Genomic DNA, 288,358 nt, shown 5'->3' on the forward strand with positions numbered 1-288,358 from the left:
GAAGATTCCCCTGGAGAAGGGTATGGCAACTCACTCCAGTGTTCTCGCCTGGGAAATCCCATGGACAGAGGAGCCTGGCCCGCTACAGTCCAATGGGTCGCAAAAGAGTCAGACACGACTTAGCAACTAAACAATAACAGCAACAAATGAAGGAACAGCCTGAGACAGCTGCTCAGGGTCACTTTTCCAGTCACTGACAAAAGACAACGTGTCTCCACAGACTCTGTAGGTCACGGGAAGAGAAATTCAAAGGTGAGAGAGCAAATAAAGAATTTTACACTTGGACGTCACATTCATTGAGTCACATATTCTCATTCTTCCAATATCCAGCACACCAGTTCTTCCTTATCAGAACCTCTAGTCCTCCGACTTCTCATACTTTCTTTCGTCACTTGCCCCATCATCAGGTAACTAAGCGCCCGCCGCCCCGCCCAGCTGGGCCCCGCCCCCGCCGCTTCTGGTAATTTGGACCAGTAAAGCCGGCGAGGTGTGCAGGGCTTTGCGCATGCCCAGCCACTACGCACAGGTTGGAGTCGCTCGGAGGCAGGAACAGCGTGACGTTATAACGGCGCGCCGCTCCCAGGCGTCCTCGCAAGGTCGCTTTGCAGAGCGGGAGCGCGCGTAAGTGACAAGACCCTGGTTCGGGTGCGCGCAGTCTCCTGCTGCCTTGGTACCAGCAGCGACATGTCAGGGTATACGCCCGACGAGAAACTGCGGCTGCAGCAGCTGCGAGAGCTGAGAAGGCGATGGCTGAAAGATCAGGAGCTGAGCCCCAGGGAACCAGTGCTGCCTCCGCGGAGGGTGTCGCCTGTGGAGCAATTCTGGAATAAATTTTTGCAAGACGGAGCTCTCTGGAAGAACGTGGTGAGTGACCGCCCTCCCCAATCCCCAACCCCACTCTAGTCCCATCGCAGTCCACGGCCTGGCTGCTGAGAACCTGCTCGCTATAGCCGCATTAAGGACTGACTCGCTCTGTCCCCGGAAGTTCCCCAAGGGAGAGTCAGGTTCAGTTGAGACTTGCGCTTATCTGGGATTTCGTCTGGTCCCAAGAGTCATGGGCTGGAAGTCAGGAGTTCTGAGCTTGTATGGCTTTGGGATTGTCTTGCCCTTTGGCTCTCAAGTGTGATGAGAAGGAGGCGAATCTTTGCCTAGATTATACAGGACTCTACAGGTTTGGCTTTCTTTTAACTGCAGAAACCTTTCCTCAGAAGGATGGCCAAGGATTCACTGGAGTTAAAATTCAATGATTTTAGTATCCAAGGACACTTGTGTGATTTTTGAGGTTGAGATTACACAGACCAACTAACACTACACTCGACTACCCGAAAGCAGAATAAGCCTCTAGCTGGTAATGCAGCTCCATGTTAATTACTGTAAAAGAAGAGGTCCTGTTGATAGCTGTGAAAAGAGGAGAAGCGAAAAGCAAAGGAGAAAAGGAAGGATATACCCATTGGAATGCAGAGTTCCAAAGAATAGCAAGGAGAGATAAGAAAGCCTTCCTCAGAGGTCTGTGCAAATAAATAGAGGAAAACAATAGAATGGGAAAGACTAGAGATCTCTTCAAAATTAGAGATACCAAGGGAACATTTCATGCAAAGGTGGGCTCAATAAAAGATGGAAATAGTATGGACCTAACAAAAGCAGAAGATATTAAGAAGAGGTGCCAAGAATACACAGAGGAACTGTACAAAAGGGATCTTCCTGACCCAGATGATCACGATGGTGTGATCACTCACCTAGAGCCAGACATCCTGGAATGGGAAGTCAAGTGGGCCTTAGGAAGCATCACTACGAACAAAGCTTGTGGAGGTGATGGAATTCCTGTTGAGCTATTTCAAATCCTAAAAGATGATGCTGTGCCAGCAAATTTGGAAAACTCAGCAGTGGCCACAGGACTGGAAAAGGTCAGTTTTCATTCCAATCTCTAAGAAAGGCAATGCCAAAGAATGCTCAAACTACCGCACAGTTGCACTCATCTCACATGCTAGTCAAGTAATGCTCAAAATTCTCCAAGCCAGGCTTCAATAATACGTGAACCATGAACTTCCAGATGTTCAACTGGTTTCAGAAAAGGCAGAGGAACCAGAGATCAAATTGCCAACATCCGATGGATTATCAAAAAAGCAAGAGAGTTCCAGAAAAACATCTATTTCTGCTTCATTGACTATGCCAAAGCCTTTGACTGTGTGGGTCACAATAAACTGTGGAAAATTCTGAAAGAGATGGGAATCCCAGACCACCTGACCTGCCTCTTGAGAAATCTGTATGCAGGTCAGGAAGCAACAGTTAGAACTGGACATGGAACAACAGACTGATTCCAAATAGGAAGAGGAGTACATGAAAGCTGTATTGTCACTCTGCTTATTTAATTTAAATGCAGAGTACATCATGAGAAACGCTGGGCTGGATGAAGCACAAGCTGGAATCAAGACTGCTGGGAGAAATATTAATAACCTCAGATATGCAGATGACACCACCCTTATGGCAGAAAGTGAAGAAGAACTAAAGAGCCTTTTGATGAAAGTGAAAGAGGAAAGTGAAAAAGTTGGCTTAAAGCTCAACATTCAGAATACTATGATCATGGCATCTGGTCCCATCACTTCATGGCAAATAGATGGGGAAACAGTGGAAACAGTGGCAGACTTTAATTTTTTGGGCTCCAAAATCACTGGAAATGGTGACTGCAGCCATGAAATTAAAAGACGCTTACTCCTTGGAAGGAAAGTTATGACCAACCTAGATGGCATATTAAAAAGCAGAGAGATTACTTTGCCAACAAAGGTCCATCTAGTCAAGGCTTTGGTTTTTCCAGTAGTCATGTATGGATGTGAGAGTTGGACTATAAAGAAAGCTGAGTGCTGAAGAATTGATGCTTTTGAAGTGTGGTGTTGGAGAAGACTCTTGAGAGTCCCTTGGATTGCAAGGAGATCCAACCAGTCTATCCTAAAAGAGATCAGTCCTGAGTGTTCGTTGGAAGGACTGATGTTGAAGCTGAAACTCCAATACTTCAGCCACCTGATGCGAAGAGCTGACTCATTTGAAAAGACCCTGATGCTGGGAAAGATTGAAGCAGGAAGAAGAAGAGGACAACAGAGGATGAGGTGGTTGGATGGCATCACCGACTCGATGGAGATGAGTTTGGGTAAACTCCGGGAGTTGGTGATGGACAGGGAAGCCTGGCGTGCTGCAGTCCATGGAGTTGCAAAGAGTTGGACACGACTGAGCGACTGAACTGAACTGAACTTCCTTAACCACCACCATGTACATTTAACACATTCTTTTGTTTAAGAGCGTCATTCCTGGACTTTACTCTGCAGAAGATCATTGAAGTGCTGTCTTTATTTTCAGGGGCTCTTCGCATTTTCTTGAAGCCATTGTTAAATCACGTCAATTATGGGTGATGAATACTGTATCTCAGAATTCCTTAGGACTTTGGCTAATAATAGTGGTAATAAGGAACACTTGGGTGCTTACTTTGTGCCTGGCACTTTTACGTGTGTTAAAACTTAATTTTTTATTGCTGTAATGTAGCAAGTGTTCCTCATCCTCATTGTAAATGTGTGGAAATGGAGACCTACAAAAATTCAGTGATTTATCCATGGTCACAGGGCTAGTAATTGAAGGAGTTCACCTTGAAATCCATGTGTACCTACTCTCTTACTGTGCTACAAAGTCTGGTGCAAATTTTTCAAAGAATGTATTCAACACTAATTTATGGTGGTAAAATTCAACTCTCCTCCCCTCTCCCACTTTGTATCTCTGATACTACTCACTGGCAGCCACTGATTGAAAGTTGACAGCTAGTGATTTAAGGAAACAATCGTTTGTTGAAATCTGTCTTACCTTCCTTAGAGTTAATGTTCTCTTCCATAATCATATCTCTTATAGCACTTATAATCTAGATTATCCATTCCCTGAAAGGATGGGTCTCTTTCATTGAAATTGACTGCCATGGAAAAACTCCATTTTTAGCTGTCTTTTGCCTTTCTTTTTAAAAACAACGTGTGTAAAGGCACCTCAAAGTGAGCTTGGGACACCTTTATCCCAGTAGGTAAAATATTCTTTTTCCAGCATTAGTGTACTCAAGGTTGTCCACCCTACACCTGGAATGATACAAATGGTGTTGATTGTGCATATCTGAAGGTGATAAATCAGGGAAATGACTTTACCTGAAAATTCTGTAGTTATGATTACTCTGGTTAAATCAATTAAACTTACTCTTTCATTTTTTAATGCCATATTTTGTCATGAACTTACATTAAGGATATTTTAAAAGTCTTTTTAAAGGCATATATCTATGCATATATTACTGTAGTTTGGCCAAAAAAAAAGTGAGAAGTCTATTTATTTCATGTATTTTTTTTTTCTCCCCCAGATCTATAAAACATACCGACACAGTATCTTTGCTTTTACTCATGTGCTTATTCCTGTCTGGATTATTCATTATTATCTCAAGTATCATGTAACTGTAAGTATGCTTTAAGTATGTGTTTTTCAGAGTTTATTTATTTTTTAAAATATTTATTTATTTATGTATATTTGGCTGCGTTGGGTCTTTGTTGCTGTGGGCAGGCTTCCTCTAGTTGCAGCGAGTGGGGGCTGCTCTACATTGCAGTGCACTGGCTTCTTATTGTGGTGGCTTCTCTTGTTGCGAAGCACAGGCTCTAGGGCAGTGGGCTCAGTAGTTGTGGCCCATAGGCTAAGTTGCCCCATGGCATGTGGGGTCTTCCCGGACCATGAGTGGAACTTGTGTCCCTGGCATTGACAGGCGAATTCCTAACTACTGGACCACCAGGGAAATCCCAAAATATATTGTTAATATTGCATAAAATTATTTCCTTTATGGGTTTGCCTTACTCTCCTCTACTTAGTCAAAATAATCTGCCACTTATGACTGATCTTGAGTTACTTTGAATCCTTTTTAGTAGAAGGTTTAATGAAACTTAACTAATGCATGGTTTTTCAGAAAGTTAATTTTTTAAAATAATTTTATTATTATTTTTGACTGTGTTGGGTCTTCATTGCTACTCTGGCTTTTCTCTAGTTGTGGCGAGCGGGGGCTTTTTATAGTTGCAGCGTTCAGGCTTCTCATTGCAGTAGCTTCTCTCATTGCAGAGCACAGCCTCGAGGGCGCGCATGCTTCAGTATTTGTGATGCACGGGCATCCCCAAAGCATGTAGGACCTTCCTGGATCAGGGATCGAATCCATGTCTCTTGCACTGGCAGGCTGATGAATTTAACACTGAGCCACCAGGAATGTCCCAGAAAATTTAAGCTTTATATCAGTTGGTTACAACTTGAATTGTATTTCCTGGTGGAAATGATGTTTAAATGATCAAGGATGTAGTTGATCTAATAATACTGGTATAAACTCGGGGTCCTGAGTCTGGAAAGAACAGAATTTCTGCTCCTTTTTTATTGAGCACAGATCTGATATAAGATAGAATTCAAACTGGATAAAGGTTGTCTTTGTCATCATTTCCTTTTCCTTTGTTCTATCTGGTTTTTCACAACTTACTTTGTTTAGAATTCAGTGTGTCCAGAAGATCTGCATGCGATGATTGAACTGAGCCTGTTGCCTTATTTTAAAGGCTCAGGATACCTTGGTAGGGGCTCTCCAGGTGGCACTAGTGGTAAAGAACCTGCCTGCCAATGCTGGAGACATGAGACATGGGTTTGATCCATGGGTCAGGAGGATCCTCTGGAGGAGGGCATGGCAGCCCACTCCAGTATTCTTGCCTGGAGAATCTCATGGACAGAGGAGCCTGGTGTGGGCTACAGTCCATAGGGTCGCAAAGAGTCGGACACGACTGAAGCGACTTACACAACATACCTTGATGTAGGGTGTTAGATCCCAGGCATGGTGAGGAAGGAGTACATTTCAGGGAGTGGAATGGAAGGAGAGTGGTGATAGTTGCCTGCCCAGCATGGAGTTTTATAACCCAAAGAGTGAGGAGGATATTCTTGTACCCAGTGATGAGTGTTAGGTCCTGAATGAATGGGGGTGGGGGGTTGATGAGTATACCTGTTTGGAGAGCTGCAGCGGCAGCAACCTGGGGTAGGAGATTGGAACCTAAGCATGGGGAGGAGGACATCAGGGAGAAGTGTGGTTTGGGGCAGTGATGGAGTTGGAAAGCCAGAGTAAGGTGTCAGAACCTGAATGAGGTGAGGAGGTTATTTATACTGGAGTGTGGTGGTGGTGATGACAGGAGGTTGGTTATATGCATGTTGAACTCTCTGTGGCAGGCAGCGAGAAGCTTTCCATTTTTAAGTGGGAGAGTGAGTTGATAAAGTGATATACAGTAAGTCTCCTACATATGAATGAATTCCATTCTGAGAGCACGTTCATTAAATCCAGTTGTTTTTTTCTTTAAGTCCAACCAAGTTAGCCTAGGTACCCAGCTAACACAATAGTCTATGAAGTACTGTACTGTAATAGGTTTATAGTATTTTTCACACAAATAATACATAAAAGTGACAGTGAACAACAACAGTACCTTGAAAAGTACAGGAGTACAGTACAACAGCTGACATACAGGGCTGGCGTCAGGTGAATGAGTAAGAAGAGTCATTAACTGGAGGAGGGAGAGGGGGTGGAAGATGATGGAGCTGAAGGATTGTCAGCAATAGGGGATGGAGAGCAAGCTGCAGTTTCACTCAGGCACTCAGGCATGCGGACACATTTGCATCTTTGAAAGTTTGTAACTTGAAGGTTTGTATGTAGGGGGCTTGATCTATTTTGGAAACAGTGACAGACTTGATTTTCTTGGGCTCAAAAATTACTGCAGATTTTGACTGCAGCCATGCTGCAGTCAAAGACACTCCTTGGAAGAAAAGCTGTGACCAACCTAGACAGCATATTAAAAAGCAGAGACATTACTTTGCCAACAAAGGTTCGTGGAGTCAAAGCTATGGGTTTTCCAGTAGTCGTGTATAGGTGTGAGAGTTGGACCATAAAGAAAGCTGAGCACTGAAGAATTGATGCTTCTGAACTGTGGTGTTGGGAGAAGACTCTTGAGAGTCCCTTGGACTGCAAGGAGATCCAACCAATCAATTCTAAAGGAAATAAGTCCTGAATATTCATTGGAAGGACTGATGCTGAAGCTCTAATACTTTGGCCACCTGATGCAAAGAATTGACTCATTGGAAAAGACCCTGATGCTGGGAAAGATTGAAGACAGGAGGAGAAGGGGATAACAGAGGATGAGATGGTTGGATGGCATCACCAACTCAATGGGCAAGAGTTTGAGCAACCTCTGGGAGTTGGTGATGGACAGGGAAGCCTGGCATGCTGCAGTCCATGGGGTCGCAAAGAGTCGGACATGACTGACTGACTGAACTGAACTGATCTATTTAGGAAAACATAAAAAACATAGAACTGTAGGGTGAGTTGGAGGGAGGAAAGTACTGATGTTAGGCAAATCAGCAGAGGCTGTTGCAGTTTACTAGATGTTAGTTGATGAGAATATGATTAGGGCAGAGATAATAGGAATGAAAAAGTAGTGAGCCAGAAGATACTTTTTAAAGAAATAACTCAAGGTGGGGATGAAATCAAATTTCACAGTCATTTGACTCTTAAAATTTTTAGCCTTGAAAGTTCAGGGAAGCAAAATTTGCCACTCCACAATGTCTCTTAGGCATGCAGATTACAATGATGTAAGCCACTCCCATTATGTTTCTGTTGGACAGTGTTAGACGAGAGAGAGCTTCCCTGGTGGCTCAGATGGTGAAGAATCTGCCTGCAATGCAGGAGACCCGGGTTCAGTCCCTGGGTCAGGAAGATGCCCTGGAGAATCCCCTGGAGAAGGGAATGACTACCCACTCCAGTATTCTTGTCTGGAGAAATTCCATGGACAGAGGAGTCTGGTGGGCTACAGTCTATCTGGGTGCAAGAATTGGTCAAGATTGAGCAACTAACACTTTACTAACTTCTTAAAATAATGTAGATTAGAAGACCTGTTCCAGGAAGGGAACCATCACCATAGATAACTATAATATAAACTCAACATGTGGTAAACAGGAAGGAGCCTAGCAAAGGCTATTGAAATTCCCTGCTGTGTCCCATCATCTCTCATGGTCCAGGAGACATTTGTTTTCCAAACTTTTCCTCTTCCATCTCCATGTGAACTGCCTTCCTTTCCAATGAAGTCCCAAACACTTATTCCCAGCATCTTCTTTTGTCTTTAGCCTAAGATTGTATTTAACTCTTTTTGGGAGTTACTTGGTTCTCCTGGGTCTCTCCCATGTATAGATGTTACTAAATTTTGTTTGCTTTTCTCCTATTAATGTCTCATGTCAACTTAATTCTTAGACCGACCAGAAGAGCCTAGAAAGGTAGAGGAAAATTTCTTCCTGCACAACTAAAGTTATAAGTAGGACTTTGTAAAGGAAGGCTTTCTGGTGATGGGAAGGAAGTAAATTTGCTTAGGAGCATGTGCTGCCTTGTCAGTTTCTGTGGAAGCTTGAGTAGACATGGCCTGTCTTACATGGTAGAAACATGAGATAGTGGAGGCCAGTGGGAATGAAGAATTGGGGGTTAGTGTTTCATTTTATAAACCAACAGAAAATCTTTCTTCAGCCATTAAAAGGGGGCTAACAACGTATGGCTAAGGGTCAGAGTGTAGTTTACATTTTTGTCATTGAAGAGCTTAAAGTTTTATATTCATGTTCACCACAGGCCGCTTTATATCATGATGGTGGTGGTTTAGTCGCTAAGTTGTGTCCGACTCTTGTGACACTATGGACTGTAGCCCACCAGGCTCCTTTGTCCATAGGAATCTCCAGGCAAGAATACTGGAGTGGGTTGCCATTTCCTTCTCCAGGGGATCTTCCCAACCTAGGAATCAAACCTGGGTCTTCTGCACTGCAGGCAGATTCTTAACTGACTGAGCTATGAGGGAAGCCTTGTATCTTATACCTGTTATTTTTTTCAGTATCCTAACATACAGGACCCTAGAGAATAAAAAATGTTACTGTCTGTGAAATTTTTTTTAAACATCTAAGAGTGGTTTTTATGTGCAGAAATAACTGTTCCAGTTACCTGAAATATAAATTAATCTTCAATTTCTTAGTTTCAAATTTAAAAACTTTTCTTGATTTTTTTAAATTCAATTTTAAAATTCTGTTAACTAGATATACATCTAGTAAAATATGAATAGTCTCTCTTCTTTGTTCTTATTATCTTTGGATAATTCAAATTGAATTTCCATAAAACAATTCCACTTAAAACATCATCAAATTCTCTTAAATGTTTTAAACTGCATTTATATATTTTATATATTCAGTTTTATTCTTAAGTATTTATGGCAGGGGTCCCAACCTCCAGGTTCTAATGCCTAAAGATCTGAGATGGAGCTGATGTAATAATGATGAAAATAAAGTGACAGTAAATGTAATGTGCTTGAATCATCTTGAAACTACTCCTCCGCTCACCCCCATGGAAAAAATATCTTGCAGGAAACTGGTCCCTGGTGCCAAAAATGTTGGGGACTGCTGAATTTTATAGGACACATTAATGACCCTGAAAAGGAAAATCTTTTTAAATTTAAAATTCGCACATCTAAATGCATTTTAACTAGAATCCTTATTAAATTTGACATTCACCTGTTTATACCCTGGGTTAATTTACCTTGTCATAGCTGTATTTAACTGAATATTTCTAGGATTGAAAAAACACTTATCTCCTCACAGAAGAAGATTTAACCACCTGCAGTTGCTGAGTTGACAATTTGAGCCATCAATATGGCGGCTTATCTGAGAAATTCATACTTCTAGATGATTTTTCATGGACAGATGGACATAATTAAAGGTTTTATGTCAGTAGATGACCGCAGGCCTCTCCTTTACCTTATTCTTTCTCTTGGTTTGGGTAGGCCTGCATCCTCAGTACTGTTACAGCCAGTTCACTTCAGCTAATACTTTTATGCTACATTAAATTGAACATTCTCTGTGAAGATATTTCAGTATCTTCTTGCCTCTGGCTGCAGTTTTTAGAGACATTTGAATGTCCTCACATTGTATTCTGAGTTTCTCTCCTGCTTTTGGTTCCAATTTGCCTGAGTCTTACATCATGCCAATAATCTTTTAAATTTTTTGGTGTGGTATCTTGTGCAGATGTGTGTGCTTAATAAGTACATTTATGTAGCACCTTCTGTGTACAAGGCACTGTTCTAAACACTGTAGGGATACAGCACTGAACAAGGCAGATTGAGTCCCTGTCTTCATGAAATGTTTGTTCTAGTCTTGGAGACTGGCAGTAAATAGATAAGCAAGTGTTGTAAGATAATGTTACAGGAGGTGGTTAAGTCTATAGAAGAAAAACTTAAGGGTAAAAGACTAGAGAATGACAGAGACTGCTATTCTAATTAAGCTTCTTTGAGGAAATGCTCTTTGAAAAACGTCAATGAACTGAGGGTATGGAGAAAAGCATTTCAGGCAGAGGAATCATGAAGTGGAAGGGCTCTGAGGCACAAGCAGGCCTTACAGATTGTGCTAACGCAGAGGAGCCACTGCGACTACAGTGCAGGTGGTGGGATGCGGGGAGCTAGCATGAGATCAGAGAGTTGGCCAAGGACGTTGGCTTTTTTATTTTTTCTTAAGAATTATGAAATTTGAGCAGAGGAGTAATGCATCTTAATCACTGTAGGAACTTCCGTGGTGGTCCAGTGGTTAGGACTCTGAGCTCCCAATGCAGAGGGCCTAAGTTCGATCCTTGGTCAGGGAGCTAGATCCCATATGCTGCAGCTAAGAGCCCGCATGCCACAACTAAAGATCCTGCATGCTGCAACTAAGACCCAGTGCAGCCAAATAAATAAATATTAAAAAAAAAAAAAAGAATCATTCTACTCTTTCTGCAGCATGGAGAATAGACTGTAGGAGGGCACACGCAGAAGCCAAGAGACTAGTAGGTGAAAAAATGTTAGCAGCTTGGACAAGGGTAGTAGTATATTAGAAGTGGTGAGAAGCACTTAGATTCAGGATAAATCCTCAAGGTGGAGTCAACAGGATCTGCCAAGAAGTCAGGGGTTTTGGCCTTTGTAACTAGGAGAATGAAAGTGCCGTCCCAGAGATAGGGAATAGTTTGGGCTGAAGGACGTTAAGTGTTGGGTCTGGTTAAGTTTGCAATGCCTGCTTGATCAAGTAGATCTTGAGTAAATAATTGAAATGTATGAGCCTGGAGCTTAGTAAAAATTTGGGATATGATCAATTTATTTTAGAAAAAACTCTAAAACCATAATTAACAGAGAATTACTTTTATTGCAGACAAAACCATATACCATCGTTGAAAAGAAGCCCAGAATATTCCCAGTAAGTCTTAAAACATCTATTTTTTCTTTTGCTTATATTTCTCTCTCCCTTCCCAAATGTTCATTAGACTAAAATTCTTCTTGCTCAAAGTTTTAAGTACCTATTGCATATTCTTTAAAAAAAAAAAAAGAGGAAATAGTGTGATGTAGCAGTTGGAGTTGAACCTGGGACCTGGGCACATTCTTTTCACCCTGGCTATAAAACTTGTGTGACCTTTGTAGTCCTAACGTGACTTGAAGGTCCCAATAGTTTTTCACTGGTGCCCTGTTTCATGTGGGTTAAGACTTAGGGCATTGGCCTGAGCAGACACCTGGGCATTGTAAGAGCAACTGAATTCTTCTTTTATTATTTTCAAACTTACTATCATTTCCTGTGACAGTTTGACCATAACCTCTCCATATGTGAATTTAAAATGTTATTGTGTGCTTTAAACTGTATACTATGGATATATAGGCTATTAACCTAATTTATGATGCTTACTCCTTGGAAGGAAGGTTATGACCAACCTAGATAGCATATTTAAAAGCAGAGACATTACTTTGCCAACAAAGGTCCGTCTAGTCAGGGCTATGGTTTTTCCAGTGGTCATGTATGGATGTGAGAGTTGGACGGTGAAGAAAGCTGAGCGCTGAAGAACTGATGCTTTTGAACTGTGGTGTTGGAGAAGACTCTTGAGAGTCCCTTGGACTGCAAGAAGATCCAACCAGTCCATCCTAAAGGAGATCAGTCCTGGTTGTTCATTGGAAGGACTGATGTTGAAGCTGAAACTCCAATACTATGGCCACCTCATGTGAAGAGTTGACTTATTGGAAAAGACCCTAGTGCTGGGAAGGATTGGGGGCAGGAGGAGAAGGGGACGACAGAGGATGAGATGGTTGGATGGCATCACCAACTTGATGGACGTGGGTTTGGGTAAACTCTGGGAGTTGGTGATGGACAGGGAGGCCTGGTGTGCTGCGATTCATGGGGTCGCAAAGAGTCGGACACGACTGAGCGACTGAACTGAACTGACTGAACCTAATTTAAAATGACTCTTTTTACCATTAAAAGGTTACTTATTAGTCATTTGGTATTTTGCTGGCTGTTCATGAGGTTATTGTTTAGCAGAGTCAAATACGTGTTATGTTCTTTTCCCATTTCTAGTCACAGATAATGAACTACCATCAATCTCTAAGTTATGTTCTTCTAGAAAACAAAACTCCATGTAGATTCTGCTTCCATCAAATGACATAGTCATAATAGTCCATTGACAACTGCAGTGGAAGGGAATTTTAGGGAGAACCACCAAAATTGGCTAACTCTTCCAGTTGGAATTCTGCTTTAGGAAATAGTAGGAGATTTCTTCTGTATTTGTGTATAATTGGTGTTTGTCAGGGCCCAGGTAGCCTCATTTATCTTGCTGGTTTCAACCAGTTAGGTAATTTATTCTTCCATTTATATGTTTGTTATTTATTTTGCCATTACTGTTCAAAGGAAAAGGAGGAGGATCTCTTTCGAAGACCACATAGTGATCCCATAGCATCTCTCCTACTTCTGTATTTTTTGCTACTGTGGTTCTTTCCTGTTTCTGTACCATTGACTCATTTGAGAAGTTTCCCCTTTGAGGACCTGAAGAGTGCTCGTCTGTACATACCTTAGAATAGGATAGACATTAAGAAATAAAACCCCAAATCTCAGTGACTTACCAAAAGTTTATTTCCTGTTGATATCACAGCCTAGTGTAGATCAGACAATTATAGTTAGGCTATTGCGAATATGCAGCTCCAAGATCACAGGGTTGGATGTCTCAGAGGATGATTTTTAAGGTCTAAGCTTGGATGTAGCTAACATCACTTCTATTCAAGTCCTGTTGGCGATGACTTATTCTCATGGCCCCAGATATCTTTGTGCTTTTTTATATTTCCCAGCCTCCCATACCTGGAGTCTCTGCCACAGTCTATCCTTCTAGTCAACAAATGGCTCTCTGCTTTCTTCTTCCCACACATAACACAAGACCTTTTCCTTGGGAGAAACCCCAAGGTCCCATTCCATCAATGCAACCTGAGACTGCCAGATGATGCACAGTAATATCTTGTCACGGTTAATCCTGGAGATTCTTCTCTTAGAGATTTGAGGATCAATGACAAGTGAACTGTATCCCTTGTCCCCCAACCACACCCATTATTCAACAGTGGAATGTGGACAGCGTAGCAGTCACTTGGTTCTGAAACCCCGCTGGTCAAACACTGTGAAGACTCCTAACCCGTGTGTGGGAAGTTACTTGAATGGGACTGATTTTGCTTCTGGAGGGAACACCTTTGTTCATTGTTCTTCCTGAGTCAAGGGGGTGGGGGGGGTTCGTCCTTTCTTTTCCTTTATCAATCTAGACCATATCTAAAATGAGGACTGGGAAATATGCCGTTCTTAGGGTTGTACAGCCTTTAAAGTCTACCTCCTGTTCACAGACGGTTGAGGGCCAGAGATAACCATCACAGGCTTTTGTTTCTGTATGTTTGGTTTCTTGGACCATCTAGTTCTCACAACATCTGGCAGGCATGGAAAGATAAACTTGGTAGGAGTCTAATCTCTGTGCTTCTAGTCAGTCCCACCTGCCAACATCTGTGGTTTGCACACATAGTTACCAAGTTCTTTCATTTCATTGTCCTCACCCTGCTGTCTCTATTCAGTGGCAGCTATGGGGAGGCGACTGAGACATACTCTGACTCAAGGGCTACCTTGGTTTCAGTCTGATCTTTGCTGTGGTGCTGGGTCCCTGTGTTTACTGAGCTTTATGGGCTTCTCAGAATCTTCTCAGTGTTAGCTCTTACTCTTTACAGATTCAGAAACAATGCATCTGATTTTTATAATATTGCATGGTCCTGAATTTTTAGATTCTTATTTTTCCTCTCAAAGCAGCCACTTCTTACCTAGCCTTATGTTTCTTAAAGTACATTCCTAAGGCAGCCATTAGTCTAGTAGTTAAACCCATACTATAACTTTTTTCCAGGTACTTCTCCTAGAACCTTTAAGTTATTGGTGCTTCTAAGTGATTAGTGCCTTTTGTTTCCATCTCTTAGCCTCCAATGCCAGTGTCCTGAAGTCAGACTGCTAAGCCAGTGCCATGTAGCTCAATGTTTATTACAGCAGCATTCATACCAGTTCAGGTTATTAATTTCTGTGTTAGGGTAAAGCTAGTTGTGGTAACAGGTTTTCCCAAAAATGTATACTGGCTAACACTAATACAAGTTTATAGTCCTGAGCAACCAGGACAGGGAATGGCACGTGGTGATGGGGTAATTCTGCCCTACTCAGTCAATTCATGGACTGTCAGGTTTATGGAATCTGCTATCTTAGAGCTGAAATGAAAGCTAAGTACTTTGCCTAAAATTATACAGCTTGTCAGTGGAGGGTTCTAGGATTCACACTACTTGGTTCTAGCTTTAAAGTCCCTTCCTGTTCTGCCACACATACTGTATCTAGGTTTGGAAAGTTGGGAAGACAGCTGGACCATCTGCCTAGGCAAAGTTTGCAGGTCTGTCTCTAATATCTGTTCTGAGCCAAACAGTAAACTGGTGGCTGCCTACCGTATTTAGTTGCTAGGAATACATACCGCCTTGTATAGAAGTGAAGCTGTTTCCCTACAAATTCTTTCTAGGGCTTCTCCTGTTTCTTGGGGCCAAGCAAATAAAGATCATCCTTCTGTCACTTTGTAAAGACAACTTTCATGTCCTTTGTGGTCGTTTGGTTCGAGTAAAACTTCCCCTATTTGTTCCTTATTCCTTAAGATTTTGGATACTGGTTTCCAAAATCTTATCTCTAGACAGCTTCTATTTTACTTATGTCACTTTTAAAGTGTGAATCCCAGAACTGAGCTAGGTTTTCCAGATGAGCTCAAAGGGGAACTGTCACCTCTGCTGACAAGATTTTTCACTAATGCATCTTTGTTTTTCTAGGGTGATACAATTCTGGAGACTGGAGAAGTAATCCCACCCATGAAAGAATTTCCTGATCAACATCATTGAAGATTACTTTAAAATTTCAAAGGTGTATGAGCCTAAGTTTGTTGCTACATTACCAACTTATTGAAAGTATTTTCTGGAAAAGTAATAAAGTTTACTCACATATGTGTTGTCTGTTTCTTCCCAACCTGTGCCATTCTCTCTGTACAATTTGAGACTGAATTATCTTACAATAAGTAAAAACTGGACAGGCTAAATAAAAATAATATGGTCAGTCACCTACTTTTTTCTGGCCATTTTTAATCTGGAAAACAGAATGTAGAAAATTGTTTAGTCACATGATAGTTTTTTCTTACACTGTACTTAATCTAGTTGATGTGAAAGTATACAACGGAATGAAATGCTGCAATAAAAATAACAAATTACAGCACACTTTGTTTTAAATGCTTTCTGGAGACATTTCATAAGTATTTTAGAAACTCTAGATCAAAAGACTGTCAGATGTACTTTGCTTTGTTATCCTTCCTCGTGTTCTTTTCCTTCAACTCTTTTTGAACTGTAGCTCGCCAGGCTCCTCTGTCCATGGAATTCTCCAAGCAAGTATACTGGAACGAGTTGCCATTTCCTGCTCCAGGGGATCTTCCCCACCTAAGGATGGTTGAACTGGTGTCTCCTTCATTAGCAGACAGATTCTTTACAACAGCATCACCTAAGATCCTTGTGCTTTATTATATGAGAACCTAAAAGACAAACCTCTTGGTATATGAAAAATCGAGAATTAGTGGTTACTATAACGGACGGTATACAAAAGTGAATTTGGAATCATTGTATTAAAGATTTTACTTTAAATCGAGACATGTATCAGACAGAGGTAAAGAACTGTATATGCATGAAATCAAATCCAGAGGAATTACAAATTTTCGTTCATTTCGAAGATTTTGTCTGGGTATTCCTTGCTTAGTTGTCGTCGTGCAGCTACAGTTGATGCATAGATGACGTATCCCCAAGAGAGCAATACGACCGCGAGGAGCAACTAGGAAATGCAAGAGTAGGAGTAAAAACAACCAGTGAGTGGCACGTCCTCCCGGCGCCCATCAGGTTGCCGCGCACGTTGCTAAGGTGGGGATTTTAGTGACAAACTAGAATAAAACGCGGTTCCGGAAGCGAGTTCACCCGTAGCCCTTACGTAACAAGCGGAAGACCGTGTCCTCCCGGAAGAGGCGGAGTCGAGGTGGGAGTGAAAGGCTTAATTCAAGAATGGATTTTAGAGTTTCTGGGCGCTGAAGATATAAGGGACCTTCCACCCGCGGGCCTCGAGCGGAGACTCCGTGGAGGCCCGCCGAGCCCGGGACCTACCGCGGAATAAATCCGGTCTAGGGTGCGCCGACTCACTGGCTTCATGGTAAGGAGGTGGCGGTGGTCCGCGGGCACGGGCGGAAGCCGCAGGCCCTACAGTAACCTCCGGGGCGGTGGCTGCCGGGCGGCAGCAGCCATCTTTCAGCCGGGCGCAAGCGCCCGCCCACTCGCCTCCCCGAGCGTTTCCCATCAGCCCGGCCGGCCTCTTCCGCCCGGAGCTGGGGGGCGGTGTCACGTTTTCGGGGGCCTAGCCCGCCTTTAGGGGAGGAAGTGAGAGAAAGAGGAAAATAACGTTGGAAATGGGTTTATTTTGCCGCTGTGAGGGATAGGCTTGACTCGTCAACCGGTCTCCTTTCAGTTGTAGAGCAGTATTAATGCGAGATAAGGTACCGTCATGTGCCTTTAAAAGTTTATTTGGAAAAATAATCCACGGTTTAAGTGTTACGCCGATGTCTAGCACTGAAAGAACTAATGTTTCTAACCGAATCTGTTCCCACGGTATAGGTAGTTCGTGTATTCACCTTTGATTTAGAGTACAGCCTGCTTTTATATAACTGACGAGTCGTTGTGGGACTCCCTGTCACTGGAGCTTTTAAGTTTTTGAGAACGTAATGGCTTGTTGACATCAGATACTTTTTTAAGAAGAAATAACGTGACACGAATTACCCGGCATAATGTAGCTGCTAATTAGCAAATGCTCATCGAGCATTGTATGCTTAGAACTGTAGCAGGATCAAATATGAAGCCAAAGGATGGGGTTTGGCGCGCGGGCCGTTGTACCAAGTTCAGCTCCAGAATATTCGGGACGCTTACATTCGAAGCGAAGAACGGGACAACGGGGCCGCGTTAGGCTCCAGACGTTTTGTTTCTGTTATCTCAGGTATCACCTAAACAGAGTTTTAATACATATTTCGGAGAGCGGGTGAGGAAAAGACGTTATCTGTTTTGGGAAGATTTCAGTTCCCAGTGCTTTTAGGTCAGATCCCTGTTCATCCTGACTGGAGTTGATCTCTCAAGATTGATTTGGGATTCCATTCGAATCCTGGTGGTGGTTCTTAACTTTTCAGCCCAAGTCCCTTCCCTTCTGGATAATTCGGTTCCTTTATCGAACACCAGAGATAGTCTCAGTAACTTCTCGCAGAATTTGGCGAGGTTTAAATGAGACCACAGCCCTTGTGGCTCAGCTGGTAAAGAATCCCCCTGCAATCTGGGAGAGCTGCGTTCGATCCTTGGGTTGGGAAGATCCTCTGGAGAAGGGAAAGGCTGCCCACTCCAGTATTCTGGCCGGGAGAATTCCCTGGACTGTATAGTCCATGGGGTCTCGCAAAGAGTCAGACACGACTGAGGGACTTTAACTTGCAAATGAGACCAAGCTAGTTATCGTATCTTCCGGGTAAGTTAGAAGAGAACTTGAAGATGGTGAGCTTGTAATTCCCAGGTGTTACTCGAGTTGACGGTACGTTAGCAATTTCGTTCTCAGGGGGTCTCGTCGCTCTCCTTCCGGGAGCGGAGGAAAGTGGGGGAAGGGCCGGGCTCAGGCCGAGCGCGCTAAGCCCTGCCCTCAGAGCGGCGTCCTCTACCGCGCATGCGCCACGCGGGCGGGTGCTGTGTTTTGACGCGTTGGGGGCCGGGAAGTGGGTTTTGGTTTCTGCCGCCGCCCCCTGTCTGCCATTGGTGATGAGCGCTTTACGTCACAGGGGTCGCAGCAGCCGCCGGGGTCTCCGCTGTCTCGCGAGGAGGGTGAAGCGCCCCCGCCTACTCCCGCTCCGGAGGGCCGGCGGAGAAGTCGCCGAGTTCGCCTTCGTGGATCCTGCCGTCACCGACCCAGCCTTCTGGGCCGCCGGGAACTGGCCACGAGCGCCCCAGCCCGGCCTGCGCCGGCGTCCTCTGAGGTGAGTGAGGTCGGGAACAATGGGGCTCGGGGGTCGGAAGGGGGCCGGGAGAGCAGGAGCTCCATCCTGCAGCGAGGCCCAGGGGCGAGGGAGCTGCGGTCCGGGCCTGAGGCGCCGCGGTGAGCCGGTGGGCCAGGCTCCGGGCGAGCGGCTTCTGCGGCGCACCTGTGGATCCGTGCCGGTGGGCGGGGGAGGGCTGCTTTCCGAGAAGCGCTCCCGAAAGCGCGAGCCCAGTCGCGTACTGGAAGGAGGTTGTTCTCTGGGGCGGGGGGTGGGGGGAACCCGACACAAAGCACGAAACGTTCGAGTCTTGAGTCGTGGCATCGCTGCTGCCAGAGGTGTGACCTTGGATGGCCCCCTAATGTCTCTGAGCATGTCTGTAAAATGGGAGTAACAGTATTGGAGTCCGTTGTGATTATGTAATGCACGGGGTGCCTACCTTAGATCCTGGCAGGTGGCAGTTCTCAACCGAAGGAAGCGACTGTCTCTGTAACTCTTGTAGTTGTCTGTTACACCCCGTGAGCCTGTGACTTCATCCGTTGACTCAGTGCATCTCACTTCACGGGCTACTTTGGTGGACTGGAAGGGGGCAGTACTGAGAGGAGGCAAATAGTGCTTTGGCAGGAAAAGTGAATAGAATTTTTGGTAGGTAATTTTCAAGTTAATTGAAGATAAATTCAGAAAGAGTTAACCGAAGATTTACGTTAATAACGGTGAGAGCTGGGGGTTTTGTTTGCTTTTAGTCTCTGGCTTTGAAAGCTATACAGTCAGCCAAAGCAGTCATGCTTAGCTGGAATGAGCGGCTTTAGAGGGTAATGGTTTCCAAGCAGTTCCTTTTATTGCTGGAACTGGAATTAAATTTCGCTGGGTCTGGTCAGTGTTTAAATTTTTCAGGGTCTGGTTGGTTGATCGTTTAAATTCTGTTTGATTCCTTCGTATTGATGATTAGATTGCAGTACAGAGAGGTACACGGTTTCTTGAGGGTCACAAGAGATAGGGCCCAGATTGTTTATAATAGTTGGGGCTGTATTTTTAGTTGATCCACCTGTGAACCCTTTTTAGCCATTTTGCTTAGATATATTAAATACGATAATGATACTAATATGAGGATCATTTGCTTGTCATCCTTCTGGGCATTTATAATCAGTTATGGGTGATGGAAATTACAGAGATTAGTTTTATATTCACATAACATGGGCTAACAGTATTACATTCTTACTCTCCACCAAGCACTATGCCAAGGGTTTATGTGGAATATATCTCTTCACACAACCACCTTTTCAGGTGGATACTGACTTAACATATTTTAGAATTGAGAAAAATGTAAGGTTTTGAGAAATTATGCAGATCACACCACTAATAAGTTTTGATTCTCAGCCCTAACTCTGCATTAGAATTAACATCACTCCATGAAAACATTCCTCTGTCAAATTTTTTAAATGTGAGGTTTTTTTAAATGTCCAGTCTATGGTCTAATTTAGATTTCCAGCCTCCCGACTCTTTTTATCAGCCTCCACCTGCCACCCCTCCCCCCAATTCTGAAAATGATAAATTTTATTTAGAATTTGGGAGGCAGTTAAGGGGAAGGGTTCAGAAGAACTGATTAATCTTCTCTTCATGTGGAAATTAATTTGAAGTCCTAATTCCTAGAGTTCTAGGGTAGAGAAACTTTTATCATAGGGTGCTTCTAGAATCTGAAGCACTAAATCTGTCATCAGGTCTGCCTTTGCTGCCTAACCCAGAATTCTTCCAGCAAAACTACAAATCTTTTTTTTTTTTTTTTTAATATATATTTGTTTGGCTGTGCTGGGCCTTAGTTGCATGTGGGATATAGTTGGCTGGTTTGGTGCTGAACCCAGGTCCCTTACTCATTGGGAGCGCAGAGTCTTAGCCCCTGGACCACCAGAGAAGTCCCCCAAACCTTCAAATCTGTCCCCTTGCTATCTCTGTTTTATGCCTTAATTTAGATTTTTGTAATAGCTTTGTTGAGATATAATTTATATTTCATCTATAAAGCTCACTTCTTTAACATTTATAATACAGTGGTTTTTAGTGTGTTTATGGAGTATATTGGAGAAGGCAATGGCAACCCACTCCAGTACTCTTGCTTGGTGGGCTGCAGTCCATGGGGTTGCTAAGAGTCCGACACGACTGAGCGACTTCACTTTCACTTTTCACTTTCATGCCCTGGAGAAGGCAACGGCAACCCACTCCAGTATTCTTGCCTGGAGAATCCCATCTATGGGGTTGCACAGCGTCGGACACGACTGAAGTGACTTAGCAGCAGCAGCAGCAGCATGGAGTATATTTCTGCAATTATAATTGAACATTTTTATCATCCTAGAAAGAAACCTTGATAATCCCTACCCAAGCTTCCCCTACACACACCCAGCAATCACTAGTCTACTATTCTATCAATTCTCTTCTGTACGTTTCATATAAAATAGCATATAATGTGATATTTTGTGATTGGTAATGAAAAGATTCATCCATGTTGTAGCATATATAAGTACTTTATTCCTTTTTATTGTCAAATATTCCATTGTATGAGTATACCACAGGTAGAGGCAGCCTCCACCTGCCGCCATGATCACCCTCCCTTCCACCCCCAATTCTAAAGATGGTAAATTTTAGAATTCACCAGTTGATGAACATATGACACTTTTTAGCTATTAAAACACTTTTTAGCTTCCCAAGTGGCACTAGTGGTAAAGAACCCACCTGCCAATGTTGGAGACTTAAGGGACACAGGTTCTTTCCCTGGGTCAGGAAGATCCCCTGGAGGAGGGCACGGCAATCCACTCCAGTATTCTTGCTTGGAGAATCCCATGGATAGAGGAGCCTGGCAGGCTACAGTCCCTTGGTTTCAGAGAGTCAGACAGAATTTAAGCAACTTAACAACAACGACTGTTCATTTAAAAGTTTTTATGTGGGCATATGGTTTTGTTTCTTTTGGATAAATAGGTGTGGAATTGCTGGGTCATGTAATAATTCTACTTTATTTGAATTAGCACATATATTTAGTATTTACTGGTGATTTCAAAAGAGTAAATCCCTTATTGGTGATTTATGTTCATTGCCATTGTATGATGTTTCTCATGAATACCATTCTTTATAGCTAAAGAAACTCCTGTGTAGAAATATGAAACAGAACTAAGAATTTTTTCTTTTTACCTACTATGCATAATGTTACTCATCATTCTTTATACACTTGTGCTGTCAAATTAGTTAACAGGCTTCTAAAACTAGGGAAAGGAGGACTAAAATTCCATCTTAAAAAATTTATAATTAGTGAAATTTTGTTTTATTTGAACTTGAAATTATTATCAAATAATTCTCTTTAATAAATTCATTCTTGATTGTAAATCTTTGTGTGACCTGGAAATGTTTAGTAAACACCAAAATTCTGTATTCCAGAAAAACAAATTAAGGAAACAGTATTAACTAGAAATTCACCAGTCCAAATCTGATGCCCTCTCCACTCTTTTCCCTAATGCCCACAGTCTCTTAACAGTTTTTATTTTTAAAAGATTTTCCCCCGAGTCAGAGAATTTAAAAATATTAGAAGTAGGGGGAAATACTGAGAAATTTATGTCATATTAAGTTTTCAGAGTTTAAATACGTTTGCGAAAATGCAACTAGTATTAATATATTTATAATTCTCTTCTATTTAAGAACAGTGGTAATTTTTGCATTCCCACTGTAGAAGACGGAGGACTGGAGGTATTTGGACCCCCTTGAAGAAACTAGTTTAGCATTAATTGATTTCCTATTAAGATACAGCTTTGAGAAAGCTAAGATGCACTAGATGAACAAATTAATTTGAAGTCTGTGGTGAAATACTTATATTCTGCAATCACAGATTTTTGTTGTGGGTTTTATTTGTTTTTTTGTTAGAGCTAGATATGGCCAGTGAGTCTTTTGTTTAGAAAATTACAGTTTTATTATTTGACTAGATAGCAGTTGACTGGTCATGAGACTTCCTATGATAGAGGAGGTGGAGAAAGATGGATAATAGGCCCAGGAAAACATAGAAGAAGAAACTAATATTTAATATTTATAAAATGATTAGTATAGAAAGCAACTAAACAGGGAACAAGGCCCAGATGTAATGCAACTAGATTTCAGCTCTTGAAAATTCATTTAGTAAGTTATGGACCAATGTAAACTGATAAATTTCAAGAAAACAGAATGAATCTTTAAGATTCTAGTGATCTTTGTGAGAATAGATAAGGGAAGGAGGCTGAAAGCATGATTTCAAGATACTTTGTGAGTGACTAGATTAAATAAAAAGGCGAAGAAAAGCTTCTTAGGGATACTGAAAGGAGTCAGTGATGAACTGAATATAGTAACAATAGTAAGAGTAGCAGTAGTTAACATTTACTTAGCAGTTCTGTAAGCCAGGGACTGGCCTTGAATGCTTTTGCAGTTATTTCATTTAATAATACTCTTCACTAACAGATCCTTTTTTGTGTTTGAAAGAATCATCCACAGAACTGTTTCAAATAGGGGAACTTTATGATATGCAAATTTTCTCACTAAAGCTGTTTTTAAAGGTATATATATAATACTACAAACAAAACAAGTAGTCCATATTTGGGGTGTGTGTGTATGAAAGATATAAAACCATACATAGAAATAACTCTTGAGAATTGTGATATTTTTGGTTTTTGTTTTCTGGAGAAGGATGGGCTTGGGGGAGGGGCACATAAAGGGACGGTTTAAAAAGTCTGGAATAACCATGAAGAAATGTTAGTTGCTAAATCTGAGTGGTGGATATTTGGCTACTTGGTATATTTTCTTTTGTGCTTTTTTGTATATATCAAATTTTCCTCAAATTATCTTTTTAAAAGGAATAATAGCATAGTGTAGAATATTTAAGAGCTTACTATGTACCAGGTACTTTTTCTAGGACCTTTTACTTTTTTTAAACATCTTCACAAATCCTGTGAGGCGGGTTCTAGTATTAGTGCTCATCAGATGAAATTGAAGCATAAGGATAGTAACTAGTCTGTAATCACATTAGTAGTGTGGAACCAGGATATGAACCAGGAAATCTGACTTTAGAGCTTGTGCTTTAAGTACTGTTATTAGTATGCCACGCTGTCCCTTTATGTTACAGACATGTACTACTTTTCACTGAAGTATGTTTCAGTCATTTGCATTTTTTCAGATTTAGTCATTTCACTTTTATCAGGTTACTGATGTATTTTTTTCCCTTTTACAGATAATGGCATCAGCCGCTAAGGAATTTAAAATGGACAACTTTTCACCTAAAGCTGGCACTAGCAAATTGCAACAGACAGTACCAGCTGATGCATCTCCCGATTCTAAGTGTCCTATATGCTTGGATAGATTTGATAATGTGTCTTATTTAGATCGCTGTTTACATAAGTTCTGTTTTCGCTGTGTACAGGAGTGGTCAAAAAACAAAGCTGAATGCCCACTATGTAAGCAGCCCTTTGATTCTATTTTTCATTCTGTGAGGGCAGAAGATGACTTCAAGGAATATGTCCTAAGACCTTCGTACAATGGCTCTTTTGCTACTCCTGATGTCCGACGATTCCGCTATCGCACAACTATGACAAGGGAACGAAGTGCTTCTGTTTATTCACCTAGTAGTACTGTGAACAGAAGAACAACAACTCCACCAGACAGTGGAGTACTGTTTGAAGGGTTAAGCATTTCAGCAAGACCTAGAGATGGTGAAATTCCTCCATTTATGAGACAGATTTCAATAAGAAGGCCAGCTACTACCGATGAGAGATCTTTGCGGAAAATTCAAGAACAGGATATCATTAATTTTAGGCGAACTCTCTATCGTGCTGGTGCTCGAGTTAGAAATATTGAAGATGGTGGTCGCTACAGGGACATTTCAGCTGAATTTTTCCGTAGAAATCCAGCTTGCCTTCACAGATTAGTCCCCTGGTTAAAACGTGAACTCACAGTTCTCTTTGGAGCTCATGGATCTTTAGTGAATATCGTCCAGCACATCATTATGAGTAATGTTACTCGCTATGACTTGGAGAGTCAGGCATTTGTGTCTGATTTGAGGCCGTTTTTGCTTAATCGGACTGAGCATTTTATACATGAATTTATCAGTTTTGCTCGCTCTCCATTTAACATGGCAGCCTTTGATCAGCATGCTAATTATGATTGCCCTGCTCCTTCATATGAAGAAGGTAGCCATTCTGATTCTTCAGTCATAACAATATCTCCAGATGAAGCTGAGACCCAAGAGCTGGATGTTAATGTAGCCACTGTTAGTCAAGCACCATGGGATGATGAAACTCCAGGACCTTCTTACTCAAGCTCAGAGCAGGTGCATGCTGCCATGTCTTCCCTTTTAAATACTTCCGACAGTTCAGATGAAGAACTTGCAACAGGAAGAGCTACATCTCAGATACAAGGAGTACAGACCAATGAGGACCTAAATAATGACAGCGATTCTTCTTCAGATAACTGTGTCATTGTTGGATTTGTTAAACCACTAGCTGAAAGGACCCCAGAACTTGTTGAACTGTCCTCTGATTCTGAGGTGGAGTTAGGTTCTTATGAGAAAATGGAGACCATGAAGGCACAAGAACAAGAGCAGTCTTCTAGTTCTGGTGATAGTGATGTCAGTAGATGTTCGTCTCCACGCTCTGTCGTTGGAAAGGATGAACAGATAAATAAAGGTCACTGTGATTCTGGTACAAAAATCAACTCAAAGAAAGAAGAGAAACGATCTATATCATTGTCTTCTCTCAGAGACCTGAGTTCATCCATCAGAGGAGACAGAGTATATTCCCCATATACCCGCAGACACAGAAAGAGGGGAAGATCGAGAAGTTCAGATTCACATTCCCAGAGTAGGAGTGGGCATGATCAGAAGAATCGTAGAAAGCATCATGGGAAGAAGAGAATGAAAGGCAAGAGATCCAGAAGCAGGGAGAGTAGTAGACCTAGAGGTAGAAGAGACAAAAAGAGATCAACCAGAGACAGCAGTTGGTCAAGAAGAAGCCAAACTCTGTCTCTAAGTAGTGAAAGCTCGAGCAGATCAAGATCTCGTAGCAGTGATCGTGGTAAAAGAAGATCACGGAGCAGAAATCGAGATCGTTACTATTTGAGAAATAATTATGGAAGCAGATATAAGTGGGAGTATACTTACTATAGTAGAAACAAAGACAGGGATGGCTACGAATCATCTTACAGGAGGAGGACTCTGTCCAGAGCTCACTATTCCAGACAATCGTCAAGTCCAGAACTTAGAATTCAGTCCTTTTCCGAAAGAACAAATGCTCGGAAGAAAAATAATCACAGTGAAAGGAAATACTACTACTATGAAAGGCATAGATCCAGGAGCCTATCTAGTAGTAGATCAAAGACTGCATCTACAGGGCCTGACCGGGTGAGAAATGAAAAGCCTGGTGGGAAGCGAAAATACAAAACACGGCATTTGGAGGGTACTAATGATGTTGCTCAACCATCTCATGAATTTGCTTCTAAAGTAAAGGAAGGTCATTATTCAAAATCTTCATCAAAATTGGATGGAAGCTATAAAAATGAGAGTGACAGCTTTTCAGATAGCCGATCATCAGACAGAGAGACAAAGCACAAGAGGAGAAAAAGGAGGACCCGCAGCCTGAGTGTAGAGATAGTTTATGAAGGGAAGGCTACCGATACAACGAGACACCATAAAAAGAAAAAGAAGAAACATAAGAGGAAGCATAAGAAACACCATGGTGATAATGCTTCACGTTCCCCAGTTGTGATTACCATTGACAGTGACAGTGATAAAGACTCTGAAGTAAAGGAGGATATAGAATGTGACCCTAGTCGTCCTCAAGACCCTCTCCAAAGTGAATTTTTGGCTCCGTTTGAATCTAAAGATGTAGTTACAATAGAAGATGAATATGGTGTCCTGAGCAAGGAGTGTGATATTACCATACTTAATAACAACTTGAATAATGCCAATAAAACTGTGGATAACATATTGCCCCAGGCAGCCTCAATTGAACAAACTCTTGATGTAAGAGAAGAGAGCACCTTTGCCTCTGATTTGGAGAACCAGCCCAGTAATGTGTCTTTTCAGACTGAGCCATCAAGGACATCATCGTTAATGTCAGTGTCTCTTGGTAGAGACCATGATGTGTCTTAAAACTGCCAAAGCATCTCTCTAAGAATTCTGGTGGTATAAAAAGAGAAGAAAAAAGAACAGTGTCATCTACTGCAGTCTGTTTAGAGATGACACTTGGTGAAAACTCTTTTCCCCCTTAAAAATATTTTGTGATTTTTTTTTTTTTGGTGTTAAAAAATTTGTAAAAATCATTATTTGTTCAAAAAGTATGTATGTTCCACTCTCAGAGATATGCACTTTTAAGTGAAGAAATGATATTGCTAGCAGTTTATTTAAAACTTGGGATCCTTTTTAAATAAAAAATAAAAATTTTAGAAGTTATTTCGTAAAGCCATATGGTATTGACATATTTTTAAAGTAGCCAATGAGTATTTTTGAATTTCTTTTTTGAGAGTTATTCTGGAAATGTGTTATAAGCTAGAAGAATCCCTTTGGACAGTCTTTATTTTTCTTCTTAAAAATTTGTATGATTCAAAACCGTTTCTTCAGGTTAAATTGAGGCATTTTAATCTGCACAGCTTATCTTGACATCTGCCAAAAGAAAAATTTAAATATTTCCTTTATATACTTGTTTATCTGGACTGCCAGTAAAGCAAATGTGTATTCAACAAAAGAAAAAAATAAAACAGTAACACTTTAAAACAATCCATAAATTTTTTTTATGCAATACTTTTTAAAATCTATTTTAGTGGAGCTTAAATCTTGTAAATAGTTAAGGCTATCCTTGTGTTATATAAATACTGAATTTCACAGTTTTAATGTGAACTGCATTTAACCTCAAACAGTTTTAATGATTATTTTAGTTCTTTAATCTTATTATGAAGAGTATCTTTCTTGTTTTCTGTCTTCAGCAAAATGCAGTTACAGCTTACTAAAAACAAAACCCTTGCCTGACTTCTTTTACTTAAATAGTACTTTTGACACAAAAGGGCTGTGTTTGTTTTTTTCTGTTTCAGAGGTGATAAAAACTGCTCGATATTGGTAGCCTGATGTAGGATTGATTGCCAGTGAACAGTGGAACTTGGATTGGGTCTAAATTTAGGTGTCCCTTTGCCTGGCTGTGATATTCCTTCGTTGTTCAACAGAAATTAGAATGCCTGCTGTGTGGCAGGTTCTGTTTTAATTTTTTAGAGATTCAGTGACAGAACAAAGCAGGTATGTTCCCTGTCCTCATGGGACATGTATGTATATATATTTATAAACATTACAGACTATAAGTTCTCGCTCGAGAAAGTGTAATTTCCTATAAGAACATACAGTGGGGGCCTCATCTTAGGTGGAATGATGGTTGAGACAAGTAGCTATTAAGCAGGAGTAGAGTTGTTAGTAAAAGATGTACAGAAATCCAAGGGTGGAAAAGGAGTCTGGTATATTCCGGAAACTAAAGGCAGGTTTCGTTAAGGGACAAGAGTGTGGGACCAAGCTTTGTAGGCTGTGCTTAGAGTTTGTGTTTATCCTACAGGCAGTAGGAAACTGGTTTAAAGTGACAAAAATCTAAAGTTGATATTGACAATTTTGGTAAGCTCAGACATTGAGAAGTTGTGGGATGATTATAGTTAATCAAGAAATACACTTTGAAATTATGAAATGACTAGTTTTTCTTAAGTATGGAAGAGTGCTTAAAAATGTAAGAGTGCTGTTTTATTGCACATTCTGCTTTTGCATGGTATTTTGATGAAAAAGCTCAAAACACTAGTGAGAAGCCATCTCCATACATGGCACCATTACATCATCCTCTGAGGTGTTAGGGCCCTAAATTTCCAAGTCTTTGATTCTTTTTTCTCCTTCAGCCTTCTCATCCAATCAGTAAGTCCTGGTTACTAGATATTTTTCTAATATTTCTAATGTGTCTGTACCATCATCCAGTCTAGACAGCCACGATCTCTTCACTTGTGCTACCATAATGGGTCTGCCTGCATCCACTATTTGCCTCCATCCATTCTTGATGTAGCTTTCAAAAGACCTTTACAGACATTTTTTATCCGTTCATTCTACTTAAAGTCCTTCAGTAGCTTCCTGTTATTCTTAGAATATTTATTAAAAGAAAACGAAAGGCCAAAATAATATGAACTACAAACATCTGCTTAATTAGATACTCTAGTCCCTCTTCAGCTTTTCTCTTACTTCATTTGTGCCTTGGCCTCATTGACATGCTTTGGGTCTGTGTGCGTGCTGCTCCCCACTAATTCACAGCCTTCATGCATAGCATTTTTCTATTGGAAACTAAACTCTGTAGCTAAACTAGGTTAGTGTTAAGTGTGCCCTTCCACTCCTTTCCTGTCAATCATTTGCTCTTTAACAACCCTGGATTCCTTTAGAGCATGCATCGCTGGTTGCAGTTGATTACTAATGTCCTCTTTCTGCCTTGTGGCTCAGCTCATAAGGAATCCGCCTGCAGTGCAGGAGACCTGGGTTTGATCCCTGAGTTGGGAAAATCCCTGGAGAAGGGAAAGGCTACCCATTCCAGTATTCTGGCCTGGAGAATTCCATGGACTGTATAGTCCATGGGATTGCCAAGAGTCAGACACGACTGAGTGACTTTGACTTTCACTTTCTTTTCTCTCTCACCAGTCTGAAAGTTCTTTGGCAACTGTGTGTGTTCTGCTGTATCCCTTCTCTTTCACATAGGATATGCTTAAAACCCTTGCTGGGTGGAGGTATAGGTGCTAGAGATTTTAAAAATTGCCTGAGACCTGCTTTCATGAAGCTACATAATAAACTTTCAACCAAACAGTAGATTCACTTAGCTTATTCATCCAAATCTGTTGTCAGCGAGTCATTTTCTTTTACCTCAGGATTTTAGTTTTTGTGACTTATTTGTGTAAAGGAAATACAAGCAAGTATTTGTGCTTGTACTGATCCTCTGATAAACAGGAAAACTTACTGCTTCTTAGTCCAAATAGTTAAATTCAGCCTTAGCTCTTGGGAAAGGTAATCCAAGGGCTTTCCTAACCCATCTAGTCTTTAGATGTGTGGTGTGTACAAAGGGGCAAGGGTTTATGCTAGGCCAGTTGATGGCCTCTGCTTAATTGGGAATTATTCTTCCATCGTGGAGAATAATTTCAGTCCCCTCTAGCATAGGCTGTGGACGCTTGAGCTAGCGGATAATGTGTCTCTGGACTTGGAAAGTTTTTTCAGAAGGTGCTTTCAGGTGCTGAAAACCACCACCACCCATTGTCCCTACCAGTGGGGTCAGGGGATGAGAAATGGGAAGGGGTTCTTCATAGAAATTCGATTTCATCAGTATTCACAGTGTGGATCCATTTCTAACATTAAGCTCAACAGACCTTTGTACTACTGAAATGGCGACTGATTAATTACTATGATAATGTAGAGACCAGAATTTGTATAGGTCTGTCTGGTGATTGGTGCCTTTAGGAAAACCCACTTGGGCATCTGAATCATGATCATTATGTAACCTACCCTCAAATGGTTCAGAAAAAATACATAGTTGGAGAGGAATAATGATAAATTGTGGCAAAATTAAAAAATTGGTGAATGAGGGTAAAATACAGGAATTCTCTGTACTTTTTTTGTAATTTTTATGTAAGGATGAAATTTCAAAACAAAAGTGCCTCCAGGCCTTCAGGGTTGCCTGCATTTGAGAATATATTAGTTACTAGCTTGAATATTTTCCAAAAGGGGGCAAAAATGACAAAGGAAAGGTGATTCTTAAAGTCACTTTCTCTTCAGGAAGATAGAAGTCACTAGACAGTTTATAAGGCTAGACCTGTTGAAGATGAGGGTCTTGTCAGATACACAGTTAACTACTCTTGGTTCCATGCTCAGAAGCAAGCTTGTGAGGGTATAAAACCAAACGAGAGCTTGCTTAATTTTTAAAAGTTTGAATGGGAGGGAGACAAGATTTTGGGGAAGGAGCTCCTAGAAGGAAATGGCAACCCACTCCAGTATTCTTGCCTGGAAAATTACATGGACAGAGGAGCCTGGCAGGTTACAGTCCATGGGGTCTCAAAGAGTCAAGACACAACTGGGCATGTGCGCACATAACTCCTAGAATAGGAAAAGTTGAAAATAAAGGAGAGGGATAACTGGTGAAGCAAAATGGAGAGAGGGGTGGTTGCAGAGCACAGGTACATGAACTAGTAACAGCAGCAGAGGCGAATCTTACTCCACAGTGGCAGAAGGAAGTAAAAATGCACAAAAGACATTGGTGGATAGATGGTTATGATGAAGTGGTTCATTATCTAAAGCCTCTCTTCTCCATGAAGCAGGAAGCAGTGCCATCCTCTAAGAAAGGTAGATGGTCAATAAATAAGATTGGGCTTGAGGAGAGGAGTGGGAAAATGCTCCTTAAGGGGTGTGAAGGGGTTAGCCACAAATTGCTATCAGATGTTGAGGCCTCATGGTGATAATGGAATATTTATGGGGTCCTGAAACTTGTGATTTTGCTCTGGTAGCATTCAACAGTATAGAAATAGAAGCAGAAGCTAAAGTTGGACATGGGGTATGCATTCAGTATTTATACAGCAAATGAAGATTTATCTATGATTAAAGTATGGCTGAATGTAAGTAGCAAAAGGGTGGGCTAGGGAGCTGAGGGAGATAAGTGTAGTTAAATTGGTGTATTCTGGTATCTGGGCTGGGTAGGGAAGGAAGTGAAGCTATGAGGTGACCGTTAGAGAACAGTGATTGTCAAGGGATTCGTTTTCCAGTGAGGTTCAAGTATGTATATGTGGGGGTATGCCTTTTTCAGAAGGTTGAAAAATGTTTTAGAGAATGCTAATTCTAGCCATGATTGAAAGTAACCAATGTGACTGGAGGTGATGGTGGTTGGATTTGAGGACAATGGTCTGTGAGGCTAAGTATTGTCTACATGGAAGAACACTCTGGGTGATGCTGGGACATAACAGGATGGAGAAGAAAACGATAGTTGTGTCATGGGTATTACATCTTGTTCTTTAAACTACATTCATTGCTGCAGCAGCTGACTCATGCATCGAAGATAACCAAAGCTTGGGAGATGATTAATTTCCTCATTTTGAGTTTTCAGTCAATAACTGAATCTCTTAGGTGTTGGGAAACAGTAAGTAGTATATGGCTGTTTTTAAAAGTACAGTAATGTTCAGTGTTACAACATCACAGAAATTAGTAAAATTTTTCCTACTTTACTTGGGGGATAAGAAGTACCATTGGATCTATACCTGAGAAAAGCAGGAGGTAAGGGAGATAGAATTCAACTTAGACCAAGGTCTGAGTCCAAACTCACCCCAGTAGAACCTGTGACTGTGATGTTTGCTAGAACGCTAGGTGGTATGCTTTCATATCGACATGGGACAAAATTAAAGCCTCCTGTGTTTGCCTGGAGTAGGCTGGCTTCTGTTTCCCTGCAAGGTTGTCTGTACTTCAAATAGGTAACAGTTCTCTCCTAGGCAGGAGGCTATGTCTTCGCTTTCCTATCTGCAAAATTTGTTTCTTCATCAGATGCTGTGTACCTGTCATCCAAGATGATGCTAAATGCTAGGGTAATAAGGATGAATAAGATGGTACTGACAAGAATTCCGGGCTTCCCTGGTGGCTCAGACAGTAAAGAATCTGCCTGCAATGCGGGAGACCTGGGTTCGATCTCTGGGTTGGGAAGACAAGAATTTTAAAGGAGGTGGGAATGGAACAATCAGGTTGTTAAAAAAACAACTAGAAATGATGAAGGTTTAGAGTAGGGAGTCACAGTAAAAAACCATTTGGTGTTCCAGTGGTTGGAACTCCGTGCTTCCAATGCAAGGAGTGTGGTTCGATCTTTGGTCAGGGAACTAAGGTCCCTCATGCCTCTGATTTGGAGAACCAGTCCAGTAATGTCTTCCTTTCAAACTGAGCCATCAAGGCTATTGCCATCTCCATGGACATCACTAATGTCAGTGCCTCTTGGTGCAGCCAAAAAAATGTTTGAGAAGCACTTTGCAGCAGTTCAATCAAAAGGACCTGTGGGACAGTAGTGATCCAGAGGAGAGGCTGGAGTCAATAGATGTCTGAGGTAGACCAGACAAGATTTGGGCAGCATTTCAATGAGGCTGGGCTGTGAGGGATACGGAATAGCCTGGTAGGACCAGACCTTTTTTTTTTTTTTTTCGTGTGAGAGATAATGCTGACAATATTCAAGGTAAGAAATAAAGGAATTAGCGATGGTTGGGGGGAAAAACAAGTTCGGTTTGAGATGTTTCAGTTGCCTAGAGCTATGCTATCCAATAAAGTCAACACTGGCTACATGTGGGTGTTGACCACTTGAAATGTGGCTAGTAAAACTGAAGGACTTTGGATTTCCCCAGTGATCGTCCAGTGCAGGGAGGGGACATAGGTTCGATCCCTGGTCCAGAAAGATTTCACATTTCACGGAGCAACTAAACCTGTGTGCCACAACTACTGAGCATGCATGCTGCAGCTGTTGAAACCCATGCGCCTAAAACCCATGCTTGGCACTCTGCAACAAGAGAAGCCACTGCAGTGAGAAGCCTGGGCACCACAACTAGAGAGTAGCCCGTGCTCTCTGCAGCTAGAGAAGGCCCGCTTGAAGACCCTGGGGCAGCAATGAAGACCCAGAGCAGCCAAAAATAAATAAGTAAAAAAACTGGAGGACTTTAGAATTTTACTTACATTTAATAGCCACACAAGGCTTGTGGCTATCATATTGGCCAGTACAAGTAGAAAGCATTTCCACAAAAATTCTTTGTACAACATAGAATAGAGGCTTACCTATGCAGATGAAGATTTCCAGTGGGTAGCTGGACGTAGGAATGTGCATCTTGGAAGAACAATTGGGGCTAGAGACAAGATTGAAGAGTCATTGGTAATGGAGTAGTAATGAGGCTGTGGGGATGGATGAGACCTCCCAAAGAGGGGAGGCAGGGCAAGAGGAGAAGAAGGCAAGTGAGAAATCTAGAGAATACAACCTAAAGTTCAGTCACTCAGTTGTGTCCGACTCTTGGCGACCCCATGGACTGCAGCATGCCAGGCCTCCCTGTCTGAGTTTACTCAAACATGTCCATTGAGTCAGTGATGCCATCCAACCATCTCATCCTCTGTTGTCCCCTTCTCCCGCCTTCAATCTTTCCCAGCATCAGGGTCTTTTCAAATGAGTCAGTTCTTTGCATCAGGTGGCCAAAGTATTGGAGAATACAACCTAAAGGAGGCTGATAAAAGAAGAGATGCTTTCCAAAGAGACTAAGAAGTGTTTCCTCTAGTTTCATATACTTTGTTTCCAATTTTATCTCGTATCTCCTGTGCCAAATACATACAGTGTCCTACACAAGGTACAACACAAGAAGTGTCTTTTCCAGTTCTTGAGAGTACTTCACTGTACCTTCATGTGATCATTACATCAGGAACTACTGCTCTGGGTAGATCAGGTTAGACTGCCTCTGAGGCTATCCAATATGACTTAGAATTCAGGACTAGGAGTGACCATCTTTTGACCTTACTAAGTCACCCTTCTTTGCTACACTTTCCTTCATACCCAGCTATGATTTTCTGGATTATACTTAAATCAGTTCGTTGCAATACCCCCCAACTTTCTGTCCTCATTCACATCATTTAGGGGTCGCCAGTCGTTTCCTGTAAAGGGTCAAATAGTAAATATTTTCAGCTTTAGGGGCCATATGTAGTCTCTGTTGTATAGTCTTTAACAGTATGGTCTATAGTTTTTTCCTATAGCACTTTGAAAATGTTACAGCATTTTTTAGCTTGCAGCCTGTAAAAACCAAGCCACATGCTAGATTTGTCCTGCAAGTAATAGTTTGTTAACCTGTTATCTAGCAAGACCTCAATCTGGGTGAACCCATCTCTAAACTTGTCCCTATATACATCCTGCTAAGTGTTCCTGAAGGAAATCAATAACTTTATAGATTGTTATTATAAAAACAGTCACCAGCCCAAACTTCGTATGATAACACATTCAGTTCAGTTCAGTCGCTCAGTCGTGTCCAACTCTTTGCGACTCCATGGACTGCAGCACACCAGGCTTCCCTGTCCATCACCAACTCCTGGAGCTTGCTGAAACTCATTTCCATCGAGTCAGTGATGCCATCCAACCATCTCACCCTCTGTCGTCCCCTTTTCCTCCTGTCTTCAATCTTTCCCAGCATCGGGGTCTTTTCCAGTGAGTCAGTTCTTTGCATCAGGTGGCCAAAGTATTGGAGCTTCAGCTTCAGCGTCAGTCCTTAAAATGAATATTCAGGACTGATTTCCTTTAGGATTGACTGGTTTGATCTTGCAGTCCAGGGGACTCTCAAGAGCCTTCTCCAACACCATAGTTTGAAAGCATCAATTCTTTGGTGCTCAGCTTTCTTTATAGCGCAACTCTCACATCCATACATGACTACTGGAAAAACCATAGCCTTGACTCGACGGACCTTTGTTGGCAAAGTAATGTCTCTGATTTTTAATATGCTGTCTAGGTTGGCCATAACTTTTCTTCCAAGGAGCAAGCATCTTTTAATTTCATGGCTGCAGTCACCATCTGCAGTGATTTTGGAACCCAAGAAAAGAAAATCTGTCACTGTTTCCATTGTGTCCCCATCTATTTGTCATGAAGTGATGGGACCGGATGACATGATCTTCAGTTTTCTGGATGTTGAGTTTTAAACCAGCGTTTTCACTCTCCTCTTTCGCTTTCATCAAGAGGCTCTTTAGTTCCTCTTTGTTTTCTACCATAAGGGTGGTGTCATCTGCATATCTGAGCTCATTGACACTTTTCCCGGCAATCTTGATTTAAGCAGGGTGACAATATACAGCCTTGACTTAACTCCTTTCCCAATTTGGAACCAGTCCATTCCTTGTCTGGTTCTAACTGTTGCTTCTTGACCTGCATACAGATTTCTCAGGAAGCAGGTAAGGTGGTCTGGTATTCCCATCTCTTGAAGAATTTTCCACAGTTTGTTGTTATCCACACAGTCAAAGGCTTTAGTGTAGTCAATGAAGCAGAAGTAGATGTTTTTCTGGAACTGTCTTGCTTTTTCGATGATCCAGCAGATGGCAGTTTGATCTCGGTTCCTCTGCCTTTTCTAAATCCAGCTTGAACATCTGAAAGTTCTCAGTTCACATACTGTTGAAGCCTATCTTGGAGAATTTGAAAGCCTAGCTTGCCTCCCAAAGAAAGGCAATGCCAAAGAGTGTTCAAACTATCGCACAGTAGCACTCATGTCACACACTAGCAAAGTAATGTTCAAAATTCTTCAAGCCAGGCTTCAACAGTACATGAACCAAGAACTTCCAAATGATACACATTAGTGGACAAGTTTATTATTCTTCATTGATACAATGGATATTTCCCATCTTTTCCTCCTCAAACCTTCCATTTCTCTCCCACACACTCCATATTGACTGGGCAGTTCTGGTCAGTGCTAAGCTCAGGCAAAAAAAAAAAAAAAACAAACCTCCTAGCACATTATTATCAAAATGTATCAAAAATGATAACCTCTACCGCATTATTAGAGACACTGCCTGCCTACTTGGTCTTGACTGGCTTTCTCATGTGTCCAGCTAACTGGTGGGTCTGCTGACCTAGGTTGGCCTCAGCTAGGATTACAGGGTACTTTCCATGTGGTCATTTATCTTGTAGCACATTAGCTTGAGCTTGTTCATATCATGGTCACAGGGCTCCAAGAGAGCAGAAGCTTGAAACCTGACTCAGTATCGACACACTGTCATTTCCTCATTCAAAGTTGTAATTCTAAGCAGACTCAAGGGGAGGGAAAAGAGACTCTACTGTTGATGAGGGGAACTGCAGTTACCTGATAACAGGTATAAATTCTGAGAAAAGTGACTTGTAATCTTTGCTATCAACCTGTGATAGCACTCATCTTTCCACTCGATGAAGTCCTCTTTCTCTCAGCCTCTGTTCTCAAACTTTCACATGCATCAGAATCATTGGGAGAGTTTGTTAAAACATAGATTGCTGGGCTGCACCCACACAGTTTCTGATTCAGAAGGTCTGGGATGCCAAGAATGTGTTTTTCTAACGAGTCTCCAGGTGGTTCCGATGCTACTGGCCTGCACACCAGTTTGAGAACCACTAGTTGAGGCTCATTGGAGAAGGCAATGGCACCCCACTCCAGTACTCTTGCCTGGGAAATCCCATGGACAGAGGAGCCTGGTAGGCTACAGTCCATGGGGTCGCGAAGAGTCGGACACGACTGAGTGACTTCACTTTCACTTTTCACTTTCATGCACTGGAGAAGGAAGGCAACCCACTCCAGTGTTCTTGCCTGGAGAATCCCAGGGACGGTGGAGCCTGGTGGGCTTCCATCTATGGGGTCGCACAGAGTTGGACACGACTGATGTGACTTAGCAGCAGCAGCAGTTGAGGCTCATCCCTCCCTGTGTTCTCTGGGTTGCACTTCCGTTCACTTTAATAACAACTTTGATTTTTCATTTCTCTTCCTTTTTCCTTATCTCTTGTTTTTTTTAATGACTTTGCTATCCAGACTGAGGTCTGTGGACCACAAACGTCAGCATCACCTGGGAGCTTGTTAGGCATGCAGGGTCTCAAGTACACTGGATTAGAATCTGTACTTTATCAGGATGATTTGTGCACACATTGATGTTTAAGAGGCACCACCTGTGGACTGTCCTTGTCAGCAAGCGACTGAGCATGTTCTTGATTTCCTCCTCCAAGACTGCCTCTCTTCCAATGTCCATGTTAACAGATGGCACCACAGATGCAGCTGCTCAGGGGAAACAAATGGGCTTTCTCCTTGACTCCTGTCTCACGTATCCTTCATCCAGTCCATCAGCAAATTGTTGTGGGGGTTTTAAGGTTACATATCCAGCAACTTCACCACTTCCACTGCTTTGATCCTGGTTCAAGATTCCATTATCTCTCACTGGGACTAGTGCTGTAGCTTCTTACCAGGTCACTGCTTCCATCTCCCCCCTTGCAGTTTGTTTTCTGTTCTCCCTCTCAAAATCCTGCAATAGTTACCTAGAGTACTTAGGATCAGGGCTTCCCTGGTGGCTCAGACGGTAAAGCGTCTGTCTGCAATGCTGGAGACCCGGGTTCAATCCTTGTCTTCTGTCAGGCCTTACATGAACTGCCTTGGCCACCTCTCTCTCCCCTCTCTTTCCCCAATCCATCCCACTCCTACAGCCCTGCTTACCTTTTTTTTTTTTCTGCAGACTCAGTTTAATACTGCCTTCCAGACTTTGTACTTTCTCTTCCTTTTGAGTAGAATGCTCTTCACCCAGTTGGCATGTTCTCACTTGATATGAATCTTCCCTGATAAATTCATATAACATAAGCAGCCCCCATTTACTCTTTATTCCCTTATCCTGCTTTATTCTCCTCACTGCTCTTGCCTGACATCTAGTTTCTTGTCTGTCTCCCACACTAGAATGTCATAAAGTCTAAACGTTATCTTTTCCATTTTAGTCACAGTGCAACCAATTTCAGTCATTCAGACCAGATACCTGAACTGTAGCCTCGATTCTTTTCCCTCTTCTTTCTGCTATTGACTCAATCCTGTCTCTAAAATATATCTCTTCTTCTACTCTCCACTGCCACTGTCCTTATCTAAGCCTTCATATATCTTACTTGAGTCACCTCCCAACTGAACTACTAGTTCTGCATAGAAAGTTCTTTTAAAAATGTTATCAGATTATGTTGTTTTGCTTAAAACCTTGCAGTGTGTTACCACTGCCCTTCATTCCTTGCATTACAAGGCCCTGCTTGCCTCTTTAGCAGCACTGCCTACTATTTACCCCTTGCTCTTGAAGTTCCAGCTACCAGTGTTTTTCACTTTTTCTTGTTGTTTCTGTTTTCTGTCCCCCTGCATGAAATCCACTGTCCCAGCTTTTGTTAATAGTTGATTCCTTCTCATTCTTAAAGATCCAGCTGAATGAAATGTGCCCTATTCAGAGAAATATACCCTTACCATTGTATTAAAAGTTTTTTCCCAATGTCCATTATTTTCTGACTCATGGCTTTATTTGCTTTCTTTGCATTACTTCACATTTGTCAATTTCTTATTTATGCTTTTCCACCTGAGGGAAACTTTTTCACTTATCTCCGCATTCCCAGTTCTTTTCACAATACCCCTGATATAATAAATACTCCGCAAATGTGCTGGTTAAGATTAATGCCCAGGTGAGCTAGCAGTTCTGACGAATCCTTTCTTCTCATCATTCTGTGATGCTGTCCTTCTTCCGCTTCTTCTCTGACCTCTCAAATGACTCTGTCTATGGAACTTCAGTTCTTTCAGATTCTACACAGTAATTGTTGATGTTTAATTAATTCATTGATATTCAAAGCTCTGTAGCATAAAAGGAAGCATGTCTTTCTTTTTTTAAGGAATTTTAGATCTGATTTTTCTTCCTCAGTTAAAAATTTAAACCCACTTAGTGGCAAAATAGCTTGTATGAGAAAACAGTGATAAAAATGGACAAAATATAAAGAACAAGTACTTGAAGGCATTGGAAAAAAAAGCAGAAACTAGAGGGAAGTAGAATACTGAAAGACAGGAACTGTACTGCATGAGAACTGCATTTATTTGACTTTTCTTCTGAGGGTTCCCACTAGTTCATCTGTCAGTTTGAACACAAGCAGGGAGTCACAGTCATTGAATTAGAAGCTGAACCCTGGGGCTGCCACAGTGATGATACTGAGGGGGAAATTTCTGAAGGGAAACGCATAGAGGGACCCCTAGATTTCATATATAACGTCCACTCAAATCCTTCCATAGAGGGGAGAATCCAAGAGCCCAGGTAAGCAATGGCTGGAAGGCTGGAAAAGCTGAAGAAGATAGCTGGAAGGGGAAGGCAGAATTTGGAGTCTGAGTTTCACCAACTTGGAAAGGCAGTGGAAACATGTAGGGCTTTTCACTGAAACCCCTCAGGGCCACACCTTAACAGAAAAGACTATATCCCCAAATAAGGGAATCACCTTGCATAAAGGCAAACCTTTAACAGGTGTGTGAAACCCACCAGAATTGTGAAACAAGGCCTCTATAATTTCAAACTTAATAGCTGGTAAGTTTTGTGTGGATCACAATAAACTGTGGAAAATTCTGAAAGAGATGGGCATACCAGACCACCTGACCTGCCTCTTGAGAAACCTGTATGCAGGTCAGGAAGCAACAGTTAGAACTGGACATGGAACAACAGACTGGTTCCAAATAGGAAAAGGAGTACGTCAAGGCTGTATATTGTCACCCTACTTATTTAACTTATATGCAGAGTACATCATGAGAAATGCTGGGCTGGAGGAACCACAAGCTGGAATCAAGATTGCCAGGAGAAACATCAATAACCTCAGATATGCAGATGACACCACCCTTGTGGCAGAAAGTGAAGAAGAACTAAAGAGGCTCTTGATGAAAGTGAAAGAGGAGAGAGAAAAGTTTGGGTTAAAGCTCAACATTCAGAAAACTAAGGTCATGGCATCAGATCCTATCACTTCATGGCAGATAAATGGGCAAACAGTGGAAACTGTGGCTGACTTTATTTTTCTGGGCTCCAAAATCACTGCAGATGGTGATTGCAGCAATGAAATTAAAAGACGCTTATCCTTGGAAGGAAAGTTATGACCAACCTAGACAGCATATTAAAAAGCAGAGACATTACTTTGTCAACAAAGGTCCGTCTAGTCAAGGCTATGGTTTTGCCAGTGGTCATGTATGGATGTGAGAGTTGCGCTATAAAGAAAGCTGAGCGGTGAAGAATTGATACTTTTGAACTGTGGTGTTGGAGAAGACTCTTGAGAGTCCATCGGACTGCAAGGAGATCCAACCAGTCCATCCTAAAGGAGATCAGTCCTGGGTGTTCATTGGAAGGACTGATGTTGAAGCTGAAACTCCAATACTTTGGCCACCTGATGCAAAGAGCTGACTCATTGGAAAAGACCCTGATGCTGGGAAAGATTGAGGGCAGGAGGAGAAGGGGATGACAGAGGATGAGATGGTTGGATGGCATCATCGATTCAATGGACATGGATTTGCCTGGCATGCAGCGATTCATGGGGTCGCAAAGAGTCAGACACGACTGAGTGACTGAACTGAACTGAACTGAAGTTAGTATACTAGACAAAAAGCAACACTCCTCAAAGTAAAATAATAGAATCCAAAGATTCTACAGCATATCTGTGATATCCAGTGTAAAATAAAAGATTATTAAATGTGTGAAGGAATCCATAGTCAAGAGAAAAAAGTTACGAAGCCATAGTGTGGCACCTCCCTACGGTCCAGTTGTTAAGACTCAGTGCCTCCAATGCAGGTGTGCAGGTTTGATCCCTGGCCAAGCAACTAAGATCCCGTATGCTGTGTAGCATAGCCAAAAAAGTAAAAAGAAAGAAAAAACCCAACCACATACTGTGGGATAATCCACATGGTGGAATTAGCAAAGCCTCTAAAGATATAATTAGAAATACATACATGAACTTAAAAGACAGCTATAAAGATAAACATAGAGTTTCTCAGCTGAGAAAATGAAAGAAGGAAAAAGCAGTGGAAATCTTAGAATTCTTCAAAACAATATTTAAAATGATAAATTCACTGGAAGCCTAAACAACATATTGGAGGAACCAGAAGAAATGACATCAGATGGAAAGAAACCATTATCTACAAATGGGAAAGAATAACACCAGAAATGGTAAATGGGAAAATAGAAAAGAAAATAATTTATTTTATTTAAAAGACAACTGACTTTTTATAATAAAGCTTATAGCATTGTATTATGTGGTTTATAATGCATAAAAAAGTAAAAATTAGGACAATAGCAAAATGATGGGCTGGGATGGATGGAATTACATGGTTGCAAGGATCTTACATTTTTACTTGATGTGGTATAATATTATAAGTAGACTGATATAAGTTAAAGATGCACATTGTAATCAATAGAGCAACCACTATATATGGTTGCTCATACATATATATATATGTATGTATATGTGTATATATATATATATACACATACATACATATATATATATGTATATATATATATATATAGTACACATACATACACACACAGAGACAAAACTAAAAAGAGAACAATTTATAGCTAACAAAATCAGGTGCAACAAACAGCAAAACTGCAGTTTTAAACTCATAAAATGACTAAATATAAATAGATTTAATGTTCCAATTAAAAGGCAGAGATTGTCAGACTGGATAAAAAAGGAAAACCTAACTATAAACTGTATACTAAAGGTACACTCTACATATTAACAGAGAAGTTGAAAATAATAGGATGGAAAATGATATACCATGCAAACAGTATGCATAAGAAAGCTGTTATAGATTCTGTAATACCACATGAAGTAGACTTTGATATAACAAGTATCAACACAGACAAAAAGACATTTCATAAAGACATAATTTATCAGGAAAACAGCAATCCTAAATGTGTACACATCTAATAACAGAGCTACAAGATTTATGAAGGAAAAATTGATAGAACAAAAGGGACACATGGGCAAACCAGTAATCATAACTGGAGATTTTAACACCCGCTCTCAGTACTTAATACAACAAATAAACAAAACTATGAATAGTAAGGATATAGGAGACTAGAACCACACTCATAAACCAACCTGACATAATTGAAATTTATTAAATATTATACTCAAGAACTATAGAATACACATTCTTCTTAAATATATCTGAAAGGTATATCAAAATAGTCCATATGCTAGGTCATAAAGCAAATTCCAATAAATTCCAAAAGATTGAAATCCTACAACATATGCTTTTGGATCACAACAGTTTAAAATCAGAAGTCAATAACATCAAGCTATTTAGGAAATTCCCAAAATTTGAAAAATAAACAGCATACTTCTAATTTATTCATAGGTTAAAGAAGAAATCACAGGGATATTAGAAACTACTTCAAATGGAATGACGTTGAAAACACAAGGTATCAAACTGATGGGATGTTAGAACTTCTCAGCTGAGGAAAGGAAAATTTATAGCCTTAAATGGCTTCTATTAGGAAAGAAAAATGTATAAAATTGTGATTTAAACTTCTAACTTACCAAACTAGTAAAAGAAGAGCAAATTAAACCCAGTGGATGTAGGAGAAAATAATGATTAGAGCAGAAATCAATGAAACAGAAAATAGAATAACAATGAAGCTATCAAAGCCAAAGTTGGTTTTTGAAAAAAACAAGAGTTGGTAAATTCCTGGCAAGACTGACTTTTTTTTAACTGATGTATATTTGACTTGCAATGTGTTAATTTCTGCTATACAGCAAAGTGATTCAGTTATACATATATATATTCTTTTTTACATTTCTTTCCATTATGGTTTATTACAGGATATTGAATATAGTTCCCGGTGCTATACAGTAGGACCTTGTTGTTTATCCATCATATATATAACAGTCTGCATCTGCTATCCCCAAACTCTCGGCTCATTTCTCCCCCACCCCACTCCTTCTTGGCAACCACTAGTCTTTGTTCTCTATGTCTGTGAATCTGTTTCTGTTTCGTAGACAAATTCATTTGTGTCATATTTTAGATTATACACGACTGATTTTTTTTTAAGGTAAAAAGATAATAAAGAATATCACGAATAGCTTTATACCAATAAATTTAATGATTTAGAGGAAATGGCCAAATTCCTTAATAAGCACAACTTAACCAAAACTGATTTGACGTCAGGTAAAAATTAGGGCTTCCCAGGTGGCTCAGTGGTAAAGAATCTGCCTGCCAATGCAGTAGATGAGTGTTCAATCCCTGGGTCTGGAAGATCCCTTGGAGAAGAAAATGGCAACCACTATAGTATTCTTGCCTGGAAAATCCCATAGAAGAGCCTGGTGGACTTCAGTCCATGGGGTCGCAAAAGAGTCAGACACAACTTAACAACTAAACAAAAACAGTGAAAAATTAGAATAGCCTTATATCTAGAAAAGAAACTGAACTGTTATGAAGAATCTTCATGTATCAATCTAGAGGGGTGGGATGGGGTGGGAGATGGGAGGGAGGTTCAAAAGGGAGGGAATATATGTGTACCTATGGCTGATTCATGTTGAGGTTTGACAGAAAACAACAAAATTCTGTAAAGCAATTATCCTTCAATAAAAAAAATTATAATAAAAGAATCTTCAAACAAAACACCAATCCCAAGTGGCTTCACTGGTGTATTCTGTTAAATATTTAAGGAAGGAACAATACCTGTCTTACACAAACTTTTGTTTTATAAGGTCAGCATAACCCCAACATTACAAGAAAATGTATGACCGTAGATACAAATGTATGACCATAGATACAAAATATTAGCAAACTGAATCCAGAAATATATTTTTAAAAGGGTGCTACTTCATGATCAAATGTGATTTATTCCGAGAGTTCTAGGTTGATTTAATATTAAAAAATCAATAAATGAAATTCAGTATATATCAAGATTGCCGGGAGAAATATCGATAACCTCAGATATGCAGATGACACCACCCTTATGGCAGAAAGTGAAGAACTAAAGAGCCTCTTGATGAAAGTGAAAGAGGAGAGTGAAAAAGTTGGCTTAAAGCTCAACGTTCAGAAAATTAAGATCATGGCATCTGGTCCCATCACTTCATGGGAAGTAGATGGAGAAACAGTGGAAACAGTGTCAGACTTTATTTTTTTGGGCTCCAAAATCACTGCTGATGGTGATTGCAGCCATGAAATTAAAAGATGCTTACTCCTTGGAAGGAAGGTTATGACCAACCTAGATAGCATATTTAAAAGCAGAGACATTACTCTGCCAACAAAGGTCCCATTGCCAACAAAGGACTCATTGGAAAAGACCCTGGGAAAGATTGAGGGCAGGAGGAGAAGGGGACGACAGAGGATGAGATGGTTGGATGGCATCATCGACTGATGGGTTTGGATGGAATCCGGGAGTTGGTGATGGACAGGGAGGCCTGGTGTGCTGCGGTTCATTGGGGTTGCAACGAGTCGGACACGACTGAGCGCCTGAACTGAACTGAAGAATTGGAGAAGAAGAAATAAAACCCATGTATTCCCGAATGGCATGACTGTTTACATAGAAATTTTTAAGAACTCTACAGAACAGTAACTCTCTAGAGCTAATAAGTGAATTAGTGAATTGCATAATAAAAGTGAATTAGTAAATTCTATATACCAGCAACAAAAAATTTGAAAATGACACTTTAAAAACAATTCAATTTACAGAAGCATCAAAGAGTGTAAAATAGTTAAGAATAAATTTAATAGATATGTAGAAGATCTGCACTTGTAAAACTATAAAATAATGCTGAGGGAAATTAAAGACCCAGATAAATGAAGACTTACATTCATGGATTTGAAGGCTTAATACTGTTAAAAATGTCATTTCTCCTCAAGTTCATCTGTAGGTTTGATGTAGTTCTGATCAAAATCCCAATATGCTTTTTTAAAAATAGGAATTGGCAAACAGTATTTCATGAAAGTGAAAGTCAGAGGTGTCTGACTCTTTGCGACCCTATGGACTGTAGCCCACGAGGCTCCTCTGTCCATGAGATTCTCCAGGCAAGAAAATTTCATAGCAAAATCCAAAGATCCCAGAACAGTCAATGTACTTTTTTTTCTTTAGTATTTTTTAATTTATTTGGCTTTATCAGGCCTCAGTTGCGGCACACAGGATCTTTAGTTGCAGCATGTGGGATCTAGTTCCCTACAAGGGATCACACCAAGGCCCTCTGCACTGGGAGCAAGAATTTTAGCCACTGGACCACCAGGTAAGTCCCAATATAGTCTTTACAGAGAGAAAAAAAGCACTATCAACAAATAGATAACTAGAACAGAATAAAGTTAGAAATAGTGCATAGTCCATTGATTTTTTTAGAAAGGTGCTAAGCCTATTCAAAGGGAAAAGTTTTCCAGGAAATAGTTTGTGTGAAACAAGTACAAGTATGGAAAAAGTGAAAGCTTGACCCCTACCTCCTACCACAACAAAATTAGAGATACCCATAACCTGAAGGTAAAAGCTGAAAACACAAAGACCCTAAAAGAAAACACAGACTATCTTTATGACCTTGGAGTAGGCAAAGATTCACCAAAGAGGACACAAAAGGCAGTAAACAACGAAAAAACTGGTAAATTAATTTATTTATTTAAATTTATTTAGGTTTCACCAAAATAAATTTATGCTTAAAAGACACCTTAAAGAGAATGATGTAAGTCAGACTGGGAGAGGATATTTGGACTACATATATTTGACAATAATGCACTATTTCATACCAGGCAAAAGCCCAAACCAAACAAGCGAACAACAAACTGACCAACGTGTGTATTTCCTGGACTTGTATCACCTGAAGCTCTCTCACATCCAGGTGGGAAGGCACCAAGGGATGGCCACTTTGGAAAACAGGTGACAGTTTCCTGTAAAGTTAAGACACTAGACCACAGGAGCCAGACAACCTGGGCAAAGTGGTTACACCCGCATACATTTCCCCAAACTCATAGAGTTATAAATTAATATCTATGCATTTTTATCGTATCTAAACTTTACGGCTCTAAAAGCAAACCAGAAAGTAAGATGAAGTGAACACCAGAGAGCAACTCGCAGGGCTCCCCGTGGGTCCCTCGGGATCCGCGAGCTGGTGAGGAAACGAAACCGCGCAGGGCCCGGGGGCCGATCCCGGAACCTGGCGCCCCCGCCCCCACCGCTAGTTGCAGTTTCGATTTTTCCTCCGCTGCCGGGGTTCTCCTGAAGCTCCGCCTCCGCGCTGGGCGCTCACTTAGGAAAATTTCTCGCGGCTCACAGCTGTGTTTTCGCCGCGGAGCGGAGCGGAGCGGAGCGCAGGCAAGGCAGGGGATCGCCGGGAGCGGAGCGGCCGGCATGACGGCGGAGCAGCGGCGGAATTTGCACGCCTTCCGCGGCTATGTCACGAAGATCCTGGACCCTACCTACATACTGAGCTACATGACCCCCTGGTTTAGGGACGGTGAGTGGTTGCCGCCTGCCGCTTGGGGCAAGAAAACAGTTCGGGACTTCTTTCTTATTTCCCCATCCACCCCCCATCCCGGTCTTTCAATCAATACAGTTAACGCCGGGTTTGTGGCAAAATCTTCGCAATATTTTAAACTGAGGATTGTCAAGAGTTTGAGAAGCCCTTGGAGGCCCACATGGGGAAACTGAGTCCCAGGGAAGTGAAATGACTTGCTTAGAGCTGCGCATTTGTTTAGACTTAAAGCTGGGGAAACATGTCACTGTCCGTTTTATTTATTTCTACTAATAGTTGTGTCTGTCTACTGTGTTGGTCTTTGCGCTGACATCAGAGATTCAGAATAAGATATAAGCCCTTCCTTAAAATACTTGAAAGGCCAAGGGGTTGGTGGAGACAGGTGAGAACCGAAGTACACAAATGATAAGAAAGTGCTATACTCGGGAAGCAGTTGAGACTCACTTTGCCAGATCTGGATCTTATCAGCAAATAACTGGAAACTTTTATAAATTTTATTTTTATTTTATATTGGGTATAGTTGACTTACAATGTTGCATTAGCTTCATGTACAGCAAAGTGATTCAGTTATACCTATATATACTACCTACACCATTCTTTTTCAGATTCTTTTCTCATATAGGTTATCACAGAATATTGAGCAGAGTTCTCGGTGCTATACAGTAGGTGCTCCATAGATTACCTGTTTTGTATATAGTAGTGTGTATATGTTAATCCAAGACTCTTAATTTATCTCTCTCCCCCACCTTTCCCCTTTGATCACCATAAGTTTGTTTTCAAAGTCTGTGAGTCTGTTTCTGTTTTGTAAATAAGTTCATTTGTATCATTTTTAAGATTCCACATATAAGTGATATGATATGATATTTGTCTTTCTCTGTCTGACTTCACTTAGTATGATAATCTCTAGGTTCATCCATTGTTGCAGCAAATGGCATTATGTCTTTCTTTTTTATGGCTGAGTAATATTCCATTGTATATGTGTACCATATCTTTTTTATCCATTCCTCTGTCATTGGACATCAAGGTTGCTTCCATGTCTTGGCTACTGTAAATAGTACTGCAATAAATACTGGGGTGCCTGTATCTTTTCAAATTATGAGAGGAGCAAGACTCACTGGAGTGAACGGCTTTAGACTTCAATTCAGGTGTTTCTGCACAGCATATGAGTCCCATGATGATGGATAATGGCCATTTTACAGATTTGTATTGAGGTACTTTGTGCCAGAGGTGAGCAGAGGCTTGGAGAGAAGAGAAGGGAGGGGGTGCCTGGAAAGAGTTGAGGTGAAAGAGAGTCTGCTCCAAACGCCTACATAACTTTCCTGATGTGATGCAGTTTTTGGAAACTGTATGAAAGCAGACAGGTAACTTGAGTGCTAATTGCTATGTAAAACCAAAGCACAGGTTGTGGAGTGAGGAGTGAAAGAATGCCACCAACACAAAGGACTCCCACTTTGTAGCTATGCTCAGAGAGAAATAACAAAATAACATCCTAATGACCGCAGAGTAGTTGGGGCCCTTGAAGAATGTAAGCCATACAAGACATCTGTCTCTTCAAGGAATCCTCCAAAGTGTGAAACACTAACAATGATATGAATCCCATTCTTTCATGTACTCGTGTATTGATTTAATAACCAGCAACTTAGCGCCAGTTAAGGTGTGTGTCAGGCATTAGGCTAGCACTGGCTAGCATTAACACATATTACTACACATATTAGTTAATAGGAAGCATCTTTTTAGGAAATGAAGGATCGATAGGAATGGTTCTGCTCTGAGATTAGAGTGCATATGTGAAGTCAGGTAACTGCTGCTGCTGCTGCTAAGTCGCTTCAGTCGTGTCCGACTCTGTGTGACCCCATAGACGGCAGCCCACCAGGCTCCGCCGTCCCTGGGATTCTCCAGGCAAGAATACTGGAGTGGGTTGCCATTTCCTTCTCCAGTGCATGAAAGGGAAAAGTGAAAGTGAAGTCGCTCAGTCGTGTCCGACTCTTAGTGACCCCGTGGACTGTAGCCTAGCGACCCCATGGACTGTAGCCTACCAGGCTCCTCCGTCCATGGGATTTTCCAGGCAAGAGTACTGGAGTGGGGTGCCATTGCCTTCTCCGTCAGGTAACTGAACAATAGATAATAAAGTGTGATGAGTGCGGTGATGGAAAACCATAGTGTGCTTATGGGAGTGCATAGGTGGGATGGTTTTTTAATATATATTTAAATTATAGTTATAATACATCACAATAAAAATATCAAACGTTTCTGTGGAGTATTATGTATCTCCCTGAATAAACCTTAAAAAAAAAAAAAAGACAGTAAACCCCTCATAAAACAAAACAAAAAAACCCCAAAAGGTAAGTTTAAAAAGTGAGCTTGAGGGCTTCTCTGGTAGCTCAGTGGTAAAGAATTGCCTGCCAGTGCAGGAGACATGAATTCAATCCCTGATCCGGGAAGATCCCGCTCGCCAGGGAGCAACTAAACCCAGGCGCCACAACTATTGAGCCTGTGCTCTAGAGCCCGGGAGCCACAACCACTGAGCCACCTGCCACAGCTGCTGAAGCCTGCATGCCTGGAGAGTGCTCCACAACAAAAGAAGCCACAGCAGTGAGAAGCCTCCACACAGCGAGCGGGTAGCCCCTACTCTCTGCAACTGGAGAGCTGCCCACGCAGCAATGAGGACCCAGTGCAGCCAGAAATAAATAAATTTTTAAAAGCAAGCTGAAAAATACTGTGTATAATATTATCTTATTTTTGAATGTTAACAATACCATAGAGTTTTTATTTCAAGTCCTGCCCCATAGGCAGCTGTTTTTATATGATTGGTTTACATCTTTCCTGTGCATTTCTTTGTATTTTATCACATAAACTCTTTGCTTTTCCACCTCACTTTTTCTGTTTTCTGTTATACTGATTAAATTCTCTCTCCTTCCTCACCCCTTGTTTGTCAGCTCTTTTGGTTAAATACTAACCCCAGGCCCCAGAATGTGACCTTAAGACCCAGCAATCTTGTGCCTAGCTGTATATGTACTTAAGATAAATGAATGTATATGTCCACACAAAAACTTGTACATGAACACCTATAGCATTACTGTTGATAAAAGACAAAATGTAGAAACCTAAATACCCATTAACTGATGAATAGATAGACAAAACTGGTGTATCCATAAATGGAATATTATTCAGCAAGGAAAAGGATTAAATATGATACATGATTACAACATGGATGAATGTGGAAAACATTATGCTAAGTGAAAGAACCCAGCCATGAGGACCATATACTCTATGATCCCATTCATATGAAGTGTCCAAAATAGGCAAATCCATAGTTACCATAGGGGAAATGGGGAATGACTGCTAATGGGTATAAGATTTCTTTCTACAGTAATAAAAAGACAGTAAAATTATATAGTGGTGATGGATTTACAGCTCTAAAAGCCATTGAATTTTATACTTTAAAAGCGTTTGTTTCATTGTTGCTGAGACCTAGGCAGAAAAGAGAGGCGTTCCTTCCTGTCTTCTTACATTCATTCAGCATACCTTTGTTAAGTGTACATTGAGTACTAGGTCTTCTAAACTCTGAGAATACAGAGGTTAACCTGCCAGACAATTGGAATTACTCCCTTGGAATTTACATCCCACTGACAATAGGACTTCCCTGGTGGCTCAGACTGTAAAGTGTCTGCTTACAATGCAGGAGACCTGGCTTCGATCCCTAGGTCGGGAAGATCCTCTGGAGAAGGAAATGGCAACCACTCCAGTACTCTTGCCTGGAAAATCTTGTGAATGGAGGGGCGTGGTAGGCTACAGTCCATGGGGTCGTAAAGAGTCGGACACGACTGAGCGACTGACTTCGCTTCAGTTCGACAATGGGGAAAATTATCAAATGTCAGGTCATACGAAGGTAACGGTTTGGTTATCAGCCCAGACATGGAGTTACTGTGAAAAATAAGTAAGACCACCAGTTGGTTGGTGGATAGTTGTCTGTTACCTGGACTCACTGTGTTTTTCTTTAGCTCCTTCTGCTTTTTCTTTACTACCTTATTTCCTACCATCTGTGGACCTGAAATAAATAGACTGCCAGATATTTCTCCAGCAAAGACAGATTTTTTCAGGATCAGCATAGAACTGCAATCTGGGTTCTGCAATCATGGCAGCCACATGCAGGTCCCTGTAGGGCAAAGGAAGAACACTTTTATAGAGGAGAAAAGGAGCCTGGGAGGGGCTGTGGTGGCTTTTCATTGGCTCAGTCCTTGCCAGGAAAGAAGAGAAGTCTGACTTCTTCCTGTTGGGCTCTGCTATGGTCACAGGGCATGAGAGCGCCCCCTTCTGGTCTCCTGACTATTTAATTGTGATTTCTGTTTACTAATTTTTTTACATGTCTTAGCAAAAGCCTGGAAAAAGGACCATGAAAGGACCTCTGTTTATTCTAACTCTGGTTGCTGTTCAGTTCAGTTCAGTCATTCAGTCGTGTCTGACTCCTTGCGACCCCATGGACTGCAGCATGCCAGGCCTCCCTGTCCATCACCAACTCCCGGAGCTTGCTCAAACTCATATCCATTGAGTTGATGATGCCATTCCACCATCTCATCCTCTGTCATCCCCTTCTCCTCCTGCTTTCAATCTTTCCCAGCATCAGGGTCTTTTCCAATGAGTCAGCTCTTTGCATCAGGTGGCCAAAGTATTGGAGTTTCAGCTTCAACATCAGTCCTTCCAATGAACACTCAGGACTGATCTCCTTTAGGATGGACTGGTTGGATCTCCTTGCAGTATGAGGGACTCTCAAGAGTCTTCTCCAACACCACAGTTCAAAAGCATCAGTTCTTCGGCACTCAGCTTTCTTTATAGTCCAACTCTCACATCCATACATGACTACTGGAAAAACCATAGCCTTGACGAGATGGACCTTTGTTGACAAAGTAATGTCTCTGCTTTTTAATATGCTGTCTAGGTTGGTCTTAACTTTTCTTCCAAGGAGCAAGTGTCTTTTAATTTCACGGCTGCAGTCACCATCTGCAGTGATTTTGGAGCCCCCCAAAAATAAAGTCTGTCACTGTTTCCCCATCTGTTTGCCATGATCATAGTTTTATGAATGTTGAGCTTTAAGCCAACTTTTTCACTTTCCTCTTTCACTTTCATCAAGAGGCTCTTTAGTTCTTCTTCACTTTCTGCCATAAGGGTGGTGTCATCTGCATATCTGAGGTTATTGATATTTCTCCCAGCAATCTTGATTCCAGCTTGTGCTTCGTCTAGCCCAGAGTTTCTCATGATGTACTCTGCATATAAGTTAAATAAGTAGGGTGACAATATACAGCCTTGACATACTCCTTTCCCGATTTGGAACCAGTTTGTTGTTCCATGTCCAGTTCTAACTGTTGCTTCCTGACCTGCATACAGATTTCTCAAGAGACAGGTCAGGTGATCTGGTATTCCCATCTCTTGAATTTTCCACGGTTTGTTGTGATCTACACAGTCAAAGGCTTTGGCATAGTCAATAAAGCAGAAGTAGATGTTTTTCTGGAACTCTCTTGCTTTTTTCATGATCCAGCGAATGTTGACAATTTGATCTCTGGTTCCTCTGCCTTTTCTAAATGCAGCTTGAACAACTGGAAGTTCATGGTTCATGTACTGTTGAAGTCTGGCTTGGAGAATTTTGAGCATTACTAGCATGTGATATGAGTGCAGTTTTGTGGTAGTTTGAGCATTGTTTGGCATTGCCTTTCTTTGGGATTGGAATGAAAACTGACCTTTTCCAGTCCTGTGGCCACTGCTGAGTTTTCCAAATTTGCTGGTTGCTGTGTCCACTGTAATTGTCACTGATGACAAGAGTGATCCTGTCATCCCTCACGCCTTTTTAACTGCGATTAATTCAGACTTTTGAACAAGAAACTTTCAAATGTTAGAAGAAGCCATGGTTTTCCTACCTAACCTGGTGCTACCATGACTTCTCACTTGTTAAAGGGAAACTCTTGCAGATATCTTTAAGAAACTCCTTTTCTTAAGGACTGCCCTCCAGCGTGTGTCCAGACTTCCACAACAGACTAGGAGAAGTTTCCAGAGAGGCTGGGGGTAGTGGTCGGGGGTAGTGAAGAATGGGTATGATTGATCAAGACAGAGAACTTGCTGCTTTCCTGCAGTTCCTTCCATTGCTGTAAATCCCCAGACCCGTTTGAGAAGATCCGACAACCCTTCCAATGATTAGTGGTTTTACCTCTAATGATTAGCAGTTCTGCAGTATGATGAGTCCCTCTTGCCTCTGTTTGTAGATATGGTGCAGCATATTCAGGCCGAGAAAAACAACAAGGGGCCCATGGAGGCTGCCTCACTTTTCCTCCAGGTCCTATTGGAGCTCCAGGAGGAAGGCTGGTTCCGTGGCTTTTTGGATGCCCTTCACCAAGCAGGTTAGTTCATTCTTTTTACTCACAAATCAGAGTATATTACTTGACTGTTTAAAGATTCTGTAAAGGTGAAATTCTATTAGTTTATAAGTATCCACATTTAGTTTATGTCTCTTAATCTGAGGCAATGTAAAGACTATTTTCAGGCAGATGCTATAACTGCATACTTGAAATTTCCAAAGGAATCTACAGAGAGGTTATTACAACTAATGGGACAGTTTAGCAAGTTTATTGGATATAAGATCAGTATACACAAATTAGTTGTATTTCCACCCACTGGGAAAGATGGCAAATGTAATCCAAAATGAAATACCATTTCTGATAGTAACAAAAGTTATAATACATTTAGCAATAAATCTAGCCAAAGATGTGTGGAGTCTGAATAGAGAAAATGATAAAAGGTGTTTGTAAAAATATAAAGAAATTCTGGGGAATTCCTTGGTGTCAAATGGTTAGAACTTTGTTCTTTCACTGCCATGGCCTGGGTTCAATCCCTGGTTGGGGAACTGAGACCCTGCAAGCTGTGCGGCAAAGCCAAAAAAAACCAAAGTCCTAGCTAAGTGGACATATATACCTATGCACGTGGAGAGGAAGACCATGAAAGTGTCAATTATCCCTACATTGATCTATACATTCAATACAATTCTAAATAAAAATCCTGCATTCTTCTTTATGAGCTTGACAAGCAGATTCTAAACTGTATGTGGAAGAATTATGACCCAAGAATAGTCAGTACACTTCTAAAGGAGAATTCAGTAGGTTGGGGGTTCCTTTTTTAGATATCAAGATCTATTAAAAGTCAGGCATTGATACAGTGTGGTGCTGGTCCTGGTATTGAACAACTGACCATTGAGATAGAATGGAGAGCCTTCAATCAGATTCATATATTTATGGAACTCTGATGTACTGGAGATCACTGGGAAAAGAGAATTATTCAGAAAGGAGGGGCTTTTTGATACATTGCATTGGGCCATTTTAAATGGGATAATGTTAAAAACCAGGCAAACCCTAACTTTCATATCCATGTGGATACAAATAAACTTGTCTTCCTTACCTCATTCCATGTACACACATACACTTGCACACACAGAATAAGTCAAAAGAATTCAAGACTTAATTCATAATAGCAAAAGTTTAACAATTTTAGACCAGTATATAGAAGAACATTTTTCTGACCTTAGGGTATGACAGAATTTATGAGATAAGACATTAAACATTAACTGTAAAAGACTGATAAATTTGAGGACATTAAAATTAAGAGTATCTGTTTATCAAAAAACACTATTCAGAAAGTGAAAAAAAAAAGTGGCAAACTGGGGGAGGATATTTTCAAACTACATTATCACCAAAGAATTAGTATCCATGATATATTTAAAAGGCTTAAAATCAATTAGAAAAAAAAATATTTACAGAGCAAAGATGACTCTTCAAAGAATAGGAAGCATGAAAAGTTAATAAACATGAGAAAAGATTCTCAGCCCAATTAGCAATTAGGAAGTTGTAAATTAGGGACATAATAGCAAAATCTAGGAAGTCCAACAGTGGAAAGGCTCGAAGAGGATTTTTAATAATGGGAAATCTTAAGGATGACAATAGGGAGTGTAAATGCTACAACTGTTTTGAAAAACAATCGGCATCAGCTTGTATAGTTACAATTCTCCTTCTCTCCAGCAGTTTCACTATTAAGTATATGCCCAGAAAAATTCTTAACACCTATATTCCAGAATACACATACAAAGAATGTTCATACTATAATCAGTTAGTAATGCCAAAAACAAGCAAGCAAAGAAACAAAAATAGAACAAAACTAGCAAAGAAACAAAACAAAGCAAGCAAAGAAACAGAACTAATAATGCCAAAAACAAGCAAGCAAAGACACAAAACTAGAAACAACCCCAGTGTCCTTCAGGAAGAAAATGGATAAATATGTTTTGTGATATTCAAACGAGTTGATTATCCTGCAATGGAGATGTATGAACATAGCTACAGATGACAACACAGGTGAAACTTAGAAATGTAATAGTAAACTTTTGAAAAAGTCAGAGAAAATTGCACTTGGTGAAGAATATAATTAAAACATTTCAAACAAGCTTAAACTAAACATATATTCTTTAGAGAATTGAGCATATGCCACACAACTATTCAAAGAAATCAAGAGTGATAAGTCAAATACCGGATAGTGATATCTTTGCAGGAAGATAGAAGAGTGTGAGAGAGCAGACACACACCCACAAAGGTACTGGAATAGTCCAGATATTAAGCTGGGTGATAGCTTCGTATGTGCTGATTATGTGGGTATGGTCTTTATAGCCCACAACACTGGTGGTTCTCTGAAGAGAAACTTAGAGCCAAGCATTTCTAGATAATTCTAGTTGGAAATAATTTTTTCACTCAAATTTCTCATTGTACTTACTATTCTTTCCTTGGAATAATGTAGGTGGTAAGGCCCTGAGGGGCAGGAATTGACATTTATATTTCTTTTTGCCCTTTTTACTACTTTGCACTGAGAAGATACTTAGCATGATGGTTTGACTCAGTTCAGTTCAGTTCAGTTACTCAGTCGTGTCCGACTCTTTGCGACCCCATGAATTGCAGCACACCAGGCCTCTCTGTCCATCACCAACTCCCGGAGTCCACCCAAACCCATGTCCATCGAGTCAGTGATGCCATCCAACCATCTCATCCTCTGTCGTCCCCTTCTCCTCCCGCCCCTAATCCTACCCAGCATTAGGGTCTTCTCCAATGAGTCAACTCTTCGCATGAGGTGGCCAAAGTATTGGAGTTTCAGCTTCAACATCAGTCCTTCCAATGAACACCCAGGATTGATCTCCTTTAGGATGGAGTGATTGGATCTCCTTGCAGTCCAAGGGACTCTCAAGAGTCTTCTCCAACACCACAGTTCAAAAGCATCAATTCTGCAGCGCTCAGCTTTCTTCACCGTCCAACTTTCACATCCATACATGACCACTGGAAAAACCATAGCCTTGACTAGACGTACTTTTGTTGGCAAAGTAATGTCTCTGCTTTTAAATATGCTATCTAGGTTGGCCATAACCTTCCTTCCAAGGAGTAAGCCTCTTTTAATTTCATGGCTGCAGTCACCATCAGCAGTGATTTTGGAGCCCAAAAAAATAAAGTCTGACACTGTTTCCACTGTTTCCCCATCTATTTGCCATGAAGTGATGGGACCAGATGCCATGATCTTAGTTTTCTGAACGTTGAGCTTTAAGCCAACTTTTTCGCTCTCCTCTTTCACCTTCATCAAGAGGCTCTTTAGTTCTTATTCACTTTCTGCCATAAGGGTGGTGTCATCTGCATATCTGAGGTTATTGATGTTGTTCCCGGGAATCTTGATTCCAGCTTCTGTTTCTTCCAGCCCAGCGTTTCTCATGATGTACTCTGCATAGAAGTTAAATAAGCAGGGTGACAATATACAGCCTTGACGTACTCCTTTTCCTATTTGGAACCAGTCTGTTGTCCCATGTCCAGTTCTAACTGTTGCTTCCTGACCTGCATACAGATTTCTCAAGAGACAGGTCAGATGGTCTGGTATGCCCATCTCTTGAAGAATTTTCCACAGTTTATTGTGATCCACACAGTCAAAGGCTTTGGCATAGTTAATAAAGCAGAAATAGATGTTTTTCTAGTACTCTCTTGCTTTTTCGATGATCCAGCGGATGTTGGCAATTTAATCTTTGGTTCCGCTGCCTTTTCTAAAACCAGCTTGAACATCTGGAAGTTGACGGTTCACGTATTGCTGAAGCCTGGCTTGGAGAATTTTAAGCATTACTTTACTAGCATGTGAGATGAGTGCAATTGTGCGGTAGTTTGAGCATTCTTTGGCATTGCCTTTCTTTGGGATTGGAACAAAAACTGACCTTTTCCAGTCCTATGGCCACTGCTGAGTTTTCCAAATTTGCTGGCATATCGAGTGCAGCACTTTCACAGCATCATCTTTCAGGATTTGAAATAGCTCAACTGGAATTCCATCACCTCCACTAGCTTTTTCGTAGTGATGCTTTCTAAGGCTCACTTGACTTCACATTCCAGGATGTCTGGCTCTAGGTGAGTGATCACACCATCGTGATCATCTGGGTCGTGAAGATCTTTTTTGTACAGTTCTTCTGTGTATCCTTGCCATCTCTTCTTAATATCTTCTGCTTCTGTTAGGTCCATACCATTTCTGTCCTTTATCGAGCCTATCTTTGCATGAAATGTTCCCTTGGTTGGTATCTCTAATTTTCTTGAGGAGATCTCTAGTCTTTCCCAATCTGTTGTTTTCCTCTATTTCTTTGCACTGATCACTGAGGAAGGCTTTCTTGTCTCTCCTTGCTCTTCTTTGGAACTCTGCATTCAGACTCAATTGAAAGGCAAATCAGAGATTGTAGGTGAAGTCCATGGGGTACCTTGGAAGGAAGACGTCTTACTAAGACCAAATATAAGACTTCAAATTTATTCCCAATGAAAGTATTAGTCACTCAGTCGTGTCCAACTCTTTGCGACCCGTGGACTGTGTAGTCCTCTGTCCGTGGGATTGTCCAGGCAGAAATACTGGAGTGGGTAGCCATTCCCTTCTCCAGGGGATCTTTCTGACCCAGGGATCAAACCCAAGTCTCTTACATCTCCTTCATTGGCAGGCAGGTTCTTACCACTAGCTCCACCTGAAATGTGGGGTGCCTAAAATGAATATTGAATTTTCTTTTTGAAAGATCATAAATAATGGAAGTGATTTACAGTTGTTTTCAGTTCTCATGATACATTCAAACATGATTTCTATGATCTTAATCTCAACATATTTTTTCAGTTGGTGTCCTAAAAGCCCCATTTTTTTCTTACTTTTCAGGTTATTCTGGACTTTATGAAGCCATTGAAAATTGGGATTTCCAAAAAATTGAAAAATTGGAGGAGTATAGATTACTTTTAAAGCGTTTACAGCCAGAATTTAAAACCACAATCAATCCAGAAGATATCATTCCTGAAATATCTGAATGTTTAATTAATCAGGAATGTGAAGAAATTATTCAGGTATTTTAATTAATATTAAGAATTGAATTTGAGTGAAAAATTTGACTATGAGGAATGTCTTCTGTTTTCTATGTTATTTTAGAACTGAGCAAGATCATTAAAATCTGCTAAAGTCCTCAAATCTAAGGCATAATTACGTAGAAGGATACTTTTATTTGTGATCTGAGTAATCAATTTGTGTCACAGATTTATTTTCATGTTTGTGCTATTTTCAGTTAAAATTACTTTATTACTTTTGTGAATAATTTTTTATACAAATTTAAACAAAATCCAACAGTTTAGCAAATAAAAAGAAAAAAGGCTATCGACTTCAGTCTCTGGACACAAATCTCTGGACACAAATATATTTTGTTAATTCAAGCTCAGCCACTTGCTAGTGGTGTGATCTTGGGCACATTTAGTTTCTCTAAGTCTCTGTTTCCTGCATAAAATGGCAATAATAATGGTACCTTATCAGTAAGGTATTTTTATAGGCTTTGAATGAGATAATATATGTAAAGTGCTTACACATTTCTGGCACATAATAGTAATTGCTCAATGAATTTTAATTATCATGATTAATAATAAGAACCATGTAAGTCTCACTATCCAGAAAAAACTATTTGTTAATATTTTGTTATATCCTTCCAAATATGCCTATGCCAGCATAGCCATATTTTGAATAGGTGTGAAATAGTTTGTTTTCCTGATATAGCTGATGTTAATACAGTAACATCTCGGAGGAGGTAAGAACACATGGCTTGACATGGTGATATCATGTGTAAGAGGACAAGGATAAAGGGAAGTGTATCTTAAAAGATCAAGTCGCATAGGGGCAAGAACAGTCATGAAAGAGACCTAGTGAACCAGAGTATACAATGATTTTAAATTTGATAGTATTTGAATTGACGTTTCTTCAGTAAAAACTCATAAAATGAAAACTTTTGAAACACTTGGTCAGTCCACTGCAATTGTCTTCCTTAGATAAGTTCCAACAAGGGGCTGATGGCAGGTGCAGAGAAAATGGTTGAATGCCTTCTCAGATCAGACAAGGAGAACTGGCCCAAAACCTTGAAGCTTGCACTGGAGAAAGAAGAGAGCAAGTTCAGTGAACTGTGGATGGTAGAGAAAGGTAGGATGTTCAGGGTGAGAGGGCCTGAAAATAGGCCCTTCTTCATAGTTCTGCTTAGTGCTTCTTGCATTCCTACCTGCTTTTCACTCACTGTCAGAAGCATTTTTCCCTTCAAACACTCTTGGCTATATCTCTGGGAGAGGCCAGCGTGAAATTGAGTTCTGGGAGGTAGGTGGTTGTTTTGTCTACAGAAGTAGTTGGATTGTATATATCCCCTGAAAATGGATCAGGGCAAAAAACCCTTTCATCCAGAATTAGCCTATTTGCCCAGAGTATCTGGGGGAAAGGCAGAGTCTGAGCTCCCTTTCGGGGTTTAGATGATTAGCAAAATAGCTTAAAAATTCTAGAGTTAAAGGTTCAAACTCCACAACTCACTACCTTTTCAGAATAGAATCATCTCGGACACTATCTGGTGGTTCTCTTGCCTACAATCCATCTGGAACCGAACTAGAACAAGATTGAAAGGAAGAATCTGTTTTGATTAAGTGGCTGAGCTATCACTTGGCTTCCTAAAGCTAATAACATCTTCTCAGAGCATTATTTTAAGGGCTGAGTTTGGTAAACCATATGAGTGTCTGGTGTTAGCCTTTCAGAGTCTTCTTTAAGATCATAAATTGTTTCAGAATTTATCTGTCTAAATACACATCTGGTGTCTTGGGTCGGGTCAGGAATGGAAGACAAGAGTGTTTCTGCTAATAGGGCTTGTCTTTGATGTGGTTGTGAATCACCTAGGGATCTTTTAAAATGAAGCTTCTGATTCAGTTAGGGCTCAAGAGTTTACATTTGCAACAAGCTCCTAAAGAAGTTGCTGGTCCGTGTTCCACACTTTGAATAATAAAGTCCTAAATAACACTGGAGTTCAAACTTCAAATCAAGATTTCAAATTCAAAAAGATTCGTTCAGTTGTTTTAAAAGGTAGAGGGAATGGTTATGAGAAATTGTAATGGAAGTTTAAAATTTTATGACCTCTTTGTAGGGCTTTCACCATCAAGATCATAATCAGATAAAGATTATAAGATGTGTTTTGGTTTCATAAAGGTGCAGAAAATGTTCAAATGAAAGATCTTGAGGATGATGAAATGAAAACTTTGGACGTACAGATTGTCTACAAAGAAGAACCAGAAAACCAGAATCTTAGCCAGAATTCCTGTCCTTCTTCAGGTACTCAGCATTGTTCGTTCTTCTCTGTAATGATGCTCTTGAGTTATTTTGTGTGGGGTCATGTCTTGCAGTGCCAAAAGTCACAGCCTAATGAAAAGGTTTTTAAGGAAAAATCAGAAGGAAACGAGAATTTATGTTAAAACAGATATTTTCCCTACAACTAGAAATACCATTCTCTTCCTTCCATAGCTCTTGCCAGCTTCTTCCTTTCTTCTTCTTTTTTTTTTTTGTTTTCTTTTATCACTAAGGATGTGCATGTCTACATTGAAAATGCAAATAGAGTCCTCCCAGAAGCTCAATGCCTGTGACATCTGAAATCAGCCCTGCTTTCTAAAGAAATATTTCTGCTCTTTGTGAGTCACTTGTTCAGTTTCCTCTCAAGATCCCAGGGCTGCAATGTATGTTGATAAGTGTATGCACTGTACAAATGCATGGGCCCTACCTGTTGAGCTGGGCTGAGATCCAGCCTGGGTTGTTTGCCATCACCGTGCGGTGAGGTGCTATATCCTCCAAAAGGGAGTCCTTTCTCTAATTCACACAAAGGCACTGTGAGTTAACTGTGTCCCTATAAGGCCCACTTTATGTTTCTAGAAGCATATTTTCACGAGGAGACCAGAAAGCAGCATCATAAATTAAGTCGAGTTATTTATAAAAGGGCATCAGAGAAAAAAATAGGATCGATAAAGAAGTGTTAGAAGAAGGATGTGATATGGGGATAAGAACATAAGATGAGAATTGATGGACTGTTTCTGCAACAAAATGATACACATTTTTGACACTCCAGAATAAAATCAGTGAATGTCAATTGCTTTAAGTTTTCTGACAGGTAAAGGTCCTTAGCGAACTCACTTAACCATTTAGAAATTTCCATTTACTTTAAAATAGGTAGGTTAGACTCAATAGGTGATTTCCAAGGTCTTTCTAGCTCTTAACATTCTGTACACTTATCTGTTAGTGAGATACCTCTGATTTTTTTTTTTAAAACTTCTGATTCTATTAAGAGAGAATACCATGTGAGAGCCTGCAGAATTATAAAGCACGGTTTGCTTGTCAGTAATAGAATACTTTGGAGTTTGGTATTCAGTTTGGTGTTTTTCAAAGATCTTAGAGGGATTTATTGTTGTTTTGTCTCATGCAGCATTTCCTTTAACTGGTGGTGATCTGTTTTGCCCTGAATTAGGCCATTCTTGCTTTAGTTTCTCCTGATCAGGCTTCCATGATTGTTTCAGAGAGAAATCTTTGTGTTTTTTTTTTTTTTTCCTTCCTGCCATTGGTAATTTGTTATTGAGGGAGAATTCTGTATTTCAAATCAGTGCAGAAGCTGGAATGGTTAATTAGAGACAAGAATTCTTAACTTTCTTAAATGAGGTCTTTCTTGCTATAGTCAGATTTCTTATCCTTTGGAAGACAGTGTTGACTTAATTCCTCAGAGTGGTCACTGTTTGCTAACTTAGTTTCTGTTGTATTACAGAAGTGCCTCCTACTTATAGCCCATTGAAACCAAGAAATTACCAACTAGAGCTCGCTTTACCTGCTCAGAAGGGAAAGAACACAATAATATGTGCTCCTACTGGTAAGCGGATGCAATTACTGAAATAGTTTATTTCTCTGCTTCCTTTTTTCCACTTTATTGAACACTGGGGCCAAGCAGGCAAGTTTCAGTTGTTTCATTGTTCCATTTATCTTTTGAAAAAAACATTCTATTCATATAGTCTCATAGTGTTTTCAGGGACATGAGGAAGGAAAGAAAAATGCCCTCTTTTAGCTTCCTGCAGTCCCTGGCTGTGTGCGAGTACATGTTACCTAGGAAATAGCTTGGTTTTTGAGTCAGAGTATAAGTTCTACAGTTGTTAACCCACCCCCATCATCTGTTTACTTGTCAGCTCTGTGGTTTTAGAGGAGCCCAAAATAATGACCTTTCTACAGAAGTATTTTAGTATACTATTAGTTACATGTTGTCTTTCTCTTTATATGTTAAAAGGTTGTGGAAAAACTTTTGTTTCACTTCTTATATGTGAACATCATCTTAAGAAATTTCCTCAAGGACAAAAGGGGAAAGTTGTCTTTTTTGCTATTCAACTCCCAGTGTATGAGCAGCAGAAATCTGTGTTCTCAAAACATTTTGAAAGATGTGGGTAGGTATAAGTTGGTCCAGCTTCTTTTTCTCTAAGTCATGTAACCAATGTGTTTTGTGCTTTGTTTTGCTTTTGGAAAACCATGATTCAGAAAACATATAGTAGATTAACCTTTTTTGTAAGTTAGATATAACTCCTTCATGGATACACCTGAAATCCTAAACTCCTTTGATTAGCTCTTGTAGAGTGAGTAAATGACTTAAGGTAAATTTTATATTTAAATGGCACATTTAACTTTTTTAATGATTTTATAATTTCTTTAATATTACTCTTTTCTATTTTCTTTCATGGTGGCTTGAAAGAATTATGGTTGGCCCTCTGTATCTTCAGGTGCCACATGGAATATATTCTATTAATACTAGCAGTTCTTTCTAGATTACGTTTATTGATCACTTACTATATGTCAGAGACAGTAAAGAATCTACTGACAATGCAGGAGATCCCAGTTCGATCCCTGGGTCGAGAAGATCCCTTGGGGAAGGGAATGGCTACCCACTCCAGTATTCTTGCCTGGAGAATCCCATGGACAGAGGAGCCTGGCAGACTACAGTCCATGGATAGCAGAGTCTGACACGACTAACACTTTCACTTTTTTCACTTTACTATGTGTCAGGCTTTGCTCCAAGCATTTACCTTTTCTCCAAATCCATTCCTTTTGGACTTAAGGAGAATTTAATTGATGTTCTGATCTTTGTGGTTCCTTATTCATGTCATGGTTGCTAATGGGAAATTTCTGTCATCTTCCAGGTACAAAGTTGCAGGCATTTCTGGAGAGACAGCTGACAATGTCTCTGTGGAACAGATTGTTGAGAACAATGACATCATCATTTTAACACCACAGATTCTTGTCAACAGCCTTAAAAATGGGACTGTTCCATCACTTTCCATCTTTACTTTGATGATATTTGATGAATGCCACAACACCAATAAAAACCATCCATATAATGTGATCATGTTTAATTATCTAGATCAGAAACTGGGAGGATCTTCAGACTCACTGCCCCAGGTATGTCCAAAGTCAGATGGATTTCTTCCTAAATCCTATTTACTTACTCTTGTGGCCATATTGAGGATGTCCTTCTTAGATCCTTGCATACTATACAACTCATTAGGTTAATTTTGATTGATTCATTCACTTATTCAGTTAACAAATATGTATTAGGTACCTCCATGTGTCATGCCCTGTGCTAGGGACCGGGCCACAAATATAAAAAGATAGTCCTTGCCTTCAAGCAGCTTAAGTTTTGTGGGGAGCCAAACATGTGAGAATTATGTCATAATTTATGGTAATAACACATGATGGAGTTGTACAGAAAAGAAAGCGATCTTAAATGTGCTATGAAAGTAAAGCGAGACCTAACAGAAGTTAGGATAGGTAAAAACTAACAATAGCTTACAAGGAAAATAGCTAGATGGTTTTCAGTAAAGGCTACTGTGTGTCTAGAGGCACAGGGGTATGAAAGTGCACAGGGGCTCGAGACGCTTAAAGTCTTTTTTTTTTTTTGGCTGTGCTGTATGGCTTACGGGGACCTTAGTTCCCCAACCAGGGATTGAACCTGGGCCACAGCAGTGGATGTGCTGGGCCCTAACCACTGAACTGCCAGGGAATCCCCAAGAATCATGAAGTTCTTAATATTGCCTGAGTGCAGAGTATGAAGTTGTGGATAGCCACCAGTGGGGCAGGATGGGAGAGAGGGAATGATTAACAGAACAAGATGCCAGGAGAGACCAGAGGGTATGGGATGAGTAGATGGATTAGTATAGGAGAGCAGGCGAGACACTATTTTTGGTGTCATCAGAGAGGAGGGGCTGAGAGGAGTCAAGACAGAGAATAGTTTATAGGTGGGGGCAGGAAGGGTATGGAATCCCTGGCGTTTTCTCTTGAATGAAGGAGAGAGAGATGGTTCACTGAGAATAATCAGGATGAGAATGGAGGTGGGAGCTCAGGGTGCATGGAGAAAATTTGAAATGGGAGACACAACTGAGAGGCGCACAGACGAATGGCCTGGTATTATTGAGGCCAAATGAGGTTGGAAACCATGCCTCTGGTTTACCAGTTGCACATTTGCATTGCATTCTCTAGGCTTAACAATTAACCATTAGGAAGCAGAGGTTAGAAGAAATCCAGTATTTCTTCTGAGTGCAGAGTATGAAGCCTGAGTGCACTCAGTGCCCAAAATTCAGACAGAATTTAGTAGAAATCACATTTCTTACAGTTTTTTCTTCTAGAATAAAATTGATAGTTAACTAGATTCCTTGTTTATTTGAATGATTCAGTCATTCATTCAATATTTGAGTGACTATTAGAGGAAGAAATAAATATTTATTAGAAGACCATTAAACTGAATTCTTTACAAATGTCATCTTATTGAATTCACCCGGCTACCATTTTTCTTAAAATTGAAGTTATCACTTTTTTAAAATTGAGGCTAACATTTTTTAAAAATTGAAGCATATTTGATTTACAATATTAATTTATGTTTATTAATTTCTGCTGTACAGCAAAGCAATTCAATTATATATATATATATAAGAATATGAAAAGAATGTGTATATATATATATGTGTATAATGTATGTATATATATATACACATTCTTTTCATATTCTTTTCCATTATGGTTTATCCCAGGATATTGAATATAGTTCCCTGTGTATACAGTAGGACATTGCTGTTTATCCATCCTATATATAATAGTTTGTATCTGCTAATCCCAAACTCCTAGTCCAGCCCTCCCCCACCACTCTCTCCCTCGGCAGCCACAAGTCTGTTCTCTGTGTCACACAACTTCCAGTTGAAATGGCTAAAGTTTTCCAGCTTTACAGACAGATGAAGATTTTTGTCCAAGACACCCAGCCAGTGTGACAGGGCTGAGATTGAAATGGAAGCAGGTCTGATTTTAGTCCTTGCCCTTTTCAGTATATTGTTCTATGTGTCACGGGGGAAACAAGGGTAAAGACTAGAGAAGTCCTGCCTGGAAAGGGTTTCTTCTCTGGGCTTCTGTGCTGATTTGCGTTCAGCTGCTGAGCAGCGACTCCTGCATTTACTCAGTGCTTCACCTAATGGGGACCTTTCCATTTTTGATATCGTAGAAAATGTCAGGAAAAAAAAAAGTTCTTGTTCTGTATCTGAAGTTAGTTTTAAAAATAAAAACCCTACTTTAGCAGGAAAGAGTTACATGAGGGATTGTGGAGACAACTTGCTATTTCCCAGACATCTAACGATTTGGAATGCTCCTCACAGGTCATTGGGCTGACTGCCTCAGTTGGCGTTGGCGATGCCAAAAATACAGCCGAAGCCACAGAATATATCTGCAAACTTTGTGCTTCTCTCGACACATCAGTGGTAACAACAGTCAGAGACAACTTGGAGGAACTGGAGAAGGTTGTTTATAAGCCCCAGAAGTGTAAGTGGGATCCAGTCACAAGCCCTTTGGGACTTTGTCACCCTCTGCTATTCTTAGTTCAGGGTCATGTAGATGAACACTGAATTTTTACCCTTTCTCTGTTTAGAGGAAAATATTTATCTGCAAACTTGGGAAATAATCATATTTCCAGCTTCTCTCCCCAGTGAAGCTCAGGAGTGGCCTGTAGAAAGCAATCATTCTTACTCTTCATTTCCATAAAACTTAGCAAAGATACTGGCTGTGAGAGAGGTGCTGAGAAAACCTTAGCATGTACGTGTCTCGGTTCTTCCTGCTTTCTGTGTCTGAGGACGACACTGAGTTCCTATCCATTATTTGAATATGTATCTGGAATTTTGGTTGAAGTGAAAGTATCTGAACTCATCCTGTCTTTCCTCAAAAGATCAGAATATGATTTGATTACTAAGACTGACTATCAAAGATAGGTATTTCTTGAATATCAATGTATAGTAACCCAGCGAGGGAGAGAGGGTATGGAAGACATGTATGACTTCACCCCTTTCTCTCTAAATAGCACACGACCAAATGAGTACAGGGAAGAACAAACACACCTAGGACAGTCAGGGCGCTGGCTATAAGGAATTTAGACAAGGTACTCAACCTACAACGTTTGATGTCATATACAAATTTCTTTGGGCTTCCTCGATGGCTCAGCAGTAAAAAAAAAAAAAAATCTGCCTGCCAATGCAGGAGACACAGAAGATGCAGGTTCAATCCCCGGGTCAGAAAGATCCCCTGGAGAAGGAAATGGCAACCCACTCCAGTATTCTTGCCTGAAAAATCCCATGGGCAGAGGAGCCTGGTGGGCTACAGTCCAAAAGAGTTGCAAAGAGTTGGACAGGCACACATTTCTTTATCATCTGGTCTCTCCCATGCTCTGAGCTTCATCTCCTTTTACCTCCCACAAACCCAACCAAGTTGCATTTCTCTGGGCTCCTCGGATGGAGGAGTCATATGTGTTCTCTCTCTAAGCTTTGTCCGTCCCAGCCTTTGCACATGACTGTGCTCACTCCTCCTTGCCTCTTCCCCTGTTTATCCCATGACATTGCCACCCCAGGAAGAATGTGAGAAGCGTCCCCGTGCTCCATGGCATTTTGCACATCCTGTGTCACAGCTCTCTGCCTGGTCATCTGGCTTGTGTATCTTTCTCTCCTAAGAAGACAGCCTTCTCTGGAGCACAGAGCATGTTCTTTTCAGCTATCCCCAGAACACAGCATGTTCTGTGGATACTGCAAAAATGAATATTTGGAACATTGTGAACATTCCTGGGGGTTAGGTGGGAAGGGAGATGATCAAAGAATGGAGACAGGGCTTAAAATACGGTATTTGCGGAAACAGGATGGATATCAGCCTAGTCAGAGCAGGAGCCCTGTGTTGAGATAACAGGAAAGCCTGAGTAAGAAGTTGAAACAGGGAAAGGAAATGGCAACCTGCTCCAGGATCCTTGCCTGGGATATCTCATGAACAGAGGAGTCTGGAGGGCTGCAGTCCCTGGGGTCATGAATGAGTTGGACATGACTTAGTGACGAAAAAGCAGCAGCAGGGCATTTTTGAGGGGAGAAAACAGCCCCAGGAAAGTTGAGGCATTCGCCAGAGGCCCCAGAGCTTTTGATGGCAGAGTCTGAAGTGTGGCTGAGGACTCCCAGCTCTCAGGCCTCTTGATTCTGACCTCTTTCACCAGATACGCATGTGGAAAACTAGAATCTAAAATATGCCTGAGGGCTTCCCTGGTGGCTCAGTGGTGAAGAATCCACCTACCAATGCAGGAGACACGGGTTCAATCCCTGGTCTGAGAAGATCCCACATGCCATGGAGCAGCTAAGCCCTTGCACCACAACTACTAAGCCTGAGCTCTAGAGCCTGGGAGCTGCAACTACTGAGCCAGCTGCTGAAGTCTGCATGCTCTACAGCCTGTGCTCCTCAACAAAAGAAGTCACCACAATCAGAAGTCCATGAACCCCAACTAGAGAGTAACCCCTGCTCACTGCAACTAGAGAGAAGCCCATGCAGCAATGAAAACCCAGCACAGCCAAAAATAAATAAATAAAATTATTTAAAAAAAAAACGCTGAATTAGACCCAGATCATAAGAAATGTTAGAATGAGTGCATTAAACACTAAGGAGTGGCTGCAAGGTGTCTTGAGTATTTGTTTCATCATTCAGATGCCTGTGAGCTTGGGGCCTCGGGTTTTACAGAGGAAGTGACAAATGCAGAGAAAGGTTTGGAGATACCTGCTTTCAACTATGATGTGTTCTTCCTGAGAAATACTAACTTTCCTTTGATGGCTCTAGTTTTCAGGAAAGTGGAATCACGGACTACAGACAAATTTAAATGCATCATATCTCAGCTGATGGCAGAGACAGAGGCTCTGGCAAAGAGTATCTTTGAAGAAGTTGGGACCGTAACTCTTGGTGAGAATAACCTCATTTTGTCTTCTCTCCATCTGGGAATGGCCATCTGTGATTCACTGGTGTCTTTTTGCACTTTTCTTAGACCAAACAATGTCAAGACCATACCCAGAGTTTGACTTTCTTGTTTATGTTATTCAAGAGGCTTATAAGTCCTCCTTTATTTTCTCTTGCTTTTTTTTTTTTCTTTTTAAATCCAAAGTAAATCCATCTAGACACACACACCTGAAAAATGCCATATTTAAATCAATTCATTGCTTTCTTGACCTTCCAAATATAGCTTTTCATTATATGAATGAAACCACCATTGCCCTGAAGTCTTGGATTCAAACCTAGGGGTGACCTTTGATTCTTTATGCTTTTGAGACTTTCATGAAGTTGCCAAGTTCTATTCTCCTTTTTTAAATCAAGTAGTTAATTGATTACAATACACACCGGATATTGTGCCAAGTACTATGCTAGGTAAAAGAAGCATCAAGATTAAAGACAGTCTTGCCTTCAAGGAACTCACCATCAAACAATGAGCATCAGATGCGAATAGTCGCCCTGTGGCCAGGCAGGGTTAGACACTGCTATTATGGGCGCACAGGGGAACTTAGGCCAGGACTGGGCTGTAGGGAGGACTGCTGGGGGAGGTAATGCGTGAGACAGATCTTGAAGTCAGCCAGGTTAAGAAGGAGAGGTGATCAAGTGAGGTCAAAAAGACAGCAGTTGCAGAAAGAAGAGAGAGCGCAGTGAACTTTGAAATCTGCAGGAGTTCCTGCTAATTGTAACCTGTGACTAGTAGAAAGGAGAATGGGGCTGGGGGAGAGGCGGGGGGCAGACAGTGAAGGTGTGCTATATAGGCCATGCTGAGTTTGAATTTTATCCTAGAAGTGGGACTTCCCGGGTGGTCCAGTGGCTAAGACTCCACATTCAAAATGCTGGGGGCCTGGCTTCCATCTGCAGCCAGGTAACTAGGTCCCACATGCCACAACTCAGAGCCAATGCTGCCAAATAAATAAATAAATATCCTAAAAGCAAATGAGAAGCAATGCACGATTTTGAACTGATACGTTCTGTGATGAGAAATGAAGAGAGCCAAACTGAGGCAGTGGAGATGGGATAGTGAAGGGAGCAGGCTGGTGCAAACAGAAGTGTTCAGATTTAAGAGCCACTGGGTTTGAGTGGGAGTGAGCAAGTAGCGAGTGCGGGGCTTCTCCCTTGGCTCCTGTGTGTGCATCGGCAGGTGTTACTGGTTCGAGAGCGAGGAGCAACTTTGGCAGGCACAAGTGAGTTCAGAGTTTTGGAGATGTTGAATTCTTGTCTCCAAGGTAACTTCTGTGTCTCACCTTCTCTCACGCTTAATTTCTCTTTTCTTTCACAGCTTGATTTCTGACAACTTATTCTAACAGCTGCTTTGCCTACCTCTACCCTCTTTCCCGTCGAACCCCCATTACCTACCTCATCTTCCTGAAATTACACATTTTATCTCGTCAGTGTCCTGCTGGCATCCTTGTTCTTCAGGGCAGAGCTCTCACGGCCGGCCGCTCACCTGGCTGTGTGCGCCCTGCTCGCACAATCCGGTTCTGCTTCTCTTGCCAACTTTCTGCTCCTTGCCTATTAGCAGTTCCCTCGAACAAACTCATTCTCTTGTTTGTTCAGTCAGTGCTGGGCTAAGTGCTCGGTGGTGGGAACACAGCGTGGACCCTCAGACACAACCCCTGCCCTCACAGCATTTTCGGTTTGGCTAATGAAAGGCGGGTGACAGCAGTGAGGCAACACGGGGTTGGGGAGTAGGGGGAGTGGTGGGAGGAAGGGGTATTTCAGGCAGAGGAGAAAGGAGCGTGGAGAGAGTCTGGGTGCTTTCACTAATCCTGAGAACTGTAGGAAGGAAAGTTGCTAGAGAAGAGAGTCGGAAGCAGGGAAAGGCCAGACTACAGAGCCCCCTGTGGGCCAGACTAGGAGTTTGGCTGGAGAAACCCACTAAACACTTGTATTTTAGTTTTTAAAGCGTTTGTTATTGTTATTTTTAACATGTATTTATTTGGCTGCGCTGGGTCTTAGTTGCAGCATGTAGGATCTAGTTCCCTGATCAAGGATCAAACCCAGGCCCTCTTCATTGGGAGTGCAGAGCCTTAGCTACTGGACCACCAAGGGAGTCCCTCAAGACTTTAAAAGATACATGTATTTATTTATTTGGCTGTACTGAGTCTTAGTTATAACACTCAGGACCTTTGTTACATCATTTGGGACCCTGGTTCTCTGACCAGGGGTCAAACCTGCACCCTCTGCTTTGAAAGGTGAACTCTTAACCCCAGGACTGCCAGGGAAGTCCCTCCTTAAAGGCTCTTAATTAGTGGATGAGCATTGTCTCTCATCTGCAATTTTGGAAATTCCCTCCGGTTGTTGAATGGAGACTGGTCTGGAGGGAATGAGGAAGGAGGTAAGGAGACCAGGTAGGAGGAGATCATGGTATTATCCAGAAGCGTTGGGATGTGGTCAGGGTTGTGGAGGTGGAGAAGGGTGGGGAGACATGGCTTTCTGCCTTCTCCTCCCGCCATCTCTTCACCTGTTCAGATGCTGTCAGCTGCTCATTGCCAGATGGCTTAGCTCATTTTTGCACCTACTTAAGTTCAGTAAATACCTGTTGATTGCTCTAGTTTATTGATAGCCCCCTTGTTTGTAGATGGGGCTACTGCTACTTGTCTGGGTAACCACCTTTTTTCCTCTGATTAAAGATGACTGGGTGAGGGGACTTCCCTGGTGGTCCAGTGGTTAAGAATCTCCCTTCCAATGCAGGGGACAAAGATTCAATCCCTGGTCAGGGAGCTAAAATCCCATATGCCGTGGGAAAACTAACCCCGTGCACACCAGCTAGAAAAGCCCACATGCAACCGGTAGAAAAGCCCTTGTGTGCTGCAGCAGAGACCCAGCACAGCCAGAAAAAGGGGGGGAGGGGGCTGTGTGCTGCAGCAGACCCAGCGCAGCCAAAAAAAAGGGGGAGGCTGTGTGCTACAGCAAAGACCCAGCACAGCCAAAAAAAAAGGGGGGGCTGTGTGCTGCAGCAAAGACTCAGCGCAGCCAAAAAAAAGGGGTCTGTGCTGAAGCAGAGACCCAGCACAGCCAAGAAAAAGGGGGAGGGCTGTGTGCTCCAGCAGAGACCCAGCGTAGCCAAAAAAAAGGGGAGGCTGTGTGCTGCAGCAGAGACCCAGCGCAGCCAAGACAAAGAGTGGGGGCTGTGTGCTGCAGCAAAGACCCAGCTCAGCCAAAAAAGGGGGGCTGTGTGCTGCCTCAAACCCAGCACAGCCAAAAAAAGGGGGGTGCTGTGTGCTGCTTCAGACCCAGCTCAGCCAAAACAAAAGGGGGGAGGCTGTGTGCTGCAGCAAAGGCCCAGTGCAGCCAAAAAAAGGAGGGGACTGTGTGCTGCAGCAAAGACCTAGTGCAGCCAAAACAAAGGGGGGCGCTGTGTGCTGCAGCACAGGCCCAGCGCAGCCAGAAAAAGGGGGTGGGGGGCTGTGTGCTGCAGCACAGGCCCAGCGCAGCCAAAAAAAGGGGGGGGGGGCAGTTAGGTTTTATTCCATGGCTGTTGTTTGGCCTCTGGGCTGTTTGGTTGTCAGCTCAGAGAACTGGTAGAGCTTGGGTATGGGACACATATGGGCTTGAATTCCTGTGCTCCCTCTATATACTAGCTGTGTGACTTGGCGTAATTATTTCACTTCTCCGAGCTTCCATTTCCTCATCTATAAAGTGTGTCTGAGTCATGGGGTTGTGAAATGAAATTATAAATATAAGACATGTTGATTCTTGGTACGTAGTCGGTATCCAGTAAGCAATTGTGTTTGTACATAGACACACTGCTGAAAACTGTCTCAAGAGAAATGCTCTGTGTACAAAGAGTAAGGAATCAAAATTAGAAGGTGAGACATGCTAGAGCCTTAAATGACTAGCCAGATGACACAAAACTTTTTTTTTTTCCAGAAAACTTATCTCAAATTCAAAATAGAAATTATGGGACACAGAAATATGAACAGTGGATTATTGCAGTTCAGAAAGCGTGCATGGTGTTTCAGATGCCAGACAAAGATGAAGAAAGCAGGATTTGTAAAGCCCTGTTTTTGTACACGTCACATTTGCGGGTATGTGGCTTCTTTGGAAAAGGATGTCTCCATTGTAATACCTACTGGGAGCTGTGCTGTGGCAGCTGAGAGAACATCATTTAGGAACTTTCCCGGTGGTCCTTACGAAGCAAATGCCAAAAGCTATCCCATTCAACATCTATCTTTGCTCTCTGAAACCTAGCCCTAGAGGCCGAGGGACAGAAACAAAGGCCGTGGGTCTGTGCTGTACCTCAGTATCCCCATATTTGACCTTGAGGGTGATGAATATTACTGTAGATACATGACCAGGGACAGCCATCTTTAAAGTTCAGTAGGTGGGTCGTGTTGCCATAGCCTGAAGCACGTTTTCCTACCTTTGGTCAAACCACATGCTAAGAAATCCAGAGTCTGTAGTTGTTTGCTGGTTAACCAAGAACTTAACTATCACCTCTGCTTATCATGCCATTGAAAATATTTTAAAATACATTCAATCCATATGAATTTGTAGAATTTTAATGAACTTAACTGAATATCTGGTGTAAAGGGTCAGCATCATCATTCTGAACAGGTGCAATTCAGTGATGGCTTTGGATGTACAAAAGGTTAAGTTGAATGTCTGAATTATGAAGCAGGTTGATGTGGAAGTTGCTTTGCTTTCATTTTTGTGATTTAATCTTTGACATGCATTTTTCATGTAATTTTCTTTCCCTTCCATGGATTCTAGGATCCAAAGTGATCCGAATTAATGACTAATTCTAGCTAATTGAGGTGTGTGTGTTTTGTTTTTTTACAGTATGGTTCTAAGGTTTTATTGCAGTACTGTTAGAGACAATTCATCTTTAAAAACTAAGTTGGAATAGACTTGAGACAAGTTTATTATTAAAATTAATTCTGTGTTAAGTACAGTGAAATGAACTTAAGTACAGCAGTTGTATTAGACATTAGAAACATACTGAAACTTTCCATTTTCAACAGAAATACAATGATGCCCTCATTATCAATGAGGATGCGCGGATGGAAGATGCTCTGAATTACTTGAAAAACTTCTTCAGAAATGTCCGGGCAGCAGGATTTGATGCAATTGAGCAAGATCTCACTCAGAGATTTGAAGGTGGGTGGTGTTTCCAGGGGGAGGAAGCCAGTGGAGCCTGGAGACTCCAGGGGCAGCATACACATATAGTGTCACACTTAGCCACACCTGGTGATGCTCAGGGACTTGTCCTGGGCTCAAGAAGATAGGATACGTGGCAGGACTATGAAACTTCAGGGAAATCTGCACTTAGGAAAAGAATCTGCTGCTTACACTATTTCCTGTTTTGAAGCAGGAAAAAATAGTAGGATTTGCAAAAGCTATATCCCATAGAAATAGTCAATTGATAGGAACATTTTTTGGGTTAACTTTTAGTAATTTTATAAAGATTTAAAAATATAAAAAAGTTTTAATGATATTAAGACTGTAATTTGAGCTAACTCTGTGAGATAGTAAAGGACAGGGAAGCCTGGCATGCTGCAGTTCATGGGGAACAAAGAGTCGGACACGACTTGGCGACCAAACAAGATTGTAATTATGTACTTCTATATAAAGGAGAAAACTGATATGGCTCATGATGATGCCACTGTGTTCATATTGAGAAAAATATAGGAAAATATTAAGTGAAAAGTGAGCCTTTCTTCTTCTTCTTTCAAATGCCTTTTCCCAAATAATAAATTTTTTGGTCTATACCAAAGTATTAACTATACATATGCTAAACACTGAACAACTAGCTCTTTGGGGGGAGGGGAAATTTATGCATTTATTAGTATATTCAGTGTATGCATTGCATTGGTGGTTATTTATCATAAAATTCTGGTCAGAGATTGAGAGATGAAATGTTTGAACTATAGCTAAAGGTTGCAATGTGTTCTAAATTGCTAGAATTTATAAACCTTTTGTGGGCTCCCGGGTGGCACTAGTGGTAAAGAACCTGCCTGCCAATGCAGGAGATGCAAGAGATGCAGGTTTGACCTCTGGGTCAGGTAGATCCTCTGGAGGAGGGCATGGCAAACCACTCCAGTTTTTCTGCCTGGAGAATACCATGGACAGAGGAGCCTGGCAGGCTGTAGTCCATAGCATAGCAAAGAGTTGGATATGACTGAAGCAATTTAGCACACGCACGTAAACCTTTTGTAAAATATTCCCCTTTTTCCAGAAAAGCTGTTGGAACTAGAAAATATTTCCATGGATCCCAGCAATGAGAACCCTAAACTCAAAGATCTCTGCTTCGTCTTGCAAGAGGAATACCACTTAAACCCAGAGACCAGAACCATCCTCTTTGCGAAAACCCGAGCACTAGTAGATGTAAGCTTCTTCTCCTCGTGGATAACAAGTTGGCCCAGTACCATTTTATTTAAAAGATAGTCCATTCTTGACTTCTTTGCAATTAAGCATCCCTATATAGGGTCTGTGTGGGTCTGTTTCTGGGCTTTTTATTCTATTCTGATTTTTCTGTTTGTTTATCCTTACACTAATACCTCACAGTCTCAATCACTCTGGTTTATAATGCCTTGATACCCTCACAGCAAGCACTTCACAAATTTTTATTCTTTCCATCAATTAAAAAATTTTTAGCTGTGTCTGTGGGCACCTAGTGGTACATCACTAAGGTTTTAATTTGTATTTCACTATGGGGTCGCACAGAGTTGGACACGACTGAAGCGACTTAGCAGCAGCAGTGACTAATATGATTTAGCATTTTTTTCATATGCTCATTAGCCATTCATGTATCTCCTTTGATGAAGTATCTGTTTACATCTCTTGCCCATTATAAAATGGGGTTTAACTGGGTTATTTATTATTGTTGAGTTTTTAAATTACTGTTGTTGGTTTTTTGAGAGTTCTTTTTTCTGACAAAAATGTCCTCTATCAGAAATGTGGTTTGCAAACATTTTCTTCAAGATCTTTTCATTCTCTTAACCGTATCTCTTACTGAAAGTTTTAACCTTTGACAGGTCCATTTTATCTTTTCTTTTTTTCCTTTTTGTGGATTGTGGTTTTGATTTTGTGTTTAAGAAACCCTTGCCTACCCAAGAGCACAAAGATTTTTTCCCGTTATCTTCTAGAAGTTTTATAGATTTAGATTTTATATTTAAGTCTACAATTCATTTTGAAGTATGAATTGAGATTTTTTTTTTCTCTTAGCATGTGGGCATCCAGTTGTTTCAGCATATATGATGAAAAGACTATCCTTTCTCCACTGAATTGCATGTTTAACTTAAAAAGATTAGTTGACTCTGTTCATGTTGGTCTATTTCTGGATTCTGGATTCTGTTTTATTCATCTGTATGTCTGTCCTTTCACCCATCCTACGTGGTCTTGATTACTGTGCCTTATAGTAATTAAGTTTTGAAATCAGGTATTGTGAGTCTTCCCACTTTTTAATTTTTTTCAACATTGTCTTAGCTATCTTTCTTTACCTTTCCATTTTTATTTTAGAATAAGCTCATCCACATCTATGAGAAAATCTATTGAAATTTCATTTGGGATTGCACTGAACCTATAGATAAAATTGGGGAGAAATGATATCATAACAATGTATCTTTTTTATTTATATAGGGCTTCTGTATTAGTTATCTACTGCTGATAACAGTTTATCCCAAAACTAAGTATCTGGAAACAACAGACATCTATCATCTTATAATGTGTTTGGGTTAGTAGTCTGGAAACAACTAACTGGGTGTTTCCATCTCGGGATGTCTTATGAGGCTTCAGTCAAGTTGTTGGCCATGGCTACAGCTATCTCAAGGCTGGGAGGATCAATGTCCAGCCCCCCTTGTGTGGTTTTTGGCAGAAGATGTGCTTAGCTCATTCAGGGGGGCTTCCCCGATAGTTCAGTGGGTAAAGAATCTGCCTGCAATGCAGAAGACACAGAAGACACGGATTTGATCCCTGGGCCAGGAAGATCCCTTGGAGAAGGAAATGGCAACCCACTTTAGTATTCTTGCCTGGGAAATCCCATTGACAGAGGAGCCTGGAGGCCTACAGTCCATAGGGGTCGCAAAGAAAGTTGGACATGACTTAGTGACTAAGTATGCGCACACATGCTTAGCTCATTCATGGGGGCCTCTCCACAGGCTGGCCTCACGAAGTGGTGCTGGCCTCCCCTAGAGTAAGTGGTCCAAGAGAGGTTGCTGCTGCTGCTGCGTCGCTTCAGTCGTGTCCGACTCTGTGCGATCCCATAGATGGCAGCCCACCAGGCTCCCCCGTCCCTGGGATTCTCCAGGCAAGAACACTGGAGTGGGTTGCCATTTCCTTCTCCAATGCATGGAAGTGAAAAGTGAAAGTGAAGTCGCTCAGTCATGTCCGACTCTTCGCGACCCCATGGACTGCAGCCTACCAGGCTCCTCCGTCCATTGGATTTTCCAGGCAAGAGTACTGGAGTGGGGTGCCGTTGCCTTCTCCAAAGAGAGGTTGAGAGGGCACCTAATATCAAGGTCACAGTCATGTTATAGTTTCAACTTGGAAGTGATTCCCCTCAGGTCTGCCTTATTTTATTCATTAGAATCAAATCAGTAAGTTCAGTTCACACTTGAGGGGAAGGGATTAAACAGGATCTGAATTCCAGGGGGTGGAGATCACTCACAGCTACCTTAGAGGCCACCTGCCACATCTTCTTTGGTTTCTTTTATCAGTGTTTTGTCATTTTCAGCATACAGATTCTGCACATATTTTGTTAAACTTATACCTAAGTATTAATGCTATTATAAATGGTACTTTTGTTTGTTGCTAGTATTTAGAAATACAACTAATGTCTGTATATTGATCTTGTGTCCTGAGATCTTTCTAAATTCACTTATTTTCTACCTACCCACTGTTCTGAACCTTGCCTTTTTCACTGAAAAAATGTCTTAGAAATTGAATCATATCAGATTACAAAGATAGACACCATTATAGTTATTTATTGCATAGAATTCAATCACAAGAAGCTTTTGATTCCTCAGGTCTATTAGTCTGAAAACTACTTCAGCATACTTGTCTGTATACTTTTTAAAAATTGAGGTAGAGTTGATTTATGATGTTGTATTTATTTCTGCTGTACAGCAAAGTGATTCAGTTATACATATACATACATTCTTTTTTAATTCTTTTCCATTGTGGTTTACTTTAAGCTTTTTTTCTACTTGCATTGTTGCTTAGTCACTAAGTCATGTCCAACTTTGTGTGACCCCATGGACTGCCGCATGCCAGGCTCCCCTGTCCTCCACTGTCTCCCGGAGTTTGCTCAAATCCATGTCCATTGAGTCAGTGGTGCTATCTAACCATCCCATCCTCTGCCATTCCCTCTTTTTGCCTTCATTCTTTCCCAGCATCAAGATCTTTTCCAGTGAATCAGCTCTTCAAATCAGGCGGCATATATTCAATATTGAATTAATACAGATAGTATACAAATAGTATCCAACTGACAATTGCTTTGTATTTTCAGGCCTTAAAGAAATGGATTGAAGAAAATCCTAAGCTCAGCTTTCTAAAACCTGGCATATTGACTGGACGTGGCAGAACAAATCAGACAATGGGTATTTATATATAGTGCATTAGATCTAATATACTATATACATAAGAACATATATGATATATTTTAATTCTTTCTTAGTGCTTGTATCAGTCAGGGTTCAACCAGAGAAGCAAAACCAGTAGGAGATTATAAATACATACATATATACATTCATATATATATAGCAACACATGTATATTGTACACAGACAGGCGCACAGGGATTTAGTACCAGGAATTGACACACACACTTAGACTGGCAAAGCCAGTCTGAGTCCACAGGGCAGGTCAGGACCAGGTGGAACCCCTTAGGCGTGAGCTGTCCAGAGTCTCTGAGGTCAGGGATCACCTCAGTCCTCTTTTCAAGGGCTGCCTTGTTTAGGTCAGGCTTGCCTAAAATGAAGTCCCTATTGAGTAACCATATCAACTGATTTGAGAAGTTTAATTATATCTGAAAATTCCCTTCACAGAAACACTTAGGTGAATATCTGGGGACTGCAGTTCAGCCTAGCTTAGTGGACACATTGAAAAGCCATCACCATGCTCAAATGTCAGAAACTTGTAGATTTTCCTCCTCCCATATGTCCTGCAGACAAAACCAAAGTTTTGTTTTGTTTTGTTTTTAATATTGTTTGAGTATGTTACTCTCTTGCTCAAATTTTCAACCAGTAGATTAACTGGAAATAGAAATGTTCTCTTTCTATTTTATTGTTATTCTTTAAAATATAAAAAATACTTATATGCATTATATATTTTATAATTCAAAAAAGTCCTAGAGATAATCCTAAAATCTAGGTAGGGGGGGTTAAAGGATGAAAGGCCACCTTTGATCGTAGGTGGCCAGTCCTCATGCTGACATTCTCACAGCCATGCTCCCCACACCTCAGTGACAAGCAATGACAGGTCCTCACTCTACCTCTTATTTAGTGCTGTTTATAATAAACAGTCTTCCTCTCAGTCCTTGGTCATCACCCTTGAAGTTTCCCTTTATGCAAAATTTAAGCTTCATTAATTTAAAAAGCAAAGTCAGATTTTGAATAATTGGCTTACCAAATGAGGTCCAGTACTACCTTGTGGTTGGAATTCAGAGTCTTCTGCTGTATGACTCCAGCATGAGTCCAACTTGATTTTCAAACTTTGTTATTTATCCATACATAAGCACCCAGAACATATTTGTTTGTCCACCCCTCCATTCATCCATCTGTTCATATTCATGTATCCATCCACCATCCACTCATATTCATTGAGAACTCACTCTGTGCCAGTAACTGTGCTTCTGCCGGGTAGCCTCCCCCTCCTCCTAAGTCTAGACCACTAGGGCGGAGTCTCCCTCACCTACATCCCACAGCACACAGTTCTGGCTGCATTCACTGTCATCACATTGAATTATAGTTTCCCACGTATAGCCTTCTTCCACAAACTAGGAGCTCCCTTTAGATAAAAATGAACCTTTTAATCATTCTATCCTTATGTGACAAACCATAATTGCAGAATAAATGTTTGATGAACAAATAGTTAAATTCAGAAATTAGTGAAGTGTGGTGTCTGTCTTGGGCATGTTCATTGTTCAGTAGATTATGGTGAAAAGAAATTGTTTTGGCCTCAGCAAAATATATCTTAAGATTTTGCTGCCAATATACTAGGACAGAGTTGGAACTTTTATAAGTTCTGTTAACTTTGAGGTGGAGACCACTTAAGTTCCTGCTCTTCTCAGTGTATCAGTAGCTGGAAACTGCACAGTGGTAGGGTCCTCAACCTAAATTCCAAGCCTGGTTTTGCTAGTTTACCATACCTCCAAAACCTCCAGGTCTTCACCTGTAATAAAGGGGAATCATAACATTTGCCATATCAACCTAAAAAGGGCCTTGTGAAGTTCCAGTGAGTAAGTAGATGTGAAAAGGTCTTGTTAGCTGAGAACTCCTATATATGCACAAAGGTGTTACAATTAGCTATTGATATATTTTTTTAATTTTTATTGGAAATAGTTGATTTACAATGTTGCGTTAGTTTCAGGTATACAGCTAAGTGAATCAGTTACACGTATACAGATAGCCACTCTTTTTTTTTAGATTCTTTTCCTATATAGGCCATTACAGAGTATTGAGCAGGTTCTTATTAGTTATCTATTTTATATATAGTAGTGTGTATATGTCAGTCCCAATCTCTGTGTATCCCTTTCCCCCTTATCCTCTGGCAACCGTGTTTGTTTTCTACATCCATGACTCTACTTCTGTTTTGTAAATACATTCATTTGTACCCTTTTCTTTAGATTCTACACATAAGTGGTATCGTATGATATTTGTCCAGCTATTGGTATTTTTTCAAAAAGTTTAATATTTGTTTTGAGATATCGTGACCAAAACCACATAGCTAGTAGGTGCTGCAGCTGGAATTTGAGGTCAGGCAGACTTGTGATCGAGTCCAAGATGTTAGACCTCCACCTTATCTTCTCTAAAGCAAGGACAGGGATAGGTCCTACCCCAAGGGTTGTTGTGAAATCATGAAGGTAAAGCACTTATCACAGTACCTGGCATGTCGTAAGCTTTCCATAATAGCTATTTTTTTCAAGAGTAAAGTTCCCTCTTGGTGAGTTATGTAATGCCCTCTGACACAGGAATGACCCTCCCAGCACAGAAGTGTGCATTGGATGCATTCAGAACCAACAGAGACAGCAAGATTCTAATTGCTACCTCGGTTGCTGATGAAGGCATTGACATTGCTCAGTGCAATCTGGTCATCCTCTACGAGTATGTGGGCAATGTCATCAAAATGATCCAAACCAGAGGTAAGAAGAGCTTTGATGCCAGGACTTAAAGACTACCATTTTATCTGACTTGTGAATGTGTCTGTCATTCCAGCGCTTCTCTTTTACTGTGACTGGCGGCACAGTGGACGCTTCTATCATTGGCCCTTATGGTGACCTACTTGGTCAGGATGGGGTGGCTACAGTTTTGTCCACAATTTTGTCCATTTTTGTTCTTGTTCACAATGAATACTGCTTACTTGGTTAATATTGGCTGACATGTTGATGGAGGGAAAATTCCAGCTTTGAGGCTTCGGCAGTTACACGTGAACCGTTCATGGTTGCGCTTAGGTGCTGGTGGGTCCCCTGTGTGCCAGAAAGGACACTGCAAGGAGTTCTGTCCCAGTGGAACTAGGCAGCCTCCTAGTCTTTCTTATTTTTTCTTAATTTCCATAACTACAGCTGCCACAGTATTTTTCTTGAAAACCAGCTCTGAGCATGTCACCTCCCTGTATAGAAACTCCCATGGTTCCCAAATGTTCTTGATGTAAAAGGATTTTCAAAATCCAGCACCCTCTTATCTTTCCAACCTTATTTCCCATTCTTCCACTTTGTGCATTACCCACTTCAGCTTACCTGGCTTCATCTTTTTTCCTTTTTGAAGGACTTGCTCATGTGTTGCTACTGCTGATCTTTGTTTCTCTCCGCCTGCTTCCACATCACCGGTTCCTCATTCTCCCAGCTGGCAATCATCTCTAATTTGAATGCCCGTGGCCCTTTTATCCATCTTTTTTATACCACTTCTCATTTTCCACCTATATTCTGGTGGTTGTGAACATGCCTCTTTTTAAAAAGTTTTATTTATTTATTTTTGGCTGTGCTGGGTTTTCCTTGCTTTTTGCTCAGGTTTTTCTCCAGTTGCGGTACACGGGTTTCTCATTACAGTGGCTTGTCTTATTGCAGAGCACAGGCTCTAGGGTGTGCAGACTTCAGAGCGCGTGGGCTCATAGTTGTGGTGCACAAGCTTAGTTTCCCCGTGGCATGTGGTCTCTTCCTGGACCAGGAATTTAACCTGTTTCCCCTGCATTGGCAGGTAGATTCCCACCCACTAGACCACCAGTGAAGTCCTGTGACCATATCTTATTTCCCCATTTCCCCATCTGCTTATCATTCATCTTTGGGGCCCTCACAGCATCATCCTGGAGGTTAAGCAGTGTCTCTCATAATGTGTCTGCCCCATCACACTGCACCAGGGAGACCCTGAGGAACCAGCCTAAAGTGGGCTCCTTGTTTATCTGAATGTTTAATGTGCAGCTGCACACCTGCATTTGACTCCATACCCTACCAGCTCAGCTTTTCCAGAAAGTGGGATTCAGTGAACCAAAGTTGAATTTTAGGAATAGCCCTGTTTCTTTCACATTCTCAGATTTATCAGAGTTTTAAGTCCAAGACACCAAATAAAATGTTTATTTTCTAACAGGCAGAGGAAGAGCAAGAGGGAGCAAGTGCTTCCTTCTGACTAGTAATCCTGATGTAATCGAAAAAGAAAAAATAAACATCTACAAAGAAAAAATGATGAATGACTCCATTTCAAGCCTGCAGAGATGGAATGAAGCAGTATTTAAGGAAAAGGTAAGTCTTTGCATCCATGTTACTCCTTCAGAATCTAACTGTAAGCCATGAACAGGGACCGTGAGCATGGTTGGTACCTGTTATCATTTTGCTCTGAGTGTTTCTTAGGTTATATTTTTATTTTTTTTAAGTATTTGTTTATTTGTCTGCATTGGGTTTAGTCGCAACACGTAGGATCTTCGTAGTGCAGGCTTCTCTAGTGGTGGCTCAAGGGCTTCTCTCTAGCTGTGGAGCACAGGCTTAGAAGTTGTGGCAGACTTAGTTGCCCCACAGTATGTGGGATCTTCATTTCCCAACCAGGGGTCAAACTCTCATCCCCTGCATTGGAAGGTGGGTTCTTATGGACCGCCAGGAATTCACCCCACAGTGAATATCAGGTTCATTCTGCCTCAATTCTCAATGAGCTAAAATACATTTTATTAGTGCTAATACTTGAAGCTGTGGTTTTAGACCTAAAAGGGAAACTGAGCTAGAATAGCTCCTACACGGGCAGTTCATTTTGAGGACAACACCCTAACACTGCAAGACACAGCTCTTCTTAGTCTTTTCTTCACATCTCTCTCTAACATCTGGGGTCCTCAGGGAGAGGGTGCTGGCACACTGCCTGGAGCTGTGCCCAGTATTGGAAGGCCTGTTTACACATATGGATGATAGTGTGGACCTTGGAGTAGCATGCTGGTTCAGTCCAGCCTCTCAGTAGTGACCTTAGTTTGACTTTAATTTCCTTTATGACACAGCATGGAAGCAGATTAGGGAAAGAGACACACACACAGATACCCCCCCCCAACAGACACCCATACTTTCTCCAGACCGTTTGCAGAGACTTCATCTCAGACTCTTTGGAAACACTGGACTCTGCAGGCCTGGGGAAGAGCTTAAACGTTAGAATCAGTGGTTCTAGTCTCAATTCTGCCACTTACAAAACGTGTGACTTCAGGTAGTTCCTGTTTAAAATCATCATTCTTATTTGTAGAACTCACAGGGTGGTTTTGGAGATAAAGTGAGATTTGTGCATTGCTTCCTACAGTGCCTGGTATAAAGTAAGTGCTTAAAATGGGAGTTGTTACAGGACAAGGGTGAGAGGCCTACTTTAACTTCATGAAGATGAGTCTTACAATTCAGTAGACTAATTCCAAAGGGTTCATAATTTTGAAAAGTCATAATCTGTATGTTCAAAAAAGTATTGAGAAGGAATGAACTATTGAAAGCAAACTAATGCTTACTTTAGGAAAAAATTACGATGTTATGTCAGTGTTGACTCATTTTAAAAAACATTTCTTCCTAAAGTTAGGAGAACAAGCTATATGAAAGTACCTCTTCTACATTTTCACTGAGAAGAATTGCAGGGAAATTCTTTAGTTCCTCTTAATTTCCCCCCTTAATTTTACTTAGGATAGGGTTTTTTCACTGAGCCACTTCTCCATTTTGTAGAATATAGGGATGATGCTGATTAAAGGCTTCAAAACCTTTTTAGCTTTGGCATAATCTTTATATCTCCTCCACTAGGTAATGGTGTGCTTACCCTCACATGTGGCAAAAGCAATAGAGTAAAAGCCTGTTGAGGAAGACAGAGGCTGGAACAAACATATAGACGTTCTTTTTTTTTTTTTTTTTAATAATGTTATTTATTTATTTATATTATTTTTGGCTGTGCTGAGTCTTTGTTGCTGCTGGGACTTTTCTCTAGCTGCAGTGAGTGGGGCTACTCTCTAGTTGAGGCAAGTGGGCTTCTCATTGCTGTGGCTGCTCTTATTGCGGAGCATGGGCTTAGGAAGTGAAGGCTTCAGTAGTTGTGGTTCTCAAGCTCTGGAGCACAGGCTCAATAGTTGTGGCACATGGGCTCAGTTGCTCCACAGCATGTGGGATCTTCCTGGACCAGGGATTGAACCCATATCTTCTGTATTAGCAGACAGATTGTTTATCACTGAGCCACCAGAGAAGCCCTAGAGTTCAATTTTTTTTTAACTTTTTCAAATTATATTTTAAATTAAAATTTTATTTTTCTGTTTTTTGACTTTTTTTTTTTTTCAAACTTTCTATTTTGTATTGTGGTATAGCCGATTAATAATACTGTGGTAGTTTTAGGTGAACAGCGAAGGTCCTCAGCCATACGTTCTTTTGTAGCCAATTCATCAGGTCGTAGAGTGGGATGAGGAGAAAATGGACTGTTGTTAAATATCTGTTGAATTAGGCTATTTAATAGCACTGGGGAATTCCCCTAACATGCATTGATTGAAAATGGGCAGAGATGGTAAAGAGTGAGCAAGGACCCAGCTCAAGGGTGGCCAGGAGTCACTGTTAGTTGGTAATTCCACGGCGGCTGGGAGCTCAGAGTCTTGGTCTTAGCCCTGTCCTGTTGTGACCAGCCCACGCTGCCATGTTGAAAGAGGCAGGCTTTGCTGTCAAGGGCAAAGGCTTAGGAGAAGTATACCAAGGTAGGGGAAACCTTATTCTCTGAAAAGTCAAAGGATTTATGGTTCTCGGGGTGAACCCCCTGTCTGTGGTGTTTTGAAAAGGGTTGGGCATTGAATCTGAGCACCCAGACCCTTTATATCCAAGAACTTTGCACAAGTGAGGGAAGAAGTTCAGAGCGCCTTAGGGCAGTCCCTGAGTAGGGGGAGAGGGAGCCTGTGCACTGTCTTCTCCACACCCACAGCTGCCTTGTCCATTACCTGTGTGTGGCTGACTTCCCCAGAGCACTATGGCCCTCGAGGGACCGCTGGTTATTCTGTAGCCATCTAGCTGAACCCATAGACAGACCAGAACCCTCCAGAAACTTATTTCCGTGATGGAAACCTCAGGATCTGATTTCTTCATTCTAGAGCAATAAAGCTCAACATTCAGAAAACTAAGCCCGTGGCATTCAGTCCCATCATTTCATGGCAGATAGATGGGGATACAGTGGAAACAGTGTCTAACTTTATTTTTCTGGGCTCCAAAATCACTGCAGATGGTGACTACAGCCATGAAATTAAAAGACGCTTACTCCTTGGAAAGAAAGTTATGACCAACCTAGATAGCATATTAAAAAGCAGAGACATTACTTTGCCAACAAAGGTCCATCTAGTCAAGGCTATGGTTTTTCCAGTGGTCATGTATGGATGTGAGAGTTGGACTATAAAGAAAGCTGAGCGCCGAAGAATTGATGCTTTTGAACTGTGGTAGTGGAGAAGACTCTGGAGAGTCCCTTGGACTGCAAGGAGATCCAACCAGTCCATCCTAAAGGAGATCAGTCCTGGGTGTTCATTGGAAGGACTGATGTTGAAGCTGAAACTCCAATACCTTGGCCACCTGATGCAAAGAGCTGACTCATTGGAAAAGACCCTGATGCTGGGAAAGATTGAGGGCAGGAGGAGAAGGGGTCGACAGAGGATGAGATGGTTGGATGGCATCATCGACTCGATGGACACGAGTTCGGATGGAATCCGGGAGTTGGTAATGGACAGAGAGGCCTGGTGTGCTGCGGTTCATGAGGTCGCAGAGAGTCGGACATGACTGAGCGACTGAACTGAACTGAACTGAACTGAGAGCAATGAAGTATAAAGGAGATTTTTCATAGTTCTAGTTGTAGAGGATCATTTGAAATCAAAATGAAGAAGCCTACTTTCTTTTCTTATGAGTAGAGAATAAGATACAGGGTAAAAGAAAGTTCATTTTGACTGCAGAATTTCCAACCTGATCTCTGCCCATGAATGCATACAATCAGGTATTCAGAGTTTTGCTTTTCTCACCTCAGTGTAGGGAGTTAGGCTGCTTCCCAACCACAGGTGGGCGAAGGGGAGACCATGTGCTTTAGACTTAACTTGTGACTTTGGTTAAACCTCTTTATCCAGTTACTCAGTTTTACTTAGTTTTCAGTATAGAAGTAAGAGTTTTAATTTTTAGGGTTTATATTTATTGCCTTTAGTGACATTTAAAATATTTGAGGTTATTACAATGGAAACAGTGAGAGACTTTATTTTTGGGGGCTCCAAAATCACTGCAGATGGTGACTGCAGCCATGAAATTAAAAGATGCTTGCTCCTTGGAAGAAAAGCTATGACCAACCTAGACAGCATATAAAAAGCAGAGACATTACTTTGTCAACAAAGGTCCGTCTAGTCAAGGCTATTGTTTTTCCAGTCGTCATGTATGGATGTGAGAGTTGGACTATAAAGAAAGCTGAACGCCAAAGAATTGATGCTTTTTAAACAGTGGTATTGGAGAAGACTCTTGAGAGTCCCTTGGACTGCAAGGAGATCCAGCCAGTCCATCCTAAAGGAAATCAGTCCTGAATATTCATTGGAAGGACTGATGCTGAAGCTGAAACGCCAGTACTTTGGCCACCTGATGTGTAGAACCGACTCATTGGAAAAGACCCAGATGTTGGGAAAGATTGAAGGCAGGAGGAAAAGGGGACAACAGAGGATGAGATGGTTGGATGGCATCACCAATGCAATGGACATGAGTTTGAGCAAGCTGCAGGAGTTGGTGATGGACAGAGAAGCCTGGCATGCTGCAGTCCATGGGGTTGCAAAGAGTCGGACACTACTGAGCGACTGAACTGAACTGAACTGAACTATTTAATTGCATTTCAGTATATGATTGAACATCATTAGATTCGGTGATTTATTTTAATTGGATGCCCAAAGGGCAAGTTTATATTTTTACCGTTTTTTCCATCACATTCCCCCTACCCTGAGCCTGCCTTAAGTAATGATCAGAACCATGTCTGAGAAATTAAAATTCCTCATAGGGACATGTATATCATGTAACCCAGGAATTTCATTTCTAGAAACTTACCCAGAGGGAATAATGAGGTAAATGCACACATCATGCAGCAGTTTTACAGCAGTGAAAATGTGAATTGGAAATAGGTCGCATTAAGCATCCTTTATTCTTACAAAAACAATGGAGATAATTACAGGTGGGACGGAATAGAGTAGGGAATCGGGGAGAGAAAATCACATTTTGATTGTTTTCCTGACCTATATTCCAGGCCTAAATTTTTTAATATAAATCAAGTTTTATTTGAATTTGAAGTGCTTTAGAGATCAGTGGCTTCTCAATGAGTGATCAGTAACCAGTACAAGGTAGACGGGGCTGGGACATTTCCTCTCACAGTGACAACAATAACTGACTCATCCATGCAGAACATGGGCTCTCCACCAAGCCCTACAAATGCTTATTTATATCAACGGGTCTTGCAGTGATCCATATGGTCGAGCCTCTCATGAAGTCATGCTCTGGGAGGGAAACTGAGGCATGAAAATTTTCAGTGTCAGTAGATCACACAGCTAGGTCGGGTTGGAGATAGCAGAATCCATCTGTCTAAACTCTACATCTGTTGGCCTAACCAGAAATGTTTGAAGCATAAAGGACAACTAAAACACTTTTACTGAGTAACTGAAGGTAAATTAAGACAAAAGAAACCCTGGGACTACCCTGGTGGTCCAGTGGCTAAGACTCTGAGCTCCCAGGGCAGGGAGCCCACGTTCAATCCTTGGTCAGGGAACTAGATCCCACATGCTGCAACTAAGACCCGGCACAGCCAAGTAAAAAACTTTAGAAAAAGAAAGATAGAAAAGAAACACCATTTTCTTGAATGGAATGACTGAATATTTTAAAGATGTGCATTCACTGCAAATTCAGTTGTACATTTATCATAGCCCATAATCAAAATATAAATTTTAGCTTTGTAAAATGGCTCCAGAGTTTATATAGACACATACATAGATGAAAATAGTGATGGCATTTCTGAAAAAATAACTCAAGAATAGGTATTGCCCTACCCAATATTGAAGTACAGATCACCATCATTAACATTTTCATGGTTCTTGGCAAAAGACTAGCTTAACAGACCAAGACGAATACCAAGGAGCATCAAAGCTATGCCAGGCAGTCCTGATCAATTATTAACTCATGTTACCTCCCAACAACCTATGAAGTAAATGCTATGACTGTTCCCATTTTATATTTGAGGCACTTGCCCAGAATGACACAGCTGCTAAGTGGTGGGAACAGGGCTTACACCTAAGCTGTCTGGTTCCACCTGGAACACTGGATTAAAAAGAGACAGCCCCACAGACCAGTGGGACAGAGCAGATCCTTCTACATACAGCTCTACTCTGTAATTACCGTGCTCTTTCTTCCTTTATGTTTGATGTTTCAGGTTTTCTTCTTCTGGCATTTCCTTCTCTTTAGAGAACTTCTTTTTGCTCTTCTTTTAGGGAAGGGAACGTCTGCTGGTGAACAAATTCTTAAAATAATTTGTTTTGCTTTATCTGAGAATGTCTTGATTTCCTCTTTATTTCTGAAGTATATATTGCTGAGTATATAGGCATTTGGGTTGACAGGGTTTTCTTTTAGCATTTGAAAAATATTGTGCCACTTTTGTCTGCTGTCCACATTTTCTGATGAGAAATCTGGTATCATTCAGATTGTTTTTCCCTTGTAGATAAGGTGTCATTTTTTTTTTTTTTTTCTGGTTACTTTCAAGATTTTTTTCCTATGTGTTTAGATAACAGACTTGTGGTTGCCAAGGAGGAGTGGATTAGGGAGGGAAGTTTGGGATTAGCAAATTAAATGTAAACTATTATATAGTTTAAACAACAAGGTCCTACTGTATAGCACAGGGAACGTGTTCAATATCCTGTGATAAACCATACTAGAAAAAAATATGTCTATATGTGTGTAACTGAGTCACTTTGCTGTACAGCAGAGATTGGCACAACATTGTAAATCAACTACACGTCAATTGAAAAAATTTTTAAAAAGACAATATAAATCAGATGATCTGGACTTCCCATAGGATAAATCTCTTAAAGGTGAAATTACTACATAAAAAACAATGTAAATCCAGAAACAGATAAATAAATGAAGCTAAAGGGCAAACCATACATATACACCAAAATTATTTTTCCTGTGTCTTTAGTTTTCAGAAGTTTAATTATAATGTGTCTTGGTGTGGTTTCTTTGCATTTATCCTGTTTGGATTTGTCCAGCATCTTATATCTGTAGGGTTCTGTTATGTAAAATTTGGGAAATGTTTAGTCATTGTGTCTTTCAGTACTTTTTAAGCTCTGCACTTGCCCGTCTCCTGTCATAACTGTTAGATCTTTTTAAGATAGTCCTAAAGTTACCTGAGGCTCTGTTCATTTATTAATTTTTTTCTATTTACTTTCTGTTGTTTAGATTGGGTCATTTCTATTGTTCTGTCTTCCAGTTCACAGATTCTTTCCTTTGTCCTCTCCATTCTGCTATTGAGTCCATCCACTAAACTTTTTGTTTTGGTTATTGTATCTTTTAGTTCTAAAATTTCCATTCTGTTCTTCTTTATATCTTCCATTTCTTTGTTGAGCCTCTAAATTTTTTTGTGTTTCAGGAGTGTTTATGATGACCCATTGAAGCATTTTTATTATAGCTAGTTTAAAGTTTTTGTCAGATGATTCTCAAATCTCTGTCATCTCAGTGTTAGCATCAACTGGTTGTCTTTTCTTTCCATTCAGTTTGAGATCTTTCTGGTTTTTGGTATCAAGAGTGATTTTTAAATAAAAACCCAGAGGTTTTCATACCTTATGATGAAATTTGGGATCTTAACCTTCTGTGTTACCTGGCTTCTTCTGATGTTGTTCTGGCACGGGAGGTAGGTGACCCTGTTTCATAACTGCCAGGTGAAGGTAGAAGTCTAGTTTTCCTACTCAGCTTCTGTTGATGTCAGCAAGGGGAGGCTCCTTGTTACTTCCGCTTGGGGATGGAAGTTCTGGCCCCCAACGTGATCTCTATGGATACTACAGGCAAGGGGTCTACCATGTGGCAGGACTCAAGATCCTGGCTCCCTGTGTGGCCTTCTCTGACGCCACCAGGGGGAAGTGTTGAGATGCTTTGTATCAGCCCTGCAAAGTGGAATTCTAGGTTCCTCCCCACTAGATTCAGGGTTTCTTGGTTCTTGTTTTTTTTTTTTTTTTTTTGTCATTGTTGATTTCTCCCTGTGGGACAGCTATTGTCTAAAAGTTTTCTGTCTTGCTAGTTGCCCCTGTCTTCATCCTTTGGCTAGAGCGGCAGGCTTTTGTTGAGACTTTTTGTCTGTGCTGAGAGGCATTTCTGGCTGCCAGCTTCTTGAGCTCCATGTCTGGGATATATACACAAGGCAAAAAGAGAAAAGCCCCAGGGATCTCACTAACCATGTTGTTTCTAGGGTCCCATGGTTCCTAGCTGGTCTGCCTTCTTCTCTTCATCCTTCAGAATCTTATGTTTATTTTATATATAATGTTTCAGGTTCTTAGTTGTACTTAGCCAAGGCCTAAATTTTGAGGTAGAATGTAGTCATCCTATTTAGACATTTAACTTTAATGTAATTCAACCATATTCTTTGTGGTTTGGAAGGGAAGAGAGAAAAAAGATTTTAGGTGGTGGGGGATTCTTCTGCCTGCTGTTCTATTCAATGGGTTTATACCTTGGGAGTGGGTATTTTATTCCTAAAACAGTCAGTGCATATCATATGTCTATTTGTGAAGGATTTTAAAAGTTTTACCAACTACTAATGTAGAAAGCATGGTTCACATGACTATTTTATGGACATCTTTCATGCTTTTATGGATCTTTGATGAAGATATGGAAAGACTAATTGGAGAGGCCACAGTTAAACACTGACTAACAAAGAATTAGGAGAATCAAAATTATCTGTGGGATTTTTATAAACAAAACCAGGTAATGTATGTTCATAGAAGTTGTATAGGAATAAATTATTATGTACATATATGTGTGTGTGTGTGTATCTTAGTTATACCCAGAGTACATATTTGAAGGGTTTTTTGTCTGTTTTTTTGCACTTAGATTCGCCAGATACAGATTCATGAAAAATTAATCAGGGATAATCAAGAAAAAGTAAAACCTGTGCTTGATAAGAAAAATAAAAAACTGCTCTGCAGAAAGTGCAAAACCTTTGCATGTTACACAGCTGATATAAGAGTGGTGGAGGTAAGCAACCTTTTTCACAAATAGCACTGGGTCATTTTTCAGCACTCATTTAAGCTTATCTATCGGTGAGAGAATTATAGTAAGAATACTCTTATTTCTTTTGTTATCCTGGTCAAGGTCCACGTATTTTTTAAAGGCTAAAACATGTAAAAGAAACCCTGAATATTCAACAATAAAGGAATACCTTAAAAGTAAAATTTATAGTTTAGTAAATAGTAATGTGCCGATATTAATTTCTTAGTTCTGACAAATGTGCTATGATATGTAAGCTGGAAGTGCTTAGGGAAGCTAGGTGAAGGGTACACAGGACAATCTTTCCAACTTTTCTGTAAATCTGCAGTTACTCCAAAATAAAATTTGTTAAACAAAATGATCAGGAAGCTTATGTAGTATAAGGAAAAACTTTTTACAAATTAATGGCAAAGTGGAAAAAAACCAGGATACAAAGTAGTAAATATGCTATGATCAGAGCAATGTGAAATAATAGCAACAATACCACTATCACCACCACCACCAAAAACACTTACGTTTGTACCAAAAAAGGCTAGCAGAAGTATACTAAAACATACTAACATTTTGCGGTGAGACACCATGATTCTTTTCTCTTTCTACTATTTTATGTTTTCTTTAAAAATCTTTTTTTAATTGGAGTACAGTTGTTATACAGTGTTGTGTGAGTTTCTGCTGTACAACCACGTGAATCAGCCATAAGTGTACATGTGTCCCCTCCCTCTTGAGCCTTCCTCCCACATCTATTTAATGTTTTCTAAACTTTCTTTTGGGGATATGGATCACTTTTACAATGGAAGCAAAATCTCCTTATTTTAAACACATCTGCAGCTTAGCTTTCTATTTTTTTTTTTTCTTAAAACTTTTAGATAAAGGATTAGAAAAATCTCCAAAGGCAAAAACTGGATGTAACTCTATTGCTGCTGACTGGGGACAGTGGAGGGCCTGGGCTGGTTCATATGATGAGTTATTACATTAGGGTTGTTTAGTCCTCAGAAAGCTGCAGTCTCTAGTCAGTCCAACACTGGAGCAAGAAACACATTTAGGGCTAATGCTAGCAAGTTCCCATACCTTTCTGAGTCTTTTTCTTTAGCTGTAAAAGGTCCTTTCAGCTCCAACTTGGGTGATTTTCTGTTGAAATAGCCCTTTCAGACTCTGTTTTCCTGAGGGCCTGGTTTGTAGGATCTGTATTTGTTCAGTGCACTGTGAAGTCTGTTTGGGTTTCTTCTAACGTAGTGGGTGGGGCCAGTGGACACCGTAGTCCCTGAGCCTCTTCAGATACACATTGACCCTTTGTTGTTCTCTGTATCCTTGGGATTCTTCCTGTCAGGGCCACTGGTGAACTCGGGCTTCCCAGATCTTCAGCAAATACGCCTTTGTCTCTGAATTAATAAGGAGTATCTATTAATATTTTCAGGGGTTTCCCTGATGACTCAGTGGTAAAGAATCCACCTGCCGATGCAGGAGACTCAGGTTCAATCCCTGGGTTGGGAAGATACCCTGGAGAAGGGAATGGCAACCCACTCCAGTATGCTTGCGTGGAGAATCCCATGGACAGAGGAGCCTGGAAGGCTACAGTCCATGGGGTTGCAAAGAGTCAGATGTGACTTAGTGACTACAACAGTTGACAGTCTATTTTCAGGAGCCAGGTTGTCTGGAAAATTCTTAGTCCTCCTCTGCATGAGGTGTCCCCCATTAACTCACTGGTACCTCCACGCCCACCCTCACCTTCACTCGTGTGGTTGGGACTCAGACTGCATGGATTCTACTCTGGTCCTGAGGCGAATTCACATTTCCTCCCTACTCCATCTGTAAAAGAAGTGGGATCCTACCTCCTTGTCATCTCAGATTATTGTGGAATTTTCTTTTTTAAATCACGTTCTGGTTCTAACATTCTATTTTGGGTGCTATTCGATCCCTTTATCTGTAGGAATGCCATTTCACTGTGGTTAGAGATGCTTTCAGGGAGCGCTTCGTGACTAAGTTACACCCCAGACCGAAGAACTTTGGGAGTTTTGAGAAGAGAGCTAAGATCTTCTGTGCCAGAAAGGACTGCCTCCATGACTGGGGAATTCACGTGAAGTACAAGGCATTCGAGATACCAGTTATAAAGATCGAAAGTTTTGTGGTGGAAGATGTTGAGACTGGAGCTCAGACACTGTATGCAAAGTGGAAGGACTTCAATTTTGAGAAGATCCCATTTGATGCTTCAGAAATGTCCACTTGCCCTCAGGATCTCAGTCTGCAGGGAATGGATGGCCTTGAGTGAAGAAGAAATTAGACCTGTGGGTAAATCATGGGTCTCTTTGTACTACAGTCAAGTTATTTTTCCTATCACTTGTACCATACTGAGTATTTATCACTCAACTTCTATTAGTTTTCAGCAGTTTGTACTGATATTGTATCATGTCTGTCAAGCACAAGTGAGTGGATTACAGCACTCGATTCTTTGTTGGCTGGGAGAGCTTGGGAAAAATGAATAAGCCTTAACTTGTTGCCATCCTTCCTTTCAGAACCCACTGCACCTGTAGCCACTCAGTACACACTGGGATCAGTGAATGAGTGGATGGAATGTTGAAAGGTTTTCCATACTTCCCTTTACTTAACCCACTATACTGAAGCTGAAACTCCAATACTTTGGCCACCTAATGCAAAGAACTGACTCATTGGAAAAGACCCTGATGCTGAGAAAGATTGAAGGCAAGAGGAGAAGGGGACGACAGAGGATGAGATGGTTGGATGGCATCACCAACTCAATAGACATGAGTTTGGGTAAACTCCTGGAGTTGGTGACGGACAGAGAGGCCTGGCTTGTTGCAGTCCATGAGGTCGCAATGACTCAGACACAACTGAGCAACTGAACTGAACTAACCTACTGTAAACTGACTTTTGCCCTTAATGATCTACTGAAATTATTTTTGTCAAGGTCATCAGTGACTCTGGTTGTCAGATCCATTGGGCACTTCTTAGTCCTTCTGTTTGATCTTTTTGCTGTTTTTGCCTGTTAAATACTTCTTTCTTGGAACTCTGTCTTGGCCACTAGGTCTTCTAACTCTTCCCCAGTCTTTTCTATTGGCTTCTTATTCTGATCCCTCACATGTTGGTAATTCCAAAGGTTCAATGTATATACATATCCATAGGCATAAGAGTTACATATACTTGTATTCTCTGTGTAGCAACGAGTGGCATCTATTATTAAAATTCAGCAGTGGACTTTTTTTTTTTCTTTTTTGGCTCTTTGACCATTCTCCTTTAAAGTTTAGTTCTTTTTCTTCTTTTTGTAATTTTTAAATTAATATTTATTGGAACATAGTTAGTTGCTCTAACGTGTTAGTTTCTGCTGTAAAGCAAAGTGAATCAGTTTTACATATACACATAGCCCCTTTTAGATTTCCTTCCCATTTAGGTCACCACAGATTACTGAGTAGAGTTCCCTATGCTAAACAGTATGTTCTCAGTAGTGGACAACTATTAGTAATGGGGGCATGTAAATGATACAGTAATCCTTGCAAAGTTGATTTCTGTTGTTTTAGTTTATTGTACATCTTGCCCAATTAATTTTTTTCTTAGTCTGTGCCATTGTTCCCTTCGATTGGTCATCTCAAGCCATTTTCCAGTAATAGTTGATGGTCAGCATTTGGACTGTGTTCTCAGGTAGGTCCCTTGGATGTTACTGAAGGGGCAGTTTAATTTGGTTGTCCATTCTGTTTAAATAATTAGAATGCATGCAAAGGTATCCTGTGCTGTTTAACAGGGTTTGCTGATGCTCCAGAGTTTAGTTTGGTGTGTTCCAGACACAGAGACACCTGAGTTTTGCTGTCTCCACCCAGGCCAAGGTATTGTATGTTCAGCTCAGGGTAGGTTCTGTAGTAATTTAAGCAAATTCCTAAAACATATGAGTTGTTTGTTATTCACTAGGATCATCAACGGCTTAAACAAACTTGCAAACATCATAAAATGTTAATATGCTCAATGTAAGGGATCACATAACTTTTCAAATAGCACCTATTTATATCTGAAGGCTGTTTGGTGTCCAAGAGACCACCCAGACTACCCAGATCAATCCTGGAGATCAGTAGGGTGACACACTCCAACCACCTCATCCTGGTTTTGATCTGATGATTGGTTTTGCAGGCTGAGTCAGAGAACTTGCCATTTACGTAACTACTCCTTGGCTTAATTTTCTTCACCTGCAAAACAAGGATAATGCATACCTGTAAGGATTAGTGGAGAGTTTTTAACTGAAATAACATATGAGAAGTCCTTGATTATACATAGTAATTGCTTGATCATGGTTACTTAGTATTCTTAGTAAGGCATAATAAAAATGAGTTATTTAAGCTGACTTACTTGCTGATTTTTATTCATTTTCCATTGTATTTTATAAGAGTATTAAGGTTCTGATCACTGGCTTAATGTGGGCTTTCTTCCCACGCCACCAAGCAATTTATCAACTGGGTGTCTTACCATTCAACTCAGTTCTGACGTTCTCTGCCTGGAGATGGCGTCAGAGCCCTACAAGTTAAGGACTCAGTCCTATAAGACTGCCCACCTCCTCCCTACAAATTGTTATTACCCGTGCTTCTGACCAGTTGTCAACAAAGGTCCGTCTAGACAAAGCTATGGTTTTTCCAGTAGTCATGTATGGATGTGAGAGTTGGACTATAAAGAAAGCTTAACATCAAAGAATTGATGCTTTTGAACTGTGGTGTTGAAGACTCTTGAGAGTCCCTTGGACTGAAAGGAAATCCAACCAGTCCATCCTAAAGGAAATCAGTCCTGAATAATCATTGGAAGGACTGATGCTAAAGCTGAAACTCCAATACTTTGGCCACTTAATGTGAAGAACTGACTCACTGGAAAAGACCCTGATGCTGGGAAAGATTGAAGGTGGGAGGAGAAGGGGATGACAGAGGATGAGACGGTTGGATGGCATCACCAACTTGATGGACATCAGTTTGAGCAACCTCTGGTTGTTGGTGATGGACACGGAGCCTTTGCGTGCTGTAGTCCATGGGGTCACAAAGAATTAGACACGACTGAGTGAACTGAACTGACAAATTGAATACGGATGAAAGTTACAGCAACCTCCTCTGTGGGCTTAATTAATTTGCTAGAGACTCATAGGACTCAGAGATTATTGGTTTATTGTAAAAGGAAATAACTCAGTGTAGGGATTGTTCCTACAAATTAGCCAAGATGGCAGTGGTCAGGCTCTCTTGCCCCACGACTTTTTGCTGTCACTCCATGTTTTGTAAATAATGACTTTGCATGGTTAGGTAACAGCTGAGATCACTGTAGAACTGTGCATGCATGTCATGATGTACTTGCGTGGCCATGGGCCACTTTTTGTTCTGTAAAGCTACATAAGCCCCACCTGAAAAGCTCTTCTAGGGGAGTAAGAGTTGTACTGAATTGGGTTGCGTAGTTGCTGCTGCTGTGCCAGCCATTAGAGAGTAAAGCATGTCTGCCTTCACACAGTGAGTCAAGAGTATCTGCAGTTCCTTCCCAGGTGGCTCAGTGGTAAAGAATCCACCCGCAATGCAGGAGACGTGGGGTTTGATCCCTGTATCGGGAAGATCCCTTGGAGGAGGAAATGGCAACCCACTCCAGTATTCTTGCTGGAAAACCCCATGGACAGAGGAGCCTGGCGGGCTATAGTCCATAGGGTCTCAAAGAGTCAGACACGATTGAAACAACTTAGCATGCATGTTCACAGTTCCTATGGCTCCTCGCACCTTCTTCTAGCTTCCTTTCTCATGCCTTGTCTTCCCTGGGTTCAGTGAGCAGTGAGTTACAGTGAGACAGTTGGTGTAGTCAGCAGGATACAGCGAGACATTTAGGAACAGCCCGATGAAAGAGATGCATAGGGTAAGATATGCAGAAAGGGCTCAGAATTTCCATGTCTTCTCTGAATCTCTACGTGTTCATACACCTGGAAGTTCTTTGAACCCTGTTCTTTGGGTTTTATGAAGGCTTCATTATCATGATTGATTAAGTCATTGGCCATTGGTTACTTGTTTAACTTCCATACCCTCTCACCTCCCCTGAGGGCAAGGGATGAGACTGAAAGTTCTAACCCTCTGATCATGTGATTGTTTTCCTGGTAACCAGCCCCCATCCTTAAGTGGTAGTTGCTCAGTCGTGTCTGACTCTTTGCGACCCCATGAACTGTAGCCTACCAGGTCCCTCCATCCATGGGATTCTCTAGGCAAGAATACTGGAGTGGGATGCCATTCCGTTCTCCAGGGCATCTTCCCAAACTAGGTCTCCTGCACTTCTCAGGTCTCCTGCACTGCAGGCAGATTCTGAGCCACCAGGGATGCCCACCTTTCCTTAGGTGTGGTCCAAAGATCAGTCATTAACATAACCAAGACACCTTTGTTGCTCTTATCACTTATGAAATTCCAAGGGTTTAAGGAAGAGCCTGGGGCTACAGTCCATGGGGTCACAATGGACATGATTGAGCGAGACACACACACACACACACACACACACACACACAGCAGATTTTACACACACACACACACACACACACACACACAGCAGATTTTCAGTGCTGGAAAATCTGCTGGAAATCTTTAATTCAGTTTGGATGAAGGTGAGTAGCCCTTCCTTCTCAACAGCCAACCGAAGAATGCAGATGAAAGCTCAAACAAGAAAAACTTAGAATTTCCTTGTTTCACTTTAGCCTGAAGTCAAGCCCTTGCAGGTACAGAGCATGGAACAGAGTAGGCATTTGGTTGATACTTGTTGAAGGAAAGAAAACAGTAGTAAGGATTTAAGAACTGTATACTCTTGACTGATGCCAAATTGTCACTGGATTTCTAGATCAAAGGCTGCGTTTCAGAACCAACTGGGAGTCTTTTTCTTGGGCGCATGCCTAACCCCCTTAGAACATCCTGGCAGGGTGTGTCTAGCCACATGTAGCTTTTGAAGTCCCTCAGGTGGTTCTGATATAATCTGATACAACCACTTTTGTTAACTGTGGTCCCCACCAGTGCTGACCTTGTGATATTTCCCCATGCAATGAAGTCACTTTCAGTCTAATGCCTGATTGTGTCACAAGGCCGGTAAACTGACTCCCACCCTTAAAACTGATATTATTATTTGAATTTAAAAACAAACAAGCCAGCAGGTCAGTGTTTGCTCAAGTGTGACCCGTGGAACGTGGTGCTGTGCGATGCTCTAAAGAAGCAGTTCTGCGGGCATATAGGCTTCTATGTTGTCTGTTACCCCCTCTCCCCTCAAATGAACAATTTGCAGCACACACTGCCATTGTGTGTCCTTGTGTCAGTTCTGCAGTAATAAGGCCCATGTAACCCAGTGGTTCCCAAATACACTGACCCAGACCCCCTGTATTCATGGGATGTTATCAACATCCTGTAGAACCACCACAGTAGCAGATACTCATAAGCCCTGATTCTGACCAGGTGACTGGAACCAAATTAAAGTATTAATTTCAGGATCATACCAGTAACTGTTTTATTCTATCATGTAATAAAACTATAAATTCCACTCAGCAAATCTGTATTTAATATGAAATTCCACTCAACAAATCCACATTTAAAATGTAGACCTCAGTTTTGAGGATGCAAATTATTAAAACTTAAATATTGACTATAATTATATAGTCTTTGTATAGGTGAACAAAAACTACTTGGATGTTAAATTCTGTTTGTGGTCAGGACATATAACAGCTTCCAAAGAAGGCAGCCTGTGGAGCTTGGGTTCCTGTTTTTCAGAAGCAGCTCTCATGGCTCTGCCACACTGTCCTAACTCAACCCTGCAAGGCCAGCTGTGCCCAAAATAAGGTTCTTCATTTAGGTGACTAGGAAACTCCCAATATTTTTAGCCTAGGGGACACTGGGATCTAAGATCACAAATTACTGTTATCCCAGAGCTGTCAGTGGCCATACCCCCCAGCACATGGACTGGCCCCGAGTGAGGCCATCACAAATGGAAATGAATTGGAAGGACCTGAGTCTGAGTCGATAGATCCAATCACGCCTGTGGCAATGGCCACCTCGGTTCTTGAGCCAATGTTTTTGTTTGTTTGTTTAGGCAGTTTGAATTGTGCTTCTAACACTGTAGCTAAGAGTCCTGTCTAATATATCCTTCTCCTAGATCACTTTCCACCTACATGAGCTGTTCCATAGCCAAAGACACACGTGCTTATTCGCTGCAAGAAAAATGTTCGTCAGTGAACTCACTGTGCACCAGAAGCACTTGTTTTCTAGGAGGGATCAGGCAGATATGAATTTAGAAAACAGTAGGAACAAAGGAGGTGGGAACCCCATAGATAGGAAGGAGGGGCTGGGCCCAGCAAGAACAGCAAGCTTCTCACCTGGAGAGTAAGCACCCAGTGCCTTCTTGAGAAATCAGGTGAAGGGTTTATTTGTTCAGCTTGGTTGAGAGCAAGGATGGGACACTGGCCCAAGACACTTTATTAATGAACACGATAGAGGGTGTTTGGAAGGGAGAGAAGGGAAATTCAGAGGTGAAGGGACCCCATTCCAGAAGTTATAGCCCCAAGAATGTCTCCCCATAAGCACTGAGGGTGGGGCGCCAGGCTGCTCCCAGGCTCGGCAATGGAGGCCTGAGGGGTGGATGTGTTTTTTCAGCCCTTAGTGTTTTTATGCTAAGACTGATTTTAATATGTGGGTCACAGGGTTTTATTGTACAACAGGGTTCTGTTTGTGATTTTTATTCATGAACAGAAGCTAGATCCCAGGATCTCAGAGGCAAGGATGCTCAGGAACCTGCCTTGTCCATTATTTGGGGGAGAGCTGGGGGCAGGATTTGATCCTGGGTGTTCTGGCGCTAGTGGTAAAGATTCTGCCTGCCAATGCAGGAGAAACAAGAGACGTGAGTTTGATCCCTGGGTCGGGAAGATCCCCTGGAGGAGGAAATGGCAACCCACTCTGGTATTCTTGCCTGGAGAATTCCATGGACAGAGGACCCTGGTGGGCTACAGTCCACGGAGTTGCAGAGTCAGACATGACTGAGTGAGCACACAAGCCCAAGTTCTGTTGACCAGCCCACAAACCCTGAGTGCTGAAAGTTGAGACTTAAAATTCATAAGAAGGAGATTAATTTGTCAGGTATAAGGTGCCCTGTTATTGGCTGAATGTGTCCCCCCTCCACCCCAAATTCATATATTGAAGTCCAACCCCCCACTGTGATTCTGTGGAGATGGGACCTCTAAGGTAAGTTTAAATAAAGGTCATGAGAGCTGGACCCTTGTAAGAAGAGACACCAGAGAGCTTGTCCTTTCATCCTTTATCTGTGAACACGCACTGCGGGAAGGCCACTCGAGGACCCAGGGAGAGGTGGCTGGCTGCAAGCCAGGATGAGAGTTCCCACCAGAAAATGAATTTGCTGGAACCTCAATCTTGGACATCTATCCTCCAGAACTGTGAGAAAATAAACTTCTGATGTTTGAGCCACTCAGTCTATGACATTTCATTAGGGCAGCTGGAGTAGACTATGACATGTGCCCTGAAATGACTTTAGTGATGAAATTGAGCAGATAACCCAGCTGAAGATGAAAAAAAAAATTATGATCCGTTCACCAAGCTACGTTCACTGCTCCCAGGCTACTGCTACCATCTTGTGTGCTCCTAAATGAGGTTCAACACAGCCATTTAACCTGTATATTACTGATGTGGTTACAAAAAAGAACTTGAGGGACTTACCTGGGGGTCCAGTGGCTAAAGACTCTGTGCTCCCAGTGCAGAGTGCCTGGGTTCAATGCCCGGTCAGGGAACTAGATCCCACATGCCACAACTAAGAGTTCTCATGTTAAAACTAACCTGGCATCGCCAAATAAATAATTTTTGGAAAACAAACAAAACTCGAAGATCATTCAGACTTCAGGAACCTGCAGTCTGAAATCTGCTCTGCTCTAAATATCACAAAATGAGGGCCACGCATGCAGCAGAATTCAATACCAAAGTCACAAAGTTTTCCTTAAAAATAGATTTAATCTTACTCAAATTAAAAATGTTCTGCATCTCTCTCCGAAACCACCTCTAAAGTTCTCCTCTTGATACATGAAAAGTTTTCTAGGGAAACTTTATGCAGCTACTGAAAGAAATCTCCATATTTCTTCAATGTGGATCTGTCAAAAGGTACACAAGCAAAAACTTTCAATGTCTGAGCCGTTCACGAGGTGCCTGGGTCATTCACTCTGGAGGAAACGGCGAGGGACTACAGTCTGCACGTGCGAACACGTCCCCCTCTGCCTTGTCTGTTAACACTGGTAGAGCCCACAGAGGCAAAGGACTCTCAAGGGGAAGGTTTCATTGAGCAGAGGGTAACAGAGAGGAGCCAGAAACTGGGCAGGAGACGGACGTGTGTTCAGCTCAACATTAGAGGCTAAGAGTGAAAAATCAACATTCAGTGATCAGTGACCTTAAAGGGCTCAACTCTCCCTTCTTGGCACAAGTGACAGTCCCACCATTCTAAGCTCCCAAATTCTAAAACAAGATAAAAAGATTAACAAAAATAGAGCATGTAGAAATTGCTGAGTCTGTGTGCAGCGGATCCACACTGGAACCTCAGGGCACCCTGGGCAGGCAGCACCCCTGCGTGGAGGGGAGGGTCGGGCGGGGGAGGAGGGCAGGGCCGGAGAGGCTGCCATCCCAGGGCCTGCGGGCTGCAGACGCTGTGCTTCCTCCTGCCGCCGGGCAGCTGGGACACCCGTCTCCAAGGAGACCAGGGCCTACTTGGTCATCTTGCGGATCATGTAGTTGAGGATGCCCCCGTTACGGAAATAAGTGAGCTCCACGTCGGTGTCAAACCTCATGACAGCCTGGAAGGTCTTGCCGGTATCCAGCTGGGAGGACGGAGAAGCAGAGAAGAGTCGCTGAGGGAGGAGACGAGCCAGCCCTCAGACCGCCCCTCCCAGTGCAGTCTGTGCCCTGGCAGCAGCCAGCACCCGGAGCAGGTGCCGGCTGGCCCCAGCCCAGACCCGCCGAGCTGTAAGCTGTGTTTTACTTAACGAGATGCCCCATGTACTGATCTACAAGGTAAAGCCCTGCAGAGCATCTGTGATGGAGGTGAGAGACACCTGAGAACTAGAAACAGCCTCTCGGGGCAGCAGTTACTAGCGATGTTTGGAATATTTTCTAAGCCTTCACCAGGGATGGCCCGAGGAAGGAAGTGTTGGCAGCCAGCAGGCGCTTCATTAAGGTTGTCCCCTAGGCACTGGCCCAGATGCCCACCCTGGGACACGGCTCAGCAGCTCAGTCTGCCTGGGCAGCCAGATCACCTGGGACCCTGGGATCATCCTCACTTTACCCAGGGCTAATCTGTCATTTTCACCTCAGTGCTAATCAAAGCCAGGGCCTGGGGTGAGGTGCAGGGATGGGGTGAGTGTGTCTGTTCACATTTTTATAATAAAAAGGTGTTTTAAATGCCCTGTCCCTGAGCTTTTCATCACTACTCTCCCAATGCAGGAGACATGAGTTCGATCCCTGGGTGGGGAACTGAGATGCTGCATGACTTGCAGTATGACCAAATTAAAAAAAAGAAAAAGACTGATGACAAACATGGGGTCCCTTTTAGCTGGACCTGGCATGGAAAGGCACTGACTTACCTTGATCTGGACTTCCATTCGTGGTTTCAGGGTTTCTGGAATTCTGATAGTGTATCGTTCACGCCCGGTGAGTCCCAGGGTGTCTGCATTCTCCCCAGGGAGATACTCGAGAGGGATCACCCCCATCCCGACCAAGTTACTTCGGTGAATGCGCTCGTAACTCTCCGCTAGGACAGCTCTGATTCCCTGAGGAACCAAGAGAGTAAGTAGTTCGGACACAGTTTTTCTTTAGATACACAGACACTTAACAACAGGGTTCTTAGGTCAAAACTCTTCTCCTGCCTAAATTCTTCTTAAGTACAAATTAATCCTTTACATAAAATGTTGCCATTATAAATAGCACAGGAGCTAACCGACTGCCTCCACTGTATAAGCAGCATGTAGGCAATGAAATGAACTCTCTCCTACCTCCACCAACCCTGGATGGAGACACTGTTACTGCGCCCTGCACCCTGGGAGTCAGCGGTTTGTCATATATTTGAACCCACAAAGTCTAACCACACACTTAGTTTGTGATACAAATGCCCACTGTATCTGGAAACCACACTACCAAGAAACACAAAGAAAATTCATTTTCCCCCTTGAATTTTGGTATTATTGTAAGTTGTATTAGCAGACACAGGTTTAATCAAAACACAACTTTCAGAACATACTACAGAGAAAGGAATTGATTACCTGCTGTGTGCTTTTATACCTCCTGTTTAAAGGATCAAATTGCACTGAATATAATCTTGATATAAAGCTTCCTATAAAGTACATTTTATTGGTAACCTATAACTGACAATATACAGCAATGATCAGTAAACCAGGACACCTGATTAACTAGAACACTCAAATCTCAAATATTAGTCAACTGTAATATACTATTAAGATACCTGTAAAAGCTCTCAATATCCTTTCAGATCCCCTGAATCAGGGTCACTCAGGAAACTTGTTAAAAATGTAGATTCTTGGGTACTTACTACCCCAGATCTACTGTATCAGAATCTCTTGCAGGAAGCATGGGTGGGAGAAGATGGGATTCTTTTAAGTCTGGAGAACCATGGCTAGACAGAGGTGTTCTAAGATTCTGCTGATATTACAATTACTAGGGGAAGCTTTTAAAATCCAGATGGCCAGGCCTTTCACCTTACCAACCAAACTAGAACGTCTGGGAATGAGATCCAGGCATAGGTATTTTTTAAATCACAAAGTGTTTCCAAGTTTAAAAGCACAGATTTAAAAGAGCAGATTCTTTAGGACTGTAGGTATTTTGTATAGATTTATGTACATATGTATTGCGTATTTATCTGGGGGGAAGTGCCAATGGTTGTAAACACAGGTTATTCGAGCCCCAAGCTCTGTGAGGAGGGCTGTGAGGGGCTGCAGGCCACGCTGCCCGCCCTCTCTGCCTGAGAACAATGTGGCTGAGGCTGCCCAGCTACAGAAGGAAGTGTGCACGGCCGTCTGGGCAGACAGAACGCAGGGCAGTTCTGTACAGCAGCTGACACTTGTAGAATCAGGACCCTAAAAGATGGCTGTTCCCTTGCTCTTTGTATATCTGCTGCTCTCCTGGTGGGCCTCTGCCCTACTCACCTGAATGTGCTTGCCCTCTGCCCCTTAAGCCAGGGCGGCCCCATCTGTTAGTTCATTAAAGGGAAACATTTACCCCCTGATGGCTGTTAACTTGAGGGGCTATGAGGGACATGCCCCAGCTCTGGTTTCCCTGGTAACTGACAGCCAACCTGAGGTCAATCCCCGCCCTAATAAGGAGCTGCCTCCTCCTCCCTGGGGTGGAGAAGATTATCCTGTGTTCTGCCTGCAGTCAGCAGCACCCCATGGTGCTTCAGATGTGTGGGAGCCTCCCTCTGTGAAACCACTGATGCCTCTCTCGCCACAGCCAGGCTCTTTCTTTGGCCCTGTGGCTGGTGCAGCCCAACCAGACTCTAGAGAGCCCCTCTGTGCCAGGACTCGTCTATCCACAGACCTGTCTCCCCCGCTACTAGCCCCCGACTGCTCCTGCTCTCACTGCTGTTGTCAGTGCCCGGCTCCCTTCCTAAAATTCCTTCCTTTTGGAATTTCTTAGGTTCTTTTCAGCAGTTTCTAGAAAAGGCAGGCCTTCAACAAATTACCAACTTATAATGTATCTTTTCTCCACACACCCCCCCCCTGCAAACTGATGGACTTAAAAAAAGGGGAGGGTGGTTGATAAGACCTGGGCATCTGGAGGGCTGTCTGCCAGACAGCCATATATTTTTTACTGCACCTGTGGATATCAACTGACTTAACGTCTGCCAAGTGCATTGATTTGCTCAAGCCATCGTTATTTAAACTGATATCAGCTAAGCTATTCTACCCCACCCTGAGGACTGAAGCCAGGCACCAGGAGTGGCCCTGCTTTCAGGGCCAGCGAAGGGGCCAGAGGTAAAAACTCCCTGCAGGGCCCTTCCCACAGGGACAACTTATGGGTCAAGCCCTGAAATGGCTGAAGGTTCTGAAGAGCTGTCTGTCTACACACAGAGAGGGCTTCCTTTTCTACTGAGCCTGTACGCAGACCATTCACTGGCAGTAAAAAGCAGCTGTAAAAAGTGCATTCCCTCAGTTTATTCAAAGATCAAGCTCCTGGGCTTCCCTTGTGGCTCAGCTGGTAAAGAATCCACCTGCAATGTGGGAAACCTGGGTTCGATCCCTGGGTTGGGAAGATCCCTTGGAGAAGGGAACGGCTACCCACTCCAGCATTCTGGCCTGGAGAATTCCATGGACTGTATAGTTTATGGGGTCGCAAAGAGTTGGACATGACTGAGAGACTTTCATTTTCAGGCTCCTGATGTTTTCCCTTCTGTGAACCTAACAGACAAGACAGTAGCAGCATATTATTCCTCACATTGACCTGGGACAAGGGCCTTAAATAAACTTCAGGTGCTAACCTGAGAACATTATGAAAACCACGAGACTTTCCCCATTAAAAAAAAAAAAGACACACATTCCACACTTCTGGATATAATTTCATAGGCTTCAAGATCCTCCCCTCAACTGTCGTACAGACACACCCAAAGATCCATGGCTTCCAGGGTAGCAACATTTGATGGAGGGGAACCCGGTGACTCTACATTACTTCACTCAGTGAAGGAAGCCCTGATCTAACAGGCAGGAGGTGAGCTTGCTTTGCTCTCCCACACAATCTTCTTGGAAAGCAAAGCAGAGGAAGTTCTTTTTGGCCTCCCTCCCAGCTTCCCTTCTGGTTCAGGGGGGCAGCTGCCTGCAGGGCTGTCTCTGTGTCCTACTCACCAAGAGGAAAGGGCCCTTGGCAGCCCAGTCTCGGGAGCTGCCGGAGCCGTACTCTTTACCAGCCAGAACGATGAGGGGGAGGCCCGCCTGCTGGTACCGCTCAGCGGCGTCGAACACATCAAGCTGAGGAGGAGAGGAGGAAGGTTTTACCGACAGAGTAAAGGCACAGCGTGTAGACAGAGGCCAGTGAGTCCTTGGGGGACGTGCAGGAGTGTCTGCAGTCGGCCAAGTCAGTGTAAAGTCAATGGCAAACTCAACCAATCAGTTGCCTGGTCTACAAATTTCCAGTTAATGCTGTCTATTAATACTTAGCTCTATCAAACTGAATTTTATACTCTTAAATGAAATGCCTTATTGTTATAATTTAAGAAAAACATTCAAATCCTCGGGCATCAGGGGGACAAAGGAAATCAGATCAGTTTTTTTTTTAAACTCTTCCATTGATTAAAATATTTTAAAGTAAAAGCAGAGAATCCCACCTAAATCTGGGTTTTGATTCTGTACCAGAGACTTGGTGATGGTCAGTTGTGAAGGATGGCCAAACACAAAAATAGGTCACATGTTTGGAAATTACAAAAATGCAGACTTTTATTCATCACCCTCCTACATGGAGGTCAAGGAAATGATAGTAGAAACACTGATGAAGCACCAGTCAATAAAGGACAAGAAAAGGTTAAGGAATCTCTTAGTGTATATGCCTGAGAAACAAACTGATGGACTTAGTATATATTGGTATATATTTATTAGTATATATTGATGGACTTAGTATATATTGCCTGAGAAACAGCTTTAACAAATAGATTCATGTGTTTCTCATAGGAACTCTGAACATTCTGCTGAGATGAGGCTTCACAAAGACAGGTGATATCACTGATGGTGAGTAATGAAACATTTTTTTTTTTTTCCCGTCGCTTCTTAAGTCAGAAAATAAGATCCCTCCAAGGAGTCCAAAGAGGGAGTGTTTGATTTGAAAGGAGCTCTAGAAAGGTATATAATCAAACTCTCAAGTAGGCTTTCACAAATTACTATTGTGGTGAAAGGATGGAGACTGGTTAATGTCACACGGCACTGCCTAAATCTAGGTAGGATTCTGTCTGTCTTCAGCTGAACAGAACTCACAAATATAGAAACTGCTGAAAAAAAATTAAAAAAAAAAAACCCAGAGTAAAAGCCTGCTCTGTCTAACCAAAAAGCCTGGATGTTTTCAAAGACCAGAAAAGAAACAAGCTACCCGATATTTTCAGAGGTATCTATTACTAGTTTGGATATTAAGAATGTGGGAGTATGTGTTTTAAAGTGCTTTCAAAACTGCCACAGAGCTGACAATCCTATGGCAGAGCGGGTTGTGGAACCCAGATGTGTGGACTCAGCAGGTTTGAATTCCGGGCTCCTGGCTTTTCTCTTGTGTGCGTCAAACTGAGTAGCAAGCAGCTTATAAAGCATTGGCTCCCTGCACTCTCTCTCTCTTCTAAAGAAAGCATAAAAGTTAGTGGTTTCTTTTGATATCTCACCTCTGTATCCCTAAGTATTTAATTGGTCAGTTCATTTCTCCTTTTTTATTGTCCATTAAATTCCTACTTAGAGGATTTAGTTCTTTCAACAACCACTCTTGTAGGGCCCTTCCCCCTCCCCAACCTCTCCCCTCCAGGGCCTTCTAATATCACTGTCATACCTTTTTTTTTTTTTGGCCATACGTTTTGATTATATACATGCTATTTACAGCTGAGCCACATAATGGACTCAGATTTCCTTGGCAATTAAAAAATTTTTTTTCCCACTGGAAATAATAAATTTGTGTGTGCACTCACCTGTGTCCCTACCCATTAACTCCCAAATATACTACCTAAAGTATTGATACAAGTCTTTTCTGAAGACATTCACATCTATCAGGCAATTTACTTTAAAAATCTTTTTCATGGGGTGTCACTCCTGATGCCCTCACTCCTGTGTGGACTGCTCACTCTCTGAGGTGTGTTCATGGGACAGAGCAGTCTTCCTTCCCCAGCATCCTGGTGACACCCTGCATTTCCTTTTCCTGGATCCTACATCTTCCCCTATATTTGGTTTATTCTCTCATTTTGGTGGAACACAATTACCAAGTAGCTTTCTGAGACTGGGACTGACAGATTATTTTTAAAGCTTTTGAATATCTGAATGTGTTGTTACTTTACTCTCACTTGGCTGGTAGTATGAGGGATACAGACTTTAGGGTGCCAACAATTTTCCTCAGTCTAAGTCTCCTGGGTTGCCTTGAGTGTGTCTGATCCCCAGAAGAGTGTGCACATAAGCTTTTCTCCCCCTCTCCGAAGTTTCTAGATCTTCTCCTTACCTCTGCTGTTCTTAAATTCACGGTGATGTGACTCAGAGTATTAATCATGTGGCTGGGTGTGCTCAGTGGACCTTTCCATCTGGAATCTCAGATTTTGCACTTGAACAATTTCTTGTGTTAACTCTTAACAATTTCCTCTCAGATTTTATCTGTTCTTTTTAGCATCTTTATTCAGTCAGATGCTGGTCCTTCTCAGTTCAGGCTTTGATTTTCTTACATTTCCTAATTTCCCCTTTGTCTTTCTCCCTTCTGGAAGATTTTCTCAACTAGTCAACTTTTCCTATGAAATTTTTTAGGGACTTTTTTTTTTTTTTAAGAGTTCCTTCTTGTCTTCTGATTACACCAACAGAAAATCACGTCTTATCACTCTGACAAAATAATTGTTTTTCTTAGTTTTCTTCTATTCTGTGCATTATCTGTTTTTCTCTTTATTCTTCTGTTTCTTGTCTAGGTCTGTCTTTCAAGTTCAAGGCCTGACTCCAATGTCTCTTCATCTCTGATGCTGTCTCCTTATTTAAGCTGAGGCACTAACCATCTGACTAGGAGTTCTGTGCACGGTAGGGCTGTCAATGAGGGATCCTACCATGACAGTTGGCATCCCGGGGGCCCTCAAAGTCTATTAAGTGCAAGTCCCTCCTTTGTCTCTTGGGGATTCTACCATTCATTTGTATCTTTTCACTTAATAGTCTATTGTCCCTGCTAGTCACTGAACAAATATGTCCTAGGCACTCACTTTGCGCTGGATAGGCTTCCCGGATGTGCACTGGTAGAGAGTCCGCCTGCCAATGCAGGAGACACGAGAGATGTGGGTTTGACCCCTGGGTTGGGAAGGTGCCCTGGAGTAGGAAATGGTAACTCACTCCAGTATTCTTGCCTGGGAAATCCCATGGACAGAGGAGCCTGGCGGGCTACAGTCCATGGGGTTGCAGAGTTGACTGAGTGACTGAAGAATGCATGCCACCCAGGGTTAAGCCTCAGAACCTTAAAAAGTAGATATTATTTCTATTTTGCAAGTAAGAAAAGTGAGGCTCAGAGAGGTAGATAGATTGCTGAAGAAGGCTCCACAGCTGGTCTGAGGTGGAGCTGGGACTTGAACCCAGGCTTGTCTGACTTCAAGGGCAGGCTTCCCCACCTCTCCCCATGCCTGCCCTCTGTGAACAGACAATTCCAGCTCTAATAAACCAACTCCACGTGGTTCCCATTAGGACCCAAGCAGGCCTGCACAGTCCTGTATATTCTTCCTTCCCTAATGGTATGACTAATAATTAAATGTTATTAAAGTCATAAAACAGCACTTCTTAGTAAATATCCTCCACCTTAACCTGGAATTTCCCCTTCAAGTATTCTGAACTGATGAAACCTCAATCGGAGGCTTTTTAAGCTCAACTCCTAAGAAACTAGATTTAGTTAAAGCATGAAGCAGAAATCGCTAAGCAGGAAAAGGCCTCCCAGTTTAAAGGGACTCTTCTTTAGGGATGAACTCTACATATATGGAACATTTGGCAAGAGGGATTATGTAAAGCAAGAGGTAGGATGAGGTGTGGGAAAAAAAAATAAGACCAAAGGGAAAGTGACAAGGCAAGCATTGAACTACCCAGAGCCTGAGAAATGCTGGCTTCTAGAGGAAGCGTAAGATACCATACTCACAATTTCACCAGAAGGCAGATGGATAGTCTGTGGTGCCTGCTTGTTCAAGAATTTGTTTAATAAGCGGATGTTGGCAAATGTCCCCCGTGCCATGATGGCATCATTCCCTCGGCGGGAGCCGTAGGAATTAAATTCTCGAGGAGTCAGGCTGAAAACGAAAGCAGGAGAGAAGCTGGTTTAGGGAACTGAGAGATTAAACCTGGCTTACACCATGGAAGGGGAAAAAAATTACAAACCTAGGTGTTTCTGTAAGTCTACTAAGTATTGTTCTCCAAGGTGGAAAAACTGTTTCCATAGCTTTGACTGAGGGCACGATGAGAGGTAGTAGGTGCAGTGGTGAATCTATAGCCTCCCGGCATCAACCTACAGTCTTATAAGTCTGGGTAGAGCAATCGGCAGAACTTTAATCAGAGTATTTTATTTATTCAGTAAGGTAGCCTATAAAGCTTCATTAAAAATAAAATGTTAAAAATGGATGAAAAAAAAAAGGAAGCAAAAGGAATACTCCGGGTAGGTCAGTTTGGTGGAGCCAAGAGTGGGGGACACATAAAATACATTCTATAAATTAAACAGAAGTAGGTTCAAATTTGTCCAGGAACTCAATGCAATTAAAAAACACATAACTGGTAACATGACTTAGTATTGTTGTAAGATCAAAAGCAGGGCAGGGACGAAGGAACAGAACAAGCACTGCTGGTCCTAAAATCAAAGAAAAGTCTGGTCTGTGGGTCCGAATGAAAGGACGTTTTGAGATGTCAGGAACAACATCTTAACAATGAACAGTGACCAGTTCACTGGGCTGTTTCTTAAAATGCTAGGAACCATGTGTGTTAATGATTTATTCGTTAGCTCAATTTTGAAGACTGAGAATCTAAGCATGGGCTTCAGGAGTAGGTGAGTGTGTCTATGAACCCCTGAAATTACGCCCAAAATGTGGATATGTATTTTTCTGGAAAGGTATATTTCCTTTCATTCCATTCTCTAAAGAGTATCAATAACCACCAATCAAAAAAGGTGTTGGTTACTTCTCTTTTCCTAGTTTTCTTCCTTCAGCCTCAACTCTGTTTCTCTAGTTTCTCTGTCCTTAGAAGCCTTTCCCATTCATTCATTCAATAACTTTTCACTGAGCACCAACTACATGCCAGGAGCTGTTAGGTGCCCGGGATACAGCAAATCCCTGCTTTTGCAGGGCTTACGTCCTAGAAGGTAGAGACAGAGAAATTTTTTTAAAAGAGCATCCTACACAACTGTTACTAGATTGTGGTTAATACTTAAGAAAAGGTAGGCCAGGGCAAGAAGAGTAGGGTGGGCGTGACCGTATGGAGGAAGACTTGAACTTGCTGTGGGAGGTAGTTAAGAGGCTATCTTGGGGAAAGGCATCCAAGAGGAGAAAACAGTCAGCTCACCCGAAGGCTCTCAGGCACAGGGGTACTTGGCCTTGTTTGAACATTCAAGGAACAGGATGGTGGGCAGCATGTCCCGAGCAGTGTGGGTGAGGGGAAGAGCAGGACTTGCTGACCCACCTTGAACATCTCCTGCCCTTTTTGCTGATGGACTCGCATCTCCCACTCAACACAGAATCATCCCTTTAAAAGCTCTTAATATGAGGACTTCCCTTAGGTGGTCCAGGGGCTAAGACACCACACTTCCAGTGCAGTGGGCCCGGGTTCTATCCCTGGTTGGGGAACTAGTTCCCACATGCTGCAACTAAGACCCGGCCCAGCCAAATAATAAAACAAATACATGTTAAAATCTCATATGTATTAGGTTAGCCAAAAAGTTTGTTCGGCTTTTTCTGTAACATCTTAACAGTAGACAACCATGAGTGAACTTTTTGACCAACCCACTATCTGTATATGGGTAGTGGCCATACATTTTAAAAAGTAGTTGCCCATGTTACAGAAAAATCGCAACACAGACCACTGTGTGTTCACCTCCTCTAGATTTGGGTTGTCTTCATAAACTTACAACACGTACATCCTGGGGAATAGGAGATATTCTTGGTCTGAATGAACAGATTGTCCCATGGGATGCACTAGGAAAAGGCAGAGGCTGAATGAGCGTGAGAGAAGGGGAAAGTTGTGAAGAGAATGGGTTACCCACCCAGCAAGTGAGAGGACGAGCAAGGTAGCTGTCCGCTCCCACTGGGAAAAAAGGAAAAAAAGCTTCAGTTCTGTTTCTCATATTGGCTCTGGGCCCTGGCCCTGAAGAAGGTGATTCAGGAAGTGGGGACGGGGGCCAGGAACGTTCATCTCCCCAGACGAATCTCAAGGAAAGTCATATCTGGGATGGACATTGACTGATATTGGTACACTGTGGTGGTGGTTTCGTGTCCGACTCTTTGTGACCTCATGGACTGTAGCCTGCCAGACTCCTCTGTCCATGGGGACTCTCCAGGCAAGAATACTGGAGTAGGTTGCCATGTCCTTCTCCAGTGGGTCTTCTTGACTCAGGGTTTGTTAAATAGCAGTATATAATATTAGTGTAATACCTGTTAAAATAAGTATATGACTGAAGGATTGCTGAATGGATGTGTAAATTGCAAATCCTCAAAACTGTTCTCTGTAAAGAATGTGTCTCTTGGGACTTCCTTGGTGGTCCAGTGGATAAGACTCTGTGCTTCCAATGCTGGGGTCCTGGGTTCGATCCCCAGTCAGAGAACTAAGATCCTATGTACTGCAACCAAGCCCATACGCCACAACTACTGAGCCTGTGCACTCCAGAGCCCACATGCCACAACTAGAGAGTCCATGGGCTGCAACCAAGACCCAGCGCAGCCAAAATAACTAGTAAACTAAAACACAACATATGTCTCTCAACCAGGAAATGTCAATGCATTTCTGGTTATACCCCTGCCGAGTGCTTCAAGTATAACCAGGCCACACAGGGGAAAAGTGGAGCCTTGTACATAAACAATCAGCTAAGCTGGTGGCAGGGATGACAGTCGAGTCTAGTAAGTACACTTGCTCAAAAAGAAGGTCTCCACGTGCTGAGGTTCACATGCTGGTGGATTCTCTAGCAGCTTTAAAGCAACAAACAGAAAGAGTGATTGGTTTTCAGGCTCCAGGGTTCAGTGAAAAACTAGAGTCTGATTCCAAACAGACCTTATGAAAGGAGGACTAATGACCTCATGCTGTCCCTTTTGTCTTCAGGCCTCCTTCCCCTCCCTCATTACTTACCCTCTGTTAGTTAAGTAGCGAGCAGCAGGGCTGTTTCTTGCGATGTTTCCAGCTGGAGAGATGTGGTCTGTTGTTACTGAATCTCCCAAGTTTAATAGCACATAGGCATCCACGATAGACTTAGGGGGCTGAAGATCCAAAGTCTATCAAAGAACACAGTAAGTCAGTGTTTGCATGGGTTTTCTCCAACACATCACCAGGGGAGCCTCAACAGTAGTGGTCCATGGATCTGAACCTGATGCCAGCCCTACATCAACACATAGAGAATTCTAGTTTTATTGGGTTTATCAGGGGTGTTTAGTAAAGCGAAGTGAATTTATGCAAAATATTCATATCTCATCCTTGAATGAGGTGAAGTATTGGCACTATCCCCTCAGAAACAAAAGGGATGTTGCTGCAAATGACATTCCTTCTCCACATCCAGAGAAGGTCCCAAATGCTGAGTATGGCAGGAGTCCTGCCTTCTTCTCACATCCTCTCATCCCCTACTCCCACCAGGAGAGCACAGACTCCTGATCATCAGTTTCAGAGAAGATATCCCTTGTTTGTATGCGTATAAGGCTTAAGTATGGCAGGTCCTAGAGGCTGTTCTCCTGAACAGTCCCCCTCAGACATTACTGAATCTCTATCCAGGTGATACTTGATCTCCAGGGGTCTCTGCACAGCCGCATGGAAGCCCTGGACAGATAAACCACAGGCCCACTCCAGCCAAATAACCCAGCTTCCCCAAGCTCTCCCCAGTGTTATCTGCTGAGGTTTGTAAAGGTTTCAATGAAGTAGGTAGTCAAAGTGAGGGTACTGGTTAATCAAGTAGATTTTACAAGCCAAGAAACTTTTTGAAGAACTCATTTTGTTAAAAAAAAAAAAGTCCTACCAGGTCTTCAAAGAATGGTGGTGATTTAATGTATGTAGATTTGGGATTCCAGCAATATAGCTTATCTGACGGGGCTGCTAAGGCATTCCAGCTCTCATTCACAGTCTTGGGGAAAAAGAAAAAAAGGAGAGGCAGATCTAATCATAGTTCATCCTGAGGAAGACTTAACATGTGAACATAATACATATATTCAAGCTAAGAGTATAGTAAGACCAATTCTTAGTCTAAATGGTCACACAACATGTCTATACAAAGATAACACTATGCTAAGTAATTTAAAAATACACATGCCCTGTGACAGGCCATCTCTAAAATGACCCCATGTACTTGCGTCCTGGGAATCGTACCTGTAAATGAACCCCTCCTGCTGAGTGAGGGCTGAGCCTAGTGACTCATTTCCAGGATTAGGTTATAGAGACTGCCTTCTGTCTCTTCACCCTCTTACTTGCTCTTGCTGGCTATGATGGAAGCCAGTCACCGTGCTGTGAAGAGACCCACTAGTAAGGCCCTGAGAGGGTGGCCTCTTGCTGACAGTCAGTGAGAAGCTGAGGCTTTCTCCCACAGCATGCGAGGCCCTTTATCCTGCCAATGACCACACAGGTGGTCTAAGAACTGGATCCTCCCCAGTCAAATCATCAGGTGAGACCACAGCCTCAGATGACACCTGGAATGAAGCCTTGTGAAGGCAGACACCCTCAGTTAAGTGGCACCTCCATTTCTGACTCACAGAAACAGATAAAAAAAGCTTGCTGTTTTAACTCACTAAGTTTAGGAGTAATGTGTTGCAGAGCAATAGGTAACTAACACATATAATTTACGAAATAACAATACAGGTTGTACCTGAGGGGAAATTATCGATGCTCTGAAGATTTGGGGAGGTAGACTGTCAGTCACAAGGATATTAGATAGTAAGTGACGGCCACTATGCATTCAAATTGGCTTGAATTTGCTCCACACGTCATTAACTCAGCCTCTGGAGAAATGCATTTAATCCAGTATCCACCAAACTCCCTTGAACCATTTCCCAACGAGCAGCTTGTGGGATTCAGTGTGTGAATGTGACTCCTATTTGACTCTGCTCCCCAGTCTGCCCTCATATTTCAAGCCACCAGCCCCAGCAAGAAGTCCCGGGGTCAGCCTAACACAGAAACCAGGAAAAGGGTAACATTTGAGAGTCTCAGAAAGTGATATCGAGCCCCATACATTTCTCCCTGTTTGTAAAATGCACAGCAAGTTTTTTTGTTTTTTTTTTAATTTCAGCAGCTTGATAGTTGTGTGCTTCCAACTGAGTGGCTTTTATTACTCTTTGAAGCAGACAAATAAATCTGAGAGCTGCGTTCAGCCACGTGGCCCCTCAGTGACACACTATAGTGACATCGGGCTCCTCAACCACAGCTCATGCACATCCTGGGCTGTCAGAGGAAGAGCTGAGCCGTGCAGAGCTAGCCAGGAGCCGCATCCACGCTGAGTCCACTCCTCCTGAGCCTGCTGCTCATGTGTCTAAATTTGGGAATATCTGGGTAGAGTGGAGTCTGGAAGAGCCTGAGCTATAGGAGCAAAATGATTGTACCACTTTCCCAGTTATCTGAAGATATGCTACTTTTTCTAGTTGACACCGGCGCTAGGCTCAAGGTTGGCAGAGAAGACGCAGAGCAGCGACTTCCCCTTGACACTGGGGCGGGGACCGCACCTCTATTTTCTGGTAGACCTCCTTAAACATCCCGGGGATCACGTACTGACGCTCCACTGCCTGGATCTCGTCTCTGGTCGGCCAGATATCTTTCAGAAATACCTTCTGTCCCTTGGCATTGACCCCTGGGGAGAAAATGTTCATTAGTAAGATGAACTTCATCTCATATCCAATTTTCATGATCACAGGCAGTCAGCCCAGTCTCATTGTTCAGGACAGCTACATTCAGTAAATTCTCTGTGCACACTTAGAAAACACTCAGCCACTGCCCGCAAGAAACACACAGGTTAGGCTCCCAAGGGTGTTTATCCACAGCACTGTTGTCAACTGATCAATACGTAATGCTGTTTCATGTGTTTCTATTTACATACTATTGATGCATTCACACTGAACTCATGAGCCTGTCTAACATGAGGCCTGTAACAGCCTTCCTGGGCTCAGGAATACTCCACAGCACTTTAGCCCTACTCTCAGAGGTCATTCTAAACAGTAAAACCACCAAGAAAAAGCACAAAAGTGTAAAAACATGATGCTATCCAGAGCACAAACAAGACACTTGTTTGCAGTATGAGACCTGAAATAAAAAGACAGAGTGTCACCTTGCTTGACCTCAGCTGAGAGCAGGCGTGGTGAGTGACTCAGGGATTTCACCACCGCGTACGCGTCTGTGAGTGACCATGGGAGTGTGATGAGCACTGATTTTGGGGGTGAAAATCCACTTCAATGAATAGTCAAATTTGAAAATTTGGAATACATATGTAATGAGGATCAGCTGCACGTCTAAAGCTATGATTTCCTTAAAGTAAATTCCAGGGCACCGTTTTCATATTATTTAATCTGTGTAGCAGGGACTGAGGAGGGCACAGCAAGGAGGCCAGGAGAAAGGAAAAAAAGCATCATGTCCCCCAAGCTTTGAGAAGTTGCACACTGTGGACATGTTCCTACAGCAGAGATATTAAAGCAGGCTATCACGAGATTGAAGCAGGAGCTGGAAAGGGAGGGACTGAAGCAGAGGCCAGAATGGCAAGACCTCCATTACCCTAAGTGTTTCTTTCCCTTTTTGTCCCTTCCCCTTTAGTAAATTCTTGTTTAGCTATTTCAGTTATGTCTTAGCTGTGTGCTGGGGAAGGAAGCAAAGATCCTTCTTCCTCCTCTTATCTTTGGAGGTTCTAGGCTTCATTATTTCTTAAGGAAAGCAGTAACTTTTTCCAGTAATGTTTTCAAATTCATTGAGGGAAAAAAAATTGTAACCCCACAGATCAGCTCTTACCTAGTGGCTCTTTCTCAAAGTCGATCTTGATGGTCCCAGCAATCGCATAGGCTATTACTAAGGGTGGAGAGGCTAAATAGTTGGCCCTCGTATTGGGGTGGACTCGCCCTTCAAAGTTCCTGTTTCCAGACAGTACTCCAACAGCTACAAGGTCCCCCTGTGTGAGGCAAGGGGGAGACAGGTCGCAAAGACAACAGACTGCCTGGGCTTCCTAGACCCATCTGTTGAAGTTCTCCTTTAAGTCAAGTAGCCCTTTAAGCCTCCCCTGCCCTTGGTCCTCTCCTTGGGGACGGAGACCACAGGGTGGCCCTGGGGGAGACATGCTGGGTCAAAAGCTGCACAGAGATGCACTGGATGGTTTCTGCTCATGAGGAAATACCAGGTGGGTCAGGAGGCAGCATCCTAGTTATTCTGTGGCCAGGGGTCCGAGAACAGGTGGGGAAGATGACAGGTTGACAGCTAGAGGAAGCCACACTGGCTGACAGGGATTCTATAATTAGTGCAAGTAGACCAAATTGTATTTTTCAACGCCACAGAATTTATGGGACAAAAATCAAGCCAGTGAGTTTATGTTTGGTTGTCTGACTTGGAACCAGCCTGCAGACAACAGGAACAAATGATTCTGGCGCCTTCACATGTATGGGGCACGCGCTGGCCAGGCACCACACTGAGTCCTTTGTGTCCACTATCACCATAATGCTCGCGGCTTCCTGAAACACGAACTATGATCACTTCCCATTTACAGCTGTGAAAACTGAGGCACAACGAGGTTCATGAACTTGCTCAAAGATATACAGTTAATAAGTTTAACTCAACTCCAAAGACCATTCTCTTAACCACACCCCATGCTTCCCTGAACTTTCTTTAAAATTATCAGCATTTCATCACACATCATATGAAAAAGAAAGACCCACAGGCTCCCCTGTAATTACCTGTATGATGGCTTCTACCACAGCTTCCGGTAAGGGTCCGCTGTTGCCGATGCAGGTCATGCAGCCATAGCCCACCACATCAAACCTGGGTGTGAGAGAGAAGCACGGGATGCAGAATGACTCTCAGTGGGGCCACCTGCTCGTTCCTGGAGACCACTGATTTAAAGAAGGTTAACACAGGGCTGTTTCTGTGAGGCTTTCATTCTCGGGAGCATTTTGATCTACTATTCATTCATCCCAAATCATTCGATTAAGACTCCTTTTTATAATTCACTTTTAAAAAAGACTGAAGTATAGTTGATTTTATATTTATATTATATTTTGCCTGTTTTATACCTAGTAGTGTGTATCTGTTAATCCCATACTCCTAATCCCTCCCCCTTCCAAATCCCTGATTTTCCCTTTGGTAACAATACGTTTGCTTTCTGTATCTGTGAGTCTGTTTCTATTTTGTAAAAAGACTCATTTGCATCATTTTTTAAAGATTCCACATACTAGCGCTAATATATACTTGTTTTTCTCTGTTGACTCACTTCATTTAGTACCATATTCTCTAGGTCGCAATATTGCGAATGGCAATATTTCATTCTATTTTATGGCTGAGTAGTATTCTGTTATGTACATATCTTCTTATCCACTCATCTGTTGATGGAAACTTAGGTTGCTCCCATGTCTCAGCTATTATAAACAGTGCTGCCGTGAACATGTGGGTGTATTTATCTTTTCAAATTAGAGTTTTGTCTTTTCCAGATATATGCCCAGGAGTGGAACTGCTGGATGATATGGTAGCTCTACTATTTTTAGTTTTTTAAGGAACCTCCATACTGTTTTCCGTATTGGTGACACCAATTTACATCCTCACCTACAGTGTAAGAAGGTTTCCTTTTCTCTACACTCTCCACACCCTCTCCAGCATTTATTATTTGTAAGACTTTTTGATGATGGCGATTCTGACTGGTGTAAGGTGATACCTCATTGTGGTTTTGATTTGCATTCCTCTAATTATTAGTGATATTGAGGATCTTTTTATGTACCTGTTGGCATCTGTACGTCTTCTTTGAAAAAATGTCTATTCAGGTCTTCTGCTCATTTTTTGACTGGGCTGTTTGTCTGATATTGAGCTGTATGAGCTACCTGTATATGTTGGAAATTAACCCCTTGTTGGTTGCATTATTTACAAATATTTTCTCCCATTCTATAGCTTATCTTTTAATTTTGCTGATGGTTTACTTTGATGTGCAGAGTTTTTTGATTCCCTTTAGGTCCTATTTATTTTTGCTTTTATTTCTTTTGCCTTGAGATATTGCTACAACTTATGTCAGAGACTGTTTTGCCTATGTTCTCTTCTAGTAGTGTTATGGTGTCATGTCTTATATTTAAGTCTTTAAACCATTTTTAGTTTATTTTTGTATATAGTGTAAAGAGTATCCTAATTTCATTCATTTAAATGAGGCTGTCCAGCTTTCCCAAACCACTTATTGAAGAGACTGTCTTTTCTCCATTGCATATTCTTATCTCCTTTGTCGAAGATTAATTAACTATAGGTGAATGGGTTTATTTCTGGTCTGTCTATTCTACTCCATATAATTTACTTTTATAAGTAATTCACTTTTTAAATTTATAAGTAAATTATAAGGAGACTACCTAAATGATCTGTAATTTTTAAAAGTCAAAATCAGTTATCTGATATCTTTATTCACTACTCTTATTATATAATCCCAGGGACTCTCACCTTTTATGAGGTTCGTAATAAAAATCTATGTCAATTAAATTAGTAATAGTGGGTTACTAGGAGAAACTGTATTTGGAAACAAATAATTGACTTCAGTGAATCACAACATTTCTAGGCATGTGAAATAATTATTTTCATACAAAGGCGGACTCTCTGTGGCAGAGCCAATATTAGCCCACAGCACACGTTCACAGAACAGAAAAGTTGCCCCCTCCCCTAGGAGTGCAGAGCTACAGCGAAGCACGGGCTTGATATCAGCCCACACTCTCTTCACAGATACCCTTGTCTGATGAACAACCAGCACAACTGTACAGGAAGGCCCTGCCTGTTGGAAAGTGAGGGTTTAAGTCTGCAGTATTTATCATTTGATGAAAGACTATGCAATTAGGTACCATCAGATACGCTTACATCCATTTCAAGGTGACTTAGCAAAGTATCTGTGGAATACAGTGCAACAAAAGCAATGGTGTTAAGAGACTTCTCCCTCACCCAAGCTGAGACAGGTAAGGCATGACTCCGCTTTCCCGCAGGTAGTAGGTGACCACACCACTTCCAGGAGACAGGCTGGTTTTGATGTAAGGCTTCACGCTCAGGCCTGCATCCACAGCCTTCTTTGCTAACAAGCCTATGAAACGGTAAACACAGACAGGGTTGGGGGCTGCCCACTCTAGGTGCCACAGACAGTTCAGGAAACACTGACTTTGGTCTGGACCTCCTGACAGGACCCCACTCATGCTGGTGCTTTCTGCCATTTTTTGCTGCCTAATAGAAACCAAAGCCTGGCATGCTGCAGTTCACGGGGTTGCAAGGAGTCAGATACAACTGAGCAACTGAACAGTAGAAACCAAAGCTGGCGTGCTACAGTCTATGGGGTCGCAAAGAGTCGAACACAACTGAGAGACTAAATGACAGAAACCAAATGCTCACTAGCACAAAGTCATTCACGTTTGTTCAGTAAACTCAAAATGACCCATGGACATGAATGACATAAAAAGAGAAGTGCTTTTTGTTTTTTAAAGAGATAAACCATTAATGATTATACTATAGAGTGAGTTTTTGATTTCTGGAGGGAAAGCAATCTTTCTAATTATATTTAGATTAAAAATAACTGGAAGGGCCCCTTCTTAAAAAGTATACGAATTGTGTACTAGTTGGTGAGGAGTACAGTCCACCTAGAAGTTAAAAATCTTGCTCTCAGATATTTCTTACAGTGGAAGATCAAGGGCTGCTGGGTCACTTGATTCTGGGCAAATCCAGAGGCTATATACTACAGGGACACTTGGGTGCTCTGACTTAGGACATCTCACGGAAGTAGGAAAGAAATAAGGAGTGTGGGTATTAAGAGACAAGAAGCTACAGGCAAGCTGGTGTCTTATCTTAAGGAAACTTGTTTGTCCAAAGCTTATGGGGCAATAGATGAATTCTTGGACAAAGAAAGTTTTCCTTATGCACCTGTCCACTTCATAAAGAAAGAACTATTTGTGTGTGGACATAAGAGGAACTCTTCAGGATGTTTTAAAATTTGGAAACTAAAGAGACCTTATATTAATGAAACTCTGCATGTAAACATTAAATAACCAGAATTGCATAATAGGCAGATAAGTTTTATCTACCAAGTGCCCTGTGTGCTAATTCAGATGCATTTGAGAATGTATCTAAGACTAAACTCCACTGTATAAAAAGGGATTTTATGGAGAACAATTTGTGGCATGAAAATATTTTTTCCTTTTTCTAAATTCTGACACAAGATTCTAGGCTTTATCAGAAATTAATCTTTCTTTCCTCTCTTTTCCTTATTTTCTGTGTTAATTCTAAAGACTATACTACTTTAAATATTTTGTATTGGGCACTATTTATTGAATAAACATTTCTGGGCCAATTAGTCTCTGCATCTGGGAAGGATAAAGTTCAGGGAACTATGAAAGCCAAAGGGTTAGTCACTCAGTGGTGTCCGACTCTTTGCGACCCCATGGACTGTAACCCACCAGGCTCCTCTGTCCATAGGACTCTGCAGCAAGAATACTGGAGTGGGTTGCCATTCCCTTCTCCAGGGGATCTTCCCAATCCACTGATCAAATCCAGGTTTCCTGTACTGCAGGTAGATTCTTTACGGTCTGAACCACCAGGCAAGCCCCACACATAGAACTAAAAGCTCTTGGGTTATGTCTTGGAAATTCCCACCCACATGTCCACATGACCATCAGATGCATTTACCTGCCCCTAACATCACAGATGGATTACTGGTGTTTGTGCAGCTAGTAATAGCAGCGATTACCACAGAACCATGAGCAAGGGTGAACTTGCTGTTATTATAGATAAATGTCTTATGGTCATTATGATGGTCTGGAGCAACCTTGAATCCTTTAAATCCTTGCTATAGGAAGAAAAAGAGAAAAAATATGTATGTGGTCAAAAGTTGTCACTTTGGAAGAAGAAGCAGCACTTTGGTAGTTATAATTCTTAACAAAACATAAACATCTCAGCTGGTAAACTCTGAAATGCTACAGAAAAATTAAAGTTCCCTTTCCTCTTTTTAAATCTTTACAAAAGGGAGTCATGATTTCTGAATCTTATTTTGCTTTGAAATTATTAACCATTACCTCCTTCCCACCTTAAATATTGAAACGCTAAAACTACAAATTTAGCTTAAAGTTTGTCTAACTAGAGCAAATTCGTACAGATTTAATGGCGACAGAGGGCACAGACACTAACAGAAAAAGGTGCCATTTTGGCCGGATTCAGCCAAGCATGAGCAATGAGGCAAACACAGTGCAGCTGAACATTTGGTGAAATGCTGGTGTCCCATGGATAAAACCCATCGCAAATCTTAATCGTTCATTTGGGAAATGTTCATTGAAAATCTGCCGCGTACGAGATGCTCTGCTGGGCACTGTGTGGGATACAAAGGTGACTGCGACATAAATCTTATCCTCAAACTTAGAGTCTAGTAAAAGAATCAGACGTGCAAATAATATAAAGTACCAACAATGAAGTTAAAGGATATGAAACGCCATCACAGAGGTTTAGACTGAAGGTTCAAATGAGGGAGAGATGACTTTATGCTATGAGATCTGAGGTCATGCTGTGGAGGAGCTGAGAGACTGGGGCATGCTGGTGAGGAAGGGCATGCAGATGAGGAAGGGCATGTACGCAGGGGTGGCATGAACAAAATTAATGGCCAGAATAGCTTGTTCAAGCAGAGTGAACGCTGTGGTGAGAGTCATGTGAACAGTGGATATGCTTTAGAAAAGGAGAGTTAGAAAAAATGAAAAGGAGGGTTTGAGTGTGTTTATAGGCAATAGAGGGCTGTAAGGAAGCTACTCAGCTCTTAGCTAAGGTGGAAGGAGGCACCAAGAGGTTCAATTTGGAGAGGAAATGCCTTCAGTACTAGGCTTCAGGAAGATTCATTATCAAGAGGGGTGAAAAGAAGCCTGTGCATGAAGAAGCCAGGCATGGGGAGGGTCTCCACCCACCTCTCCCAGCTCCCTACCTTGGCCCCCAGGCAGTTCTCAAAGTCTTTTTTCATGTCAGACACGGCGACTTTGTCCTGAGGCCTTTTGGGTCCACTGCAGCAAGGCACTACTGTTTTCAAGTCTAACTCCACAACCTGTCCACCCAGAAGAAAAGGAACCATAGAACTGGCATCATACCCACAAAGAAAAAAAACACAGCTGTGCCAGAGAATTTACACCACAACAATAAAAACAAATCGAACTACCACATGCAAAACCAAGAAAGTCAGGGTCCCTTTTTAACACTGAAGGGATGAATTCCCAGAGATCCAGATGAGCACTTTGGTAGCATGCGACAGGCTTAGAAGCCTTGCCCACTCTCAGAAAGACCAGGGTGGGCACTGCGGTTGCTGTGGTCTTCCACTTGGCCCTCTTTATAAAGCAGCCCATACATCCTTTTTATTGCTTAAGTTAGTCTGAGATGTGTTTCCTATTGAAACGATAGATAAACCATTGTAATTTTTCTAAGATGACTTGGGGGGATGTTGTCATTAAGTCATCAATGCCAAGAAATTTCCTTCCCTCAATGTATTAATAATAGGAAAGGAAATAATAGTCCCACATCTGGTTTACCCTCCGATCTTGACTGTAGAGAAAAACGTGAGTTTAGTTTGCACCCTAGACAATGAGTGAAGATAAGTAGTGGATAAATCTGAACTGATTGGCTCACACTTAATCGATTGGCTTGCACTTTCATTTCTTCCCCATCTATAATTCTGATGAGCTTAACAGTCTTTAAATAGTTCCAGTCCTTCTAAACTCCTTCTCCAAAGGTCATCTACATAAGAGAAATAAATCAAAAAAGGAGACACTCAACCTAATGGCCAGGAAGAACGGGGGAAGTTATGTTATTTTGTTATGTCTGCAATTCCTTATTGTTTTGATTTTTTCAGCCTTTAGCACCCTGTTCTTTTGTGATAACTTGGCAGTGACTAATTTCCTACAAGTACACCCCCCTAGGAAAAACTTTCACAATTAAAACCATAGGCTTGAGGAAGAGGAAACATGTGTTCAGTGAGAGGTGCTCCCATACCTGGGTGAAGTCTGGGTCCTGAGAGGAGTCACTGAAGTCCCGAAACATTCCTACAGCCTGAAGATACTGTTCAATATGCTTTACTTTTTCTTTGTCACGACCTAATGGGCATTTTAAGAAGTAACAAGTAACAGATGTCAATATTTTCTGATGAAACTAATACCTTTAGCAGCAACTGCATAAATAATGGGGATTTCACTTAAAACACACCAAGCCCTCTGCTGACACTGCAGCCTTCAGGCTCATGGTCTGACTTTGCAACTGATGCTGCTGTTTACTAGGGACCATGAACCAATCTGCTGGTCTACCGAAGGGACTGTTTTCTGAAAAGGATTCTAGTCTTACTTATAAGTACTCCTCTCTCTTGGTTATAGTTCTTTTTTTTTTTTTTCAATTATTTGGCGGCACTGTGTGGCATGTAGGATCTTCGTTCCCTGATCAGGGATGAAACCCATGCCCCCTGCATTGGAAACACGGAGACTTAAATCACTGGACCACTGAGGAAGTCCTGATTATGGTTCTTAATTAAGAGGCTCCTAAGCCTCAGCAAATTGCTAAAGTGCCCCTCCTATGCATCTGCCTTCAACTGGCCATAGACCCTCAACATTCTACATTATTCCTGTTAAAATAGTAATTTCCTCCATCTCCTACCACAAACCATGAGCTATGTGCCTAGCACTATGGGCTGAACTTTTTCAATGCATTATTTCAATCTCTAATCCTTTAGCCTGACCTTCTGAGACAAACACTATTATTATCCTCATGTACGGATGAGTAAATAGTGGCTCAAGAAGATTAAATAACTTTTTCAATTAAAATAAATAAATTAAAAAAAACACAAACTTTTCCATGGAACACAAGCTGTAAATGGCAGAACCAAGAGCCGAAGCTGAGTTTAACTCCAAAGTTCAAAGTCCTAACTCATGATACTGTATCACCAGGAGTATGACCCCAAATGCTCTGCTGTTTCATTCAGAAAGACCCTGGTTGCAGGAAATAATACACATGGTTTGCCCAATGGACATGCAGTTCTCCCATTTCTCTGACAGTAAATTAAGACTGCTGGAGAGCTTGATTCTTAGATCCGCATCAGATCAGCATTTTTTGTTTGCCTGTTCATTTTCACTGAATTGTCAAGGTCATCAGCTGTCAGCATGGATCTTATAACAGATGACTGTCTGATCTTCATTAGCATATTTATCATGACCTGTTGTTGGGTCCCAGTGTTCACCACACCCCGTGTCACCCTCTCCATGAAAACACATGGGAGAAATTTCTCTTAGGTTTCAGTTTAAGAAAGGGTTCGCCTTCTCTAAAACCATTTGTTTCATTTCAATAGATGCTGTAAATTCAGTACCAGATCAGTAAGAGGTTCAGTGGCCACCTCTAGATCACAGAAACCAATCTTATCTCTGGGTGTAGTTTGAAGCTTTCCCCTCCCCACCATCCCTTCCCTTCTCTTCTTTAGGGTAATGCCTCTACTATCTAATTGAGGGACAGAGGCAGAAGGTAGCACTCCAATTCTCAGCTTTCTCTGAACTATACAAAGGACCTTCTGTTCTCAGGGTTCTGCACTTACCTGTCTGTACCAGGTACTTGATACTGACTTCATCAACTGGGAAAAAGGCGGCAGTGGCCCCATACTCTGGACACATGTTGGCAATTGTAGCTCGGTCGGCAATGGACAACTGGGCTACTCCTGGCCCAAAGAACTCGACAAACTTGCCCACTACCCCAACCTGCCGGAGGTGCTGAGGAACAGGATAGTAACAGAATTTGAGATTTGATAACCCACATTTTTTTTCAGTATTTATTTATTTTTTATGGTCATGCCAGGCGGCATGTAGGATTGTAGTTCCCCAATCAGGGATTGAACTCGTGTTCCCCACATTGGGAGAGCAGAGTCTTAACCAGTGGACCAACAGAGAAGTCACGATAACCCTTATTTAAAATGCAGAACTATACCTTTGGAATTCTCATAAACTAGCCTTGTGAGTCAACACAAACAATAAATTAGCCCAATACATTTTGGATTATGGGCTTCCCAGGTGGCTCAGTGGTAAAGAATCTGCCTACCAATGTAGGAGACACAGGTTGGATCCCTGGGTTGGGAAGATCCCCTGGACTAGGAAATGGCGACCTGCTCTAGTATTTTTGCCTGGAAAATTCCATGGACAGAGGAGCCTGGCAGGCTACAGTCCATGGGATGGCAAAGAGTCAGACACAACTGAGCACACATTATCGATTACTTTTAAAAATAAAACTTAAGAAGCAATGCAACTAATACAACATGGTATCCTGTAGTAGATCCTAGAACAGAAAAGGGACATTACTAAAAAGACTGGTGGAGTTTCAAGTTTAGTTAAAAATGTCATACCAATGTTAACTACTATTTCTGATAAATGTACCATGGTTATGTAAGATGTTAACATCTGGGGAAGCTGAGAGAAAGGTAACAGAACTCTGTATTACCTTTACCTCAACTCGCCTATAAATCTAAAATTATTTCAAAACAGTTCTTGAAAAAGAAAAAATAATATAAAAACACAATGTTAAGAAAAGTTTTTCAAAATGAGAAAACTTTATAAAGATTAAATAAATTCTTTCAACTTAAATTAGTTACGACTTGCACTTGTGAGTAAGCAAATGCCTTGTTTCCAAGTGTATAATGAATGAATATCCTGAACACAGGTATAAGTCAAAGGTAACCAAAAGGTTCAGGCAGTCTGACTCCCACATCTTTTCCATACAAGCCATCAGCCAGAGCTGCAGCATCAGTGACCAGCTTGGGCCTGAAATCTGTTTCTTGAAGTGTGGACAACCACATAGACAGGCTCTTCTGATTATGTGGAATTCTGCCAAATTTTGTGGGTAAAGCCTAGATTATTCTACACTTAAACGATGTGGACATCTCTGATAAGCTATAGTATTTAAACATATCCAATTCTGATTTTCATGAAAATTAAATCAAAAGTATAGTATCCATCCCAAATACCCCAAGCCTCCAAACTATGTAACCAGAAAAAACTTTGTGATAATAAAAAAATTACTTTTCTAATAATCTTTCAAAATGAAATTCCCTTCTTTCTGCAAAGCAAGCAAATCATCATAAAAGATTACTTCCGACAAGGGCGAAAAAAAAAAACAAAAAAACCTAGTATTTTCCAGCTTGGAAAAACATCTGTTACAATAATGTAATTTATAATACAGACAAAGAAATTTTAAAAGTCAAAAATTATTCATAGAAAGAGTTTGTTATTTACATACAAAGACGAACCACATGGAAAAAGTACAGAAGTATAAACATATGCATGGAAATGATTTTGTACAACCTCAGCATAGTGATTATCTCTAGAAATGAGAAGGGTGGCTTTAGCCATAAACATTATATTTCACTTCTTAAAAAAATGTACATACAGAGAGAGCCCTGAAGCAAAAACAGCAAAATGTTACCATCTGTTAAGTTTATATGGTGGGCATATAAGTGTCATTTTAACTTCTGTGTATTTAAACTATTTCACGGTTTCAAAAACATTTTTTTTAAAGAAAAAGATCCATGCAGCAACAGGAGAGTAACGTGAACCTAATGATCTGAAATTTGACCACAGAATTCTTGCCTTATCTTGTCTCTTTTAAAGTCATCAACGTACTGTTTCCTAGCATTTCTAGAGCACATGGAAACCAAGAGAGAGTCCATCAAGGACTTCCTCCTAGTTTGTCACTGAGACTCTCTAAGACCACAGAAGAGGCGGCACTTGGTTACCTTGGTGATGGTGAGCACGATGTCAGTGGATGTTACCAGGGGGTGGGGATTTCCCACCAGCCTGTAGCCGATCACCTGGGGAAGCACCATGCTGATTGGCTGGCCCAGCATCACAGCTTCTGCTTCGATACCACCCACACCTGTATGCAATAATGGTTTCATGACTCCTCAGGCATAGTTCAGTATCATTAATAAGTAGTCAGCCCACTTACAGTATTTTACTAGTGTAGAGTTATATTGACATAAAGAACAGTTATCTTTCCTCTATTTCCCTCTACAGAATTTTTAACAAGTGTTTCTCAAGAGTGTGGTCTCCCAACATCTAGATCAAAATCCCCACGAGTCCACACTGAAAAGGAGAGTGAGGGTCAGGAGTATCCATTTCTAACAAACTCTCTGAGTGGTTTTCATTTATTTTAAATGTCCCTAACCCCTTGTTCCAATTCTTTCTTCCAAACATTATACTGAGTGTGTAAAAGGCACAAAACATTGTTCGGGGTACTGGAAATATAGCAGTAAGCAAAACAGACAAAAATACCTCTCCGATATTGGTCACTCAAATTCATGCTGCTGGAATGTAATGGTAATCAAAGTAAATCGAGGTCCGTGCCGCAGACCAGCATATATGGAACAGGAACCTGAAAGAGCACTCACCCCAACCGAGGACACCCAAGCCATCAATCATGGTGGTGTGCGAATCTGTGCCCACAAGGCTGTCTGGGTAGTAATATCCATCCTGATCAAAGACCACTCTTGCCAAATACTCCAGATTCACCTGGTGGATGATTCCTGAGCCCGGTGGAATAATCCTCATGTTGCGAAAGGCCTGAGAGCCCCACTAGGGTTGAGAAATGGGAAGAACACTGTGAATGCCAGACACACCTTTAAGCAGCTCACCTCTCCCTTGCACCCCATACATATGAAGAATCAATCAATGGAACCAAGCTCTGCCTGTACCTTTAAAAATTCAAATCGTTCTTTATTTCTTTCAAATTCCAAGTCTTGATTCTTCTTTAAACTGTCTGCCCTGTCAAAGAGAACAATTAAATGTATAGATTTTAAGGCTTAAAATGTTACCAGTCAAAGTTATTGATGATAATAAACCAAATGGTATATCATCTGTAGGCTTGCTGGGTGGTAATGCATTTATTCACATGGCAAAGAAGAGTTAATTAAAGAAAAAAGAACTTTATTTTTTGATTCAGGTGATTTTTTACAATGCCTTTAAACATGGTGGGTAGAAAACATTAAGTGAATCTAAGTAAAAACTATTCTAATCATAGTCTGTGTCTTAGGAACAGACTTAAGACATTTATGATGAGAACAGTAGTTTAGATTCTTAAAGAAGCCTTCTTTCCATACACCTTTCTCATCTGGGACTTTGTTACAACACCTCTCTGAGCTGAGCCATGCCTGGGCCTGGCATTTTCATCTGTTTTATGCTGGGAGACAGGGACCCAGTGATGCCAGGAGGCACAGGAATCTGTAGGATCACAACCTCTTACCCTCCAAATGGAGGTTTATAGGGCAGATGGTGCCACCCAAGAACATCTATAAAACCCAAATTACATGCCAAGGTTTGCTCAAAGTCATTCCATCCATCAGGATGGACATGGATAATGCAGAGCATCAGGAAGCTTTTCCAGAATTTTTGTAATCAAACTACATTGTTTTGAGTCAAGGTAGAATAAGTCATAGTGGTGACTGTGCATGCTTAGCACACAGGAAGCCCGTGTAAACTATGTGTCATGGACTGAGTGAACACAGGAAAGGATAGTAAAATTAATAGCTAAGACCTAAGTCAGACCTCACTAATTGATAGTTAACACTTATTGACATTACGAGAGCTAAGCACTAAAGTGCTTTACATTTATTTTCTAATTTAGTCTTCAAAATAGCTCTTGAAGTTAGGGGCAACTAATAGGCACATTTTTTTCAAGAGGAGACAGACAGAAGGTAAGGTGCTCAAGATCACCTAGCAAGTAAATGATGGAATTGGTACTGAAACCCAGGCAGTCTGACTCCAGAATCAATGTTCTAAATCCCTATACTGCCTCCTTAAAGTAGTAGTTACAGAAACTGTAGCAGTGGTGCTGGTATTTTAATAGCAACAACTACCATAATAATTACAGCAGAAGCCAAAGTGCAAGATTGCAAGACATGTCATAGACTTTACACACATGAACTCATTCAATCATCATAACAACCCCTCACATAGGTACTACTATTATCCCAATGTATAGAAGAGGAAGCCGAGGCACAGAAAGATTAGATAACTTTTCCAAACACACAGAGGGCTCCATCCCTCCAGTTCCCACCTGTGTCTTCAGGTCCAGATCCATATTCCCAATGTATCCTGGGCATCTACACCAGGAATACTTTGGGCACCACAAATGAAACAAGTCAAATCCTAACGTGTGACCTTCTTCCCTACATCCCCTCCTTGTCCTTGTCTGTCCATCCCTCATCTAATGATCTCCTCTTCTCCCACTTAGTACCTACAGCTATCAGAGTATTTATTCCAGAAACAGCCTCTTGTCCAGTTTCTCTCAATCTAGTCAACCTATCTTTTGTACTGTCACCAGAATTTGGTTTTCCAAAATATAGATCATCACAACCCATGTTGAATCTGCCAGGGGATGCCATTTTCTAAATAAAGTACAAATCCCTTTCTTTAACAAACAAGGTCCTTCAGTCTGACCTCAGACTTCCTTCATGCACTCTCTCCCATCCTCCAGTCCAAACTTTCAGCTTCAGCTGCACTGTGGCCTTCATACTCTCCCACACCACACTTTCCTCATGCCTTCGCATGCTCTGTTCTCTCTGTGTAGAATGCCTTTCCAGCTCCTTGTGGTAAACATGCCTGGGGACCTAGATCAAGTGATACTCCTGGAAGAACCCCCCAACTCTCCAAGTTAGTGATTTCGTTCCTACACTTACTAACTGCATTCAAGCTATGCATTCTCTAATCTCTGCTTTTTGAGACTAACCTGCTTCTTGAACAAATACTGGCACACAATAGGTCTGTTAAATAGAATTATTTTTAATAAAAAAAAAAAGGAAAGTCATCTTGGAACATTATTCTTAATCACGTATGGCCCTGCTCCATCTCTTCTGCTGTCCTCTGAGCACACATGGACTCCCAGTCATTATGCCTCATCCTCCTGTCTCTAGAAGGATGTCAGAGCTCCTTACAGCAGAAGCAGGGTTGGAAGAAGACCATTTAACCCACATAATTTTGGGACCATCAGTTTGATATAAATGACACAGTCACAGGACAAGCAGAAGCCAGAATGCTTAGGCTGCTTTACGATATGTTAATTCTAAGTTTAAAAACAAAAAAAAAGCCACCAACAACAACCCTTTTAGTCACTAAAACAGAACAACTTTCATGCTAACCTTGGCTCTTTCTTTAACTTAGTTCTAGCTATTTGAATGAATAAACAGACCTAGAATTCATAGATTTCCACCACTCAGAACTGTCCTAGATTTACCCAATCTGGTGAATTTTTAATAAGATCTCTGAATGTGAATGGCCTCACAGATTAAAGAGGAAATGTCTCCTTATTTACATAAATTGAAATCAGATCTGGATGTAGTTCAAAGTTTCTGAGTATTACATTTAATGGTACTCCAGAAATTCACAGAAAATATTTATAGAGGAAATAGTCTGGACATTCTTGAAATCCGGTTGGAAATTGGTATATTCTTGTTGGGATTTTTAAAAAGGTTATTTCTGAGATAACTTTGAAAAACATTATAATAATGCATTAGTTAAATCCTTGATTCCTAAAGATAGTGTGAAGCCAATTACTAATATTCAAACCAAGGAAAGAGCTTAGAAATACTTAACTGAGAAAATTCACCATCCCACCACCCCTTACCCAGTTGTACTAGTTCATTTCTGGAAATAGCTGGAAATAAGCCCACAGCACAGAGTTCCACAAAAGTTGAGACATATCACATTTAATTCTTTACAAAAATGAGGAAATAGACTGGGAGGTCAAATTGCAAAACCAAACTCAAGAAATAAAAACAAAACACTAGCAATGAAAATGCTTCTCACAGAAATGTTTCTCTCGAATTAAAAAAAAAAAAATTGCTAGATTTGGGTATCATTTTGGATCAAAGCTCAACCTTGGACTTTGCGTTTTTCAAAACAATATTTTCAGTATTACAGTGTAAATGAAAAAGGTCCATAAAATATTGAAACCAGAGTTGATAGATGTCACAGTTTAAAGAGGAAACCAAGTCACAGTGAACTTGGTGCTGATTCAGATTCTTTACCTACTTAAGAATCAGCAGTTCTTTGAGTTTTGAGTTAAATAACTTCAGACATTAAAACAATTGCAATTCTGTCTCCACCAGTACTTTTACCTTCCAAGCCAGGGAAATAAAGGTAAATCCATGAAGGCCAATGAGAGTCTTCAAGAAAGATAAAAGTGGCCCATGATTTTGTGAGGTTGTTGTTGTTCAGTCGCTAAATCGTGTCCGACTCTTTGTGACCCCATGGACTTCCCTGTCCTTCACTATCTCCTGGAGTTTGCTCAAACTCATGTCCATTGAGTCAGTGATGCTATCCAACCATTTCATCCTCTGCCACCCTCTTCTCCTTTGCTTACTTTTTATTCATTTCTGAAGTGGGACTTCAGGAAACATACTTACTCTTCAATAACACAATAGTTTGTGTATTTTTAACTCTTCCCTTTGAAATCAAAATATTAGATTGAGCTCATGTAATTTAAGGGAAAAAAAGAAAAGACATGTCGCCTAAGGATGGGTTTAGAGTCCAAAGGAAAGGAAAGAGCTGGCAAGTATCCAGTCTGCTTGTTCCAAGAACCGTCAGCTCAGGAGACAAAGCAGATTTCTCTCTATTACTGAATTTTTCTGGTTTGGATATTGTCAATACTGATTTGAGAATGACCAGTTTCTACATTTCTCTTAAGGCTATATGGAACCCACTTAAATTGCCAAGGAAGCAAATAAAGGTTTTGGGTTTTTTTTTTCCCCTTTGTGAGGTTGGTTTCACATTCTTAAATGAACTTCTATTATAAAAACAATAGCTTCTTATTGTAAAAATAAAGAATAGTTACAATCGCTTAGCAGTTTGGCACCTCTCTTTCCAGCTCTTTAATCTCTGCCTAGCTTTTCATTGAGCTGAGATCACTCCACACAGGCAATTTCTACCTGGCTCCTTGAGCTAATACATGAGCATGTTCCAAGTGTTATTAAGGATTTAAATATAACCCTAAAGGTTACTTAATATATTTATTTTAAGGATGTATGTAATTTAATAAGTCACTCTCCTTTGTTGGGACACCTAGAATGCTTTTAGGTTTTCTCTATTATAAATAATACTTTAAAGAGCACTATTTAGTCACCAAGCTTCTGCTGAATTTCAGAAATCTATAAAGGGTATGTTTAGAAGTAGAAATCCCAGAACAAAGGATATGGCAATTTCTAAGGATCCAAATACACAGTGCTTTCATTATTTCTAATTTCCAGCGCTATCAGCAGTGTATAAAAGTGTCTCCATCATGACACCTTTATAATTAATAACATTTATTTTCTAATCTTAACTATGTTGATAAGAGAAAATGGTATCTCAAGGGTTTAATTTACCTTTTTATAACTTGTAAAATTGCAAAGGCTTTATATACTGTTTACCATTTCCATTTCCTTTTACTGTGAAATGTCTACTTTCCTTTGCCCATTTATTTGCTGGGTTTTACTGTTTCTTTTTTTTAAATAGGTTACACATACTCTGTATATATTAAGGCTATTAACTCTTTATTGAAAATATTTTTCAAGTTATCTCCTGTTAACTTTGAAGTCCTTACATCCATAGTTTTTGTGCCTTTGTTTCATTCATTACTTCTCAATTGAGAAAAGTCTTTCTCATCAAGACATTTGATACATATAAAGTTACATTTTCTTCTAAATGTTTGAAGATTTAATTTTAAAAATATTAATGCTTTCAATCATAGGTACTGTTTTTTCTACCAAAGAATTAATTTTCCCAGCATTGTATGCAGAACAGTTATTTCTTTTTAACTAAGGTTCTATCTAAAGTGGGAAATAATTTTACTTAGTTATATTTCTAGGTGAAGGTATCAGCCTTCTAGCAGTACCTGGCTGCCCACCCTGTAATTCATATCCTTGTTGTGTAATCTTGCAGTTACTGAGTGTATGCCTCCACCCCTCACGGGCCTTGCTCTGATTAATGTCATTGTGAACAGAAGTGATCAGATGTCAGTCCCTCATCAAGGCCTTGAGAGATACTGCAGGCTTGCTCTCTCAAGCCTCTGTGATGCCCAGACGGCTGCTTTCTCCTTTAGCCTGGGCTCCCAAAGCAGCCCACAGAGAATGGGGCAGGCTCTGCTGCCCTGCAGATGTGCAGTGCGGTGTAAGCAGTCAACCCAGTCAAGGCTGGGTGAGGCACAGCTGCCCAACTGCACTCAGCTGAGATTAGCTGACCTCCCAACTAATTGGTAGACGTATAAGAGATAAATTTTTATCGTCTACTGCCACTGAGATTTTATTGGTAGGTTATTGGTAGGGTTATGGCAGGAAGAGAGAAGCGGATATCCCGAACAGTAGATGGAACAAAGGAAAAGAAAGGTACAGACATTATGGACACTCATGTGGAGAGGCAGGGATGGCTAGATATAAAATAATTACTTGGAATCAAAAGAGGAATAAGGATTCAGTGGTTAGAAAAAGCAAAAACAAAACACCTAAACTCTTTTAAGGTCACACACATAACTTGCACTAACAAGCTCTCCTGGCAGAAATTTGTTTGTGTTTTTCACCCAAACTTCAAGCTTAAACACAGCCTTCTCCCCCGCAGGAAGTAAATAGAAAAAAAAAAGATTGATGTCCCCATCATTAAAAAAAAAAAAAAAAATTCAAGGGAAAATATATAGTAAGTTTGAGTTTTTCTGAATATATCTTTTAAAGATTTTTCTTCTTTTATTTAATGATATACACACACACAAGAAAGACTTATACTCCAGGATTTTGCACAAAGCAGAAAACCCAAATATTCATCCTAGTCTCTCACCTTCTGTTGAAATCAACCTGGATGGAATGATCAATGACAAGATCAGCAGGACAGATGGGGTTTATTTTCTCTGGATCGCCTCCTAACTTTTTCACAGCATCACGCATGGCAGCAAAGTCAACCACAGCTGGCACACCCCTAAGAAATGGGAGAATTAAGCAGAAAACAAATCTGTTAAACAAGTGTTATGCGGTTTTTTTTCAGCTTTTGTCTCTGCTGAAAATATTGGCAAGAGGGCTATCTCACTAGCGGAGCCAGCCACTGGTGGATGTCAGAAAAGTGAAAGCTGCTAAATACATTTCCTTGAGTGGAAATCACATCAGTAATGAGCATCACAGCTGAGTGGTACCTCTACATGCAATTTTATTCCTGCATTAAAGTTCACAACCAATGTGGTTTAGGCAGAGAAACTGTCAGAAAGCTGGCACTTAAAATCTTGGGAACTTTTTCTGCTATCACTGTTCCCTACTTATATGGTGGGCTAACAAAGACCTGGGCAAGACACACAGATCACACCCTTCAACTTCAGACCAAATTTAAAGGAATGGATATAACTCAGAAAAGCGGGCGATGAATCAAGCTTATATTAAGCATATCCTTCCTTTTTATTATATTAGTAAAATATGATTAATCATCCTCTAAAAAAATGAAATTTGGTCTCCAGGAGGAATAAAATAACATCGTTTAAAAATGAAAAGGTTGTTGTCTCAAAATGAGGCTGTGAGGGCTTCCCTGGTGGTCCAGTGATTAAGAACCCACCTGCCAATGCAGGGGACATGGCTTCAATCCCTGATCCAGGAAGATCCCATATGTCACAAGGCAACTAAGCCCGTGTGCCACAACTACTGAGCCTGTGCTCTAGAGCCAAGGAGCCGCAGCTCCTGAAGCCCGTGTACCGAGAGCCCGTGCTCTGCAATAAGAGAGGCCACCGCAGTGAGAAGCCAGCATACCACAACTAGAGAGTATCCCCTGCTCAATGCAGCTAAAAGCCCGTGGGCATCCATAAAGACCCAGTGCAGCCAAAAATAAACAAATACATAAATTAAAAAAAAAATTTTTTTTTAAGTGGGGCTGTGACGGGAAGCAGTTCTTGGGACTAGTAGGATGTGAGCAGAGACTTAACAGCAACACATCAGGCCTTGCAAAGGCCTATGTATCTCCCCTCTGGCGATACATATCAACATTCCAAGGATGGCTGTTTAAAACCTGGCTCCCAAAGTGACAGGATGTGGGGCAGAAAAGATTCTAAGACAGTTCCATTTCATGTTGTTTCTTTCAACTTTTTTGCTACTACACTGAGGACTAGGATCTTCAAGACCAAGGACAATGACCTCCACCACTGGAAAAGGTGGGTGAGTACCATCTCTGAGATTATCTCTTGCCATCTGGGATGACTGCCCTCTTTTGCTTTCAAGTGTCTCTGAATATTGAGTGAAAAATCACACAAACACTGTTGTTTGTTTGTTTCTGCCTTTAAAAAGCCTTCTTTACAGGCTGACAAGGGAGGGAGAGAAGAGAGTAAGGTGACACAAGGCTCACGTAAAGTCCTGCAGGATGACTCGGGCAGGCTTAAAGGGCACTTCTATGTTCTTATGCTGCATGACCTTCCAATTCAGGATATTTTCAACATCATTTTTCTTCACCAAAAATTGATCACAGTTCCGAATGGCTGCCTCCAGGAGAACTCTGATAGAAAATGGTAAGCATCCTAGGAATAAAAGGAGAAAGCATAACAAAACAAACAAAAAACCATGAGACATCTTATTATCAGAGCTCTTTAAAGCCAATCTCCATCAAACTTGATACAAGGCAACATCCCCTCTAGTCTTTCAACAGGGAAAGAGAGTAAATTTAAACTGATTTCAACGATTTGAAACATAAGAATACTGAATGGGTTTGAGACATTCAGTTATTAGAAAATACCTATAGCCTAGGCAAAAATAAAATATTACAGTTAATTCTTTCATAACCAGTGGCTGCCTAGCCTTAGAATCCAGTAACAGAGCTTCCTTCAAGTTATCATGAAAGAAATCAGTCTAGATTATTTAATTTGCTGTATTACTGTTACTGAGGAAAACACACACACACACACACACATACACAGAGTAGTATTTCTTATGAAACCTCAGTGTGTAAGAAATGAGAAAATAACCCTTTTACAGTGAATAAAATAAGACCAAAGAATAGTCATATATACCTTTCAAAGGAAATAAACACCTAAAACTCCATGGAGTACGGTCATTGGTAACCATGTTTTTTAGAATAAGACAATGGTAATTTTTAAGAAAATTTATTTTGTTTATAAAAGAAGTGGTTCATCTTGATACATAAGAATTATTCACTAGTATATCCAGAAAAGGCACGAGTACAAAGGCAGAAAAGCACAGGAGTTGGGACAAAAAAGGCTTTTGTTTTCATCCTCTTCCGCTATCTTTTTGCTGTTGTTCAGTTGCCAAGTTGTGTCTGACGCTGCGCGCCATGGACTGCAGCACGCCAGGCTTCCCTGTCCTTCACTATCTCCCTGAGTTTGCTCTAACTCATGTCCATTGAGTCAGTGATGCCATCCAACCATCTTATCCTGCGTCGTTCCCTTCTGCTCTTGCCCTCAGTCTTTCCTAGCATCAGGGTCTTTTCCAGTGAGTCAGCATCAGGTGGCCAAAGAATTGGAGCTTCAGCTTTAGCATCGATCCTTCCATGAATATTCAGGGTAGATTTCCTTTAGGATTGACTGGTTTGATCCAATGGATGTTGGCAATTTGATCTCTGGTACCTCTGCCTTTTCTAAATCCAGCTTGTACATCTGGAAGTTCTAGATTCACATACTGCTGAAGCCTAGCTTGAAGGATTTTGAGCATTACCTTGCTAGTATGTGAAATGAGTACAATTGTGTGGAAGTCTGAACATTCTTTTGCATTACCTTTCTTTGGAATTGGAATGAAAACTGACCTTTTCCAGTCCTGTGGCCATTGCTGAGTTTTTCAAACTTGCTGGCATATTGAGTGCAGCACTTTCACAGCATCATCTTTTAGGATTTGAAATAGCTCAGCTGGAATTCCATCACCTACACTACCTTTGTTTGTAGTAATGCTTCCTAAGGCCCACTTGACTTCACACTCCAAGAAATCTGGCTCTAGGTGAGTGATCATACCATCATGGTTATCTGGGTCATTAAGAACTTTTAGTACAGTTCTGTGTATTCTTGCCATCTCTTCTTAATCTTTTCTGCTTCTGTTAGGTCCTTGCTGTTTCTGTCCTTTATTGTGCCCATCTGTGCATGAAATATTCCCTTGGCATCTCTATTTTCTTGAAGAGATCTCTAGTCTTTCCCATTCCATTGTTTTTTCTCCTAACTTTTTCAGCTTTGCATTGTTCACTAAAGGCTTTCTTATCTCTCTTTGCTTTTCTCTGGAACTCTCCCTTCAGTTCGGTGTATCTTTCCCTGCCTTTCGCTTCTCTTCTTTTCTCAGCTATTCGTAAGTCCTCCTCAGACATTTTGCCTTCCTGCATTTCTTCTTCTCGGGGATGGATTTGGTCACTACCTCCTGTACAGTGTTATGAACCTCCATCCATAGTTCTTCAGGCATTCTGTCTACCAGATCTAATCCCTTAAATCTATTTGTCACCTCCAGTGTATAATCATAAGGGATCTGATTTAGGTCATACCTGAATGGCCTAAAAGACACTTACTCCTTGAAAGGAAAGTTATGACCAACCTAGACAGCATATTAAAAAGCAGAGACATTACTTTGCCAACAAAGGTCCGTCTAGACAAGGCTATGATTTTTCCAGTAGTCATGTATGGATGTGAGAGTTGGACTATAAAGAAAGCTGAGCACTGAAGAATTGATGCTTTTGAACTGTGGTGTTGGAGAAGACTCTTGAGAGTCCCTTGGACTTCAAGGAGATCCAACCAGTCCATCCTAAAGGGGATCAGTCCTGGGTGTTCATTGGAGGGTCTGATGTTGAAGCCGCAACTCCAATACTTTGGCCACCTGATGTGAAGAGCTGACTCATTGGAAAAGACCCTGATGCTGGGAAAGATTGAGGGCAGGAGGAGAAGGGGACGACAGAGGATGAGATGGTTGGATGGCATCACTGACTCAATGGACATAGTCTGGGTGGACTCTGGGAGTTGGTGTTGGACAGGGAAGCCTGGTGTGCTGCAGCTCATGGGGTTGCAAAGAGTCGGACACGACTGAGTGACTGAACTGAACTGAATGGCCTAGTGGTCTTCCCTACTTTCTTCAATTTGAGCTTTAATTTTCCAATAAGGTGCTGATGGTCCGAGCCACAGTCAGCTCCAGGTCTTGTTTTTGCTGACTGTATAGAGCTTCTCCATCTTCGGCTGCAAAGAATACAGTCAATCTGATTTTGGTATTGACCATCAGGTGATGTCCATGTGTAGAGTTGTCTCTTGTGTTGTTGGAAAAGGGTGTTTGCTCTGACCAGTATGTTCTCTTGGCAAAACTTTTGTTAGCCACTTTTGTTAGCCTTTGCCCTGCTTCATTCTGTACTCCAAGACCAAACATATCTGTTACTCCAGGTATCTCTTGACTTCCTACTTTTGCATTCCAGTCCCCTATGATGAAAAGGACATTTTTTTTTTTTTTTTTGGTGTTAGTTCTAGAAGGTCTTGTAGGTCTTCATAGAATTGTTCAACTTTAGCTTCTTTGGCATTAGTGGTTGGGGCATAGACTTGAATTACTGTGATGTTGAATGGTTTGCCTTGGAAACAAACAGAGATCATTCTCTCATTTTTGAGACTGCACCCAAGTTCTGCATTTCAGACTCTCTTGTTGACTGTGAAGGCTACTCCATTTTTTTCTTAGGGATTCTTGTCCACAGAAATCAATATAATAGTTATCGTTATTAAAGTCTCCCATTCCCATTTTAGTTCATTCCCATTTTAGTTCAGTGATTCCTAAAATGCCAATGTTCACTCTTGCCAGTTCCTTTTTGACCACATCCAATTTACCTTGATTTATGGACCTAACATTTCAGGTTCCTATTCAATACTGTTCTTTACAGCATCGGACTTTACTTTTACCACCAGACACAGCACAACTGGGCGTCCTTTCCACTTTGGCTTGGCCTCCTCATTCTTTCTGAAGCTATTTCTCTGCTCTTCCCCAGTAGCATACTGGACACCTACAGACCTGGGAGGCTCATCTTTCAGTGTCATATCTTTCTGCCTTTTCATACTGTTCATGGGGTTCTCAAGGCAAGAATACTGGAGTGCTTTGCCATTCCCTTCTCCAGTGGACCACATTTTGTCAGGCCCTGACTAGCAGGGACATGCCCTTCAGCTGTTCCATGTAGCTGGAGGACATGCCCAGTGCCCTGGCTGTCCCACTGCTGGTTCTTGTTGAGTGTGTAAACCTTCATTGGCTGCTGGGTGTGTTGGTCAACATTCCACCTGGGGGCCTGGGCAAAGGCCCTGCTGGAGTTGTTGGCTGGAGCTGACTGATGTTGGAGGAAGCCCAGGAGCGCAGGGCTCTCCAGCCTCTCTGCTGCCACTGCTCGCCTGAGGGCCAATCCGCCATCCGATGGCCTGACTGTTGCTCCTGGCTGCCTACTACCTACATTGGTCAGTCAGTCAGTTCAGATGCTCAGTCGTGTCTGACTCTTTGCGACTTCATGAATCACAGCACGCCAGGCTTCCCTGTCCATCACCAACTCCTGGAGTCTACCCAAACCAATGTCCATCGAGTTGGTGATGCCATCCAGCCATCTCATCCTCTGTCGTCCCCTTCTCCTCCTGCCCCCAATCCTTCCCAGAATCAGGGTCTTTTCCAATGAGTCAACTCTTTGCATCAGGTGGCCAAAGTACTGGAGTTTCAGCTTCAACATCAGACCCTCCAATGAACACCCAGGACTGATCTCCTTTAGAATGGACTGGTTGGATCTTCTTGCAGTCCAAGGGACTCTCAAGAGTCTTCTCCAATACCACAGTTCAAAAGCATCAATTCTTCGGCACTCAGCTGTCTTCACAGTCCAACTCTCACATCCATACATGACTACTGGAAAAACCATAGCCTTGATGAGACAGACCTTTGTTGGCAAAGTAACGTCTCTGCTTTTAAATATGCTATCTAGGTTGGTCATAACTTTCCTTCCAAGGAGTAAGCGTCTTTTAATTTCATGGCTGCAAACACCATCTGCAGTGATAGTTGTTATTTAATCATGTCATTGACTCTCTTTGGGCCTCAGCTTCCTCAGGACTTTTTAATGTTTTTGAATATAGCCTGATAGGCTTGTTATTCAGATTAAATAATATACATGTACAAACACTTTCTATACCAAGTGTTATATAAATGTTACATGTATATAATCATTATCTACTTGAAAATGAGCAATGTAAGAAGGGTGTGTGTGTGTATTTGTGTGGTTAATCCAAGACCATTCAGCCATTCTCTGCTACTCCCTCTTCCAACTCTCCTAAAAGCTGATTTAATAGGTAGTTTACTTATTATGCAACTGATATTCCAATTGCTATCAGAGCATTTATATCAAAGAGCCATGTACCTACCATATCTGGAATCCTCCAATTTATTCAAATTAAAGAATTTCTTTCCTGGTTGCGCAGGATCCAAAGGTTCAACAAGCTGTGCAAATGGGTTGCTCATGATTCCTGATGACCACGTGTCCCTGAAAAGGACAGAGAACATTTAATTTCTACTCTCAAAGCTGGATTTTATTTATTCCAACGAGTATTTGCCCTCTTTAACAATTATGATACACACTGACTTCAAGAAATCACTTATTATCTTTTCAGAGTAGTGGGAAGGTGGGACACAAATGAATACCAGAATGATATTCTTAGCAAAGAAAATGACCTCTGTGAAGCTCCTGTGAAAGCTAGCATTCATCTCTCGAGAGTGTACAATTCCAAACTTCTTTTGTCTTATATCTACAACTTTCCAACATGACGGCACTGATAAGACATGAGGAAGAAGGGAAATGAAGGAAGTGTCTCATGGGAAACCGCAAACATGAACATCTGAGCCGGATTCATGGTTTGCTTGATAGGAGGTAAGAGGTCTGGAGCAGGTGACATTGTACAACTACATAAACCCTGAACTCTGGAAGAGTGGGCTTGAAAACAGCTGTTTTCTTTTGTAACTGCCTCTGTAGCATTTTAAATAAACTTGTTAGTTAGAAGTCTTCTGGACTCACTTTTACATACGGTAGCAAAAGTGTGTTCACATCAAGGAATCTTTAAGGTACCTGGTGGATGTACAAAAGGCCAAACTCCCAAATAAGTCTGGAGAGGACCCTCTACCCCAGCTCCAGGCAGAACTTCCTCCTGTATCTTTTTATAAATTGTAAGCGGTGAATAAAAAAGATCTGGCCTGCACCATACAGATAAACAGCGATTCAAATAATTATACAACTTAGAGCAAAACATTCCAGGGTAGGAGCTGGAAGACTTGCTTTCTAGATCTACCTCTTTGGCGAAAATCATTATCAGTCCATTCTTCAGTCTTAATTGTATACAAGAATAGTAAAATTTCCCTACTTAATCCAAGGTTTTATGAATAAATATTTAAAAGTTCAACCTATTTTGGGGATGACTGATATGAAATGATCAACATATTACTATAAAATGAAAAACAACGAAAAGATATGTATCTCGATAAACCCATCATAAATTGAAAATACCATAAGCTGAAATGTATTTAATGTACTAAGCTACTGAACATCACAGCTTAGCCAAACCTACCACAGATATTCTCAGAACTCTTAACGCTAGCTTACAGTTGGGCAAGATAACCTAACACAGAGTTGAATATCTCATGTAATGTATTGACTACTGTATTGAAAATGAAAAACAGACTGGCTGTTTTGAGTACAGAATGGTTGTGAGGTTGTTCATCCCAGTGATGGTGTGACTGACTGGGAGCTGCGGCTGCTGCTACTCACGATCACAACAGAGTACAGTACTGCCTATCACCAGCCCGGGCAAGGATCAAAACTCAAAATTCAAAGTGTGTTTCTACTGAATGCCTATAGCTTTTGCACCAAAGTGGTAAAAAAATTGTAAGTTGAACCATTGTAAATCGAGGACCGTTTGTAGAGAAAAAAACTGTTTGTGAGGATGAACAGTGACAGTGGGCCTTGTCTCCAGAGACAGGCCCATATTTTCATCAAGACACAAAACAGACTGGTTCCTTTAGTGAATGAGTGAGTGAAAGTCGCTCAGTCGTGTCCAACTCTTTGCAACCGCGTGGACTGTAGCCTGCCAGGCTCCTCTGTCCACAGGATTCTCCAGACAAGAATACTGGAGTGGGTTGCCATTCCCATCTCCAGGGGATCTTCCCAACCCAGGGGTCAAACCTGGGACTCCTACACTACATGCAGATTCTTTATTGTCTGAGCCACGAGGGATATCTGTCCTTTAAGAGGGACAGATGTCTCAAAGTCAGGACTGGGAGAAGGACTCACATTCATTGTATATCCTTTGGTATTGTTTGCATTTTAAACTGAGTACAAATAAAATTGTTTGAAAATCAATTAAGAACTTAGAATGTGTTCGTCCACTCTGTCTGAAGTCCAGTGATGGGCCGTTCTGATGAGAGGCAGCTGAGTGAGGAGTAGCCCTGCCTTCCTGGAGTTCCCCGTGTAGGAGGGCCAGGATGGTCCGGGCACCTGTAATGGACAGGAGAGAATGCAGTGGAAAGGCATGTGTGTGTGAGAGAGACAGTGTGGGTGAGTGTGTGTGTGTCTGTGTAGAGGTGGGGGGTGGGGAACGGGTCTGACCGGCACCTTGTTGCTAGGAGTGGCTTCTTTCCCTTGGACCCACATGGATTTTTTAAAAAAATCTTTACTGAATTTGTTATAGTATTGCTTTTGCTGTGTATGTTCTGGTTTTTGGGCCTCAAGGCATGTGGGATCCTAGCTCCCCAACCAGGGATCGAACTGGCACTCCCTGCATTGGATGGCAAAGTCTTAACCAGTGGGCCGCCGTGGAAGTCCCATCCCATGTGGTTTTTGCTGGAGTTGCCATTTGGTGGAGGAGACTAAAGGCCAAGTGACTGCCTTCTCTAGGAAATCTGGAACTGAAACTAAAGAAAGGCCAGCAGGGGACGCTGGGGCATGTTGCAACTCTATTTATAAAAGTACGCACCCCAGGTCATCTGCAGTAGAATTACCTGGGGATCTTTCTTGTTAAAAATAGACTCCTGAGTCCCCCTACCTCCACCCCCCACCCCAGGCTGCTGAATCAGAAGGGACTGGGGAAGCAGCAGGACCCAATAATCTCCTGGGTGTCTCTAGCAGGTGTCCAGTCTGAGAATCACTGCCGGACAGTGTGGAGGGTCAGGTGAGGAACGCCCACTTAGTTCAGAAGGCAGTGAGGTACAGTGGAAAGGAGATGTGTAAGATGGCGAGGGAATGAAACCAAAACACCTCCCCAATTCAGGAAGGGGCCCTGAACAAGGGAAGCAGGCAGCGCCCGGCCAGGCAGCTCAGGCATTGTTTGCGCAGCCAAGGGAGCAGCACCCACTTGGCTCCAGCCACAGGCTGCATGCAGGAACGCCAGTCCGGTGTGGACGGTTCAAGCGAGGCTGGCAATCTGGATTTCCACACAAACTCTCTTGATTTACAAATGTTGGTAACTAAATTTTCGTAAACGATTGAGTGGGCCTGCACCATGATGGCCAAACCAAACACGCCCATGGGCGAGCCCTGACCTGTATTCTCACTCAGCCTGGAAGATGTTTTGGAGGAATGGTAGGAAACTAAAGAGAAAACCTGGGCAAGGAAACTCTGGAAGTGCTGGGGACCTTTTGCTGAACCAGGCATGGTGGGCAGGTCATATCTTTAAAAAGTCTTCAGTCAACATCACTCATTATTAGAGAAATGCAAATCAAAACCACAATGAGGTATCATTTCACACCAGTCAGAATGGCTGCTATCCAAAAGTCTACAAGCAATAAATGCTGGAGAGGGTGTGGAGAAAAGGGAACCCTCTTACGCTGTTGGTGGGAATGCAAACTAGTACAGCCACTAGGGAGAACAGTGTGGAGATTCCTTAAAAAACTGGGAATAGAACTGCCATATGACCCAGCAATCCCACTGCTGGGCATACACACGGAGGAAACCAGAATTGAGAGAGACACGTGTACCCCAATGTTCATCGCAGCACTGTTTACAATAGCCAGGACATGGAAGCAACCTAGATGTCCATCAGCAGACGAATGGATAAGGAAGCTGTGGTACATATACACAATGGAATATTACTCAGCCATTAAAAAAAATACATTTGAATCGGTTCTATTGAGATGGATGAAACTGGAGCCCATTATACAGAGTGAAGTAAGCCAGAAAGAAAAACACCAATACAGTATACTAATGCATATATATATGGAATTTGAAAGATGGTAACGATAACCCAATATGCGAGACAGAATAAGAGACACAGATGCATAGAACAGTCTTATGGACTCTGAGGGAGAAGGTGAGGGTGGGACGTTCTGGGACAATAGCATTGAAACATGTATATTATCATATGTGAAACAGAACACCATTCCATGTTCGATGCATGAGACAAATGCTCAGGGCTGGGGCCATGGGATGACCCAGAGGGATGGGATGGGGAGGGAGGTGGGTGAGGGGTCCAGGAAGGGGAACACATGTAAACCCATGGCTGATTCATGTCAATGTATGGCAAAAACTATTACAATATTGTAAAGTAATTAGCCCCCAACTAAAATAAATAAATTTATTAAAAAAAAAAAAGTCTTAAGTCACATTGAATCATTCCTGTTTCTCTGTCAAGCCCTAAAGGGGCTCAGTTTGCCAAAATTCTATGGGCAAACCAGTTGCTAAATTGTACCCATATCTGCCATGATGTGGTGAGGACTCAACGTGTCAGTTTGCTTCCCTGAAGCTTGCAAATGTGGGCTTCCCAGGTGGCGCTAGCAGTAAAGAACCTACTTGCCAATGCACAAGGCATGAGACGCAAGTTCGATCCCTGGGTCAGGAAGATCCCCTGGAGGAGGGCATGGCAACCCACTCCAGTATTCTTGCCTGGAGAATCTCATGGACAGAGGAGCCTGGCGGGCTACAGTCCACGGGGTTGCAAGGAGTCGAACATGACTAAAGCGACTCAAGCCCCCAGCAGAACTCTGGAAGTCTTACATGATTCTTGCTGTTCCTACCACCCTACAAAGCCAGCTGGTATTTCAGGATGCATATATGTCTCCCTGGTGGCTCAGATGGTAAAGAATCTGCCTGCAGTGCGGGAGACCCGGGTTTGATCCCTGGGTCGGGAAGATCCCCTGGAGAAGGAAATGGCAACCCACTCCAGTATTCTTGCCAGGATAATCCTGTGAACAGAGGAGCCTGGCGGGCTACAGTCCATCGGGTCGCAAAGAGTCAGACATGACTGAGCAACTTTCACTCACTCACACGTGGTGACCAGTGTGGCTCTTGTAGAAAATATGTTGTGTAACGCACTGTCCATCTGCCTCCTTTTTTTCTTTAAAAACTACATAATTATCTAGTTTCAGTACATAAATGAAGGAAATCTTACTTGCAGAAGTTAGGAGACAGACGAACCAATTACTAAGTATCAGGATGTACCATTGGCTTCATACCATCTTCTATAACTCTGGCCACAACTCTGTAAATTTCAGCCTGTCATTACTCTCATTTTACAGCAGAGAAGACTGCAGCTCTGAGACATGGATAGCTCGCCGAAGGGCATACATCCAGTTAGAGGCAGAGCTAGGCTTTGATCTCTGACTTTCTCTACCAGCTCCTTGGGGCCACTTCTCTAGGTGTGGCAACTCCTCCTCGGAAGGAGGTGCTGGCTGGAAGCCACCAAGCAACCCCTAGTGTTGATAAAAAGCCAGGAGACTTGTGGGCCTGCAAAATTCTCCTACAAGTCTCGGTTTTGAATACTAGATTTGACTTTCCTTCTTTCTAGGGCTCAGCCAGCACAGTGGCCTGGGCTGGGCATTGATTGCCACATGTTCCTTGCCACTCTGAGCCCCAGGTCAGTGGAAAGCAACAGCAGCTGTGTTTTTGCAACCCCAAACTGGTTTTGCTTGGAAGTTGGGAAATGTCTACTCCCCACTTCCCCCCACCCCCACCCCTGCTTTAAACCTGGAGGGTTCTGGAAATCAGAGCCACTCCACAGTTTCACTCACTCTATCGTTTGTATTTCAAACGACCTTATAGGAGTTCACAGTGCTTCAGGAACCCCAAAAGGGAGCCAAAGTGACCACATTCCAAGCAGGGTGTGAGGAGAAGGATCTCTGGCTTGGGGACAAGCCAGACCAGAGTAGAATCTACGCATCAGGGATATATGTAGGTCTGCCTGACCCTCACCAGAACCCTCAAACCCCGTCCCCAAGCCTCGAGTATTATTACTGCGGGACCTGCAGGCCCCAAATTATCCCGAGATCTGTGATTTTGCTGGAAACCCCACCAACTGGCCAGGGAATCCTGTCTACTTCCACAGTCACAGAAGCCACAGACCCCATTGTTTCAATTCCTTCCCTATCTGCTGTGCACTGTTCCTTTTTTTCTGTTTTATCTAATCCCCATTCAATACTAAGGAAAGAGAGGAATGTACAAACAGGATTGTTTTGGAGAGAGTGGAGTGTTATACTAGGTTTTTTCTTTTATGGAGGGAGGAAAGGTTAGTGTATACATGGAAATATGTTTGGGTTGCTGCCTCTTCTGTTCCACAGAATAAGGTGGTACTGCATGGAGGCAAAGGATAAAAAGAGGAAAAGAAAAGCAGAAAAGAGATTTTTTTAAAAAAGAAGAAAGGAAAGCAGGGGAAGTGTTATATTTAAGCAGCGAGTTTGCAGCTCATTCAGCACTTGTCCTTCCTGAACACTTGTGTTGAGAAGACCAGAATTGCTGACCTCTGCCTCCGAATCAAGCGGGGCCCAGGGACAGTTCTTAAAGAAAAAGAAGCCAAAAAGAGACCTTTGTACTGTTTCTGAAACCCTTCACTACATCTGTGCACATTTTGAAAGAAAAGATAATTGTTTGGTAGAGAAATGGTGTTTCTCAAAGCTAACCCATCCTGAAATACCAGCTGGGTCACTTAGCATGATCCTTATTGGTACATTCTGTGCCCAGAGGAGTGGGAATGGGGTAGGGAGTGCTGGACACCAGAAGTTTAAAGTAAATCACTAAAAATACTAAACAGGAGGCGTGGGTGGGCAGATCTGAGACATTTACCAAGTGAACTGTGCTCCTTGTGAAAAGCTCAGTGCAGAGATCCTCTCCAGCCACAGACAGTGTTGCTGCCAACTGATCTTGGCCCCAGTTTAGGACACGGGCAGGAGACTTGGAAAGGCACCTTCACTTGTGCACATGCCACATGGCATTAACCCATCACCATGCCCTGTGTGCTTGTGCTCAGTCGCTCAGTCGTGTCCGACTCTTTGAGACCCCGTGGACTGTAACCCACCAGGCTCCTCTGTCCATGGGGATTCTCCAGGCAAGAATACTGGCGTGGGTTGCCATGCCCTCCTCCAGGGGTTCTTCCCAACCAAGGGATCGAACCCTGGTCTCCCGCATTGCAGGCAGATTCTTTTACCGTCTGAGCCATCAGGGAAGCCCACAACGCCCTAGGTGAGCATAGTAGATGCTGAGGATGTAATGAGATAAATCAGAGAATGTTGAGCCTTCCTGAAAGAACCTTAGATATCACTAACATTCCCCTGATGAGGAAATAGAGGCCCTAAAAAGAAGGTGATAGCCTGGGGGTCACAGGATTGTAAGTGGCAGAACGAGGAAGAAAATATATCTGATTTTCCTTCCAATTAAAAGTACATTTCCCTGGCAGGGGGAAAAAAAACACCTTAAAATCCTCCATAAATAGAGTTAAAAAAGTACTACTTAGACATATTACAGTCTTCTGGCACTTTCATGAGTTAGTTTTATAATCATTCACTGAACTTTCTAAGATTTAAAATTCCAGAGAACTGACTGACAGCTAAACTTCGGGAAAACAACTTGTGGTTAAGTTTTTAACCATCTGGATGTTCTGGATGACTAGTTTATTCCAAGAGAGGCAGAGGAGTAAGGGCAAATCAATCCTATAGATGTAAATATCAGACTCACATACTATTGTATAAGTAAATAAATTAAAAAAAAAGAAAGATACAAAGTTAAGGTATACAGATAGTTAACAGTCACATGAAAAGATGTTCAACATGGCTTCTCATCAGAAAAACGCAAACCAAGACCACAATGTCTGTGGTTTTGCAAATCAAAACCAGTCCCACACCGATAAAAATGGCTATCACGAAAAAAGACCACAAATAACAAATAGTGGCCAGGATGTGGGGGAAAGGGAACCGTCATATGCTGTTGGTAGGAATGTCAACTCATACAGCCACTGTGGACAACAGTATGGAGGTTCTCAAAAAACTAAAACCAGAACTAACCAGCAATACCACTGCTGGGTATATATCCAAAGGAAACGCAAACACTAATTTGAAAAGATACATGGACCCCAATGTTCAAAGCAACATTCTTTACAATAACTAAGATACAGGAGTAACCTAAGTGTCTATCAACAGAGGAATGGATAGAGATGTGATATATATACACATATATATGATATATATGTGTAATGGAATACTACTCAGCATGAAAAAGAATGAAATTTTGCCATGTGTACCAACTAGACAATGGAAATAAGTCAGACAAATACTATATATTATCACATGTGGAATTGAAAGAATAAAACAAATGAACATAACAAAACAGAAACAACAGACACATAGATCAACAGGGAAGAACAGAAGGTTCAGAAATAAACTCACACACTGATGCTCAGTTAATCTACAATCAAGGAGGCAAAAATACACAATGCAGAAAAAATACTCTCTTCAGTAAGTGGTACTGGGAAAACTGGACAGCTACGTGTAAAAGAATAGCGTTAGGAAAATTTCTAATGTTATACACAAAATAAACTCAAAGTAGATTAAAAACCTAAATGTAAGACCAGAAACCATAAAACACCTTGAAGAAAACATCGGTGGAACACTCTCTGACATAAGCCATAGCAATATATTTTTGGACCTGTCTCCTAAAGCAAAGGAAACAAAAGCAAAAATAAAAATAAATCATGGGACCTAATTAAATATATAGCTTTTGGACAGCAAAGGAAACCATTGGCAAAATGAATACAACCTGTGGAATGATAGAAAATATTTGCAAATAATATGACCAATAAAGGGTTAGTTAAAATTCAAAATACATAAACAGCTCATACAATTCAATACCAGAAAAAAAAACCCAAACAACTCTATTTAAAAATAAGACCTAGAATAACCTATGTGAAATCTTAAAAATTAAACAAATTAGTGAATATTAAAAAGAAAAACCCCTCACAGATATAGAGAACAAACTAGTGGTTAACAGTGGGGAAGAGAGACGGTGAGGAGGGAAAGACAGGGGTAGAGGACTTCAAGGTATAAACTACTATGTATAAAATAAGCTACAAAGATATATTGTACAGCACAGGGATTATAGCCAATATTTTATAATAACCATAAGTGGAGTATAACCTTTAGAAATTGTGAATCACTATGGTATACACCTGAAACTTAGATCAGAAAAATATTGGTACAGTAAAATAAAATTTTAAAAACAGATATTCATTGTGGAAACATTAGCATATTCAAGTGAACAAAAAGAAGAAAATAAGTCATCTGTAACACCATGGTGTGGAGTTTCATTTAACATGAATTTTAAATGTATCTGGATTTTAAAAAAATGGATTAGACCTCACATTGTCTTGTAAACTGCTTTCCCCCTCACTCATCAGTAGACCACAAACATCTTCCTGGAGCCATCATGTGATTTTTTTTTCATGTGATATTTTATATCACTTTTAATACATCATAAAAATTTCTCCTTCAGACATATAACAGTTTAAATTTCTTATTATTAAAATATGTAGGTGGTGTCCAAGCATTAACATCAAACATTGCTTACAATCTTTGTATACACTTTTTTAGATAGGTCCTTAATCCATTTCCTCAAAATAAACCCTGAGCTTTCAATTCCTAGAAGTAGGACAGCTGGGTGGAAGGATCTGATAGCTCTCCATTTGGATGCACATCACCAAGCTGCCAGGGAAAGGCTGTACCAATTTTATGACCCTTCTCTGAAGCAGAGACTAAAAACAGAAGTGCCTAAACCAGGGAACATATTTTGTCTTTATCTTTTCCAAATTGAGAGATTAAAAAGTTAATCTTGGGCATTTGTCTAATGGCTAGTAAAGGTGAATACTTTTCCATCCTTCTGTTAGACATCTGAATGTCTTCTGTAAGCTCCCTGTCTGCCAGAAAGGCCAAATTGAGTGACGCTAAGATGGCCTCTGGTGACCAAATGTTCTCATATCTGAAGGGACTTCACTGAGTTATTTCTGTGGATGAGACTCAGCTCTGTAATTCTGGAGAGGCAAGGACTGCCCTTGGCCTCTATCTGATCTCAAGACCTGCAGTCTACAAGATTCCCCTTTACATGAAGGAAGCCCTGACAACCTGATGCACAACTTGACCCCATGCTCAGGTGCACTGTGAACCTCGCTGGTTAGAGCCGCACAAGTGACCAATTACTGACATCACGAGCAAAATATCTACTGGGATCAGTGAACTTTGCTACCTGTAATCCAGACCATTTCCAAGCCCAGGCAGCAGTCTTGCTAATGGCTTTTGTGAGGGAGACTGAGTAGCTTATGGGCAGTACACTGCTAAACTGTCGCTCTTGCTAGAAGACTGTTGTTGTAGTTGTTTAGTTGCTAGATCATGTCTCTCTGCGATCCCATGGACTGCAGCACACCTTCACTATCCTTCACTTCCCTGTCCTTTACTGTCTCCCGGAGTTTGCTCAAACTCATGTCCATTGAGTCAATGATGCCATCCAACTATCTAATCCTAGTTGCCCTCTTCTCCTACTGCCTTTAGTCTTTTCTAGCAGCAGGGTCTTTCCCAGTGAGTCAGCTCTTCATATCATGTGGCCAAAGTACTGGAGCTTCAGCTTTAGCATCAGTCCTTCCAATGAATATTTAGGGTCGATTTCCTTTAGAAGTGACTGGTTTGATCTCCTTGCAGTCCAAGGGACTCTCAAGAGCCTTTTCCAGCACCACAGTTAGAAAGCATCAGTTCTTCGGTGCTCAGCCTTCTTTACGGTCGTCCAACTCTCACATTCATACACGATTACTGGAAAAACCATAGCTTTGACTAGACGGTCCTTTGTCAGCAAAGTGATGTCTCTGCTTTTTTTTTTTTTTTAAAGATTTATTTATTTGGCTGTGGTGGGCCCTTGCTGCTGCACACAAGCTTTCTAGCTGCTGAGAGTGGAGACTGCTCTTTAGTTGCAGTGCTTGGGCCTCTCACTGCGGTGGCCTCTCCTGCTGCAGAGCACAGGGTCTAGGGTGTGCAGGCTACAGTAGTTGTGGCGTATGGGCTCTAGAATGCTGGCATGTGAGATCTTCCCAGACTAGGGATTGAACTGGTGTCCCCTGCATTGCAAGGTAGATTCTTAACCACTGGACCACCGGGGAAGCCTTGTCTCTCCTTTAGGTCTATGCTGTCTAGGTTTGTCATAGCTTTTATTTCAAGGAGCAAGCGTCTTTTAATTTCATTGCTACAGTCATCATCTGCAGTGATTTTGGAGCTCAAGAAAATAAAGTCTGTCACTGTTTCCACTGTTTCCGCAACTATTTGCCATGAAGTGATAGGACTGAATGCCATGACCTTGGTTTTTTCTATGTTGAGTTTTAAGGCAGTATTTTCACTCTCCTTTTTCACCCTCATCAAGAGGTTCTTCAGTTCCTTTTCACTTTCTGCCATAAAGGTGGCATTATATGCATATCTGAGGTTATTGATATTTCTCCCAGCAATCTTGATTCCAGCTTGAGCTTCATCCAGCCTGGAATTTCGCAAATATACTCTGCAAAGCAGTCAAATAAGCAGGGTGAAAATATACAGCCTTGACATACTCCTTTCTCATTCTGAACCAGTTCATTGTTCCACGTTCCATTCTAACTGTTGTTTCCTGACCTGTATACAGGTTTTGCACGAAACAGGTAAGGTGGTCTGGTAGTCCCACCTCTTTAAGAATTTTCCACAGTTTGTTGTGATCCACACAGTAAAAGGCTTTAGCGTTGTCAATGAAGCAGATGTTTTTCTGGAATTCCCTTGCTTTCTCTATGATCCAATGGATGTTGGCAATTTGATCTCTGGTTCCTCTGCCTTTTCTAAATCCAGTTTGTACATCTAAGTCCTTTGTTCACATACTACTGAAGTCTAGCTTGAAGGATTTAAGCATTACCTTGCTAGCACGTAAAATGAGTGCAACTGTGTGGTAGTTTGAACATTCTTTGGCATTCTTTGCCCTTCTTCAGGATTGGAATGAAAACTGACCTTCTCCAGTCCTGTGGCCATTGCTGTGTTTTCCAAATTTGTTGGCACATTGAGTGCAGCACTTTAACAGCATCATCTTTTACGATTTGAAATAGCTCAACTGGAATTCCATCACCTCCACTAGCTTTGTTCGTAGTGATGCTTCCTAATGCCCACTTGACTTCCAGGATGTCTGGCTCTAGGTGAGTGATCACACCATTGTGATTATCTGGGTCATTAAGACTTGTTTTATACAATTTTTCTGTGTATTCTTGCCACCTCTTCTTAATCTCTTCTGCTTCTGTTAGGTTCATACCGTTTCTGTCCTTTATTGAAGGGCAGAAGACTGCCTGGGACCACACAGCAGCTGACAGAGATGATATCTGTTTGGCACAGTCAGACTTGTACAGTTGTCTGCAATAGGTGAATGATTTTAGCTAAATGCCAACAATCGGATAAAATAAGATTCACCTTTTCAGGTCTCTTTCCAGCCTTTGGAGTATATAATTGTAATTATATTTAGCTGCTTCTGCTGTCAGAATTGAACCCTCTTAGGTTATTTTGTGACAGAGAAAGAAGCATGGATGTGAACGAACACTATGACCAACCACAGGATTCCCAAGCACCAGCAGGAAGGAGCAGAGGAAAACTGTAACCCAGGCAGCAGAACCCCTGTCAGTAGTGGGGTGGGGGGTCTCTTGTGCTATCCAAACACTTCATTTAAGAAGAGATGGGAAGTTGGGGACAGACAGGTATACGCTGTGTATTTACAATGGATAACCAACAAGGACCTACTGCAGAGTACAGGGAACTCGGCTCAATGTTATATGGCAGTCTGGATGGGAGGGGAGTTGCAGGGAGAATGGATACATGTATATGTATGGTTGAGTCCCTTTGCTGTTCACCTGAAACTACCACAATATTGTTAATAGGCTGTACCCCAGTACAAAATTAAAAATTAAAAGAAAAAACTATAGGGTGGGGAGAAAAGGGTTTGGGCGTGGGGTGGAGGCTGTGCATATCAGTTCCCTGGAAAGTTTGTATAGTTTGAAAGGCTTTCAGGTGATTCACTGAGAATCTCTGTGCTACGGTCTAAAGTACAGATAACACGCCCTCTGAATTATTTATTGAGTACATCTAAGACACACAGAATGGATTTTTTAAATCTGTGCAAACATCAGAAAGAGGTTTCTTCTGTAGTTCATATGGTTTACTCACCTTGCTTCTCACAGTTTCCTAAATATACCCTTCCTGATTTTTCCTAGCTTCCAAATCCAAAGTAACATAACATCACTGCATCTCTTAGAGTTCACTTCAGTTCACTCTCGAGATCAGCTGTGCTTCATTTTCTTCTGTTTAAAGAGAAATTAATTGGTCCCACTCCCAAACTGACTGCTGTGTATCTAAACATCATGCTACTTATAAACAGCTTTTTGTCAAAAGTGAGATTCCAAGGATGTCTATGTAAATATAAACAAGATTGAGGTCAGAACTGTTCAAGCCAGCAAACCACCATGGCTGGTTGACTTGGTTCTTTTACAAACGAGAGAGCTAGAAATGTTAGTTTTTTGCTTTATTTGATGCAGATGCATCTGGGAAGCTTGAATAGCTAAATATCTCTGAATTTTCCCAGCACATGTGTGTTAGTCACTCAGTTGTGTCTGACTCTTGTGACCCCATGAACTGTAGACTGCTAGGCTCCTCTGTCCATGGAATTCTCTAGGCAAGAATACTGGAGTGGGTTGCCATTCCCTTCTCCATGGGATCCTCTCACAGGGATCAAACCCAGGTCTCCTGTACTGCAGGCAGATTCTTTACTGTCTGAGCCACCAGGGAAGCCCAATTTTCAGAGACCAAATCATTTCTTTGATCTTCCTAGTGTTCATAAAAGTACTAGGGGAAAAAAAAAAACACGAAAAACAATACAAAAATCTCTTAAATGTGATACTTGCAACCAAAAGAATTTAAAAGGAGAAGTCATAAGTGCAATTATCTATTTTGGGAGAGAATGGGGAAAAAAAAAAAAAGGTAGTGTTGTTGTATGAAAAATGAGGCAAGAAAGGATGGTCATATCCCAGGTCTCAAGTGGCCAAGTGAGGGCCCTTGGCTTTGTGCAGGAAAGAATTCAAGGTGAGCCATAGTAAAGTGAAAGTGGGTTTATTTAGAGAGATACACACTCTGTCTATGGACAGAAGGTGAGAGGTGGCCCTAGGGCTTGGGGTCTTCTAGGAAAGTTAGAGCAGACCCTACGTGTAGGGGTGGTTAGTTTCCATGGGCTGGGGAATTTCACTGGATACTGAGGAGAAGGAATATTCTAACTATCTTGGTGAGGGGGTGGGGATTTCCAGGAGTTAGGGCAACTCCCACTTTTTGACTTTTTATGGTTGGCCCTATAACTGTCATGGCACTTGTGAGTCATTCAGCATATGCTAATGTATTACAGGGCTTCCCCAGTGGCTCAGATGGTAAAGAATCTGCCTGCAACGCAGGAGATCCGCATTCAATTCCTGGGTCGGGAAGACTCCTGGCGAAGGTAATGGCAACCCACTCCAGTGTTCTTAGCCTGGTGGGCTACAGTCCATGTGATCACAAAGAGTCAGACATGACTGAGCATTAATGTGTTACAGTGAGTGCACAATGAGGCTCAAGGTGTATGGGAAATTGAATCTTCTGCTATCTTGGACCTAGTGGATTCTAACCAGTTTCTGTCATATCCTCAGGATATGTTATTCTTTCAAAGGTTGTACCCTGTCCTCTTCCCTCCTGTCTCAGTGCAGAAGGAGGGACTTGGAGAAAGAATGGCTTTATAACAATATTAGCAAATCCATCAGCACATTTTTCTTGGGCACTAATTAATGCAAGGTACACTTTACACCACAAAAATTAACGAGACTCTGCCTTCAGAAAGCTTTGCAGTCACACAATAACTTGTCACTCTGGGTTACAATTTTAACTTATTACAAGTTAACTTATCACAACTTAACTTATTACAGTTTTAACTAACTCTTTTGTCTCATCCTGGACCACTAGCCAGAGTGCTCCACATATATTCCTAGAGTTTTTAAAAGAGCTGTAATAGTTTTTGAATGATTTAGTTTCATTCGAAATAAGCCACAGAGCCTTTCTGGGCCTCACTTTCCCAGTCTGTAACATAGGGTTACTTGATGATCTAAAAAGTCCCTTCTGGGTGAAAAAATTCTATAATTCATTCATTTATTTGTTCAATGTATCTTTACATTAACCATGTAATATGTTTTAGGCACTCAGGAACAAAATTGACAAAGCTCCCTCATGGTGCTTCCATTTCAGTAGAGGGAGACTAAACAAATAAATACAGGAACAGAATGTCAGACTGCGACCAGTTCCGTGGATAAAGCAGGACAAGGCAGTAGGGCATATTCTGCGAAGCATTATCAGGAGATCAAAGAAAGGCTCACAGACATGGAGCCACTTGAGAAAAACTGTGAAGGAAGTAAGGGGAATCTGGAGGAGGGGTCAGATCACATGCAAAGGCCCTGAGGTGGGTCTGAGGGAAGGCAGAATGGGGTGAGCAAGGGCAGAAAAGGAAAAGACTGAGGTGGGGTGTAGTAGAGTCAGTCACTGCAGGAACACGGACTAAGGAGCAACCACAAAGTGCTCTCCTAACTTTACACATGGTTTAAACTGTACATTTCCAACACCAGAATTTAGGTTTGGTAAGATATTAACTCATAATATGAAAACATTTGATTGTCATTTAAGAAGTAGCTACTTCCTGAAATCTAACCTTTCTGTTCCTCCAAACTTCATTAAGTAACATTGGAAATTTTCAGGATAGATCATAGAAGTGATCATGACTCACTCAGCAGATGTGCACAGCCACAGCCAAAGGCAGTGGTCAGAATCTGGGAGGACCAGAGCCCCGTGACCACGGCACTGTCTGATCAAGCACCCCTCACCTCTTTGAGGCTCAGTGCCCAAGACGGCACAATATCACATGCAATTTACAAAGCTTGCCTGACACATCTTTTAAGCTCCTTTTAAATTAACTACAGTAGCACAAACCCCAAAGAACAGAAATAGTTATTTTTATTTTCTGGTATCACTATGAGCCAATATGGATAGTTTCACAAGAAAGTCTTGGTGAACTTCACATTTATTATTCTGGAGATGCACTGAGAAAGGCAAGTCACTGTGGGGTCATGAAACATTTGTCTAGAGAACAAAGGAAGAAGCAGGACAGAGAGGGTCTTCCTTGGTGGTCCAATGGCTGACTCTGTGTTCCCAACGCAGGGGGCCCTGGTTTGATCCCTGGTCAGGGGACTAGATCACAGGTTGCAACTAATACCCGGTTCAGCCAAATAAATAAATAAATAACTTTTAAAAAAGGAAGAAACAGCAGCAGCAAGGGCAGGACCCATCAGAACTAGGTATCCTAACTAGCCCGCTGCTCTGGACCTCATCCTCTTCTCTTTGAGGCCAGTCCTCTTTAAGGCTGCCCTTCTTAAACTGTGGTTCCCTACCCTGCAGCAACCCACCATCACCAGTAGGGTTTCCAAAACGACACCTGCAGAGACCCCAGCCACGCCCTGATGTATGAGTCCCAGGGGCAAGGGAAGCAACGTGAGTCCCTCGAGCTCCTACCTCATTTAGTAGTTCCTTGGTAATGAACTTCTCTAACTCAACTTTTGGAAATTAGAAAGAGTGTCACCACAAAAGGGCTGAGCGTCAGGCTGCCAGAGGTCACTCTGGGCAGCATTTCTCTCCATGAATTCACCAAGGTTCTGAGGTGATCTGCCCCCACCCACTTCAGCCTGCTGGGATCCAACAGTGATGATTCATGCTGGTTAAGTTCTCAGAAGTTCGAGCTATAAACCCACGTTTCTTGGTTTTCCGGAAGAAAGGCAGCTGCAGAGAGGACCTGATGCTACTGTTTTCTCTCCCCATAGTCAGGCTGTTAGGAGCAGGAAAGCAGCTGCCAGATCGCAGGCATGCTGAAAGGGAACTCAAAGTCAAGTGCATCTGCCCTTAAGCCCAGCTCTTGAGCGATAATGCTCTAATCCCATCTCAGTGGCCCAAAGAGCCACGTAACAACCACATGCAATGGCCACTTCACTGGGTCAAAGATGGGACAAGTATTAAAGCAGCATTAGACGATGATGCATCTGGTTTCTGGGCCGCTGGCTTGTCTAAGAAAAAGGACTATGGCAGATTCAGTTCTACATTTGACCCTGAGAGACACTGATTTGACATTGATGGATAAAGACATGAGAGCTCCCCCCCCAACCCCACCTCCCCGTCATCTTCAGTTACACACAGACTGGTCAGGAGGTTATGACGCTATCAAGCAGTCCAACCTGCAGCAGTGGTGGATGCAGGCCGATAAAGGGAATTCTACGGGGGATTCCTTGGCAGTCCAGCAGTTAGGGCTCCACACTTCCACTATAGTGGGCACGGGTTCAATCCCTGGTCAGGGAACTAAGATCCCACATGCCTCACAATGCTGCCAAAAATAAGCAGACAAAAGAAGCATCTAAGGAGAGCACCCGATCCAGTATGGGAAGGGGTCAGGAAGGCCTCTGGGGACAGGTGACACCATGCATGAGCCTTCGAGAACTACACTGAGAGGGAGTCAGGGAAAAAAATATTCTGAGCAGAGAAGACAGCACATGTGAAGGTATGGAACTGAGACCCTGTGGATGTCACAGAGCAGTTCCACGTGTCTGAAGGAAAGGCTCATGATGGCGGGGCTCAGAGGAGAGGGGAGGGGTGGGGCCCATATCACGAGGGACCTCGCAGAAAGGTGCAGAAAGACTTGAAGGGAGGCATGGTAAAAGGTTCTTAGCTGAAATCTTCAAGACCTGATTGGATATTATACATCACTCTGGTAGAGGTGGCTTCCCAGGTGGCGCTCATGATAAAGAACCCACCTTCCAATGTAGGAGACATAAAGAGATGCGGGTTGGATCCCTGGGTAGGGAAGATCCCCTGGAGGAGGGTATGGCAACCCACTCCAGTATTCTTGGTTGGAGAATCCCATGGACAGAGGAGCCCGGTGGTCTACAGTCCATAGGCTACACAGAATAGGACACGACTGAAGCGACTTAGCATGCACGCACACTGGTTGAGGTAGGAGCTAATGCGGGGAAGGATGCTAGACTGGCGTCAGGGATGCAGGTTATGGTGCTGTTGCAGTCATCAAGTCAGTAGTGGGAGGCAGGGCAACAGATCCCGGCGACAGCTAAGAAAGGAGAACAGGCTGAGGGTGGGGGAGGAAGAGAGAGAGATCTAGGAAGGCTCCGTGTTCCCCATCTGGGCAAACTGGCAGAGTCAATGACCATGCTAAACACCTGGGTGCTGGTTTCAGATGGTGAATTTGCTTTGAAGAGGAACAGCAGGCAGCAGGATATATGGGCCTGGAGCTCAGGAGGTCTGGGCTAAGAGAAGTGTGGATAAGCACTCTGCTGTGAGTGCTACATCACTCTATAACACTGCAGCCAGCTGACATGAGCTGAGCCCCTGTGCAGTGCCCAACACTTTATCCACAGAGTCTAATATGGTCCCTCAACAACTGTAACATAGGGATCACCACCCAACTGTACAGATGAGAAGACTGAGGATCACAGACAATAAGTATTGATAAACACCCCATGGCTGGCAAGTGGCCAGTTTGTATTTTGTTTTTAGTTGCTCAGTTGTGTCTGACTCTTTGCAAACCCATAGTCTATAGCCCACCAGGTGCCTCTGTCCATGGGATTTTCCAGGCAAGAATACTGGAGTGGGTTGCCCCTCCCTTCTCCAGAGGATCTTCCCGACCCAGGGAAGCAGGCTCTTTACCACTGAGCCACCAGTGGCCAAGTCCCTTGCCCTACGCATTTCCAAACCAGCAGAGAATCTTATAGTTACTCCTCATCCAAAAACCTACATTAACCAAATAGATTAAAAAAGTTAAATCTCACTTTAAAACAATCTTCCAACTCTAAAGTACATATGTGAGGACTAGATAATTCAGATAATTTGAGGTAGTCGTGTCAGACTCTTTGTGACCCCATGGACTGTAGCCCACCAGGCTCCTCTGTCCATGGAATTTCCAGGCAAGAATACTGGAGTGGGTTGCCATTCCCTTCTCCAGGAGATCTTCTTGACTTAGGTATCAAACCATGGTCTCTTGCATTGCAGGCAGATTCCTTACCATCTGAGCTACAAGGGAAGCCAATAGAGTAGTGAGGACTAGATAGCTGACCTCTAATTGCCCCTAAAATACCCTTGATTTCAGTATAAATTTGTATAATAGATGACGTCTGAAGTATGGGTTGATGTCAAAAATCCATCATCGGGCATCACCAGCCTTAATATGTAACTGATTCCTTATCTGAGCAGATAAGGTTTTATGAAACATGACAATTCTTATTGTTTTGGCTGTGCCACAAGGCTTGTGAGATCTTAATTCCCTGACCAGGGATAGGATCTGTGCTCCTTGCAGTGGAAACTCAGAGTCCTAACCACTGGACTGCTGGGGAAGTCCCAGCATAACATAGCAAGTGCTGGTCCTGATCCCACCACTATTACAGAACTGTCCTGAGTATGTGTAGCTCTCACACGTAACCAACTGTCCACGATGATTCATTCACTTCTCTTTACAACCAAAAGTTCAAACCTGGTCAAGTCTGTAGGAGAACTCTTTCTTAGAACAACATGCCTCCTTCATGAGCTAAGCCATGATGTGTACTTTGCTTTGTAAGTTTACAGTCATGATCATGAAAGGATGATGAGGTTGAAGAATAATGAAATGCTCCATCCGTGTCACTTTGAGCAAGAGCCCAGGCAATTCACACAGTTCAAAGATGGGTTTCCCCAAAGTTCTTAAGTCACAAAAACAGACTGAGAGAGAACCCCACTAGCACTCATACAGAGCAGCCTTGCTGATTCATCAGAAAGTAGACTAACTTCTACGACAAAGACTAAAGCCGAACCTGGGGAATTTGGAAAGTGATTGGTTCAGAGAGTGTGCTATCACTTTGGTAGTTTTATGCATCAGGATATACACCCTGACTTCGAGAATTTGGTCTGGCTCCCAAACCCAGGTCATGTTTAGAGAGTTTTCTAGCTTTGCATGTTCCCCATAGCCAACCCTAGAGAAGGGGTGAGAGAGGATGAGACAGCTGGATGGCATCACTGACTCAATGGACATGAGTTTCAGCAAGCTCCAGGAGACAGCGAAGGACAGGGAAGCCAGGCATGCTGCAGTTCATGGGGTCAAAAAGAGTCAGACATGACTTAGCAATTGAACATCCTGACTTCAAGAACCTACTCTGGCTCCCCAATACATGTCATGTTTAGAGAGTTTGTCTTTGCACGTTTCCAATATTCAATCCCAAAGCCCTTAGGTTTCCCATCTACTCTTAAAATCAGACTCTGCCACTTTCTATCATAGACAAGATTCACTCTAGCTGTCTAAACCTCAGTTTACTTTTTGCAGATTTAAGGTAACATTACCTGACTGCACTGTTCTGCCCAGCTTACAAGGGCCACTGTGATTATTAAAGGAGGCACTAGATGAAAAGATGATGAATACTGGAAATGACTCTACACCCATGAACTACCAGTATTCATGACATTGATACCAACTTACTTCATGGGGCGTGTGGACCCTACCTGTAGTCTATTTCTTTTACTGAAGATTTAAGCCTACATCTTATAACACGATAGATATTCTAAAATAGATGTTCTAAAAGAGGGTCACTCTTTCCTATTGAGGAAAAAAAGCACTCCAGAATCAGAGAGGGCTTCCAGTTACGTGTGAAAAAATGACAACAGACCAGAAAGATATTTTCCTCAAAAAAAGTTGCCTTTTTTATGTTGCCTCAAATTGGAGATTCTTTTTGTTGCAGTTCTTTAAAAATTATGCAGATGAGATAAAATGTTTGTGGTCCTAGACAATATGGGAAAAATTTCCCTCGAACATGTTGCATTTCTCTTGTAATCAAAAATGTTCTCCAGTGAACTTGAGTTAAATTAATTTAGCGTCTATTTCTTGAGCATCTTCTTTGCACAAAGTATTGCTTCCCTGGTAGCTCAGTTGGTAAAGAATCCGCCTGCAATGCAGGAGACCCCGGTTCGATTTCTGGGTTGAGAAGATCCCCTGGAGAAGGGATAGGCTACCCACTCCAGTGTTCTTGCCTGGAGAATCCCCATAGACAAAGGAGGCAGGCTCGAGTCCATGGGGTCACAAATAGTCGGACACGACCAAGCAACTAAGCAACTAAGCACAAGCAGCACAGGAGAAAGGGAGTTAAGGAAAACTTTGCTTTACTTGAATATTACAAAGATTATGATCTGACTAAGGAGACTGAAATAAGCTTGCAGTTTGCAAAGGGTCATAAGAGAGGCCAGAGGAAAGAGGCAGCTATGACTAGGGGAGTTGCTGCTGCTGCTGCTGCTAAGTCACTTCAGTCATGTCCGACTCTGTGCAACCCCATAGACGGCAGTCCACCAGGCTCCCCCGTCCCTGGGACTCTCCAGGCAAGAACACTGGAGTGGGTTGCCGTTTCCTTCTCCAATGCATGAAAGTGAAAAGTGAAAGTGAAGCCGCTCAGTCGTGTCCGACTCTTCGCGACCCCATGAACTGCAGCCTACCAGGCTCCTCCGTCCATGGGATTTTCCAGGCGAGAGTACTGGAGTGGGTTGCCATTGCCTTCTTCCCTAGGGGAGTTGAGAAAGCCTTAACAGAGCAGAACAGGGAGACAGGAAGAAGAAAGGCCAAGAGGAAAGCAATGCAGAGGCAGAGAAGTGGGACCACAGAGCAAGGGTGTGAAGTCCACTCCAGGGGTTCAGTCATGTTGACAGCAGGGCACAAGACTTTAAGATTTTGCTACAGCAGTCAGTACATGCTTGATACTAAAAAGACACAACAAAGAATACTTTTTTCATTAGTTTATACAGTTGAACATAAAGATGCTAACTCTTAGAAGAGGGGAAAAAAGAGTGAGTTCGAGGAAAAGTCTAGGTGAAATAAGATTGGCCAAGTGCTAATGTTCATAACTGTTGAAGCTGGGGATTTATATTCTCCATTTGTTTGTATGTCTGAAGTTTTCCATTAAAAATGGCTAAAAAAAATAAATGAAGGCCAGTGAGTCTGGGGAGATGGTCAGCTGATGGCTTCTCAGGGGATGGTGCAAATCCAATAAGAACTTTCTAACCTCTGGGTCACTTGGAAGGAGAGGGCAGGTCTGAGATTGGAGCTGACCTCACAGGGGGAAGTAGACACCGCACAATGTGACTGAGGGCTGTTTTGTTTCCCCCCTGAGTCGCTTTCCACACACTTCTTTCTCCACTTCCCATGGGGAGGAAGAGAGTAGTAAGGGTCTGCTGCTGGCCAGGTTGCATGGTCTGTCTAAGAAAAACGAAGGCAATTATGTTGTCCTCTGTATACAAGTAACTGTAGGGGTTATTCCTGGTCATATCAAGTTTAATACTTGTTTAGTGGTTGCTAGCAGCAGTAGCAGCAGCAGCAACTATTAGGAGAAGGCAATTGCTGTCTATGGGGTCGCATAGAGTCGGACACGACTGAAGCAACTTAGCAGCAGCAGCAGCAGCAACTATTAATAAGCAAAGTGAAGATAAATAAAAATCTACTGTACCCCACCACCAAGAGAAAGCTACTCGGCATGTGGGCATATCCTTTGCCCCAGCTGGTGCATGGGTACATCAGAACATACATGAACATGCTTTCTCTTCTCATAACTGTAGGATCACAGAGAAAAGTCTTGGGTATCACATTTTTCAATTTTAAAACTGTACTTTATGACATTTCATGAAATGGCATTTTACAATAGCAGTTTAAGGGGGGTATGATGATTCACTGAAGAAGAGTCTAATCTGCTGGCTTCTAACCTTACATCAACCTATACTGTTCGAGAATGTTTTGATCTCAGAGGGCTCTCTTTTACATTTTGACTTAATATATTAAGTACTAGTATACTAGTACTATACTAGTATCACAGGTACTAGTTCAGAGAGGTGATGTAACAAAATAATTTGTTTTCTTGGGAGAGAGGAAGTAGTGGTAACATTCTTATCAGAGAAACAACCTTATCTTCCTTGAAAAAGTGTATGTTGTTGGGATTTCAGTTTTTGTTTTCAGATTGTAAAGGCAATACATGAATGTTGCTAAACAGGCAGTCATATGGTATCACAAAGAGTAACAAGGAAAAGATTCCTGCCTTTTTTTCTGACTCCATTGCTCAGAACTGTCTGTTAATAGTTTGGGATGTCTGTCTTCCAAACATTTATAAGGCCATGGTGTGTATATGTGTGTCCAGTTGCTAAGTCATGTCCGATTCTTTGCAACCCCATGGACTGTACCCTGCTGGGCTCCTCTGTCCGTGGGATTTTCCAGGCAAGAATACTGGTATGGGTTGCCATTTCCTTCTCCAGGGGGTCTTCCCGACCCAGGGATTGAACCCCCATCTCCTATATTGGCAGGCAGATTCTTTACTGCTGAGCCACAAGGGTGCTCTTATAAGGCTATATATGTACCTAATTTCTATCTGGAACTTGTGCTGACAGAGCAAGAAGCCAAGGAAGAAATCCAATGAGGAGACCCCATCTACCACACAGCAGCCTGCAGGACACTGGGCTCTGGCAGAGGCTGAGGAAGGGCCACTCACCGGGACAAACACCCCCCACCCCAGAAAGTGGAAAGGGAAAGAGCACCAAGACTGGGAAATCATATTCCAACAAATGCAAGGTTGTACAACCACACACAGAAGTGATCATGGAGGGAAGGGAGGCAACAACATGCCTCCCTATTCTCTTCGAAATCACTTCTGACCCACTTGGAAGCTCTTGAACAAACTCCTCCACACTTGGCACCGGCTCCCCATGGGCATGTCTCTGAACGCATGGGTCCTGAGTGCCACATCCCCGCTACAATCTGAAGGTATACACAGGCCACCTCTGCAGGCACAGAAATAACCCAAGGCATCTGAGAGCCTTGCCAGTTTTCAGGAGGCATGCAGGGCTCATTATCTCTTACGTGGGGACACAGTACTTGGGTTTCCAGAGTGAGGTCAGCTTGGTTGCAACTACCAGAGGTTAACCATCCTTCCTTGGGGTGATGCGTGGTCCCATTCAGAGGAAGGATCACAAACAAGAAGCAGGATCAATGACTTAAGCCCCTGAAGCATTTCCTACTCCAGCGGTTCTCAAAGTGTGGTGCAGGGGACTCTAGGGATTCACAAAGTCAAAACCACTTTCATAATAATACCAAGATGCTATTTGACGCTTTTACTCGCACACTTTCAGGAGTACACAGTGGAGTTTTCCAGAGGCGATATGACATGTAATACTGCAACAGACAATGCAGAAGCAAGATACAAGACCCCTAGCTGCTACTTATTAAAACTGGTATGAAAGAGATTTGTAATAATATAATACAATGACACTCTTCTCAGTAACATTCTATTTTGAAAGGTATGGTTACTTTCATAAACACATATCAACATATAATGCATGCATGCCTGTGTGCTCAGTCATATCAGACTCATTGCTACCCCCATGGACTGTAGCCATCAGGCTCCTAAGTCCATGGGATTCTCCAGGCAAGAATACTGGAGTGGGTTGCCATTTTCATATCCAGGGGATATTCCCAACCCAGGGATGGAACCCACATCTCTTATGTCTCCTGCACTGGCAGGTGGACTCTTTACCACTATTTTCAAGTGAGATACTAAATATATTGAAAAACTCTGTTTTACTTAATATACGATAAATATTGAGACACATAACCCACACAAAAGCTCCTTAATATACTAATTTTTAAGAGTGTATAGGGGAGTTTGAGAACTGCTGAGAGTCTATTTCCAACTCTCTGCCCCTATCCCCACAATACACACACACACACACACACTCACACACTCTCTCTCTCACTCCTCCCTGGGTCTGTGAATCTTTAGGATGGACACACACACACACACACACACACACACACTCACTCACTCACTCACTCACTCACTCACTCACTCACTCACTCACTCTCACATTCTCTCTCTCTCTCACTCCTCCCTGGGTCTGTGAATCTTTAGGATGGACTCTGTCCCCTCTGCTGAGAGGCTATTTCCGACTCTCGGCCCCCATCCCGGCAACACACACACACACACACACTCACTCACTCCTCCCTGGGTCTGTGAATCTTTAGGATGGACTCTGTCCCCACCCCTTCCACCGAGGGTCTCTTCCCGGACCTCACTCCATTTCCCCCTTACCACCTAGTGTGGACTCCCGGATCTGTCGGAACCCCAGTGGGAAATGTCCCTACCTCGCCACCCCCAGCTGGACGAGGACTCCCCGGCGAGGCCCGCACACCCTCCTTGGGGGTAGGACTCCCCGGTTCAGTCTGCCGGGACAAGTCGCAGCGTGGATTCTCCCGGCGGCCCCCACAGCCTCGCCGACTCCCGGGTGAGGCCCGCACAACTTCGGCGCGGACTCTCCCGGCGGCCGGCACAGCCCGGGAGAAGGAGGCCGAGGAGAGCCATTTCCAGTCCCGCCCCCGTCCTCGGCGCGGCACGAGCTGGGAACAGGGCGGAGGGGTCAGTCCCCAGGAACTAGTCCCGATTCTCCCAGCTGCCTTCCCGCTCCCCCAGATCTGCCCTGGGCGGTCCGGCGCGCCGCAGCCAGGTTCGGGGAGGCGGCCCGGGGTTCTGCCGACCCGCATTCCCCCGCCGGGGCAGAGCGGTCGGCGCTCGGGCCCGGGGACCCGGGTTGGGCCGCGTCGTACTCACCGCAGAGTGCACGGCGGACTCTGGCTGGCGTGGGGAACCAGGCTGGGCGGCGCTCTCAGAAGCCGATGGAGTCCAGCCGCAGGCGCCGCTCCGCCCCCTGTCGCCGCGGGGCCACCAGCCGAGGGGCGGAGCCGGGGCGGGGCCTTCGGGCGGGGCGGGGCCTGCGGGCCTGGAGACCTCGCCCGGGACGGCGGGGGCTGGGGGTCAGTGGCAGGAAGCCGCCTCCGGACCGGATCCTCCCATGCGGGCCCAGGCCAGGGACACTCTCATTCTTGGGCATGGAGTGTGACTGCCCAGCTCGCTGGGAGGGAGCTGAAGGGGCGGGTTAGAAATGCAGCTTTTAAAAATGATTTGACCATCACTGTGGACGCTTCCCTGTCCGACATCCCGGTACGTGGTCGCCTCCCCTCTCTCCCCTTTGCCCCACCCCCGCCCCCACCTTAGGCTTGGCAAAGCGAGCCGAGTGACTGCCAGGACTTCAAAGTTTCCATGGGTATGGAGTGCAAAGTTTCAGTGTTTAATTTTTTTTTTTTTAATGTCTGACATCACTTCCTAATGAAGGCTGTTCACCTGTCAGAAGTCAGAGAAATGACTGAGTTGACTCAGAAGGCCTTGGTCACTGCACCTACTTTCTATAGGTTGGTTGGAGTCGCGGCTGCTCAGGCAAATTTGACTAATTAGATCTTTCTAGGGAAAAGGTGAGGTTTTTGCCCAACTTATATGAAGAGTTATTGTAGTTTTCTATCTTGAGTATATGGATATACGGCTTATAGAATGAATAAGTAGTAACTATCCCCATAGGAGCCAACCTGTGTAACATAGCATTTTCAGTTTCGAGGTGAGGCTAGCGGTAAAGAACCCTCCTGCCAATGCAGGAGACATAAGAAAAATGGGTTCATAACCCTGGGTCGGGAAGATCCCCCGGAGAAGGAGGAAATGACAACCCACTCCAGTATTATTGCCTGGAGAATTCCATGGACAGAGGAGCCTGGTGGGCTACAGTCCATGGAGTTGCAAAGAGTCGGACACGACTGAGCAACTAACACTACTACCACTATATCCAAGTTTGAAGAAGGACATATTTACTGTATAGTAAACACTGCTTCCCAGGTGGCTCAGTGGTAAAAGAATCCACCTGCCAATGAAGATGGAGACATGGGTTGAATGCCTGGGTCAGGAATATCCCCTGGAGGAGGAAATGGCAATCCATTCGGGTATTCTTGGCTGGAGAATCCCCATGGACAAAGCAGCCTGGTGGGCTATAGTTAATGGGGTCACAAACAGTTGAACATAACTGAGTAACTGAACACACACATAACAAGCATTATATTTTTACTATATGACAGAAGACTTTCTTCCTACCCACTTTCTAAACTGTTTCCATTCACATTCATTGAACAAACTTCCCTTGAGTGGACTAAGGGATACCCTTAGAGAGTATATGGGGAAGGCTGAGGGGTAGGGAGAAAAGACATCCAGCTAAATTTTGATTCTTAACCAAGGCAGCCCTTCACAAGGCAAAATTTCTTAATGTTCAATGATAACATACATGTAATAGTAGAACTGGTAATCCTCGACAGGAAATAATTAAATTAGAACTATAAAAGGAATTGAAATGTATTAGTAAATGCTCTGGCCAAAACTGTGAAGGAAATAGTTCTCACATCACCCTACTCTTCTGCTCTTGGGCCTGTCACCAGGGATGTGTGGATTGCAAAACCCAGTGACCTCTCTTCTGTTCTTGCCCTTACTGACTGCTCTGTGGTATTTGATACTGGTAACAGGTCTTTCCTTGAAATTTTAACCTCCTTTTGGCTTTAGAGGCTTCTACTCTCATGATTCACCTCTTCTTAATTTGGTCCGTCTTTCTTAGGCTCTTTCAATAAACCCTTTCTCTTCTCACTTTACATGTAACTCCATACACTGATGAAGTCTTCATTATCTATTTTCTCTCTATGCAGACTTCCAGCTAAAGTCTGCTCCGTCTCCATCATTGACCTTAACCCTCTTCAGATCTCCACACTCTATGACAGCAGCTATTTGTGGAGCATTAGCACTTGAGTCAGAGAAGGCAATGGCACCCCACTCCAGTACTCTTGCCTGGAAAATCCCATGGATGGAAGAGCCTGGTAAGCTGCAGTCCGTGGGGTTGCAAAGAGTCAGACACGACTGAGCGACTTCACTTTCACTTTTCACTTTCATGCATTGGAGAAGGAAATGGCAACCCACTCCAGTGTTCTTGCCTGGAGAATCCCAGGGACAGCAGAGCCTGGTGGGCTGCCATCTATGGGGTCGCACAGAGTCGGACACGACTGAAGCGACTTAACAGCAGCAGCAGCAGCAATAGCACTTGAGTATTGAAGGAAGTGGCAACCCACTCCAGTATTCTTGCTTAGAGAATCCTGTGGACAGTGGAGCCTGGTGGGCTGCCGTCTATGGGACTGCACAGAGTCGGACACGACTGAAACGACTTAGCAGCAGTAGCAGCAGCACTTGAGTAGTCCCAAGGCCCTTCCCATACTTCACATCTAAAGTGGCAGTTCGTCTTCTCTTGCCATCTGTCGGTCCCCTCCCACCCATCCAGTTTCTTCTTCATCCTGAATCCCACATCCTGGATATTTTATCGTGTATTGAGAAAGCTAAATATTTACCGGGGTTCGAACCACATCACTATACTCATACAAAGTTCACCTGATATGTATATTTCTGTCATGATACAGAAGATTCTGCCAGTGGCCCAGAGGAGTGTGTAGACTTGAAGGGCCTTCAGAGAGGAAGCCATCCAGGTGTGGTAACTGCCCAGGTACTGTGGATCTACTCCAGGGGCCAGTGGCAGAAGGGCCTTTAGTGAGGTAACAGCCTTACCTGACAGAAGCTTCTGCTACTATAAAGGGACCTTTAGTGAGGTCACAGCCTTACCTGACAGAAGCTTCTGCTACTATACAGAGAATCCTGAGGCTTTGGTTGGAGACCTGTTAAGCTCTGAGGAATGCCTCGTTGTACTTCACAGTGACTTTAGTTACATGTGTAAACTGGACCCTCCTAAACACTAGACACCACCTTTGCATCTTGCTTTGTAGTTCATAATGCATTTTCACACATATTATCTAATAGAAAGGAAGTAGTGTAAGAGAAATGCAGTCTACGGATTTCCCTAGTGGTCCAGTGGTTAAGACTGTGTTTCCACCACAGGGGGCAAGGGTCTGAGTCCTCACTGGGAACTGAGATCCTGAATGCTGTGCAGGAATGCCAAAGAGAGAGAAAGGCAGTTTGGCATGGCAGCTCTCAAACCTCGAGGTGTACTGAAACACATGTTCCTGTACTGCACTCTTAGGGAGACTGAGTGTGAGGGTCTGACCACCCTTTGAGTAACACCAATGGCATTTCCCAGACTGTGTGTTAGAATCACCAGAGGAAACATTAAAAATACAGCCTCCTGGATCCCCACCTCGTAGAATTAGGTGAGGAGTGGGATCTGAGCTCCAAGTCTGAGCACTCTGCATACTGCAGGAGATCGTGCTCCAGCAGGTTCACAGATCGGCCCCAGGGAACTGCTACCTGGAGACACATCCTCCATGAAGGTGGGGCCACGTCAGTTTGCTCATCACCCCTAACAGGAAGCCTGGCATATAGATATACTCAGTGCAATCTGCTTACTGCCCTCTGCTCTGTGCTCTACGTTGGCCTGCATATTCTTCCGTGTTCTCTAGCATAGCAGAGGGGGAGATATCTGTATGGCAATGAATGAAGTATAAGGTGGTCCCTCCTAAATTCCTGGGCTTCCCTGGTTGCTCAGACGGTAAAGAATCTGCGTGTGAAGCAGGAGATCCCGAGTTGATACCTGGGTCAGGAAGATCCCCTTGAGAAGGGAATGGCCACTAACTCCAGTATTCTTGCCTGGAGAATTCCATGGAGTTGCAAAGAGCTGGGCACAATGACTCAAGAATGCCTAAGTCATAACTGAGTGTGTGTCTTCCTCACACCAGAGAAAGTTTGAAATAAATGTTTTCTGTTCCTGTTTTAAAAAAAATGCTACGTTAATAACAAGAAAAGGCAGTTCTTGGGCTCATCTTGGCCCCCCACAAATACCATTGCCATGCCCTTCCACATCTGTCAAAGTCTTAATTTTTGTGCTCTCTTTCTTACCATCTAAGTGCCTGAATTCTTGAGCTGCTTTGCCAGGGAACCAGGATTCCCTGGCCATCTGCTTTTCAATTAAGCACTGTTCCCCTCAACGAAGTTAATAATAAAAGCCAAATGTGATTAAATGTCCCATTGACTCCACAACAGCTCTTTGAGCTGGAGGCATTGTTATCATTTTGCAGCAGAGGAAACTGGGATTCAGAGTGACTGTATGATTCAGGTCACATAACTTATAAATGGTGATGTTAGGATTTGATGAAAGGCTGGTCTTATTCTGGAGCTTGTGCTTGACACTCTGTGCAACCAAATATACTTGTTTAGGACTGCTGGTGATCCAGTGGTTGAGGATCTGCCTACCAGTCCAGGGGATATGGGTTTGATCTCTGGTCTGGGAAGATCCCACATGCTGCAGGACAGCTGGGCCCAGGTGCCTCAGCTACTGAAGTCCATGCTCTAGCATCCATGCTCTGCAAAAGAGAAGCCACCGTAATGAGATACCCATGCATTATCACTAGAGAGTAACTTCTGCTCACCAAAATTAGAGAAAACCCTCATGCAGCAATGAAGACCCAGCACAGCGAATAAACAAATTTTAAAAGTATATAATTATTTAAATGAAATCATTGGTTACTCTGAGGTTATAAGTTACTAGTTCTTTGCAGACAAGAAGAGGAACTTAAATGTTCCAGGAGGGAACTTTAGTCATATCACAGTCATATTACTGTTCTGAGTCTGCTGCTACTGACTTATTTAATATTTTTTTCTGGATAATGATCTGTAATAAGTATTTCATTTGTTGTTGTTGTTCAGTTGCTCAGTTGTGTCTGATTCTTTGTGACCCCGTGGACTGCAGCACCCCAGGCTTCTTGGTCCTTCACTCTCTCTCAGAGTTTGCTCAAATTCATGTCCATTGAGTCGGTAATGCCATCCAACCATCTCACCTTCTATCGTCCCCTTCTTCTCCTGCCTTCAATCTCTTCAAGCATCAGAGTCTGTTCCAGTGAGTCAGCTCTTCACATCAGGTGGCCAAAGTATTGGAGCTTCAGCTTCAGCATCAGTCCTTCCAATGAATATTCAGGACTGATTTCTTTTAGGATTGACTGGTTTGATCTCCTTGCAGTCCAAGGGATTCTGAAGAGTCTTCTCCAACACCACAGTTCGAAAGCATCAATTATTCGGTGCTCAGCCTTCTTTATGGTTCAACTCTCACATCCACACATGACTGCTAGAACAATCATAGCTTTGACTAGACAGATATTGGTCAGCAAAGTGATACTTCTGCTTTCTAATATGCTGTCTAGGTTTGTCATAGCTTTTCTTCCAAGCAGCAGGCGTCTTTTAATTTCATGGCTAAACATATACTTGATATTTATGTTGTACCTACTTGTATTGTAAATGCGTGTGAGGTCCAGAAGGGATTCTTGCAATCAGGGACTGTAGTAGGTAGAGAGGCAATCTCTGTTCTCTTCCCAGCAGTCCTGCAAAAGAATATAAAATCTGAGAGGAAATGGAAATTACAGCTTTAAGGACTTAAATGGTGGCAGCTTGGAAAGGCAGTTTCCTAGTACAATATCGCCACCTGCCTGATGCAGGCGCTAAGTACACCCCTTTTAAAAGGGGAAGTAGCAGTTGATGTGTTGCTAAGTGCTGGTTGAAGATGAATGCTTGATCCTTATGTAAAGGGCTTAGGCCTCTGCAACCTGATGTCCACATTCCTGGGTGAGCTAGCTCAGACTTGACAACCAATAAGGAAAAAGTCGGGGTTCCCTGGTAGCTCGGCAGTACAGAATCTGTCTGCATTGCAGGAGATGTGGGTTTGATTCCTGGGTCAGGAAGATTCCTTGGAGGAGGAAATGACTATCCACTCCAGTATTCTTGCCTAGGAAATCCCATGAACAGAGGAGCCTGGTGGGCTACCGTCTGTGGGGGTCACAGAAGAGTTGGATATGACTTAGCGACTTAACAACAACAAGCAAAAAGTCCAGTCTACTTACTTGTTAAGTGGAGATTGTATGTTCAAGGACACAGTGGCCTGGCCCCAGCAGCACCTTAGTTTATTTGAAAAAATGGCAGCTATTGCTGATAGCTTACATTGAACGGTGCTGCTGAATTCATGGTCTCTGACGGAGAAGATTTAACTCCGGGACCAAAGACAGTCTCAGTCACTCAAGCTTTGTGTAGATTTTATTTAAAGTGAAAGTGACAGAAAAAGCTTCTGACGTAAACATCAGAAGGGGGCTGGAAAGTACCTGCCTCACTAGTTTAAGCAGGGCCTTATGTACTTCTCAACTAGTGGCTGAGAATAGATAAAAAATACCTTAAGGTTGTGAGAATTGCACCCAGGCCTTCTCCTGTAACATACATCCTGGGATGACATCAGCATGAGATTAGCTAGAAGGAACAGGTTAACCCAGAGCTCAAGGCTGTGGAGGTTTTACCCAGGCCTTCTCCCATAACATTTATCCAAAGCCCAAAAAGAAAAAAAAAAAGGCATGTCCTTGAACAAGAAATATTTCTGCTTACAAGGCCTACTTGTCTAAGGCAAAAGATTGCGAAAAAGAATGTTTGCCTCCTCCTTAAAGGGCCTTAGGCTTGGACTCCTTATCAACCTGCCTAAGTTAACTCTCTCATTGCTTAGGAGACACTTTATTCTCCATTATACCACCTGAAATAAATCCATCAGTTTATTGGGGCCCTTTGTTCACAGAGGTTCATCTTAATGCCTGGTTCACTGATGGTTTGGCTAAGTTGCATCCTGTTAGTGCCCACTGGGCTGCTTCCGATGTTCAATTGCTGCTCAATATATGCCATCTTAAAAACTGGTGTGGTTGTCCACTCAGTGAGCAGAACTCAAGGCCATTCTCATAACTATGGCCAATACTCCTTTTGATGAAAGAATTTTTTTTTTTTTTACTGGTTCTTGGGATTTTGCCAACGTTTTAGCCGACTAGTCTACTATCTGGCCTGCCACTTGGAGTACGTGTAGATTAAACAACCCTGGCATCTCTGGTGGGAACACTTTAGGCCCAAAATGTGTGAGGGTGGGGACAATTAATAATCTCTCTGTCCTGTAGATCCACCACTACCATTGGAGTCAGATAACAACTGCAGCTGACATTCTGTGGATGTGGCTGGTCCTGAATTCTTCTGCCTGATGACAGATGCTCTTGGTGTCATCGTGTAGCTCTCCACATGGACCCCCCCCTTTTAAGCAGGTACAACCTTGTTTCATTCTGACTGTTATAAACAAATTCACGTGCTTTTCTGATCCTTGAGAGGTCTTTGGTTACGCCGTGTATGGAAAAGGAGTCTATAGCCACTTATAACATTGCCCATGTGATGTAACCAACGTTAAAGCTGATCCAAATCAAGTTTATGGAGAAGGAAATGATAACCCACTCCAGCATTCTTGCCTGGAGAACCCCATGGATGAAGAGCCTGACGGGCTACAGTCCATAGGGTTGTAAGAGTTGGACACGACTTAGCAACTAAACCACCAAATGAAGTTTAATGAAAAACTTGATTGGAATTATCTGTGGCCATTTAGGTTATATGTTTGCATATGGCTGGAAATTGGTCATAGGATATTTCTCCATTGAGATTTGATTTTTTTTTTTTAGCTTACCTATTGCCTTCTATAATTGTTGGCAATGACCCCAAAGATCTGTAGGTTAGTGTAAACTCTCATGGCTTGTAGTGAATACTAGCCTTACACTATACTATATCCTGACTGAAAAAAAATCTCCTGGTCTCCCTGAGGACAGTTGCCTGGGTCCCAGAAGGCATATTTAAGTCAATACTGCAGGTTAATTTTATCTTGCCTTTGGAGTCCTATTGATAGAAGCCTTGATTAAATGCTGTATGAGAACATTTGAACTGATTTAATTCTAGCTGCTATTGGTTAGATTAATGAGAGTGGTCAACAGTGTGGCATACTTCTGTGATTTTTGCCAGAAGTCAAGACATGGAGGAACAATAGGTGGATTGATGGGGAAGGCAATCTTCCATGGCCCCTGCACATTTTTGCTGGGTATGCCAAGAACACAAGGTCCTGACTGCTGTTTACACATGCCATTCTTTATGGTGGTATTTACAGAGATCAGAGATTGTTAGAATTACATAAAGTCAGGCGTTTGCCTCAAAATTGCTAGGTGAGGAGAAGAATTGAGTGAGACTATAGATGAAACAGTATTGTCTAAGAATTTATGATTATTGAGTCTGGATCATGGGTGCATGTGAGTTCAAAGTACAGACTTCGCTATCACTATGCGTGTGTGCGTGCAGTCTCTTTAGTTGTATCCACCTCTTTACGACCCTAAGGACTGTAGCCTGCCAGGCTCCTCTGTTCATGGGATTCTTGAGGCAAGAGTACTGGAGTGGTCCCATGGGAGGGAACGACGTGGAAGAGCCCAAAGGATGTAATATATACAATGGGTTTGCACTGCAGAGGAGGAGCACTGAGCTTGTGAATTCCAAAGTTTATTGCTGCTCCTCTGCAGCACAAACCTACTGTATATATTACATCCTTCTGGGTTCCTCTATGTCACTCACTCCCATGGGACCCGAGGCAAGGACTTGATACTTGTGCTGCTTGCTGTGCCTTGAGTAATCAAGTTTTTCTATGACCCAGGAGTCCCCTGCCCCCTGCCAATATTCATAAAATAGTAACAGTCTCTTATTAGCTTGGAAGTACGATGTAATCCCAAACCCTCACGGGTATCTGTGTTTTTTGGGAGGGCGAAGAATGTTATGGTGTTTGCTTGAAGTCACCAGGCACAAAGCTAGTTGTGTAACTTTGTTTTTACATTGAGGAAAAGAATTCAGTTCATTAAACTTGTCCTGAAGTTGCACCAAATTTTGCAGAGCTGGAAATTTAGCACTTTTTAATTCAGCCACTTTTTAAGTTTTATTTAAAAAGTTTAAAGTAATGAAAGGTCTCAGCCATTTACAAAAGTAGAGAGACTAGAATTGTGAGCACAGATATAGATATCCCTCAGCTTCAGCCGGAGAAGGCAATGGCACCCCACTCCAGTACTCTTGCCTGGAAAATCCCATGGACGGAGGAGCCTGGTAGGCTACAGTCCATGGGGTCGCTAAGAGTCAGACACGAATGAGCGACTTCACTTTCACTTTTCCCTTTCATGCACTGGAGAAGGAAATGGCAACCTACTCCAGTATTCTTGCCTGGAGAATCCCAGGGATGGCGGAGCCTGGTGGGCTGCCATCTATGGGGTCACACAGAGTCGGACACGACTGAAGCGACTTAGCAGCAGCAGCAGCAGCTTCAGCAATTTTCAACCCATAGCTAATCTGATTACTTCTGTATCTGACTCCCATCCCTGATAACTTGGAAGCTCCCATCCCTGATAACTTGGAAGCACATTTATGAAATCATATCACTTCATTTGTAATATATTTTAGTTTAAAATGATTGACTGGAATTTGCTTTGTTTTATAGTATCTGTATTATTTGAATTTCCAAGAACTATTTTGTGAACATAAGATATATTGCTCCATTAATAATAATTAATGGAAAACCATCACAATTCTCCTTCTTCCTGATCTCTGAAATATTTTAGAGGTATGCAAACTGTACATAGTGGTAAATGTATGTTGCTGTTTAGTCGCTAAGTCGCGTCAGACCATTGTGACTCCATAGACTGTAGCTCACCAGGCTCCTCTGTCTTTGGGATTTCCCAGGCAAGAATACTGGAGTGGGTTGCCATTTTCTTCTCCAGGGGATCTTCCTGACCCAGGGATTGAACCCATGTCTCCTGCCTTGTCAGGTGAATTCTTTACCACAGGGAAGCCCAGTAAATGTGTAGGCTTGAGTTTTTTAGTTATTTTAAACATATAAAAAAGCATATATAACTTTATAATGAACTGCCACGTACCTGTAAGCAAAGAGAACTCCTTGAACGAAGAGTGTCACCTTGACAGCAAAGGGTTAAATAGAAACTCCCTGCAGTCTCCTACCAAGAGCACACAGGAGAATTCTAGGTGGAGAAAAATAGGGGGAAGCTTTCTGTATTTTGGATATTGTGCATCCAGATGGTTAAGATGCAGGTCTAAGGAAGAATTTTAACTACCCCAGATTCTTATTCTTGCATCTTTCCATTCATAGAAAAACACTAAAGTCATTAACTTGAGAGATCTGTGTTTTTTTGTGTGTGATTATCAGTAATCTTTTACCAAGATGGATGCTTGGCTACATGCATTTTCCTGCAAAAAATTCATACATAAACTAGCTCCTCCCCCACTTCTTCAGAGCAGTTCCCCAGGGTTGAAAGGCTGTCTGCTGGGTTTTTGTCCTCAGGAAGGTTCCCCAAATAAAACTGAAACTCACTGCTTTTACGTCATTTTTTTTTTCAGTTGACATAGCCATGACCCACACTCAAGTCTTTAGACGATATTGTTTCTTCTGTATCCTCACTTAATTCTTCCTCACACCTGATAGTTTTGAAGCAAATACCTGACTTTATACAATTTCATGTATTATATATTTTGTTTTAAAAATGTAGCCACAGTATCATCACATAACAAAGTTAAAAATAATTTCAGAATATCATAAAATATTTCATCTATGTTCAAATGTTCCTGTCTTATAAAAATTTTAAAACAATTTGTTTGTTTAAATCAGGTTCATTCTCTTGTCTCTGTTAATTCACAGGTTTACATTATATTTTTTGATTTGTTGAAGTAATAATTGTGTTCTACCACCTGTATTTTGCTGATTGCATCTCTATGATGTCATTAATATGTTTGTCCCCTGCAATAGATGGGCTTCCCTGATAGTTCAGCTGGTGAAGAATCCGCCTGCAATGCTGGAGATCCTGGTTCAATTCCTGAGATGGGAAGATCCTCTGCAGAAGGGATAGACTACCCACTCCAGTATTCTTGGGCTTCCCTGGTGGCTCAACTGGTAAACAATCCACCTGTGATGCAGGAGACCTGGGTTCGATCCCTGGATTGGGAAGATCCCCTGGAGAAGGAAAAGGCTACCCACTCCAGTATTCTTGCCTGGAGAATCCCATGGACAGAGAAGCCTGGTAGGCTACAGCCCATGAAGTTTCAAAGAGTTGGACATGACTGAAGTGACTTAGCAAAGACTTGTTCAATAGGTGTGTGTTAGTCACTCAGTCATGTCCAACTCTTTGTGACCCCATGGACTGTAGCCCACCAGGCTCCTCTGTCCGTGGGATTCTCCATGCAAGCATACTGAAGTGGGTTGCCATTTCCTTCTCCAGGGATCTTTCCAACCCAGGGGTCGAGCCTGGGTCTCCCACATTGCAGGCAGTCTCTTGATCAACTGAGCCACCAGAGAAGCCTCACTCGGTATAATGTTATTTATTCTTGTTGAGTTGCTCAGTCATATCTGACTCTTTTTGCGACCCCATGGACTGTGACCCTCCAGGCTCCTCTGTCCATGGGATTTCCCAGGCAAGAATACTGGAATGATTTGCCATTTCCTTCTCCAGGGGATCTTCCTTACCCAGGAATTGAACCTGCTTCTCCTGCATTGCCGGTGGATGCTTTACTGCTAAGCCACCAGGGAAGCACTATAATGTTATTAATAGTTGAAGGTAAAAAGATAAAAAAGCAGCAACTGTAGGCAGCTGCTCCCAGCCCTCAGCTGAGGTCACTTAGAGGAGAAGTCCTTTGGAGCTGCACCTCAGACCTCTAAGATGATACTGTTGGACTGGTGGGTGGTTCTGAGTTTGAAACAGGAAGGCTTGTGGGCCCAGGACCCAGACTTGAAGGAGGAGAGGGCCAGTTGATTTGATGTCTCTGTGGGGAGACCGAGGTTTGCAAGTTCAGGCAAAACTGAATTTGCTGCTCTGTGAAGGTTTCTCTGGTGACTTCCCTGGTGGCTCAGAGGGTAAAGCATCTGTCCGCAATGCGGGAGACCCGGGTTCAATCCCTGGGTCAGGAAGATCCCCTGAAGAAGGGAATGGCTACCCACTCCAGTACTCTTGCCTGCAGAATTCCATGGACAGAGGAGCCTGAAGAACTGCAGTCCATGGACACAACTGAGTGACTAACAATTTCACTTTCACCTTCTGTGAATATACTGCCACTGCAGAGTGAAAGCCCTGCAGGGCCGATTCCTGGGAACTGCAAACAGACAGAACATCTCCCAGCAAACAGACAGGATGCCACCCCCCGCCCCCCCAGGAAAAGGAAACAGACAGGATGCCCTCCCCCCAGGAAACAGGACACCTCCCCCAGGAAACAGACAGGATGACCCCCAGGAAACAGACAGGACACCCCCCTGCCAGGAAACAGGACGTCCCCCAGGTAACAGACAGGACGCCCCCCAGGAAACAGGATGCCCCCCAGGAAACTGGACGCCCCCCAGGAAACAGGCAAGAAGAAACAAATCCCTCCATCCTCCTGTAGCCTCTCAGGCTCCCGCTGGTGCCCCTGTGGTCATATCCTAACTTAGAACCTTCTGACCAAGCAGAAATGTGGTTAGGGAGTCCTGGCCCCAGGATCAATAAGCAGAGTACCAAAGGATAGATATGGAGCTGAGAGGCGGCAGTTTTGTAATCTCATAGGTGTGGTAGAGCTGTTAAGCATTTCAGTTACCAGGTCTTTTTTCACCACAGCCACAGCAACAGAATATTTTGTCAGACTTGCAGATTTTTGCCATCAGATGATTCTTTTAAACAACAGGCTGTTATCTACCTTATAAATTGTTGTAAAGTATAGAAAAACATGGAAGATATAATAGTTTTACTGCTTTTATGCTTATTATATATAATGACTTTAACAATGCTTGTAAAACAATACACAACTATACAGAAATGCAGCTGACACAGACTAAAGGACAATTCTGTGACCAAGGATAAAATGACTGCGCAAGATGGCTTGAACCATCAGTTGGCAAAAGTGAACAGTAGAATCTTTAGTATTTTTTTTCCTTGGAAATTTACAGTTTATCTTGATCAGATTTAAGCCTAGAACAGCTTTTGCTATAAACCAAGAATCTTTGTTTAAAAAAAGTTTTTACTCCTTGCTTTAAGATTGGGCTTCCCTAGTAGCTCAGTTGGTAAAAAATCTACCTGCAATGCAGGAGATTTGGATTCGATCCCTGGGTTGGGAAGATTGCCTGGAGAAGGGAATGGTTACCCACTCCAGTACTGAGCGACTTCACTTTCACTTTTCACTTTCATGCATTGAAGAAGGAAATGGCAACCCACTCCAGTGTTCTTGCCTGGAGAATCCCAGGGATGGGGGAGCCTGGTGGGCTGCCGTCTATGGGGTTGCACAGAGTCGTACACGACTGAAGTGACTTAGCAGCAGCAGCAGCCAGTACTCTTGCCTGGAGAATTCAATGGACAGAAGAGCCTAGTGGGCTACAGTCCATGGGGTTGCAAAGAGTAGGACACGACTCATTGATTAACATAAAGAGGATTGATTAACACACTTATTTTACGATCACCTACATAAAAGGGAGCATCTAGAAAACACCCTTGTCGGTTGTTTTCATTTGATACATATTTTGACATTACATATAGAAAGCCAATTAGTCACCTGTAATTTCTATACCTTTACTGATAAAATAATTGTTTCCTTACCTCTCTAGCTAAGTATCCCAGTCTTTTAAGTATATTGAGGATCAAAATATGCTTCCCGCTGGGGAAAATTGCTCAGAGATACATCCTCTTATATTCTACACACATTCTCCATTAAGTTTTGAAATCTTTGATTGAAATCTGCAAAGGTTAAGTCATCATATAAATAGCAGTGCTATTAACAATCACAAAATTAATGAGAATAATAATGAGTTCAAGTGTGTAAAATGCCAGAGTTAGCATAAACATTGTAACGCCTCTGTGTATGACATTTTTGTTTTGCCATAGGGAAAAGTTCTGTGAGCTGGTTGCCTAAGTGGAACTGATACATTATTATTACTACAAATAAATTCTCATTATCTAAGTTGCTTTTTGCAGCTTTTGGAGAAAGCAAAATGATGTATTCATGAAGGAGACATTTATGGCTGTGCAGTAAAATAAAAAAAAAGCTGGCTTTAAACAGAGGTGAAATTTAAAACACTTCTGTATATCACTTTCATCATCACTGTGAAACTAAAACACATTCACTGCACAAAAGTTAAAAAATACATCCATATGCATGTATAGACACACACACACACACACACGCTTCATTAAAAACTGCCCACAATTCTACTACCCATAAATGACTTATCACTGGTAGTGTGTTTAGTTCTATAGGTCTCTGTCTTATCTCAGTAAGTGGGGAACACACAATGTGTATTTTTATATGTTGTGTTTTTGTCAAAACATATCATAAACTTTTCTCAGGCCATTGAAAGTTAATTGAAACTATGATATTTATTCTGCTGCATAATATTGCACCACAGGTTGTATTTTACTTAACCTTCGACTATTCCACATTTTTAACTATGTAAAAATTTCCTTATTTCCTTATTTTTCATTATAAAGATGAACATTTTTATGCATAAAATTTTGACCATGTTTCTCATTATTTCCTTTGCACAAATTCCTAGAAGAAGAATTGCTGGATCAAAGGATTTGTACTTTCTGAAAAATTTTAAATTGCATTTCCAAATTATCCTTCAGAAAACTTATGTTAGTTTAAATTTCCACCTTCTGAGGCAGAATAACTGTCTTTTGGGATCCTTCATAATGCTGGATATTAATTTTTTAAAAATTTTATGGGAGAAATTGGTAGTTTGTACTTGTTAAAAATTTCTATTTCTTGGATATTAATTTATAAATAAAATTATAAGACCAACATATTCCTGATTTAGCTTTGGTCAAAATGATAGTTGTAATCAGAGGCCATACATTTCAGTATCAGGAATCTTGAGAGGAAAAATAATTGCTGACATGATGGTTTGAAGGTGTCAAGTATCAAGATAGTCATTTTATGCTATTAAGGAGATGAGGGCAGAAAGCTAAAACTGTGATTTTTTTCAAGTGTAATATTAGCCACTACACTGTTTTGATTACTATAGCTTTGTAATATAATTTGAAATCATAAGATGTGATACCTTGAGCATTGTTCTTCCTCGATTGCTTTCATATTTGGAATCTTTTGTGGTTCCATATGAATTTTCCTATGAGGAAAATCCCAAAGAATTTATGAAAAGATTACTAGAACTAAAAAGTAGGTGCAGCAGGGTTTTAGGATACAAGGTAAATATATAAAATTCAATTGTATTTTATATATTAACAACAAATGGTTGGAAATTAAAATTAAAGATCAGTACTATTTTCAAAAGTACAAATATTATAATAGGTATAAATCTCAAAAACATGTGGAATCTGTGTGCTGTAAACTAAGAAACACTGATGAATAAAATCAAAGAAGAGCTAAATAGAGAGTCATACAGTCGTCTTGAATATGAAGCTTCAATATTATTAGGATATCAAATCTTTCCAATTTGAACTATAGATTCAATGTAACACCAATCAAATCCAACAGGATTCTTTTGGTAGAAGTTGATTAGCTGATTCTAAAATTTCCTATGATGGAAAGGCAAATGAAATAGAGTATCTGTAACAATTTTGAAAAAGAAGAATCAATCTGAAACATTCACTATATGTGATTTCTAGATTTATTTTAAAACTGTTTCATTTAAGATAGTATAGTATTGGTGAAATAATAGACACATTGATCGATGCAAGAGAATAGAAAGTCTGGAAATATACATACACACATATAAATATGTCTTATTAAAAGACAACTGATTTTCAACAAAGATGCAAATGCAATTCAATGGAAAGAAGGCAGGAAAAATTATATATTCATATGTAAGAAAATTATTTTCAATCCATACTGCAAATTATAGTCAGGAATTACTCAAAATAGATCATATCTTTAAATCTAAAATCTAAAACTATAAAAGTTCTAGAGGACAACATAGGAGAAAATACTTATGTGGGTTATTAGCAACCTTGCAAAAAAAAAAAAGCATAGATTTCTTAGGTATGACACTAAAAGCACAAATCATAGGAGAAAAATACTGAGATCCCCTACCAGACACATACCTCTTTATTTCCTTGAAATATGAAAGTATATTTTATGATTTATTGACTGTTATTTGTCAGAGAAACTAACAGGAACTTAGAAAGAAATGAACACTTGATGTTTAAGAGCCATTTTAGGTCCACAGCAAAATTGAGTGGAAAGTACAGAGTTCTCAGATACTCCTTGTATTCACTGTTTCACTAAGTGACTTGCATTTAAGATTCTTCCATGTCTTTTCATTATTTGATAGCTTAATTCTTTTTAATGCTGGATAGTGTTCCATTATCTGGTATACCACAGTTCATTTAATCATTCATCTATTGAAGGACAACTTGGTTATTTCTAAGTTTTGGTAATTATGAATAAAGCTGCTTTGGGGGCTTGGCTTCCCTGGTGGTTCAGTGGTAAAGAATCTGCCTACTAAAGCAAGGGACACGGGTTTGATCCTTGGTCCAGAAAGATCCCACATGCCATGGGATAAATAAGCCCACGAGCCACAATTACTGAGCCAGTGCTCTAGAACCCGTGAGCTGCAACTGCTGACTAAACCTTGCTTGCCACAACTAGAGAAAGCCCCATGTGCAGCAAATGAAGTCCCAGCATAGCCATAAACAAATAAATAAATCTTAAAAATAAAATGCTGCTTTAAAAATCCACATGCAGGTTTTTGTGTGGACATTAGTTTTCAGTTCATTTGGATAAATATCAAGAAGTGCAATTGCTGAATTGTGTGATAACAGTATGATTAGCTTTGTAAGAAATTGCCAGTCGGCTTCCAAAGTGGCTGTTCCATTTTGCATTCCTGCCTACAATGAATGAGTTCCTGTTGCTCCACATCCTTTCCAGCATTTGATGTTGTCAGTGTTCTGAATTTTAGTCATTTTAATTTAGGCATGAAGTGGTATCTCCTTGTTGTGTACATTTGCAGTTCCCTGGTGACATATGACGTTGAGCATTTTTTCATGTGTTTACTTGCCATGTGTATATCTTCTTAGATGAGGTGTCTGTTCAGGTCTTTTGTCCATTTTAAATCAGATTATTCATTTTCATATTGTTGAGTTTTAAATGTTCTTTGTATACCTTGGATTACAGTCCTTTGTCAGATGTGTGTTTTGCAAATATTTTCTCCTAGTTGGTGGCTTGTCTTCTCATTCTCTTGATGTTATCTTTTACCGAGCAAAATTTTTTAATATTAGTGAGTTCTTTAATCCATGAGTCAGGCCTTTGGTGGTATATCTAAACAGTCCTTGTCATACCTAAGGTCATCTAGATTTCTCCTACATTATCTTTTAGTTTTATAGTTTTGATTTTACATTTAGGTCTGTGATCCATTTTGAGTTAATTTTTGTGAAGGATGGGAAGTCGTATTTCAATTTTTTGTCTGTTTGCATGCGGATATCCAGCTGTTTCAGTGCCATTTGTTAAAAAAGCTGTCTTTGCTCCACTATACTGCCTTTGCTCCTTTGTCAGAGATCAAATGTTGCTGTATTTATGTGAGTCTATTTCTGGGCTCTGTATTCTGTTCCATTGATCTTTTTGACAATTCTTTCACTGATATCACAGTCTTGATTACTGTAGCTTCATAGTAAGTCTTGAAGTCAGACAGTTAGTCCTTTAATATTGAATTGGCTATATTGAGTCTTTTACCTTTCTATATAAACTTTAAAATCTGCTTGTTGGTATCCATAAAATAACTTGTGCATACCTGGGGTAAGCCCCTGTTGGTTGTGGTGTACCACATTCTTTTTATACATTGTTGGGTTTAATTTGCTATTATTTTGTCAAGGATTTTTTCATCTATGTTCATGAGAGTTATTGATCTGTAGTTTTCTTGAATGTTTTTGTTTGGTCTGATTTAGGATAATGCTGGCTTCGTAGAATGACTTGGGAAGTATTTTCTCTGCTTTTATCTTCTGAAAGAGACTGTGGGTGATTTCTTTCTTAAATGTGTAGCAGAATTCACCAGTGAACCCATCTGAACTTAATGTTTTTTTTTAGAAGTTTACTAATCATTAATTTACTTTTCTTAATAGCTAAAGGCCTCTTCAGATTTTCTACTTCTTTTTGTGTGAATTTTGGCAGATGGTGTCATTCAAGGAATTGATTGATATCATCTAGGTTATCAGATTTGTGGACACAGAGGTTGATGGTTTCCCTTTGTTATCACTTTGATGTCCATGAGCTCCATAGTGATGGCCCTCTTCCATTTCTGATATTAGTAATATGTGTCTTCTCTCTTTTTTGCTTAGTTACCCTGGGTAGAGACTTATCAATTTTATTGATTTTTTTTAAAAAAACTAACTTTGTGTTTTGTTTATTTTCTCTATTGATTTCCTATTATCAAGTTCACTGATTTCTGTTCTAATTCTTCTTTTCTGTTCTGTTCCCACTTGTGTCTTCCTGTCTGAAATTTCATAGTTTTCATTAAGGCTCTTATTTCTTGCTGTTTATGAACCGCTCTGATTTTAGGTCCTCTTAAGTTGTTTCTTCCGGAGAAGGCAATGGCACCCCACTCCAGTACTCTTGCCTGGAAAATCCCATGGACGGAGGAGCCTGGTGGGCTACAGTCCATGGGGTCGCTAAGAGTCAGACACGAATGAGCGACTTCACTTTCACTTTTCCCTTTCATGCACTGGAGAAGGAAATGGCAACCCACTCCAGTATTCTTGCCTGGAGAATCCCAGGGACGGTGGAGCCTGGTGGGCTGCCGTCTATGGGGTCGCACAGAGTTGGACACGACTGAAGTGACTTAGCAGCAGCAGCAGCAAGTTGTTTCTTCAGGTCAGAGATTGAATTTGTGAAAGATTAAGAGGTCAAGGGACTTGTGGGAAAAACTTTTCTTCTTCCTACAACAGCTACAACTATTACTAAAATTTCCCACTAATTGAATATTTAGTATGTGTTAGGTATTTAAAAAGATATCTTATTTAATCTTCAAAATAGTCCAACAGGGTAATTAGTATTATTTTACATTAGGAAAGAAGATTCCAGAGGTAAAACAACTTGCTCAAGTCTGCACACTTTGTATAAGTGAAAGAATTGAGTTTTATATATAAATAAATTCACTGCAGATATATAGTCATAGAGATAATGCAACATCACAGGCATTTTTAAAAACATCTTACCCTTGAAAGAATTTTAACGGTAGTATATTTTGTTTATGAGAAAGTGGTGTTGCTTTGTCAAATGAAGGGAATGACTTATTCAGAGGTAGATATTTGTTGATGGGTGAGGAACGGGGAGAGTTCTGTCTCAATTTTTAGTATTAGTCTATGATACAAAACTGATTGGCCCTTTTGGATGCCCATGTGTTTTGTCACTTATAAACTATAACAAATGAGAATTGAAATGTTATGTCCCATATTTCACTCGGCCTTTAAACTGTGATTTAAAAAAAATTATCATATCCTATATTGGTTTAGATGAAGTCTATGCATGATACTTCTTCATTCCTTTATATTTTATTTTGGAAAATCTGGCTTGACTTCCTTTAGGAGGTGGGATTGTGATCCAGGAAAGCTCTCAGCCCAGTGATAGTGCCATGAATTCAATTTCAATAGGTTTAATAGCTCCTAAAAGCAGAGAGCTTAAAGCTAGGGAGATATACTTAATTATTGACGGTGGAAGCTTTTTGAGGTTCTTAGTGGGGGAGAAGTTTCCATAGGATAGCAAGGGAGCACTTCATTCCAAGATATTATTTGCAGTATTAAATTGTGCCAATAGATGGAGAAGTTGTTCCATACAAATCAGAATGCTTGGTTTTTCCATGAAGACTAAAGAAATTCAGGTTTCTGGCAAGTGGAAAATGGATTTTCACAATAAAAATGTGAAATAGGAAAAGTGGATTACTTATAAATTTTAATAAGAAATAACTTTTAACGGGGACAGGAATTTCACTAATTTCAATTATATCTACATGAAACCCTTAGTACTGCACTGTTTTTACAATTTAACTGTGGTGCTTTTAGATCTGTACATATGAATGTGGGTATGTTTATGTTTATTTTATACAAAATGCTCTTGTACATAAAGGATTTTTAACAATGTACAAAATTCTATAGGATAAAAAAGGTAAAGCATAACAGTTTTAAAGTGGAGCAAGAAAGAATGAAATGAACCTAGGGAAATAGCATGTCTTGACTTGGTTCACAAATCTGACCGGAAGCTTCCTAGCAGCTAATGCTAGTAGGAAGACAGGATCAGTTGCATAATCCAGTGTCTATGACGTAAGAACATGACAAGTGCTAGGAGAGTTATAATAATTCTGAGGTATAATGAATATACCTGGAGCTTCCCAGGTGGCTCAGTGGTAAAGAATCCGCCTGCCAGTGCAGAAGACACAGGAGATGGGGGTTCAATCCCTAGGTCGGGAAGATCCCTGGAGCAGGAAATGGCAACCCACTCCAGTATTCTTGCCTGGAGAATTCCATGGACAGAGGAGCCTGGTAGGCTATAGTCCATGGGGTTGCAGAGTCCGACACAACTTAGGGCCTAAGCACACCCACGCACATAATGATGCTAAGATCAGAAATTATGTTACTTGGGGATTCAGGAGGAGGATACTATGTCACATACTATTCTTACCTTAACCACATTAATACTTTAAAAAAATAATTTTATTTACTTTTTTTTTTTTTTTAATTTTTGGCTGTGCTGGCTCTGTGTTGCTGTGTGGACTTTCCTCTAGTTGTGGTGAGCAGGGGCTACTCTCTAGACTTCTCATTGTGGTGACTTCTCTTGTTGCAGGGCACTGGCTCAATAGTTGTGGCACATGGGCTTAGTTGTTCTGAGGCATGTGGGATCTTCCCAGACCAGGGATTGAACCTGGGTCTTCTGCATCAGCAGATGAATTCTTCACCACTGAGCCACCAGGGAAGCCCACATTAATACTTTTAACATGACTGCAAGTCATCTAGTGTCAGGTAGGTGGTCAGTGCTATTCAGCTGAAGGAGTTGGAGATACAAGAGGGAGGGTTAACACCAGGTACTCCCATACCTGTTGTGTAGCTTTCTGATTTAGTTTAATTGAAGGATATAATTTCTAATCCACCAATCCTCCATAAATATTATGTCTCGAACTGATGGGTTTGCTAAGAATGGAGGCTTACTGTGAAGACGAAATCACATGTTAAATGAAGAACACTTAGCTCTGAGTCTGGAGAGAGTCCTCACTGAAAGCCATCTGCAACCAGCCTGAGCCATGCACCAGTCTTGGCCAAAGGGCACACAGTACTAGCCATGGCTGACTCATGTGGTTATCTGTGTGGTCTGTTAAACGTAGTAGTGTAGTTTTCAAAAGTGGTTCGAACTGGAATAGCTTTGACATCCCTTTCTAGAAGGTATCCCTCCAGCCTCATGTTCGCGCATAAATCCTAGTTTCAAACCTCTTGTGCGAGACTCCTGGGTCCTGTTCATGTTACTAGACTCTCTGCACATCTTCTCTAGCTTGCTCTTTCTCTTACTCTGTCTGTGATGTCCCAAGGACATTGCTGCTTCAGATCCTGAAACCCAAACCAGACTTCTACTGTCCCAACCTTTTAAAAATACTGCTGTCTAGATGAGGTTTCCCTCTCTTTCCAGGAAGGAAGGTTAGACCACAGACTTAAGGTTTTATGGCTTTATTCTTGGTCAACTTACTGTAATCTGTAAGTCTGTGACATATTTATAAACTTTTCAGAGCAGCTTCTGGGGCTGGAAGCTGATTTGAGAAAAATCTTTCAGCTCTATCCAGTCACCACTTGCTTTATTCACACTCAGACCCTATACCTTCAAACATGGAATCATTACAACCTCAGGCTGGAAGTGACCAGTGGTCATTTTTCCCCTCTATCCAATTATACACATGTCCCCCTACATCTAATCTTTCTCAGTTCTCCACTGTATTGCTTGCAAATCCTACTACATAGAATTTTGCAAAATAATTTTGCATTCTATAGCCAGATGATATGCTAAAGGTATATTTTTGCTTATATTTCTGCATGCTGTTTGGGAGAATGTGCCCTGAATTCTGTTTTGTTTCCATTAACCTTTTTCTGAGAAATTACTGACCCTGAGTATTGGAATCTGCAAATGGATTCTTTTAACAACTATCCTGTCAGGATGCAACCTCTGTGTGTTATGTGGCTTTTAGTCTGCAGATGCTTCCTCTTAATGCATCGATTACCTTAAGAAGTATTTATTTGAATGACTTTCCCTGCATTAGGATTTCAGGAATATTTCCGTCTCTGCTGTTTTAGGAAAGCTCCAGTCAGAAGGATTTACAGTTCACTTACTTTTACAGCTGGCAGCAGCTATTTAAAACCTTGCTTCTCACTCTTACCTGCTTGAGATCATCCCAAGTCAGTGATTCTTTGGATTTCTCTGTAGATTTTGTCTTAATCCTGTGCACTCAGTCTTAAGTAAGATATTTGTGTCCTGACATATTTTTGCATGTTTCCATCATCCTCGAGAAAATCATGCAAATGCTTTCCCAGCTCCATGCCAAACAGAGGTGCACCACTATCATTTAGCCTTGAGTGAGGCTGTGTTGACGGAAAGATCAAAGGATTTTGATCTTATGTATCCACATGGGAGTCTCTCTATTCTTCAGGGCATCACTGATATCTGTGAAACAGCTCCCCAGTGTCACCTTTGGAGGACAGGTCAGGTTTGGAGCCAAATGTTTCCCCGGTGGCTCAGTGGTAAAGAACCCTCCTGCCAATGTAGGAGATGAGGGTTTGATCCCTGGATCGGGAAGATCCCCTGGAGGAGGGCATGACAACCCACTCCAGTATTCTTGCCTGAAGAATCCCCATGGTCAGAGGAGCCTGACGGGCTACAGTCTATCAGGTCACAAAGAGTCGGACATGACTGAGTGACTAATAACAACAGGATTGGATATATTTCTAGAAAACAAATCCACAGCACTCCATCTTGGATTGTTTATTATTTTCAGGTGACGTTGCCAATAACTTGGGACCCTATAGCAGCAAGGCTGTGGGGACAAGGCCCATGGGGGCTGGCCAGTTCTCCGGGGAGATGTTCAGTGGTCAGGCCTCGGCAGATAAGTAGAGATTTGTCCTCATGATAATGATATTGTTAATTTTCTTCTCTATTTTCTATTATAATAAAAATTAAAAAAAAAAAAGAACACACAAAAAGACCTGTTACAAACAGCACTTGATTCCTCTCAGTAAGTACACTTCGAAAGCCTTGGAATCTTGGGTATATATTTTCATATGTATGTGTATGTGTGAGAGAGAGTGTGTATGTGTGTGTGCATGTGAAAACTAGGGGGCACTCAGGGCACAGAGAAGAGACAGGAGGTGCTGAGGACACTGTAGTGGTAAATGCTCCCACAGTCTTGCTGGAGAGCCAGCCCAGAAGTAAAGTGAATTGCATTTCAGACTGCCCCCTGCCACCGCCCAGCCCCGGCTCTCCCACCTCACCCTAAACTACTCGTGTTGTTCTGATTCCGCAACCTGAGCTATTGGTGACAAGTGAAATTAGGCAGCCTGGTTTCTAGGCAGCGGGTTGGATTGCAGTGAAATGTCTCTGGAGCACCCCAGCCTTTGTCAGATAGCTAAGCAGAGCTGCCTCCAGATGGTATGTGGAGGGTACACCGTAACCTTTTTGTGCTCATTACCTATATCTGCACTCATGAGGTGTAACTGCCAGGAAGCCAAATGTGCACTGAGAGGCTTGAGGAAAGACCCTTTAGCCCAGACAACATCATGCTGGTTTTGGTCCTGTGAGGAGGTGGTGGGAGCTGGAGATCACAGAGGAAGAGTGCAGACGAGTGGCGAGTCGGGAATGTGTGCCTGTGTGTGGCAGCAGCTAGCGGGTTCTTCAGATGGGATCACTTCCCACTATCTCTTTATTACATGGAGCAGGGACTTGTCAGCTTCAGTGCCATTAATTCCTCTATGTGCCAGGAGCAGCCTTGAATGAGCATGCCTGTTCAGGCGCATAAGAAAGGGAACTTCTCTACCAGAACACGAAGCCGAGTGCTCACACGTTGATGGAGGAGATGGGAATGGGCTCAGGGAGAGGTGCAGTGAACAAAGGGTACAAGAGAAGAAAAGAGAACAAGTATTGTCGTGCAGAGACATAAGCAGTAATGGAAATAGTGTGAAAGAGAAGAGAAATGGAAGAAAAAGAATTCGAAGCAAGAGGTGAAAAGCAGAGAGAACGAGATTCAGCCCCTTGTTTAATGAGGCCGTACAAACAAGAGAAAAGATGGTGAATGTGATGTCTGGTCCCAGCAAAACTGAAGCAGAGGCCATGAGCTGTGACTTCCAAATGCTACAGAGGGAACACTGCACAGAAAATGGTGCTCAGTATCTCCTATATTAGTGCAACTGAGTCCTGGTCCAACACTGGGGGAAAGTGGGACAGGAAAGCGTCAGGGGGCCGTGATTGGGAACCAGAGGTCTGTGCCCAGGCAGAGGTGGTTCTGGAAGACCTGCCTGGTGCCTTGTTCTCTCAGAGCTGGTCCAGCTAGTTGTAGAGTGATGAGGAGGTACATGAAGCTGTCTTCTTGCTCTCAATGAGGATGGTGTAAGGGAAAGAGGAGGAGCAGACAAGAGACATCACAGCTTATCTCGGCATTTCTGCTTCCTCATTTATAAAAGGGTAAAATGGGAGAGTTGCTAACTCAGAGTCCTTGTGAAGAGTAAGAGAATGCTAAATTAATTAAACAAGGAGGCCGTTAGATTGACCTGCACCTATGTGAGCAAACCAAAATCTAAGCCTGTAAATGCCTCAACATTACTAAAGGTAACAACAGCAGCCAGTCGCAAGCAGCCAGCTAGGCTTTAAGCTATAGCCAATCAACAGTTTTCTTACTTTGCTTCTGCACTTTCTCTATGTAATTCTCTCCCCTAACTTCTGTCGGTGGAGTGCTCCTAACCACCTTCACATTGGCACTGCTGGACTTAAATAGATTTTTGCTCAACTCTGAAAGTGTTTGCTATTGCCTCAGTTTCCATTTTAACAGGAGATAATATAGCAAGTTTCCTGGCTCAATAAATGTTACCTACTTTTAGTGCCCATATATGTGATCTTTTGAAAAAATGTACAAAAACATTTATATACCAGTTTCATAAGTAAACGTAGTAGTTATAATATTCACAACAACAACCATACACACACACACAGAAGAATGGAAGGGAGGAATTGCATTAAAATCTTAACTGTGCTTACTTTCACAGAGTAGATTAATGCTGATTCATCTTTCTACCATGCTTGTCTTTATTCCTACAGTGAACATGAATTACTTTTATAATAAGAAACACTTTATTCTTTACAGAGCTGCAGGCATCAATCCCAACAAAGTCTGCTATCTGTTCTTTTTGTCATACCTCCTCAAATATGGATTCAAGAAGCTCTAACATCAGCCCTTGTTCTCACCGCCCCCCCCGCCCCCCACTGCTCTCAATGTGGATTCATTTAAATTGGGGGCTTTATGGCCACCCCTCCTGGTACCTCCTGGGCAGAGGGAGAAACATATTTGCATTCTGGTAAGAGCTGGGAAAGCTACTCTGTGCTGTGTTGCTCACCTGTGCTTTTAGAAAGGCACTTGGAATTTATAACAGAAGACCTAATTTGCTCACAACTGTGTTGGATAAAGGAGCCAGATTTGCAGGCAATCTTGTATCAGGCATGACTTCCCAGGATCTGCAATAGGAAGGCCAATTATTTGGAGGGCTGTCTCTTCGCCCATGCTTGATTAATTTGTGGGCATTGCCATAAAAAATTGGCTTTTTGCTGAGAAAGCCTTCTCAGGGAGGCTCAGTGGAGCAGCTGCTCTAGACTGGAAAGTGCCACCCTCCAACCGGGTGTGCATATGAACCACCTGGGGAGAGCTGGGCACTCCCAAAAGCAAGCATTTGTCAGTGGAGTGATGGTTTCCCTGGGCTCTGTTTGGAAATGCAAGATGTCCTGTTGTGTTCCCATTGCCTTTCTGCTAAAATCCTAGCATCGTATGATGTAGTAGAACCTGGTGATGCTAGGGGTGCTGATGGCTTTGAGGATCAGGGAGGAGGGTGGTGATGTGGCATCCAATTAGGTTGCCACAATCCAACTGGAAACTAACAGGGGAAGCAAAGAAAGAGTTAAGTTAGACTGCTGTGCTGTGAATTGCTCTCTACTTCAACTTAAGCACTGCTTCATATTTTGATCTGCTTTGGCACGTTTTGATTTGGGGCAGGGATTCAGCCTTGTCCATGGTGCCAGAGGCTGTGTTTGTAATAGAGGCATCACATGCAGTGACAGCTTGTAGAAAAAGCAATCTGTACAGATACAGATCAAATGGGAGCATTTCCATTGAAAAGTGCAGCACGGCTTACTTTTTGCATCCCACTGGTAACATGACTGCTCAGAGTCACATTCAGCGGTGTCCAAGTGTGTCTGACACTCAGTGATGCTGATGGGTGGACCTTGCTTCCCCTAGTAGCCTGGTTCTTAGGTGGAGAGGCTGGGTGGGGAAGCTTCCTGAGCAGGAGGTCCAGGACTGGGGATACAGAACCCTCAACACTGCAATCCCAGGTTGTTCAAGCCTTGGGCGTGACTCTGATCCTTTGTCAGAAACTGACAGTGCATGACAACTGAAAGCTGAAGCTCTGGGATTATTCACTTCCTTTATTCCTCATTCTTCTGGCTATCGTCAGCTCTCAGGGCTCCCAGAAGACAGAAGTGGTAGGAGAGGAAATTTAGGGCATGGTTTCTCCTCTTTCTTTATTAGTGGTTCTATAAAATGGTGTTATGGCGGTGGGAAAACTCATGGTAGGAATAATCAAATGTTGGATAATTTTGGGTTTCAAATGCTCTCTCTGCTTCCATTTCCCCCATGACTCATTGCTAGTAAAAGTGAACCTCTTTCCATAATGAGGGTGGGGTCGTTAGTTTTGAATTACATATTTGGTGGGGGAAATTTGCATTGATCTATTCTCATGTCCAATTAGATGAATGAGCAGGATGACTACTCAGTGTTATTCCACTTTGATTTTTGCTAAGGCTCTTAAAATGTGCTATGTTGGCTGATTGATAAATCCATACAAAAGTTCGATGCATGCCTACTATGCAGCAGACCCTGAGCAGACATACAGGGTAACCTGGCCTAGAGCAGTTTTGTCTTCATGGAATTTAATCCAATTAAAGGGACAGAAAATTAAGCAAATAAATAGGAGGCAATATAATAAGTGCTCTGATAAGGTAAGTCCTTTGTGTCTCGAAGCATGTAGCAGGGACGTTGGAAGGAGCAAAGAAGTTGTTCTACAGGAACTGACTTCTAGGTTGAGACCTGAAGATGAACAGACTTAAGAAAGAGATGGGGGACTTGCCTGGTGGTCCAGTGGAGAAGAATCTGCTTGCCAGTGCAGGAGACATGGGTTCGATCCTTGGTCCGGGAAGATTTCACGTGCCGTGGGACAGCTAAGCCTGCAAGATACAACCAGTGAAGCCCTTGCAGCTAAAGCCTAGCCTGTGCTCTTGCAACAAGAGAAGCCAAGGCAATGAGAAGCTCATACACCACAGTGAAGAACAGCTCCCACTTGTCTCAACTAGAGAAAGCCCTCAAGCAGCCACAAAGGCCCAGAATAACTGAAAATAAATAAGTAAAATTATAAAATTATAAAAAACAAATCACTGTGGACAGTGACTGCAGCCATGAAATTAAAAGATGCTTGCTCCTTGGAAGACAAGCTATGACAAACCTAGACAGGATATTAAAAAGCAGAGACCTCACTTGGTTAACAAAAGTCTATCTAATCAAAGTTATGGTTTTTTCCAATAGCATGTATGGCTATGAGAGTTGGATCATAAAGAAGGCTGAGTGCTGAAGAATTGGTGTTTTCAAACCGTGGTGCTGGAGAAGACTCTTGAGTGCCCCTTGGACAGAAAGAGGATAAAACGAGTCAATCCTAAAGGAAATCAACCCTGAATATTCATTGGAGGGACTGATGCTGAAGCTCCAATACTTTTGCCACCTGATGTAAAGAGCCAACTCACTGGAAAAGATCTTGATGCTGGGAAAGATTGAGGGCAGGAGGGGAAGAGGGTGACAGAGGATGAAATGGTTGGATGGCATCACCAACTCAATGGGCATGAGTTTGAGTAAACTTCAGGAGATAGTGAAGGACAGGGAAGCCTGGCATGCTGCACACCATGGGGTTGCAAAGAGTCAGACATGACTAAATGACTGAAAAACAACAACAAAATAAAAAAGAGAGAGAGAGGGAGCGGGGAGGGGCTAGTGTTGTAAGCAGAGGGACCAGTCTGGGCTTCACTTCATTATCCCTTTTCTGCTGGGTGTGTACATATTAAGAAAGAAAAGTCTTAAGTGAGAAAGAATTTATCTGGTAATAATCAGATGATTATTAACAGATCTCTTATCAGGCAGAGCTTTATTTACCTCCCTCTTATGATCATACCCTTTGGAGTTGGTGTTATGGCTACTTACATGCATCACCAAAGGATCTCTGCAGCCTCTGGAAGGCCTTCAGTTTGCTCGTGTCACTCAGATAGAGGTTTTGTACGTGAACTGGTTGAATGTTGAATCAAAGAATAAACTGATAAAGAGTATCATAAAATGAAAAAAAAAAGAATAAACTGATTCAGGGCACATTGGATATCCAGTCTGTGTCCCAGAGCCAGTAGGGAAGGCAATTGATCTTAATGTGTGATCTTGGCTCTTCGGTGTTACCTGGATTATTAACCAGTGGTGTAGGCCTATCTGACCTTCCTGAAGGTTCTCTTGGCCTCTCTCCTTTGATCTGATATCCTTCTTTCTGCGAGGCTTACTGGGTTTAGCCTAGGATGGGCATGTTGGCCTATTTCCTCAAGTATCTCCCTTTAGCTACATTTAAGTTGTTATGATTGCAGACCTGTGTGTACATTGCTCGTTCAACAAATATTTTAGTTCCACATATTTCAACACAATTAAGAGCTTCCTGTGCCCTGGGCTCTGTGGTACATGCTGACAGTACAAGAACGGATAAGACAGGATCTCTGCCCCAAGTTACTGGTAAGTATTATGTGCCAAAATTCATCTGAGCTGGAGATGGTGAGGGCCTGGTGGAGTAGATAGATGGGAAGTCCCAGCATCAACATTTTAGGTAGCAGTTCTCCATAACATCAAAAGGGAACATGATTTTGGTTCAGGAGCTTTGAAGGTAATTTCCATAGGAAATAGGACCTGGTCTCTTAGGAGATTATACATTTTTCTCCAACTTCTTTTTTTTTTTTTTGCTGGTGGGGATGAAACTCTTTATATTCTTTCAGACTGAGTTCTCTTTGGGTCCTGCACTGATGGGTCTGAGGTCATTTGGGAGGTTCGCACCCACCAGATTCTCTTGGTGAATTGAAAGAATTGGTGTGCCTCTGTGATACTGTGATAGACAAAGAAATATATACTTGGTCTTTGTACTTAGTTCCTGACACAGAGCTCCTAAAACTCTTGTTATTTCCTGAGATAATAGGAGCATCGTTATAATATTTGGCCTTAGTCTATAGTGAAAGAGGAGAGTGAAAAAGTTGGCTTAAAGCTCAACATTCAGAAAACTAAGATCATGGCATCCGGACCCATCACTTCTTGACAGATGGGGAAACAGTGGCTGACTTTATTTTTCCGGGCTCCAAAATCACTGCAGATGGTGACTGCAGCCATGAAATTAAAAGACGCTTACTCCTTGGAAGGAAAGTTATGACCAACCTAGACAGCATATTAAAAAGCAGAGACATTGCTTTGCCAACAAAGGTCTGTCTAGGCAAGGCTATAGTTTTTCCAGTGGTTATGTATGGATGTGAGAGTCGAGCTATAAAGAAAGCTGAGCGCCGAAGAATTGATGCTTTTGAACTGTGGTGCTGGAGAAGACTCTTGAGAGTCCCTTGGACTGCAAGGAGATCCAACCAGTCCATCTAAAGGAGATCAGTCCTGGGTGTTCATTGGAAGGACTGATGTTGAAGCTGAAACTCCAATACTTTGGCCACCTGATGCGAAGAGCTGACTCATTGGAAAAGACCCTGATGCTGGGAAAGATTGAGGGCAGGAGGAGAAAGGGACAACAGAGGATGGAATGGCTGGATGGCATCACTGACTCGATGGACATGGGTTTGGGTGGACTCAGGGAGTTGGTGATGGACAGGGAGGCCTGACGTGCTGCGGTTCATGGGGTCGCAAAGAGTCGGACACGACTGACTGAGTGACTGAACTGAACTGAACTGAACATAGTTCCTAACACAAGAGCTTCAATGACCCTCAGACTCTCTGGGGTGATAAGGTGTCTCTTTGTATGTTAACAAGATGCCTGGTGGCTGGGGGCACCTACGTAGCTTCAGGATGGGGTCTGGTTGCCAGAAAGACCAGCACGTGATTAGAGGGTTGGAGCTTTCATGCTTATCTCCTGACCTCTGGGACAGACTGTAAATTGAATTAATCCTTAATAGCTAATGTTTAATCATGCCTACTTACTTAATCCTCCATAAAAACACCTAAGACACAGAGATTGGAGAGCTTCTAGGTCAGTGAACATATGGAGGTGCTGGGAGGGTGGCACACTAGGAGAGGTCTGGAAGCTCTGTGCTCCCCACCCTACACTTGCCCCATGCATCTCCATTTGGCTGTTTCTCAGTTGTGTTTTTTAGAATAAGCCAGTAAGTAAACATTTCCTGAGATCTGTGAATCACTCTAGAAAATCATAAAACCTAAGGAGGAGGTCATGGGAACCTGGATTTATAGGCTGCCAGTCAAAAGGTAAATAAACAGGGTGACAATATACAGCCTTGATGTACTCCTTTTCCTGTTCAGAACCAGTCTGTTGTTCCATGTCCAGTTCTAACTGTTGCTTCCTGACCTGCATACAGGTTTCTCAAGAGGCAGGTCAGGTGGTCTGGTATTCCCATCTCTTTCAGAATTTTCCACAGTTTATTGTGATCCACACAGTCAAAGGCTTTGGCATAGTCAATAAAGCAGAAATAGATGTTTTTCTGGAACTCTCTTGCTTTTTCGATGATCCAACGGATGTTGGCAATTTGATCGCTGGTTCCTCTGTCTTTTCACCCTGCTTATTTAACTTATATGCAGAGTACATCATGAGAAACGCTGGGCTGGAAGAAGCACAAGCTGAAATCAAGATTGCCGGGAGAAATATCAATAACCTCGGATATGCAGATGACACCACCCTTATGGCAGAAAGTGAAGAAGAACTAAAAAGCCTCTTGATGAAAGTGAGAGAGGAGAGTGAAAAAGTTGGCTTAAAGCTCAACATTTAGAAAACTAAGATCATGGCATCTGGTCCCATCACTTCATGGGAAATAGATGGGGAAACAGTGTAAACAGTGTCAGACTTTATTTTTTTGGGCTCCAAAATCACTGCTGATGGTGATTGCAGCCATGAAATTAAAAGACGCTTACTTCTTGGAAGGAAAGTTATGGCCAACCTAGACAGCATATTAAAAAGCAGAGACATTACTTTGCCAACAAAGTTCTGTCTAGTCAAGGCTATGGTTTTTCCAGTAGTCATGTATGGATGTGAGAGTTGGACTGTGAAGAAAGCTGAGCGCCAAAGAATTGATGCTTTTGAACTGTGGTGTTGGAGAAGACTCTTGAGAGTCCCTTGGACTGCAAGGAGATCCAACCAGTCCATCCTAAAGGAGATGAATCCTGGGTGTTCATTGGAAGGACTGATGTTGAAGCTGAAACTCCAATACTCTGGCCATCTGATGCAAAGAGCTGACTCATTGGGAAAGACCCTGATGCTGGGAAGGATTGAGGGCAGGAGGAGAAGGGGACGACAGAGAATGAGATGGCTGGATGGCATTACCAGCTCGATGGACATGAGTTTGGGTAAACTCCGGGAGTTGGTGATGGACAGGGAATCTGGCGTGCTGCAATTCATGTGGTCACAAAGAGTCGGACACGACTGAGTGACTGAACTGAACTTAGTCAAAAGTTTGGGAGGCCCAGGACTGGCATCTCAGTCTTGTGTGACTGAGCTCTTAACCTGTGGAGTCTGTGCTAGCTCTGGGTAGTTAGTGTCAGAATTGGATTGGAGACACCCCGTTGGTTCTGGAGAGTTAGAGTTGGTGTGGGAAAAAACCCCTGTGTATTAGGTTTCAGAAGTTTCGTGAGTAAAACCAGTTTGTTGTTGATGTTCAGTCACTGAGTTGTGTCCAACTCTTTTTGCGACCCCACGGACTGTAGCCCACCAGGCTCCTCTGTCCATGGGATTTCTCAGGCAAGAATACTGGAGTGGGTTGTCATTTCCTTCTCCAGGGGATCTTCCCGACTCAGGGATTGAACCTGTATCTCCTACAATTGGCATACGGATTTGTTACCTCTGAGCCACCAGGCAAGCCCATAAACAGTTTAGAACCTCCAGAAAGAACCCCCAGATGATGATGTATTTTGCTTTCAAGTAAATATGATTTTTTACAAAAATCTCAAAAATTCATTTGGAGTCTATAACTTTGGAATTTGTGATTCTTTTGGAAACAACTTAGGCTAATTTTTATTTTAACGTTTTCTTAGAAAAAGGGGGTTGGACAGAAGATAATACTGAAAATGTACAAAAGACAGAAGAAATAAACTGTCTTTAGTAACTCTAGAAGCACACAAACTTGACATACTAATTAAAAATAATAATTACCTTTTCATAAAGAGAGGTCTGCTAAATAGAAATCATGCTATTATATAGATTGTTAGACCATTTTGGTGCCAGCTTTTTGCTCAGGGAGACTTGAGGTAACTAGTGCTGATTTCCAAGCTACAAATCACCTATGTGTTTTATACAAAGAGACAAATGAACAATGACATAAATCTAATGGGTTTTTTATTTCTAGGAGTAGTGAAAGCTAGAAAACCATGGCAACCAATGTAGTCAGAGATGATGTACAAAGGACTTAGACTCTTGGCAAAAATGAATTAGGAAAAAAAGTGTGAAAAGTCTTGAAACATTCACTAACAGTTCTAGGCAATTTAACTTTTTGTTTTTCATTCTGACGGAGGAGTTACATCTCAGCGGGAGTGGAAGTTACAGTGAAGAGTTATTTGTTGCTTCCTCTACTACGGTTATTTTATAATTCTAAGCTCAGTGGTAGAGGCCCAGTTAAAAGCTCATGGACATGTTTTATAGTGAAGATAGTGATAATGATAGCAGATGAACAACTCATGAAGAATTCGGAATATATCGTGTACCTTAAGCTCTCAGATTCTCTCCTTATTAAAGTCATTTCTTGAAATTCAGAGTCACTCAGTTGTGTCCAACTCTTTGCAACCCCATGGACTATACAGTCCATGGAATTCTCCAGGCAAGAATACTGGAGTGGGTAGCTGTTCCCTTCTCCAGGGGATCTTCTTGACCCAGGGATTGAACCCAGGTCTTCCACATTGCAGGGAGATTTGTTACCAGCTGAACCACCAGAGAAGCCCAAGAATACTGGAGTGGGTAGACTATCCCTTCTCCAGCGGATCTTCCTGACCCAGAAATCAAACCGTGGGTCTTCTGCATTGTATGCAGATTCTTTACCAACTGAGCTACCAGGGAAGCCCTAAAGTCATCTCTTAGGATCTATAATATATGAACTCCAGTAATCCATGAAAAAAATTATTGTATCAGTTTGCTTATGGGTAAAAGACTTAGCTGTCAAAGCTGAGTTTATGGATGGTGAAATTGCTTTGCCATTTGATATATATTCTCAGCCATGTTATAAACCAATTGATCAACCAGAGCAAACTACAGTTATTTGTTCAATGAATAATGATGCCAACTTTCTGATTCAAAACAGGACAATAATGGGACAAGCCAAATATCACAAAGTTTGCCCTTTTTACTGAGATTCAGCCACTTTTTTGAATTAATACTCCTTGAATCTTTTCATGCCTTCAGTTAATTTATATCTGAAAAAGTTAATTTTGAATTTTTTTTTTTAAGCCAGTATTCTGGTTGCTTTTATGGAGGAATGGAGTTTCGGAGGTTCTTTACCAAACTGAACTCAGGTTCGCTTGCCCAATACTTGCAGCAAAGCCAATTTATTGACACAGGACTGTGGTGAAAGAAAGTATAGCATTTATTTGCAGGACACCAAGCAAGGGGAATGGGCAGCTAATGTTCAGAGCACCTAAACTCCTTCATGGCTTTTAAGCATGGGTTTTTAAAGGCAACATTATGTGTGGGATATGGGTGCCTGGTAAGCTCATGAACACTCTGATTGGTTAGTGGTGAGGTAACAGGGTGACGATTTGAGAATTTTAATCATTGATATCTGGTTCCCCCCAGTCTAAGGTCTATGTGTTTGTGATCAGCAAGTAGTTAATATTGTCCACCGGTTTTCATTGATGAATTGTTGTTCAGAGCATCAACACTTTTCTTGCTTGACTGCTTTTCCTTTGTTTCTGCATTTTCTCACCTCTCTAATCATTAACTGTTATAGTCTGCTCTCCAGGACTTTAGGAGAACTGAGGAGACTAAACTCTTTTACAAACCAGAAGTAAGGGACATGGAGGGGCTTATATCCAGGAAGGTCCTGCTCAGTTTCGGTTCTTACTCCACAGTTCTGGAAGTGCTTCTTTCTAGTCCCTTCATTTTCACTTTGTACATTTATCAGCATTAAAGGTCAGTGAGATTAAACAGGCTCCTGTGTACCCACACAACTCTGCATGTGTGGGACCGTGTTCCCGGGTGATTGCCTGGCCTGAATGACCTACAACTGTGGGTGTATGAGCAGCTGCTGTTTCAGCTTAACCTATTCTTAACCTGCAGAGGAGCAAATGGAAGGAGAGCAAAGGGAACACCACTAACCAACAGTGTGGTCACGTGCATAGAATTTCTGGATGAGCGTTAAATGTGGTGGCTTAAATTTATTTATTTATTTTTAAAAATATGTATTTATTTAGCTGTGCCTGGTCTTAGTTGTGGCACATGGGGTCTTCAATCTCACTTGTAGCATGTAGGATCTAGTTCATGGGGGTCGATGCAGGACAACCGGGTTCAGTCTCTGGGTTGGGAAGATCCCCTGGGGAAAGAAACGGCAACCCACTCCAGTGTTCTTGCCTGGAGAATTCCATGGACAGAGGAGCCTGGTGGGCTACAGTGCATTGGGTCGCAAAGAGCTGGAAGTGACTGAATGACCAACACACACACACACTATAAGGCACGGGACAGCTCTCCACAACCGAGAATTAACCCTTCCTGAAGGTCAATAATGCTGAGTTTGAGAAACCCTGCTCTAGTCCATGGATTTGAAGGCAGGGAGCTGGTAGCTAGGTATATAGACGTAATAAATGGTAAACATAACAGCTGGTTAAAGAACAGAGTCTGTTGGTTTCTTATCAGTTTTTGTCAGTTGTAACCAGTGGTCTGAGGGCTTGAAATTATGTATTTGCATTCCTTCATTTCTTGGTTAGTCACTGAACAGGAAATCCAGAAAGATCAAACAGTCCATTTATTTCTATGAGTAAACATCAAAAATTCATGAAAAGTGCCAACTAATAAATGCTCAATACTGAGTGACTATTTAAACTGTCATAAAAGTCCACATCTCTTCCTAGATCATTTATGCATTAATTCCTCTATGCATATGTCCTTTCAGCAAACATTTCTGGTTGTGCGCTTTTGCTTTGTGTACACACATATCCAACAGGGCACTGATGGATGGGAGATGTGGGTGTGTGTTATCGGGTCCGAGCTCACGTTCTCTGCAAAAGCAGTATCTGAAAGATGCAGGCCGGCCGCTGATATCTGCTTTCACAGAGACCTCAACTGCAGAGCGAGGCTCGGGGATCCTGGGAATAGAGCTATCTCTTCCCTGGGGGAAAGACAGAAAATGCAACCTATATAACATTTCTTTAGAAAGGCATCATTCAGTCTTACCTGAGCTGATGGGGCTGGCAGTGCTCACCCATCAGAATAGGCACAGCCTTTTGTCTGAGTATGTTTTACTCTTTCAGTGTGGCTTTTGGACACAGACTTCATTCTCTGCCTTCTGCTATGGACAGTCTCGAGATAGCACAATACAGAAAGACTCAGAGAGCTGGGCAGCTGATGCACAGATGACAGAGGGATGGTAGGGAGGCTGTAAGCGGAAGGGAAACTTTCTGCATCCCATTTATTCCCGTGTGAAAAGAAACCATGCCCTTGCTGTTTCGAGAGAAAAGATAAAGAGCATGGAGAAAGAGACAGTTCTATTCCCTGGATCCCTGGGCCTCGCTCTGTAGTTGAGGTCTCTGTGAAAGCAGACGGCAGCGGCCGGCCTGCACCTTTCAGATACTGCTTTTGCAGAGAATGTGAGCCCGGGCCTGATAACACACACCCACATCTCCCATCCATCAGTGTCCTGTTGGATATGTGTATACACAAAGCAAAAGTGCACAACCAGAAAGAAATGTTTGCTGAAGGGATGTGTGCATAGAGGAATTAATGCATAAATGATCTAGGAAGAGATGTGGACTTTTATGACAGTTTAAGTAGTTACTCTGTATTGAGCATTTAGTCTGCCTGGATCTTTGTTAAATACCGTTTTCATTTAATCCTCCTATCATTGCTGTGACTGAGGAGTGTTTATCTTCTTTTCACAGATTAAAAAACTGAAATTCAGAGAGGTCAGCTAGCTGGCCCAAGGTTTTTTTAAAAAAAATTATTTATTTATTTTAAGTGGAGGGTAATTACTTTGCAATATTGTGATGGCCTCTGCCATATATCAACATGAATCGGCCACAGGCATACATGTGTCCCCTCCCTCCTGAGCCTCCCTCCTACCTTCCTCCCCACCCATCCCTCCAGGTTGTCACAGAGCCTAGGGGTTCAGACCTAGAATGCTAGGTTAGGATTTGAGCCCAGGACCCTGCTGCACTGTCTCAGGGAAAAGACTTCAGCTCCTGTGAAACCTGAGAAAGCAAGACGGTGGAGGAGGTGTAATGGAGGCAGGGATTCAGCAAGCACCCTGCGTCCATGCTTTCCAGCAGAAATCCCAGAAGGTGTTCTCTTAGCAGGTTGGTTTTTTTTTTAAGTGTTTTATTTATTTATTTATTTATTTTGATGTGGACCATTGTTAAAGTCTTTATTGAATTTGTTACAATATTTCTGCTGTTTTTTATTTTGTTCCTTTGGCCCTGAAGCATGTGGGATTCTAGCTCCCTGACCAGGAATGGAACCTACACACCCTGCACTGGAAGGTGAAGTTTTAACTACTAGACCTCCAGTTGTTGTTCAGTTGCTAAGTCGTGTCCGACTCTTTGCAACCCCATGGACTGTAGCATGCCAGGCTTCCCTGTCCTTCACTATCTCTCAGAGTTTACCCAAACTCATGTCCATTGAGTTGGTGATGCCATCCAATTATCTCATCTTCTATCGCCCCCTTCTCCTCCTGCCCTCAGTCTTCTCCAGCATCAGGGTCCTTTCCAGTGAGTCAGCTCTTTGCATCAGGTGGCCGAAGTATTGGAGCTTCAGTTTCAGCATCAGTCGGGCCTCTGGGGAAGTGCCTTTTTGGCTGGTTTATAATGAAGATGTAAAGGGATCAGATGACAATGACAGAATCCATCCTCTGTAGTAAGAACTGTAGCCTCTTTACAGATATAGTTTGTGAATCTTCAGGCCACAGACTGTGGCTGCGGTCCACATCACTACCACCATCCATGCATCACAGACTAGACCTCACTAGCTAAAGAGGAAACCCAGCCCCCTGTAAAGCTCTCCGAGATTCTCTACAAATCTTGGGTTTTGGATAGGTCCTTATGCATATGGCAGGCAGTTTCCTTGCAACACTCGGAATTTCCCACCTCTGTCTTTGATCTGACCCTGGTCAAGTACTGTCAGTGCGGCCCAGTCCTGAAGAGTATAGACTCTGGAGTCAGACTTCCACCGTTCTTGTCTAACCCCTGCCACTAACTCACTGTGAGCATGGACAATTTGCTTACATCCACTTATCTCATCTATAAAATGACAATAGTGATCATGCCTACAGCACAAAAGTTGTAAGGATGAAATGAAACAACTAGTTCAAAGTACTTAGCATGGTGTCTTATAAATAGCCCTCCTTCAAGCTTATCTATTAATATTTTAAACTCCGCCATACCTTCCAGATGTGGTAAGAAATATCTGTGTTTGGAAACTGCCTGGGCAGAGCACTCTTTAGAGAACTTCCTGTTGGGGACACAGGAAGTTTATGGATGTGAGAGAAAGTGGGGGAAGATATGACTTTCAGCAAAATGGTCTACCTTTCTCTCACCTTCTCTTCATATCCCCTAGGCATTTGGGAGAGTTTTATTGGCCTAAATCTGTGGCTTAAATTTTTTATTGAACATTTCATGACAGTGTTATTCCTGCATGTCTAAACATGTAAGTTGTGTTATATACCTGTGATTTTCCATTAAACTTTTTAACATATATTTTCAAGGAGGGGACCTTTGGAAATTCCCTGGTGGTCCAGTGGTTAGACCTCCACATTTCTACTGCAGGAGGCACAGGTTTGATTCCTGGTAGGGGAACTAAGATCCTGTGTGCTGTCCGGCATGGCCAAAAAAAAAAAAAAAGAAGGGCCTTTTTCTATGGTGTTAATCAAAATCAAAAGAAGGTGAGATACTCAAAAAATTTTAAGCAAAAGTTGAAAATGTGAATTTCTAATCTTTATGCCCAGATATTCTGATTTAGGAGATCTGGCAAGGCAGAAATAATTTTTTTTTAATTTTTTTTAAATTTTTTTAAAATACATTTATTTATTTTAGTTGGGGGCTAATTAAAATATTGTAGTGGTTTTTACCATACATTGACATGAATCAGCCATGGGTTTACGTGTGTTCCCCATCCTGAACCCCCCTCCCACCTCCCTCCCCATCCCATCCCTCTGTGTCATCCCATTGCCCCGGCCCTGAGCATTTGTCTCGTGCATCGAACATGGAATGGTGTTCTGTTTCACATATGATAATATACATGTTTCAATGCTATTCTCCCAGAACGTCCCACCCTCACCTTCTCCCTCAGAGTCCATAAGACTGTTCTATGCATCTGTGTCTCTTATTCTGTCTTGCATATAGGGTTATCGTTACCATCTTTCAAATTCCATATATATGCATTAGTATACTGTATTGGTGTTTTTCTTTCTGGCTTGCTTCACTCTGTATGATGGGCTCCAGTTTCATCCATCTCAATAGAACCAATTCAAATGTATTTTTTTTAATGGCTGAGTAATATTCCATTGTGTATATGTACCACAGCTTCCTTATCCATTCATCTGCTGATGGACATCTAGGTTGCTTCCATGTCCTGGCTATTGTAAACAGTGCTGCGATGAACATTGGGGTACACGCGTCTCTTTCAATTCTGGTTTCCTCGGTGTGTATGCCCAGCAGTGGGATTGCTGGGTCATATGGCAGTTCTATTTCCAGTTTTTTAAGGAATCTCCACACTGTTCTCCATAGTGGCTGTACTAGTTTGCATTCCCACCAACAATGTAAGAGGGTTCCCTTTTCTCCACACCCTCTCCAGCATTTATTGCTTGTAGACTTTTGGATAGCAGCCATTCTGACTGGTGTGAAATGGTACCTCATTGTGGTTTTGATTTGCATTTCCTAATAATGAGTGATGTTGAGCATCTTTTCATGTGTTTGTTAGCCATCTGTATGTCTTCTTTGGAGAAATGTCTGTTTAGTTCTTTGGCCCATTTTTTGATTGGGTCGTTTATTTTTCGGGAATTCAGCTGCAGGAGTTGCTTGTATATTTTTGAGATTAATTGTTTGTCTGTTGCTTCGTTTGCTATTATTTTCTCCCATTCTGAAGGCTGTCTTTTCACCTTGCTTATAGTTTCCTTTGTTGTGCAAAAGCTTTTAATGTTAATTAGGTCCCATTTGTTTATTTTTGCTTTTATTTCCAATATTCTGAGAGGTGGGTCATGGAGGATCTTGCTGTGATTTATGTTGGAGAGTGTTTTGCCTATGTTTTCCTCTAGGAGTTTTAGATTTTTAACAAATGTTTCAGGTATCTTAGAGGTGAGTGGTCTAGAAAGTGCTAGAACCATAACTAAGGTAAAGTTTGAGGAATTATTTGGGAGAGATCATCAAAATGTACATAGTGTATAATCTACATGATTCCTTTTGCTCTTTGGAGGTGAAAATGAGACCTGGCACTGCTGAGGTGAGGGAATTACTCTTCACTCTCCCCAAGTCTTTTTTGGGCCTCCCATTAGATGCCTCATTGCACAACAAAGCTGCACCCTTCCTGCATCCTGAGCTGCAGTGTAATTGGAGTTTGAGTTTGTTTCTGTCCACCACTTCTATGGATCGGGAGTGGTGGGATTGAATGAAACCTACATTTTTCACTCCCATGAGGAAAATCGCAAACTCTAAAGACAGATTTAATGGAAGCAATATTTAACTCTGCTTACAACTATCGATCTCTGCCTCAAACAGAATCAACTAGTGCTCTTTTTTGCAAATAAGAGAATGCACTGTATTCAGTCAAAACACAAAAGGGATTTATTAAAGAATATAAGAAACCTCCAGGTGGGCTTGGAGGCCCTGAAGTCAATGTTCCAGCACACCTCAGGTCTCCTGCTCACATTGCTAGGGAGGCGGGGCAGACATAGCAACCCACACTATAGGTGCTGGGATGGGACCATGGAACCACTGAGTCTTCCATACTCCATGACAGGATGCTTGCTCTGCCAATTTCAAAAGCATAGATTCCTTGTGTAGATTGCTTCCAATATTTTTCTGTTCTCTCTTCAAAGATTGCGTTTCATGCAGGTGCATCTGATTATGGAATCTGAGTCACCTGCCTGTTCGGTGAAATGTTGAAGCTGGCTGAAGCTGGCTTTGAGAGGTAATGGTTAAGTTTCAGGGATGTTATAGGTTAGTTTTTAAACTGTTAGTAACTCTAAGTAGGCCATAGTAGCAGGATTTACACCATGGAAATTGGCAAGTGATACAAAACAGTGAAACTGAGAAACATTTGCCATCACCTCATTGCAAAGGATGTTGGGTAGTTTGATTTCACAGTCCCTTTGGAAAGGTAGACCTCATAGTGGGTGAAATTCTCTAGACAGGGGGATGCTGTTTAAAATGTGCCACACAACCACTAAAATAGTGAACCATTGGTTTCAAGGTTTCTTCCAAGTGACTCTTGTCAGAGCATCTTTTGGTGTCAGATAATATGTAGTGAGATAGAACTGCAAATGTGCTTCAGGTTATAGCCAGAATTTTCAGGTTCATTTCCTCCATTGTGCACCCTGCCAAGCAACTCTGTTTCCTTGAAATTGTTCAGAGTGTTTATTAAAGGACAAAAGGGGACCGTGTGGCCTTTTGAAACATCACTGTGAGGCCCTGAGCCATGTCCATTCAGAGTATGATAGTCTTCTAGCTTGGGGTCTCCAGGAATTATTTCTAGGAGGGACATAAAGAGAGAGACTCCACAGATAAAATGGTGAGAGAAATGGCCACACAGTAATGATGAGAAATGTAGCAAAGAGTACTTCTGTCCCTGAAGGGACCTAACTGGCAGACTCAGAAGTGGGAAATCCTATTGGTGAAGAATCTCTCCATTGGGAATAAAGGAGGTTGGGCTGGCTCAAGTTGGGAAGATCCCCTGGAGAAGGACATGGCAACTGACTCCAGTATTCTTTTCTGGAGAATCCTATGGACAGAGAAGCCTGGAAGGCTACAGTCCATGGGGTCACAAAGAGTTGGACATGACTGAAGCAACTTGGTGCAAGGTGTGAAAGTAGAACTACCGTCATCCCATCATCCCTTGGGGACCGCAGGGGATTGGCTCCAGATATTACCTCCAATATCAAAATCTGAGGATGCTCAGGTTCTTTGTAGAAAATCATATAGTATTTGCATACAACCTATGCACATTCTTCTGTATCCTTTAAGTCATTTCTAGATTATTTATAGCACCTCATACAAGGTACATGCTATGCAAATAATTAGTGATGTGTGGCAAATTCAAATTTTGCTTTCTGGAGCTTTCTGTAATTTTTTTTTCTCTAAATATTTTTAATCCATGGTTGACTAAATCCTCAGATGCGGAACCTGTGGATACGGAGGGCCAACTGTACCTGTGGGGGCACTAGTAAAGGGTGAGAAGGTGTAGATCTATTGTCCTTTTCCCTCCTACATCCTGATCTTCTCCAGGCACCAGGAAGAGTCCTGGGGCCTCAGGGAATGCAGGAAAAACTGTAGCCCTGTCCAGGACAAAGAGCTCATTTTGACAGGCCAGACTTGCAGCTGGGCTGCCCCCAGTTAAGATCTTCTCAAACACAAGCATTGTGGGATCATTAGTCCTGCAGTGGGCACACAGAGCAGTGGCCAGGCTACGGTGATGCCCAGTTTGGGGTGCAGGTGTGTCTCTGGAGCCCGGGAGTAGAGACACAGTTGTAGGTTCCAAGCAGAATGTTTGAAGGAGGATTTTTGTGAAGGACGCAAAGCCTTCTCTCAACCACAAAGGACTCCTCCTCAGTGACTGCACTGACAGCAGCTGCCATGAGGGGTGCAGGGCAGGACAGACCAGCCAACCCAGATGGTGCTGGAAAGTGACTTAGGGCACCAGTGGGGAGTCCCTGGTGGGTAACAGTCACTTCACCCACTGCTTATTAAAATCAAATAAAAATTCCACTGATTATAAAAGTAATATGTGTTTTGTGGAAATTTTTAAAAATATTGAGAAATATAAAGAAAAAAATTAATTAGTATTACTTTGCATGCATGTATGCATGCTCACTCGCCCAGTTGTGTCTGACTCTTTGGGACCCCAGAGAGTAGCCCACCAGGCTCCTCTGTCCATGGGGTTTTCCTGGCAAGCATATCAGAGTGGGTTGCCATTCCCTTCTCCAGGGGATCTTCCTGATCCAGGGATCGAACCTGGTCTCCTGCATTGCAGGCAGATCCTTTACCATCTGAGCCACCAGGAGAGCCCTTCATAGTCATAATTTTATTTATTTATTTTTTTGGCCACGCTGTACAACTTGTGGGATCATAGTTCCCCCACCAGCGATTGAACCCAAGGCCCTGGCAGTGGAAGCACTGAATCCTAACCACTGGATCAGCAAGGAATTCCTACAGTCATCATTTTAAATAATTGTATGATACTTTATCTATGTATCTTTACATCTTTTTCATTATAAATAAGACTAGGATAAACATCATTCTTCGTGTACATTTCTGATTGTTTCCTTAAGTTAGATTTCTAGAACAGAAATAAAATTAATAAGTATTTTAAAGTCTTTGGTATGGCCTCCTCAACTAACTTTCTGAGTTACCATCTAGTTTAATGTGTTGAGTAGAGCCTAAAATTGTGGGTAAGCATGGGCTCAGGTCAGAAAAGAAGTAGATTTGAGTCCTTAACCTTGCCACTTCCCAGCTGTCTCATTTTGGGCCTCTAACCCTCATTCCCTTTGCTGTAAGGTGTGCATAGCAATGCCCGCCTTACAGGGAGGATTAAATAGAAGAATGCATGTGAAACCTTTAGCCCATGCTCTGACGCATCTCAAGTGTACGGGATGCTTCTCAGATCAAATGTGATCCCCATCTTGCCTCTGATGCTGACACGTGGTAACCAGGTCCACCCAGGCCCCGCTCACCTGGTGCAAACTGAGAGCTCCTTACTGCCCTCACTTCCTGCCTAGGGCTTCTCTGACGCCTGGAGTAGGCGCTCCTGTGTATGCAGTGGAAAAGTGTGAGATTTAATGTCCTGTAGGCTGGCCCTTGACCGGGGGGGAGCCCTGACCCCTCACTTCCCTGTCGATGATTCTGAGAAGTGTTTCCTAAAGCTTCCTAGATGGTGCTATGGGATCAAGTGAGTAGTGGCCGCTGGCAGTGGTCAGTTCTATCCCGCAGGCTGGAGTTGGCTTTCCCTGCTCCCAAGTTCCTCCCCTTGTCCACACTCTTGTCCCTCTGGTTGGGTTCCCAAATACACCACCAGCAGGAGAACCTGTGTCTCAGGCTCTACTTCTGGGGAAACCCCGGCTAATGCGGTAAGCATCGGTACCTTAGCTTTTGTTAATACTGTAAAACAAGGGAATTCCCTAGAGGTCTGGTGGTTAGGACTCTGTGCTTTCATTACCTAGGGTCTGGGTTCAATCCCTGGTCAGGCAGCTAAGACCCCACAAGTCACGCAGCACTACCAAAAAAAAATATTGTAAAAACATATAATTTTATATGTTTATATATAAAAACATATATATATGTATATATGCTGTCATATAGTGTATTCTACAGGAAATTCAATTCCCTACCAAATATTTCCAAGACTTCCTAGGAATTCCGGCGCCCTGTCTCTGTTATTTCTGCCACTCCTCTTGCCTTCTTGACACCACTGCCCTTGCCTTGTGCTGCAAGTAGCTCTTGTGCTACTCTTGCCTTCTCGGGTTGGCTTCTGCCCAAACTATGAATGCAAAGACTATCCCCAAACCCTGCCAGGTACCCTTAACCCAGGGCTTTGTGGCTGACAAAGATGCATACGAAAGACCCATGTCTTCCCTGAATCAGAATATTTTCCTTTTTCTGGGAACAGAGAATTAACAAACTATGCTTGTTAAGGAAATGATACTAAAATCTGTGTTTCCTTTCCTAGAAGATATGTAATGCACATTCTAATAAGGCATGAAAACAAATAACCATTTCTGGAGGCAAGGAGACAGCTGATTTACTTTCCCTCTTTGACAGGATGGCTCAAGAGACCAGGCTTTCGTTCTCATTTTCATGTAGGTAACCTCAGATCCGTCCTCGGCATCCCTATCACTCCCCTGGGCCTTTGTTCTAACGTCATCATTTCCCGAGAGGCCGACTGGAAGCCGGTTATAACTGCCCTTTCCTTCTACACTTCCACCAGAGTTGCCCCCTGAAAACACAAGTGTGATGATGGTACTCTGTAGCTTCAAACCTGTCCAGATAGTGATTGGTCTCTCCATGGGCCCCAGGGTCCCTTATGATCCAACGTGTCTCTGTTTTCCAGCATGCCTTTCTCCACATCTGCTCCTGAACGTGCCCTTAAACCTCAGGTTCTCAGTGTTAGCATCAGTTGTGAAATTGTTGGAGACGCAGATTCATGGATGCACTTCAGACCTAGTGAGTCAGAGACTCTGGGATGAGGCTTGGCAGTCTGTGCTTTAAGACACTCTCCAGGTGACCCTATGCTTGCTGAAGTTTGTGAACTACCCATCTAAGCAAAACAGGATTGGCCTTGACCCACCAAGGTATCTGGAAATTCCTACCCTCCTTCAAGAGTCAGTTTATCATCACCTCTTCCATGAAGCCTTCTCTGCCTTCACCTGACAGCACCTCCCACTCCCTCCTGGGTCCCCACATGACACTTCCATTGTGAGATGTGGTACGCTGTTTTGCAATTATTGCAGTTGTCCATTTCCCTGACTAGACTCTGAGATGCTTGCGAGAGTAGGAACTGTCTGAAAGCTTGCTTTAACTTTGATCCTCTGTCTGTCTTTCTGGCTCTCTACACACACAGACACACACACTATAGCTTCTATAAAGAAGGAGATCACAGGATCTACTAGAAAGACACTGTTCAAAGTTCATTGGCCATTTCTACCAACCAGAGTCTTTTTGACTGTGTGTCGTTCAGCCCCACATGAGGCAGTAAAGCCAATTTTGCCCCAGGTATCAAAGGCACAGATCTGAGATATCTGAGATACCCTAGCTTTTGAGAAAAAGGGGCTGTTATCAGAAAATGGCAACTATAGATAAGTAGTTCCCTGTTTGCTCCATGACCCTGACTCTCTTTTTAAAATAGATCAGTTGAAACTTTAATTGATTATGTTTTCTCTTCAATCCTAGGGCTTTGAAGACTCTTGACTTAGTAAAACTTAAGTCCCTTAAAGAAATCTTGGAATTGCCTGTTGAAGGACACTGATCTGTATACAGTCTAAGAGAGCAGACCCTTGACTCTCTTCTCTCTGACTGTGGTCTGAGAGGCAGTCTTGGACTAAAGACAGTTTTACTGTTAACTCAGAAAGGGAAGTAGAGTCCAGGAGAACCGAGGAAGATGGAGGGGTGAAGACCTTTCCTTTACCTTCCTCCTGTAATGTCTCTGCACCTATAAAGAGGTTAGGTACTGGCTTCCAGTGTTGGCAACCTGGAGGGAGTTTTGCTATTTCTGTCTGGAGAGACAGATATATTTCAGATATATGGTGAGTGCAAAGACTTACCAATGGCTAATGGGCCAGGTCTCATTCTGTGTCCTTTATCTGGATATACCCAACGACTAGACAGTGCCCGTGTGCTTGTGTGCTAAGTCACTTCAGTCATGTCTGACTCTTTGCAACCCTTTGGACTGTAGCTCACCAGGCCCCTCTGTCCATGGGGTTTTCCAGGCAAGACTGGGTTGCCATGCCCTCCTCCAGGGGATCTTCTCCACCCAATGCGTCTCCTGCACTGGTGAGATTTTTTCTTTACCACTAGCTCTACCTGGCTAGCCCCCAGAGCAGTGCCCAAAGTATAGCAAATTTGAAATAAATCAGGGCTGAACTTTTACAGTTATGAATACCAGAGTTTGTGGGTGCTCAGATGGTACTGAATCTGCCTGCGATGTGGGAAACCTGGGTTTGATCCCTGGGTTGGAAAGATCCCCTGGAGGAGGGCATGGCAACCCACGCCAGTATTCTTGCCTGGAGCATCCCCATAGACAGAGGAGCCTGACAGGCTACAGTCCATGGGATCACAAAGAGTCGGACACGACTGAGTGACTAAGCACAGAACTTTTACAGTTATGAGTACCAGGTTTTGTGGCTACTACACTACATAAATTTACTTTTCCCCTGAAATTGGGCTTGGATCCTAGACTTCCATGAAAAGTCTTAATTTAAAAAGAAGAGAAGCAAGCAGCCTGTGGCTGCAGTATAGTTTTTCTCCAGGCCAAGAACTTTCCTATAAACTATTTGATGAAGTAGCAGATGGCAAAGTTACAAACTTTGTAGCTCTAGGACTTGATAGAAACCAGGATCAGCTACAGTAATGGACTGTCTTGGAGCCCAAATTGATGCTTTTATTGTGCTCTTATGGGCTCTTCACTTGTTCTGCCCCTTTGTTAATTAGGACAAAAATCCCTATAATTACACATTTTGAACAATAAATCTTTGGCTAGTATCCTTTAGATTTAATTTGTGTAACTGAATACTCTCTTTTGAGTATCGCTTTAAGAACTGAAAAGGAGGAAAGAGATGACTCTGACAAATCCAGGGCATTTCTGAATAAGCATGAATTGGATTATAATAGGCTCAGTGAGAGAGTGAGAATACGCTGGAATACTTTATATTCAGCAGAGCTCATCTGGGTCCTGACAGTCACGAATTCTGGGACACAGGCTCTCTCCAGTGGAACTCTGAATTTATGCCTGTAGTAGACCGATTAAGGATTGATATGGTTATCATCATATCAGTGGAGTGATGTGATTATCACCTCACCTTCTTCAGTCTGAAGTTATAGATCCCAGGAGCCATGTATTCTGTTTTTGTGGGGTGCTGTCTGGATGTGGGCCCTGAATGAATGTCCCTCTGGTGGAAGGGACCCTAGATGAATAGAAAAGCCTGCCTTTTGTCAGGGATTATAATCAGGAAGATGGAAGTTTCCTCTGTAATACCGTTTTTGCTTCTACTTCCAGGATGCTGCACTTATAGACCAGGACAGAGAATGGGGACATGAATAATGGCGGTGCCCAGCATTAGCACAACACTCCATCCATCACTGCCAAAGGGCATAGGGTAACCCTCCAAAAAGTCCTGGGGAGACAGGAAGGGAGGGGAGTGCAGGTTCCTGGGGACTGTGATTTACCAGCTCAGCAGAGGAGAGAGGCTCTGCACTAGAAGGGGCCACAGTGTTTGAACTTGTATCTCTATAGTGATATTTATAATATGACCATTATGGGGAGCTGATTCATCGTACAAGTGACAATGTAGAGATTTTCTAGGCAGGCATTTGATTTTAAATATATGTGTTCCCTGTTCTAAGGCAGGGAATGACCTCTTGTGAAGTTTTGCCTGAAAGGCTTTATCAAGGAATGCGTGCATGCATGCTAAGTCACTTCAGTCGTGTCTGACTCTTTGTGATCCTATGGACCGTAGCCCGCCAGTCTTCTCTGTCCATGAGTTTTTCCAGGCAAGAATACTTGTGTGGGTTGGCAAGCCCTTCTCCAGGGGATCTTCTGGACCCAGGGACCAAGCCCGTGTCTCTTATATCTTGTCTCCTGCTTTGGCAGGTGGGTTCTTTACCACTAGCACCACCTGGGAAGCCCCTATCAAGGAATAATTCTCCAGAAATCAGAAGAAAGGGTTACTCTGACCAACTGGCCATGGATTAAAGAAGTGCTTGATAATAGGACTTCCCTGGTGGTCCAGTGGCTAAGATTTTGAGCTCTCAATGTAGAAGACCTGGGTTTGATCCCTGGTCAGGGAACTAGACTCCATATGCTGCAACTAAAAGTTCACATACCCTGACTAAAGATCCCATGTGCCACAAGGAAGACCTGGCACTGCCAAATATATAAATATTAAAAAAGAAGTGTATGACAGTATGGGCAGCAGGGGATGGGAAAGGCTAGGGAATTGCAGAGAGTGAATTCTCAACCCCATTGAGCAGTCATACTACAGGACACGTTCTTAGATAGGTAAGCTCTGCCCACTGGATGTCACTGTATCTTGCGTGACATTGGCATGGCTGAGACCCTTCTGTGTCTGATTCCTGGGCTCTCTGGCTCTCCAGACTGTCTTCTGTGTCCAAGTCAGGAGTGTGTAGAAGATAGTTACCAAACAGGTGATTTGGGGTGATTTGTTTATCTAGATAATGATTGCCAGTTTATACCTCTTTTTTGGTTTCCTTGAGCTGAGAGGGTTAAAATGGTGAGAAAGCTCAGAAGGACAGCACCCTGAAGATAAATTGAAAGTGGAAGTGTGAAAGTGTTAGTCGCTTAGTCCTATCCGACTCTGTGACCCCATGAACTGTAGCCTGCCAGGCTGCTCTGTCCATGGAATTCTCCAGGCAAGAGCACTGGAGTGGGTAGCCATGCCCTGCTCCAGGGGATCTTCCTGACCTGGGGATTGAGCCGGGTCTCTCGCATTGCAGGCAGATTCTTTACCGTCTGAGCCACCAGGGAAGCTCAGGTGGTAAATTAGGCATAGAGAGAGCCTCATTTTCTGTTTCTGAGAAATATTCTTTCCTTTTCATTGTCTACTGAGACCTGAATGCTACTCTTTCCAGAGGGAATGGGACCTTTTGATTCTATTGGTTTCTGTGTTGTGTGACTCAGCCCTGGTTGGAGCTGAAATGTGACATAAAGCCACAATGGGCTGAGTCACATGTGCTGTGTCTTAGGCTTCCCCTGAAGTACTGTGTTTGGAGAGAATTATAACTGAAAAGGAAACATATTCCTTCTGGCCAGAAACTAGGCTTAGAAATGCTCATTTGGGGAAGCTCTTTTTTGCTTGCCATTTAAATAAATCCACTGATAGAAATCAGTATCTGTGAGTATTAGGGAAGACAAACAAAGCCCTCCATGTTCATTGCAAACAGAACCACTGTTGAGGTTTCCTAGGGGAACTGAGAAGTATGGTGGTGGTGGGGGGTCATCATTTCCTGCACAGAGAATGAACTATTTCATCAGTTTCAACACAAACATACTCTTTTCTGTAAAAATAAGAAGTAGTGAAACCTTGTCAAATTTGTGCCTCTTACTAGGTATTCAAAACATCAAGAATATTAGATACGAGTGACAGCATTATTCTGGACTCTCACCTCATCTCCACCATCTGGATAGAACTCCGGAAAAGGAGGAAAGCAGTTCCTGACCTTTGAGAACTGGGAGGACACTGACCACTAGGCCAAATGGACATAGAGCATATGTCCACATAGAGCATCCACATCAGACGAGGGCATCCTGTAACCGTGCTGAAGTGAGAGAAAAAACAAATGAAAGAACCTGATAGTTTTGTCCAGCTGCAGACAAAAACAAACCACAAACAGGAAACGTTCCCGTCCTGGCTAATATGAGTGACTGTCACAGCCCTGGCTTTACTTTGTACCTTGTAGATCTAGATTTACTAAGAATTAGGCTAAAATTTGGAGAAGGCAATGGCAACCCACTCCAGTACTCTTGCCTGGAAAATCCCATGGGCAGAGGAGCCTGGTAGGCTGCAGTCCATGGGGTCATGAAGAGGCGGACATGACTGAGCGACTTCACTTTCACTTTTCACTTTCATGCCTTGGAGAAGGAACTGGCAACCCACTCCAGTGTTCTTGCCTGGAGAATCCCAGGGACGGAGGAACCTGGTAGGCTGCTGTCTATGGGGTCGCAGAGTCAGACACGACTGAAGTGACTTAGCAGCAGCAGCAGGCTAAAATTGCCCTTCTCTCCTGATGGCATCCAATCTGTAGCAGAGTCCTTCAACCCTGCCTGAGATCACCTAACTGATACCCACCTTCTAGAAGTAATCATTTTGCACACTTTGAAAAAAAATTATTTTTATTTAGCTATTTGGCTACTCCAGGTCTTAGTTGCAGCATGTGGGATCTAGTTCCCTGGCCAGGGATTGAACCCCAGGCCCTCTGCATTGGGAGCCCAGAGACTTAGCCACTGGACCACCAGGGAATCTCCTGAACGCTGGCTTACTGAGCTGCCCCACAGTTCCCTGTGGTGTGCGTCCCCCTCGTTGCAATGAGCCCAGTTAGTTCAACTGTAGGAGCATTGTTTCTGGTGCTCTTTGGCTAGAGGACATAGATTCCATTACTGTTCACTGGTTTCTCAACAGCCAGTCCTTTCATCCCTTAAACAGAACCATGATGTTTAGCAAGTAACACTCTCTTGTTCTCCAGGAAAGTCAGTCTCACTCCCAACCCGAGATGCCTCAGGATTGGTCTTTGCAGGTGTTAGATCTAAGGATGCGCATGGGAACCAAACCTGGTCAATGTGGCCTGAGGGGAAATGGATTTATGTGCTTTTATCAGAAATACATACTAAAAAATTTAATGACATTTATTATTTTATTTTAAATTTTATAAGCAATATATGTTCATGGCCGATAATGAGAAATACATAAAAGCATAAAGTAAAAATTAACAGTCACCCATAATCTCTACTCACCAGAGGTAACTATCATTAGCATTTTGATGTATTTCCTCCCAGGGTCTATGTATTTTTTAATTGAAATATCATTGACCTACATCATTATGTTAGTTCCAGTTGCACAACATAATGATTTTGTATTTCTATATATTACAAAATGATCACTGTGGTATGTCTAGTTAACATAGGTCACTGTACAAAGATACTACAATACTGGTAATTCCTTGGCAGTCCACTGGCTAGGACTTTGCACTTTCACTGCCGAGGGCCTGGGTTCAATCTCTGGTCGGGGAACTAAGATCAATCCTGCAATCCATGCACCATGGCCAAAAGAAAAAACAGATTACAATATCATTGACTGTATTCCCCGCACTGTACGGTTCATCCCTGAGACTCATTTATTTTGTAAGTAGAAATTTGTACCTCTTAATATCCCTCACCTGTTTCACTCCTCCCCAGCCCGCCTCTCCTCTGGCAAACATCTGCTTGTTCTCTGTATCTATGAGTGTGTTTCTATTTTGTTATGTTGGTTCATTTGTTTTTTAGATTCCATATCTAACTAAATCACATGGTATTTATCTCTCTTCTTCCCTTCCTTCCTCACTTCCTTCTTCCTTCCCTCTCTTTTCTCCTCCTCTTACTTCTTGTTACATGGTTAACCAACATTTATTATCATGAACAGTAATTCTGGGTCACAATATTTTTGCATTGAATCTTTGTCCATGTTGCTTCTTTGTCTTCTGAATTACTATTTTGGGGGAAAAAAGACTTTTTTCTTAGAATGAGTATCTTAATAATTTTAATCTTACAAATATGTGAAAACTCTCTTTGAAAATCCATCAGTTTGCTTCATGAGTAATTTGTAGAGTCAGTTGAAATATTGATGAAACTTCCAAGAAAAGACAGCAAAACATATTACTTCAAATGTTGCATAGCTAAAAGTCTAACCCTTTTTAACACTTGGCAGTATCTTTAATTTTAACCATTCTGATGGGTACATAGTCATATCTCACTGTGATTTTAATTTGTGTTTTCCTGCTGACTCATGATGTTGAACATCTTCTCATGCTTATTGGTCATTTCTTTAACTTTTCTTTTGAAATGTCTCAACTGCTTTGTATATTTTTTGTTGGTTTTTCTTCCTCTCATTGATTTAAAATTTATATTTATATATAATCTCTTAACAGATATTTGTTTCATTTTAAGATATTGGAGATCCAATACATGGGTGTGATTTACTGAAAAAGAACTTATGTAACTCCAAACTGTGATATACATAAAAAGGTTGGCAGGTGAATAAGCAGTTGTGTGTTTTAACCTGAAATGCTTAATATATGTGTATGCATTTCCTATTCAGTTCAGTTCAGTCACTCAGTTGTGTCCGACTCTTTGCGACCCCATGGACCACAGCACGCCAGGCCTCCCTGTCCATCACAGACTCCTGGAGTTTACTCAGACTCATCTCCATTGAGTTGGTGATGCCATCCAACCATCTCATCCTCTGTTGTCCCCTTCTCTTCCTGCCCTCAATCTTTCCCAGCATCAGGGTATTTTCAAATGAGTCAGCTCTTCACATCAGGTGGCCAAAGTATTGGAGTTTCAGCTTCAACATCAATCCTTCCACTGAACGCTCAGGACTGATCTCCTTTAGGATGGACTGGTTGGACCTCTTTGCGGTCCAAGGGACTCTCAAGTATCTTCTCCACCACCACAGTTCAAGAGCATCAATTCTTCAGCGCTCAATTTTCTTTATAGTCCAAGTCTCACCTCCATACATCACTACTGGAAAAACCATAGCCTTGACTAGACAGACCTTCGTTGGCAAAGCAATGTCTCTGCTTTTTAATATACTGTCTAGGTTGGTCATAACTTTCCTTCCAAGGAGTATGTGTCTTTTAATTTCATGGCTGCAGTCAGCATCTGCAGTGATTCTGGAGCCCCCCCAAAATAAAGTCAGCCACTGTTTCCACTGCTTCCCATCTATTTGCCATGAAGTGATGGGACCAGATGCCATGATCTTAGTTTTCTGAATGTTGAGCTTTAAGCCAACTTTTTCACTCTCCTCTTTCACTTTTCACTCTTCAACAGGCTCTTTAGTTCTTCTTTACTTTCTGTCATAAGAGTGGTATCATCTGCATATCTGAGGTTATTGATATTTCTCCCGGCAATCTTGATTCCAGCTTGTGCTTTTTCCAGCCCAGCATTTCTCATGATGTACTCTACATATAAGTTAAATAAGCAGGGTGACAATATACAGCCTTGACGTACTCCTTTCCCGATTTGGAACCAGTTGGTTGTTCCATGTCCAGTTCTAACTGTTGCTTCCTGACCTGCATACAGATTTCTCAAGAGACAGGTCAGATGGTCTGGTATTCCCATCTCTTTCAGAATTTCCCACAGTTTATTGTGTTGTACACAGTCAAAGGCTTTGGCATAGTCATTAAAGCAGAAATAGATGTTTTTCTGGAACTCTCTTGCTTTTTCGATGATCCAGCAGATGTTGGCAATTTGATCTCTGGTTCCTCTGCCTTTTATAAAACCAGCTTGAACATCTGGAAGTTCACAGTTCACGTAACTGTTGAAGCCTGGCTTGGAGAATTTTGAGCATTACATTGCTAGTGTGTGAGTTGAGTGCAATTGTGCGGTAGTTTGAGCATTCTTTGGCATTGCCTTTCTTTGGGATTGGAATGAAAACTGACCTTTTCCAGTTCTGTGGCCACTGGTAAGTTTTCCAAATTTGCTGAAATATTGAGTGCAGCACTTTCACAGCATCATCTTTGAGGATTTGAAATAGCTCAACTGGAATTCCATCACCTCCACTAGCTTTGTTTGTAGTGATGCTTCCTAAGGCCCACTTGTCTTCACCTTCCAGGATGTCTAGCTCTAGGTGAGTGATCACACCATCGTGATTATCTGGGTCGTGAAGATCTTTTTTGTACAGTTCTTCTGTGTATTCTTGCCACTTCTTCTTAATATCTTCTGCTTCTGTTAGGTCCCTACCATTTCTGTCCTTTATTGTGCCCATCTTTGCATGAAATGTTCCCTTGGTATCTCTGATCGTCTTGAAGAGATCTCTCGTCTTTCCCATTCTATTATTTTCCTCTATTTCTTTGCACTGATCACTGAGGAAAGCTTTCTTATCTCTCCTTGCTATTCTTTGGAACTCTGCATTCAAATGGGTATATCTTTCCTTTTCTCCTTTGCTTTTTGCTTCTCTTCTTTTCACAGCTATTTGTAAGGCCTCCTCAGACAATCATTTTGCTTTTTTGCATTTCTTTATCTTGGGGATGGTCTTGATCCCTGTCTCCTGTACAATGTCACAAACCTCTGTCCATAGTTCATCAGGCGCTCTATCAGATCTAGTCCCTTAAATCTGTTTCTCACTTCCACTGTATAATCATAAGGGATTTGATTTAGGTCATACCTGAATGGTCTAGTGGTTTTCCCTACTTTCTTCAATTAAAGTCTGAATTTGGCAATAAAGAGTTCATGATGTGAGCCACAGTCATCTCCTGGTCTTGTTTTTGCTGACTGTATAGAGCTTCTCCATCTTTGGCTGCAAAGAATATAATCAGTCTGATTTCGGTGTTGACCATCTGGTGATGTTCATGTGTAGAGTCTTCTCTTGTGTTGTTGGAAGAGGGTGTTTGCTATGACCAGTGCATTCTCTTGGCAAAACGCTATTAGCCTTTGCCCTGCTTCATTCTGTACTCCAAGGCCAAATTTGCCTGTTACTCCAGGTGTTTCTTGACTTTCTTCTTTTGCATCCATTTCCTATTACTCTGTGACAAATTACCAAAACACAATGGGTTAAAACAGCACAAATTTATTATCTTACAAGTTCTGTAGTCCACAAGTCCAAAATGGGTCTCACTGGGCTAAAATAAAAATGTTAGCAGGGACACTTTCCTTTTGGAGGCTCTTAGAGAGAATCCATTTCCTTGCCTTTTTCATCTTTTAGTGCAGCAGTCCCCAACGTTTTTGGCACCAGGGACTGGTTTTGTGGAAGACAGTTTTTCCATGGACTGGGCCGGGGATTGTTTTGGTATGATTCACGCACATTGCATTTATTTTGCACTTTATTTCTATTATTGTTACATCAGCTCCACCTCACATCATCAGGCATTAGATCTTGGAAGTTGGGGACCCCTGCTTTAGAGGACTCCAACTGTCCTTGACTTGTGACTCCATCCTACCATCTTCAAAGACAGCAGCATCAGACTGAATCCTTCTTATGCTGTCACCTCTGGTTGTTCTTCTCTTGCCTCTCCCATTTTTGGTGATGCTTGTGATTGTATTCGGCCCTCCAGGATAATCAAGGAAAATCCTATGTTAAGATCATCTGATTAATAACCTTAATTCCAGCTGCAATCTTAATTCCCCTTTGCCAGTATAACATGGCATAGTCATGAGTTCTGGGAGTTAGGATGTGGACATCTCTTGGAGGCTGTTGTTTTGCTTACTGTAGTATATGGGCTTCCCAGGTGGCAATAGGGTAAAGAACCCGCCTGCCATTGCAGGAGACTGAAGAGATGCAGCCTTGATCCCTGGGTCGGGAAGATCCCTTGAAGGAGGTCATGGCAACCCACTCCAGTATTTCTGCCTGGACAAAGGAGCCTGGTGGGCTATATTCCATAGGGTGGCAAAGAGTTGGACATGACTGAAGCAACTGAGCTTAATATATATATTATTCTTAAGATTTTTCATATTTCTTTTTTTATTTAACCCATGAACTTCTGGTCCCAGTTGCATTCAATAAGGACTTTTGCAGTGTCTGAGGGAATTTGACAGTGCAACAGAGCTGAATCTGACAACTACCTTTGAGAGAATTACCTTGGGGTAGAGCACCTTGGAAAGTGACAGGGCCCCGGAACCCAGCTTCTCTGGTTTCATGGGTTATCTTTTGATCCCTCCCACTTAAAGGAACTAGAAAACTAAAATATTGGAGGCAGGAGGAACACTTATTTTAAAAAAAGATAACACATATCCTATTTAGAAGATTTATTAGAGGATGGTATTAAAGCAGATCAAGCGGAACACAAGGAATCATGGCAAGGAACAAGGTAGGCAGAACCCTGATCACTTTTACTTAACTTTGGTGGAAAAGACATTCCGTATCTGGCAGCATCACACTCTCTGAGTAGAGGATTTGTGGAGGTGCTCAGGAGGAGCACAATTTAGAAACACACTGGGGACAATCACAAACTCTCTAAGAAGAGGCAAGTGACTTAGGTCAGGAAGTAGTTCTGCTGATGGAGGCTGATCCTGAAAATTTCTTACCAGATCTCATAGTCTTAATTGAATGTTCAGGTGAATGTGGCCTGGGGATGGTGGTTTACTATATAGTTGGGGGTTTTGTTAGTGTGTGATATATGAGTGATGCAAGGGTCAAAATATAATTAAAGCATGAAGTTCGCTACTGTAGAGCACAGGGAACTCTACTCAATAGTCTATAATAACCTATATTGGAAAATAATCTGAAAAAGAATAGTTAAATGTATAGGTATAACTGAATCACTTTGCTGTATACCTGAAACTAACACAATGTTGTAAATCATCTATACTCCAAAATAAAAATTAAATTAAAAAAATTTTCAAACTAAAAAAACCCCACAAAAACAAACAGGGAAAAAATAGCATTAAGTCCTTGACTGTAAACTTCTGATCACTCACTAAGGCAGCCATACTGTAAGACTTATAAATGGACATAAGTGCAATGTATATGCATTATACAGGCAAGTATAGCTCCAATTCAGAAAAGATCTATACTTGTATTTTTCCTACTTAAATGTATGTATTTAAAAAATTATTTATTTTTAATTAGAGGATAATTGCTTTATACTGTTGTGTTGGTTTTTGCCATTCATCAACATGAATCAACCATAGGTATACATATATCCCCCCTCTCCTGAACCTCCCTCCCACCTCTCACCCATCCCTCCTCTCTAGGTCATCACAGAGCAGAGTTTGAGCTCCCTGAGTCATAGAGCAAATTCCCACTGGCTATCTATTTTACATATGGTAGTGTATATGTTTCCATGCTACTCTCTCCATTTGTCATCATTCGCATACTTGTTTTAATGGTAGCCAATTGTCTCTTTCTTCTCTGCAGCTTGTCATTAAATGTCTTTGATTCCTTTATTCCAAGCTTACCTTCTATGGAGTTGAGCAATAGTCTCCAGGACCTTCTGACTGCAGGTTGCTGTAGAGTATCCAGGGCCCAGGAGGCTGAGTGGCATGACCTTGCCCTCCTCACTTTTGAGCAGTTTACCTCCTGAGTATCTAAATGTCTCCTGGGCAACAGAGGGGTCTCAAGTCAGTGCTAGAGGCCTGAAAAGACCAAGAGAAGAAAGTGACTGCGTTTATCTGAGGAGCAGTGATACACGTGAGATCAGCACATGCACTGTTATAGCTGCAATGAGGTTAGTTACATAAAAATAAAATTATGGAGGATAATATCAATATTTAAAAATTTTTTTTAAATTAAGAGACACAGATGCATAGAACAGGCTTATGGACTCTGAGGGAGAAGGTGAGGGTGGGACGTTCTGAGAGAATAGCATTGAAACATGTATATTATCATATGTGAAACAGAACGCCATTCCAGGTTCGATGCATGAGACAAATGCTCAGGGCCGGGGCAATGGGATGACCCAGAGGGATGAGATGGGGAGGGAGGTGGGAGGGGGGTTCAGGATGGGGAACACATGTAAACCCATGGCTGATTCATGTCAATGTATGGCAAAAACCACTACAATATTGTAAAGTAATTAGCCTCCAACTAAAATAAATAAATTTATTTAAAAAAATGCTAAAAAATTAAAAGTAAATGAAAAATAAAGCTCTTTTAATGAAGACTAATTGAAAAACAGTACTTCTGAGAATTTAATTTCTTAGCTACTACTCTCTCTGTCTTGTTCTCTTTTCCTTTCTCTCTCCTTTTTCCTTCATCTTCTCTACTCTCTTGATTGGCTGCTATTATGAGAAAATACAGGCTGCAAAGAATCCCCTCAAACCCTGAAGAAATTATTGTAGTGTTCAGTTAGTAATACTGAGCTGTTTACCTGTTTTTCACATGAAAGTCTGTTGTCTAGGATCACTGAACCAGAGCAAATAGAGCAGACACATGGCTAAAGTGTTAGTGTAAGAGCAACAAAAGCTATCGAACACAATTTCTGATTGCCAGGGAGGCTGTATGTTCCCAGGTTTCATTCTGTCACTTGGAATCAGTGCTACAATCTATACCCTGATATTTCGCAGAGCCTCACAGGCAGCTTCGTCCTTATGCTTATGAGTCCAGTGGCAAACAGGAGGTGTGTGCTCTATATTCTTGTCCATTTCTTGGATTTTTTTTCCAGATGTCACACAAAACTTCCTCTTTCATCAGTCAAAATAAAACAATAGCAAACAACTTACTTGTAAACTGATTCAGGGAAACTACTTTTTGACCTTAAATTATTTCACCAGACATTTGGTTCTCAATTATGGGCCTATTTGTTATTAAAAAAAAATTTTTATAAAAAAATTGGCTGTACCATGTGACATACAGGATCTTATTTCCCTGACCAGGGATTGAACCCATGACCCCTGCATTAGGAGCTTGGAGTCAGTCACTGGACTACCAGAGAAGTCCTGGGCCTATTTGTTTTTAATAAAACATTCATCATGCTCACATGCATATGAATTTCTTATCATTTTGGTTTACTGTTGAAACAAAAGTCTGCACTTTAATTAGAGGTTTCGTATGAAATAGTAAACAGAACACCATTCCATGTTCGATGCATGAGACAAATGCTCAGGGCTGGGGCAATGGGATGACCCATAGGGATGGGATGGGGAGGGAGGTGGGAGGGGGGTCCAGGAAGGGGAACACGTGTAAACCCGTGGCTGATTCGTGTCAATGTATGGCAAAAACTACTACAATATTGTAAAGTAATTAGCCCCCAACTAAAATAAATAAATTTATTAAAAAAAAAAAAGAAATAGTTAAACTGTGTTAATGACTTTTCACTAAATCACTTTTCCTGTTGGCAAGGTTTGGTTAGTGGTTTGGTAAATGTCAAGGGTACTAGTTATGGTGATTTTGAATGACACTCAATGGCTCTCTGAATGTGGGCAAGACCCATCTGGCCATTTGAAGACTTCAGAATATCAGTCATTGCATATTCAGTGATCATTTGATAGATTCAAGCTGTAACTAGCATTCACACCACTCAAAGGCCCTGGTTTTCTGTTAGTTCTTTGTAGTTGGCAGTAAGTCTCAGAGCAGATGTTTTTTTCCTGGCCTTGATCATGTGAGGTAGGAGGAGCAGGGTAAATCTGCTTTTCCGTGTGAATTGTCATGGTCTTTAGTCCAGAAGAAAAAGGCCAAGTGCTTGTGGAAAACAGCGTAGAATTCCCACGGGATAAAGTTCATTTAAGTAAATGAAAAATGAGTATGTAGCTATTACATCAAAACTATAATAAAAAAGTATGATGTAATTCTCAGCAGAGGAAAGTTGATGTTTTAGAAACTTTTGTTTCTGTTTCAATATGAGTTCCCAGACGGTTCATTGGCATGAACACACAGGATTGTATCACTCACATGCTGTTATTCTCTCAATGTGGTATCGCTTGATGCCAAAACCACAGAGAATGCTTTTAAGATGGAATCTAAAGAATATAGACACTAGCTGACCTGTAATTAACAGTAAAGCATTACTTTATTTGAGAGTCTCTCAAGGCTATGACACAAGGCTCTCTTTACGACCTGCAGTCATTTGTGTTGTCTCTCATCATACTTAAAAATTGCCAGTCTGCATGAATATGTATTTCGTTTAGCCATTCCAGTAGTTCTATGAGGGAGAGAGGGCAGATGGTGTTATTCTTCCATGGCAAATTAAGGGTCTATCATGGCCTATGAAGGCTCTGAGATTTTATCCTATCTGTAAGCTGATGAGCTAGCCTGCTGTATTCTCTGGCTACTGGTAGCAGACATAGAATTCCTAGGCAAGAGACAAGGGTAGCACAGCAAACAGCATGAGACTGATGTCAGCTCTATTTCTCCATGTCCTCCAGATCCCACGGGATGACATAGATGGACCTAGATGGACACTGCACATGCAGTGGGTTGTGTTATAGGAGAGGAATCTACTGCTGCTTTTATACTGAGTGCTAAGCAAGCCTGTTCTCTGGGTGGAGACGTTACCTTATCCTTCAGAATTGCTTGCTGCAAAAACTACCCTGAGAAATGGCCCAGATAAAGAACCTCCCCAGGGCCTTGCATTCTTGGCACACCTAGAAAGAATGTGCAAAGGTGTTCAGGGCCCACAGGGATTATCTTTCTCAACAGAGTCACAGTTGAGCTACTGCTCAAATCTAGATTTTCTGATGCCAGATTCAGTACTTAAAGTTTTTTAAAATTAGTTTTTATTGGAGTATAGTTGCTTTACAATGTTGTGTTAGCTTCTATTGTACACCAAAATGAATCAGCTCTACATATAAATATATCCCCTCTTTTTTGGATTTCCTTCCCATTAGGCCATCACAAAACACTGTGTAAAGTTCCCTGAACTATACAGTAGGTTTTCATTAGTTATCTATTTTAGAAATAGTATCAATAGGGAGTATTGTGTGTGTGTGTATATATATATATATATATATATATATGTATGTATATATATATAATGTCAATCCCAATCTCCCAATTCATCCCATTCCCTTTTTTCCCCTTTGGTGGCATTATGTTTGTTCTCTATGTCTGTGTCTCTGTTTTGCAAATAAGATCATCTATACCATTTTTTTAGATTCCACATATATGTGTTAATATATATTTGTTTTTTCTTTTTGATTTACTTCACTCTGTTTGACAGTCTGTAGATTCATTCACATCTCTGCAAATGACCCAATTTCATTTCTGCTTATGGCTAAGTAATATCCAATTGTATATATGTACCGCATCTTCTTTATCCATTCCTCTGTTAATGGACATTTAGGTTGCTTCCATGTCCTGGCTATTGTAAATTGTGCTCAGTGAACATTGGAGTACATGTATCTTTTTGAATTATGATTTTCTCTGGGTATATGCCCTGTAGTGGTGATATTTTTTGTTAATATTAATGTCTCTAATGTTAATACTTACACCAAAATGAATAGTAAATACCAATACCAGTAATTTATAGAGCATTAAGCCTACACCAGAGACTGTGGGTGCTAATTTATATTCATTATCACTTAATCTTTCACATCTCTGGATAGTAGGAACCATGTTCTCCTTTAAAAATTAAAAAAAGAGGTCCAACTACCTAGCCTATGTTCACATAGCTGAAAATGCTAGCCTCCAAAGCTCATATTATTTTCAGAAGTCTAGACTGTCTCTTTTGTGGATGTAAATTTAGCAGCACCAGAAATTTTCTGCATCCAACTATTTCCTTCAAAACCTTGCCAATCCTTGAAACCATCACCATTAGAGATTGAGTCTTCTGATTTAAGAATCTGTTTCTTGTTAAAATTCCAAATTTTTTGGAAGGAGTAACAGAGTCCCATCAGTCACTGTATACTTTAGAATGAACAAGCTGAAAAGACTCTCATGTTTGTAAGTGTGGATGAAGTGGAGGGCAGACAGAACATAAAGCTATAGGTGTTGTTTTGGGAAGGAAGGGCTACCACAAGGAGAGCGGTCAAGGACTGAAAGAAGGTTGGGCTGAAAATAGGAGCTTGTCCACCACAGTATTTGGGCAGTGTGCTGCATGCTTCAGTTTGTTGTATTTCATGGCTGGATTTTGAACATGAAGAACATACCAGAACTTGAAAATCAGTGCATATAGCTGATTCTGTTTCAAATCTCTACAGAAGCAGTTTTGTAGCCCCAATAGTGTAGGTCTCAGAACCGGAGGATCTGAGTTTAATCCTACCTTATGAAATTCTCAGAGGTTTGATCTTCTGTGTGTGTGTGTGTGTGTGTGTGTGTGTGTGTGTATTTGGCTGTGCCAGGTCTTAGTTGCGGCACATGGGCTCTTCTCTCTTTGTTGTGGTATACAGATTCTTCAGTTGTGGCATGCAAACTAAAGTTAGTTTGCTAAAGTTAGTTTGCTAAAGTTAGTTGTGGTATGTCGCATCTTGTTCCCTAACCAAGGTTAGCACCCAGGCTCCCTGCATTGGGAGCTTGGAGTCTTAGCCCCTGGACCACCAGGGAAGTACCTGATCTTGTATATTTTCCTAAACATGGTGCTCTGGTTTCTTCATTTATGAAATTTGGATAATAATAGGGTTGTTACAAAGATTAAATAACTAAAGTTGAAGCACTTAGAAGAAAAGTTGACATTTAGTAAGCATCTAATAAATATAAACTATTATTATTAATATTATATGTTCTTATTTAGGCCACTAAAAGTCTTTTTTGGAATGAGAAATAATATATAAAATAAGAATATTTAAAAAATATAACATCATTTAATTTATTATAATGTAATGTTAATACTATCTCCTTCTTTATGATTTTTGACTTACATGAAATTCCAGGAATAAGTGAGAAATGTTCATTTAGGTGCAATGGATTGTTAATGCCATTTACATAAAATAATTATTTCCTGAATAAATTATAGCTAATTTGAGAATAAAATCAATTGCAATTTCTTTGCTTACAGAAGCATTGCTTTATTGATTTGACATTTGGAAATTCCTATTTTGTATCAGTACTGTGCTGGTTTCTAGGCAGAGAACCCCTGTGAAGATAATGTAACCCCTTTGCAAGTAACCTAATCTAGTAGAAAATACTGAGGTGAACAGATTAGTAGTTTTAAAATACGAAAATTATAAGAGATGTGAAAACATAAAGAAGAAAAAAATCACATGTAATAACTCACTCTTTACAATTTTGATCTTTTTCAGCCTTATGTATGCATTTTTAGCATACATACTATATACAGTATATATGTGTGAAAGTATCCTGCTTTTTTCTTGACATTATATTGTATTCATTTACTCATATCATTAAATAATTTTAGGAAACATGATTTTAAGGGCTGGTATTATCTTATATGAACATATCACAATTCATTTCAACATCACTCTTTTTATTGTAAATTTAGGTTTCTAGTTTTTCACTTGACTATAGCTAAAACATGAGAAATATCTTATGTACAAGTCTTTGTGTGACTCTCTGATGTTTTCCGTAGCATAGTAACTCCTTAAAATGAATACAGATAATGCGTACATATTAAGAGTGGAATGGCTAGTTAAAAAATTTGAAATAGATGTTACCAAGTTCCTTGTAGAAAGTTCATATTAAGTTACACTATCAGGACTTCCCTGTTGGTCCAGTGGTTAAGAGTCTGCCTGCCAATGCAGGGGATGATGGATTCAGTCCCTGATCTGGAAAGATTTCAAATGGCCTGGGGCAACTTAGCCTGTGTGTCACAATTACTTAAGCCTGAGTGCCCTAGAACCCATGTTTGGCAAGAGAAGCCACTGCAGTGGGAAACCTGAGCACCACAACTAGAGAACAGCCCCTGCTTCTTGCAACTAAAATCCTACATGCAGCAACAAAGGCCCAGTACAGCCAAAAAAAAAAAATGTGTTCTATGAGAAGTGTAAGCGAAGGTAAATTATGTTGCATTCTCAATAATATAGGTCTAATTTTATTTTTGTCAATTTATATGTAAAGAAATAATATATCATAGTTTTAATTTTCATTTCTTTGGTCACTCAGTTCAGTTCAGTTCAGTTGCTCAGTCGTGCCTGACTCTTCGTGACCCCATGGACCTCAGCACGCCAGGCCTCCCTGTCCATCACCAACTCCCGGAGTTTACTCAAACTCATTTCCACTGAGTCGGTGATGCCATCCAACCATCTCATCCTCTGTTGTCCCCTTCTCCTGCCTTCAATCTTGCCCAGCATTAGGGTCTTTTCAAATAAGTCAGCTCTTCACATCAGCTGGCAAAAGTATTGTAGTTTCAGCTTCAGCATCAGTCCTTCCAGTGAACACCCAGGACTGATTCCCTTTAGGATGGACTGGTTGGATCTCCTTGGAGTCCAAGGACTCTCAAGAGTCTTCTCCAACACCACAGTTCAAAAGCATCAATTCTTCGGGGCTCAGCTTTCTTTGTACTCCAGCTGTCACATTCATACATGACCACTGGAAAAACCATAGCCTTGACTAGACGGACCTTTGTTGGCAAAGTAATGTCTCTGCTTTTTAATATGCTGTTTAGGTCATAACTGTCTGGTCATAACTTTCCATCCAAGAAGTAAACGTCTTTTAATTTCATGGCTGCAGTCACCATCTGCAGTGATTTTGGAGCCCAAAAAAATTAAGTCAGTCACTGTTTCCACTGTTTCTCCATCTCTTTGCCGTGAAATGATGGGACAAGATGCCATGATGTTAGTTTTCTGAATGTTGAGCTTTAAGCCAGCTTTTTCACTCTCCTCTTTTACTTTCATCAAGAGACTCTTTAATTCTTCACTTTCTGCCATAAGAGTGGTGTCATCTGCATATCTGCTGCTGCTAAGTCACTTCAGTCGCATATCTGAGGTTATTGATATTTCTCCCAGCAATCTTGATTCCAGCTTGTGGTTTTTCCAGCCCAGCGTTTCTCATGATGTACTCTGCATATAAATTAAATAAGCAGAGTGACAATATACAGCCTTGACGTACTCCTTTTCTGATTTGGAACCAGTCTGTTGTTCCATGTCCAGTTCTAACTGTTGCTTCTTGACCGGCATACAGATTTCTCAAGAGGCAGGTCAGGTGGTCTGGGATTCCCATCTCTTTCAGAATTTTCCACAGTTTATTGTGATTCACACAGTCAAAGGCTTTGGCATAGTCAGTAAAGCAGAAATAGATGTTTTTCTGGAGCTCTCTTGCTTTTTCCATGATTCAGTGGATGTTGGCAATTTGATCTCTGGTTCCTATGGCATTCCTAAAACTAGGGTTAATGTTTTTTGTTCATTTGTGTTTTTATTTTAGTCACCTGAATAAAACAGAGATTTTCATTCCTTTTTTTGACCCTTTAAATGTCCTTGTTTCTGAATTGCTTGTTAACTGCATGCTCTTTATCAAGTTATTCATTGCTATAATCATTTTTAATTAAAATTCATGTAATAAGAGCATTAAAACTTTGTCATATGTGTGGAGAAGTATCTCCCTGTTTCATTTTTTCTAATCTTCAAGGAGAAGAAAAGAACAGACTTAGAGAGAAGCAGATGGGATAGCCTGTGCAGGTCCTGAGAGTGAGAAAAAAACTGTTTGTAAGGTAGCTGTAATTCGTATTCCCATTATACAGATGAATAAAAGGGGCAGAGAATTTGTAAATATCAGAGGTAGCCAGTAAGTCTTTGGATTGCTAATCTCTCATGACAACAGTTACTGTCTGGGTGGGAATTGTAGAGGAGTGAGTCTGACATGACTAGATTTATCTTTATCATTGTATTGTATTATTTCACTGGTTATAATGAACAAGTACTTATTAATTTTTCTGCTTGAAAAATATCAATTAAAGGAAGTGTAGTGTATGTAGTCATCGCTTCAGTGCACGTCTGTATCTTTGCTTGAAAAAATATGTGTTCTACTGTAGATGCATGGAGTGCTTTTTAAGTGTCAATTAGATTCTGTCAGTTGATGGTGCTATTAGGTCCCTCAGTGCCCTTACTAATTGTGTTTAGTAGTTTTTCGGTTATTGAGAGAAAAGTGTTGAAAGCCTGCAACTCTAATTCTGGATTTATCTATTTCTCCTTTTAGTTCTGTCAGTTCTTGTTTCATTTATTTTACAGTCTATTTTTTCTGGCATATATATTTAGGATTGTTCTCTTTGGTGGATCGACTGTTGTACCATTGAGTAATGTTCCTCTTTGTCCTTGATAATTTTCTTTGTTCTAAAGTCTACTTTTTCTGATATTACTATAAGCAGTATTGCCTTCTTTTGATTAATACTTTATATGTCTTTTCTAGTCATTTAATGTTCAATCAGTTATAATTAAAGTGATTTTTTGGGTATTTTTTATTTATTTTTTACAATTTATTTTTTAATTGAAGGATAATTGCTTACAGAAACTTGTTGGTTTCTGCAAAACATCAACGTGAATCAACCATAGGTATACTAAATTGAGTTTTTATTAAGATAGCACACGAACTCAGTCATTTGTTTTTATCTATTTTGTCAATCTTTGTCTTTTAATTATACTTATAAATTATATACATATAAATAAATATACTTATTAAATATAAATTAGACTATTTCCATTTAATGTAATTTTTGATATGTTGTGTTTAAGATTACAATTTAAGGATTTGTTAGCTTTTTCTCATTTCTTTATTTTCTGTTCCCTAATTTTTTGTAACTTGAACATACGTTAGAAGTTTTGACTTTAATTCCATTTTGATTCAGGTATAGTATTTTTGAGTGCATTATTTTGTATAGATTCTTTTAGTGATTGCAGTTATGCAGACATAAATTATCACAATCTACTGGTGTCAACATTTTTGTAGTTCAAGTGAAGTACAGAAATTTTACCTCCATTTAGATCCCTTTAATCTCCATTCATCTAACGTAAGATAAGATTATATAATATTATCTTAAAAATAAGAAAAAGACTCTGAAATGTAGAGTGGAAAAGGCACACTATTTAGGGATCTTGGATCCAAGAAGCAAGACAGTGATGAATTCCGAGATTCCTTTTTGCCTCCCATTAGTTGTTCTTGTTCAGTTGCTAAGTTGTGTATAAATCTTTGTGACTCCATGGGTTGTATAATGCTAGGCCTCCCTGTCGTTCACTATCTCCCAGAGTTTGCTCAAATTCATGTCCATTGAGTTAGTGATACTATCTAAACATCTCATCCTCTGCTGCCCTTTTCTCCTTTTGCCTTCAATCTTTCCCAGCATTAGGATCTTTTCCAATGAGTCGGCTCTTCACATCAGGTGGCCAAAGTATTGGAGCTTCAGCTTCAGCATCAGTCCTTCCAATGAATAGTCAGGGTTGATTTCCTTTAAGATTGACTGGTTTGATCTCCTTTCTGTCCAAGGGACTCTCAAGAATCTTCTCCAGCACCACAGTTTGAAAGCTTCAATTCTTCGGCGCTTAGCCTTCATTCTGGTCTTACATGGCTACTGGAAAAACCATAGCTTTGACCATATGGATCTTTGTCAGCAAAGTGATTTCTCTCCGTTTTAGTACCTGGTCTAGGTTTGTTATAGCTTTTCTTTCAAGGAGCAAGCATCTTTTAATTTCATGGCTGCAGTCACCGTCAGCAATGATTTTGGAACCTGAGAAAATAGAATCTGTCATTGCTTTTACATTTTCCCCTTCTATTTGCCATGAAGTTATGTGACTGTATGTCACAATCTTAGTATTTTGAATGTTGAGTTTTAAGTCAGCTTTTTCACTTTCCTCTTTCACTCTCATCAAGAGACTCTTTAGTTCCTCTTCATTTTTTGCCATTAAGGTGGTATAATCTGCATATCTGAGATTGTTGATATTTCTCCTGGCAATCTTGATTCCAGCCTGTGATTCATCCATCCCAGCATTTCACACGATGTATTCTGCATAGAAGTTAAATAAACAGGGTGACAATATCCAGGGTTATCATAACTCCTCTCATAATTTTGAACCAGTCAGTTGTTCCGTGTTCAGTTCTGTTTCTTCTTGACCCTCACGTAGATTTCTCAGGAGAAGGGTAAGGTAGTCTGGTATTCCCATCTCTTTAAGGATTTTCCACAATTTGTTGTGATCTGCACAGTGAAAGGCTTTAGCATAGTCAATGAAGCAGAAGTAGATGTTTTTCTGAAATTCCTTTGCTTTCTCCATGATCCAATGTATGTTGGCAATTTGATCTCCGGTTCTTCTGCCTTTTCTAAATCCAGCTTGAACATCTGGAAGTTCTAGACTAAAATACTGCTGAAGCCTATCTTGAAGGATTTTGAGCATAACCTTGCTAGCATGTGAAATGAGTGCAGTTATGTGGTAGATTGAACATTTTTTGGCATTGTCCTTCTTTGGGATTGGAATGAAAACTGACCATTTCCAGTCCTGTGACCACTGCTAAGTTTTCCAAATTTGCTGGCATAGTGAGTACAGCACTTTAACTGCATCATCTTTTAGGATTTAAAATAGCTTAGCTGGAATTCCATCACCTCCACTAGCTTTTTCGTAGTAATATTTCCTAAGGCCCACTTGACCTCACACTCCAGGATGTCTGGCTCTAGATGAGTGACCACACACCATTATGGTTTTCTGGGTCATTAAGACCTTTTTTTTGCATAGTTCTGTGTATTCCTGCCAAATCTTCTTAAATCTTTTCTGCTTCTGTTCAGTTCAGTCGCTCAGTCATGTCCAACTCTTTTCAACCCCATGGACTGCAGCATGCTTCCCTGTCCATCACCAACTCCCAAAGCTTGCTTCTTTTAGGTCCTTGATGTTTGTGTCCTTTATTGTGCCCATCCTTGCATGAAATGTTCCCTTGATCTAATTTTCTTGAGCAGATCTTTCCTCTTTTCTATTCTGTTGTTTTCCTCTATTTCTTTGCATTGTTCATTTAAGAAGGCCTTTTTCTCTCTCCTTGCTATTCTCTGGAACTCTGCATTCAGTTAGATATATCTTTCCCATTCTCCCTTGTCTTTCACTTCTCTTCTTTCCTCAGCTGTTTGTAAGGCCTCCTCAGACAACCCTTTTACTTCTTGCATTTCTTTTTCTTTGGGATGGTTTGATCACTGCCTCCTGCACAGTGTTACAAACCTCTGTCCATAGTTCTTCATGCGCTCCCTCTACCGAATCTAATCCCTTGACTCTATTCATTACCTCCACTGTATAATAATAAGGGATTTGATTTAGTTTTTCCCTACTTTCTTCAATTTAAGTGTGAGTTTTGCAATAAGGAGCTGATGATCTGAGCCACAGTTAGCTCCAGGTCTTGTTTTTTGCTGACTGTATAGAGCTTCTCCATCTTTGGCTGAAAAGAATATAACCAATCTAATTTTGGTATTGAGTGTTTGGTGATGTCTATGTGTAGACTCGTGTCCTATGTTGTTGGAAAAGGGTGTTTGCTATGACCAGTGCGTTCTCTTGACAAAACTCTGTTAGCTTTTGCCCTGTTTCATTTTATTCTCCAAGGCCAAACTTGCCTGTTACTCCAGATATTTCTTGACTTCATACTTTTGCATTCCAGTCCCCTATGATGAAAAGGTATCTCTTTTGCATTTAGTTCTAGAAGGTCTTGTAGGTCTTCATAGAACTGATCAGCTTCAGCTTCTTTGGCGTCAGTGATCAGGGCGTAGACTTGGATTACTGAGATATTGAATGTTTTGCCTTGGAAACAAATCAAGATCATTCTGTCTTTTTTGAGATTGCTCACAAATACTACATTTTGGACTCTTTTGTTGACTATGAAGGCTACTCCATGTCATCAAAGGGATTCTTGAGCACAGTAGTAGACATAAGGGTCACCTGAATTAAATTTGCCCATTCCTGTTCCATTTTAGTTCACTGATTCCTACGATGTCAGTGTTCACTCTTGCCATCCGCTTGACCGTGTCCAATTTACCTTGATTCGTGAACCTAACATTCTAGGTTTCTATGCAGTATTGTTCTTTACAGCAACGGACTTTGCTTTCACCACTAGACACATCCAGAGCTGAGCATCATTCCTGTTTTGGTCCCAGCCACTTCATTCTTTCCGGAGCTATTAGTAATTGCCCACCGATCTTCCTCAGTAGCATGTTGGACACCTTCTGACCTGGGGGGCTCATCTTCTGTTTTCATACTTATTGCCTTTTCATACTGTTCTTGGGGTTCTTGCAGCATGAATACTGAAGTAGTTTGCCATTCCCTTCACTAGTGGACCACATTTTGTCAGAACTCTTCTCTGTAACCTGTCTGTCTTGGGTGGCCTTACCCAACATGGCTTATAGCTTTATTGAATTACACAAGGCCCTTTGTCACAACAAGACTGTGATCCATGAAGGGGTTGTCTCCCATATATTCCAGTTTGAGTGTTGGAGAAATTTGAAATTTGCACCCAGGGAAGATCAGTAACCAGGTGAAAAGCCCAAACAAAATCCTTCTCTTTCTACATGGGAAAAAAGCAATTTAGCAAAAAAAAGCAATTTAGCAAGACCAGAAACAATAACCACCTAAACCAACCAAACATGGAAAACCATAGGTGCTCAGCTACTTCAGTCAGCAAAGCCTGAGTAGAGAGCCTAAATTTCCACTCCCACTTGGTAATAATAAGACTATATTAAATTTTTTTATATCAAATTTATATTATAATATGACTTCTATTCTAAATGTGTTAAGTCTGTTTCATGATTCAGAATATAATTATCTTGGTAGTTGTTCCATGTGCACTTAAAAATAAATTTTGCTGTTAGGTGGAATGTTCTATACATTATTCAGGTTTTGTTGGTTGATAGTGTTGTTTAAGTCCTCTCTAATATTTAATGATTTTATGTTTACTTGTTTTATCAGGTCCTGCAGGGAGTACTGAAGTTTTCAACCATAATCATGAATTTGTTAATTTCTTTCAATTTTTGGCTCATGTATTTGAAACTCTGCTGTTAGATGCATGTTTTTTTGAACGATTGACGTTCTTATCATTGTGTATTGTCCCTTTTTATCCCCAGTATTACTTTTCTTTCTGAAGCTTACTTTGATTTTAATATAGTTACTCCACTTTCCATTTGTATAATATTAGCATGATTTATCTTTCTTCATCCTTTTCCTTTTTATTTATATTGATCCCTGGGTTGAGAAGATAACCTAGAGGAGGGAATGGCTACCCACTCCAGTATTCTGGCCTGGAGAATTCTGTGGATTGTATAGTCCATGGGGTCGCAAAGAGTGAGACAGGACTGAGCAACTTTCACTTTTGCTTAAACTTGGAGTAGATTTGTTGTTGACAGTGCATATTTGAATCTTGTTTTTAAAAATCCAATTTGAAATTAATTTCACATTTAATGTAATTATTTGTATGATTGGATTAATGCTTTTTTTGCTAGCTATTTTCCATTTCTTTTATCTGTTCTTTGCTCCCCTCTCCCTTTTCTGCCTAGGGCATTTTCAGTGTTTCTATTTTATCTCCTCTATTAATTTATTATTTATACCTCTTTTAAAATTTGTTTTAGTGGTTAAGGTAGGGCTTATCATATGCATATATAACTAATAGCATCTTCAAATGATATTATACTACTTCATTTGTACTGTAAGGAGCTTCAACTGTATATTCTCAATTGCTCCTTCCTATCCTTTGTGCTATTAACATACTTTTTACTGTTTTATATGCTATAAATATACAATGCATTGCTATTATTTTTGTATTAGAGTAATTGAAAATAAGAAAATGTTAATTTTATCTTCATTTATTCCATTTCATTTATTCCTGCTTTTTTATAGATCCAGCTTTCAGTCTGATATATTATTTTTGCCTGAAAAAATGTAACAGTTCTCATAGAGTAGGTGTGTTAGCAATAAATTTCCTTAGTTTTGTGTGAAGGTATTTGTTTTTCCTTCATTTTTGAAAGTTATTTTAAACTATTTATTTATGTATTTGGCTGTGTTAGGTCTTTAGTTGTCCCATGTGGGCTCTAGAATGCACAGGCTCAGTAACTGTAGCAGGCTTAGTTGCCCCACAGCATGTGGGGCCTTCGTTCCCCCACCAGAGATTGAACTCCTGTCCCCGGCATTGAAAAATGGATTCGTAAGCACTGGACCACCAGGGAAGGCCCTGAAAGTTACTTTTGCAAGATAAAGAATTCTGGGTTGACAGCAATTCTACTCCTGTATATATCTGAAGAAACAAAAACACTAATTTGGAAAGATGCATTACACACACACACACACACACACACACACACACACACACACACACACACACACAGGAATACTACTAAGCCATGAAAAAGAATGATAGTTTGCCATTTGTCCAACATGGATGGGCTTGGAGAGCTTTATGCTAAGTGAAATAAGTCAGACAAAGATGAACACCGTATGATATCACTTATATGTGGAGTATAAAAACTACAACAAACTAGTGAATGTAACAAAGAGAAGCAGTCTGAACAGATATCGAGAATAAGCTAGTGATTACCAGTGAGGAGAGAGGAGTGAGAGGGAGGGGCAATATAGGTAGGAGATTAAAAAAAAGGTATTAATAGATTATATGAAATCATATGTGTGAAAGTTGTGAAAATTTAAAGCACTAAATAATTTAAATAATCTTTCATTCTATTAAAAAAAAAGTAAAGAGAATCTACCTTGAAAGGAGGGAAGCTTATTACCATGAAGAGTATTTGCTAAATCAGTAAATGAATTCAATATTGAAAAAAAGAATTCTGGGTTGACAGTTTGTCTTTCAACATTTAAATATCATTGTCTTCTAGCTTACAAGTTTTCTGATAAGAAGTTTGCTGCACATGTAAACCCATGGCTGATTCATATCAATGTCTGGCAAAAACCACTACAATATTGTAAAGTAATTAGCCCCCAACTAAAATAAATAAATTAAAAAAAAAGAAGTTTGCTGCAATTATTGTCTTCATTCCTCTGTATATAATGCTTCTTTTCAAAAATTTCTCATTGTCTTTGTTCTTAGCACTTTGAATATGATAGATCTATATATTTTTTAAAATGTATCATGCTTACTCTTTTCTGGATTTCTTGCTTCATAACTGTCATTAATTTCAAAAACTTTTGTTCTTTATTTCTTCAAGTATGTTCTTTTGGCCCCTTGTTTTCTTTCTTGTCCTCTGGCATATTGTTCAACAGCTCTTGATGTTCTATTAAATTTTTTTTTTATTTCTTCTTTTTTTGGTTAGATTTCAGTTTGAGTAATTGCTATTGACTTTTCTTGAAGTCTATTTGTTCTTTCAAATGTCAAGTCTATTGATGAGCAGTTGAAGGCATTCTCTATCTCTGTTACTGTTTTATTTATTTCTAGTGTGCCTTTGATGAAATTACCCCTTTGATCTTGGATGTCTTCTGCCTTTTAAATTAGAAACTGTAACCTATTAATCAAAATTATTTTAAATTCTCTGCCAAATAGTTTCAGTGTCTTGGGGGAGAAGCTAGATTTTACATAGGATTTTAAGCCATGCTCAGAGTTGCTTACCACTGTGTAAGTTTATAGAGAACCATTTCAGACCAGAAAGTTAGCCAGCTTGTTGGGAATAAAGTTGACATATTAAAACAGAAGAAATGTCTGGCACTCTTTAGAATTTTATTCTCACCGGAACACTTAGATGTGGTAAACTTAGTTCCATAGCTCTAAATTCACAATTTCTTCATCACAAGGGCTTTATCTCTCCTTTAGCTCATAGCAAGTGTTCTGAGCTTAAATTTAAGTATAATTTTAAAAAGAGTGTATTACAGGTCCTTCTTGACCTAATTTGTTAAGAATGTTTCTTTTTATCTGTCATAATCTCCTGTCACTAAATTTCTACAGACAATATGTCTCTAGAAAATGTTCCAAAGGCTTCAGTACATGGCCAGACTACTAACATCAATATTTTTTCAAAATACAGTGGTGATTTTAGTTTCTGAAATAGCTGCAAAAATCATGTGGGTGGCTTTGAGGCATAAACATACATACACAAGTAATGTGATAGTTTTTTAAAAAAAAAATACTTGGAATCTTTTTGCTCATCTTGATATTGGGGTGTATGTTCTTACCAGGGACTGTTTTGACATGTGAATAATGTAAAATTTACTTCACAAGCTATTCACCCGTCTACCCAGGTCTCCACCCATTTATCCACTCATCCATTCCTTTATTCCACAAACATCTCCTAAGTGCCTATCTGCCAGATACTTCATGAATAATACAAAGATGCTCCTTGCAGTGAGTTTATCATTTACAGGAGGAGATAAGATGTAATAATAAGGAGCAGTAATACACAATAAAGGGTGATGTTACTGCTTCCTAGAAGCAGAGATTGTGTGGAATACCTGTGTGGCCTTTCAATTGCTAACTAATTTCCTGCCTGCATCCTCACCTCTGTTCAGTTGCACACCTCAGACTCAATAAGAATGAGACTGCTGGTGTTCCTTTCATGTTCTCTGGGGTTCAAAATCTCTCCCTGATGTACATGCACAATCCTAATAATATTTATGAGAGTTACTAGTGCCAGCAGGAGGCTCTGCCCCTGAAGCTGTTGGAAGGCATTTGAACAACTTTTCAGTGAAGATTAATGGTTACAGGAGAGGAAAATAAAATCTTGGTCTGTCAGCTGGAAGTTAACGCAACAAGAAAACCAGCAAGGATACTTCACAAGAGAGGTGTGTTTGAGGAGTTTATGTTGAAACTGAAGCTTTGATGAATTACATGTATAATGCTACTGACAGGAAGGTGTCAAAGTTGGTGAATAACAACAGAGAAAATAATGAGGGTTACTATTCCAGAATGCCAACAGTCTGTTGGTCCAAGGGCATAGTAAGCAAATGGCATTTCTATGGGTTAAATTCTTTTGCCAAGACAGACTTAGAAAGAAAGCTGGCTGCAGTGGAACTGTGCCGTGGTGAAGGAGATGGAGATTATACTTCCAGTAATGACTCAGGCTTCCAAACTTCCAGTGAGTAAAGGACCTGGAATTAAGCAAAGTTGCTTGCACTTTGTCTTTTTGGTCTTCCCCTGTCTTCTCTGCATTGAGAATCTGCATAGAAAAACACAGTGAAGGATGAAGTTTGTAGAGCCCTGGTTCAGGAATTTTAATTATTTCCCTAATATATGTTGTATTTTGATCATTCCTCAGAAACACTGTTGAGACAAATTTCATTATCTGATTTGCTTTGGAATATTACCCCTTCTTTTAAACTTAATTGTACTTACTTATTTATTCTTGGTTGCTCTGGATCTTCATTGCTACATGGACTTTCTCTAGTTATGGTGAGCAGAAGCTACTCTCTAGTTGCATTGCAGTGGCTTCTCTTGTTGTGGAGCACGGGCTCTAGGACGCGTGGGCTCAGTAGTTGTGGCTCCTGGGCTCTAGAGCAGGCTCAGTAGTTGTGGCATTCAGGCTTAGTTGCTCTGGAGCATGCTCTGATTCTCCTGGATCAGGGATTGAACCTCTGTCTTCTGTTCTGCCGTGGCAGGCGGACTCTTCACCACTGAGCCACTAAGGAAGTCTGGAATATTACCTCTTCTTATTATAACTAAGATGCTTATGCCTTCTTTGCCATAAGGTTCCTTCTGTAAACTTTGATTCAGCAAGTGGGTGCTATCTGCAGGATCCTTCCTTCCCTCACTCATTTTGGTGGTCTGGAATCACAGATATTCTGCTATATTCCACATTATAGAAAGCTGCAGGGAAGAACCAGGCTGGGTGTCACCATATTTATGAGTAAAACAGAGTTCTCTATTACTTGCCCTGCTATCAATATCCTCTACCTATAATAGAAAGCCATCACCTGAGACAGAATCTGTAGGTAAAGGTCCTCATCCTTCCAGAACAATCTGTCCTACTGTCCCTGGAGGGAAGGCAGTGTCAGTATGGGTCCAAGCAGATAGTTACCCTCCTTCTCAGAGATGGTGTGGTAACTGTGGTTTTAACAGTTTTTTCCCACTTATGTTTTATTTTCTTAATTCATCAGAGAAAAAAGTTATTCATGAAGAACACATTTTAATATGTACATGAATACATTTACATTATATAAAAGTATATATTTCTACAGGCTATAAATCTATGTTTTTACTTGCATCCTATGAACCTAATTGAGGTTAATACATTTAAGAATGAGAATAAAAAATATTGGGTAGGCTTTGAATATTATGTACTACTGGAAACTGCAAATTAGGGCAGAATTAAATTTTTTCAGGTTTGAATTTGCGCAAAGCAAGGTCTGAGTGATGGTATTTCCCTGGATATTTCAACAAGAAGTTGCTGTGACATAAGAAGACTAGAAATTGTTTTGTAAGCATGATGTGTAAATAACTATAACAGCAACAACAATAATTATTTTGTACTGCCACTAATAATATTGTGCTATATGTTAAGATTTCTGAACATGTATTATCTCACTTAATTTTCACAGCTTTTAAGATTAAGTATCGTTTTGGTGATATACATTTTATAGGCTTTAAAAATAAAGTTAAGTGAGTTGCCAAAGTCACACAATATTGAAACTTAAAGCAAAGACATCACCGAGTCTCATAAAATATCCCATAACATCTACATTTTGAGATTTGTTGCTTGAACAGTGGCCCAGAGCAGAATTAGTCACACACGAGTACTTCCAGATGCTGGAGGAATTGCAGAGGATGCCTGGCATGCATTGCTTTGGGTTAAGTGGGTTCTTTTTCTTTGCTCAAAAGTTCATTTACCCTGAGGTTTATATCTGTACAACTGAGGGCATATTAACAGAACAGCTAAAATCCTGACAGTAAAATTGATGGTAAATATTAGGTCAAAGGATGATAATGGGATAAATTAACTGCAAAATGTGAGAACAAGAAAGCTTAATTTTGCATTTTGGCAGTGTTTTAAATCCCTTTTCATTCAATTTAGTTCTGCTTTGTTTTCTTTGAACATTTTTGGCTGCATTTACTGCTCTATCCTTGAGAGACTTGCTGATTGTAGCTTCACATCTTTCCTTAATTTACAGTAAAAGTTTGTAGTTAAATTCTTGAGGTGCACTGAAATTTTGGCTATTAATATGCCTGCATCAAGTTTGCTTTTTCCTGGTTTTAGATGGTTTACAAAAATGGTAGTACCATCTACTAAAAAACGTTCAGCAAGTTCTCCTAACTCGCTTTAAAGGTTGCTTCTGAAAAGCAGAAAGTCCTTCACTGGATCATATTTGAATTTGCCTTCCATACACTCATCACAAGGTTTGGATCCAGGCCAGGGTTGTTAAGATGCTTTTCCTTGACTGGCACAAAGTGTTGATTAAAGTTCTGTTTGGCTTATACTCAGTGGTTAGTCAACTTTTGCAAGCGGTATTACTGGGAATACTGTCCTCTATATGACAACATTTAAAATATCATGTACCAGAAATTATACCCATAATATCTGGGCTGGGGCTTAGTCACTCAGTCGTGTCCAACTCTGTGACCCCATGGACTGTTTCCCGCCAACTTTTCTGTCCCTGGGATTCTCCAGGCAAGAATACTAGAGTGGGCTACCATTTCCTTCTCCGATAATACCTAGAGGGTATTTTTAAAAAAGAAGATCAGGTATTCCTACCTGAATGACGCAACTACTTGCTTTAACTCAGGGATTTTTCCCCCTCAGAAAATTGCCTCATCTTTTCTTGGCCAGAACTCATTTTACTTACTTATTTTAACATAATACATTACATTTATTAGCTTGTTTGTTCATCAGTTCTTGCACTCATTTGTGATTTTGTTTCTTCTACCAGTCCTCATTTCTTGAAGCCATACCCAGGATCTGACCCAAAGTAGGTATAAAATAAATATTACAAATATTAACTGAAGAATAGAAGTATTTTTCCCAACTTTATTGAGGAATAGTTAAGTATAATTGCATATATTTAAGTGTACAAAAATGATTTTACATACACATATGTACAATACTTGTATGCACATGTACAATACTCTGTGGGATGATTACCAAGATCAAAATAATTCATACATCCATCATCTTACATAGTTAAGTTTTTTGGAGTGTGTGGTGAGAACATTGAAGATCACTCACTTCAGGTCCATGATATTGTATTATAACTGCAATTTTGTACTTGTTGACCTTGTTTTTGTTGTTCAGTTACTCAGTCATGTCCAACTCTTTGCAACCCCATTAACTGTAGCACACCAGACTTCCTAGTCCTTCACTATCTGTTGGAGTTTGCTCAAACTCATGTCCATTGATTCAATGATGCAATCCAACCATCTCATCCTTTGTTGTCCCCTTCTCCTCCTGCCTTCAATCTTTCCCAGCATCAGGGTCTTTTCCAATGAGTAGGCTCTTTGCATCAGGTGGCCAAGATATTGGAGCTGCAGCTTCAGCATCAGTTCTTCCAATGAATATTCAGGGTGGATTTCATTTAGGATTGACTGGTTTGATCTCCTTGCTGTCAAAGGGACTTTACCACCACAGTTCGAAAGCATCAATTTTTTGGTGCTCAGCCTTCTTTGACCTAGATCTTATTTCCCTCACCCCCTAGCTACTGGCAATCACCATTCTATTCCCTGTTTCTATGAAATTGACTTTTATTTTCTTGTAGGTTCCACATAGAAATGAAAATGGCAAAATTTCATTCATTTCATGACTGAGTACCATTCCATTGTGTGTATATACCACATCATTTTATCCATTTATTTTTTGGTGGACACTTAGGTTTCCTTCATGTTTTTGCTATTGTAAATAATGCTGCTATGAACACTGGGGTGCGTGTATCTTTTCAAATTAGTGTTTTTGTTTTCTTCTGATATATGCCCAGGAATAAAATTGCTGGATCATATGGTAGTTCTAGTTTTAGCTTTCTGAGGACCCTCCATACTGTTTTCCACACAGGCTGCACCAATTTATATTCCTACCAACAGTGTACAAGGGTTCCCTTTCCTCCACATCCTTACCGATGCTTGTTTCTGGTCTTTTGATGGTAGCCATTCTGACAGGTTTGAGGTGATAACTCATTATGGTTTTGATTTGCGTTTCTATGATGATTAGCAATGTTGAGCATCTTTTCATATGCCCATTGGCCAACTGTATGTCTTTTGTTGAAAATGTCTATTCAGGCCTTCTACTCACTTTTTAATCAGATTGTCTATCTTTTGATATTAAGTTGTATGAGTTGTTTATATATATTGGATATTAACTCCTTATAAGTCATATCATTTACAAATATTTTCTTCCATTCAGTAGGTCATTTTGTTTTGTTTTGTTTTGTCAGTGGTTTCCTTTTCTGTGCAAAAGGTCCCACTTGTTTATTTTTGCTTTTGTTTCTTTTGTTTTAGTAGATAGATAAAAAAAATCCTGTGATTTATGTCAAAGAGTATGCTGCCTAATTTTTTTTTTTTTATGTAGGAGTCTTATGGTTTCTGTCCCTTAATCCATTTTGAGTTTATTTTGTATATGGTGTGAGAAATTATTCTAATTTCATTCTTTTACATGTAGCTGTCTAGTTTTCCAAGCACCGCTGGTTGAAGAGATATTGTCTTCTCCATTGTATATTCTTGCCTTGTCTTAGATTAATTGATGATGAGTGGGTGGATTTATTTCTGGGCTCTCTATTCTGTTCCATTGATCTATGTGTCTGTTTCTGTGCTATATCACACTATTTTGATTAATGTTGCTTTGTAGTATAATCAAGGAGCATGGTTCTTCCAGCTCTGTTCTTTCTCAAGATCTTTTTTTTTTTTTTTTTAAGATTTATTTATTTATTTTTTGGCTGTGCTGGATCTTTGTTGCTGCACTCAGGCTTTCTCTAGTTGTGGCAAGCAGGGGTTAGTCTCTAGTTGCAGCACTTGAGCTTCCATTATGGTGACTTCTCTTGTTACAGCTTGTAGGCTCTAGAGAGCAGGCTCAGTAGTTGTGGTGCATGGATTTAGTTGCCCTGTGGCATGTGGGATCTTTGTGGATCGGAGGTCAAACTGGTGTTCTTGTGTAGCAAGGTGGATTCTTAACCACTGGATCACCAGGGAAACCCTCAAGATTGTTTTGGCTATTCAGGATCTATTGTGTTTCCATAAAATTTTTTGAAGTATTTGTTCTAGTTCTGTAAAAAATGTCCTGGGTATTTTGATAGGGATTGCATAGAATCTGTAGGTTGTCAGAGATGGTATGGTCATTTTAACAGTATATATTTCCATTTGTTTGTGTCATCTTTAATCTCCTTCATCTGTCTTACAGTTTTCTGAGAAAACCTTTGTATGTTTATTGCCAGGTATATATATATATATATATATATTGATACGGTGGTAAATGGGATTGTTTCCATACTTTCTTTTTCTGATTTTTGTTTTTTTCAATTTTGGCTGTGCTGGGTCTTTGTTATAGTATGTGGACTCCATAGTGTGCAGGCTCAGTAGTTGCATAGCATATCGTTTAGCCTCCACTTATTTGTGGGCTTTTTTTCAGTTTTTTTTTCTTGTAGTTGGTTTCTAGTCTTACAGTATTGTGGTTGGAAAGATGGTTGATTTGATTTCTGTGCTGTGTGCTTAGTCACTCAGTTGTGTCTGACTCTTTGCGACCCCATGGACTTTAGTCTGCCAGACTCCTCTGTCTGTGGGGATTCTCCAGACAAGAATACTGGAATGGGTTGCCCTGCCCTCCTCCAGGGGGTCAGTTTACTTAAATTTACCAGGGCTTGTTTTGTGTCCTAGCATGTGATCTCACCTGAAGAATATTGCATATGCACTTGAAAAGAGTGTGTATTCTGCTGTTTTTGGATGGGTGTGTATGTGTATATATATAATATGTATATATTTTATGTATATATATATATTATGTATATATTTTATATATATATTATAATTATTTAGCTTTTAAAAATATTTACTTATTCATTTATTTTTGGCTGCACTGGTCCTCTGTTGTTGTGTGAGAGCTTCCTCTAGTTGCAGAGAGTGGGGACTACTCTGCTGCAATGTGTGAGCTTCTCATTGCTGTGGCTTCTCTTGTTACAGACAATGGGCTCTAGACATGCATGCAGGCTTCAATACTTGCTGCACTTGGGCTCAGTAGTTGCAGCTCATGGGCTCCAGAACACAGGTTCAGTAGTTGTGGCACGTGGGCTTAGTTGCCCCACAGCATGTGGGATTTTCCCAGACCAAGTACCAAACCGTTGTCCTCTGCATTGCAGGGTGGATTTTTAACCACCAGACCACCTGAGAAGCCCTGTATATCTATTTAATGGTTGAATAATATTTTATTGTTCAAATAATTATATATTATTATAAAATAAAATAAATTTTATTATTCAAATAATAACATTTTATTATTCACCATGTGTTTCTTTGTGTGCATATGTGATATGTATTTTTTACATTTTCTTTATCCATTCATCCATTGAAGGACATTTAGATTATTTCCATGTCTTAGCTGTTATGACTAATACTGCAATAAACATGGGAGTACAAATATCTCTTCAAGATATAGGATTTACTGATAGAAGTATTTTTAATAAAGTCAGTGTTGGCAAGAATGTGAGAAGATGGTGGGAATGTATATAGGCATGACTTTATGGAGGGAAACTGACAATATGTGAGAAAGTCCTTAACAATTTCCTTGAAAATTGTAAGGATTTATCCTATGAAAATCATCAGATATTTGTAATCTTTGACACAGACATTCATCATATTATTTATAATAGTTAAAAGCAACCAAAACATCTGATACAAGATACCATTATACATGCACTTATTAAAGTGATATTTCTGAAGATCTTTAATAAAATATCAATGATATTAGTAAAATGAAAACTATACATATAGTTGGATAATTTTGAATTTGTAGAAAAATTATATATACACATGTATATTATTTGAAGAAAGTTGAGAACAAATGTAATGGAATGTTTAAGGAGGTTATCTCTGGGTGGAAATAGTAGGTATAATTTTAATGTTTATTTTTAATATGCTCACTATTCCCTCCAAAATTGTTTGCAATGAGTATGTAATACTTCATGTTTATTTAAATGTGTTATATTAAAAAATAGCTTTATAAGAATAATAACTAATGTTACTTTGTAAAAAATATTTCTTCCAGGCCCATTGAACTTTGAATAATGGTGTGTATAATTTAGAAAGCCAAGATGAGATTTTTAAATTGCTTTGAATTATTTTTTGGTCACTCAACAATAGAACATCAAACAGAACAAATGTGTCTCTGAAGTCATAATAAAGTCCATGTATCTTTCTTGTTGTGTTGTTCAGCAGTGTAAGATAATTATATTTATGATTACAAGCAATTGTTTCATTAAAATATCAGCCAGCCTTATATTCTTGAATAAATCAAAATCTTCAACATGAAGAGATGTTGGTTTAATAAAGAGTGCATCATACAGACATTAATCCCTCAGGGGCTGAACATCTGTCTATACCAGGTTCTGGTAGCTTTTGTGAAGAGCAGGTTTGTTTGCAGCAATGTGTGATTCATTTAAGGAAATGTGGTGCTTTTAGACATAGCCTCATGGACTGTGTGAATGACATTTTGATGCTGTTGATACATAACCTGTTGGAGCATCCCTAAATGCTCCAGAATTTCATTGTTGAAATGGACAACAAAGCTAAGCTCATGAAGACATGTTTAAAAAGAAGAAAAACATGTAACAAAAAATGGCTATAAATGAGTTAGAAACATCTTGAGATTCTCAATGAAAAAAGACATCCTTTAAACTCTGATTATGATACTGAAGGATAGAGAGACGTATAATTGTATGAATAAACATATACTCTTAAAGGTTAGCATTTTTTATTTACATTAAATTCACTGTTTTACATAAAGATATAATTGGTTGCATTTTATGATGAAAAAATGGTAATTACCTGGCAATAATCATTAGAAAATTATTTCTTCATTTTAAAAATAATTTTATTTGTTTATTTTATTTTTGGTTGTGCTGGGTCTTCACTGCTGCATGGGCTTTTCTCTAGTTTTGATGCATGGGCTTCTCATTGCAGTGGGTTCTTTTGTTGCAGAGCACCAGCTCTAGGGCACATGGGATTCCGTAGTTGAGACTCCAGGGCTTTAGAACACAGGCTCAATAATTATGGCCAGTGTGGTTAGTTGTTTCGCAGCATGTGGGATTTTCTCAGATAGGTGATTGAACCCATGTCTCCTGCATTGGCAGGTGGATTCTTTACGACTGAGCCAAAGGGAAGCCCTATTTCTTCATCTTTCAGAGGAGTAAATGGAGCCTCAGAAATGTTGATTAACTTGGAAGTCATGCATCTCCTAAGGCAAGGTTCTAATTCAGCTTGGTGTGCAAGCTATGGGCTTACCCTAGAAACTCTACAACCTTTTGAGGGAACTTGACTCTTTCAAGGACACAGAATTGGCTCTTCAACCTACCCAAAGACATCTACTTCACTGAACATGAGCTCAAAGCAGAGATCACCCAAGGCAAGTCCCTGGGTGGGTAAAGCAGTGATATTAACCTCAATTCTGCCCCCCGTGGCTGTGAGAAATGTTCCAGGGAAAAGTTGGGTCAGACTTTCCTGTTTGAGTCAATAGAGTCAACTATAATAGGGACAAAGGGTAGCTCTCTTCATTTCCGTGTTTGGAGCCTGGCCTCCCAGTGAGGGCTTTTCCACCCATGAAGGCAGAGCTTGCCAGATCATTAAAGCTTCAGCTGGGAAGGAAATTATCCAGTATTTTTGAATTAACTATGTCCCTTTGGTCAGTGGTGCTGAACTATTTGGACTTAGATTTCATGTATTAGAGACACAGAGTTCTCCTGGCAACACTTGAAAACATATTAAGAGTGCCAATTCTCTGTTCACCTGTTCACTTGTAGGTATGACAGACATGCTGTTATCCTGTGGCCTGAGAGGGGTAACTATGTACACAGAATTTCTCCTAATAATTACCCCTTTGCTTACTTCCTGCTATTTTTATGCTAACCTTGCTTGTTTGGGGTTATCTGCTGGCTTTCTGCCCTACTGCCTTCCCATGCCAGGTGCTGTGTGTGCATGGGGATCTACTCCTGCTGCAGTGGGAGACCAAGATGCTTCTCTGCCAAGGCTGTATGAAGAGGTCCAGGGACATGCACATCGAGAAGAAAGCCAGCCAGGGGTCCTCCATGCAGCACAGATAAACACCCTGGTTAGAGCCTGGAATCTGCATTTATCTCACTTAAGCATTAAAAATCCAATGAAAAGAGGTGTTGGAACACCTTCCTCTCCCTTCTCACCAGTAGGGCATGACCCATGCTAGTTGAAAATTATCACTTTGGGTGATATCAGGAGGGTTTTCCCTTAATTTGTGAAACCCTGGTTTCCAGAAATTATGCTTTTGTTGTTGTTGTTTGTTTTTGCTTTTTGTGGTCATTTGCTTAGAAATAGCTGAATGAACCAAACCTGCATTATTTCTTCTTTATTAAAAAGCTTACCTTGGCCATGGCCAATGTGAGTATGAACGCAGTGGTCCAAATGAAAATTAACTCCTATTTTACCTTGAAAGAGCTCCAACATATAGGTTCTACCATATTATGTGATTCCCATTGCTTTGAGACATCAAATATTAATGATTCATTTGTGGATTGTTGCTTGGTTGATAGGAAATTATCTTGGAGGCATTTTTAAAAATAATACATTCGGGGGAAAAATTTGGCTGTTTTACACTGTCTACTAGTAAGAAAAGGATGATAGATTAAACAAGAGTTTCTTTCCCAGGGTAACCATTAAATATTTATGTAGGACACAGCAAATAAGCATAATAAGAATGAATTTCAGCAAGTTAACAGCACAATTTATCTTTAAAGCACTTTATAAAAACAAGCTAATTAATCCTCCCGCCCTCTGTATGATAAAGTGAAAATATTGTTACCCTTTCTTTCTTTGGATGTTCATCAACCTAGTTTTGTTTGAATAACTTTTAGTTTGAATGTGTTTTGGATCCTACTTGATGTCTTCCTCAGTGATAGTTCTATTGTTGTACCCTGGGAGACCCATCTGATGATGTGACACTCTCAGAGAAGAGATCAAGTCAAACTGAGCTGACCAATCACTGCTCCAGAACTAACTTACGACTTTCTGATGTTGTAAATAAATGGGAGCTTCTCAGAGGACCATGGGTCCAGATGAGTAAACAGATTCCTACCATACATTTCTCACTGATGGGAAAAGGGAAAAAGTTAGATTTTACCCAAACGTGTCTGTCATGAAAGTGAAAGTCACTCAGTTGTGTCCGACTCTTTGCGACCCCATGGACTGTTACAGTCCCTGGAATTCTTCAGGCCAGAATATTGGAGGGGAAATACCTTTCCCTTCTCCAGGAGATCTTCTCAACCCAGGGATCCAGATTGAACTAAACCAGTGACCATGATTCTGCTGATTGTGCAGCAGTTTTACAGAAACTGATTTTGTAGTCAGTTTCTCAACTTACCAATTTTATCAACTTTTTCTCCCAGTATTGTTGAGATAACTCAATATGTTGAGATATGTCAATAATGTTGACATATAACATTGTATTAGTTTAAGGTATACAATAGGGTGGTTTGATATATGTATATATTTAAAATGAATAAGGGTTAGTTGGCAACCCACTCCAGTTTTCTTGCCTGGAGAATTCCATGGACAGAGGAGCCTGGCGGGCTACAGTCCATGGGGTAGCAAAAGTGTCAGCCATGACTTAGTGACTAAACAACAAGGCTTAGTTAACAATGGTGACTGCAGCCATGAAATTAAAAGATGCTTTCTCCCTGGAAGAAAAGCTATGACAAACCTAGACAGTGTATTAAAAGGCAGAGATATCACTTTGCCGACAAAAGTCCATATAGTCAAAGCTATGGTTTTTCTAGTAGTCATGTACAGATGTATGGATCTGAGAGTTGGACCATAAAGAAAACTGAGTGCTGAAGAATTGATGTTTTTGAATTGTGGTGCTGGAGAAGACTCTTCAGAGTCCTTTGGACAGCAAGGAGATCAAACCAGTCAATCCTAAAGGAAATCAACCCTGAATATTCATTGGAAGGACTAATGCTGAAGCTCCAATACTTTGGCCACCTAATGTGAAGAGCCGATTCATTGGAAAAGACCCTGATGCTGGGAAAGATTGAGAGCAGGAGGAGAAGGGGATGATAGAGGATGAGATGGTTGGATGACATCATTGACTCAATGGACATGAGTTTGAGCAAACTCTGGGAGATAGTGAAGGACAGGGAAGCCTCGGTTTTCTGCAGTCCCTGGGGTTACAAGGGCTTCCCAGGTGGTGCTAGTGGTAAGGCACCCACTGGCTAATGCAGGAGATGTAGGAGACGTGGGTTTGATCTCTGGGTTGGGAAGATCCTGTGGAGGAGGGCATGGCAACCCACTCCAGTATTCTTGCCTAGAGAATCCCATGGACAGAGGAGCCCGGCGGGCTACAATCCATAGTGTCGCAAAGGTCTGACACAACTGAAGTGACTTAGCATGCATGCACACATAGGGTTACAAAGAGTTGGACATGATTTAGTGACTGTAAAACAACAACCTCACATAATTACATTTCCTTCCTGTGATGAGAACTTTTAAGATTTACTCTCTTAACAACTTTCAAATGTGCAACTATTGTTACAATAGTTAGCATGCTGTACATTATGTCTCCAGGACTCTTGGAGGTTTGTACCTTTGACTACCCTCATCCATATCTTCCCCAACCCCTGGTCTTGGCAGCCATGGTAACCATTAATCTTTTCTCTGTTTCTATGATTCCTTTTTTTTAAGACTTAACATGTACGTGAGATCATATACTATTTATCTGCCTGACTTATTTCACTTGGTATAATGACCTTAAAGTCCATCCATATTATTGCAAATAGCAGAATTTCATTCTTTGTAATGGCTGCATAATATTTCTCTCTCTGTGTGTATCACATTTTCTTTATCCATTCATCTGTCAGTGGACATTTTGGTTGTTCCCATGTCTTGACTGTTGTAAGTAATGCTGCAATGAACATGTGAGTGCAGATATCTCTTTGAAATCTTGTTTTCATTTCTTTTGGATCTATGTCCAGAAGTGGAATTGCTGGATCATATGGTGGCCCTATTTTGATTTTTCTCATTTTTTGGTAACTTTTCATTTTGATACAATTTTAAATATACATGGAAAAGTTGCAAGTGTATTGTAAACAACTCCTCTAGATTCTCTACTTTGATTGTGCCAATTGTGCTTTTACCCCATTTGCTTTATCATATTCTCTTCTCTTATCCATTGGGTTCTCTTCTCTTATCCAAAATGGTTAAGATATAACCTGATTTTTTCATAATTCTGAGTATGCAAGTGTTCAGTATTTGAAAGGTTTATCCTTAAAATAATAATATTGATTTGTTTTAAAGACAAGACGTCAACTAGCAGTAATATTTAACAGAGTTAAATAACTCAAGAATAAAAGACATACATTTTGAATTTGAGGTAAATCACTTACATTGAGGGCTAGCTCTGCCACACAGTAGGTATTCAAGTGTCCAGTGAATAAATGATCATAAGTTATTTAAATGCATAAATATTCCAAAATTGTTTTTATTTCTTCCGCTAATACTCTTTCTTTCTGCAGCAAGGAGATGAATAAGAGTAACCTTTATCCTGTAATTTAGAATGTGAATGTTTAACCTTTCAAACTTGCTTAATAATGAAGTCATAGACAAGTTATCTTTACATTAGTGAATTAAAACTTTGTGTTTTTATCAGCTTCTATTTAAGCTTAATACTGCAAAAAGTCATCATATTCACCACTGTAGTAAATCTTAATTTAATTACTGCCAGTTTGGATTTGGAATCAGGGAATACACTTATCTTTAGGAAAGAAGACTATCAGGGACTTCCCTGATTGTCCAGTGGTTAAGGCTCCATGCTCCCAATGCAGGGGGCACAGGTTTGATCACTGGTCAGAGAAACAAGGTCCCATATGCTGCATGGTACAGCCAAAAAAAAAAAAAGAAAGAATATCATGACATAAAATGTCTAAAATCTTAAAATAAATCTGAAAGCATGTGAATTGGAAGGAGCCCCTTGACATTACATCATCATATTTGCTAAGGAAAAATGAGATGGTTTACTTGTGTGAATGTCTTTTTTTGAGAGGAATTGGTAATCAGTTGCATTGTAGAAATACTTTCTGGGTCAAGGCACCTGCCTGGCATTCCACCTTCCTTCCAATTAGAGCACAATTAATTTTTATTAAAAACTTTGTTGTTGACATAATTTATATTGTCCTAAGAAATTAAAGTGTCATTAGATGAATATTCTAATTGTGTCTGTGTGGTCAGATTCTAGAAGACACTATGCTACTTATGGTGGAGATACCTACAGTGATTAATTTTGTGTGTTAACTTGACTGGGCCACAGGGTGCCCAGACATTTTGCCAAATGCTATTCTGAGTGTGTTTATGAGCGTGTTTCTAGTGAGGTGACTATCTGAATTGGTAGACTGACTAAAGCAGACTGGCTTCCCTAATGTTGGTGGGCCTCATCCCATCGAAGACCCGAATAGAACATAAAAGCTGAGTAAGAGGGAAATTTACCTCCTGACTGTTGAACTGGGACCTTGGTGTTCTCCTGCTCTTGAATCGGAACTTGTACTATCAGTTCTCCTGGTTCTCAAGCCTTTGGACTTGGACTGGAAATGCACCATTGTTTCCTTTGGGTTTCCAGCTTTCTGACTGCAGATCTTGGGGGCTTGTCAGTCTCCATAATTGTGTGAACCAATGCCTTAAAAATCTCTCTCACTTTCTGTCTGGAATCGAAAGCTCGGATTAGCAAAATATTCTGTAGGGTATCTGCCCATTTCATAGTCACTCCTCTTCTTTGGTATTTGCTTTCCAACCTGCATTGATGGATTCTATAGCCGTTTTATCGTATTTGACTCTACCTTCCAGTCACAGTTGAATAATTTAGAGATGGACATCTGGCTCCAAGTGGGCCTTTCAGATTATTTGGCTCAAGAATTTGAAACTGGACCTGAGAAAGAGGGAGAAAGCATAGTTTCCTACTTGGCCAGCATGTAACATTGAAACTTGGGAGCTGTGGGTAGCTGTTTTCTGTCTCGTGGGTGAGAAGCAGAGAATGCTACACTGCAAAGAGAATAGTCATTGTCACTGGTGGAAAACAAAGAAGGGGCTCCTGACCCACTTCTCATTCCTGTTCCTGTCACTTCCTCAAGGGAGGATGCTTCTTGCCTTTGGTTTCTTGTAATATTCCTGTATCATAACCCTTCCCCTCCACCATGTATTTTACTTTTTACTTAAGTTGGCTGAAGTTAGTGTCTGTGTTTGCATCAGTAGCCTATAGTACAGTACAGTTCACTCACTCAGTCATGTCCAACTCTTTGCGACCCCATGAACCACAGCACACCAGGCCTTCCTGTCCATCACCAATTCCCAGAGTTTACCCAAACTCATGTCCATTGAGTTGGTGATGCCATCTAATCATCTCATCCTCTGTCGTCCCCTTCTTCTCCTGCCTTCAATCTTTCCCAACATCAGGGTCTTTTCAAATGAGTCAGCTCTTCGCATCAGGTGGCCAAAATATTGGAATTTCAGCTTCAACATCAGTCCTTCCGATGAACACGCAGGACTGATCTCCTTTAGGATGGACTGGTTGGATCTTCTTGCAGTCCAAGGGACTCTCAAGAGTCTTCTCCAACACCACAGTTCAAAAGCATCAGTTCTTCAGTGCTCAGCTTTCTTTATAATCCAACTCTCACATCCATACATCACTACTGGAAAAACCATAGCCTTGACTAGACAGACATTTGTTGGCAAAGTAATGTCTCTGCTTTTTAATATGCTGTCTAGGTTGGTCATAACTTTCCTTCTAACTGCTTACCTAATACAGTGGCCTGGTCCATTTTTATTTCTTCTATTTGTTTGTTAACTAAGACCAATGAGGAAATTGAAGAAAAAGTAGGGTGGGAACCTGAGCTCAGGTGTAGCTCACTGAGAAGCAGCCACAAATCAGTTCTGGTTGGAAGCCAACATCTTCATGGAATTTTCCGAAGTGCATCATCAGTTTTTGTATTAAGAAAACAACGCACAAGCCAGTAGTATAAGTATGACTTAACTTATTTTTGAAATGCTGACTTGGTACTGTCAGAAAAGACTATACCTGTACAGCAAGGATGAGTTTTTCCTAAAAATTATTTAGCATTGTGAATTCAGTGTTAAGGTTCTGGTTCTTCTCTGTTAGACTATTGCTCATTAACTGTGAACATGTAGATTAAATCCTTCTAAGGCATTATGAGGACAATGCAAAATTCATTATGAGTAGTACCATACTTCTCACAATAGATTGCCAATGGGAATTTGCTGTATGTCTCAGGGAACTCAAACAGGGGCTCTGTATCAACCTAGAGGAGTGGGATGAGGAGGGAGGTGGGAAGGAGGTTCAAGAGGCAGGGGACATATGTATGCCTGTGGCTGATTCATGTTGATGTTTGACAGAAAACAACAAAATTCTGTAAAGCAATTATCCTTCACTTAAAAAAGAAATTAAGAAAAAAAGAAAAAAAGTATTCAGTTGCATCCCGTCTTAGTTGTGGCACATGGGTTCTTTGTTGCATCGTGCAGGATCTTCCACTGTGGTGCGTGGACTCTCTGATTGTGGCTCGAGGGCTTAGTAGTTGTGGCGTGTTGGTTTGGTTGCTCTGTAGCATGTGGAATCTTAGTTCCCAGACCAGGGATTGAACCAGAGTCCTGTGCATTGCAAGGCGGATTCTTAACCACTGGTTGTTGTTTATAGTCGCTCAGTCATGTCCGACTCTTTGCGACCCCATGAACTGCAGCACACCAGGCTTCTCTGTCCTCCACTAATTCCTGGAGTTTGCTCAAGTTCATGTCCATTGAATTGGTGTTGTATCTAACCATCTCACACTTTGCCACTCTCTTCTCCTTCTGCCCTCAATCTTTCCTAGCATCAGGGTCTTTTCCAGTGAGTCCACTCTTCACATCAGGTGGCTAAAGTATTGGAGCTTCAGCTTCAGCAACTGCTGAAGCACCAGGGAAGTCCCTAGGTGGTGTTTTTTGGCTCTGCACCTATCTGCCTGGAAAAGTACCCAAATGGATGTGAAGTAAATCACTGGGCTTCCTGTCAACATCTAAACCAAGGCATCCCTGCTGCAGAACTTCCAGAGCAGTGCTTTTAAAGTTGAGGACACAACATAATTCCTTTTGGTAGCAAAATGAGAGTAGGGTTTTAGTATCCAACTCCAACAACAGCCTAGAACAGCAGGGCCCTCCAGTGCTGTACTTAGTCCTTGTCTGTTCTTCCTTCTGCCCTTTCGTTATTGACGGTTATGAATGAAGCTGCCGAAGAAAAGAAGGAAGGAAAAGGCAGGCAGAATTCTTATTAAAGTATTTCTGTTTCTAGCAAATTACTACTTGTGATTGCTCTACGTTATGTAGAGCAACACGTTTATCTGGAGGCCTTTTTTAAAAAGAAGTGAACGTTGCCTTATAATGCATACTAAATAAAACCAATAGATTCCAGATTAATTTTTAAAGAGCAGCAGTCGTGTTCTGCATGTAATAATATTGAAATTAATACATAATTAAAGTAGATTTGTACAGAATAGTTCACTTGAGAGTTGAGTAGTGGAGAGCAAAATTGAACATCTCCAAAGGCGACCCACAGCTCTGTGTTCACATTTTTCAGACAGAGAAATCAGTGTTTCCTTGAGGCAAACTCACACTTCCCAGAGGCATTAGAGATGGTGGAGAACTTTGACCAAAGCTAAAACCTCCCATGTTAGCTCCTCGGATGTGGCACTGTACACTTGAGTAGGACAAAACTGGCACATGTCACAGCCTGGGTCAGACCTCTGACACCCTCATGATGACTTTTTTCTATAATTTCACTGGCTAACGATTTTCACCTTTCTTAAGGCAGGTCATTGGTTCAAATCTTGTCATTCAGAAAAAGTAAGCAAGTAGTGCTGCCAATCAACATAGCTTTAAATATAACTTGAACTTATTCTATTGTAATATTATAATGATAAAATGGACACCCCCCAAATGACAGGGAAATAGACTGGGGGTCCGATTCCTTTCCCTGCAGCTCTACTGCAGTTGTTTTAATAAATGTCTGAGTTGTTGTTTTTGGAGAGGGCACCTCTGTGAGGGAAGATAACAGCTATGGACTTCATCTGATAGCAGACAGCAGCTATAGCCTTTGTTGTTGTTGTTGAGTTGCTCAGTCATGTCCGACTCTTTTGCGACCCCATGGACTGTAGCCTGCCTGGCTTCTCTGTCCATGGGATTTCTCAGGCAAGAATACTGGAGTGGGTTGCCATTTCCTTCTCCAGGGGAGCTTCCTCATCCAGGCATTGAACCCGGGTCTCCTACATTGGCAGGCGGATTGTTTACCACTGAGCCAACAGGAAAATGCATTAGTGAATAGCTGTTGCTTTTAAAAAACAAAACAAAACAAAACAAACAGCTCAGTATCAATCTCTCCTTCCTTTGCCATCTGTTCCCCAGTTTCTTTGGGGGGGGGGTACCACTTCTCCCACACTCTCAATTCAAGTACTTCATGTGAGATTGACCTTATCCTTGGCTCCAAGAGTGGGCTTGAGATGCAGAGGATCACATCCACCAGGCCACCGCGTGATTGGTTTAGGAATGAGCATGTGACCCAAATTGGAATAGAGGCAATAACACTCAGATCTAGAATTTTAGGAAACTTCAGGGAGAGAAGCTTCTTTTTTTGTGGACTTAGAACTGAGAAGAGGAAGACCTGGAATTTGACCTGGAATTTGAAGACACAAACCTTCCAGAGAAAGAAACCAACACAGAGAAAAACAGATGCTGAAAAGGCATAGGCAGCTTTCTATAACACGACCCCACGGACTGCAACCCCAGGTGTTGCTATCTAACCATCTCACACTCTGCTGCCCTCTCCTCCTTTTGCCCTCAGTCTTTCCTAGCTGATTTAAATACACAGACCCAGCTGTGCCTGCAGTTGATCCACACCCTCAGTTTTCAGTGAAGATAAATTCTTTTTGCTGCTTACTCTTATTTGAGCTGTAAATGTTTGCTATTGCAACTTAAAAAGTATTGAAGAATATGGGATTCTTAGAAGTCTGTGCCTTTTCTCTAGTTTTACCTTAATAAAATTCAGGTCACCTTCCCCTGACAAATTTGTGTGGTGGCTGCTGGAATTTGGGGAGGTTGCAGTATTTACTTTGGTGTTTGGAATCACCCCAGGCCCCTATCTTGAAGGGTAACCCTGATGGCCCAGGAAAGTGAAGAGGAGGAGGAGGAACTAGAGGGGAGCTGAAGTTAAGGATCCAGCTGCCCCACGTGTCTTCAGCTCCCACTTAGAGAAGATACCTCCAGGGTAGAGCCTCTCTGACTTTAAGAGGATGTACAAATGACCTGAGGCTTTTGTTAAACAGGGAGACTGTGGCTCACTAATTCCAGAATACAGTGTGTGGTTCTGCTTTTCAACAAGCTCCCAGGATGCTGCTGTTCCAAGGACCACACTCTGAGTTACATGGTTCTGGCTTGGTCTCTGCCTTCACACTTCATTTCTGTTTCAGTCTAAAGTCTAGACAGGATATCCAGACTGACAGGATTCTTTAGGGAATCCTACTTGAGAGATTTTCCTAGACCCTTTTACTCCCCGAGGTGATGGAGTTCCAGTTGAGCTATTGCAAATCCTAAAAGATGACGCTGTGAAAGTGCTGCATTCAATATGCTAGCAAATCTGGAAAGCTCAGCAGTGACCACAGGACTGGAAAAGGTCAGTTTTCATTCCAATCCCAAAGAAAGGCAATGCCAAAGAAGGCTCAAAGTACTGCACAATTGCACTCATCTCACACGCTAGTAAAGTAATTCTTAAAATTCTCCAAGCCAGGCTCCAGCAATACGTGAACTGTGAACTTCCAGATGTTCAAGCTGGTTTTAGAAAAGGCAGAGCAGCAAGAGATCAAATTGCCAACATCTGCTGGATCATCAAAAAAGCAAGAGAATACCAGAAAAACATCTATTTCTGCTTCATTGACCATGCCAAAGCCTTTGACTGTGTGGATCACAATAAACTGTGGAAAATTCTGAAAGAGATGGGAATACCAGACCCATACCTGACCTGCCTCTTGAGAAACCTGTATGCAAGTCAGGAAGCAACAGTTAGAACTGGACATGGAACAACAGACTGGTTCCAAATAAAAAAAGGAGTACGTCAAGGCTGTATATTGTCACTCTGCTTATTTAACTTATATGCAGAGTACATCATGAGAAACGCTGGGCTGGATGAAGCACAAGCTGGAATCAAGATTGCTGGGAGAAATATCAATAACCTCAGATATGCAGATGATACCACCCTTATGGAAGAAAGGGAAAAAGAACTAAAGAGCTTCTTGATGAAAGTGAAAGTGGAGAGTTAAAAAGTTGGCTTAAAGCTCAACATTCAGAAAACTAAGATCATGGCATCCGATCCCATCACTTCATGGCAGATAGATGGGGAAACAGTGTAAACAGTGTCAGACTTTATTTTTCTGGGCTCCAAAATCACTGCAGATGGTGACTGCACCCATGAAATTAAAAGACACTTACTCCTTGAAAGGAAAGTTATGACCAACCTAGATAGCATATTAAAAAGCAGAGACATTACTTTGCCAACAAAGGTCCATCTAGTCAGGACTATGGTTTTTCCGGTGGTCATGTATGGATGTGAGAGTTGGACTATAAAGAAAGCTGAGCGCTGAAGACTTGTTGGTTTTGAACTGTGGTGTTGGAGAAGACTCTTGAGAGTCCCTTGGACTGCAAGGAGATCCTACCCGTCCATCCTAAAGGAGATCAGTCCGGGGTATTCACTGGAAGGACTGATGTTGAAGCTGAAACTCCAATACTTTGGCCACCTGATGCAAAGAGCTGACTTATTGGAAAAGACCCTGATGCTGGGAAAGATTGAGGGCAAGAGGAGAAGGGGACGACAGAGGATGAGATGGCTGGATGGCATCACCGACTTGATGGACATGGGTTTGGGTGGACTCAGGGAGTTAGTGATGGACAGGGAGGCCTGGCGTGCTGCTGTTCATGGGGTCGAAAAGAGTCGAACACGACTGGGCGACTGAGCTGAACTGGCAAAGATGTTGAGCTAGACAGAGTTTTGCCTGAGGTTTATGGATTATGCTGTGGATGCGGTGTCTAGAAATATTCCCAGTTTCTTGATGACAAATCACTTATTTTTGTTCTGAAATAATTTACATGTTATTTATGTAATATGTAAATTAATTTATTTATTAAGAAAATGAAAATTTCTACTTGGATTTTTGCTATTAAAGTTTTTCCAGAAGACAGAAAACTTATTACAGATATTACAGATGATCAAGAGCTAGTTTTGCCCTTCAAAACTGAGACATACAGAATCTTTTTCCCTCTGAGGGCTCCCTGTAGATTTTCCAGATCAACCACTAACTGGTCCTGGAGGAACCCCAAGCTAACATTATAGTTTTAGGGAAATGGGTCAAAAGTCAGTCCTTTTTAAAATAAACACATCAATTCTGAGCCCACAAGTTGTTTTTACTTTTCTCCCTGAAATGACAGGCTAAGGACGATGATAGAAGAATTCCATGTTAGTACTGAAAGGGCTTCCCTGGTGGCTCAGAGGTAAAGAATCCTCCTGCTAATGCAAGAGATGCAGGCTCAATCCCTGGGTTGGGAAGATCCCCTGGAGAGGAAATGGCAACCCACTCCTGTATTCTTGCCTAGGAAATCCCATGGATAGAGAAACCTCAAAGGCTATATAGTCTGTGGGTTCACAAAAGAGTTGGACACGACTAAGCAACTAAACAACAACAGTTGAAGGGGAGGGAAGAGTGTAAAGAAAGAGTTGAATACTTTCTGAAACATATAAAGCATATGGAAGAAGGCTGAAGAGGCTGTAAAGGATCTTTCCTGTAAAACAAAGGATCCGCTGCAGGAATGACCAGCTGACTCTAGTCTCAAGCTCAGAAGTGACTGTGCGTGTTGGGCCAGTTTGTTGTGGGCACAGGGTTACAAGCTAGAATGTTGGCTGTTTTTGTCCATCTACAGAGATATTTTCATAGAAAATTGGTAGCAAATACTATGTTAAACTAGAAGTCTAGTGCAAGTGAAGTCATTACAAAACATGAGAGGTGCTGGGATTAGGAAAGAATCTGAAGAACCATTGGAGAAACAAGATAAAGACAGTGAGGTAGACAGGTAATAATGATGAAGTGGGGTGTCTGTGTCTGTATTTGTGTGTGTTGTAAATCAGTGACAATTTCTCTGAAAGAAGGTTAAAAGGAGACAATGCCATAATAATTAGACTTCAAGAATCTGCCTCTTCTTAGAGTTATTAGAATAAGATACAAGCTTGATTAGTATTCCTACTGGGCCTTTTGCTTAACTTCCAGCAAAGGGTTTTATTTCCCTGAAATATGATTCCAATATGATGATCATAAGTCTTGGTTAATTTTAAGACATTTCTCTTCACTTACAAAAAAAAGGCTCATCAGCAGTCCCTGCCAAAAACTCATTAAAATACCTTTTAAGCTCTCCTTTAAGGTCATTTTTAGTATTCGTTGCAGTGTTAATTAGAAAACTGCAGTTTCCTTTATTCTTCCCAGAAACCCTCTCCAGTAGCATCTTTGATGCTGGTATTTTGCTGACTGCCTTGTTTCCCTGAATTGAACTCCAGCAGAATAAATGGCTCTATTTTTGCTCTGCTATATTTTCTTTAGCTATTAGTTTTGCAGCCTTGATCGCTGATAAATCTAAAGCTATCATTTATTAATTTATTGGGATGTTCTTTGCATTCTCCACAGAATCAGAGAAGATGCCAATTAAATTTGTTACTGCAAATGTGAAATCACAGAAAATAAATGTATATGTTCACAGTACTCACTTCCATCATGTTGAATCCCAGTTTCCTAAGATTACAAAATGTCTTATATGTAAATTCAATATATACTTATTGCTGTATTTTGCAGACATCCAGAAAATATCACTCAGTTATTGCCTACAGAAAATGCACAGAGGAAAAGTGTAAACTTTATGTTGTGTGTGTGAGAGACATTTCCTGAAGAAGACACAGGAGCCTAGCTTCTAGTCCCAACATGGGTCTTTTTTCCTCAGCAAGTCAGGGACAAACACGAAGGTAGACTTTGCAAAACCTGGCCACGCCTGAAAACTACCTGAGGAAGAAGTGTTAGTTGCTCAGTTGTGTCCGACTCTTCACGACCCCATGGACTATAGCCCACCAGGCTCCTCTGTCCATGGAATTCTCGTGGGTAGCCATTCCCTTCTCTGTGCACGCAGGTCCTTTATTGAGTCATGCAGGATCTTTAGTTGTATGCCGACTCTCTAGTTGTGGTACACGGGTTTAGTTGCTCCATGGCATGTGGAATCTTAATTCCTGACCCAGGGATGGAACCCTTGTCTCCTGCATTGCAAGGTGAATTCTTAACTACAGGACCACCAGGGAAGCCCCTAAATCTGTCTTTAAAACCTCCACATTAGTCTATGTTTCCTCTCTCCCCTAGTTGTGCAGTGCACAGTGCACACAGCTGCACATGAAAGTCCTGGCTGAAAACTGAAAGGTCAGGGACCAGATGTAGAAGATAAGAAAAATCTGAGATTACCTGGAGAAACCGTGAATAAGGAGCAGGGAAGCGTGTGAAGCAGTGGAGCACAGAGGTTAAGGGCTTCGAATCAAGCATACCTGGTGTGATTCTCAGTGCTTCCACTCTCTAGCTTTTACTTGTAATTTCCTCCCTCCCTCCCATTTTATTCAGATGTAACTGACAATAATTTAACATCTTAAGTTTCAGGTTTTTTTAAAAAAAAATTGTATAAAGGGGTAATACATGGACAATAAGTTTGTCAACCCCATGAGGTCATTTCTCACATTAAATTCTTCTGTGAGCCCCTTTAGTTCCGTGGCTACAGCACATCTCAGTTCTGCCCACTTTCCTCCACTCCCCATTAGCTTCCTGGGCCAAGCCTCCACCATCTCTGATCTGGGTGGCAGTAATGGCCACCTCATTAGTGCCCCCACTTCCACTCTCACTTATTTATCTAAAGTTCATCCCCCACACAGCAACCAGTATCATCTTTAAAAAGTACAAATCAGACCATGCCATACCTCTGCTTAAAACATTCAGTGATTTCACAGGGCTTTAAAACAGGATCACAATTCCTCACCTTGGACCACAAGACCCTGCATCATCTGACTCCCACCTACCTTTCTAGACTCACCTTGGACTGCCGTACCTCTGGCATCTTTTCTGCTCATGTAGCAAGCAGGCTGTTTCCCACCTCAGGGCCTTTGCATGTGTTCTCCATGTCCAGGAGCTCTTCCTCCACATCTATGCATGGCTGTCTCCTTTGTGTTCTTCCTCAGCTTGGGTGTACCTACCCCAGAGTCTTCCCTGATCATGCTCTCTGAAGTAGACATCCTCTCTCTGGGTATTTTTTATATCTTCATTTAATTATTTTGCTTTCTAGTACTATCATCATCTGTAATCATCTAATTATTTGTTTTCTTTTTTATTGCTGTCTCCATCCACCTGGAAAGCAACCTCCATGAGGTCAGGGTCCTATTTGGTTTGCTTGTTGTATCCTTAGGGGTTAATCCCCATTCTTGGAAATTAATATACTCAATAAATAGCTATTGAATAAATGAATGAGTGAGAAGACATATTAAATGTTTAGCATAATGCCTGGCACATAATCAGTTCAGTTCAGTTCAGTCACTCAGTCGTGTCCAACTCTTTGCGACCCCATGGACTGTAGCACACCAGGCCTCCCTGTCCATCACCAACTCCCGGAGTTTACCCAAACTCATGTCGATTGAGTTGGTGATGCCATTCAACCATCTCATCCTCTGTCATCCCCTTCTTTTCCCGCCTTCAATCTTTCTCAGCATCATGGTCTTTTCCAATGAGTCAGCTCTTTTCATCAAGTGACCAAAGTATTGGAGTTTCGGCTTCAACATCAGTCCTTTCAATGAACACTCAGGACTGATCTCCTTTAGGATGGACTGGTTGGATCTCCTTGCAGTCCAAGGGACTCTCAAGAGTCTTCTCCAACACCACAGTTCAAAAGAATCAATTCTTCAGTGCTCAGCTTTCTTTATAGTCCAACTCTCACATCCAAACATGACTGCTGGAAAAACCATAGCCTTGACTAGATGGACCTTTGTTGGCAAAGTAATATCTCTGCTTTTTAATTTGCTGTCTAGGTTGGTCATAACTTTCCTTCCAAGGAGTAAGTGTCTTTTAATTTCATGGCTGCAGTCACCATCTGCAGTGATTTTGGAGCCCCCCAAAATAAAGTTTTCCACTGGTTCCCCATCTATTTGCCATGAAGTGATGGGACCAGATGCCATGATCTTAGTTTTATGAATGTTGAGCTTTAAGGCAACTTCTTCACTCTCCTCTTTCACTTTCATCAAGAGGCTCTTTAGTTCCTCTTCACTTTCTGCCGTAAGGGTGGTGTCATCTGCATATCTGAGGTTATTGATATTTCTCCTGGCAATCTTGATTCCAGCTTGTGCTTCATCCAGCCCAGCGTTTCTCATGATGTACTCTGCATATTAGTTAAATAAGCAGGGTGACAATATACAGCTTTGACATACTCCTTTCCCAATTTGGAACCAGTCTGTTGTTCCGTGTCCAGTTCTAACTGTTGCTTCTTGACCTGCATATAGATTTCTCAAGAAGCAGGTCAGGTGGTCTGGTATTCCCATCTCTTTCAGAATTTTCCACAATTTATTGTGATCCACACAGTCAAAGGCTTTGGCATAGTCAAGAAAGCAGAAATAGATATTTTTCTAGAACTCTCTTGCTTTTTCGATGATCCATCGGATGTTGGCAATTTGATCTCTGGTTCCTCTGCTTTTTCTAAAAGTAGCTTGAACATCTGGAATTTCACAGTGCACGTATTGTTGAAGCCTGGCTTGGAGAATTTTAAGCATTACTTTACTGGCGTGTGAGATGAGTGCAATTGTGCGGTAGTTTGAGCATTCTTTGGCATTGCCTTTCTTTAGAGTTGGAATGAAAACTGATCTTTTCCAGTCCTGTGGCTGCTGCTAAGTTTTCCAAATTTGCTGGCATAGTTTGCAACACTTTGACAGCATCATCTTTTAGGATTTGAAATAGTTCAACTGGGATTCTATCACCTCCACTAGCTTTATTCGATGCTTCCTAAGGCCCACTTGACTTCACATTCCAGGATGTCTGGCTCTAGATGAGTGCTCCAGTGCTGTGTAGCCCCTGGCACATAATAAGTGCCAATATATTCTACTGTTGTTTAGTTGCTCAGTCATATCTGACTCTTTTGTGACCCCATGTACTGTAGCCCACCAGGCTTCTCTGTCCATAGGATTTCCCAGGCAAGAATACTGGAGTGGGTTGCCATTTCCTTTTCCAGGGGATCTTCCCAACCCAGGGCTTGTACTTGCATTTCCACATCTCCTGCATTGGCAGGTGAGTTCTTTACTGCTGAGTCACTGGGGAAGCCACCAATATATATTAGACAATTATATTTTAGTTATTTTAGCATCTGTTTCACAGGGCTGGTGAAGTGATTAGTTGGGATGAAACGTGAAAGGCACTAACTTGCAGCCACCATTTATGGAATGCTTAGAGTTGCATTCATGCAATGGGGATGAGGGATTCCCTGGTAGCTCACCTGGTAAAGAACCCACCTGCAATGCAGGAGACCCTGGTTTGATTCCTGGGTCAGGAAGATCTGCTGGAAAAAGGATAGGCTACCCATTCCAGTATTCTTGGGCTTCCCTGGTGGCTCAGCTGGTAAAGAATCTGCCTGCAATGCAGGAGACCTGGGTTCAATCCCTGGGTTGGGAAGATCCCTGGAGAAGGGAATGGCTACCATTCCAGTGTTCTGGCCTGGAAAATTCCATGGACTTTTTAGTCCATGTGGTCGCAAAGAGTCAGACATGACTGAGCGACTTTCACTTCACTTCTCAATGGGGATGAAGAAGGATTGGTATTTGGCTGTTTATTAGGGAGCCCATAGATATTTAGCTGAATTTTCAAGCATTCGCACTAATATTATTCAGATTTAAAAATCCCAAGTGACCAAGTGTTGTATTCCTTGTAGGGAAGTATAAGACAAGTGAGCATATTGTTCTGGGCACAGTTTGTTCTATGAAGCAAGTTACTAAATAGACCTTTTTGTTGGAAGCATCATTAAGTCAAGTATTACATTAACTTGCCCGTTCTACACTTGACAGAATCAATCTTGTTTGTGCTAGAAAATTTGTCCTCCTGTAACAGCAATATAGATGAAACTATTTTTAGGTAGAATCAGAAAAACTATCAGCTGAAAGAAAGATTCTTCAAATATAAAGCCTGCTTTGTTGTTGTTCAGTTGCTCAGTCATGTCCAACTCTTTGCAACCCCAGAGAATGCAGCACGCCAGGCTTCCCTGTCCTTCACCATCTCCTGGAGTTTGCTCATACTCATGTTCATTGAGTCAGTGATGCCATCCAACCATCTCATCCTCTGTCATCCCCTTCTCCTCCTGCCCTCAATCTTTCCCAGCATCAGAGTCTTTTCCAGTGAGTCTGCTCTTCACATTAGGTGGCCGAAGTATTGGAACTTCAGCTTCAGCATCAGTCCTTCCAATGAATATTCAGGGTTGATTTCCTTTTGGAATGACGAGTTTGATCTCCTTGCTGTCCAAGGGACTCCAGCACCATAGTTTGAAAGCATCAGTTCTTTGATGCTCAGTCTTCTTTCTGGCCCAGTTCTCACATCCGTAGATGACTACTGGAAAAACCATAGCTTTGATTATACAGATCTTTGTTGGTAAAGTGATATTACTGCCAGGAAATTTATTCTGGGTGTGGGATCTCCCAGTGTAGCAGCCCAGAGGTGTATATCACCCTGCCTCCCTTGGCAAAGAGCCTGGCACATGGACAATGCTCGTAAATGTTTGTTAAGGTAATGGAAAAGTGAATTAAAGTCTAGGCCCACGCCTTCTGCATAGCCTGAGCAGAAAGAATATGAGATCAAAAGCTTTGAGTATGTACTGGTTCAAGTCACTGTCCTGTTGTTTACTAGCTGTGTAACCTAAGGCAAATTATTTAATTCCCCCAAGGTTGGATTTGGAAACCATAACGTGGGAAAGCACTGTTAATTCTGTAAGACTGGTGTGTTAACAACTGGGAGATAAGGTAGCTAGCTGAGTGAAGCTGATTGTTTTTACTTCTCTCCCTTGCAGCTGGTCTCAGAAAATTAGCTTGTTTTTCCTTCTTTTCTAATCTTTTCAGCCTCTCTACAGCCAAAGGAGACCCACAAGCAATACAGTGGCCCATAGTCTTTACACACTCTTGTTTCCTAGAAGAGAAATCCTAGAAGAGAAGGGGCTTTTGATTGTATGTCTCTAAAAAAAATTATTTATTTGGCTGTTTGGGTCTTAGTTGCAGAGCATAGGATCTTTGTTGCGTATGTAGGATCTTTCCTTGAGGCGCATGGGCTCTATAGATTGGTGTGCAGGCTTAGTTGCTCCACAGTATATGGGATCTTAGTTCCCTAATCAGGAATTGAACCTGTAGCCCCTACATAGGAAGATGGATTCTTAACACTGGACCACCAGGGAAGTCCCTGTATGCATTTTAATGTTATTTAAGATGTGAAACACAAATAGAAGATGGTTCATATAATAAACATAGTCACTGATAAATATTTTGTAATTCGCTTCTGAAAAACTAACTAGAATCCCAGTTGGACTCCTAACTCTATGCCCTTGTTCTTGTGAAAGGGGTCATCAGGCCTGCCAGCCTTCCAACTTCTTCCTTAGGAAGAATGGATCTCTTCAAGCGGTTATGAAGAGACCAAGTAGATTAGTAGGTGTTTCTTCCTTCTTTCAAGTGAACAATTTGTATCTCTGAGGATCTTTAACCTGAGTGATTTTCATTTCTGTGCCTCACCTAGAAATAGTCATCTCAAACATACCTCACACTGGATAGTGATGCGGTCTGCAGGGGTTGTCTTTGAATAAATAAGAGACTTCTAATAGGTTTTCAGACTACCCTGATAATTCCCAGCAAATGCCTCTATACCTGAAAGAAAATTTGACTTGTAAAGATTTTGCTTTAAATCTCAGTTCTGAAACTAGGTTGTAATTGAATTCACTCACTCAGTTCACTAAGTCATAAACATTTGTTGAGTCATTCCATGTGCTGGGTATTGTGCTAGGATCTCAGAATTAAAAAGATGGAAAGACACGTTCTCAATCTCCAAAGAGCTTCAACTAGAATGGGAGAGACAAGCACATATAAGACAATTCTGTGATAGAGGCAGTGGAGAGGGTGTAGTTAGTTAGAAAGGAGAGAGGAGTTATTTCTTCCTGGCTTGGCAGGTGTTAGGAACTTTAGTATTAAGTTAATTATTTACCCCCCAAATTTGTGACCTCAAGCAAAATTTATCATAGTTTTTGTGGGTAGGAGCCTGCAATGATGTACCCACATTGTTCTTTTTTTTAAAGTTTATTTATTTGGCTTCATCAAGTCTTAGTTGTGGCATGCAGGGTCTTTGTGGTGTTATGCAGGATCATTTGTCGTGGTGTGGAATCTCTAGTTGTGGCACGTGGGCTCAGTTGCTCAGCATCATGTGGGATCTTAGTTCCTAGGCCAGAGATCGAACCTGTGTCCCCTGCATTGCAAGGCAGATTCTTAACTGCTGGGTAAAGTCCAGGGAAGTCCACCTGCATGGTTCTTACTGAGTTTTCCACGAGGCTGCAATCGACATGTCAGCCATCCTGAGTGCTTGGCTGAGGCAAGATCTGCTCCCAAGCCCACTTAGGCTGTTGGACTGAGGTCTTCATCAAGGCAGATTTAGGATGGTGGAAGAGGAGAAGCACATTCAAGGAAGAGGGACCCACATGAGCTGAAGCATGAAAGCATGAGCATGGCCTGACTTGAGAATTTCAATGTTTAAAAAAAATTAATTTATTTATTTTAATTGGAAGCTAATTACTTTACAATATTGTAGTGGGTTTTGCCATACATTGACATGAATCAGCCATGGGTGTACATGTGTCCCCCATCCTGAACCCCCCTCCCACTTCCCTCCCCACCTCATCCCTCAGGGTCGTCCCAGTGCACCAGCCCTGAGCACCCTGTCTCATGCATTGAACCTGGACTGGAGATCTATTTCACATATGGTAATATACATGTTACCATGCTATTGTATGATGCTATTCTCTCAAATCATCTCACTCTCGCCTTCTCCCACAGAGTCCAAAGTCTGTTCTTTACACCTGTCTCTTTTGCTGTCTCGCATATAGGGTCATTGTTACCATTTTTCTAAATTCCATACATATGTATTAATATACTGTATTGGTGTTTTTCTGACTTACTTCACTCTATAATAGGCTCCAGTTTCATCCACCTCATTAGAACTGATTCAAATGCATTCTTTTGAATAGCTGAGTAATATTCCATTGTGTATATGTACCACAGCTTCCTTATCCATTCGTCTGCTGATGGACACCTAGGTTGCTTCCATGTCCTGGCTACTGTAAACAGTGCTGTGCTGAACATTGGGGTACACATGTCTCTTTCAATTCTGGTTTCCTCTGTGTGTGTGCCCAGCAGTGGGATTTCTGGGTCGTATGGCAGTTCTATTTCCAGTTTTTTGAGGAATCTCCACACTGTTCTCCATAGTGGCTGTACTAGTTTGCATTTCCACCAACAGTGTAAGAGGGTTCCCTTTTCTCCACACCTTCTCCAGCATTTATTGTTTGTAGACTTTTGGATAGCAGCCATTCTGACCGGCATGAGACGGTACCTCTTTGTGGTTTTGATTTGCATTTCTCTGATAATGAGTGATGTTGAGCATCTTTTCATGTGTTTGTTAGCCATCTGTATGTCTTCTTTGGAGAAGTGTCTGTTTAGTTGTTTGATCCAATTTTTGATTGGGTCATTTATTTTTCTGGAATTGAGCTATATGAGCTGCTTGTATATTTTTAAGATTAATTCTTTGCCAGTTGCTTCATTTGCTATTATTTTCTCCCATTCTGAAGGCTGTCTTTTCACTTTGCTTATAGTTTGCTTCATTGTGCAAAAGCTTTTAAGTTTAATTAGGTCCCATTTGTTTATTTTTGCTTTTATTTCCATTACTCTGGGAGGTGGGTCATAGAGGATTCCGCTGTGATTTATGTCAGAGAGTGTTTTGCGTATGTTTTCCTCTAGGAGTTTTATAGTTTCTGGTCTTACATTAAGATCTTTAATCCATTTTGAGTTTATTTTGTGTATGGTGTTAGAAAGTGTTCTAATTTCATTCTTTTACAAGTGGTTGACCAGTTTTCCCAGCACCACTGATTAAAAAGATTGGCTTCACAGGTGAATTCTACCAAAAATTTAGAGAAGGAGCTAGAAAATTTAGAAAATTTAGAGCTAACGCCTATCCTACTCAAACTCTTCCAGAAAATTGCAGAGGAAGGTAAACTGCCAAACTCATTCTATGAGGCCACCATCACCCTAATACTAAAACCAGACAAAGATGCCACAAAAAAAGAAAACTACAGGCCAATATCACTGATGAACATAGATGCAAAAATCATTAACAAAATTCTAGCAAACAGAATCCAACAACCTATTAAAAGGATCATACATCATGACCAAGTAGGCTTTATCCCAGAGATGCAAGGATTCTTCAATATGTGCAAATCAATCAATGTGATACACCACATTAAAAAATTGAAAGGTAAAAACCATATGATTATCTCAATAGATGCAGAGAAAGCCTTTGACAAAATTCAACATCTACTTATGATAAAAACCCTCCAGAAAGTAGGCATAGAAGGAACATACTTCAATATAATAAAAGCCATCTATGATAAACCCACAGCAAACATTATCCTCAATGGTGAAAAATTGAAAGCATTTCCCCTAAAGTCAGGAACAAGACAAGGGTGCCCGGTCTCACCACTACTATTCAACATAGTTTTGAAAGTTTTAGCCACAGCAGTCAGAGAAGAAGAAGAAATAAAAGGAATCCAGATTGGAAAAGAAGTAAAACTCTCACTGTTTACAGATGACATGATCCTCTACATAGAAAACCCTAAAGACTCCACCAGAAAATTACTAGAGCTAATCAATGAATATAGTAAAGTTGAAGGATATAAAATTAACACACAGAAATCCCTTGCATTCCTATACACTAACAATGAGAAAACAGAAAGAGAAATTAAGGAAACAATTCCATTCACCTTTGCAACGAAAAGAATAAAATACTTAGGAATAAATCTACCTAAAGAAACAAAAGACCTATATATAGAAAACTATAAAACACTGATGAAAGAAATCAAAGAGGACACAAATAGATGGAGAAATATACATGTTCATGGATCGGAAGAATCAATATAGTGAAAGTGAGTATACTACCCAAAGCAATCTTCAGATTCAGTGCAATCCCTATCAAGCTACCAATGGTATTTTTCAGAGAACTAGAACAAATAATTTCACAATTTTTATGGAAATACAAAAAAAAACTAGAATAGCTAAAGCAATCTTGAGAAAGGATGGAACTGGAGGAATCAACCTGCCTGACTTTAGACTATACTACAAAGCTACAGTCATTAAGACAGTATGGTACTGGCACAAGGACAGAAATATAGATCAATGGAACAAAATAGAAAGCCCAGAGATAAATCCACGCACCTATGGACACTTTATCTTTGACAAAAGAGGAAAGAATATACAATGGAGAATTTCAACATTTGACTGGAGTTCAGGAGGCAGGGGTAGGATGGAGAGTGATGAGTGTGATAGCAGTGGTTGAAAGTGAGGCTACAAAGGTAGGGAAAATTCAGTTTACAAAGGGCTTCGTGTAGAGAAATAGAGAAAACTGAACTTTATCTCAAGGTGCTGAGAAACCAATATGGTGTTTTAAGGAAAGTCATGATTGTATATTTACTGTCAAAAGATCACTGTTGGCATTGTTCACATGTGTGTGTGTGTGCTCATTCGCTCAGTCATGTCTGACTCTGTGTGACCCTATGACTGTAGCCCCCTGGGCTTCTCTGTCCATGAGATCTTCCAGGCAAGAATACTAGAGTGGGTTGCCATTTCTTTCTCCAGGGGATCTTCCCAACCCAGGGATCAAACCCATGTCTCCTGCATAGGGAGATGGATTCTTTATCACTGAGCCACCTGGGAAGCCCTATTGTTGATACAGGGGTTATTTATTCTACCTACAGTTGTCTCCATTAGATTCTCATAATCAATATGCATGCCAACTTCTTTGGTCTGTAGAAGCAAGGTGTTTGGGGGCTGTACAAGGAGCCATCAGTTACCTGTCTCTAGGTTATGGGGGCCTGGGTATGGTGTTGGTGGTGAAGTGGCAGAAGGGTGGGCAACTGATCTGTTTTTCTTCCCCAGGAAAACTGGCTAAACTTACATTAGGAGCTGTTGCTTGTCCATCTCTTAGTGGGATAAAATGGAATTAGCTCTACAGATTGTTCATTTTAGCCCCTCTGATTGAGAGCCATCCTACTGTCCCTGTCTTGAAGCTTAGTTTTCTGAAGTTGGAAAGTTTATTTACTTATTTTCCTGTACTTGGTCTTTGTTGCAGCATGCAGGATCTTTAGTTGTGGTGTCATGGCAGGATCTGCATTGCTCATAAGCACCTCACTGTTTTGGGGGCTTCCCAGGTAGCACCAGCGGTAAAGAGCCCACCTGCCAATGCAGGAGACATAAGAGACTCAGGTTCGATGCCTGGGTTGGGAAGATCCCCTGGAGGGGGACACGGCAACCTGCTCCATTATTCTTGCCTGGAGGGTCCCATGGACAGAGGAGCCTGGAAGGCTACAGTCCATAGGGTTGCAAAGAATCAGGCATGACTGAATTGACTTAGCACACACTTGAACTCTTTGTTGCAGCATGTGGGGATCTAGTTCCCTGACCTGGGATCGAACCTGGGCCCCCTGAATTGAGAGTGTGGAGTCTTAGCCAATGGACCACCAGGAAAGTCCCTGAAGTTGGAAAGTTTTGGAAATCCATTAGCAAAATAGATACTAAAAGACAATAAATATGGGCATACTCCAGTGGTCTTTTAGAGATTTAGAGGTTTTTGACATGGAACACAATAAAGCAATCATACCTTGGTTTCTTGTTTGTGAAGTAAGAGTCTTGAACATGGTGGGTTCTGAGGCCCCAGAATTTCACATTCTGAGCTTTTCTGTAAGTTCAGACTGAGAAGTCTGCTTGTTTATTTTCCTTCCAGAGATTAATCCTCGGTTAAGCTCTATTCTTCCCATTTCAGCCTGACATGAATTCTTTGATGGTTGGGGTCATATCATTGTGGTTAAAGGCTTTTCTTCTTGTATTGTTGCAAAACGGTAGAGAATCAGTTGCTAAGATAATATTGGGACTTGTAAATGCATTCACTTCACTCTGTACTGCTGACAGGCTGAAATGTTTTCCTTTCTCAGGAGAGACATTGCCATTTCCAACAGGGAGTATATAATGCATGAAAAGAGGAAGAGCCCCCTGTGATAAGGCAGCCGTGGATGGCCTGTCCCACTGCTGTCAGTCTGCTGGGAAGTAGAAAGAGGCCGTGCTTGCACTGTGTGCTCAGTCCTCTCTGCCACATTCAGCTGCTGGTGGAGCAGAGCTCCAGCCAAGCCAAACCTGTTTGGGGGCCCATGTGGTTAAAGGGACAAATAAAGCTTCTATGAACATTCTCGTATAAAATTGTATGTGTGCATACATATGCTTCCATTTCTCTTGATTAAATACCTGGGAATGGAATGATTAGATAATATGACACGTGTATATTTAGCTTTTGACAAAACTACCAAACTGTTTTCCAAAGTCGAGTTATCATTTTACATTTCCACCAACAGGGTATGGGGGGGGTTTTAGCTCCTCCACTTTCCCTAATGCTTGATATGATCAGTTTTTTTTTTTTTTCAGTTTTAGCTATTCTAATAGATGTACAGTGGTGTCTCACTGTGGTTTTAACATCCATTACCTTAATGGGTAATAATGTTGAGCACCTTTTCATGGGCTTGTCATTTATATATTTTCTTTTGTGCAGTGTGTGCTCAAATTTTTTTCCCAGTTAAAAATTGGACTGTTTGTTTTCTTGCTTGCTTTTGAGAGTTCTGTATTTTCCAGATATATGTTCTTTCTGGGCTCCCCAGGTGGCTCAGTGGTAAAGAATCTGCTTACCAGTGCAGGAGACACAAGAGACTCAGGTTAGATCCTGGGGTTGGGAAGATCCTCTGGAGGAGGAAATGGCAACCCACTGCAGTATTCTTGCCTGGAAGATCCTATGGACAGAGGAGCCTGGTGGGCTACAGTCCATGGAGGGTAGCAAAGAGTCAGACACAACTGAATGACTGAGCATGTATGCAAAGTTCTTTATCAGGTATATAATTTGAAAAAATTTCCTTCCAGCTCATGACTTGTCTTTTCTTGTTCTTTACAGTGTCTTCTGAGGAAGAGAAATTTTACTTTATTTTATATTCTTTTTGGAGGTTGAATTTATTTTATTTTTAAAAAATTATAGTTGATTTATAATATTGTATTAGCTTCAGGCATACAGTACAGTGATTCAGTATTTTTATAAATTATACTCCATTTAAAGTTATTATAAAATATAGACTATATTCCCTGTGCTGTACAGTATATCTTTGTAGTTCGTTTATTTTACACATAGTAATTTGTATCTCTTAATCTCCTACCTTTATTTTGCCCCTCCCTTACTTTCTCCCCCCTGATAACCACTAACTGGTTCTCTGTCTGTGAGTCTGTTCTGTTTTATTTTTAATAGATCATATATATAAGTGAGAACATATGGCATTTGTCTTTCTCTGTCTGACTTATTTCACTAAGCATAATGCCTTTCAGGTCCATCTATACTGTTGCAAATGGCAATTTTTTTTTTCCTTTTTGTGGCTGAGTAGTATTCCGTTGTGTATATGTACCACATCTTCTTTATCCATTCATCTGTTGGTGGATACTTAGGTTGCTTCCATATCTTGACTACTGTAAATAATGCTGCTATGAATGTAGAGTTCAGGTATCTTTTCACACTAGCATTTTCATTTTCTTTGGATATATGCCCAGGAATGGAATTGCTGGATCATACAGTAAATCTAGTTTTTGTTTTATAAGGAACCTCCATGCTGTTCTCAGTAGTGGCTGCGCCAACTGGCATTCTCACCAACAGTGCACAAAACTCCCCTTTTCTCCACATCCTCACCAACATTTGTTACTTGTGGTCTTTTTTCAGTAGCTGTTCTGACAGATGTGAGGTAAATTAGATCATTTCTTCACACCATATACAAGTAAACTCAAAATGTACTGAAGACCCAAGTGTAAGAGCAGAAACCATGAAACTCCTTGAAGAAAACATAGGCAGAACACTGTTGTCATGAATCATAGCAAGATTTTTTTTGGATCTGTCTCCTCAGGCAAAGGAAACAAAGGTGAAAATAAACTCAGTTCAGTTCAGTTCAGTTCAGTCGCTCAATCATATCCGACTCTTTGCGACCTCATGGACTGCAGCATGCCAGGCTTTCCTGCCCATCACCAACTACCGGAGCCTACTCAAACTCATGTCCATTGAGCTGGTGATGCCATCCAAACATCTCATCCTCTGTCATCCCTTTCTCCTCCCACCTTCAATCTTTTCCAGCATCAGGGTCTTTTCCAATGAGTCAGTTCTTTGCATCACGTAACCAAAGTATTGGAGTTTCAGCTTTAGCATCAGTCCTTCTAATGAATATTCAGGGCTGATCCCCTTTAGGATGGACTGGTTGGATCTCCTTGCAGTCCAAGGGACTCTCAAGAGTCTTCTCCAACACCACAGTTCAAAAGCATCAATTCTTTGGTGCTCAGCTTTCTTTATAGTCCAACTCTCACATCCATACATCACTACTGGAAAAACCATAGCATTGACTAGATGGGCCTTTGTCAGCAAAGTAATGTCTCTGCTTTTTAATTTGCTGTCTAGGTTGGTCATAACTTTTCTTCCAAAGAGTAAGCATTTTTTAATTTCATGGCTGCAATCACCATCTGCAGTGATTTTGGAGCCCAAGAAAATAAAGTCTGTCATTGTTTCCATTATTTTCCCATCTATTTGCCATGAAGTGATGGGACCAGGTACCATGATCTTAGTTTTCTGAATGTTTAGTTTTAAGCCAGTTTTTTTACTCTCCTCTTTTACTTTCATCAAGAGGCTCTTTAGTTCTTCTTCACTTTCTGCCATAAGGGTGGTGTCATCTGCATATCTGAGGTTATTGATATTTCTCCCAGAAATCATGATTCCAGCTTTTGCTTCATCCAGTCCAGCATTTCTCATGATGTACCCTGCATATAAGTTAAATAAGCAGGGTGACAATATACAGCCTTGACGTACTCCTTTTCCTATTTGGAACCAGTCTGTTGTTTCATGTCCAGTTCTAACTGTTGCTTCTTGACCTGCATACAGATTTCTCAGGAGGCAGGTCAGATGATCTGGTATTCCCATCTCTTTCAGAATTTTCTACAGTTTGTTGTGATCCACATAGTCAAAGGCTTTGGCATAGTCAATAAAGCAGAAGTAGATGTTTTTTTCTGGAACTCTCTTGCTTTTTCTATGATCCAACTGATTTTGGCAATTTGATCTCTGGTTTCTCTGCCTTTTCTAAATCCCACTTGAATAAACTATTGGGACCTAATCAGCCTAATTAAAAATAAACTAATGGGACCTAATTAAACTTAAAAACTTTTCCCAGCAAAGGAAACCATTGATAAAATGAAAAGACAGCTTGTTGAATGGGAGAAACTGTTTGCAGATAATAGTAAGGGTAAGGGGTTAATGTCCAAAATATATAAACAGCTCATACAACTCAATACTAAAACTCCCCATGACCCAATTAAAAAATTCATAGAAAGGCTGAATAGATATTTTCCAAAGAAGACATACAGAGAGCCAATGGGTCACATGAAATGTTGCTCAACAGTGCTAATTACCAGGGAAATGCACATGAAGAGTAGAGATTTTAGATATAAAGTCCAGGTTATCAATTTGTTCTTTTATGTATGATGATTTTGGTGTTGCTGCTAAAAAATCTCTGCCAAAACCTAAAAGGACTAAGTGATTTTTTTCTTGTGTTTTTTTTCTACAAGTTTTATAGATTTTAGGCTTTACCTTTATTTTTTTAAGGATTAATTAAGTAATGAATTTTTTGGCTGTGTTGGGTTTTCATTGCTGCACACAGGGTTTCTCCAGTTGTGGAGAGCGAGGGCTACTCTTTAGTTGCAATGTGTGGACTTTTAATTATGGTGGCTCCTCTTGTTGTGGAGCACAGGCTCTAGGGTGCGCAGGCTTTAGTTGTTGGGGCACATGGACTCAGTAGTTGCAGCTCTTGGGCTCTAGACTGGGGACTCAATGATTGTGATGCACGGGTAGTTGTTCTGTGGCATGTGGGATCTTCCTGGACCAGAGATTGAACTCATGTCTCCAACATTGCAGGGTGGATTTTTAACCACAAGACCACCAGGGAAGCTCTAGGCTTTACCTTTAGATCTGTGATCAATTTCAATTATTTTCTTTTATATGATGTGAAGTATAGCTTAGGGATGTCTAGTTATATCACTTGTTGAAAAGTTAGTCCTTTGCCACATATGTGGTTTCAAATTTTTCTTTCCATATGTAGCTTGTCCTTTTTTCTCTTAATATTATCTTTCTCAGTACAATAATTGTTAATTTTGATGTAGTCACATCTGCCAATTTTGTCTTATATGGTTTGTAATTTCGGAGTCATGTTTAAAAAATCATTGCTGCTTAAAAATTTCTGGGCTAGGATTGAATTACCATCTTTTAGTTATCTGTCCACTGTGTCATAATCAAATATACAAATATGCAAATATGGGTGAAATATTCTTAGTGTATGTAATATATAAATATTATGAAGAATAGATGTATTGCTTCAGAAATTTAAGAGGGGTCAGGGCAGCGATGTGTGGCAAATTAGTGACAAAAGGTATTTTGAAACTTTCATGGGAAGAAAAGAAGAAAAAATTGCGAAGGATTTTTTGTTTTTGTTTTTCTTTGAGAACAGAAGAATAACAGTGGAGATGGGATGAAGTTTAGCATCAGTGCTAAATAGGTGGTATGTATATTTGGACTTTAAGTGAAAGATCAACCATAAAGTATTAGTGACTATCATCTTATCATGTGAACAGTTACTGGGATCATTTTGGGTATGGGCTTCTCTGATAGCTTAGTTGGTAAAGAATCCACCTGCAAGGCAGGAGACCCACTTCGATTCCTGGGTCCGGAAGATCCCCTGGAGAAGGGATAGGTTACCCACTCTGATATTCTTGGACTTCCCTTGTGGCTCAGCTGGTAAAGAATCCACCTGCAATGCGGGAGACCTGGGTTCAATCCCTGCATTGGGATGATACCCTGGAGAAGTGAAAGACTACCCATTCTAGTATTCTGGCCTAGAGAATTCCATGGACTATATAGTCCATGCGGTCGCAAAGAGTCAGACACGACTGAGCGACTTTCACTCACTTCACTCATTTTGTGTACGGAAAATAAAACACTCACGTTCCTTTTTCTACACCTGCCTAGCAAATACCCAGTTTGGGACCCATGGGACAATTTGCTTTCCTTCCGCTTACTAAGAGCAGGGGACTATCCCTGGTCAGTAGCTTTTCCTGTTCAAATCATCGCTACTTTCCTTAGGCTCTCTGGCCAACTCACGCATATCCTTTGTTCCGACAGCTGCCTCACCTTGTACCTCATGACAGCTATCAAATGTGCTGCTGTCCGCTGCACCTAAACTTGTATCTTCCTGAACATTTATCTATATCCACAGCTATCCCTCCATCTTTTCCTCCAGTCTAGAAACAATGAAGGGTCCTCCTTCTCATTGCAGGTCACTCCCCACCTCCCTTTTTCCTTGACACCCCTTTCCCTGATTCCAAGACGACCTTCCTTTGTTATTTTCCCTTTGTTTCTCATATCCGCATTGCTGCTTTTCCACTGGGCTATTCTCGCAGTAAATAAATGTGATCAATAAATGTGATCATCTCTCTCTTATCCTAAAATTATTTCTCCCTTGGATTCCAGATTTCCCTTCACTTTTTTTTGCTTCCTATCTTATCCATGTTTTTTGAAAGAGTAACATTACTAGTGCTACTTCTCCTATTCCAGCTTCCTCTTCTGCTTGTTGCATTTTGGGCTCTGCCCCCACCACTCTATTGAGATACTCTCCCTCAGGTTCAAAAACTCCTTAATTGCCATATCTAATGGACATTTTTCAAACCTATTTTGCTGGACTTCTCAGTTGTATTTACTTCTTTTTTGAAACTCTACACCCTTGGGTACCATGACATTGGACCCTGTTGGTTCCTCTTCTGCTTCTTAGACTATTTTTTTTTGTCTGCTCAATGAATTTTTTTTAAAATGTAAGTGAAACATCTAAAAGAGTGATAAATGTATGCACACTGGAACTATTTTTGTTTCTTTGTCAAGCTTTTTAGGTTGGGTACTCAAATGAAAATCTTACTGTTAACTTTTGGTTTTCAGTTTAGTAGGTCATATGTTCTAATTCTAGTCAGTTACCTTTTAACTTAACATTTAGCCTAGCAGAGTAAGTGTCCATCTGAATCTGTTTACCTTCTCTCTTTGCAAGAATCTGGATGGGCATTAATCTGAACTAGCTGAATTCAGAGTGCTCAACTGATAGGACTGAAATATGTAATGCTGTGCTTTAAAATTATGCAAACCTTAGGAATCTGTAAATGAGAATTGAATTTGGAGCCGAGAGGTAGAAAATGTGATTAAAGAGAATATGATAGCTTCTGAGATTTTTTTTTTCTGGGCAGGAGTAAAAAATAAGTAAAAAATAAATGACAAATCTTATTTGCTTTTTTCTCTACCATATAAAAAGGTAACACAAAGGCTTAGAAGTACGAAGTTGCTTTTGGCATTTAAATAGATTTTTGCCATAGAGTACAGTAATACTTGTTTTAGTCAGCAAAGGAATGTGAAGGCACGAAGTTAAGGATAAATTCTTTATATGTACGATTTTTTTGTTTGTTTGTTTCTGACCTCTTATGATAAATTCTGTTAAATGCTTTTACTTTTTCTCTTTTTAAAAAATATTTTTATTGGGGTACAGTTGCTTTACAATGCTGTGTTAGTTTTAGGAGAACAGCAAAGTGAATCAGTTGTACATATACATATATCCATTCTTTATACATATGATTTTACTGCTGTGTTTGATAGAACAGAGAGAAAACATTAAATATGAATGTATTTTTTCCATCAGTATTATTATACTTTTGTTGGATAGAATGAACCTCTTAAAAGTCTAGTCTAATTTAAACCACTTTGGTCATTTAAAAAATTTGTCAATAGTCTTTTCATTTGTTCCAGAATTTCAAATATATAGATACTTTTAAGAAAGGAAACTATCTAAATGGCTTAAAAAGAGGTCTGGGAAGGTTGATGCAGGATAAAGCAATTGTGTTTGTATTTATTCTTCATTTTATCACAAGAGATTTTGTTTCCTTTCACTTGCTCACATGAAATACGGCTGGTTGAGGCCCCATAAACAGTACTAGCCTTTTGCAGCTGAGAAGAGAAGTGGCAGCGTGCCTGACTAATGGCCGGTTAAAGTCTCCGATGCGCAGGGATCAAATTAAATAAGGCTCTGTGTTGTCAAGATTTAGAATCTACTGATGCACCAACATTTATTCATCTGCTTTTTATTTAGCTTCAAAGGCTTGCAGGTCAGCCGCCTCTGCTCCGGCTGCCTTCCAGGGAGGCGGAAGGGATGGGCGCATTTACAATGCCTCGAGGTGGCGTTGTTTGACGGGTAAACCCCCACTGGCCAGTGTAATCACTGCTGCTGCTGCTAAGTCGCTTCAGTTGTGTCCGACTCTATGCGACCTCATGGACAGGATCCCACCAGGCTCCTCTGTCCACGGGATTCTCCAGGCAAGAATACTGGCTGCTGCTGCTGCTAAGTCGCTTCAGTTGTGTCCGACTCTGCGCGACCCCATAGACGGCAGCCTACTAGGCTCCCCCGTCTCTGGGATTCTCCAGGCAAGAACACTGGAGTGGGTTGCCATTTCCTTCTCCAAGTGTAATCACAAGCTGATGTTTCTCTTTCTCTCCTTTCCTCTTCTCTCTCCCTCTTTCTCTCTATCATGCTATTTTTAACCTCTTATTCCCAAGAAGCATTTTATTTATGTCTTTATGAACATATATATTGTTTACTTACCTTTCCATCTCTGGGATAATGGGAGCTTCCTGAGTGACATAGGAAGGACCATTTCGTTACATTTAATAAATGTACATAAAAGGTGATTTTTAAAAATCAAACACGAAGCCTCACCAAAAAGAAAGTCACATAAAATAACCAAAGACCAAATGTGATTGTAAGCCATCCTGCACTCTGTAGGAAAAAAGTGATTGGGGAGACAGACTGCACGTGCTTCCCTGGCGGGTGAGGACAGAAATGTTTCCTGGTTGGTGGTGCCGACAGGTCAGGCTGAGATCTGTAAACCTCCTCTTGGCCATTTCGCTATTAACCTCAGAGGACACTGCCGTTTTTTGCCTGGCTGACAGTTTTATCGATGGGGCATGAGGATGAAGGAGGCCTGCTCTGCGCTTCCAGGACTGTTGGTCTCTGCATGACTAAGGGCAGGTAGGGGTGGTGGTGGAGGTGGCCGCAATCATGGTTTTACTAATCCTGGAGGCCGGATGCATGTGGGACAGGGTTCACCTGGCTCAGTGTATTCTACTCAGTCATCCTAACTGTACTTTAAATTATAGGTGCCTCATGAGTGCCAGTATGCTACCTAATGTTTGATCAGCAGAGCCAAAGCTTCAGACTGTTTCATTGCCAAGATCCAGAGGCTGCCTAGGCTGCCTCCAGTTAAACTGCACCACGTTTTCTTCCTGATTCCTTTTCTTTCCTCCCATTAATCCTATTCTCTACATTTTCCATATCATTTCTTTGGTCTTAAATTCAGTTTCCTGTCCTGTAGATCTTTACCAGGTTCCCATTTCACCACTGATATGACCCTGGGTATTATCAATCTCTATGTTGTTTTAATTTTCGTAACTTCAGTTATTAGTGAGGTGAGTACATAAAAAGCAAACACACATTACTTCTTTTGTGAGTCACTTGTTCGTGTACTGTATTTTTTTTGTTCCATTGGGAAGTCATCTTTTCTTTGTTAGTTTCTATAAGTTTTTTAATATATTATGTACATCACTTCTTTGTCACGTGTTTCAAGTATTTTTTAAAGCAATTTTCATTTTTAGTTTGTTTATGGAAACTATTTTTCCGTGCAGAAGATTTAAATCTTTATGCATTTGAATCTATTATTTCTGCTGTGATTCTTAGCTTTGTTGTCTGGTTTTCAAACTTCAATATTGTAAAATCTATTTTTGTACACTTTTTATTTTCAAAACCATTGAGTTATCATTGACATACAAAAAGATGCACATATTTAATATATGAAACTTGTGAGTTTCTAAATATTAGTCTACCGTAGAAAAGAACAAAATTGTGCCATTTGCAGAGATGTGGATGGACCTAGAGACTGTCACACGGAGTGAAGTATGTCAGAAAGAGAAAAACAAATATTGTATTTAACCCATATATGTGGAATCTAGAAAAATGGTATAGCTGAACCTAATCGCAAAGCAGAGATAGAGACACAGACATAGGGAACAAACGTATGGACATGGGTGGCAGGGGTTGGTGGGATGGGGGAGGGATAAAGTGGGAGATTGACATTGACATATGTACACTACTATGTATGAAATAGATCACTAATGAGACCCTGCTGTGTAGCACAGGGAACTCTTCTCAAAGCTCTCTGGTGACCTAAACGGGAAGGAATGCTTCCTCCTTCCTTCCAAGGAGTAAGCGTCTTTTAATTTCATGGCTGCCATCACCATCAGCAGTGATTTTGGAGCCCCAAAAAATAAAGTCTGACACTGTTTACACTGTTTCCCCATCTACTTCCCATGAAGTGATGGACCAGATGCCATGATCTTAGTTTTCTGAATGTTGAGCTTTAAGCCAACTTTTTCACTCTCCTCTTTCACTTTCATCAAGAGCCTCTTTAGTCCTTCTTCACTTTCTGCCATAAGGGTGGTGTCATCTGCATATCTGAGGTGATTGATATTTCTCCCAGCAATCTTGATTCCAGCTTGTGTTTCTTCCAGCCCAGCGCTTCTCATGATGTACTCTGCATAGAAGTTAAATAAGCAGGGTGACAATATACAGCCTTGACGTACTCCTTTTCCTATTTGGAACCAGTCTGTTGTTCCATGTCCAGTTCTAACTGTTGCTTCCTGACCTGCATACAGGTTTCTCAAGAGACAGGTCAGATGGTCTGGTATTCCCATCTCTTTCAGAATTTTCCACAGTTTATTGTGATTCACACAGTCAAAGGCTTTGGCATGGTCAATAAAGCAGAAATAGATATTTTTTTGGAACTCCCTTGCTTTATCGATGATCCATCGGATGTTGGCAATTTGATCTCTTGCTGATCTGCCTTTTCTAAAACCAGCTTGAACGTCTGGAAGTTCATGGTTTACGTATTGCTGAATCCTGGCTTGGAGAATTTTGAGCATTACTTTACTAACGTGTGAGATGAGTTCAACTGTGTGGTAGTTTGAGCATTCTTTGGCATTGCTTTTCTTTGGGATTGGAATGAAAACTGACCTTTTCCAGTCCTGTGGCCACTGCTGAGTTTTCCAGATTTGCTGGCATATCAAGTGCAGCACTTTCACAGCATCACCTTTGAGGATTTGAAATAGCTCAACTGGAATTCTATCACCTCCACTGGCTTTGTTCGTAGTGATGCTTTCTAAGGTCCACTTGACTTCACATTCCAGGATGTCTGGCTCTAGGTGAGTGATCACACCATCGTGATTATCTGGGTCAGGAAGATCTTTTTTGTACAGTTCTTCTGTGTATTCTTGCCACCTCTTCTTAATATCTTCTGCTTTTGTTAGGTCCATACCATTTCTGTCCTTTATCAAGCCCATCTTTGCATGAAATGTTCCTTTGGTATCTCTAATTTTCTTGAAGAGATCTCTAAATGCATTAAGTACCAGACACATAAACTGACTCTGTGATGTAGGTTCTATTTTTATTCCCATTTATCATCAGAGGAAAGTGAAGCACAGAAAGTCACAGAAAGGTTATGCTATTTACCCAAGTCTAATCAATAATGTTTGGCTTTAAGAATACTAAAAGTGAGTCTCTTTCAGCAGTCTCTCTCTGTCTTTTGAGGGTCAAAGATTTAAAAGTTCAGTGTAGGTCTTCCCTGGTGGTCCAGTGGTTAACAGTCTGCCTGCCAATGCAGGGGACATGGATTCAATCCCTGCTCTGGGAAGATCCTGCAGGCTGCAGAGCAACTAAGCCTGCGAGGCACAGCTACTGAAACCCACGTGCCCTTGAGCTCATGCTCTGCAACAAGAGAAACCATCTCAATGAGAAACCTGCACACTGCAACCAAGGGAACCCCTGCTTATCGCAACTAGAGAAAGTCCATGTGCAGCAATGAAGACCCAGTGCAGCTGAAAATAAATAAATAAAATTTAAGAAGTTTAGTCTAAGAGATTTAAGTAGGATAACAATTTTTTTCTTAATTATATTTTTATTTTCCCTTTTAAACATTTAAAAATAGGATAAAACAATATACTTACGGACTGAATTATGAAATAATAAAAGTATTAAAGGCTAAATACAAAACTTAAAGTTTACAATGTAAATATAAATTTACACATGTAAATCTCTATGTGCCTTCAAATTCACTCAATACATCTGAAAATGCTTCACCCATTTCCATACAGCATCTGCTGTATTATCCTTTGATGCTCATCTGTCCAGGCCTTTCCTCTGAGGATACTGACTGCTGACTTTTCAGTGGATACTGACTGCCAACTTTCTTGCTCTCATTCTTTATGTGATAAATGGCCTACATTTCCTAGTATTTGGGATGCTGTGTGTTGCTTCAGAGCCTGCCCAAGCTCCTTCTCCTAAACTAATCTCACATGTTTCAGGCTCATTAACTCTATATTCTAACAAGTTAAGTTCATTTGAGTTACATTTGTTAATTTCCTCTGCTAGGGAATTGCTCACACTCTGTGTGTGACTTTGCCCTGGTGGCCTAGGAGAATGATCATCGTTTATTATCTGACAGTCATTTCACCAAGGGAGAAGATTTGACTCCTTCACTTTTACCTATAACCCCAGATTTCATCTTTCTATACTTGACTTCCTGCATCTGGAAGCAACTTTTTGAATAAAATAAAACCATCAAAGCAGTAGAGAGAATCAGTGCACTCAGGGGAGTTGGTGTTAAGATATGGATATTACAGCATATAAATTATGAAGTAACTGTTTTGAACAAAAACAGTAGTCAAGTCAACATCTCTTGTGATTCAAACAGAATTATCTTTCAAGTTTTGAAGGATTTAAACTGCTAGTGTTTTAAGAATCAGATATTTAACAAAGAAAAAGCCAAAACAGATATAAAAGAATATTTCACAGCTGCTTCAAGAATGCATGCTTTTGTTGGACTGAGTTCTGAAAGCGGATTGGTTTTTGTTTGAAGACCAGTATTTAAAGTGCGTTTGAAAATCTGGTCTCATATTGAATTTGAGTTCTGATTCAGGGGGTAATATTGGGCATGGCCTGAGACCATACAGATTTTGTTTTGAGCTGTATAATCTGTCCTTGTCTCTCTCTTTCTCAACACACACACACACACACACACACACACACACACACACACACACACACACGCCCTAGACTAGGAGTCACAGGATGAAATAACAGGACCCATTTCTGAGGTAACTATTCTGGATGTTCTGCAGATGAAGTCCACTCTGCAGAAAATCAAACATTCTTTAGTTTTCAGAAATGCCCAAGTCTGAATAGTGTTTGAGGAAGAGAAAGAAGCATAGGAGATAAAGACACACAACTGAAACTCTGAACCTTGCCCAGTTGAAGCCAAGCACTGGCAATTCTGCTTTATTCACTATGGCAAAGCCTTTGACTGTGTGGATCACAAGAAACTGTGGAAAATTTTTCAAGAAATGGGAATACTAGAGGACCTGACCTGCCTCCTGAGAAATCTGTATGCAGGTCAAGAAGCAACAGTTAAAATCAGACATGGGACAATAGACTGGTTCCAAACTGGGAGAGGAGTACGTCAAGGCTGTATATTGTCACACTGCTTATTTAACTTGTATGCAGAGTATATCATGTGAAATACTGGGCTGGATGAAGCACAAGCTGGAATCAAGATTGCTGGGAGAAACATCAGTAACCTCAGATACGCAGATGACACCATCCTTATGGCAGAAAGCAAAGAGGGACTAAAGAGCCTCTTGATGAGAGTGAAAGAGGAGAGGGAAAAAGCTCACTTAAGGCTCAACATTCGAAAAATGAATATCATGACATCTGGTCCCATCACTTCATGGCAA

General features: G+C 41.4%; 5 protein-coding genes across 16 annotated transcripts; 3 read left to right on the top strand and 2 right to left on the bottom strand.

Annotated features, from left to right (window-relative positions):
- The first annotated feature begins 585 nt into the window (after nt 1–585).
- NDUFB6 (NADH:ubiquinone oxidoreductase subunit B6) lies at nt 586–16,179 on the top strand. Of its 3 annotated transcripts, XM_081497461.1 has the most exons (4): nt 586–864; nt 4,376–4,468; nt 11,263–11,307; nt 15,240–16,179. In XM_081497461.1, exons 1-4 carry the CDS (start codon nt 685–687, stop codon nt 15,306–15,308), a joined length of 387 nt encoding a protein of 128 aa, XP_081353587.1. In that variant the 5' UTR covers nt 586–684; the 3' UTR covers nt 15,309–16,179. The 3 variants fall into 3 exon arrangements, with proteins under 3 accessions (XP_081353587.1, XP_081353597.1, XP_081353607.1); XM_081497471.1 differs by lacking the exon at nt 11,263–11,307; XM_081497481.1 differs by lacking the exon at nt 4,376–4,468.
- TZMP1 (transition zone microprotein 1) lies at nt 15,526–16,758 on the bottom strand. Its single transcript, XM_081497495.1, has 2 exons — nt 16,602–16,758; nt 15,526–16,278 (listed from the first exon to the last, which is right to left on the bottom strand). Exons 1-2 carry the CDS (start codon nt 16,644–16,646, stop codon nt 16,156–16,158), a joined length of 168 nt encoding a protein of 55 aa, XP_081353621.1. The 5' UTR covers nt 16,647–16,758; the 3' UTR covers nt 15,526–16,155.
- Nucleotides 16,459–27,257, top strand: TOPORS (TOP1 binding arginine/serine rich protein, E3 ubiquitin ligase). 3 transcript variants are annotated; one of them, XM_081497349.1, is made up of 3 exons: nt 16,459–16,647; nt 18,299–18,493; nt 23,721–27,257. In XM_081497349.1, the coding sequence occupies exons 1-3, from the start codon at nt 16,645–16,647 to the stop codon at nt 26,631–26,633; spliced, it is 3,111 nt and encodes a 1,036-aa protein (XP_081353475.1). In that variant the 5' UTR covers nt 16,459–16,644; the 3' UTR covers nt 26,634–27,257. The 3 variants fall into 3 exon arrangements, with proteins under 3 accessions (XP_081353475.1, XP_081353465.1, XP_081353485.1); XM_081497339.1 differs by lacking the exon at nt 16,459–16,647 and adding an exon at nt 16,862–16,987; XM_081497359.1 differs by lacking the exons at nt 16,459–16,647; nt 18,299–18,493 and adding an exon at nt 18,778–18,831.
- A 19,013-nt stretch (nt 27,258–46,270) lies between these two features.
- Nucleotides 46,271–95,438, top strand: RIGI (RNA sensor RIG-I). Of its 8 annotated transcripts, none has more exons than XM_081497393.1 (19): nt 46,271–46,479; nt 52,749–52,883; nt 57,724–57,905; nt 58,869–59,016; nt 60,055–60,177; nt 61,649–61,750; nt 62,159–62,312; nt 63,060–63,318; nt 65,556–65,718; nt 68,029–68,148; nt 72,106–72,263; nt 73,200–73,335; nt 74,414–74,562; nt 77,684–77,774; nt 80,366–80,536; nt 81,975–82,126; nt 90,941–91,084; nt 93,024–93,382; nt 93,607–95,438. In XM_081497393.1, the coding sequence occupies exons 1-18, from the start codon at nt 46,374–46,376 to the stop codon at nt 93,360–93,362; spliced, it is 2,832 nt and encodes a 943-aa protein (XP_081353519.1). In that variant the 5' UTR covers nt 46,271–46,373; the 3' UTR covers nt 93,363–93,382; nt 93,607–95,438. The 8 variants fall into 8 exon arrangements, with proteins under 8 accessions (XP_081353519.1, XP_081353509.1, XP_081353499.1 ...); XM_081497383.1 differs by having other exon boundaries at nt 93,024–93,378; XM_081497373.1 differs by having other exon boundaries at nt 93,024–95,438.
- Nucleotides 95,439–101,059: 5,621 nt separating this feature from the next.
- On the bottom strand, nt 101,060–167,233 carry ACO1 (aconitase 1). The gene is made up of 21 exons (XM_081497505.1): nt 167,136–167,233; nt 141,516–141,634; nt 136,526–136,694; nt 134,987–135,124; nt 128,881–128,950; nt 128,578–128,761; nt 127,924–128,063; nt 125,740–125,911; nt 124,161–124,261; nt 123,106–123,222; nt 121,830–121,989; nt 120,105–120,240; nt 117,884–117,968; nt 116,952–117,108; nt 115,682–115,806; nt 113,992–114,096; nt 113,118–113,260; nt 109,939–110,086; nt 105,963–106,085; nt 102,696–102,881; nt 101,060–101,933 (listed from the first exon to the last, which is right to left on the bottom strand). The coding sequence occupies exons 2-21, from the start codon at nt 141,610–141,612 to the stop codon at nt 101,820–101,822; spliced, it is 2,670 nt and encodes an 889-aa protein (XP_081353631.1). The 5' UTR covers nt 141,613–141,634; nt 167,136–167,233; the 3' UTR covers nt 101,060–101,819.
- Between the last annotated feature and the right edge of the window lie 121,125 nt (nt 167,234–288,358).

Source organism: Giraffa tippelskirchi, chromosome 1 (assembly GCF_054371585.1).
Source record: "Giraffa tippelskirchi isolate mGirTip1 chromosome 1, T2T-mGirTip1v1.2.pri, whole genome shotgun sequence".
Taxonomy (NCBI): domain Eukaryota; kingdom Metazoa; phylum Chordata; class Mammalia; order Artiodactyla; family Giraffidae; genus Giraffa; species Giraffa tippelskirchi.

Coding starts and splice junctions, on each gene's coding strand:
- TOPORS (XM_081497339.1), top strand. Junction 18,494..23,720: donor CTGCGCCGGCGTCCTCTGAG/GTGAGTGAGGTC, acceptor TCCCTTTTACAG/ATAATGGCATCAGCCGCTAA.
- RIGI (XM_081497373.1), top strand. CDS start 46,374: ATGACGGCGGAGCAGCGGCGGAATTTGCACGCCTTCCGCGGCTATGTC. Junction 61,751..62,158: donor AATAATATGTGCTCCTACTG/GTAAGCGGATGC, acceptor ATATGTTAAAAG/GTTGTGGAAAAACTTTTGTT. Junction 68,149..72,105: donor AGTTGGGACCGTAACTCTTG/GTGAGAATAACC, acceptor TTTTTTTTCCAG/AAAACTTATCTCAAATTCAA.
- ACO1 (XM_081497505.1), bottom strand. CDS start 141,612: ATGAGCAACCCATTTGCACAGCTTGTTGAACCTTTGGATCCTGCGCAA. Junction 102,882..105,962: donor CCAAGGGCCCTTTCCTCTTG/GTGAGTAGGACA, acceptor TTGGTTCCTCAG/GGAATCAGAGCTGTCCTAGC. Junction 101,934..102,695: donor GAATGGAAGTCCAGATCAAG/GTAAGTCAGTGC, acceptor CCGTCCTCCCAG/CTGGATACCGGCAAGACCTT.
- TZMP1 (XM_081497495.1), bottom strand. CDS start 16,646: ATGAAGCCAGTGAGTCGGCGCACCCTAGACCGGATTTATTCCGCG. Junction 16,279..16,601: donor TAGACCGGATTTATTCCGCG/GTAGGTCCCGGG, acceptor TGCATTTCCTAG/TTGCTCCTCGCGGTCGTATT.
- NDUFB6 (XM_081497461.1), top strand. CDS start 685: ATGTCAGGGTATACGCCCGACGAGAAACTGCGGCTGCAGCAGCTGCGA. Junction 865..4,375: donor GAGCTCTCTGGAAGAACGTG/GTGAGTGACCGC, acceptor TTTCTCCCCCAG/ATCTATAAAACATACCGACA. Junction 4,469..11,262: donor ATCTCAAGTATCATGTAACT/GTAAGTATGCTT, acceptor CTTTTATTGCAG/ACAAAACCATATACCATCGT.